Source organism: Canis lupus, chromosome 12 (assembly GCF_048164855.1).
Source record: "Canis lupus baileyi chromosome 12, mCanLup2.hap1, whole genome shotgun sequence".
In the NCBI taxonomy this organism is placed as follows: Eukaryota; Metazoa; Chordata; class Mammalia; order Carnivora; family Canidae; genus Canis; species Canis lupus.
Window position 1 is genome coordinate 30,276,246 of NC_132849.1, and position 282,651 is coordinate 30,558,896.

The 282,651-nt window shown below is 47.6% G+C and overlaps 9 protein-coding genes, 6 long non-coding RNA genes, 1 other non-coding gene and 1 pseudogene across 26 annotated transcripts; 6 read left to right on the forward strand and 11 right to left on the reverse strand.

Moving 5' to 3' along the window:
- Positions 1-1,639: 1,639 nt before the first annotated feature.
- Positions 1,640-3,511, reverse strand: LOC140601433 (chromobox protein homolog 3 pseudogene; annotated as a pseudogene).
- Positions 3,512-16,248: 12,737 nt separating this feature from the next.
- LOC140600686 (uncharacterized) lies at positions 16,249-21,073 on the forward strand. The gene is made up of 3 exons (XR_012003853.1): positions 16,249-16,662; positions 18,332-18,462; positions 20,659-21,073. It is a non-coding gene; the product is annotated as an uncharacterized lncRNA (long non-coding RNA).
- Positions 21,074-39,368: 18,295 nt separating this feature from the next.
- On the forward strand, positions 39,369-45,013 carry LOC140601434 (uncharacterized). 2 transcript variants are annotated; one of them, XR_012004430.1, is made up of 4 exons: positions 39,369-39,716; positions 40,390-40,686; positions 41,723-41,841; positions 43,119-45,013. It is a non-coding gene; the product is annotated as an uncharacterized lncRNA (long non-coding RNA). The 2 variants fall into 2 exon arrangements; XR_012004429.1 differs by having other exon boundaries at positions 40,393-40,686.
- A 14,959-nt stretch (positions 45,014-59,972) lies between these two features.
- Positions 59,973-63,330, reverse strand: ADRA2B (adrenoceptor alpha 2B). Its single transcript, XM_072770334.1, has one exon. It carries the CDS (start codon positions 63,118-63,120, stop codon positions 61,786-61,788), a length of 1,335 nt encoding a protein of 444 aa, XP_072626435.1. The 5' UTR covers positions 63,121-63,330; the 3' UTR covers positions 59,973-61,785.
- Positions 63,331-69,586: 6,256 nt separating this feature from the next.
- On the reverse strand, positions 69,587-84,320 carry ASTL (astacin like metalloendopeptidase). The gene is made up of 9 exons (XM_072768910.1): positions 84,275-84,320; positions 83,493-83,621; positions 81,515-81,576; positions 80,148-80,238; positions 79,358-79,475; positions 78,412-78,593; positions 75,899-75,980; positions 75,653-75,807; positions 69,587-70,849 (listed from the first exon to the last, which is right to left on the reverse strand). The coding sequence occupies exons 1-9, from the start codon at positions 84,318-84,320 to the stop codon at positions 70,371-70,373; spliced, it is 1,344 nt and encodes a 447-aa protein (XP_072625011.1). The 3' UTR covers positions 69,587-70,370.
- A 4,952-nt stretch (positions 84,321-89,272) lies between these two features.
- Positions 89,273-91,564, reverse strand: DUSP2 (dual specificity phosphatase 2). Its single transcript, XM_072768912.1, has 4 exons — positions 91,100-91,564; positions 90,883-91,004; positions 90,230-90,449; positions 89,273-90,110 (listed from the first exon to the last, which is right to left on the reverse strand). The coding sequence occupies exons 1-4, from the start codon at positions 91,485-91,487 to the stop codon at positions 89,896-89,898; spliced, it is 945 nt and encodes a 314-aa protein (XP_072625013.1). The 5' UTR covers positions 91,488-91,564; the 3' UTR covers positions 89,273-89,895.
- A 23,992-nt stretch (positions 91,565-115,556) lies between these two features.
- On the reverse strand, positions 115,557-144,320 carry STARD7 (StAR related lipid transfer domain containing 7). 2 transcript variants are annotated; one of them, XM_072770356.1, is made up of 9 exons: positions 143,541-143,782; positions 134,093-134,301; positions 133,684-133,733; positions 132,013-132,123; positions 131,850-131,932; positions 131,251-131,350; positions 124,425-124,509; positions 123,428-123,577; positions 115,557-115,767 (listed from the first exon to the last, which is right to left on the reverse strand). In XM_072770356.1, exons 1-9 carry the CDS (start codon positions 143,603-143,605, stop codon positions 115,670-115,672), a joined length of 951 nt encoding a protein of 316 aa, XP_072626457.1. In that variant the 5' UTR covers positions 143,606-143,782; the 3' UTR covers positions 115,557-115,669. The 2 variants fall into 2 exon arrangements, with proteins under 2 accessions (XP_072626457.1, XP_072626458.1); XM_072770357.1 differs by lacking the exon at positions 115,557-115,767 and having other exon boundaries at positions 121,648-123,577; positions 143,541-144,320.
- Positions 144,321-151,377: 7,057 nt separating this feature from the next.
- On the reverse strand, positions 151,378-151,990 carry LOC140601450 (uncharacterized). The gene is made up of 2 exons (XR_012004441.1): positions 151,867-151,990; positions 151,378-151,434 (listed from the first exon to the last, which is right to left on the reverse strand). It is a non-coding gene; the product is annotated as an uncharacterized lncRNA (long non-coding RNA).
- A 645-nt stretch (positions 151,991-152,635) lies between these two features.
- On the reverse strand, positions 152,636-165,411 carry TMEM127 (transmembrane protein 127). Of its 2 annotated transcripts, XM_072770359.1 has the most exons (4): positions 165,271-165,411; positions 164,534-164,851; positions 155,862-156,026; positions 152,636-155,090 (listed from the first exon to the last, which is right to left on the reverse strand). In XM_072770359.1, exons 2-4 carry the CDS (start codon positions 164,775-164,777, stop codon positions 154,783-154,785), a joined length of 717 nt encoding a protein of 238 aa, XP_072626460.1. In that variant the 5' UTR covers positions 164,778-164,851; positions 165,271-165,411; the 3' UTR covers positions 152,636-154,782. The 2 variants fall into 2 exon arrangements, with proteins under 2 accessions (XP_072626460.1, XP_072626461.1); XM_072770360.1 differs by lacking the exon at positions 164,534-164,851 and having other exon boundaries at positions 165,271-165,399.
- A 215-nt stretch (positions 165,412-165,626) lies between these two features.
- Positions 165,627-171,169, forward strand: CIAO1 (cytosolic iron-sulfur assembly component 1). Its single transcript, XM_072770358.1, has 7 exons — positions 165,627-165,906; positions 166,476-166,624; positions 166,778-166,889; positions 166,997-167,085; positions 167,328-167,529; positions 168,149-168,236; positions 169,091-171,169. The coding sequence occupies exons 1-7, from the start codon at positions 165,768-165,770 to the stop codon at positions 169,329-169,331; spliced, it is 1,020 nt and encodes a 339-aa protein (XP_072626459.1). The 5' UTR covers positions 165,627-165,767; the 3' UTR covers positions 169,332-171,169.
- A 1,712-nt stretch (positions 171,170-172,881) lies between these two features.
- SNRNP200 (small nuclear ribonucleoprotein U5 subunit 200) lies at positions 172,882-205,503 on the reverse strand. The gene is made up of 45 exons (XM_072770355.1): positions 205,299-205,503; positions 204,640-204,803; positions 202,749-202,920; positions 201,856-202,048; positions 201,326-201,381; positions 198,590-198,688; positions 198,078-198,230; positions 197,873-197,972; positions 197,581-197,717; positions 196,279-196,362; positions 196,011-196,184; positions 195,410-195,547; positions 195,010-195,165; positions 194,313-194,483; positions 191,637-191,830; positions 190,961-191,084; positions 189,577-189,726; positions 189,225-189,335; positions 188,344-188,475; positions 187,990-188,178; positions 187,436-187,633; positions 186,877-187,029; positions 186,686-186,766; positions 186,335-186,418; positions 185,576-185,682; positions 185,131-185,249; positions 184,717-184,871; positions 184,425-184,614; positions 184,043-184,216; positions 182,667-182,827; positions 182,139-182,366; positions 181,595-181,786; positions 181,330-181,508; positions 180,998-181,149; positions 180,046-180,154; positions 178,564-178,672; positions 177,949-178,138; positions 177,687-177,851; positions 177,331-177,452; positions 176,954-177,097; positions 176,673-176,849; positions 176,211-176,371; positions 176,013-176,094; positions 173,411-173,503; positions 172,882-173,309 (listed from the first exon to the last, which is right to left on the reverse strand). The coding sequence occupies exons 1-45, from the start codon at positions 205,341-205,343 to the stop codon at positions 173,166-173,168; spliced, it is 6,411 nt and encodes a 2,136-aa protein (XP_072626456.1). The 5' UTR covers positions 205,344-205,503; the 3' UTR covers positions 172,882-173,165.
- Positions 205,504-205,570: 67 nt separating this feature from the next.
- Positions 205,571-206,632, forward strand: LOC140601448 (uncharacterized). Of its 2 annotated transcripts, none has more exons than XR_012004440.1 (2): positions 205,571-205,705; positions 206,036-206,632. It is a non-coding gene; the product is annotated as an uncharacterized lncRNA (long non-coding RNA). The 2 variants fall into 2 exon arrangements; XR_012004439.1 differs by having other exon boundaries at positions 205,629-205,856.
- An 8,377-nt stretch (positions 206,633-215,009) lies between these two features.
- Positions 215,010-258,598, reverse strand: NCAPH (non-SMC condensin I complex subunit H). 3 transcript variants are annotated; one of them, XM_072770337.1, is made up of 19 exons: positions 258,561-258,598; positions 258,301-258,403; positions 244,602-244,824; positions 244,353-244,443; positions 243,610-243,702; positions 243,196-243,334; positions 242,768-242,892; positions 235,847-236,036; positions 234,582-234,673; positions 233,650-233,855; positions 229,196-229,344; positions 228,608-228,714; positions 227,067-227,189; positions 223,903-224,013; positions 222,490-222,666; positions 220,907-221,020; positions 219,073-219,164; positions 218,594-218,669; positions 215,010-215,543 (listed from the first exon to the last, which is right to left on the reverse strand). In XM_072770337.1, exons 3-19 carry the CDS (start codon positions 244,769-244,771, stop codon positions 215,484-215,486), a joined length of 2,115 nt encoding a protein of 704 aa, XP_072626438.1. In that variant the 5' UTR covers positions 244,772-244,824; positions 258,301-258,403; positions 258,561-258,598; the 3' UTR covers positions 215,010-215,483. The 3 variants fall into 3 exon arrangements, with proteins under 3 accessions (XP_072626438.1, XP_072626437.1, XP_072626436.1); XM_072770336.1 differs by lacking the exons at positions 258,301-258,403; positions 258,561-258,598 and adding exons at positions 248,280-248,349; positions 249,455-249,549; XM_072770335.1 differs by lacking the exons at positions 258,301-258,403; positions 258,561-258,598 and adding an exon at positions 249,455-249,613.
- LOC140601439 (uncharacterized) lies at positions 249,605-256,265 on the forward strand. Of its 2 annotated transcripts, none has more exons than XR_012004432.1 (3): positions 249,605-249,913; positions 250,035-250,302; positions 251,870-256,265. It is a non-coding gene; the product is annotated as an uncharacterized lncRNA (long non-coding RNA). The 2 variants fall into 2 exon arrangements; XR_012004433.1 differs by having other exon boundaries at positions 249,607-249,913; positions 250,223-250,302.
- Positions 254,287-258,700, reverse strand: ITPRIPL1 (ITPRIP like 1). Of its 4 annotated transcripts, XM_072770340.1 has the most exons (3): positions 258,561-258,598; positions 258,301-258,403; positions 254,287-257,480 (listed from the first exon to the last, which is right to left on the reverse strand). In XM_072770340.1, exon 3 carries the CDS (start codon positions 257,464-257,466, stop codon positions 255,823-255,825), a length of 1,644 nt encoding a protein of 547 aa, XP_072626441.1. In that variant the 5' UTR covers positions 257,467-257,480; positions 258,301-258,403; positions 258,561-258,598; the 3' UTR covers positions 254,287-255,822. The 4 variants fall into 4 exon arrangements, with proteins under 4 accessions (XP_072626441.1, XP_072626443.1, XP_072626442.1 ...); XM_072770342.1 differs by lacking the exon at positions 258,301-258,403 and having other exon boundaries at positions 258,561-258,700; XM_072770341.1 differs by lacking the exon at positions 258,561-258,598 and having other exon boundaries at positions 258,301-258,441.
- Positions 256,420-282,444, forward strand: LOC140601438 (uncharacterized). Its single transcript, XR_012004431.1, has 2 exons — positions 256,420-258,420; positions 280,232-282,444. It is a non-coding gene; the product is annotated as an uncharacterized lncRNA (long non-coding RNA).
- LOC140602049 (U5 spliceosomal RNA) lies at positions 260,609-260,725 on the reverse strand. Its single transcript, XR_012005088.1, has one exon. It is a non-coding gene; the product is annotated as a U5 spliceosomal RNA (small nuclear RNA).
- Positions 282,445-282,651: the final 207 nt, after the last annotated feature.

The following is a 282,651-nucleotide window of genomic DNA, read 5'->3' on the forward strand; positions in this document are numbered from 1 at the left end:
AAAGTAGAATGGTGGTTTCCAGGGGCTAGGGCAAGAAGGAAATGCCAAGTCAGTGTTTAAGGGGTACAGAGTTTCTGTTTTACAAGGTGAAAAGCATCCTGGAGATGGATGGTGTGATGGCACCACAATAGTGTTTATATACTTAACACTATTGGGCTATATACACTTTGTTAGGGATCCTGTACCACAATTTAAAAGCCAACAACAAAATTAAAGTATCATACTATGCCTATGTGGTAGGCATAATTCTCAGATAAGCCCCAGTGCCCAAGTCCTCTATAATTCTCTCCCCTTGAATATGGTCAGGACTGTCTAAACTTGCCTTTAACCAATATATATAACCAATATATATAACCAAATATAACAAAGGTGATGGAATGTCAACCCCTGATTAGGTTATGCAGTATGGAAAAGGTGAAGAGAATTTGCTGATGTAAGGGAAGCCCCCAGCAATTGACTCTAAATTAATCAAAAGGGAGATTATCCTAGGTGAGTTAAACCGAATCTGGTGAGTTTTCTTTTAAAAGGGTGTAGAGGGCAGAGACTCTCCTGCCAACCCTGAAGAAGCAGGTCAACTTGAGTTCTACAGCCACAAGGGGATGAATCCTGCCAACAGCCCGAGGCAGCTTAAAGGCAGATCTTTGTCTACTGGAGCCTCTGATGAGAATGCAGGCTGGCTGATACCTTGCTTGCAGACTGAGCTGAAGACCCAGCTAAGCTAGACTCAGACTCCAGGTCTACAGAAAATAGGAGGTAAAAAAAAAAAAAAAAAAAAAAAAAAAAAATTCATGTTATTTTGAGCCACTGAGTTTATGGTAACTTGTTACACAGCAGTAGAGAACTAATGCAGTCTACTGGACAGGCCAAACTTAGTTGGATAAAGACTAGTGTTAGTGCTGAGTGGAATGTGGGGATGTTGCCACTGTGGGACGGTAGACCAGAGGAACCATGGCGGGGGTACTGCAACCAACAGCACACAGCCCTCCAACCCTGCAACTCCATTCCCAGGTATAGATGCAAAAGAAATGGACACAGGTTCATAGGACATGTATAGCATGCTGTTCATTGCAGAGTTCTTTGTGCTAGTGACGAGGGCAAGAATTGTCAGAGGGAACCTCAGTGTCCATCCCGGGGAGAGTGAAAAGAAAAATGGGAATGGTTCCTATCATGAATTTTGCAGCAGCCGGGAGAGATTAAATGCACACACAGCCACATGGATGGGCCTTAATGCTGAGTTTAAAACATAAGAAACAACAGGAGAACCAAAACACTACCATTTGCAGAAATAAAAAAAATATAAAGACAATATCCATTTTGTAGGAACACCAACAAGGGGATGGAGGAAAGAATCCCATTAGCAGGTTGCTTCTGTGGAGGAAGTAATAGGAGTGGAATAGAGATAAAAGAGAGTAAAGAGGGATCCCTGGGTGGCGCAGCGGTTTGGCGCCTGCCTTTGGCCCAGGGCGCGATCCTAGAGACCCGGGATCGAATCCCACATCGGGCTCCCGGTGCATGGAGCCTGCTTCTGTCTCTGCCTCTCTCTCTCTCTCTCTCTGTGACTATCATAAATAAATAAAAAATTAAAAAAAAAAAAAGAGAGAGAGTAAAGAACACAAGAGAGGGGTTTTTTTTTTTAAAGGAATATAAAACTATTTATTGACCACTGTTTACCAGTATTTACAATAAAGTAAACAATATACAGTTGGATAACATTCTGACTACAAAGTTATCGTTTTTCCTGGTTTCTGCTGAACCAGTAGTTCAAATACTGAGAAGATTGAGCCTACATGTTAGGAATGAGTTGGGGTGAAGAAAAAACATGCAGGTCAAAAATTTGGATTATAGAAGTCTGTCCACCCATTTACTCCAGCAGGTGCTAAATTGCAAACATTTCTAACCACCTGGTTATGATCAGGTTCCCATGAACGAAGTCTTAGACGCTCCATGAATCATGACCTTTTAGTCAATACAGCACAAGGGTTTTCAACTTCTTGAAAAGGAATGGTTCACTAGAAGGAACCTTTAAATATCCATTTAACTAAGTTTTGCTTACCTAATTAAAGTACACCAAAACTTGTCTAGTTTTGCCCTCTGGGTGGGGAGGTTGTTGTTGGTGATTAAAATTTTCCTTTCAAGGATCTTGCAAATAAACTTGCATTTATGTGACTGTAACTAGGGATATGGATTCTGATATGGCTGCTTTTAAATTGTCCAATTTAAACTCTCTACATATATTTAAATTGTCCAATTAATTACAAAATTTGAAAGGTTAAGGCTTCAGGAAAAATTTCAATGTAACTTTAAGTGATTTATTTCTTAAGTTGCTGAAAATGATAGCATCCCAGAAACATGGCCTTATCCATGGTTATAAAATGCTGTTTTTGTTTTGGTGAATGTTTCAAAAATAACAAAAAGAAAAAAAAACCACTTATGTATGTACTTTTAAGTATACACACAAAAAGCCCTAAATAAACAAAAAACCCAGAATGGTCCTTAGGCATATAGAAGTTAAACACAAATTCTGACTGAGTAACAACTATGAAGATTTCTCCCAACATTTAGAAAAGGTGTTCTCTGATGCAGGGGGATAATATGCCATGGTCTCAAATATTCTTTTCTGATAAAGGAAACAACTACAGAAAGCTTTTATTTGTTCAAAGTAACCAGTGCTATAGATGCAAAAAACCCCAACAACTCCCCCAATACTACTTCAAAACAAACATATCAAACTTGATTTTCATTAGAATGTTATTTCTTCACACTAATAAACCAAAAAACAAAGACCCAGATTTTATATATATATATAAATATATATAAAAAGCAACGCAAACAATTATTGAGCTTCATCTTCTGGACAAGAATGCCAAGTTAGTCTCTCTTCATAAAATGCAATTACGATCTGAGGACACTTCATATTTGCCTCTTTTGCCAGCACCAAGTCTGCCTCATCTGAATCTTTCCATTTCATGAGAAACATTAATTCTCCACTGCTGTCTGTGGCACCAATTATTCGTTCAGGATCAAGACCTCTGGCAAAGCCTCTTGGTTTATCAGCCTTTTCGCTTTGGCTGCTAAAGCATCCAGAACCAAATTTGTAGTCAACCTCTCTGCTTCTCATAGCATCTCTTTTCTTCTTTGATTTGCTATCATCAGATTCACTGTCAGATAAAGATTTTCTTTTTGTACCATCTTTTTATTTACCAGCTTTTTGAGAATTAAGAAATGCTTCAATTAACTCTGGACAATCTAAATTTTCTTCAGGTTCCCAAGTATTGTCAGCATCTGTAAATCCCTTCCACTTCAGGAAATACTCCACCTTCCCATTCACTACACGGCGGTCCAGTACTTTTTCCACCACAAATTCTTCAGGCTCCGCCTCTTCTACCTTTTTACTCTTTCCATTCTGTTTCTTTCCCATTTTTTGCAATGTAGTTTTATTGGAGGCCATTTTTTATTGCAGACTTGAAGAGCTATTATTCACCGCCTCCGAGCTGCTCCGGGTCCCGGGTCTGCGGCCAAGAGAGGGGTTTTATGTTGACCAAAGATGCTCACTGTGCCAAGGAATTTAACCCAACTTAAGAGTATAATGATTGATACCTGAGGTCCAGCAGGAGCAGAGGCAGAACAAGGTGGGTTCCTGCAGAAGGGGCTGCTGGGCAGGAAGCGAAAGGAGGAGGCAATGCTAATCAGGTGGGGTAAACACAGCTCTTGCCTGGAGAACAATAAAGGAGAGATTAATTCTGCCTTCAAGGGAGTTGTGCCTTCACATGAGTAATGACTTTTAATGGGAATGACAGGAAATCCAGCTAAAATTGTTTTGTTTTTTAAAAAAGGGAATTTATTGACGCAAGTCACTGAAAAGTCTAGAGTAGGTTCTAGTTATAGATGGATTCAGGTACTCCTATAATGCCATCAGGATGTCTGTGGGTGCTCTTCCACTCTCTTTTTGTGGAAGGATTGTTTTCCTTCTTACACTGACCCCTTTGGATGACAAAGATGGGCCCCAGCAATGCCAGCTGTATACTCTCTAGCTAACAAACTCAGAAGGGTGGGTGTCCCTTGCCCAGAGCTTTCCACAAAAGCCCCAGGATTAACTCACTTTTTTAGCCCAGAAAGAGTCACATGCCCATGCCTGAAGCAATCCCTGTGACTCTGATGGCCACACTGGGGTGGCATAAGCACCTGGGACAGTTTGGGAATCCTGATACCGAGAATGGTCCAAGCAAAAGTTCAGCAACTTGAAGACTGAACAGCAGAACGTGAGGGCCCTTGCTGCCTGGCTCAGGCCTGGCCATCCCAGAACACCAGGCACCACTAGGGTCTCTGAGCAGAACAATCAGATCTGCAATTTTCAGGCTTCACTTGGCAACTAGTGGTGGGTGGCCTGGGGGGGAGTGGTGACATTTAGGCCCTCTAGCATTTCCTCTGAGAAAGAAAATGCCTCAAGAAGTGCCTCCCTCTAAGCCATTCTCCCTGCCAGAGTCCCTTTCCCAGAAAGCAAAGAAGCTAGCATGCTCAGTGTTTTCAACACAAATGATTGAGGGAATGCCCTCTTGGGGTCCTGGGTCATTGCGAGAGAGCTCATATGGAAGCAAATCTATATAATCAGTTGCCAGAAATGTACTTAACTGGCCTGTATTCATCCTGCACCAGGAGACCTGCAGAGACAGAATGCTCAGTCCCTCAACAAAAACCCATTCTGGGCCAGCCCCAGGGTCTGGGGATTCTCCAGCACTTAACCACTGGTCTTTCTGCCCCATCCAGCCCACAAGCAGCTGGTGGGTGTGTACTAGCATTGTCTCTGGGGGCACTGGGGGCAATGCTGGGCTAGGCAGGGCTATGGTGGGGGGAAGGATGGGGGGTGGTGTCTGAAGACCTTTCCTTATGCGGCCCCCTCAAACCACTGTCCCCCGCTGCCTGGGGTTTTGAACACAGTTCTCAGCCTTTTTCATGACTATAGTGGGCAGCATGGCTATATAATAAGCAGCCAGTCACAAGAGGCTGAGCTCCAACTATGTGGGCAAAGAACTCCAGAATGGGGCTGCTTGGTGCTGGTCTGTACCTGGAGACCAGAGGAGCAGGAAATGGAGCAAAGGGAGGGGTGTGGATTAGCTAGAATGCTTTCAGCCGAAAGGAATAGAATCATTTTATTGATGAAGAAACTGAGCTTTGTGTCAGTTAAGGTATGTTCAGCTACAAGTAAAGAGAACTCAACCAATGAAGGCTTTTACTCACATAACAAATCAAAGGGGCTTAAACAATGAAAGTGAGGTATCTCCTGCACACAGAAGCCCTCCCCAGGGGAGGAGAGCTAAGAGCTGCTGATTTCAGTGCTATAGTGACATCAATAGAGAAGCAGGTTTCTTCTTCCTTCCCATGCTGTCCTCTGCAGGCCAGCTCTGTTCTTGGAGCAGCTTCTCTCATGATCACAACATGGCTGCCACAGTTCCAGGCATCACATCCAGAGGAGACCACCTCTTCCTGGTTACATTTTCAGGATTTTTTTCTCCTGGTTACATCTTTTTAAGAATAAAGGAACTTTTTTTAAAATCCCCCTAACCACTTTTCTGTCATCATATCTCACTGGCCAGAATTTCATTGCACACTCATTCTTGGCCAGTCTCCAGCAGAGGGCACTGGCTTCAACGGTGTAGTCTACCCCATTAGTACAGGATTCTGATACTCCAGCAGCATCTGCTGCATCAGGATGCAGAGGCTCTTCTCATCAGATATCAGGGGAAGAGTTTGGGGTTCGAGCCCTGCTGCTTTCTTCACTAGCCAATGTCTGACCCTGGGCAAGTCAGACCCCTTGTCAGTCACCCACGTGGCAGGCATTCTCTCTTCACACCTTGCAAACATAATCCTGATTTGGCTTGGAAGCAATGTGTGCAGCCAGAGGAGGATCACAATTGCATAAACACTTGTGGCAGCACCTCTGCCCCTTGTTAAATACATGCCTGGCAGCCTCCGTTGCAACCAGGAGTTACCATGTGATCCATTCCCGGGCAATGATAAAGAAGGGGGACTCTCTTGTGGTCCTTCTGGGAAAGATTTTCTTCTATATGGAAAGCCCTCTCCTCTTTTCTCCCCTCTGTCTTACTCCTTTCTTTCCAATTTTGTTCACCAATAAGTGAGGATGCGATGTGAGGAGCTATGGGAGCCATTTTGCAACAATGTGGGAAATACCAAGAAAATCTCAGACTTGCCAAGCTCACACTTTCACTTTATTGAACTGTGAGGTCCTAAAATCACATAGATTTGTTATGTGAGTAAAAGCCTTCATTGGTTGAGTTCTCTTTACTTGCAGCTGAACATACCTTAACTGACACAAAGCTCAGTTTCTTCATCAATAAAATGAAAAGAATGACTCTGATGATAGCCAGTCTCCTTTGGGTTCTCTTCCTCATTGATGAAGGAATCCCCTTAGAATTCACTTGTTACAGCACCAAGGAACACTAAGTTCCTGCTGACCTTCCATCTGTCCTTGCAACCTGAGAGGACAAAATGGTGATATTAGAGTCTCTGAAGCCCTTTCCTTTCCATGGATAGAGGAAACTCCACCCATCACCAAAATTCCCACAGGACACAGCTGAGGATCAGTTACAATCACATATAAGAAAACCACAGAAACCTGACAATATTGTCTTAAGCAAATAAGGCTTTGGAGTTTTTCCTCAAGTAATAGGAAGTCCGGAGGCAGGAGGCCACTGGGATTGGGGTGAGGTTATCAAGGACCAGGTCCTTTCAGCTTCCTACTTGACCATCCTTGGCAAGTACCTCTGTCCTCATGGATCTCACAGGAAAGCCCCACTCAGAGGATACCTGTCATTGGTCATACTGGGTTGGGTAACTGTGGCTTTGAGGGAGAGGAAGGGCAGAATGGCTGACTGTTGGGTAGACTATTAGCCACATGGGTCACTAGGTTTGGGATCAAAAGACCTGGGATGTGGTCCAACCCTACTTGCTGCTGCCCCTCTATGACCCTGGAAGTTCAATTAAAGTCTTGAGCTTCAGTGGCCTCATCTGCCTGGCACAAAGGTAGGGAGGAAGACCCCATGCACAAGGGTCTCCAAAAGGCTGGAGTGCTAGTTTGGGGACCTAGGGCTGGTGTGGGAATGGGAAGGGTGGCTTACTCCAGGCTCTTTTGATTTCAAGTGATAGAAATTCATTCAAACTTTCTACAAAGGAAAAAGAGGTGGATGGGCATTTATTCTGAGGATATGTGGCAGACCCACTGGGCAAGAGGAGTGGCCAGACCTCAGGAAAGACTGGACCCCAAGCTGGAGAGCCCTTGGAGACAGAATCAACTGCCCCCTCTGGCTCTCCTGGCTTCAGGGTTGCTTGCCTTGGTTCCCCCCCCCGCCCCCCCCCCCACACACACTATCTGCACCTTCTATCCCTTGGATGAAGGGAGGCTTCCTCAGCCCACAGCTCCCAAGTTCCCCAGACAATGGACTGCTGGCATATCTGCATTCTTATTTCAGATCTGTGGGGCAGAGTGTCTGATGGTCCAGCTCATCCTTGTGTCCATCTCTTGTCCCATAGATTCAGCTATGGGATTAGAGCAGTTGCCAGAAAAGAGGAGTTGGACGAGGCTGACTCACATACTCAAAACAGAGCACTCTCCACCAGGAAAGGGGAGACACAGGGGCAGGAGAGTCCTCTTTGGGGTCATGGGAGGGATGAGGTGGACCTGTATCTCAGGGACCCATGGGAATGGTGGCTGGCTGAAGGCTGATTTTCTTATGTGTTCAAAGTCACTTCAGTCAGGTTATATGCTCCTTTGTCCCCCTCCCGCTTCCAGATGGAATGGCCTTCCTTTGGATCACATGCTCCCCAAACATTTCCCAGGGTCCTGTAGGGAAGGAAACTGGGAAAATTAAACATGTCTCCACATCAGTCACCTCCAAGATATGGCTAGCTTGAACAAGAAGACAAGAAAGCAGTTGGACAAGGTTACTGTCATATGGGGGGCCAAAAGAATGAACCCTAAAGATATACATGTCCTAATCCCTGAAACTATGAATGTGTTAGATTATACAGCAAGGCAAAATTACAGTTGCAGCTGGAATGAAGGTTGCTAGTTAGTTGACCGTAAAATAAGATTAGCCTGAGGGATTGCCTAAGTGGCTCAGTGGTTGAACGTCTGCCTTCAGCTCAGGTCGTGATCCTGGGATCCTGAGATGGAGTCCCACATTAGGCTCCCCATAGGGAGCCTGTTTCTTCCTCTGCCTGTGTCTCTGCCTCTCTATGTTTCTCATGAATAGATTTTTTAAAAAAAGATTAGCCTGATTATCCAGATAGGCCCAGTGTACTCACCAGAGTCTTTTAAATGTAGAGAGGAAGGCAGAAAAGTCCACATCAGAGGGACACTGATCTGAGACTTGAGCTGCCCTTGCTGGCTTTGCAGATGGAAAGGGGCCACTGTAAGAGAGTAAATTTGTGTTGTCATAAGCCCCTGAGTTGGTGGTAAGTGCTTACCGCAGCAACAGGAAATGAATACGTGGCATTTCAACGGCAGCCACATGGTGGGAGTGATGGAGAGGCACCTGGTGCCGCGTTGGCTAAGAGAACTAAAATGCAGGCCACATAAGTAATTTTACATTGCTAGTTAGCCACATTTAAAAAGTAAGAAGAACAGGTAAAATCAGTTTCAATAATATGTTTTAATGCAATGTATTCAGAACACTGTCATTTCTATGCGTAATCAATACAAACAAATGAGATATTTATGGTATTAGCTAATGAGATAATTTATGGTGTTATAATTAATTTTTTAATTACTTGAGATATTCCACATTCTGTTTTCATCCTGTCTTTAGAATCCAGTGTGTATTTTAGACTCACAGAACATCTCGAATTTTTCTGACCACATTTCAAGTGCTCATTAGCCATACATGGCCAGAGGCTACCGTGCTGGACAGCATAGTGGCCGCACCTCTGGTTGTTCAGGTGGCAGCAGCTGGCAGTAGCAGTAAGAGGGATTCATTTGTGAGAGAGACAGGGAAGCTGCCAACCCCTGATGATCTGTTGCTTTGTGTAAGACATCTGAGAATCGAGTTCTTTCCTAATCAGGATCCTCAGGGGCCATGGGGGCATCCTGATTGTGTTTGTGAGTCTCAGAGTCCAGAGGGTCCAGTGGGCTCAGGTACTCATGGTGGGTGGAAAGGCCCCAACCCACCCCCCACCCCACCCAGAAGACAGTTGTGGCCACTGGCTTGAGGGAAGTGACAGCTCCCTGGATTGCAGGGGGCATGGTGCGGCAGGGGAGTCCCATGGGAACATGCACAGGCTAAGAAGGAAATTTTAAAAGCCTGTGCCTGGAACATTCTATCTCTAAAGAATCAGGTGAACTCAGAGCAGGGAGCCAACTACAGAGAGAGTGTGAGACAGCTTCATATTTGGAAAGTAGAAACCGTTGCTCGCGCTTTGGATGCAGAGCATCAGAAGCTCCAGGAGGAATGAGATCAGCTGGAAAAAAAAAAAATGGGTTTGATCTTATAGACCAAACAGGAACAGTGGGGAATAGGCCAAAGACAGTGGAGGAGAACAGAAAGCCATCTCCATGGCTGTAACCCTGCTCCTCTTCTATGGGGGAAGGTGGGACCAGCTGGGAAGGGGCTGAAGGTGATGCCAGTAGTTGGCCGGGGGTGGCCAAGAGAGAAGTGAAGCTGGGCTGCTACAGCACGGGGCCAGAGAGAGGGCCTCAGGAACCCGTGTGTGTGGCTGATAGGTCGCAGGAGTCACTTTTGGCCTGGAGCCTGAAAGAACCAAGGGAGCCCAGCAGCTCTGGGAGAAGCACTTACCTACTGGCCCAGCCAGCCCGCCCCAAGCAAGGATGATGGTAGTAGCCCTCAGCCCCTCTCTACATATTGCAGACAGAACTGAAGAAGCCAGAAAGGGAGGAAGCTGCCTTGGCTCCCCCCCCCACGCCCCCTGAAAACCAAGGGCCCTTGCAGGCCCGGAGACAGCGTGATGATACCCCCTCCCCTACCCCCTGCCCACCCACTGGGCCTCTCCCCTGCCATCCAGCCTGCTCAGTCCAGTGACCCTCAGCTGCCCCTGCCCGCAGGTTCCTGAGCTGGAAGATTCCTTTTCATTCCTACAGAATCAGGAGCCCCAGTTCTCCCCCACCCCTGGTGCCTGCCCCAATCCTTGCTGGCAGCAGCGCTATCAGCTTTGCTAATGCGTTAATTATCCACTGCTAGCAGAGGAGCCTGTTAATTGAAAACTCAGCCCCCTCCTTTAATTGCCTGCCTGCTTGCCTTCTGCTGTCTTGGTTTCCTCTCCATTCTCTTCGTGCCTGGGGGCCTTTGGTTGAGCCATAGGTTTCTTCTGGCCCATAATGGCACTTGTTACTTCCTTTAGCAGGAGGGTCATTGGGGCTGCTGAGGCCCTGCTATGAGACTGGGGGAGTCACACCCACTCCTGCTGGATGGTGGAGGACAGGGAGTGGCTAAAGCAGTTTGCCCCAGGAATGAAAGGAGAGTTACTAGGCCAGTGGGAGGACTCACAGGGGGACCAGATTTTAACTTAAACAAAAAGCCAAAAAGCCAAACTCCTCAGAGCTGGCAGGAGGAGCTAGCTGCCTGGGAGGGCTGTTGGGAGGGGGGCTGTGCAGATGCTTGGAAAGTTCCCACCCTGGCTGAGTCTCCCCTTCACCCTCACACCCCCTGCATGGAGGGTTCTCTGACCTCAATCCTGTGAAGTCTGGCCCCTGGCTTTCTTTATCCCTTCTGTCCCTGGCATATCACCAGATTGGCCAGGAACGGATAAAACTTCAGGCAAATGTCAACAACCTGATGAGTGAAAAAAGCAAAGTTCAGAAAAATGGGGATAATATGATCCCATTTTTCTAATGAAACTCTAAGTGTGATATATATATATCTGTAACACACTTTTTAAAGTTCTGGTAAAATGCCCACCAAATTGACGAGCAGTTATTTTTGGAGGGTGGCATTGGGAGAAGAAGGGAAGACTAACATTTTTATCTTTACTGTTTGAATTATTTCACCAAGAAAGGGAGCATGTGAACATTTGTCCTGAATGGCTCAATGACCTTGAACAAGCCAATTGACCACTCTGAGCCTCCACAGCTTCATCTGTAAAATGGAGACTTGTCCCAAATCCCCTTTCACTCTGTATTAGGATTCTTGGTTGAAAGCAACCTAAACCACCCACTGGGCCTCTCACCTGCCATCCAGCCTGCTCAGTCCAGTGACCCTTAGCTGCCCACAGGGTCCTGAGCTGGAAGATTCCTTTTCATTCCTGAAGAATCAGGACTCCCAGTTCTCCCCTACCTTGTTTATTATACAACCCAAGCTTGTATAATAAAAAGGGGAAGCATTTCACAGAAGGACATGGGGATTTTTATGCATCCAGATCAAGAAATAGAATGCTGGAGGTATCTCTCCATTTCTCCTTACTGTGTTCCTGCTTTTTTCTCTCTTTAAAGAATGATTTCTCTGCTTCCACATTCCCAGGGAAGAAAACAAAGCAGTCAGGTTTACATATTCTGGCTCTAGCCCATTAGAAAGGTATAGGTCCTAATTCTAAAACCCTAGGCAAAGTTCTTATTGGCTAGCTTGGTGACTGTATCAGTCAGGATAGGCTGGAGTATGTTCTGGTAACAAACAGCCCCCAAATATCTTCAAGAAGTACCCTTTATTTCTTACACATGCAGCATATTCAGCATGGGTACAGTCCCTCAATGACCCAGAACAATGGAGGCCATTGTTGAGATGCCATTGTTTCCTGCATCTCAACAGATGCATCCAGGACCTCAGAGACAAGGAAAGAGATGAGGTGGGCTGACATGGGCTCTTAAAACTCTTGCCTGGAAGTCACACACACACACACACACACACACACACACACATCGCTGCTAGTGACATATTCTTGGTCAGAGCAAGTCAGATGGCCCAGGCCTGAATGGCAGTGGATGGAAAAGTCAACTCCCACAATGAGACTGGGATAAAAGAGACAGCCCCACGGACTACCAGAATGATACCTGCCCATTCTCTTTTCACCTGCTCCTTCCCTACCAGAATTCCCACCATGCTGATAAAATGCTGCCAAAAACAGAGGCAGAGGTTCTTGTGGAGTATTCAGTTACCAGCCATTGTTAGCTGCTCCTTTTCTGTGGTGGGAAAACAAAAAAGCCATCATGGCAGAGAGTTAAAAGTCCCACAAATTCCTGGAGACTCCCTGCGGGTCCCAAGGTTGCCAAGGCCCCCTAACCCGTGCACTCTAGGACTTGAGGTCCCAGCAGGACAACCTGTTCCCCCCTCCAACATGTAAGACATACTTCTGAAGGTTGAGGGGGGGTAGGAGTGGGGGATGGGAGGGAACCTTTGGCAGATTCTTCCTGAGGACCCAGAACATCAACTGTAGCTGTTGCACCTTGCTCTGGTGCCCCCTTGCTGCCTTCATCTTCAGAATCCTTGCCTCCATGTGGTTATTTAGGAGAGAGTACCAGGCAGAGGCGGATTTTAGGCTTCAGAGGCCTGGGTTCAAGCCCTGGTTCTATCACTAACTGGCTCTGTGCCCTGGGCAGGTCAATCAATCCCTTGGAGCCTCACTCAGTTTCTTCACCTGTAAACTGGGTTTGTTACAGCATCTGGCCCCCTAATGGTCCCTGTAGATTCTTGTGAGGACTGGCCACTCTGGTGGGTATCGTGTCGCTCCTTGCAGGGGGCAATGCCTGGGCAAACAGAAAAAGTTATCTTTATGGTTATGGCCCTCCTGGGGTCCTCACTAGGGCCTGCCCCTGGGAATGGCCCACCCTGTCTCGTACCTCCCCACCCAGCCAGGAAACAGTCACTCTGTCAGCTCCGGAGAAGAGCTTGTCTCTGAGATTTTAGACAGAATAATTTCTTCTCCCTCTCACGCCTGCCTGTCCGGGAAAAATCACACAACCCACACAATTTCCCCCCCCCCATGAGCACCCACACATTCCCAAAGCCATTGTTTCCTTCATCAACCAGCAAAAAAGCTCCCCATCTCTGTGAAGCACAGTGCGGCACTGGAAGAGGAGGGGAAGCTGAGGAAAGAGGGCTGACACCCCTAATTAGAGGCGCTCCTATCCCCAGGCCAAGGGCTGACCTCAGGAGGCAGGGAGCAGACTCCTTCCAGACACCCATCCCTTCTGGGCCCAGCCTCCAAGCTAGCTCTGCATCAGCTCCACCTCCCTCGAGGCCCACCCTGCTGAGGCCTCCACCCAAGCCACTGCAGGAACCACAGGAGGCAGGAGTGTCAGTGCCCTGGTGTTACAGCTGTGGACTGAGAGGGCAGGGAGTGGGGGTCAGTCACACAGTGAGTGGGTGACAGGATGAGAAGTCCCATGCTCTCTCTGCACTGTTTCCCAGAACTCCCTGCCACCCGGGGTCTGGAAGCCAGAGGGCCCAGGAAAGAGTTTCAGGGAGAGCCAAGGGACACCAGGAGCCCCAACTCCTCCCGCCCAGCACTGATGGAGCTCAGGTCTCTGCTGCCTGGCACTGCTGATGTGGGTCCACCCAGCTCTTAGAAACCGCAGCCCCTCCTCCCACCACACCACTCATGATGGGGCCTGGCTCCATCAGTGGGGTCAAGCCTCAGAAGTCCCCCTGAAGTGCAGGCATCCGAGGAGCAGGCTGACATCCCAAACTGTGACTGAATCTCTCCACCCCTGGACAGGTATGCCTGGAGGGGCCACACCCTGGCCACCCTGCCCTCCGGTAGGAGGCAGGTTCTACATGGGGGCCCAGACAGGGCTGATGTGGATCCTTCCCCTTCTACTATCCAGGACCCTGCCTCTGGGGACTGATGATAGATTAAGGAGGCTCAGGGAGTGAGGATGTGCTGGGCAGAGGGAACGGGACACAGAGCATTTGGGGGGTGACTGCAGATCGCGGGCCCTTTTTCTACAACAATGCAGACCTTTGCTCAAAATCTGTTTCTACACCTCCTGTTTCCCCTCAGGTGTGGCCCTCTACCACAGGGCCTTGAGGAGGAAAGCCAGAAATTGCTGAGGCACTAGAGTCCACCCCTTCTTCTTGCAGCCCCCAGGTAGATACCATTCCCCTCTCAGAGCCCCAATGGGTTTTCTAGGATGGAGGAGAGCTGATCCCAGAGAAAGAGGTAGGTCTGGGAGAGGAAATGGCCTTCCCATGCTCCCAGAGCAGAGCTCCCAGCCTCAGGAACTGGGGGACATGCCCCGCCTCTGCTGTTCCCACAGCTTCCTCCTTCTGACCCCTCCACAAACCCCACATGAGCTCCCTTGCCACTGCGCCTGGCCCCACAGCCCATCAGGAGCCAGAGAGAGCACCAAAGGGAAGGGGCTGCACTTAGAGACAAACCTTGGGGCCAGCCTGGGGGCTGAGAATTAGCCAGTCCCACCATAACCAGGGCCATAAATATGCCATGCTCCTTGACCCAGTAATCCCACTGTTTGGAATTCCTCCCAAAGACATAATTGCAAGGGGGAAAAATAGCTATATGTACACAGCTGTTTATAGCAACATTATTTATAATAGTACAAGACTGCAGTCAGCCAAAATGGTCTGCAAGTCATGGAACGGATGGATGGTGTGTCAATAAAATAGAATATTTATTACACAGCCAAAAAAAATGGCAAACTTGAAAATTCTTTGTGAAATAATGTTAAGGGAAAAGAGAACGACATTTATTCAGTTGGCAGATGGCGACTGAGTACCGGGTCTAGACCGTGCTACTACTACTGCTCTAGGTGCTGGAGAAACCACAATAAATGGAGCAAACCCCTGCCCTCCTGGAGGGAACATTCCAGAGGCGAGCAATAGTAAACAAGGAATCATCGCATCATCAGGTAAGTGCCTCCCAAAGACAGGAGATGGACAGAGGGACTCCCCCTCCACCCCTGGCTCCCCTGCCCCAGCTGCCCATTGTGAGGTCCTTCCCGTCTGGGCAAGTGGGTCACCAGAATGTGGCCCTGCAGAAGGCTACAGATTCCCAAGGGAGAAGCTTTTCAGCAGGCGGGGGTGGGGGATGGGGGGCTAGGCCCAGGAGTGAGGAAGCCAGGGCCACCATGAGGCCAAGGGCAGTGGGCGCAGCCAGCCTGACGGGTCTTTTCCCCATAGGAGGGAAATCTGGCAGGGCACTTTTGGGAAGCCCATGAACATTTGGGGTGTGTGGACAAGCCGGGGTGGGGGGTGCGGAGCAGCCCCCTAGAGTATGTAAGCTAGGCTTTCTACTAACCTGGCAAGTGGGAGCTCCCGACTGATTGTGCCTCAGGGGCTGGGGGTCCATCCTACCCTAGCACAGCCAGATCTGTATGTAAGATGTGTCCCATGGCAGCCTGGGGAGGTAAAGGGGTGGGAAGGAGGAGTGGAAGTACAGTCTAGAGGTGGGCTGGTCCTAGTCCTGCCCACTCTGTGGGGCCCACTCCAAGCAGAAGGAAGCCATTCAGACCCAGAATCCTTCCTCACTAGGTCCTGCATGGGGACAAGAGATTCATAGAGCACTAGAGCTCAGAGGGATGGAACATTCGGGTCTCCAAGAACAGGAGGCCCTTGCCATTTTCCCAGAGCATGGAGGGAGCTTCTCGGGGTGAGCAAAGCTCAGGCCTGGAATTGCAGGACACCCCGCCAAGTCCAGGGTCCAAGTAGACCTCTGGTTGCAGCCAGGGCTGGGGAACAGGTAGGCTCTCTCTCTAGCTATCCTGCCCCAAACAGAAGCTGAGACTCCCAGCTCGGGCCGTGGGAGGCACCAGGCAAACAGAGGAGTCGGCAAGCTAAACATGCTATTAGCAGCGATGGAGAAGTGACGATTATCTGCACAGCTGTCAGCAGCATCTCCCTGCCCCCTCGAGCCCACACTTGGGGAGGGGCCACCTCTCATCTGCCTTCCCTGAGATGCCCAATCCAGGAGAGAAAGGCGAGGAGGTTGGCATTCTGGGTCACCACTCCCTAGTGCTGTGCCCTGGTTTTTCCCTGGGGAATCTGGCTTTTCATCTGGTGACAGGGCACCTAATGGCCAGGCCCACCATCCCCCCACTCCCTGTGCCCCTTTAGCTGGGACTTTGTTTCTCCAACTGTAAGCTGGGGGTGAAAGTCACACTGCCTCACAGGGTTGTTGGGAGGGTCCAGGGAGATATTTTGTGTAAAAGCACTTTGCAAATGGTAAAGGGCTAGGAGGTCAGGGCAGTTACAATCCTTCCATCAAAAAATCTAATCTTCAGGGGTTCTCACTGTCTGTTTCATTCACATAGAAACAAATTGAGGTTTAGGAAGGGCAAGGCAATTGGACCAAAGTCACACAGCTGCAAACAGAAATAGGTGTCCGTTCCGATGGCAGAGCCAGGAATAAGCTCAAAGAACATCTACCCTCATTCTGTACAAGGGGACCCAAGGCCAGAAGAGTGGCCATGGAGCAGAATGAGGTGGACAGCACTGAAGGCCAGCGCTGCCAGTTCCCAGCAGGCACCTTCCCAGGCCTTGTCGCCAACTGGAGGCTGCTGGCCAGTGCAGCTGAGGAATGAACTCACTGCAGAGAACTGAAGATCGACCCTGGCAGCCCTTCTGGAACATCTTCATCTCAAAGGGGCTCTGTTGGAGAGGCAGGGCCATAGACTAGAGGACTACACATCTGGTGTTGGGAAGGTGGGCCCCGAAGCCAGCTAATGATGGGTGGACCTTGAGCCGAGAGGTAAGGAGCCTGCACAGGCCCCACAGCAGGTCACATATCCTGAAAGCTCATGCTCTATGTGAGGCTCTTGGGAACAGAACACCTTCCCCCCCCCCACCACCACAGGGAGGGAAGCTGTCCCTCCAACTCCATCAGTCTCTGCACCTGATGGAAGAGAGTGCCCTGGGGGACAGGCTGGGAGGTGAGAGCAGGGCAGGGCTGGTGAGCTTGGGGCCCTGCCCCCCTGCCCACCCCCACCTCCTCAGCCTCACGAAGGCACTCACGCACACAGGAAGAGCAGGTAGGGAGGCAGGGATGATGATCGTACCTGTGTGGGAGGGATGCTGAGGGGGGAAGGGGTGACTCACAGGACAGTGGGGGACATGAAGTGTGTCAGGGAACCAACTGGAAGAGAAGGGTGCTCGTGGTTCAGGAACAGCTGGGGAGGGGATGCGTGGTGAAGGAGCTCATTCCCAGAAGCCACTTGGCCACCTAGCAGAACTTAAAAAAGTAAGGGGCTCATGGCCACTGGGATTCATTTCTGCTGTAAGTAGCAGCGTGTGAACCCGAGAGGATCTTATTTCTCTCTCACATCTGCCTGTGGTGAGCCTGGAGCCAACCTAATGGCTCTGCTTTGTGAGGGAGGGGGCCTCGCCCACCCACGGCCCTCTCACCTCCCAGACAACACATGCAGAAGCCCTGCCTCTCTTCCCTCTGCTCCCACTCAGCAGTGTGCCAGGGCTGTCTGGCCTTAGCCGCCTGGTCTGCGAAGAGGGAAGAGGGCAGAATGGTAGTGCCTGTGCTGTCAGGGAACAGGGGCCCCTCTCACAGGCACTCAGGGAAAGCTCCACCTCCGGCCCCCGCTGTTCCCCTGACTGACCCATCCTCAGCCCTGGCCTTGGGGCCACAGCCCTGACAGGGGTCAGCTGCCTCTTCCTCGGTGGCAGAGTGAGGCTTCTCAGAGGAAGTACTGGGAACATCCAAGGACATTAGCAGAGATCGCCTTGGGTGGCCCCCTTCTTCTCTCTTAGAGTCTCCTCCCCAGCCACATGTCCTGGACCCTTGGCCCTTTCTGGACTGATGATCCTGTCAATCTCCTTCTCCTGTGGCCTGAGTGTCTTTGCCTTGCTATGGGTGTTTGCATTGTAAAATAGAGGGGGTTGATGCTTAATCCAAAGGAACAGAGCTCTAATGGGGAGATTTCAGGATGGGGAAGAGTTTGGCATGATGCCCCCTGACCCAGCACGTGTCCTGAGCCTGTCCTGGGGTCCGAGTCCCCTGCCTTTTCCTCTGCCATCTGCAGATTTCCCACAGACACCACTAGTCTTCAGGGAATCATCAAACAACTTGGATCACTGCTCTTCTGGGGGACCGGGTGCCAATTATCCTTCCCTCCTCCCTCTAGGGTATAATGTGAGAACTGCTGTGTGTGTGTGTGTGTGTGTGTGTGTGTGTGAGAGAGAGAGAGAGAGAGAGAGAGAAAGAGCTTCCCAGCACTCAGGCTACACCACCACTACCCTGGCCACACTGCTGCCCTCACTCGTGAGACTGGAAGACACTGCTGGTTGTCTAACATTCCCAGGTCCTCTACTTCTACCCTTCCTTACTGGCCCATTCAGCCTTTGATTGGAGAGAAAATGCCAGGCACTTGCTTTTTCAGCCCCCCTTTACAGATATGGCTCAATTCTAGGTGACAGGAACTGGGGGGAAGTCTGCTGAGTCTCCTGGGCGAAACTGCCCATTTGATGTCTTTGGATGTGTGAGGACCTGCTGTCTAGCGCTGTGGCAGTCATCTTGTGACCATGAGGAAACAAGCCCAAGGTAGGAAAAATGGTCCTTAATTACATCGTTAAGCTACTAAATTAGCCAGCCCTGGTGATGCCCTGCCTCTATTTGTTATGTGACATAATAAATATCATGTACATTTATACTTTGCAGTTGGGCAACTTTTACTTTTTCAAAAGTACTCTAATACAAAGGCCAATTGCCATCTGATGCCCACTTGCCTTTTCAGTCTCCTCTTCCACCACAATAATGCATCTCTAGGTGAAATATGTCTTGCTTCCTCTTTATTTGGCCTGCGCTCTATAGGCCCCCTCTGGGCTCTCCTAAGCGGTGAACTCTTAGCCATTCCCCACAGCCCAGATCAAATTCTCCCTCTCTGCCAACTTCGGAGCTCCCCCATGCAGAGCCCAAGATCCTGTTTTGCTGCTTCAAATGCCCTCACTATAGAATTTCCACATAATTCTCTGTCCACTTGTCAGCTGGCTACCTCACTGCACTGTGTCCTCCTCAGTGTTAAAGACCCCTTCCCCTTTATCTGGGTCTCCCCTAGCACTGTACCTGATATGTGACAGGTGCTTGGGAAATGCTGAATGTTGAATAAACATTCAGACCCTGCTTCCTCTGCCTTTCCAGCCCTCAACTCTCCTGATGTTCTTGCCCAGCTGGGCAGGAAGGTGATAGGTCTCTCACTCCCCAAGGCAAAGGATGCTGAGGCCAGCAGACTGGCTGAAGTGGAGTGAGAACTCCAGGCTGGGTTTCCTGGCTCCTGTCCAGGGCTCTTTCCAGAACTGAGTGGGGGAACCTGAGTGTGTTTCAGAGCAGGCATGACAGCTGTCCAAATTGACGTGACAGTGAGGGAGGCAGGAGCTGGGGGAGCAGAGGGAACTGTCAGGTGCTGAACAATACTGCCTGCCAGCCACTGAAGAGCAGAGGGGGTGGGGAGGAGAAAGGGAGCTTGGTGCTAGGAAGGGGCCTGGGACCTCCTCCCCCAATCATACCCTCACCCCCAGCCCATGCTGGGTCAAGCTTCATACCAGGCAAAGGTGTGGACCCTCCTCCAGCTAGTGGGTGCAGGGTCCACCAGGGCCACTTGGGAACTCAACAAGAGTGGTTTGGAAGGCTTTGGAGACTGGAATGGTGCTCCGCCCACGTGGGGAGGAGGGAGGGATCAGTGTCAAGAGCACCGTCCATTTCAGGGGATGAGGGCCAGGCTCCTGGGTCCAGCCTTGCTCCTCTGAAGCTAACTGCAGGATTGATAAGTGCTGTGGCCTCTGAGGCCCACTGGAGGCCTATGGAGCTGGGATTCTGGGTGCTGAGCTGCCCTAACCATAGCACACAGCCTCTCTGGGCCTGGCTCCTGCCTAAGTCCAGCCAGTGAGGCCTCTGCAGGCCTTCCTTCAGCTGCAGACAGAGATTTATTTGCCTTCCTGAGACCTGAGCCTCCCTAGGCAGGGTGACAGTGGAGGAGGTTTGGGGAGAAGAGGGCTCAGAAGCTGCAGCCAGGAGTTTTATTTTTTATTTACTTACTAGGTTTTTAAGATTTTTTTTTAAGTTGCTCAAGAACTCTCTTTATAAGAGAAAAAAAACACACACGCGCACACATACACACACACACACTTGAATATTCTAGACAATGCTAATGTGTATTTTAACTACTTCCTGTTCCCCAAAACAAGTTTCTATCCCCAGGGATAACTCCAGCTAGTATGATTTTTTTCATAAAAATGCTCTATGCAAAAATATATACTTGTTCATGGTAAACAATTGAAGCAAATACCAAACATCTAAGATGAAACATCTCCTTCTCCCCTTCTCTCATTATTAAAAATTTTTGGGGTCTCCTGAATCTTCTGATTCATATACAGGAATGAGACATTTGTTATTTTCTCATAAAATATATATTATTTTTCTGCAAAAATGGGGTCATGTTCTACATGTGGTCCTGCTTCCGGGTGTTCTCACATATGCTCTCAGGGGTTTCTCCTTGCACACCCAAATAGACTCTGCAAGGGTGGGCTGCTGGGATGCCCCCCACCAACTCTTGCACTATGACTAACCCTGTTCCTGGGGTGGACCCTTCCCCTTGGTTCAGGAAGCCAGAGGAGGAGCTCCAGATGTGCAGTGGGCAGGCACAGTGAGCATTCCTGGGGAGCATCAAGATGGGCACTCACAGGGTCCTGGGCTGGCTGCTGGTGACCTTAGGCCCACCACCAACCTTGAGTTTCTCCACAGGAGGTAGCCATGGTGTCAGTCCAGTCTGTTCCTGCTTTCCCAGGAAGGAGCAGGGAGTCACATCTCCTTCCTTGTGCCTTTCCAGCAGATGGTCTCTACCCTACAGCGTGAGCTTGCTGAAGGTGTTTGCTCTGCAGCAGACCCCCCCTCCCCCCGAATCCCAGGCAAGGTACCACGGTGCCACTTCACTTGTCCACTCCTTCTAACACCAGGAGTCCTGCAACAATGTCGCAGACCGGGAGGCTGTGTAGCCAGCAAGGCACTGCAAAGGGGGCTTGGGTGCCCCCCATGCCCCACCCCAACCAAGGCAGAAGGAGGCCCCAAGCCAGCTTAGCTGTTCCCCCATTTCTCCATCTACTTCTACTGCTGCTGCTACTGGTTCAAAAAATAAAATAAACACCATCTCTGCCAAAAAAAAAAAAAAAAGTCGGGGGGGGGGGAACAACAATAAAAAATTTAATATTCCTGAGATGTAGGTCTTCTCAAACAGGAGGCAGCTGCTAGAGACGAGTTTGGCAGAGGCAGGGGTGGGCTTTTTTTCTAAGTATTTTCCATTATTTTTCATTTCTCCCCAGGAGGTGCCTCTTGTTAAAATACATTTCTGGAATGTGATCTCCATGTGCTTTGCTGATAATTAAAGTCGTTGTTTGTTAGTGTTTTCTTTGCCTATTTGCCATGTTTGTTTTTAATGATTGCTGGAGGTTTTTTAGTGAGAGGATGTTACAGAGGAGTCGAGAGGGACTTGTGCACAAGGTCAGGGGGAGCTGCCCCAGCAGCTGGCCGGCCAAAAGAGTCAAGCAGTGTGTGTGGGGGGGGGGGTGCTGTGTGTGTCAAATCCTCCCTGGAGCCAGCCAGCCGCTGCAAGAACCTGGATAAATACTCCAGCCAACATTAAGTGTGACAGCACACTGAAGGCATTTTCAGACATACCTTCCTCGTCTGCACCTCCTCTCGGGGAGTTTTGGAAGAGATGTTTCATCAAAACAAGGCAGGAGCTCCAAGCAATGCTGATGCAGACTTCCGTGGATTTTTGGAGGCATGAAGGCTCAACACAACCTCCTCCCCTGAGCAAGAGGAAACAGGGCTCTGGATAACGATGCTCAGTATCTCCAGATTCCTCTGCCAGGCCCAAGCCAAGGCCTTGCCCCATGGACAACAGAGCTGAGAAAATGGAGCCAGTCAAGCAGGGGTTGTGAGGGGCGCTCTGGGTCTGGCCACGGCTCCCCAGGTGTCCACTCACCCGGTGTGGCAGCCCGGTTTAGGAGAAACTCCAAGGCTACCTGTAGGCTCGGAAGGAACAGGTGCGTGCTAGGCACCAGAGTGGTTACACATGGTCAAGGATCCACCAAGCGCAGTCCCTGGCACAGCTTCATTGCTTCTCTGATCAGACAGCAAGTCCTGCAAACAAGGCCACAGTCTCCACCCCCTCCCCGAGACCACCGTGGGAGGCCAGACAAGGATCTCATGGTCCCAGGGGTCTGCTCCTGAGCCTTTTTGTCTGGAAGCCCATTCCCTGGAGTAGAATCTGCAGCCCAGGGGAAGGGGCCAGGAAGGCATGCCTTCTAGGCTGTTTGGCCACCATCCCATTCCCTCCTCCTGGTCCCTTAGGGCATGGCACCCATGATTCTTGGACAGTCAGCACTGGCAGCTGGCAGTGTGGCATCTCCCTTCATGCACCTCTCAACGAGAGCCCATTAAGCCTCCTTTTATTACCACATCACTACTGCCACTTGAGAGGCTTTGCTCTCTTTATTTTAGAGATAAACAGTTTTAAATCCTGAAAGCAAAAAAGGAGCGCACCAGCTTGGGTTTCTCACTGGGAAAGTTGCAGGAGCAGAGCAGAGGCTCTGGAGAGGGGCACTAGTGTCCCCAGGCTCCTGTTGACCTTGTCAACACCGAGTATGGAGGGTCAGCAACTAGCCCTTCACAGCCCGGGGAGCACAGGGCTGGCTCACCCCCTGGCCATAGCGTGAGTGTGGAAGGTTGCCATGGGGCCCACCGGGTCCTCCTCACTACTTCTGGCCCCGAAACCCTCCCCACCCAGTCCCCTCCAGCCCTCACCACGGCCTGGCGGCCTGGCGAGGCAGGTGGTCCTGGGACCCTTACTGCCCTTCACGGTGAGACAACAGGATGCTAAGTGGCCCTGCCAGGTTTGCCAGGTGGTAACAGGAGTGTGAACAGAAAGGATGAGAGCTGTCCCTAACTGAGCACTCCCCTCCATATACACTGTATACCCCATATACACCGTATATACCGCCGCTTCACTTCCTCATCACCATGGCCTGCAAAGGTGGCACTAGTCTCCCATTTTATGGTGAGGCTCCAAGGCATGAGGCCAAGTGTCCCGGTTCACCCGCTCCCATGTACTGATCTGGGATTTTTTTTTTTTTTTAAGATTTTACTTATTTATTTGACAGAGGGAGAGAGAGAAGACAAGCAGGAGGAGTGAGAGGCAGAGGGAGAGGGAGAAGCAGGCTCTCCGCTGAGCAAGGAGCCTGACATACGATGCTATCCCAGGACCCTGGGATCATGACCTGAGCCAAAGGCAGACCCTTAACTGACTGAGTCACCCAGGCACCTGCTTAACTTGGATCTGAACCAGATTTTTCTGCCTTTATAGCTTCTCAGCCTGCCCTTTCCTCAATGTCCCAAGGTCACTGAGGGACACTGTGCTGTGCCATCCCACAGAGGTGATAAAAAGGCACGTCCTGAACCATGACTGGAAGCAGGCACTGCATGGGAGAGTGGATGGACAAGAGGGACCAGACACAGTCCCTCCACCAAGGGAGTTCACCAGGAGCAAGGGAGACACCTGTGGAAGCTGGAAATGGCCGCCTACCATAGATCGTGAACTGTACCCTGCTGTGGGGAGCCACTTCATGAAAGAAGTGGTGTGGCCAGCAGAGAGGGAGAAAAAGACAGCCAGGGTGGAAGGCACAGAGGTGCAGAAGGTGAAGGGCATTTGGGAACTGGTGAAGATATTAAAGGTGACTCCAAGGCCTAATGCTGGGGAGAAGCCGAGAGGAAACAGCCCCTCTGGCAGGGGTCCCCTACTTCCCTCTGGGGCCCCATCCAGGGAGAGCACTGCTACCCCAGGTAGGCCAGGGAAATAGCCAGGGTTCTGCCAAGAAGGTTCCTTCAGCCTCTTTCAGGAGGCAGCCTGGGGGGAAGGGGGAAAACTCAGAGTCCATCCCACTGAGTTGCCTTCCTTCTCTGCTCCATTTCCTCACCTGGAAAATGGAGACTCTCACAGCCAGGGCCCTAATCTTGTTCTAAACTAGTCATAAGAGCCAAAGATGATAGCAAAACCACTCTTTTTTTTTTAAGATTTTATTTATTTATTCATGACAGACAGAGGCAGAGAGACAGGCAGAGGGAGAAGCAGGCTCCATGCAGGGAGCCGGACGTGGGACTCGATCCCGGGTCTCCAGGATCAAACCCCGGGCTGAAGGTGGCGCCAAACCGCTGGACCATCGGGGCTGTCCAAAACCACTCTTATTATAAAGAAAGATATAAGTGAAAAGGGCTAGGATGTCAGAGATGAAGGACTTCTGAGCTATTCTCATATCCAGCCTTCATTTTACAGAGGAAGAAAGAGGACCAGGGAGGTCATCTAGTGTGCCCACGATGAGCCAATGAGTTGGAGCAGGGGCGGAACCTTGCCTTCTCTTGTGTACCATGTTGCCTACAGACTGGCAACTTTTTTCTCACCTCCTTTACCTGCCCCTGACTCCAGATGTTTCTCCTCAGCCTGCCATACTGGATGGGACCACATCATTAGGACAGTTTCTTGGAGGTGGTTAATCTGCATGCCCTTTTAGGAAGACTTTAGTTGGGTATCAGCCACTCACACCTTAGTATGAATTAGTTTTATCAGCTGCTTTCCCCAGAGCTAACAAAGCAAGGGCATTGGTGGGATGCGGATAGTTTAAAAAGGGGTAAAGAAAGGGATAACTTTTTTAGATTCTCTGGCTTTGTTCAGGGAAGACAAGCTTAAATGGGCTCCAGACAGCTGTTATAGTACAAATAGGAGGCCCACTTTCAAGTCCAATTTCTCAAATTTATTGTCTCTAAGCTCCAAGTCCAACTCTGCAAAATAGCAGCAGCAAATTGACTGAAACAGTTGCAGGCCCACATTCTAGTTTTCCCCACCACAAACAGAGGGTCCCGAAAAGGGGGTGGACAGTCTTCTAGGGCCCTACTTCCCCTCCACCCCCAACCCCTCCCACCATATCCCAGGACAGGAAGGCCAGGCTTCAGGGCTCTTCATTTCACAGACCAAGCCTTGTTGCAGCTCCCATGAAGGCAAGAGGACGGGCTCCAGCAGGGGTCAATCACACAGGGAAGTTTCTGGCTTGGCAGCACAGCAGGAAGCTAACTGAACCTCTCAGCCCTGCTCCACCTTCAGCTTGTAACAGCTTCTTCCAGGGAGCAGGACCTGACTCCCCAGTGACAAACATAAACATCCGCTCTATTTTTGAGTCCTCTACAGCTTACAGACCTCTGCATATCATTATTTCTCTCTTTTTATGTTAGCAGTACTTTATTGAAGTACAATGTAATTAACATACAATGAAGTGTGCAAATCTTAAGTGTGCAGCCCGATGAGTCTCCACAAATGGGTATACCCAGCAGCCATTACTCACATCAGGATAATAAATGAGTCTTGCCACAGTATTATTTATTTACCCTTCTCAGTCCTTTGTGCTAGCATTACCATATACTTTACTTCTCCATTCTTACTATTTTTGCTTTAAATAGTCATAAGTCATTTTCAAAAGTGGGAGTGGAAATCAATCAGTTGTATTCATCCACATGTTTACAATTTCTGATATCTCCATTTCTTTCTGGTGGTCTGGGCTTCCATCTAGGATTCTTTCCCTTGACCCAAAGAACTTCCTTTAGTATTTCTTGTAGTGTAGGTCTAGCAATGAGTTCCTCCTACCTTTTATTTGCATCTATATTCATGAAATGTATTGATCTATAGTTTCCTTTTCTTGTAATGTCTTTGATTTTGGTATTAGGGTGATGTTGGCCTCATAAAAATGAGTCAGGAAGTATTCCCTCTGCTTCTATCCTCCGCAAGAGATTGTAGAAAATTGGTATAATTTCTTCCTTAAATGCTGAGTAGAATTCACCAGTGAATCCATCTGGGCCTGGTGCTTTCTGTTTTGGAAGGTTATTAGGTATTGAGTCAAGGTCCTTAGTAGATATAGGCCTATTCAGATTGTCTATTTCTCCTTGTGTGAGTTGTATCTTTCAAGGGATTGGTCCATTTTGTCTAGATTTTCAAGTCTGTGAGCACAAAGCAGTACATAATATTCCTTTATTATCCTTTTAACAAAGGATCTGTAGTGATGTCCCCTCTTTCATTTCTAATATTAGTAATTTGTGTCCTCTCTCATTTTTTTTAGTGAGACTGGCTAATGGGTTATCAGTTTTACTGATCTTTTCAAAGAACTAGCTTTTGTTTTCATTGATTTTTCTCTTGATTTCATGAATTCAATTTGATTGATTCTACTCTAATTTTTACTAATTTTTTTCTTCTGCTTACTTTGGATTTAATTTAATTTAATCTTCTTTTTCCAGTATCTTAAGGTGGAAGCTTAGATTGGTTTGAGATCTTTCTTCTTTTCTAACATATGCATTCAATGCTATAAATTTTCCTCTAAGCATCACTTTTGTTGCATCCCACAAATTTCCATAAGTTGCATTTTCACTTTCATTTAGTTCAGAATATTTTTTAATTTCTTTTGAGATTCCTTCATTAACCCATGTTTTATTTAGAAGTGTGTTGTTTGATCTCTCAGTATTTTGTGATTTTTTCAGCTATTTTTCTGTTATTGACTACTAGTTTACTTTGCTTTTTATCTGAGAGCAGATACTGTATGATTTCTCTTCTTTTCTATTTGTTTAAGTGTGTTTACTGGCCCAGGTTGTGATCTGTTTTGGTGAATATTCCATGTGAGCTCGAGAATATGTATTCTGTTGTTGAATAAGTTAGATGACATGATGATTTTCTGCCTGATGATTCTGTCCATTTCTTTCTTCTTCTTCTTCTTCCTCTCCTATTCCTCCTCATCTTCCTCTTCTTCCTTCTCCTCCTCCTTTCTTTTTAGAGAGGTGGAGAAGGGGCAGAGGGGAGAAAGAGAAAGAATCCTAAGCAGGCTCCATACCCAGTGTGGAGCCCGATGCAGGGCTTGAATTCACAGCCCTGAGATTATGACCTGAGCCAAAATCAAGAGTTGGACTGAGCCACCCAGGTGCCCCAATTCTGTCCATTTCTGATGAAGAACTATGGAGCCACCAACTGTAATAGAGGATTCACCTGCTTTACCTTACAGTTCTATCAGTGTTGGCCCGACGCATTTTGATCTGTTTTTAGCGCATACACATTAGGGATTGTTATCTTTTCTTGGAGAATTGACTTCTTTATGTAATGTTCCTCTTAATTCTTGATAACTTTCCTTGCTCTGAAGTCAGCATTGTCTGAAATTAATATAGTTATTCCTGATCTCTTTTGATTAGTGTTAGCATGGTATATCTTTCTCCATTTACTTTTAATCTATGTGTGTCTTTATATTTAAAGTGGGTTTCTTATAGACATAAGGTTGCATCTTGGTTTTTTACCCACTCTATCTTCCCTCTGTCAGATTGCTAACCTGAGGAGTTTATATCATTGGTCTTATCAAGAGTTTAGCAAGATGGCAGCTAGGTTAGTTTTCAGTTCACTGAGGTTTTAATATTTTCAAGGTAAGTTCAGCTCCCCTCCCCCTCCAACAGGGCTTTGATCTAAGCACTGTGAAGTATCTCTCTCTCTCTCTCTCTGCCCCCCCTCCGCTGTGTGTGTGTGTGTTTCTATCCAACTACATTTGTATCTACTTACCTATTATCTATCTAATCTATCATCTATCTATCTATCTATCTATCTATCTACCTATCATCTATCTCTGCTTTCCAGCCCTGCCCCCAGCTGATGTTTATTCAGCCAAAGCTCCATGGAGGAGAACTGGCAGGCCAGCTAGTAGAGGATAGCTCTAGATCTGGGGCTCCTCTAGGTTATTTTATTTTTTATTTTTTTTAAGATTTTATTTATTTATTTTGAGAGAGGGAGAGCATGAGCAGGGGGAGTGGCAGAGAGAGAGAGAGAGAATCTTAAGCAGACTCGATGCTAAGAGCAGAGCCTATCGAGGGGCTCGATCTCATGACTGAGATCATGACCTGAGCTGAAATCAAGAATTGGACACTTAACTAACTGAGCCACCCAGGCACCCCAAGGGGCTTCTCCAGATTCTAAACTACCAGACAAGTTCACCTGGTTGTTGAAAGTTTGGACATTTTCTCCTTTCCCACAAAGTCCCTCCACCTGTCAGGCTGCTCCTCCACTACCCAGTTTAGGCAACCACCCCCACGAAGGCAGTATAAAAGCAACTGCCAATCTCTTCTCTCCTGAAAGGCTTTGCCCTCTCCGGAATTTAGTTCACTTAGACTGTGTGTGTGTGTGTGTTTGTGTGTGTGTGTGTGTGTGTGCGCGCGTGTCTCCACAGCCTTCCTATGGCTTTAAAGGAAACATTTAAAAAATTTTGTCTGCTGCGCTCTTCAGTTTGGATAATTTATTTCAATCTGCCTTTGAGTTCACTGATTCTTGTTGCTATGGCAGGAACAATGGTCTTTCACCACCTTCCATATCTTACCAGAGCTGTACCTATTATCTCTTTTCAGCCTCCCATCAGCTCTGTGAATTGGTCAGGTCAGGGACTGGCATCACCGTCCCCGTTTCACAGTCGAGGTCACAAAAGACTAGAAGGATCTGTGAATCTATCAGAAGATATAATGAAGCCTAGACTGAAACCCCAGTCTCCCAGCCCAGGGCCCTTCCCCACACTACTCTACCCTGGGGTTCCTGCCCATGTGATTAGGCTCCTTGTCTTCCCAATTCCCGGTGAGCCATCAAGCACAATGCAGTGTTGGACCCTAGGGTTCAGATCTCCCTGGCCCTGTGTCCACTCCTCTCTCTAATTAGGGGGAAGCTCAAACAGTCCCAGGAAGGCTCAGGTGCCCTCCAAGCTGAATGAGCCTATAGGACACCCCATCCCTGAAGCCCTGAGGGAGGCTATATGTCCCTTTGTACTTTTGCCCTACTCATCCTCCAAGACACATACATGACTTGTCCTCTGTTTCCACCAAGCCTCTAAACAACCCTGCATTTTCATCCACAGTCCCATGAGTTAGACCCTCTAGACCCAGTTTCCCAGGGCTAGTAGCTCAGCTAACAGCTAATTCCACACAGGCATAATTGTTGGACCTGATAACCCTCCCTGGTGACTGGGTCCTCATCTGCTATACTTTTCTTTCCAAGAAATGTAAGAGCCCACAGAAAATGGCTCTGTTTATGATGCCTACAATTTTGACCTTAAGTGTCTTACTTAGTGCCAGCCACATGCCAGGCTTTGGACAGTAATGCCGCAATCCTTAATCTTAATAGGCAATCTGGCCAAACTCTGCAAACACCTGAAAGGCCTGAAAGCATTCTTTTTCCCTGTCCCAGTCACTGGCCATGCTACCTCCAAGGGCCACGTGTCCTCTGGGCACCTGGAGGCCTGTCTTTCTAGATGTGCCAGGCCACTTTCCTAGAATTAGTTATTGTCATGGTCCAGCCCTGCCTTCCTAAATCCTACCTCCCCATCACAAATTTAGAAATAAAAGATCCTCCCTGATTTGCAGGGTGGTGATGACTGACAACCTTGAAAGCCAATGAACAATCTCATCTCCCAGGACCAGGTCATCACTTTCACCCCTTCCCTGGAGTATCCTGGGATGGATCCTTTGGGCAAGTCTGTTATGCTCACAGTGAGACTTGCTGCAGGGTCCTAATATCAGATGCCTGGGCCTGCCATGACCCTAACAAACTCACATCACAGCAGAAGGCATGAGGGGAGTGAGTTCAATAGGTGTTGTGGATTAGAGATACCTGGATTTGGATCCTGGTCACCTCAATTATTGACTGAGCTTGGGCATTTGCTTTCTACCTACCTGGCCCCCAGAAAGGACTGGCCAGGGCATAGGCAGTAGATGCACCAGTAAAGAAGAGAGTGCTCACTTCTAAGCCCTGCATCTTCCGCTGACCTTAGTGGTAGGAAAGCTTTCCTGCTGCTCCATTCAAAGAGCCTCCCTGCCCAAAAACACAGGTTTGAGGTTCACAATCAATGCTCAAGGCCACCAAAGGACTCTTTAGAGAAAGCTCTGGAATCAAGCAACCTTGTTCAAATATCAGCACTGCCACTTATCAGCCCTGTGACCTCAGGCAATTATTTAGCTTCTGTGGGGCACAGTTTCCTCATCTGAAAGGAGGATGATGACATCTGAGATGAGATGGCTCATGTAGGATGCACGCCTAGTGCACAAACTGCTGCTCAGTAATGTCCATTGTCTGCTTCCCTTTCTTTCCCTTCCCCAGGTCCAAAGAACTAGAGAAACCTACAGACACGATCAAGTACTCGCCATCAATGACCTTGGAAAAATTAGGGAGACATGTAGGATGCCTACAGAGGAGTGATGGAGAAATTTTGTGTGCATTTCAAAAAAAAGGATTGAAAAACCTGCATACAGATAAGCTTGACTTGTATCTCTAGCAAGGTTCTCAAATTACTCAAAGACTTATTTATAAAAACAGGAAAATGGCATCTGCAGGCTTTTCTGGAAGGAAACAATGGTCACCCATATGTAGGGTTCCTCATCTGGTCTTGCCAATGCAAACCCTTTCCCCTCTTTGATATTTGACTGACATTTGGAGGAAGCATAGCACTTCTCAATTTGACAAATCATCTTGCAATACCCTGGAGGTGATGTACACAGGTTATAGCTCAGTGGTTAATTTGTGTAGATGATGGGACAACTAATTATTCATAGAGTGGGCCTCTGATACTCAGCTATAAGACTTGATCCTGCCCCAAAACCTGTGGATGGGCTACAGTATACCTATTAACCAACCCTGAGGATCACACTGGCTAGAAAGGGTAGTGAGCTCATTGAATGATGGGATCCAGATTCAAAATTAACCCAAGAATGTAGAGAGGTGGGTGTACTCTCAGACATTGCTGGTGGGAGTGAAGAGAATACAGCCACTTTGGAAAAAGATCTGTCAGTTTCTTATAAAATTAAATATACATCTACATATGAGCCAGCAATTCTAATATTAAATATTTACCCAAGAGAAATGAAGACATATGTCCACACAAAGGCTCATCCACAAACATTCTTAACAGGCTTATTCATAATAGCCAACAACTGGCAATGGCCCAGCTGTCCATCAATAAGACAACAGAAAAACACAGTGTGGTATAATCATACAACAGAACACTACTCAGCAGCAAAAAGGAACAAGCTACAGATACGTGGAGCAATCTCAGTGAGTCTCAAAAATATTATGCTGATTTAAAAAAAAAAGTCTGACACTGTAAGATTCTATTTATATGAGTTTCTAGAATAGGCAAAACCCATCAAAACAGTGCTTGCCTCTAGAGGATTGAGATGGACATTGCCAGAGAAAGGGCTCAAAAGGGCTTCCTAGGGAGATGATAATGTTCTCTGTCTTGGTAGCAGATAGTTTGGGTTACACAGGTGTTTGCATTGGTTAAACCTGCAACTTGTGCATGTCTTTGTACATACCAAAAAAATGTAAACAAATACTGATCTTGAGTCGATGTGTGCATGCTGAAATATTTGGGGGAGCAGGAGAAAGGGCTGAAGTTCTGCAACTTACTTTGAAAGTTATTAAAGATAAGATGGATTGACAGATGGGTAGAATGATGCATAGATAGATATATGATAAAGCAAGGAAATTAAAATATAAGTTGTAGAATATAGGTGATGAGTCTACAGGTATTTGCTATCTAATTCTTTCAACTTTTTTGCATATTTGAAAATTTCATATAATATGTTGAAAAAGTTAACCTGAGAGGATAGGAAGGTAGCCAAGAATCAGTAGGGTGAAATTGAATGCCCATGAAGGACAATGGTCTCTGCAGTTATAGGTGCTTCTTTGCTTGAGCAGGGAATGAGAGAGTCCTGGTTCACCAGCTGTTCACGTTCCTAAGAGATGTTCCATTCATAAGTTTCTTATGAGCACAAGTGCTGCTCCTGTAAGAGATGCTGAATTAACAGATGGTCCACAATCCCTGCTCATGCAGGGAGCATCCTCACTGCACGCATCCCCTTGACACTGGAGATCCCACTTGGGAGAGACATTATTAGCAAATGAGTGTGAATCAGTCAGGATAGGCTCCATTTTACTGCAGTAACAAAAGATCCCCAAATCTCAATGGCTTCTCTCTCATGTTCCATGTTCACAGTGGCTCTGATCCATGTCATCTTTGCTCTGGAAACTAAGCTGACAAAATAGCCTTTATCTGGAAAATTCTCTCTTATCTGGTGACAGAGGGAAAAGAGACATGGCAAACCACAGGCTGGCTCTTATACGTATAATCTTTGGCCTAAAAGAGACATTTGACACTTCTGTCCACATATCATTGGCCTAAACACGTAACATGGCTCCACTTCAGTTCAGCTGGACGAGGATGCCCCATCCTCCCACAGGGAGAGATACAGTGACTGTGGCCAACTGTCTTTCTGTCTTCCAAGAACTGCATCAAGATGGCATGAGGTCTGGGAAAGGTGAGGGGACTACGGGAGAGGAGGCTGAGGGACGACTTGATGGTTTTCTTCAGATATCAGGGACACAGGATGAGACTTGCTCTGCATTGCTCCAGAGGGTGGCCTGTCTGAGGGTGACTGGCTTTGAGTCACCACAGGAAGCACTTTCCAACAAGGACCAATTGGGAGCAAGGGGAGTACAAATTACCTGGGCACCTCCAAGGGCCCAGCATGGTGCCCAGCACCTGAGGATATTAGTGCATTCCATCCTCCTGAAAATACTGAAAATACCACCTGAAAACACTTGGTTGGCCTCATTGCCCACATCACAGTGAATTCCTTGTCCTCAGAAGGATGTGAGCAGAGCCTGGATGACCACATGACAGTGCTGTCGATGGAACTCCTGCACTAGAGGGTGAGGTACCAGAGTGTGCCCCACCCTTGCCAGAGCAGCATTGGGTGGGGACACCTGGGAGAGATGCTGTGCTCTCTCTTGCTATCACCTGCCCCTCACAGAGCTGCTAGCTGGGCTGCTGAATAACCAGGGTTCCAAACAAACATGCTTCCTGGGAGGGGACCGAGAGGAAGAAACCTCCAGCCTTGGGCAGCTGCCCAGAGCTCTGAGACCTGGATTGCTGGCAAGGACTATTACTAAGCACCCATGACCTTGGCAAGGGATCTAACTGCAGGGGAGGGGGCACTGAACCAGTGCACCTGTGAGTAACCCAAGCAGCTGGGCCTGACCTGGGTCTCTAGGTCCCCGAGTGGACCTGCCATGGCCACATGGTAAAAGCGGGGGCCAGCCGTCCAGTGTGGCTCCCACAGCCTGCCCAGGGCCTTAGCACCGACTGGGTGGTTCTGGTGAACCACAATCCCACATGGACCTGCTGTATGCAGAGACTGGCTGCTCCCTCCCTGTGAATCAGACCCCTTCTCCTGAGGACAGTACTTTCTAGTTAGAACCTCTGCAGGCTCCAACCCTGTGTCCTGGCCAGGGCGGGGATCCAGTCTTAGGCTCACACATGCCCCAGACCGGGTGCTAGTTTGGGGGGATGCAAAAGAGAAGGCCCCAGCCCGCAGCCCACACACCTGCCTGCCCCTGGGGCCACTCTGCATGCCCCGCCAAGGTTACTGAATTGGGCTGCAAGGCCAGCTCTTCACTCCACCTCCTACTTGGGAAGCACTTGACAGTTTACAAAGTTTCTCCACCTCTGAGAGTGTCCCTAACTTTTTTTTTCCTTTAGAATTATTTTATTAAATCATAAATGTACAACAGCTTCTTTTTTTTTTAACTTTTATTTATTTATGATAGTCACACAGAGAGAGAGAGGCGCAGAAACATAGGCAGAGGGAGAAGCAGGCTCCATGCACCAGGAGCCTGGCGTGGGATTCGATCCCAGGTCTCCAGGATCGCGCCCTGGGCCAAAGGCAGGCGCCAAACCACTGCGCCACCCAGGGATCCCATGTACAACAGCTTCTTAACTCTACACATGCACTTAAATTTTTTTTTTTTCTGCACTTAAATTTTTTTAAAGGAAAAACGTTATGTCTTATTACACCATGATCCTGGCTAATAGCTTTTCATAACTTTGAGGAAAATCTTAAAAAAGGTTTCACATGTCACCTGAAACTTACAAATTTAACATTATCAAAGAAGGAATGCTAAAACAAAAAAAAAAAGAAGGAATGCTTCTACACTCTTACAAAGACCACTAGAAAGAAACAACAATTAAAAAGCTAAGAAACTGTCTCAAAGGCATTTTTTTTTACAATCCCTCCTCCACAGTAAGGTAATGTTATTAAATAATCCAATCCATTCACAAAATGGCTCTCCGCATCTGCTCTGGTGTTCTCTGCCATAGCTTTCTTAGAGAGGAGGGAAGCAGCTCGCTCAAGGTCATGCCACTGGGAAGGGACAGGCAGAGATGGGGACCTGCGTCCCCAGTGTCTCAGAGCCCAGTGCACCCCAGCTGCCCTCCCTCCCACCCCATTCCTGAGCCAGTTCTTGGGCCACTTCTAGACAAGCAGGAAGCACGCCCTCCCCTCCCCCAAACCCTGACAGAGCCTCTGTGTACTGGAGGCAATGATCAGTGACCTTGGGCATGGACTGCACACGGTCACTTGAATAGGGATAGATGAGGTCAAGTTGCCAAGGCATTCACAGCGACTCCCCCTCCCTCCACCCTGGGGATCCCTCCCGCCCAAGTCCTGTGCAGAGCCCTTGGCCTCCAGGGTGGTGGAGGCCCGGAGACAGAGTGCAGGCCTGGCTCAGGACTGGCCAGCCAGAGGCCAGGGACTGCAGAGCTGCTCACGTCCGCACATTTCTGAGCTCCACATCCCTTGGATCACTTCCAGGGGCCAAGACTCCCACCCCTCCACTGGGGACAGCTGCCTTCTGCGCTTAGCCAGAGGTGGCCCAAGAATTCTGGCTGGCTCAGCCTTGCACTCCGACCTCAGCAGAGAGGCACGCAGAAGGCCACGTCTTTCAAGCCCTCCCACCCCTGCCCTGCCCCAGGCCTGCACGGTCAAATGCTGACCCTTGGGGCTGCTCTTCTGCCTGGTTCCCCACCCCACCCCCGCCCACCCCCTGCAAGCTCCCTGCAACTGCTTCACACCCTCTGCAGCGGCTCACCCTCTCCCTCCATCCTCCGCGCCCTTCCCCACGCCTGCCTCTTCTTTGCAAATGCCTGAGTCAGGGCACAGACCTCTGCTCACGCCCAGTGAGGTGCCACATACAGATTTGTTTTAGTGTTTCCTTCATTCCCCCAGCTCCTCCCACCCTCCCATGGATGTTCTTTTATACCCAGGTAGCCTTAGAACTATCTAGTAGGATTTCTGTATGCCTTGTATTCTCAGTTCATGGAAGAGGTTCCACGGTACAGCACCATAGTTTTAGGATCTCCTGGTGATGGTATGTGACCTTGTTCATGGCTCCTGATGGCTATGTGGCTCACGCCTAATGTTGGACCACAGATTTATTTAATCCCAAGCTTCCCTGCCACAACTAACACTATGAGAAACATCCACGGGAAGGCTCCTAGAGACCTGAGTGGGAGTGACCTGCGAGAAGCAGCCAGCAGTAGGGTGGCCACCCCAGAGTTATACATACTTCATAAAGCTAGGCACTGTCAGATTGCTCCTGAGCCACCGCACCTGTCCCCATTCCATCAGCTGGTGCAACGAGAAAAGAGAGGATGTACCTGTTTGGAAAAGTCTGTCCCCTAGAAAGGCAGGAGCTGATGTTGAAAAGAAGGTAAGTTTTGGGTGTAGGAAACAGGGGAGGCTATGGTGGTGTCTCCAAGAAGATGAGAAATGAGGGAGGAGGAGGGAAGGAGCCACTATGGAGGGAGGCCAAGTGCCACAATGAGCAAATTTGAGGTTGTCTAAAAAGTTCTTTGCTTTGCAGGATATGGTGAGACCCTCCCCCTTTCAGAATGACCAGCTGCTTAGAGGCATCCACTATTCCCACAATGCTTCAAGACGTGAGTGGGCTTCTTAGGGGCCCAAGGACCAGACCCCAGTGTGGGAGCCAAAGTGGGAAGAATAGGGGCCCATGAGCTCTGCCTTGTAGTAACAGACCTCCTAGAGGGCCTCAGGCCCCCCACCCAGAGCATGGGGCTTGGGGTTCTTGGCCATCTTATCTAGATCCCTAGGGTGGGGAGGTGCTTCTAACACTTGCATGATGCTCCTTGGTAGGTATGGACATTATTGAAGATGTCATTTCCCACACATCATAGAGTGCCCCGCTGAGGACCAGGGGGAGAAACAGCCCTCTGCCGTGGTTACCTGTGCTGTGTCTCAGCCTCACCATGTATCCAGCTCATGATCTGTAAATTGGGTCTCTAATCAGGTTTCCCACCATCACAATCAAGGCCCTCTGGTGAGTGTGCAGGGTGTCACAGAGGGCAACCAGGCATCCACTTTCCTGTTGGTGTCCTTTGAAGCACTTTTCTTTTTTAATTTTGAAAAAGTCCACCTTACTCATTTTTCTTTGGTGGCTTGTGCTTTTGGTGTTATACCTAAGAAATTGTTGCCCAACCCAATGTCCTGAGAGTACGTCTGTTTTCTTGTAAGGGTCTTGTCGTTGTAGTTCTTACATTTCAATCTTTGATCCATTTTGAATTAATTTTTGTATATGTTGTGACACCAGGATCAAAACTTATTCTTTACACATGGCTCTCCAGTGTCCCAACACCATTTGTTGAAGAAATGATTCTTTCCCCCATTGGATTATCTTGATACCATTGTCAGAAATCAATTGGATGTCCATGAAAGAGTTTATTTCTAGATTCTAAGTTCTATTCCACTGATAGGAATGTAAACTTGTGTCAGTACCACACAGTCCTTTTTAAAAAGATTTTATTTTGGGATCCCTGGGTGGCGCAGTGGTTTAGCGCCTGCCTTTGGCCCAGGGCGCGATCCTGGAGACCCGGGATCGAATCCCACGTCGGGCTCCCGGTGCATGGAGCCTGCTTCTCCCTCTGCCTGTGTCTCTGCCTCTCTCTCTCTCTCTCTCTCTCTGTGACTATCATAAATAAATAAAAATTAAAAAAAAAAAGATTTTATTTTATTTTGATTTAATTAATTTATTTATTTAAAATAGGTTCCATGCCCACTGTGGGGGTCGAACTCACAACCCTGAGATCAAGAGTCGCACACACTCCACCAACTGAGAGCCAGTCAGGTGCCACCACCGCCCCCCCCACCCCTCCAATCTTAGTTACGGTAACTTTGTAGTAAGTTTTGAAATCAGAAATACTCTAACTGGGATCCCTGGGTGGCGCAGCGGTTTGGCGCCTGCCTTTGGCCCAGGGCGCGATCCTGGAGACCCGGGATCGAGTCCCACATCGGGCTCCCGATGCATGGAGCCTGCTTCTCCCTCTGCCTGTGTCTCTGCCTCTCTCTCTCTCTGTGACTATCATAAATAAATAAAAATTAAAAAAAAAAAAAGAAATACTCTTTGTTCTCTTTCAATATTGTGTTGGCTCTTCTGGGTTCCTTACATTTCCACATAAACAGCAGGATCAGCTTTTCAACTTTTTGGAGAAGCCAGCTGGAATTTTGATAGAGCTTACGTTGAATCTGTAGGCCAATTTGGGGAATATTACCATATTAACAGTATCAAATCTTCTGACCCATGGACATTTATTTTCATTTATTTAGATCTGCTTTACTTTCTTTTAATAGTGTTCTATGATTTCCAAAGTATGAGTTTTTCACTTCTTTTGTTATTTATTCCGAAGTATTTTGTTCTTTGATGCAATTGTAAATGGAATTGTTTCCTTAATTTCATTATCAGATTGTTCACTGCAACTATATAGATCTCCAAGGAGATTTCGATGTTCTCTTTCTTTCCTATTGTTTGGTCTCCCTTCTCTCTGGGCCATGGCCCTGAGCCACCCTAGGTTCCAGCAGCATGACCCAATGTCACCAGGGTTTGGTGCTGGCCTACATCCCCATCAGACCATGGCTCCTCAAGGGCTTCATTTGGGCACAGGTCCCAGTACTCAGGGCATGTTCATCCAGGGAATGAAAGAATAAGTGAACAAGTGAGTGAATGAGTAAATGGATGGACAAATTAATCCATGCAGTGTGCTGGACTCTGCATGTTGTGGGGCAGTTGCCCCCAGAGCACTGGCCTGCGGTCTTCCAAGTGACTCCCACACTTGTCCCGTACCTTCCCTGGAGGTACTTCTGCTCCAGGCCCTCCACCCACACTCCAGGGAAATGAAGTCAGGAAGGCAGCTTCCTAGGACTTCCTGCAGGCTGCGAGAGGGCGGAGCTAAGTGAAAGGAGAAGGGAAGAGGGCGGGCACTTGGAGAGAAGAAGCCCCACCTACCAGCCAGTAGCTTGAGGCCTCCTCCCAAGGCAGGCTCCAGACAAGCAGCCAAAAAGCTGAAACAACCCAAATGTTTATCAGTGGATGGGCTGATAAACAAATTGTGGTATATTTATACAATAAAGTATTATTTGGCCAAAAATAGGAATAAAGAACTGACACACTCTACAATAACCTTGAAAACGTTAGGCTTGGTGAAAGAAGCCAGATACAAAAGACCAGCCACATATTGTGTGACTCCATTTACACAAAATACAGAGAATAGGCAAATCCATGGAAACAGAAAGTCAACCGGTGGTTGCCAGGGACTTGGCATATGAAGGCGAATGGAAGGTTGAGAGACAAAGGGTACAAGGTTTCTTTGGGGGGCTGATGAAAATGTTCTAATATTGATTGTGGTGATCATCGCACAGCTCTCAAATATGCTAAAAGCCACTGAAGTGTGTCCTGGGTGGGTGAATTATGTGGTATATTATCAATTCTATCTCATTAAAGAGATATAATTGTGTATGAATTATATCTCAATAAAGATTTTTTCAAAATCTCTGTAGAGGGGCAATGCAGTAACTCAGTCCTTTTTTCCAGGAGAGGAAGGGGGGCAGTTTCTGGGTCCAGCCCCTGGCAGCACTACAGACCTGCCGGTCACCTTAACTAGGTCACCTCCTCTCCCTGGAGCTTGTCTCCTTGTCTCCAGAATGGAGGGACCAGGTCATTTCTGAGCGCCTTTTCACCCCTGATGTTTAAAGACTCAAAACATGGGAGCCCTTTGAGCCAGCAGCCCCAGTTCTAGAAATCTTGCCTAGAGAACCGTCCTCAGGCAGGAGAAAGCACTATGCTCAAAAATGTTCCGTGCAGCATTTTCTGTAATGCTAAAAAACCAGAAGCCACCTAAGCTTCCAACAACAATAGAACGGTTACATAAATGGCAGTTGTGCTGTTTAAAACAGGGCCCGAAAACCCCAACAAACATGGGAAATGCTGCTGCAGTGACATTTGGAGCAAAGTGGGGACAGAGCTGAGCTAGGAGAGAGGATTGGAACCCCATAAACATTTCCAGAGAGCAACAAGACAGACTGAAGCAGGCGTGTTGAGGAGAAGCCATGAGACTGAGCATGTCTCCCACTTCCACCAGGAAGCCCAACAGGTCACCACAATGGTGTTTGTATGACCTACAAAGTGGGCCTCAGCTCCTCACTGTGTGGTCTGTGTTGCACAGGTGACCTGCAGGCTGGAGTCGCCTCATGGGGCAGGTGGACTCGGAGACAGGGAAGCCAGGAGGCCAGGGGCCACTCGCCAGGCTGCCTCAAAGCCAAGGTCCCCCAGAGGCAGAGCTCCTCCGGGGGGCAGCTGCCAGGACCCCTGGGGAGCTCCTGTAGGCGAATCCCGCCCGCAGAGCATCCTCACCCAGCTGGGGTAGCCCCCAGGAGAAACTGAGGCTTCATCTGGGGACAATCACTGCCCCGAGCCGAATTGGAAACAAACCTCTCCTGGACAAAGACTTCGGAGGCTCACTCCAGTCTTGCTCCTCCACAACGGCACCACCTTGGCCCAAAGCATCAGCGGAGGGGTGAGGAGGAAATGTGGGAGGGGAGGTGTCACCTCGAGGTCCAGCCCACGCGCCCACTGCCCGAGGCGGGGCTCCCCTTCCCAGACCCACCGGCAGCTGGGGCAGTGGTGGCAGCGGTGCCCCCGGCCGTGCCAGGTCTGGCCCAGCGAGCTCAGCACCGCGCTTCTGCCTCAGGCTCGGGCCACAGGCTTTCCCCGCCTCTGCCAGTTCCCACGCCCTCCTCCGGGCAGCTCCCCTCCGGGCCTGCCCCCACCCTTGTCGCAGGGACAAAGAGGGCTTACCTGAGCCCTAGGGAAACCCCACACTCCTGACCCCACCCCTGGGCGGAAGGAGGACACAGGAGATGAGGGCGTGAGGGAAGATGGAGCGGCTGGCTTCTGTCCGGGCTCTGGTCGTGAGAGCCCCGGCTGTCTGGTGGCCTCCGTTGGTCAAACTCGCGGTCCTCGGCCCCTCTGCCAGCGGCGTCGGGGTCTGGGCCGTGGCGCGGCTGGGGAAGGCGGCGGGGCTCTGGCCCAGGTCACGGGGCTCACCTGAGTCCTGGCTGCGCCCGGCTGCCCTCGGGCCTAGACAGAGCCAAGGCCCACGGTGGCTGCGGCTCCCAGGAGCGGGCGAGGCCAGGGCGGGAGACAGGGGTCTCCTTGAGAGTTTTGGGCAACTTTTCCATTTTCCAAAGTAGTTGCACGTGCGGGGCCTCCGTCACCCTCCAGACTCAGCCCTAGCCTGAGAGACAGGCCGACAGACAACTGCAAATGGCACAGTGAGGAAAGACGCCAGAAAAACGTGTCGTTGTCGAGCTGGCTGCCGAGCCCAGGCACGGGAACCTGAAAGGGGCTCCGAAAGGCCTCCCGGAGCGGCGGAGGCTGGGGCAAGGAGGCCAGGCACCGGGAAGGCTTAGGGATGATGTCAGATGGCTTCAGCTTCTGAGAGCTTATCAAGTGCCTGCCATCCCCTCACCGCCTAATTCTGCAAGGTATTACTATCTCATTTCACAGATGGCAAGACTGAGCCTTATGTTCCTGACTGGCCCATAGTTAGCCCCAAGACCCTAATCAGTCAGGGTGGGTGAACTGTCATAACAAAGAACCCCCAAACCTCCATGGCTTAGTGCACACTGATTTCTTGCTCACTCCACGGTCCTGTGCGAGTCAGGCACCCCTCCTCCCAGCTGTGACTCAGGGACCCAGGTTCCATTTGTCCTCTGGTACCACACTGTGTCGAGCCCGTGGCCTTGGAGGTTGCTGCAGAGCAGAAATTGAGTTGAAGTGCCCATAGGAGACTTTTATGGGCTAAGTGGAAGTGACATGTGTCTCTTCTGCCCCCTTCCCACTGGCCCGATTCATCCTTAGGTCCAGGGGACAGGAAATGTGGTCTACTGGACCCTCAGGAAGAAGAGGAACACAAGGATGTCAGGGATACTGGATCACTCATCCCTGAGCAATTGGCCTGGAGTCTGTGTCCTTACCTGTAGGGTACTGCCTCCCGCACACTCTGGAGGAAGAGGCACCTTTGGCTACATGGCAAGCAGCTGGGGTGGTTCACATGCCAGGGTGGGGAAGAAAGAGCCCCGGAAGGCTGCGGGCCAAATGTGAGTCTCCAGCACCAACCAAGGTGTCTGGACTTTCTCCTTGGGCAGTGAGGAGCCACTTTAAGCCTTTAAGCAGGGAAGTGCCCTGGGTAAGTCTGGGTTCTAGGGAGAGAATTCTGCTAGGTGGAGGCGGAGGGGGTGGGGGGTTAGGTTATGTGACCATCCAGGGTCCCCGGTGACCCAGAGTTGCATCTCTGGCCCCCTGCTCTGCTGTTCATCCTCCTCTGTCCCAGCCCATCATGGAAGCCTCAGTCCCCGGGGCTCCGCAGGGGCCCTGGGCAGGACACCACAGCCCCACCCCGAAGGACAGCTCAGGGAAGGCTGCCCTTGCTCTGAGAGGGTGGACGTGTAGCTGTAATTCTATTGTGTCTGGGAGCCGGCAAGGACAGAGGGACTGATAACCACGTTTGGTTCATTGCAGGCGCCGGGACATCACTCAGGCCCAATGAGGAGCCATTAACCTAGATCAAGTGTGCCCTGCGGGGAAACCATCTCCCAGCAGCCTCATTAGGACAGGACCTTGCAGCAAGACACAAAGGGGTGGGTGAGGTGGGGCCGCTGGGGAGGCTGGGGGTGTCCCTCCTCAGGGGAAAGCATCGGTGGGGCATGTAAGTCATCCGGCCCTGGATCTTGGCTCTTCATTGCCTGAGGAAGACAGGTATTTCCTGATGTGGGTGGGCCACCTGGTGTCTAGGTACATGTCAGCCTCTGTAAACCTCCTCATACCCCTTTCTGTTCCTACACAGCCTGGTGACAATACCTCTCCTTTCTTTGTCCCCTGGAGACCCTCTCTCCCCACAGCCCCTCCCAGGCTTCTCACTGAGTGGGGGGAGGTGGGACTCTTGCAGGACTTCTCCTTGCCCCCCCCACCCCTGACCACAGCTCCTGGCTCTTCCCCTCCCTTGTCTCATTCCCCATCACAGCCTCCCAGCTAACCACACTGGCTGCCATAACAACCACCCCAGCCCCCCAGTGCTAGCCATGGGCAGGCCTATTCTCAGGCTCAACTTGCATTACCTCACCTTACCATGAATGAGCTGTGAGCACTGTGCTTCCTCAATCCACAGATGATGGATGGCTGCCCAGAGAGGGCAGGAAGCTTGCCTAAGGTCACACAGCAACAAGGGCTAGAGCAGAAATGCTATCTCTTCCCCTCTTGGCCTTGCCCCGTCCTCAGCCTTCTGTCCTCTCTCTGTGCTCTCCCACTCCAGTCACCCCTCGGGAGGAGAGCTCGGCTCTTGGTGGGGGTGCGGGGGGTGTCTTGTCTGCGGATACAACCTGCCCCTCAGGTCTGGGAGGGTGAAATCAGCTGATGAATGGACTTGGAGCTCCAACCCAGTGGACAGGAGCAAAGGGAAGGCAGCTTCTGTCCCCCAGGAGCCAAGGATGTTGTTACCTCCACCCCTCACGCCACCCAGGAGCACTGGCAAGCCAGATGTCTGCCTCCTACTCGTGGAAGCACACCCCCACCCCCCGGAGGATTTCAGCTGGCTGGCCGGGAGGCAGGGCAAGCTGGCAGTGAGAGGCTCGCCTCGGGGTGGGCTCTGAGTGCCCTCTGTCCCTAGAAGAGAGGAAGGGGAGGTTGAGAGGGGCTGAAGAAGAGGACATGAGAGAAGTATGAGAGGCCAATGGGAGGCCCAGTCTTAGGATGTCTCTTCACTTCAGCCACTTGATGTAAGGAGGTCTCATCTCTAAGCCAGCCCTACATGAAAATTCCCTATATTCAAACTCCTTCACATACAGTTACAGGTGCCGCAGTTATGGGCACCTCCTCCTCCATATCTGAGCCTTGACCTGCCTTGTCTCTCTGCCTTCAGCTGTTGTCTCTGGGGAACAGAGGTCCAGGGCGGTCCTCTGGCCGAAGTAACACTAGCCTTGCCGGGACAGGCAACCTTCAGAATCAGAGACCTGGGTGTCATTCTGGCCCTAATTGAAAAGCCATGTGCCCCTGGGCCAGTTGCTTCACCTCTCTGAACTTCAGCTTCCTGGAGTGTACATGGGCCAACATAGCCGAACTTGCATGGTTGTGAGGATCCCATGCCTCCAGTGCAGACCACACGTGGGCTCATGGTCCTCAAAAGCTGACCCTGTCGCCTCCCACTCTGGTTGCCCGGGATCCTGGCCACCTCCTGGCACTCTGTCCACTTTGCAGTGGCCTCCAAGTGAATGTGTGGAAAGCTGAACTCACCAGTGGCCTCTACACCAGGTCCGCTACTTAAATTACACATGTCCAACCTGAGAATGATGACCGTCCTGTACGCTGAGGCTAAAAGCTACAAAATCATCTTTGACTTTGTCTCTTGGCTTAAATCCTTCTACCCAATGGTCACCAAGCTTGGGTAAATCCCTCACCTAAACTTGCCTTCATCCAGTCCTCTGTACCCAGACCCGGGTCAAGACCAGATCCTGTCCACAGCAAGGGCTCTCTCTACAAGCTCTGGGGTGTGGGTGAGGATGTGAAGGTGGGGCCCTGCCCTCAGGGAGCTTCCCTTTAATGCAGGAATCTGGCTTGTCCAACCTTCCCTGTGACAGAGGAGAGGCACCAACAGTCCCATCAACAAAGACAGACTGGGAAGTCTACAGGTGGCACTTGGATGGGCTATTAAAAGACAAGGAACATTGAAATCGGTGCTGCAGTGATGAAGGGCATTGCAGTGTAGGGAAAAGCAAACTGTCCATTCAGTAATATTCTAAGCACCTATTGTGTGCAGGCACCTCATTCCAGTAACTAGGACAGAAGACTCTGCTCTCATGGAGTTTACAAATTCAAACACAATAAGTATTATAAAGAAAATAAAATATAGCATGTGATGGAGAGTGACAGAGGGAAGCTTCTGTAAGGAAACATTTCCAGAAGGTCTTAATAACAAAAAGGAGCCCTGTAAAACTGAAGGGAAGAACATTCTAGGCAAAGAGAACAGCAAGTGCAAAGACGATAATCCTGTCTTCTTCAGGGAACAAAAATACTTTTGACAATCCAGACAGTGTGGTTCTGGCATAAGGATAGAATCATAGACTAATGGGATAGAACTGAGAGTCCAGAAATAAACTCATATATCTATAGTTAATTTATTTGCAACAAGGGTGCCAAGATTGTTCCATGAGAAAAGAATAATCTTTTTGATAAATGGTTCTGGGACAACAGAATATCTATCTGCCAAAGAATGAAGGTGGTCATCCCCTGCCTTACAGCACATACAAAAATTAACTCAAAATGCGTAAATAAAGGCTAACCCTATAAAACTCTTGGAAGAAAACATAGGAGAAAATATTCATGATCTTGGATTTGGCAATGATTTCTTAGACATAACACTGAAAGCACAAGCAACAAAAGAAAAACACAGAAGAATTTGGCTTCATCAAAAATTTTTTAAAACTTTTGTGCATCTGAGGCACCTGGGTGGCTCAGTGATTGAGTGTCTGCCTTTGGCTCAGGTCATGATCCTGAGGTCCTGGGATCGAGTCCCCCATCAGGCTCTCTGCATGGATCCTGCTTCTCCCTCTGCCTATGTCTCTGCCTCTCTCTCTGTGTCTCTCATGAATAAATAAATAAAATCTTAAAAAAATAAACTTTTGTGCATCATCAAGAAAGTGAAAAGAAAGCCTACAGAATGGGAAAGGGTATTTATAAATCAAATACTTACAGATTTGAAAAGAATCTAGTTTCCAGAATATATAAAGAACCCTTACAAATCAATAATGAAAAGATAAATAGTCCACCTAAAAGATGGGCAAAAAATCTGAACAGACATTTCTCCAAAGAAGATATATAAATGGCCAACAAGCACATGTGAAGATGTTGAACATCACTAGCTGTCAGGGAAATACAAATCAAAACCACCACGAGATACCATTTCACACTGTCTAGAATTGTTAGAAGTTTTTAAATGAACAGTAAAAAGTTCTGTTAATGTGGAGGAATTGGAACCCTCATACACTGTTGGTAGGAATGTAGAACAGGACAGCTGCTTTAGAAAACAGTCTGACAGTTCCTCAAAAATATAAACATAGAATTACCATACAACCCAGCAATTTCACTCCTAGATATATACCCGGAAGAATTGAAAACAGGTACACAAGTGTTCTTAAGAGTACTATTCACTGGGTTATGTAATGAGCACTGGGTGTTATATACAACTGATAAATCACTGAACTCTACTTCTGAAACTAATAATACACTTTATGTTAATTGAATTTTTAAAAAAATTTTTAAAAAGAACACTATTCACAGCAGTCTAAAGGTGGAAACAACCTAAATGCCCATCACTTGATGAATGGATTTTTAAAAATGTAGTAATATCCATTCAATGGGATAATAATCAACCATAAAAACAAATGGAGTTCTGATATCTGCCACAGTGTGGATGAACCTGGAAAAAACCATGCTAAGTGAAAGATGCTAGCTGTAAAGGGTTACATATTATACAATTCCGTTTTTTTTAAAGATTTTATTTTTAAGTAATCTCCACACCCAACATGGGGCTCAAACTCACAACTCCAAGAGTAAGAGTTTCATACTGTACTGACTGAGCCAGTCAGGCACCCCTGTATGATTCCATTTATATGAAATATGCAGGATTGGTAAATCCATGGAGACAGAAAGTAGATTCATGGTTGAGGGGAGGGAGTGAGCAGGAGAGAGAAATGGAGAGTAACTGCTTCGTGGGAGTGAGTTTTCCTTTCAGAGAGATGAAAATGTTTTAGAACAAAATAGAGGAGATGGTCACACAAGATTGCGGATGTATTAAATGCCACTAAACTGTACACTTTCAAATGGCGAATTTTATGTTACGTGAATTTCACCTCAACAAAAAAGACATTTTCTGACAAAATACTTATATTCAGTACATAAAGAACTCCTATGAATCAATAAGAAAAAGACAACCCAATTTTTTAAATGAGCAAAAGACTTGAACATGCTCTTTATAAAAGAAGATATCTGAATGGTGCATAAGCACATGAAAACGTGCTCAACATCATTAGTCAATAGGAAAATACAAATTAAAACCACAAGGAGATGCCACTACACACTTAACAGACTGGCCTAAAGTGCTGGTGAGGATGTGGGACAGCAGGAACTCTCTCCCACTGCTGAGTGCTGGTGAGGATGTGGGAGAGCAGGAACTCTCTGCCACTGCTGACAGAAGTGGAATTGGTAGAGTCACTTTTTTAAAAAGATTTTATTTTATTTTATTTTATTTTATTTTATTTTATTTTATTTTATTTTATTCATTAGAGACACAGAGAGAGAGGCAGAGACACAGGCAGAGGGAGAGGCTTCCCATGGAGAGCCTGATGCAGGACTTGCTCCCAGGACCTCGGGATCACAACCTGAGCAAAGGCTCAACCACTGAGCCACCCTTGTGTCCTGATAGAGTCATTTTGAAAACCTGATTGGCAACCTCCACTACAGATAAATCTTTATCTTATGACCCAGTAATTCTACTCTTAGATATTTACCCAAAAGAAATGAGTGCACGTGCCCACCAAAAACACATCCATGAACATTCATATTGGCTTTATTTATAGTTGTCAAAAACTGGAAACCATCCACATGTCCATCGACAGGGAATGAATAAATAAATTGTGGTATTGGACCAATGCTGAGACAGTCTGGACAGCTCTCCCAGATGTAATATTGATCAATAGAAGCCAGACACAAAAGAATAGATGTGTTTTGATTACATGTATATGAAAGTTCTAGAGGAGGCAAGACTGATCTATGGTGCTAGAAATCAGAATGATGTTCTCTCCTGGGGGATGTTGGCTGGGAAGGGGGACAAGAGACTTTCTGGGATAAAGGAAATGCTCTGTACCACTTTTTTTTTCTTAAAGATTTTTAAATTTATTTTAGAGAGAGAGGGCGTGAGTGCATAAGTGGTGGGGAGTGGCAGAGGCAAAGGGAGAGAATCCCCAAGCAGAGTCCAACGTGGGGCCAGCACCCCGAGATCATGACCTGGGTTGAAATCGAGTTGGAGGCTTAACTGACTGAGCCACCCAGGTGCCCCTGCTCTACCTTGATGTGGGTGGCGTATACATATACATATGGGTCTTGAGCTATACCCGTGGGAGCTGTGCACTTTCCTATCTGACCTGGGTTATCTTTCTTGGAGGCCCTTCTGAGTGCATAGAGGGGATGGAAGGGGGCTGACATGGCAGTGGGGGCACATCGTAACTGGCACTTTTGCCCCGCAACCATCTCCTTGACCTGGTGGTCAGGCCTGAACCACAGAGTGGACTCAATCTGGGCCTCAAGCAAGAAGGGTCTTGAGGAACATTTTCTCCCACATTGCCCTGGCCTCAGTGATAAGACTCAGGGCCAGAGAGGAGGAGGGACTCATTCCACACAGGTGGCAGCAGAGCAGGGTAGCCATCAAGCCATGGCCTCCCAGCCTAGTACTCACTTCAGGCAGCAGGCTGCTCTTATATGAGGCTCTGTGAGAAGTAATGGTGTGTCCTTTGAAAGTCCTAAAAGGACCCCTCTATGTAGAGACACAGGAGAGCAGGAGAGGGTCATTCTAAGAACTGAAAAGTTTAGCATCCAGATGGGAGTGGGTAAGGCATTTCCACCCATCCTCAGCTGGGTGAATGGTTCAAAGGGAGGGAGGAACACAGGCCAGGTGCTCAACACACACCTGGCTCATTGCAGGACCCAATACATAGAGTGTTCGGACAAGTAGGAGTGAGCTCTGAGATGTCTGAAGAGGCTTGGGACCCGGTGGGGCCCACACTCACTCATAGAGTGGTTCCAGCTCAAGCTAGAAGGGCGGGGGGATTTTTGAGAAAGAGCTACTTCCCTCCGAAGCACGGAAAGAGAAGGGGTTCCGGAATTGCTGGGCGCTCGATGGGGCAGGCCTGGCCTCCCTGCAGGGCTGATGTGGCACAGCGCGAGCTCTGACGAGCTCCCAGACCTGCGGCTTCCAGAGGAGGGACCTACTTCGGAGGTGCCCACCGCTGCCAGGCCCTCCCTCATAGAGGACAGCCGGACTCTCAGGCCCAGGAGTGAGGGGAAAGAGAAGGGGGGGGGATAAGACAGGAGCACCCGGAGTTTGCGTCCCCACCCTCTCTGGCAGTCTCTTCCCCCAGTGAGGAAGAGGCTCTGTCCGGGACTGAGTCTCCGCTGTTAAAAATAACCTGCCTTTCCATCATCCCGACAGCCGCACTCCAGGACAGCATGTTCCAAGGCCCAAGCTGCTTGCTCTCTAGGGACCAGAGCAACAGGGCTAGCAGGGCTGTGCCCAGGCCAAGAGAGCGTGCCCAGAGGCTGGCGCTTCAGCCACATCAGGCTTCCTACCCACACTTCCCCCAAGATCCTGGGGTGTTGGGTCTGGTGGAAAGATCCCCAGGGGTACTTGGGGTGGTGTGGTTACCTTGGAGACCCACAAGAAGCTATAGGATTTGGAGGCCTCTCCTGGTATCTGGAACTCCCTCTGCTTTGCATGGAACCCAGCAAAGGAGAGGATGCTGCCTATTGCCTTCTGGCTTCCTTCTCTGATTCCCAAAAACATCCCTGGCTGGGCCCAGGGGAAATTTACAGGGGATCGAGAAAGAGGAGGGACTTGCATGCATGTGAAGCCCACGTCCTCGTCCCTCTCTTCTGTGGCCTCTTCCCCATAAGAGAGGAGGAAGGGGGCACCAGCACTCAGAGTTGAGAGCCCAGGCTCTAGAGGGAGAGAGATCTGGGCTCAAATTCTGATGCATCTCTGATCACAGAGTAACCTTGCAGAATTACTTCACCTCCCTGAAGCCTGACTCCCTCACTGGTAAATCGATGCTCATGGTTCCAGTGTGTGGGCTTGCTGTGAGGGTGACATGAACTCCAGCCATTACTAAATGCTCAGTGCCCTACACGCAGTGAACACTCCATAAATAGTATGATTACAGTGTCATGGTTAAGAGCATTGCAGTGGAATGGAGTTTCAAATCCAGCCTCCTCTACCAACCAGCTCTGCAGCCTTGAGCAACTTGCTTGACTCCTCTGATCTTTCACTTCATGGCTTGTACCACAGAATAAATACCCTTACATCCTGGGATTATTGCAAGGCTTCTTTTTTTTTTTTTTTTTTTTAAGGTTGATTGATTGATTCTTGATAGACATAGAGAGAGACAGAGACAGAGACACAGGAGGAGGGAGAAGCAGGCTCCATGCCGGGAGGATCGAGCCCTGGGCCAAAGGCAGGCGCTAAACCACTGAGCCACCCAGGGATCCCCTGTTGCAAGGTTTCTTTTTTTTTTTTTTTTTTTTTTTGCAAGGTTTCTTATACAGATGCTGTGACGATGGTGCTGAGCGTGTAGTGAGCACTCAGGACGTGTGCAAGTCCCCAGCTAGGGCAGCCTTAGAGCTGGAGGCCCAGAGAGGAAGAGACAGGGGTTGGAGGAGGCGAGGGAGGGATAAGGACCACTCCTTTGGTCCACCCTTCTTCAGAAGCAGTTGGAGGTTGGGATGCCTGGGTGGCTCAGTGGTTGAGTCTCTGCCTCCAGCTCAGGGCTCCATCCCAGGATCCTGGGATGAGTCCTTCGTTGGGCTCCCCACAGGGAACCTGCTTCTCCCTCTGCCTATGTCTCTGCCCCTCTCTCTGTGTGTGTGTCTCTTATGAATAAATAAATTTAAAATCTTAAAAAAAGAAAAAAAGAGAAGCAGTTGGAAGCCTTCCTGGCCACACACCTCCCAGGCCAGAAGTTTTTGGGGCATGCCTGACCTGGGCTCCCCTATGCCCAGACCCACACAGTCCCACAGGCTTCCTGGGGCCCTGCAGAGCATACCCATCCTGGGCAACAGCCCCCTGTCCCCACCTGCCTTTATGCTATCCCCCTGCACTCAAGGGGAAAGAGAAGAAGGAGGGAGAGAGAGAGAGAGGGAGATGGAGACAGGGGGAAACCAAGAAAGAGGCCAGGATCCAGGAGAAGGAATGAGAAGAGTAGAGAAGGAAGGAGAGCCGAGAGGAAATGAAGGGAGAAAGGAGGCCCACAGTTGCAAACTGAGACCAAGAACAAAAGTAACAGAAAAATTCTGGGAATTTAGAAAAGAGGAGTGACCTCTCTGAAAGGACAAAACGGGAGGGAGGGAGAGAGGGGACAAGCAGGGGAACCCCCGGGGGCGGGGGGGCTTCAGGGGCAGTGATGGCACTCAGGGAGCTGGAGACAGCCTGCCTCCCCTGCAAAGAGGGCTTTTACCTAAGGATGGGTAATATGTTGTCATGACAACAGATATAGCATTTAGGGTAATTACTGGTGAATAACAGAGAGAAGAGGTGGCAGCCCTAGCTGGTGCTGCAGCTGGGGAGGAAGGGGTGATCTTGGAGGCAGCCCCAGGGCCCCCTCTGCTGCTGCCCCATCCCAGACCCTTACCTCAGTCTTGGCCTAGCCAGGGCCTTCCCAGTCCAGAAGTCTGCCCTGGAGCCCACCTTCTGGGTTACTTGGGCCTGCCAGCATGGACTCCGTGACAAGCATTTGAGCGTAACTTTCTCCACAGCCCTCTGAGTGCGGTACTGCAGGGACCTCATGTTATGGATGACAATAGAAAACTCCGAAGTTGAGAAACTTTTCTGAGGTCACATAGCAAATAAGCCAGGATCTGAATGCAATTTTGTTGCTCTGCACAGCCCTCCCTGGATGACTCCTGGGAACAAGGCTGAGCCTGGGCTGGCCGAGAGACAGGCTATTTCTGAGCACCTCACCTCCATCACCTGCTGGAAAGGGTCAGAGGCAGTATTTGTAGGGGAGACGAAGGGGAGGGGACGTGTTACTGAAAATGTTCAGTGAACCTGGCTCTCTACAGACATCTCATTTTGTCTGGAGATCATTCTGTCCATTTTATACCCGAGGAAACAGGCTCAGAGTGAAGTGACTTGCCCAAGGAGCCCACTGGATCAGGAACAGATGCCCTGTTTTGAGCAGCTATCTGCTCCGGAGCTGTTCCAGGCCTGATCAAGCTGGTAGCAGGGTGGCAAAGCAACTCATTGGGTACCCCAGTATGGGGGGAATTCAGGAGCTTGCCTGCAGGGTGACTGCAGGGCCTGGACCCTGTCTGTCAGGGGTCCTGAGTCTGAGGGCCTGGGGAGGCTCACAGGCCAGCACTCCCATCCAGCTCCCAGCAGCCCAGGGCAGCCCCCACCAGGAAGCCCGTGATGTCCACAGCTGTACTTCCTCTTTCCATCCTCTGGGCTATTGGCCTCATATCCACAGAGCCTCTAGACAGATGTCTACCTCAGGCCTGCCAGGCCGAGGGGTAGTGGGACATCCCAGTCCCCAGAGCTCACCCAGGGCAGGGGAAGGAGTGGCCTAGCCCTAGTCAGGCAATCCTAGGGCAGCAGGAAGTACATGCTTGGCCTCGGCAGGAGGGCATGTTTGTTAGTGATCCTAGTCTCTGGGAGGATAAGGCTCTGGCCTTTCACAGGCCTTCAGGGCTCTCTGCCCTGGACCCAGAACTCTGCCTGGCTGGCGTCAGGGTGACAGCAGAGGCCCTCTTAACACCCCCAGGCCAATCCCAAGGGAGCTTCCTCAAGGATGAGACCCAGATCAGGGCCTCCCTAAAACAACCGCCAGAATCTGGAAAGGCCAGCCAGGGCTAGAGCATGACCCAGTTGGGAGGGAAGAGGGCCAAGGGGCCAGGGGCTTTCAGAGGGTCTGGGCTGCCTGCCACTGGGGAGTGGGGCTTGAGGAGAAGGAGGGCACCCGTGCCTGTACATGTGAGTGAGGGGGGCAGGGTCTCTAATGGGATGGAGCTGTTGTTGGTGAGGCAGGGCTGAGGATTTTGAGCCCTTCTAGAGAATTTATCAACAAACTTGATGAAACCAAGAGGAGGGGGAGTAATCAAGGAGAAGGAATAAAGGGGGCTGCATGGGGGTCCCTCCTGCAAGCTGCTTGTCCACCCTGGGCTCTTTCCCATGGCTGCTGGATGCAGCATGTCCCTGCAGCTAGGTGGCACAGGTCCTAAGTCCAGCCCCCTCCTGAGGACCTCACTGCCCTCTCATACTGCCCAGGCCAACTATGACCACACGACGGTGCAGATAAACAGCAACAGGCGTTCAGTGGAGCAAGAGTGGCTCTGCACTGAGACTCAAGGACAGTGGAGTGAACTGTGACTTCTGGGTGCTCAGGGTTCGCCCCAACAGGGGCTCTTCTGCATGAGGACAGGAAGGAGGGTGGAGGGAAAGAAGGCTGTCCTGGTCACAGGCTCGATCCAGACCACATCTAGCAGAGCTGGTGCTGGGAGTAGGTAAGGAGGCCTGAGGGGATAGAGAACAAGCCACACCTGCTGAAGCCCACCCAGGCCAGAGGTCAGGACTCCCAGGATCAGGACAAGAGGGTCTGTATCTATGTCACTCTGATGAGCTCTGCAGCCAGGATGAGAGGTGAGCACCTCACTGGCCTTTGCCACAGAGCAGGGGGCAGAGAGGACAGGGCCCACCACATTTACCCTGGCATCTGAGAAGCTGCTCCCAACTTCTGGAGAGCAGGGTGGAGGGGAAAGCAGGTCGCCAATAAGCCATGCCCCCAAAGTGTCTGGAAGCCTGGCAGGTGAGCTAAGATGGGTGCCACCTTGCCCTCACACCTTGCACCATACCTACAGCCCCATTAGCACACCTGCAGATGGGCTTTACCCCCATCGTATGCCCTCCTGCTGCCTGTTCTTTCAAGGGCCCTGTGGGCAGTTGTGTCATATCTAGGCTGAAGTCACCTGCAGAAGCCTGCAGGCTGTCCTGGGCTCTGGTGTGGCTCCAAGAGAAGCCAGCCCCGTGACTGAGACAAGTCCCTAAACTACCTGCATGTGCAGAACAGAAGGGGAGAAATGACATTTGATGCACAGGGTTTATTCTCTTCCTCCCAACATGGTCTTTGTAACCTGGTCTCTTTTGCCTTTACCCACAGAGCTCCCATCTCCTGCTCTCCACTAACAGAGTCTCAAAGGAATGTGCAGGAAATGGGGTCCTCGGCATGTGGCCAGGAGTTTGGGGAGGCCTGCAGGTCCGTGGAGACCAGTGCCCCTCACCCAAGCCCAGGGAGCAGCAGCCTGAGAGACTTCAGGCCAGAGAGAAGAAAATAAACAAGTTTGCTGGCCGCCTTCAGCTGTGACTGTCTCCTCCCCTTCGCCTCCTCCTCGTCCTCCTCCTGACACTCATCATTCTTCCCCACTTCCTGGAGCCAGGAGACCCTGACATCCCTACTTATTTTTAGTCTGCTGCCTCTAGAGCAGGGCTGCTGGCCCTGGGCCTCACCCCACCCTGTCCCCTGTCCCTGGGGGGCAGCCTGGGGCCAGAAGGTACCTCAGATCATGAGCAAACCCACACCCAAGCCATAGCAGGGACAGTGTGGCCCCCCCTGCTCCCCCTTCCACTCCCCTCCTGCCTGAGACACCAGCCACGACCTCTGCAGAGGCCTCCTTCTTGGCTTCCTGCCCTCCCCCAGCAACCACCCCTTTGGCCCTGCCTTCCCTCCAGGAATTTCAAAGGTTCTGCTGCTGCCCTCCATCCCTCAGTGCTCAGTGTTGGGGGCCTCTTCCTTGCCCCTTGGATCCCCAAAAGGTCCCCCACTCTCCTCTAGGGTGCAGCGTGGTGTTGTCTCTCTCCCAGACATTGGGTCCTCCACTCTACTGGTCGTGGAGCGGCTGTCCCTCCTATGACCACAGCGAAGATGGGCACAGGGCGGAGAGTGGGAGGTGGAGGGCATCACTAGAGGCGGCCTCTACCCACCTCTGTGGTCCCCAGAAATCCCCCTGGGCCCCAGACATACACACTCCCCCCAGTCAAACCACAGCCATGCTTCGGGGGGACTCACAGCCCACCTGGCCCCCAAACAATAACCAACACCTGTTATAGTTTGAGACCATGTCTTGAGGCTCTAACTTCCCACCCTCTTGTCCATTCTTCCTCCCTCCCTGGGAGGAGGTTTCCTAATTATGGTTTTCTGCCCCCCATCATGTTTCCAGGGATATTTCAACACCCCTGGAGACTGGTGTTGGGGCAGCTGGCCAAATAGGCCAGCACTTACATTGTCACTATGTGTCGGGCGTGGTCAGGCCTGGGATACACAGTAGGCCAGTTAACGATCGCAATCCTCGGCGCTCACATTCTAGTAGGGAGTGAAGACAAGGAACAGACAGGTGAGTGGCATATCCAGCATGCTAGCTGGTCATAATGCCAGGAAAACTTACAGCAGGAAAGGGGGTAAGTGTTTGATCGGGAGGGACCAGGTGAGGCACAGCATGTCCTGATGCGTATGATGGGTGGGGGCCGCAGGGTGGCTTCGTGCTCTGCAGGTGGAGGGACCTTGGGCCTCCTGGAACACAGAGAGCAACAACATCTGCTCCAACCAGGCGATGGGACTCAGAAGCAGCAGAGTAGGCCATTCACCTGTGTGGGCCGGGTGACCCTTGAATCATCCTCGCCTTGCTTGCATCCTCTTGGGAGGATCAGCCCCCTCGTGCCCCTGCACCCCTTTCCCCTCTTCCTGCCCAGCTCTGGCCCGGGTCAAGGTATGCTGGCCGCCACAGTCCACTCCGCTGTCCCACCAGCTCCCGGGCTGCCATGGAGGAATGTCTTTGGAGGTGATCCTTCTGAAGTTCATGCGGAAGTGGGGAGCGGAAGGGGGAGCTGCTTCTTGAAAATGGATAAGTAGAAAAAACCAGGGGTAGGGTGAGGACAGGAGGCCATTGATTGTCCCCCCAACTCTGCCCCTGCCCAGCAGTTCTTAGGGCAGAACCCAGGACATCATGTGAACACGCTCCTGTCCAACTCCTTTTTCTGACAATGAGGAATTTGAAGCCCAGAGAGATGAAGGGATTTGCCCAAGGTCACCGAGCAATTTGATGGTCCTACTGGGACCATGACCCGAGCCTCTGGCCCCTGGCCAACATTTCTGCCACAGCGGAGGAAATCTTTGAAACAGTCACCAGTCCTGCACACCCCCCAACCCCAGCTGCCAGGCCAGCACGGGGCGGAGAGGCCAGAGCCTGCCCAGATGTGCAGCCATGACAGCTGTATCAGAGCAGCAGCCGGGGGGCTGATGGAGATCACCCAGGGACCTAGTGGAGGCGGCTGCCTGGGGCTCCCCACGCCAGCCCCTTCCCATACTGGGAGGGAGGGCTGGGTTTAACCCTCACCACCACCCCCCTTCAGTGTCCAGGGACCCCAGCAGCAGACTCAGGCAGCCTCCCACGCTCCCTGTCTCCCAGCTGCAGCCGGCCTTGGGTGAGAACTGGGACACCTGGGTCCCACACTGCCACCCACACTGCCGTGGCCCAGCCTTTTCCTTCCTGAAGCACCCCAGGCCCCTCCGGGAGCAGAGACAGCAACATCGCATCTGAGCTCTGGCTGCTGGGAGATGGGAGATCCGCCCCCCTCCCCAGCTCCAGAAGGGTCACACCCCCACCCCCAGCCCCGGACCTGGGGAAACCAAAGGTCAGGACCCTCGCACCCTGGGGCTGGGGCCCAGCACCTCCCCCGCCTGCCAGAGCACCAAGAACCCCAGAGAGCTGTGGCAGGGCCAGAAATAGCCCCAACTTGCCAGGGAGGGAAGCTCTTTTTTAGACTCTAGTATGTTCTGGTCCCTTTGCAACCACAATTGCCCGAGGAGCCTGCAGGCCCCATGAAGAGCCTGGACTATCCTCAAGGGGGAGGCTGAAGTCAGAGGGTCAGCAGGAGGCAGAGGGGACACTCAGAGAAGGGGGGAGCAAGCCTCTGAGGACCCGGAAGTGGGAAGGGCCAGGAGAGGGGAGGAGAGGAAGGGAAGAGAGGGGAGAGAGGAGGGAAGGGGGATAGAGTCCCAGGGGGAAGAGGGTGAGTATTAGAGGGGGGGCGTGCTTCCTTTGAAATCACTGCTAATCAATAGATGGCCACAAGGCCAAGCCAAGGGCAGGAGCCTTTGGCCAAAGGCCAGGGGAGGGTGTGAGAAGATCAGAGCCAGTGAGCCCTGGGGAGGGTGCAAGCTGACATCCAGGCTCCTTCCAGTGCTGGCATGCTGACAACAGCCTTCCCCACGGCCGGACGGAAGGACGGACGGATGCAGGAGCACGAAAAATCCCAGAATCTAATTTTAGCTGAGTGCTCCCGCCTCCCCTGCTAACAGAGAGCAGAGCTTCCCACCCCTGCCCAGCTCCTGCTCTAATGGAGGTACCAGCAGGTAGGGAGATAGCCCCACACACACCGCTGGCCAGGCCAAGCCGTAGGGTCTCTGCAGAGCAGGCCCTCCAGCTAGCACAGGGAGGGGCTTTGCTGGGTTGGGTGCCCCCCACCCCCCGCCTGCTCCCCCATTGCTGAGGAGGCAGATACTGAAGCCAGTTAGTGACACAGTTGAGATTAAACTGGGTGGGTTGGTGTCCTGGCTCTGGATGACCTCAGGCAAGGCACTCAATCCCCCTCGCCTCAGTTTCCTCTCCTATAAAAATGGCAATTGTAGTTGCTTTAATCTTAGATGACGCACATCAGGCACTAGTCCTGATGACTCAGAGCTGTCATTATTCCTCTGTCACTGCCCATCTCAGAGGGCCCCAAATGGATCAGTCACCCCAGACCCAACCTGCCTCTGCACTAAGGCGCAGAAGTGAAGAAAACACAGCCCTAAACCTGCCTGAGAGTCTGACCTGAAGAACAACTGATTAACTCCAGGAACTTCTGAATCTGGATCTTCCAGAAAGCTGGGGGCACAACAGAGATGGAGCCTCAAGCTAGGGGACCTTAGGGATCTTGGGGTCAACCCCTCATGGGCAGGCAGGGCACCAAGGCCCCAGGAAGGACCCAATCCTGCTCAGGGGCAGCTGGACAAATGATGGCAAGAGGAGAGCCTGACCTTGGACTCTTAGCCACCTCCTAGCACTAGACAGTGCTAGTTCTCCCTGGCACAAAGCCCCTCACCAACCCACCCCTTCACAGCGACCAGGCCCTCTAGGCAGAACTCCTGGCCAGCATCCGGGAAGCCAAAGCTGCCCTGCATCAGCTCCACCTGGGCGGGTGGGTGGCTTTTCAGGCCCAGCCAGCAGCAATCCCATCTCCACGGTCTCACATCCGGTTCTCAGCACCACTTCCCAAACACAGAAGAGTATGGGGAGACGTGGGGGCCTAATGAACTCACAAACCACAAGCCCCCTCCTCCTGGCACAGGTACCTTTTGAGCAGGTGGGATGGGGGTGCCTCCTGCAGCAAAGCCCCCAAGAGGAATTCCCAGCAGCCCTGAATTTCTCAGCAGCTGGCCTGAGGCAGAGGCTGAGACTGGACTCCCTTTCACAGGTGTCCCCTGTGATCTAAGGACCCGGACTCTTACGCAGTGTATGAAACTGGAGGGGTGATATCTTCCCAAGCCATCCACCCCACCTCTTCTTTAACTGTCTTCTTAATTGGTCCCTCCCTTTGCTGGGGATGTCTTAAGACAGGTGATAGAAGGGTCTTCAGAAGGTAGAAGTGCTCCCTGCCAGCGCAGCTCTCCTCCCCCTGGTAAACTGCCAAGGCTCCCTGCTGCCTCCTGTCCCTTACCCTCACCCCCAGGGTGCGTGAGGGATTTCCCCCCCGAGGACCGAGGACCGTGCTATTCCCCCCACCCCCATCTCTGCTGCTCTGTGCCCGCCTCTTCGACCACCCCCCTTCCTCAGATGGGCTCAGGGTGAAATCAAAAGTAGGTACTACTCACACAGAACAGCAGGAATGGGGTGTGAGAGGAGGCGGAGAAAGCAGACTGCGAGCCAGGGCTCCTGGGATCCGGCTCTAGCTGCACCACCTACAAACCGTGTGACCATGGCCCGACCCTGGGGCTCTGCCCCTCAGGCTCTTCATCTGAGACCTGAACAAAGTAGCAAAATAGGAACAAGCCTGCCACAGGCCCCGGCATACAGCAAACTGTCCCAGATGTTTCCCGAATGCAGGCCTGTCATTCCTTGAGTCTGGATACCTCCCCTCGGGTAGGATGGCGTGGAATGGTGGGCAGCGACGGGCAACCTGCGTTCCAGGCCAGCTCTGCCACCGTGTGCCTGGGGCGGGTTGGGGGGGTGGTCCAGGTGAGTCATCTCTCTCTGGGCTCCAGTCACTTCTTGAATAAAATCCGGGGTTTGGCCTGAGCTGTCAGGAATGGACAACCTGCGGGACACACGTACCATCGCTTACATGTTCTGAGGCTGTGACAGACGGGAGCGGTCCGTCACCCCACCACCACCTACTGAACCCCGCCAACAGCAGGTTCCGAGTCCCCCAGCAGCTAGCACTACTGAACGAGAGCAAGAGGACCACGAAGCTTTGCGATTCAGGGACCCAACTGGGTGACCTTGAGCCTCAGTGTCCTCTTTGGCAAAATGGCCCCACCTAGCAAGATTGTGAGGATTGAGGAACTAAGATATTCAATATTAGTATTCAAAACGGGCTGCCAGCTGTCCAGCTCCAGCAGAGGTTACTCTCTGCCACCATCTGGGCAGGGGGCTCTTCCCCCAGGCACAGGGGCCCACCCCTCACAGACCCTCAGGTAACACTGACAGTGTGGTCTCGTGGGTGACCTCTGGCAAGTCAGTACAACTTTCTGAGCCTCAGTTTCCCCTGAATAAAATGGGCTGATACTACTTTTACACAGTGGGCATGAAGATTACACAAGGTAATTAGACAAAGTGCCAGAAAAGTGATTGGCTCAGTAAATGGGAACAAATGGGCTGCTTTAATCTACCCTCATCAGGCTCAGGGCCCTGGCTTTGGAAAGCCAGGCTGGTAGGAATTGCTGGGAGCTCCTCCGGCCAGGATGTGGTTTCTCATCAAGTCTCCGTGTCCACCAGCAATGGTGGATACATAGGAGTCTCCATCGGTCACCTGTGGTGGAAGCCATGGCCCTGGGAAATGTGAATCCTGGATGGATTCTTAGCACCATACCCTGGGGCCTCACCGCTCCTCCCTCTGCCCTTCTTTCCCAGGCCTCACCCCTCCCCGGGGCCTCCTCTGCCCTCAGAACCAGGCCAACCTGGCTTGGGCCTCAGAGGCTACCCTCACTGAGGTAGAACGGGATGCCTGGTGGACCAACTCCTCACCCAACTCCCTGGGTGGCCCTGGGGTCTCAAAGGCCTCATTTGAGAAACAAAGAGATTGATAGGAGTGATATCTGCAGATCTTCCAACTCTGGTGTTTGTGACCAAATCATAGTGTGGGAGAGGCCGGAGCAGAGCAGCTCTAGTCCATTCTCCTGCCCTCATGGAAGGCAGCAGCTGAAAGCACTCTCGGTTACCATCCTGCCCTTCCTCCCATGTTCCTCCTGCCCCCTGTGGGTGGTGTCCGATGACCTGCTCTGGCCCCCAGCCGCCACACCTGACCACAAGGCAGGGCTAACTTCAGGCTGACTCTCAAACCATCTCGAATCCACCAAACCACACCCTTGGCACATGCTGTCCCTTGTCATAAACACCTCTCCTATCTTGCTTCTTGGCGTACTCCTGTTCTTCCCCCAAGACCCCCTCCTCTGGGAAGCCCTTCTTCTCCTCCTTTGGCAAGCAGCCAGTCTCAGGCTACTCTGGCCACTCTCATCCCACTGACTTGCAATAAGGGATGCTGAGTGGACAAAGCAGGTGGGCAGGTAAGTAGGTACCAGGCAGCCACGCCTAGGGGAGGAAAGGGCAAGTGGCCCTGGGAGGGAGCCCATGCTTAGAGATACTATGCAAGTAGCTGAGAAATAATTACTCTTGGCAGCCTTTGGGCAACAAGGACACAGCTCAATTATTACAAAATATCCTTTATTGATAAAATAGCTCGGACTTTAAAAAAACAAAACAAAACAAAAACACCTGCATATCACAACAAGGGGGCCACAGGCAGCCACAATTGCAGGAGTCCCATGGGACACACACAAGACCAGTCAGCAGATGTCACACGTCAGCCATTCCCCTGGCCCCAGCCTCCCCAGCCTCGCCCCAAGACCATGCCCAGGCTTTACACTGAGCTTGAGGGAGTCCCTATCCCCAGAAGGGATTCTTTGGTCTTCTCCATTCCCTGCACCCCAGAAAACTCTCTCAGGACTTCTCCAAATCTGGCCAGGCCCACCAGAGTGCCACTGTGCCAATACTAGATACCTGCTGGCTTAATGTCAAAGCAGGGCCACTCCTTGGAGAAGGGGAAACGTCCTTCAAATGCTCCCAAGTGCTCTGGTTGTCGGGTCCTGGGATGGGGAGACAACCAGGAGGGAGAGGCCCCTGGAGCCCCATCAGGGGGATAGAGCAATGGGGCTGGGTCAGAGATGGCCAACTGGCCCCCACCCAGGGTAGGGTCGGTTATACATCACAGGGACCCACTGGGGGCTTGGAGCCCTGGCCTGGGCGCTCTGGTGGGAGGCTCCTGCAGGAGTCCACAGGGCCCTCATTCACCTGTTCTAGCCCCAGCACCACACCCAGGAGCTCTGTCACCCACCCCAGGCTCTCACCCCAGACTGCTCCCATGGTGTGGGTATTTTTAGCTATTGTGGGGAAACAATTAGCCTGCTTGATGACAAAAGACTTTTCCCCCATTGCGGGGCCCAAGCCACTGAAAACCCCCATAGTGTTGTAGGTGAAATGTCGAGAAGTTGTCATGCAGCAGAATAACTAAACCCTTGCAGGCGCAAGAATGCGTTCTCGAAGAAATCCTTAGACTGAAATAGTGGTTCTATCATTCCCCCCTTCCATTTTGGGGTAAGAATTCACACACCCCAAGCACAGAACAAAAGTCTACAGGAAGACAGGTGGTGGTAAACACAGAGAAAGGGGCTTTTTATGTCACCAAATAATCACATTTTCTGGTTCTCTAGTGCGTTTCCCCATGGAGCTCAAAGCTTTCTGCAAAGGCTTTCATCTTCCTGCAGCAAGTAGGCGGCAAACCATTGTTGCCAGGTTTTTGCAGGGGGTGAATGCTAGTGATCAGGGGGATCTCCTGTTGAGGCAGAGGCCAGGCCTCCAGACCACCCCACCAAGGCGAGGCATCCACTGGTACATGCCCACCTCCCAGAGGGTGCCTGGTGAGGAAAACGATTCCAGAAAAGGTTCTGGCCCTTAAAGGGGCTACAAATCCAAAAGTAGGTGGAAAGGGAAGAAGGCCCAGAAACCGTGCCAGACCATAACATCCCCCACCCAGGACCTGATGGGGACCATGGGCATCCAACGTGGATCCCTCAGTTCTGTCTCCTCCTCAGCAGCACGTCCTCCTGGGAAAAGTGGAAGGCTGGCTTCCTGCTCTTTACCAGGGGAAGATGAGAAACAAAACCACCACAAGCAAGTGACCAGCCAGGAAACACAGGGTCCTGGAGAAAAGGAAAGCCCACTCATGGGCTTGCAGGGGCTTTGGGGTACTGGGAGGGAAGTGCTCTATCCTGGCCTGGCTTTAGAGGCTTCAGATGGACCCCTGCTAACAGCACCCCTGCCCCTGTCCCTCCCAGGGGGCTCCCAAGATGAGGTCTGCAGGACCAGAAAGCCCCAGCGAGGTGGCCACATAAAACAGGGAAGAATCAGAGTGGCCCTGGTGCCACCTGGCACCAACCCCACATGGGTGGCGGGCAGGTGGCTCACCATGCCGTCTGGGTCCACTGGCGGCAGAGGATCCTTCGGAAGGCACGGCGAAAGTCCTGGTTAAAGATGGTATAGATGACAGGGTTCAGCGAGCTGTTACAGTAGCCAATCCAGAAGAAGAACTGGAAGAGACCATGGGGCACCTTGCAGTGCTGTGGGCAGATGGCACCCAGGCTGTAGCTGAAGAAGAAAGGGAACCAGCAGAGCACAAAAACACCAATGACCACGGCCAGCACAAAGGTGAACCGCTTCTCCCTGGTCAGCTGTGCCCGCCGACGCCACCACTGCCCGCTCGTGGTGCCCACACCCCTGCCCAGGAGCACCTGGCCACGTAGAGTTGCCAGCACCCGAGAACCCTGTGGCTGCCGCAGGGGTGGGCTACAAGCTGCCGCAGGAGACGCCGGTAAGGCCTGAGGCTCACACTCTTCCTCCCCTTCCTCCATCTCGGCTTCCTCCTCTGGAGATGCCCCACACACGCCTTCCTTCTGACTCTGGCCTGGGTTGGGAACGGCTGACCAGCTGGGTGGCAAGGCAGGGGTCCCCGGATCTTCAGAGGTATCGCCCTCTTCCTTCTCCCCAGTAGGCTTCGAGTGTCCATTGGCCTCTCCAGAAGCAGCCAGAGAGGCCAGGGTTGGCAGTTTGGTTGAAGCTGCCGTGGGGACCGAGTGCGGCTGCTTGGACTCACCCTCCCCGCGGCCCCCCGCGGCCCTGGGACCTCTGCGGTGACTGCGTTTGGCGATCAAGTAGATGCGCAGGTAGACAAGGATCATGATGAGGCAGGGTGCAAAGAAGGAGCCGATGCTAGAGGCCAGGATGTACCAGGCTTCTTGGTTGAGTTTGCACTGTGGGCGCCCGCGGGGCTGGGGCCCCTGGTCGCCCTTGTAGATAAGCGGCGGCAGGGAGATGACCGCTGCGATGAGCCACACGGTGAGGATGATGCACTTGATGCGGCGCGGGGTGCGCTTGGAGTTGTACTCGAGCGCGCGACTCACGGCCCAGTAGCGGTCCAGGCTGATGGCGCACAGGTGCACGATGGACGAGGTGCAGAAGAGCACGTCGAGCGCCAAGTACACCTCGCACCACGTGCGCCGGAAGTACCAGTAGCCCAGCAGCTCGTTGGCCAGCGAGAAGGGGATGATGAGCGTGGCCACCAGGATGTCGGCTGCGGCCAGCGACACCAGGAACAGGTTCTGCGGGGCGCGCAGCGAGCGGCTCGTCAACACGGCCAGGATGACCAGCGCGTTGCCGAAGATGGTGAAGAGGATGAGGAACGTGATGACCGCCGCGATGGCCGCGGTGGCCTGCACCGAGTAGGGCTCCTGGTGGTCCATGGCGGGGCGGGGCGGGACGCGCCCGGAGGGGTCGCGCTCGGCGGGGGCGGCACCGTCCTGCGGGGCGAGGCTAGACGGGAGGCGCGGCCCCCCGGCGGCGCAGGAGGCGCTGGAGCCCCATGGCCGGGCGGGAAGGGGCCAGCCGCCGCCCTCCTACATCCTCTTCCACCGGTACCGGCGTCCCCGCCGTCCTCCCCGGAGAAGTTCTCCAAGTTGCCCGCTGCCGGCCCCGCCCCGCCCCGCCCCGCCCGGGACCGGAGGAAAGTTGAGCCCTCCCGCTCCGAGGCTGCGGGACGCGCGCGGGGGCGCGGGGGCGCGGGGGCGCGGGGCCGGGCGGGGGGCGCGCCCCGGTTGCCGGGGTCGGCGCGCGGGCTTAGCCGGGAGCCGCGCCTGCAGGCAGCCCGCCGCGGCAGGGGAATGCGAGGAGGGCGAGCGCGCAGGAGGGAGGAGACGGGAGGCGGGCAGGGAGGCGGGCAGGGAGGCGGGCAGGGAGGGGGGGAGGCGGGGCGGGCGCGGCCGGGCGGACCCGGGGTGCGCGGAAGGTGCGCCTGGCGGGAGGCCCGGCCCGCCGCAGCCGCCCCGCGCCCCGCGCCCCGCGCCCCTGCCCGGGCGCTCCCGCCCCTCCTCCTCCCGGCCTCCGCGCCGCGGGAAGTCGGGGAGACCGGCGTCTGGGGTCCTCGGGACTCCGGGAAGGATGCTTGCAGGAGCGAACGGGGAGCTGGGACCGAGGCGGGACCTCTCTCCTGCAGACCCGGCCCGAGCCCCGCATCCAGGACGGTGGGCGCCGGCTGCTCCCTGCCCCCGCCGCCCAGCGGCCCCAAGGAGAGGTGGCTGGGTGGGGCCCCGGGGCGTAATGAACCACACCTCCCACTCGGCGCCGGAGAAGCAAGCCGAGTGGATGGGGTGGGGGGAGCGGGGAGACTGCCCGGCGCCCCCTCCCCGAGGGCTTCCTTGCCGCGACCGGACCCCGTCGGACCTGCGGGGCCTTGGGAGGCGCGTGGCCGGGTCGCGGGCGCCCCCTGCCGCCGCCCGCTGTCTGCAGCTCGCGGGCACCCGGGAGGCCCCGCCGGTCGCAGCGTCCTGGGGGGCCCTGAGGAGGTTCCCAAGGCCGGTGGGGAAAGCGAGTGCTCAAAGATTTAGGACGTCAGCCTTCCTGTTCCCCCCGCAGCTCTCTCGGTTTCCTTCCCTAAAGGCAAAAAGGTAAGAGGAAAACTGGCTTGGACTCCAGTCTCAGCTTTTTAACACAACTCAGAAAAAGTGGGTGTCGGGGGCAGCTAGGAAGGTAGGAGCATCCCTTTGACTATGTGGTGACCAACCCACACACACACCCTCCCCCGCAATTCTGCTCACTCCTCTACATATGGAATGGCTGTGGAAGGAGCTAGATACGAAATTTCAGATTAATCACCCCACCCCATCCCTGACTCCAAGTGCCATAGGCTCCCCCTCAGCCCTACTCTGTGGCCACTGCCACCAGTGTCACTCTGGGCAGCCTTGAGGACACATTTTTTTTTTCCGCCACTCCTGGAACCCCTGGTGTTGTAACCCCAGCCTAGAGCCAGGCCTCGTATTTATAGCCCACGGCTCTGCAGGAGATCCTCTGTATAAATAAGCATCAAGCCACCTCTGAAAGTAGGGCTCCTCCAAAGGATCCCGCCCGGAGGCAGCGCGCACATTGGGCCTTCCCGCCTGCTCATCTTCGTGGAACCAGACCAGAACCGGGGACTGACCGCTCAGTGCCTACATGGTCTCACCCCGATCCAGGCTCGCACAGAAGTGGAGGGGCTCCTCCATCCAGGGCTGTCCCTGCTTCCTGCCATCCTACTCTGCTCCTTTCTAAGTCCACGTGCCCCTAGAGCTGATGGTGGGAGAGGACAACCAGCCTCTCTTACCTCTCTGGAGACAGATTTTATGGATGCATCCCCCACCCGCTGGCTGGGCTGAGCCTGGGCCTGTGGTTGCCAGAGCTGGAGGAGTCTCAGGAGCCCCTTCCCTGAGGAAGGACTGAAGGACCGCTTTCTCACCCTCTCCATACTCAGACCCGGGGGCTCTGTGGGTATCTCCCCAGACACTGCAGTCAGCATCAGCCCTGTGTTTCCTGACCCAACTTTTCCTTGAAAGGCACCAGGACCCCCAAAGGAGCTGCAGTTGGGGCTGCTCAGACTCTCTCCCCTGCCCCTTCCTCCCCACTTGGGCCTTTGCAAGGCTTCCCAGTCAGCTCTTCCCAAACTAGAAGAACGCTTCCTGGGGCATGGGGGTGGCCCTGGATCAGGGGAGGAGTGACAATGGAGGGTGATGACCTTCTATTGCCATTCCATTCCACCAGGGCTGGCCGACCTCAATCCCAGACCCAGAGCCTCCAGCAGCAGGAGCCGCCTTAATGCATCCCCAGCCACCTGCGGCAGGAGAAGAAAACCGTGAGGGGCACGGGCCACCTTCCTGGCCCCACCAGGAAGGTGGTGGTCTCTGACCATTCCTGAGCTCCCACATCTCCAATCCTTCTCAGGAGCTTGTTGTTCCTTCTGTGCTTGGTGAGCCCTCTCCAAGGCCCTCACCTCTCACCCTTCGCCCTCCCAGGGAGAAAGAGGTACCCCAATGTCCATGTTCTTTGACTCCACGTACACAGTGCCACTTTCACACTCAGATGTACTGAGGTGGTGGCATATGGCTTTGCCGTATCACTCTCCACCCCGACTTGAGCACTACATCCTTTCTCTGTCCCTAATACTGGCCAAGATTGCTAAATGATGAGGGGGAGTGGCAGTCTGGCATCAGTGGATGACATAACACAAACCTCTCTCAGGTAGTGTCCAGATGAAGGTGTCCCTAAGGGATGCCCTCGGAATGGGGGTGAAGGGGAGGTGACCTAGTACCATCTTTTCCAAAGAAACAGGGACAATGGTCCCATCCCTAGCTGTGGGAGACATGCCACCTTAGTTGAAAGCCCTGGGGCCACTTGTCCAGGCCTGAGAGAAAAGAGTGGCCCCAGATTCTCCTGTGCCAGGGCTCCATAGGGAGGATGCCCACTTGGGCTTCACACTCTAGCTCTCCCCAGAAGCCCCAGCCTTTCAAATCCCTAGGACCCTATCCTCCCTATCTTCCCAGACCCTTGAGTCATGCTCTCTATAATGCAAGTCCATCACCCTCTCCTCTATCTCACCTCACCTGACAAAACCCCAAGCCTGGGCAGACCTAAATCATCCTCCCTGCTTTTGCCAAAGCAGCTGCTTTTTCCGGAGCAAAACACTCACCGCATCAACTGGCCTTGCTTTAAAGTCATAACCACAAATCTCCAGACTTTCCTAGTGTGCTCACCTTTCCCCTTCAGAATCGGTATCCCACTCATCCTCCTCACCTGCACACCCTCCTCCACTCCAAGCTGTGACTTTGACCCAGACTTAGAAGATGAAATCCCTCAAACAGAAATTCACGACCCGCACCCCCCGCCAGCACCTACAACTGAGTTCCATCTCTGCTGGGAGGGCAAGACCTTTGCATGTGTCCCAAACCCTCTCCTGTCCTCCAGGACTCTACTCCTGCAATCATCACCCTCCGTTGTCACTCCTCCCCTGATCCGGGGCCACCCCCATGCCCCAGGAAGCCCTCTGTGCCCCCCTACAGCTGCTGCTATCTCAAAGTGTTCACTGCACTCTCTCCAATCCTCACATTCTCTCTTTAACCCTCCACTGGGTGTCTGCACCCTGTCCTCCACTGAATCTACTCCTGGTGGGTCATTCGCAACTCCATGCCATCAAGGGTGTCTTAATTTCTCAGCAACATTTTAGACAACAGACTGGTCCCTTCCCTGAGAACACTACAGGCTCCCTTCCTTCTCAACCTCCTTTTCTCCCCCAGATTCCCAATTGCCGATTCTCACTGATTTTATTTTGCCCTTTCTCCTCCAAGGACATTTGGCAATCCAGTACCTGGAAACATTCCTGATGGTCACAACAAAAAGAAGGGGGATGGTACTGGCATCTTGTGGGTAGAAGCCAAGGATGCTGCTGAACAACTTACAAAATACAGGACCACCCCCACAACAATTATAAGGCACAAAAACACTACTAATGCTGCCCTAATGTTGCAGCACCCTTGTTCAGTGCTAGGGTTCCTTTTTCCCATTTTATTCTGGACCCAAACTCTCTTTAGTAATTTCATCCAGGCCTATAACTCCCTCTAGATGCTAAGGACTCCCCGAAGTACATTTCCTGCCCTGAACTCCAGGTTCATTCAGCCCACACACTCCCTCACTTACCCTGAGGGCTCTATGCTGTATGTGGTGTCCCCACCTGTACATCCAATAGCAAATCTGGTTGCCTCAACCTCCAAAACATGCTCCAAAAGCATTCACTCTTCCCCTTTCCATACCCCATCACTCTGGTTTGCACAACTGTAGTCCCTTCCACCTGTTCTCCCTGTTTCCAGTCAATTCTCCATGGAGCACATAGGATGATTTTTAGGAGCTTAGAGCTCATCACTTCCCTCCTTAAAATCTTCTAGCAACTGCTCCCTGTTGCTCTTGGAATAAAATCATCCCTCTCCAACCCTGCCCTGCCCACCTCCTTCCACCTCACTTCATCCCTCCACTCATACCTTAACTCCCTCCTGCCTCAGGGCCTTTACACTGACTAGTTCCTTGGATTTTTTTTTTTTTAATTTTTATTTATTATAGTCACACACAGAGAGAGAGAGAGGCAGAGACACAGGCAGAGGGAGAAGCCGGACCCATGCACCGGGAGCCCGACGTGGAATTCGATCCTGGGTCTCCAGGATCGCGCCCTGGGCCAAAGGCAAGCGCCAAATCGCTGCGCCACCCAGGGATCCCCCTTGGATTTTTTTTTCACGGTGTAGTCTCCATCATTCAGGTCCCAGTGAAATGCCAACAACCTAAAGGAATATCCTCCTTCCCCCCATCACTTATCAATCCCTGAGGACTTATTTACTGTCCATCCTTCTCCCACCCCCCAAATAAACTCCACAAGAGGGGCACCTGGGTGGTTCAGGTCATGATCCCAGGTTCCTGGGATGGAGGCCTCCCCATCGGGCTCCCTGCTCAGTTGGGAGCCTGTTTCTCCCTCTCTCTGTACGCTCTCGTGCTCACTCTTTCAAAATCTTAATAAACTCCACAAGAATGGAAACCTTGCCTTGCTCACTGGGTTAATCCCAATGGCAAGAGCATAGCCAGCCTGGCACCTAATTCAATAGATTCTGTCGAATGAATAAATAGGTGGTTGGGGGATTAGGGAATAGGCCAGAGAGCCTGAGATGGGTTGCTAGCCACCGGGTTCCAGTTAACAGCCCATGGCTTCATCCCTAGCATACCCCACCCCCCTTCCAGGACTTCAGAGGCTAAGCCAAGGCTGGACCATAGGGGCAGGGTTGGGCTAGTGGACTAGGCCTGGAGAATGGGGTCTGTAGTGCTAGGTGACTTTTGGAGGGGGGGGGGGGGGGAGACAAGGACAGCCTCATCCCTGATCACCCCCAAAGATGAGGGAGGAAACACTCTTGCCCTTGAGCCATGAGGCTTGGCCAGCCCCTCCACCCAAAAGAACCCAAATTTTGGAGAATCCAAAAGCCACATCCTAATGGAGGCTAATGATGCACAGCTTCTGAGAGCTAGGAGGGCCTCACAGGGCACAGAACACTTCACCTCCTCTGACCCAGTGTGGTCACCAAGAATGCCCAGCCCTGCACCAGAGGTCTCTACTTTGAGATCCATAGGTGGTCTCTAAGGTGGTAAGGCAGTCACTTGTTTCTCTGATAAATGGGGACACTACATACACTCTCAATGTTTGCTTGGGAATCTCCCAGGGGAGCTGTCACCATGCTAGGAACATGGCTAGATACTCCCAGCACCCACCCACTCTAAACTCACCCAGACAATACTCTCAGGTCCAGAGGGAGGTAGAGGGACAGTGTGTTCCCCACCCATGACCTTTCCCTGCTGCTAATCCCTGAGACCAGGACCCTGTTCAGTCTGAGAAAAATCCCTGGTTGAAGACTGAAACCCAAGATGGATGGAGGGCAAGAAGCTCCAGCCTCCTGCACACAAGCCCTCATATCCCCTTGGCTCAGCCCAGGGGCTGGCAAAGGCCAAGCCCTCCCCAGAACCAAAGCACTGCAAGCCTCAGCCCTGCTCCCCCAGCCATGTCCACCTGTTTCCCAGAGTGGGTATAACCACCAGAGGGCCCCTCCCAGGTCAGCAGGATTAAATGCACTCACACGTAGCCCAGTACCTGGCTCCTGGAGCAAGTACCCAATTTTATTTCTACCTTCTCCCCAGAATATCAGAGGCACTGGGCCCCATAGGGCAAGGACACAGGCTCCTACTTCCCTCCTACTCCAACTGGGGCTCCCAGCAGGCCACAAGAATACTTTCTCCCCAGGGCCAGAGACTTTCTTCACTCTTGGGATAGCCTTCCCCCAGGAAGCCAGGAGCTAAGGGTAGGGCTTTGCTAAAGGAAGAACAGCAGGTTGACCCCTCCACCCCCCAACCCCCACCTACTCCTCCCCAGCCCCTTCCCACCTTCCAGGGCCTCCTCTGGCCAAGTCCCTGGCTGATATGAGGGAAGGCTCCCAGGAACAGGAGAGCAAGGTGGAGAGGAACTTTGAATCCTGTGTCCAGGAGCCTCACATTCTAGCTGAGTTCCCCATTGTGCAGGGCTGGAGGGCTTCCACCCCTCCTTACCAGCCCATAGGGCGGCATCCCTACAGCGGGAACCTTCCACTACTGCACGGGAGCAAGCAGAAAGTCTCATGGGGAGTGGGGCTGGAGGCTACAGCTGCAGGGTAATATTCCTAGCACCCAAACATCAGAAATGTGAGGCTGTTCCCCGGGTCCCAGCCATAGGCTCCCCCTAAGTTCAGGCCCAAGGGAGAGCTAGAGGCAGTACCTTAGCATGCTAGGGGGCTGGGACTCCCCTAGAGGAGAATTCCCAGGGGCCTTCAGGGCTGGAACCTGCTTCTGCCAGGCCTCTCTAGACCCCTGGTCTCCTGGAGAGTATCACCTCCCCTTCCCAGCAGCCTCCAGGGCTAGGGCAGAAGTTGAGAGCAGGCACAGCCAGTCTCTTGTGAGGCCTGCCTTCTCCTGATAGACCTAGAAGTCCCCTTTGTCCCCTAGATCCTTCAGGAGAATATATAGAAAAGGAAGGGGCAGAGGGAGAGTCCTAGACCTCAGAGATGGTAGCCAGATTGGGGCTGAAAGACAGGGTACTGCCCGGTAAGGCCAGGAGTTATACAACCCAGCTACTCTAGACAGAAGATGCCCTTCCCACTTGGGGACAGAAGCCACAGGCTTGACCTCTGGGCATCCCCCTGAAAGGACTTTCAGGTACACGAGCTCCTGGCAGAGCTGAGTTCCCTAAAGCATCCTGGTTGGGCATCAGCTGGTCTTCTGCTTCTGGAGCTGTGGTTGGGGGTACAGAGGGCACTTGGGCCAGCCAGGAGGTCTCTAGAGAAATCCCAGGAACACCTGCTCCAGGCTGTGAGTTTAGGGAGGAAGGTGGGATCTGAAGCAGCCCTGCAGAGGCCTCCCCACCCACCTCCCTCAGCGCAGGGGGATCCCAGCTACGGGGGCTCTCTCCGGGCACTGCAACCACACGCTGGCCTCTTGCCTTGGAGCCACTGGGGTCGGGGCTCCCAGATTGTGCCAACAATGCCTTCAGAAGCTGCTGCAGGTATGGTCTAGAGGCAGGAGTAGGGCTCCTAGCATCGCTGGGGGGCTGGAACCCTGAAGCAGGAAAGACAGGAAGTTATGTGCCAGAATCACAGAAGGAAAATGTGTGGCCCAGCTATAGAAAGCTGGAGCCATCTTCAGTTTTATTCACAGGTCTAGCTCAGCTCAGAACCTGCCACACCCCTGCTAGGACCTAAATTCTCAATTCCCACTTAAAGGTCTACTGAACCATCCCTTTCCCTCCCCTCTTGGCTCATGAGTCGCCACCAGAAAGTCAGGCCCCAGGGGTCTTCCATGACCTCCTGCCCATACCCCAAGCTGCTGATGGTCAACTCACCAGATAGTTGAGGGCTGATAGCACTGCGGCCCTCACTAGCCCAATACTTCCTAGGACCCTCCGTACTGAGCAACACCATGCCTCTCACCCCGCATTTGACGCCTCCTACAGAACTTCTCCCACATGTGCAACCCCCTCCATCACCATCAGGCACATGCATTCAGGAGGACGGGTCCTCCTTGCTCTTCACTGCCACTCCTGGGCCATGGCTGTTGCTGTTCCTTTGTAGAACTCCTCTTCCTAAGCCTAGGTTATCTGGCCAGGCCCCTCCACCCTCTCGGTGCTGCCTCTCACCCCTGTCACACCTGCCCATGCACCAAAGGCTTCACGAGGAACCCAGTCTTCCATCAACAGACACTGACTGTATCAGAGCTGACATGCTGCAACCAGAGACTCTTCTCCCTTTTCGTCGCATTGACCTCAGCTCATTCCCTCCCCCAGACCTGGGCAATACCAGAAACCACCACTGCAGAAGTCTCAGTGCCTGGTAGCCCACTCCTGTACATCCAGCCCACTTGTTTAAATATCACACCTCTGCAGCCCCACTGAGCTCATGGACCCCAAGGTCTTCCTGCTCTACCACCTTTTCACTTCTAGACCATTCTCTGCACCTGACTCGGGCACTACAATTATTATCAATTATTATTATTATTACAATTATTATCAATTATTACAATTATAAATTGTAGTGATATTACAATTATCACTACAATTATTCCTCAAGTACCTTCCTCTGTCACACCCGCCCACAAAACCCCAGTCCTGAAGAACCAAGTTGCTAACCTATGCCATGCCTCCACCTGGCTGCCAGCTGCCCCAGCACCACCCACAGCCCCACAGGGGATCTCTAACTGGTTTCTTCTGCTGCCTAGTCAGCAGCATCACACCTTTCCCTTCACATCCATCCCCCTCTCCCCAACCTCTAGGCTAGTGACTTCATGTCATGCTTTGTGGCCAAAGTCCTCCAAAGCCCATGCATCTGCACATCAAGATCCACATGCAAAGTTAGGTCTGCTCCTGTCTTCCTTCTCATTAGGTCCAAGGAAGCTCAGATATATTCTTGGAGACCTATCCACCAAGAGCAGCCCCTACCTAAATGTTTTAGATATTCTTCCCTCCACCCTCTGAATCCATCCTTTTTCCTTTTTCAATGGGTCATCATCTCAGCATCCAAACATACTTGAATGTCTACCATCATTATAAACCTTCTCTTGACCCACAGCCCCTTCCAGCCACCTCCCAATTCCATTACTCATGGTAGTTACCCACAAGGCTCTTGCCACATCTATTATTTTTAACTAAAAAAATAAAAAAGCATATAATATTTGATAGTATGTATGGGAAAGAACAGCATAGGAAATGGTGCTTAGAACTACTGGATAGTCCCACGCAAAAGATTTAGGATTAAATCTTCATGACTTTGGGTTAGGCAAAGGCTACTTAGTTAGGATAGCAAAGGCACTGTTAAAGGATGGAGAAGTTAGACCCCCGTTGAAATTAAAAAGGTCAGTATTCAAAGGACACCATCAACCTATAGAGAGAAAGTTTGATAAGGGACGTGTATCTAGAATACACAAAGAAATCCTATAACTCAGCAACAGACAACCCAACCCAAATGAAAAACATGCAAGAAGATTTAAACAGATTTCTTGAGGATATACAGATGACCAATAAGCATAAAGAGATCATTAGGGAAATGCAAATCAAAACAAGATATCACTTCATTCCCACTTAAGATGGATATAATCTGAAGAATAGATAATAGCAAGTGTTGGCAAGGGCATGGAGAAATTTGAACCCTCATACACTGCCCATGGGAGTGAAAAATGATGCAGCCAATTTGGAAAACAATCTGGAATTTAAGTCTGGAGTTACCATAGGACACAGCGATCTACTCCTAAGTGTATATCCAAAGGAGAAGACCTGTTCACATCAAGCCTTGTATATGAACATTCATAATAGCATTAATCATGATACCCAAAAAGGAGAAATAAACCAAATATCTTTCAACAAACATGTCCTATCCATACAATGGAGTGTCATTTGACAATAAAAGAACAAGGACTCATACAAGCTACAATACGGATGAGCCTTGAAAAATGCTAAGTAAGAAGCCAGTCACAAAAGGTCATGTATTGTAGGATTCCATTTACATGAAATTTCCAGAATAGGCAAACCTAGAGAGACAGAATGTAAATGGACGGTTACCTAGAGCTGGGGTTGGGGGGTGCACATGCAAGATGACCTAAGTGACGGAATATACACACTTCAACTTTAGAAGTTGCTGTTACCAAAGCAGTCATAGCAATTTAAACTCTTGTCAGGATATGAACATGATCATTATTCCATAATTCTTTTCTAGTATTTGGTGTTGTCAAGTTTGTAAACTTCTGCCATTTAAGGGGTGTAAAATGATAAGATTGTGGTCTTCATCTGCATTTCCTGAATTATGAATGAGGTTGAATATCTTGTGTTTACTTCTCATTTGGTTTCTTCTGTAAGATACTCATTAGGTCTCTTGCCTGTTTTTCTACTTTGTACTTCCAGGTTTTTTTATTATGCATATTATATAATATATATTATGTATTTTGGATACAACTAGCTATGGGTTACAAAAGTTCTCTTCTGATTTGTAACTTGTATTTTCATGGTCTTTTGATAAATAGTTATTAATATTAATGTTAACAACTATTAAAATATAGTATATTTCCAATTTTTTCATTTGCTTTTGTCTTAAGAAATTCTTACCTATCCTATGGTCCTGAAGATATTTTACTATGTTTTTTCCTAAACGTTTTTCTATTTATATGTAAGCCTTCTATATATCTGAAATGTATTTGTACATGAGGAGTTGGGTTTTTGTTTTTTTGTTTTGTTTTGTTTTGTTTTTTTTAAAGATAACTAGAGGCATTTAACAGCTAGTCTATTCTTTCCCTAATGATCATCAATGCCCCTTTATCAAAATTCCACCTCTTAGTAGGATTCATTTATGGACTTTCCATTGTTTTAATGGGCAGTTGTCTGTCCTTGCACCAGTGCTATGCATTTATAGAGCCATTTTATATACTATCATTTCAAGCCTACGTATATATATTTTATATGGGTTATGTTTCTATAAATGTATTTTATAAACTACATATCTTGATATCTGCTAGGACAAGTCCCTCTATTTTTTTTTCCCCCCAGAGTAGCTTGGCTATTATCTGCCTTTTGTGTTTTTATATAAATGTTTTTAATCACTTTGTCAAGATTGCCAAAAATCTTCTTGGGATTTTCAATGGGAATTGATTGAATCTATAGATCAGAATTGAGAGTTTTACATGGTCTTTCTATTAATGAACAGGATACATGTCTCTATGTATTTAGGAATCTAAGAATCTTTAAGGTTAATTTTTCATAGGGCAGCCCTGGTGATGCAGCGGTTTATCGCCGCCTGCAGCCCGGGGTGTGATCCTGGAGATCAGGGATGGAGTCCTTCCTGCATGGAGCCCGCTTCTCCCTCTGCCTGTGTCTCTGCCTCTCTCTCTCTCTCGCTCTCTCTGACTGAATAAATAAATAAATCTTAAAAAAAAAAAAAAAAAAAAAAAGAACTTTTTATATAACTTCTGTCAGTTTGATTCCTTGGGACATTATTACTATTATAATGGGTTTTTAAAAATTGATTTCCAACTATTGATATAGTCAATATAGAAGTTATAGTTCTATACATCTTATTTTTTTAAGATTTTATTGGAGGGGGAGGGGGGAGGGGGAGGGGGGAGGGGGAGGGGGAGGAGCAGGCTCCATGCAGAAAGCCCGATGTGGAACTCGATCCCGGGACTCCAGGATCATGCCCTGAGCCAAACGCAGACCCTCAACCGCTGAGCCACCCAAGCTTCCCTATACATCTACCTTTTAGAATTCTTATTGCTGGGGCACCCTGGGTGGCTCAGTTGAGCATCCCACTCTCGGTTTCAGCTAAGGTTCTGATCTTGGGGTCATGGTATCAACCCCCACATCAGGCTCAGCGAGAAGTCTGCTTGAGATTCATTCTCTCTCTCTGCCTCTCCCCTCCCAAATAAGTCTTTAAAGAATGAGATAAAATTCACATTGCTTATTTGTTGCTTTCAATGTAGATAACCATCATCTATGAGTAGTGAGTTTTTGCCTCCTTCCCAATCCTCAGAATTATTTCTCTTGCCATATTACCATGGCTAAGACCTTCACTGAACAGCTGGGACAATAGTGGAAAAGCTTTTGATCCCGATTTTAGCAGTTTAACATTAAGTGATTTTTGCTCTGGGTTTTTGGTAGACCCCCACGTTAAAGTTAAGAAAGTGACCTCTACTCCTATTTAGAGTTTTTAATCATAAACGAGAATTTTCAAATGCTTTTTCTACATCTCCTGCAGTAAACCCCTGATGATTTTGCCCTGCTCACCTCTGCAACCTCAGTTCTACTTCTTCATCCTTATCGACACCACTTCAACATAGGAGCCTGCTCTAGATTCCTCCCATCACTCTGCCCACCCCATCACTCACCTCTCCCATGGGTGCCTTGACCACTTGGATTGCAGTCATAAAGCTTGAGTACTCGTGTGATGTCCGAGGTGCTCAGGTTCCATCGCTGGCCAATATGGACATTGGAAGCCCAGAGCGGTGTAATGGTGGGCAGCCCACGCCGGCTGAAGGCAAGCCTGAAACCCAGCAGGTGGGGACCAGAGTCCAGATCACACTGGGGGCTGGCAGGGCAGTGAAGGAAGGAAGAAAAGGAGAGGGGACCCTCACCTCCCATAGTGCATCACTGACGAGTAGTCATAGGGCACTAACATGTTGCTGCTCCGAGATTTGATGAAGTTGATTTCAAAGCCTGGGAGAGAAAAAAACCAACCCACAAAATTTAGTGATTGGGGAAGAGGGCAGGGAGAATGAGGAGTGATCAGGGACCTCCAGCAATCTGTAACCTATTGAGCTGAGGGGTCCAAATCATAGCCAGATGTGTCCCCCCCACCCCAACCAAGTACTAGTCCCTGGTCCCCATCTCCTTTGTGCCTTCACTGCCTACTCTTCCTCTCTCCAGGAAGGATCCAGACCTCCACTAGCTGATGTGGAAGCACAGGAACCCCATGGCTTCCTAAAGAGTTCACTCTACTTGTTCCACTCAAGCTTATCTGTCTGCAACTATCTTTGTAGAACCTATACTTTCCACCAAGTCACACACTACTCGGGGTCTTCAATGTCCCCTGCCCGCGAGATAAAGTACCGACCCTTCAATCCAGCGTTAGAGACCCATTAGCCCATCACCTGCCATTGAACTCCCACTCCCTAGCAGCAAGCCACCTTGTTCCTCTGACCAACACACCCACTTCCCAGGTTTGAGTTCAACACTTCTCTACTGGCCAGGACACCCACTTTTTCCCCCATCACTAGGATCCCCTAGGCCTGGGAGGGACAAGACTCCCTCCCTCAGCTGCTCTCCTGCCTTTCACAATGAGCCTCAAACGACAGATACACCTTCTGTATTTACTCCAACCTTCCCAGGCCCAGCCAGCCTCTTCCACACCTGCCTCTAGAGAATTATTAATCCTTTCTATTAGAAGCCCCTAAGATATTAAACTGTTTTAAACAGGCAACATATTCATCTGGTTCAAAAGTCAAAAACTGTTGATCTATAATAAGCCTCCCACTCTATCCCCCTTCTGAGTTCCCACCCCCCACACACGAATTATGGTTATTAGTTTGTATATCTTAGCAATTTGTTCTGTACATAACTAATACCGATGTATTCTCATTTTTCTTCATTCTTAATGGGGGAAATTGCTTAAGAAAACCATTTCAGTTTATGAGTGCTATTGGTTTTCTAATTCATTAATTTCTGTCTTTAACTTTATTCTCTCCTGCTTTACTTCTTGAAGATTGAAATGCTTAATTTTTTTTGTTTTATTGATATAAGTATTTTAGTCTACACATTTTCCCTGAGGGTTGTGTTAGCTGGGAACCATTGGTCCTAGTATGTTGGGTTTGTTTTTGTTTTTGTTTTAAGAATTCCTGTAATTCTTTAACCCTGGAACTAGAAGAAAAGATTGTTTTTTAAAACTCCTAAGTAGAAGACTGTTTTGGTTATTTTTATTTTATATCACAATCAAAACATTTGAATTAACTTTTTCAAATTTGAAGTTTTTCTATCATATGGTATGTTTTCCCAAGTATTCCAGGAGCACTTGGAAGGATTATAGTCTTTATTTTCAGTGTATAGTCACTATTATCACCCCTTTCCTTAGGCTAATTTCAAATCTCAAGTTTCATCCCTTGTCTCATTATAAGGTGCTAGCTAAGTCCCCCCAACAAGACACCCTTTCTCCGGGGCCCCATGCATGCTAGTCTCTTGAGTACCTTCCCCCATCCACTTCACCTGGCTCACCCACAACAGCAGCAGAGGTGCTCATGCCAGGAGCTCTCTGCTTACAGGAAGCCTTCCAAACCTTCCCCTTTACCCTCACATTCCCCCAGACCAAACTCCTGATCACCTATCTCCTCTGCTTCCCTCCTTCATGAGCCAATTGTCTCTATTCTCACCTCTTGACTCTGGCTGTCCCCCCACAAGGGAGAGATCCCACCATTACGGAGATCAGATGCCCAGCACTCCGTGCCACACCTAGCACACAGTTCCTGCTCACTGGCATCCAACACAGTGGCCCACTCCACAAGCCAGCGTCAGCTCTGCTACAGCCCACCTTTCAAGGATGTGGTCTCCCCACACTTCCTGTCCCATATGCCCATCAGTGCTCATCTCACAAGGACTGAGCCCCTGCTCTGCTGTCCTCAGCCTCTAGGATCAGACACTTGGCATACACAGCCTACTACTTCTAGAGCTCCTGTCTCGGCTCAACCTTTGCCGCTGGAACACAGCCCCTGCCCCACCCCCACACAGCTATGTCTGGCACATGCAGGACTGCTAGTTGAATACACAGTGAACAAGCATAAAAGGATACCACTAACTCCATCCTCAGGTAACTGGCTGTGTTTGTGAAAAAAAGAGGTGACACAAAGCAATATAGTGATGCCCTAGCTCAGGCAGGACTATGGGCAGACAGATGGAAGGCTTGGAGCCCAGAGCAGTAGTATCTGGACCACCTCCAGGTCTCCAGAGAAGCAGGAGCCCCACCTGCCCCCATGGTAGACAGGTAGGTGGTGGGAAAGCTATATAACCTCTTTGGAAGGGGCCTGCAATTCAGGCCTGGCCTATGTCCTCTACCCCCAGGATCCCAGGGTCAGTTTGTGCTGTACACGATTTGGCTTACCTGGGATGATCTCATTCCAGTTGATACGAATGTACTGGTCCCGATCAGCCCGTGAGTGCTCATGCCAGAAGCCCAGCACATGCATGAGTTCATGCAAGACAATGCCTGGGCCTCTCTGGAGACAGGTAGGTGCCAAGGATACCACCTGCATCCCTCCACTGCGTCCCACACTGGAGAAACACCTGCAGGGCCACAAGGGAGCAATGGGTAGGCACCAGCCCCAAGATTCAGAGCATACCTAGGCCCTTCTCACTCTCCCCGCCCTCCCCCCCCCCCCCACCCCAGTCCCAGGATGAATGAGCACCAACAGGTAGTCCCTATCCTGCGTGCTGGTCCCAGGCTTGCAGTTCCCAAGTCCATTCACTGCCATCCATGAAATAGGTGTCTTGGAATCCCATTCCCAGCCTGGGGTGCAAGAAGATGTAGGAATAGGGAGGAGCACCAATGATGGTATAGCAGCTCATTGAATGAACATCCCCATGCAAGGGTCCCCAAGTCAAAGCTTTCACACAGGATCTTAGGTCCCTAACAAGCTAGAAAATGGGTGTTTCCATCATCCCCATTTCACTGACAAGGCAGGAGAGCCTCAGAAGTTAAGGCACTTGCCCAGTGTCGGTGTAAGGCACCTGCCCTACAGGACCCAGATCCAAGGCCAAGTGGGTCCCAGAAAAGTCACACCCATTCACCAGACCACGAAGTCCCCTCAGAGAAGGGTTTTTGTGAGGAGGGTCAAGCACCTCATGTTCCCGTCCCCCTCCACCCTAGGTCCAGCTCACACCCGGCAAACCACTCAGTGGGCAGGGTGGCTTTGGACCTAGGAAGACAGGCCCAGAAACAGGTTTTCAACAATGGCTTCGGTAAATCCAGGCTGAACTCCAAAGAAAGCAGAACTCCCCCACTGTGTGACCATGCCCAAGCATGCATACACATGCCCAGGAACACTTACCCAGACATGGGGATAATGGAAATGAAGTCTCTCTGGCCCTCGTAGGCGACAAACCTGATGCACGTCAAGCGCTCAAACTCTGCAAATGCCTTCAGGAGGACCTCACGGCTGGGTTTATCTGGGAAGGTGACATCCTGGCTGATCCTCCAGCAGAGACCCCAAAGCCCTATGACCCCTCGGAAGGCCACATGCAGGATAGGAATGGAACCTCCAGTCACTCTTCCAAGATAGAATGTCAAGAAAGGGCAGCCTGGGTGTCACAGGAGGAGGGGGGGTAACAGGGGAAGCTGGGTCCCAGACAGGCCCTGTGCAACCTTGGGTGGGTCCCTTCCTCTGGAAGCAGAGGCAATAGTCCTTTTTTTTTTTTTTTTCCTTTTTAAATTTATTTATTCATGATAGTCCCACAGAGAGAGAGAGAGAGAGAGAGAGAGAGAGAGAGAGAGGCAGAGACACAGGCAGAGGGAGAAGCAGGCTCCAAGCACCGGGAGCCCGATGTGGGATTCGATCCCGGGTCTCTAGGATCGCACCCTGGGCCAAAGGCAGGCGCCAAACCGCTGTGCAACCCAGGGATCCCGGCAATAGTCCTTATATGTACCCCCAACAGCTCTTCCAGGCTTTTAGCCCTCCTAGCCCCCCGGGGCCCTCAGGAATAAAGGCTTCTTGTGGAAGGGCTCTTTGGTGGTGAAGGTAACTAGAGGCAGAGGAGAGAAGACCAGAGAGGAGCCCAGACTACAGAGGGGAGTAGAGGCTGGCCCGCAGCTCCCAGGACTGAGCGCACATGCCCACTCACCATACTTGCTGGAGAGCAGGAAGGGGACCTCTACAACCTCCCCGTTCTTAGGCCACTTGTTGCTGGTAGTGGAAAACAGCCGGAAGGGACTCTGAAGAGAGAGGACGGCTCAGGGACCCCTGGGCACAGGCCAGCCAAGCTTCCTGCCCCCCAGAGGTGCCACATCTCAGGCCACAAGAACCCTAAAGATGTGAGAAGCAGGACGCAGGTATGGGGGGGGGGGGGGGGACAGATGGGTGGGATATCCAGGCCTGCTAGGAGAGTCAGGATACACAGCAGGACCATTTGTTCTACAGAAGAAAACTAACTTACTCTGTCAAAGGGAACAAAACATTTGTTCCTAGAGAGGCTGACAGGAGCACCAGCTGGTGGTGGTGGTGGGGGATGCTGGTTCAGAAAAGCTCAGAGCTCCAGCAGCAGCCCCATCCTTCCTGAAACACAGCAGTCAGCCAAGCATCCCTGAATGTCCAAAGACCAGGAAGGGTCCTTGTAACACTGATGTTAGGGTGACGCTCCTGGCCTTAGCAACTCCTTTTTCAACTCTTCTGCCAACCAAAAAACCCTTTGAAGCAGAGGCTTTATGGCACCCCAGTGGGTCCTGCCCCACTGGCTACCACGGGTTTTACTGGATTCTGCTCTTACTCCTTTGTCCTCACTGGGTGACCAAGAACAGGGCCTCGCTCCACCCACCACCCCCAGCCCAGCCCCTGGCTCTTCAGCCCAGCCTCATGCTGCGCCATCAGTGGGCCACCTCCAAACAGCAGGATGGTCTTGCTCTCACCAGGTAGCTGTCCTGTTCAGGAAGATATTTCTGCCACCCAGTGTCTTAAAAGATGGCCCTGTTCTCCTGAACACAGTGCATTCTTGTCTCCCTGGCAAGTCACCCCAATTCCCATCAGCCTTCTCCCTTTCTGACTCTACCCCTCACTTCCCACCAGGACGGGGCCCCTGCATTACTTCCCCAGACCATGGCTACCACCCCCAGTGTTCACCACCACCACTTCCCCACAGCCCCACCAGCCTCTCTGCCAGTCTGTGCTCAGCTCTTCATTCCAATACTTTCTGAGCACCTCCCCTGGACAGAGTACTGCTGGATCTTGAAGGCTCAAACTCCCTCCTTCAGGAAGCCCTCCCAGGCTGACTGCCATACCACTGCAGATGTTACCTTCCCTCCCATTCAGTCTGGCTAATTCCTTCTAGAATATTCACCATGACTTTAGCAAAAAGCTAAAGCTCTCTCAAGCTACAAGCCACAGAGATCGATTCCTCACATATCCCGCTCCCATGACACCAGAGGCTACACTCAAAGGCCTCTCATGCTATCTGTGAAATTATTCACACCCTTCTGTGTACATGCTCACACTCACTGGCCGAAGGATATCCCCCTCGAGGAGGAAGCTGCTTTCTGGAGTTTCCTCTGGGATGAGCCCTAGAAAGGGAGGGATGTGGGTAAGCCCATCCCCCCCCCAGAATCCAGACTCTAGGGACAGGCCCAGAGTCTATCCTTCCTGACTCTGAAGCTGGAACTTCCCTGGGCCTGGAGGCTGTGTGACCTCAGGCAAGTCACACGGCCCCTCAGAGTCTCCAGTCCACAAACATGCATGAGGCTTCTCAGCCCAATCACAGCTCTCTTGCTAGAGCACAGTCCGTGGCTCCTCTAACCCATGCAAATCCAGTCCCAATTTTTCCCTTTACATTGGAGTCTCTCTGCTAATCAGGATCGGCCTTTTCTTCCAACTATCCCCTAGGTCATCCCCGCCTCCCCACTCTGGGAACATACCCTGGGCTCTCCTGTCCTTCCTCACCACCATCCTCCATCTAATTCCTACCTATCTGTGTGGTATTCGGGGCCCTCACAGTGACAGGTGACCAATTCCAGCTTGCACCACCACAGAAGGGCAGGGTCTGCTCCCACGAGCCTGGCCCTCTGGCTCTCCCCACTAACCCCCACCCCATGCCAGCATACCTCTACTGTTCTCTCCAGCCTCCATCTCTGCCACAGCTGGCAGCCCTTCTCCACAGCCTCGCTACTAAGAGGTCAGCCCTACGAGGAACCCTAGAAAAGGGTCTGGCCCTGAAGGTACATTAGGTTGGGCTCCCTAGATGCAGAGCCTAAACAGGGAAGTACCTGCGAGTGATTTATTGAGGGGGTGCTGGGGAAGTGGGGAAGACCCAGGCTCTGCTGGACTGCAGCCTCAGCCAGATCCCCCAGGAGCTCTGGACCCCAGATGGCACCAGACTTGTTCCACACTAAGGCAGTCCCTGTGGGTCGCCCTGGCAGGGGAGGGTAGCTTCCAGGGATCCCACCAGGCCAAGGGCCCTCAGCTGTGAGGCCCTAGCAGCCAGCACTCCCAGCAGCTGCGGGTGGCCTATGCTTCCCTGTAAAGGGCACCGTGGAGAGCTCTTGGGCCTCCCACAGCCCCGCCGGGGTATCCTCCGTGGTGCTGAAAAGTCAGTGCGGGAGAGCCTCAGACGGCTTCTAGCACCTCTGGACCAGTCACAGTCACCGAAAGGTAGCACACTGCCCTGCCCCGCTCCCCAGTGCTGGGGCTCCCAGAGAAAGGGCAGAACTATGTGTGGGGAGATCCTCATCCCTCCAGGCAAGGTCACCCCTTGGTCCCCCTAACACTTCAGCTCCAGCCCCCAAAGTCCAGTCTCCCCCCCTCCACCCCCCACAGCTTCATCCCAGGTTATCTATACATTCTCTATCTTCAGCTGAGATCCCCACTCAGGGAGGCTTGGGGCCTCGTGCTGCTTGGTCTACCCCCCTCCCCCCAGCTCACACCCTCACACCTGCACACAATCCTGCCCCAGGTGGCTGCCATCTTTTCACACAATCCACTAATGACTTAGCTCAACACCACCTGAAGCAGCCCAAAGACCCATACTTCTATCAGGCCAGTTTTTAAAACCTAAGCTTTTCTCACTTCTGATAAAAGTAACAATCCAGTAGGGAGGATACAGAAATATGCACTTTTTAAGCATTGCCCACAGAGGGCGCCTGGGTGGCTCAGTTAAGCATCTGCCTTGGGCTCAGGTCCTGATCCCAGGGTCCTGGGATGGAGCCCCACATTGGGCTCCCTGCTCGGTAGGGAGCCTGCTTCTCCCTTTCCTTCTGCCCTTCCTCCCTGCTTATGCTCATTCTCTCTCACTCTCAAATAAATAAATAAAATCTTAAGAAAAAAAAAACAACAACAGTTGTCCATAGAACTAAGAACCGCTAACCCAGTAAACTGGCACATTTCCAGCTTGTTCTACTCATCTGCATGTTCGGCATGGTCCTCACCACACTACAGGGACAATTTCAGAGCCCCTCCACCCCACAAGAAGACACAGTGACCTCACCTTGGTTAATCGCAGGGATGTCCTTGTCCCAGGACGTCTGGGTCTCCTCCTCAGGGTTGAGGTCCTCTGAGAAGCTGGTTCCACATGCTTCTGGGGAGCTAGAGACTGAGGGTGCTCCTAGGATCAGACCTGGCCCAGATAGGTGCATACACATGAGGCCCAAAGTGCCCTCATTAGTGAGAGAGGACAACAGGACATGGGGGTGGGGGGAGCCAGGCCCTTGACAAAGGCAGCTCTCCAGAAAGTAGCCTGGCCTCCCCTCAGTCCCAGATGGTGACAACACCTAGACAACTTTAAGGAAGGAGCTCCTTTAAGCGGACCAACATTGGGTTCTAAAAAGCAGCCCCAGGCCTGAGTAGCTAGCTGTGTGTATGAGATAGGGAGGGGAGCAGAAGGGAGGCAGGGAGAGGCCCCGGATGACAACACTGAAGATGGTACAGGTAGCCTGGACCCTGTCCCGTGCCTCCCCTCTTAGCCCGAGCCTCTAGAAAACAGACTCGGGCTGGGCAAGCCTGGCACGCCAGCAGAACAAGGACATCCGGAGCACCACAGGGGCCACCTCCTGCCAGACGCCGCCGTAGGCTTTCAGGGTCTTCAGGAGGCCTCCCCTGGGCGCCCCTCGGAACTGGTTTCTGGGAACATCCGCAGCCCATTCTCTGAGCTATTCAGATCAATTCAGATCCCTGCGGGCTCCAGCCACACCCTGCTCGCCTCTACCCACAGGCACTTGGTGTGGGCTGGAGCCAAAACTCGAGAAGAGAAAGACAAAGCACCCGACTTACCCGGCAAACAGAGCAGACCCATCACCCAAGGCCAGAGGCCTCCCATATTCACGCTGTCCGGTGGTCCCCACGGGCCCCGCTGCAAGCAGAAGCACAAACACCCAGCAGGGACAGGCCAGCCACCACCACCACCACCACCCCCTTAAATAGCAGCTTCTCCAGCCTCCACCTGGAACCCCACCCCAACCAATTCCACCTGCAGCCCTGTCTCAATCAACTCCACCTGGAGCCCTGCCCGCCCCTACCTGTGTCCCCCACCCCCAGCCCAGGCCGGAGCCTTCCGGACCCTGTTCAAATCCTTCCCAGCCTGGCTGAAGTGGGGAGAAGGTGAGAAGCCAGGAACAAAGCAGTCTGCGGGGACGGAGGTTACCCCTTGGGAGTGTGCCTCTTCTGCCGTCCTCTCCCACCACCAGGGGGCAGAGAAACATCACAGAAGGGTGCTGAGGGGAGAGCTGGAATGGACCTGATGCTCCAACATGGGGAGACCCCTTTCCTGCCCACCACCACCCACACACACTCAGAAAAGGGAAAAGCTGCCTGAGACCCTGAGGCACCGCCAGTCTGTCTGCGGAAGGAGGAAAAGGTCGCTCGTTTTTATAAGCTTTTACTTCAGTGTGCATATAGGAAAGTGGACAATCACAAGTGCAGGGATCAGGAAAAGTTTACACACTGAACGCCCGGCGTAACCAGCACCCCAGAGAAGCCTGCCATGTGGAGAGGAGGAACTTTTGGATACCTAGACCCTTGCATGCACACTATCTCTGTCATCCCCACAACAGCCTTACAAAATTGGCATTTATCCCCATTTCACAGATCCAGAAACTAAAGTTCCTTATCCATACTCCTCCTCCTCTATGCTCTTTGGCCTCTCAAGAGGCCCATTCTCGGGGATCCCTGGGTGGCTCAGCGGTTTAGCGCCTGCCTTTGGCCCAGGACGTGATCCTGGAGTCCTGGGATCGAGTCCTGCGTCGGGCTCCCGGCATGGGCCTGCTTCTCCCTCCTCCTGTGTCTCTGCCTCTCTCTCTCTCTCTCTCTCTCTGTGTGTGTCTATTATAAATAAATAAATTTTTTTAAAAAAGGCCCATTCTCAATACTTGGTCACCAAGGGGGCCCCCTGGACTTAAATCATGAGGTGAAGGATTGGGGACCTCCCTCACCAATGCCCAGTGAAGGGAAGTGACAGCCGATGTAGGGTCACCAGCTACTGTCCACAAATGCCTCTCAGCATCCTGCCATGCGTGGAATCCAGCATTTCTCAAAAGAGAGGAGTCCGAATCACAGAGAGAACAGAGAGATGCCCCTGCTGCCCAGGCAGGGTATTAATGTATGTAAAAATTTATGGATGGGCCACTTCAGATGAAAGCTTGGTAAAATAATAAATAATCTGCTGAGGTAGAGAAACAGATTCTGAGTTAAGAAATGCAGTTTGAGGAGCATGTGGGTGGCTCAGTGGTTGAGCATCTGCCTTCGGCTCACATTGTGATCCCAGGGTCCTGGGGTAGAGTCCTGCATCAGGCCCCTCGCATGGAGCCTGCTTCTCCTTCTTCCTGTGTCTCTGCCTCTCTCTCTCTCTCTGTGTGCCTCTCATAAATGAACAAATAAAATATTTTTTTAAAAAAGAAATGCAGGGATCCCTGGGTGGTGCAGCGGTTTGGCGCCTGTCTTTGGCCCAGGGCGCGATCCTGGAGACCCGGGATCGAATCCCACGTCGGGCTCCCGGTGCATGGAGCCTGCTTCTCCCTCTGCCTGTGTCTCTGCCTCTCTCTCTCTCTCTGTGACTATCATAAATAAAAAAAAAGAAATGCAGTTTGACTTGACATTATGCTAAGCAAAATAAGCCCTTCACAACAGGGCAAATATGGTGTGATTCCACTTATATGAGGCGTATAGTCAGATTCAGAGACAACAAGTAGAAGGGTGGTTGCCAGGGCCTGGGCGGAGGGGGAAACGAGGAGCTGTCCTTTAATGGGTATAGAGTTGCAGTTTTGCGAGATAGAAAAGTTCTGGAAATCTTGAATATGCTTAACATTACTGTACATTTGAAAATAGTAAAGATAAGGGGCACCTGGGTGGCTCAATGCGTTAGGTGTCCCACTTAATGGGACACTCACCTCAGGTCTTGATCTCAGGATTGCGAGTTCAAGCCCCGAGTTGGGCTGCATGCTGGGCACAGAACCTACTTTTAGAAAGATGGTAAAGATGGCAAATTTTATGTTATGCCGTAGTCCCCCTTTATCAGTAGGGGATACATTCTAGGACCCCCAATAGATGCTTGAAACTGTGGTTAATACCAAACCCTATTTTTTCATACAAACAATGATATTAATGTATACATTAGGCACAGTAAGAGATTAATAACTAATAAATACTGTAACTAAAGTTATGTGGATATGATCTCTCTCTCACTCAAAATATCTTAATGCATTGAGCTTGCCCTTCTTATAATGATGTGAGATGTAAAATGCCTACATGATGAGATGAAGTGAGATGCATGCTGTAGGCATTGCAAAGAGGGTTAGGCGACTACTGACCTTCCAGTGATATGTCAGATGAAGGATCATCTGCCTCCAGACCTTGGTGGACTGGGGGCAAATAAAACCACAGAAAGTAAAACCTTGGATAAGGAGGGCCTACTGGATATTTTTAACCACGACTCAAAAATTTTTTTAAAGACTGATTTATTTATTTTAGAGAGAGAGAACATGAACGGGGGTGGAGAGGCAGAAGGAGAGGGAGAAGCAGACCCCCTGCTGAGCATGGAGCCCAACTTGGGGCTCATCCCAGGACCCTGAGATCATGGCCTGAGCTAAAATAAAGAGCAGCCTTCTCCACCAACTGAGCCACCCAAGCGCCCCACAATTTAAAAAATTTTAAGCAATAAATAAAAAGGAAGGAGAGAGAAATTCAGTTTGTTTGGAAAACTAACTTGAGGCACCTGGGTGGCTAAGTCGGTAGAGGATCTCGCTCTTGATTTCAGCTCAGGTCATGATCTCAGAGTGGTGAGATCAAGCCTGGCGCTGGGTTGCATGTGGAGTATGCTTGTGACTCTCTCTCTCTCTCTCTTTCCCCCCCTCCCTCTACCCTTGCTTGCTCTCTTTCTAAAAAAAAAAAAAAGAAAAGAAATTTTTAAAAAAGACTTAAAAACACATGTAGGGGAGGCTGGGCGTGGTGGGTGGGTGGAAAGAATGGGGTAGGGGTGAGGATGGGGTGGGCAAGGCCTCAGCCACCAGTCCTGCTGTTGGTGACATGGAACTGTGTGATGAGAAGGCCCTGATGACTCAGAGCCCCCAATGCCCTCCACTCCCACCCCTCAAGCTAAGTGTTGTTGGCAGGTCCAAACAAAGCCCACTCAGGTCCTCAGAAAGCCTTGATAGCAAGCCCGGCTCTGCTCAGTTCCGACCAGGGAGCAGCTCACCCACCCCCAGACAGCAGGGGGAACAAGGCTCTGGGGGCAGGCTGCTCATCCTTCACCTGCCTGTTGAAATGAGTGCCGACCTGTGCCAGACTCTGGGTACAGAGGGCAGAGCAAACCATAGGTTCTGCCCTCTTGAGCATCCAGCCTGGTTGAGACGTACAGGTACACACCTGAAAACCTTCACTTCACGAGCCATCAGTGGCTAACAGTTCCTGAGCACCTACTATGTGTAGGTGCTAGGCTAAGCCTCTTAATGGATTGATTTGTGTCATTCTAGATACACTAACTGGCAAGGGCTAATGATAAAACTCCATTTTACGGACAAGAAAACTGAAACGCAGGGAGAATAACTGGCCTCCTAACCATCAGACTCCATCCCTCAGGTGTACCCTGCCAGGCACACAGAATGCCATGAAGAAGAGCCAGCATTCTGCAGGGGTGACCCTTGAGCTGACTTTGGAAGGACTGAGTTAGCCAGATGACACTCCGAGTGGCCAGAAGCATCAGAGTGGAGGCCGAATGAAGCTGGCTGAGCTGTCCAAGAGCTGACCTCAAGAACCTCAGCACCCCTGCTCCCAGGCAAATCACAACACCCGTTTCTGGCAGCCTCATCATGCACCCCTTCCACTTCTGGCTTGGGCTGGACCCGTGATTCATGCCTCCCCAGACGGCACAGTCCCATGCCAGGCAAATACCCAACATTCAATCAAGACATGCTAGCTGGGGGATGTCTGAGTGGCTCAGTGGTTGAGCGTCTGCCTTTGGCTCAAGGCTTAATCCCGGGGTTCTGGGATCAAGTCCCGCATCAGGCTCCCCGCAGGGAGCCTGCTTCTCCCTCTGCCTGTGTCTTTGCCTCTCTCTCTCTGTCTCTCGTGAATAAATAAATAATTAAAATCTTTTTTAAAAAAAGACATGCTAGTTGGGTGGATGTAAAGAGCAACTAACCCACCCCTGGTGACATGTTTTCCATACCAAACACCAAGCCACATGGCTTCTGGGGACAAGAAGGAACTCTGGCACACGGGCTGCCATGAGCCCCAGTGCAAATGGGCATTCCAAGGCCTGGGGGCCCAGCCTGGGTAAGTGAGAGAAATGGGGAGAAGTTGTGTTGCCCTACCGTGGGGAAAAGGAGGCCTGGCCTAGCATGCACATGCACAGCCACTGGAAGAGCCATGCACACAGGCACACTCACAGATACCTTCAGGTGCATATGACATGCAAGCGTGTGCTCAGTAGGAAGAGCAGACACCCACACCCATGGGAACAGCCACACCCACAGGTGCACACACATGCATATCCATCCATGTCCCAAAAAGGAAGTGCAGTCTGAGCCATGGACCCAAGCTTTTTCCCACAGAATCGAACGCCAGTAACAGAAACGAGGTTGGAGTCAGCCTCCCAGAAACCTCCTCTTTCAGCTCTAGAGATGGAACACTGCCTGGGCTACGACACCAACAAAAGGTGACAAGGCCCAGGAGGGCACCTCCTATAGGTGAGCTCACACGAGCACCTTCTTCCTTCTACTCCTCAGGCACAAGGATAGGTTGAGGTCTGATGAAGAAACAGACCAGATGCTTGAGAAATTGTTTTTTAAACAAAACAATACTTTATTGACACATCCTCAATGTTCCGTATAAATATAAAGTGCTAAGTTTCCAACCCCCGCCCACAGGGCTGGGAGGAAGTGGGGGAGGGAGTGTTAAATGTCAGCTGAACACAAAAAAATTTCCAGCACCAATACAGGCGTGAAATGCTCACACACATACACATGTGCACGCATGCAAGCAAGAGGTCCGGACGTAACAGACACATCACTTCCCTGATGCCCAGCTCCCCAGGAGTACAAGGCTCAGGCTCCGGGCCTGTAGTGGACCACCCCCCAGACAGGGCTCCTGGTTGTCACAGCTTGTTCCTTGGAGCTCTCAGGCTGCCAAGGGCCTCAACATGGTGCTGGGACCAGTGGGAATCCATGGGTGTAGAGTCCAGTTAGTTTCTGCCAGAAGAGAGGGGGGGAGGGGAAGCAGACATGCCCTCCATTCTGGTCCCCAGAATAAGGGCCAGCCCTCAAACCCAGCAGAAGAGCACCAGGTGAGTAAGTCCAGAGTTCCTGCATTCCCAGCACCCCCACTTGGGGGCTTTTCAAATTTCAGGGGGACAGGGGAGGGCAGCTTTCCCTGAACTGGAGCCGGCATGGTGGGGCCCTGCCTCAGTGACACAGCACCTGAGTCTCAAACTGCAGTAGCTGCCCCATGAAACTGAAGTTGGGGGAGATGACTCCCCGGCGTTGCTTGACAAAGTCAAAGGCCTCGTCCAGCCTCACGCGGCGGCTCTGTATCAGGTAAGCCAGGCAGATGGTGGCAGAGCGTGAGATGCCCGCCTGGCAGTGTACCAGTACCCGGCCTCCACTGTTCTTCACGGAGTCTGCGAGGGAGATGGGCAAGAGGGGGTCAGCCAGGAAGGTAGGCAGGGGAGGTGACAGGTGCCCCAGTCCCCTCACCTGGGTGTCCCTTCAGGTCCCTGGGTGAAGCTCCCCCTCTTACCAATGAAGCTTATGGCCTCCTGGAACCAGGCACTGATCTCCACCATCTGGTTGTCCTCCACCGGGATGCTCTTGTAGCGGAAAAGGCCCTCAAAGTGGTTGGGACAGCTGGCGGAGACGTTGAGGACCGCTGTGATGCCACATGCCTGCAGTCCTTGCAGGTCCGAGGAGTGGCTGCAGCTGCCCAGGAACAGGTAGGGTAAGATCTCCACAGGGCCGCCCTGTACCGGTGGGAGAAAAGGGATGATGAGGAGGAGGTCTTCTCAGCCCAGGCCTGGAGGGCTTGAGTACGGCGGGGGGACAGACGGCAGGCTGCCCAGCAAGAGGAGCCCTCGGTCTGTCCTGACCACGATCACACTCTGGAATATGAGGACACGAGGGGACACAGAGATACACACAAACACACACCTCCCCATCAAAGCCCCAAATATGCTGCAGACACGGATTCACAGAGGCGCACAGGAGCAGCCCACACCAGACACACAAAGATGTGCTCCCATTTGCTGCGGGGACACACACCCACGCACACAGGTGAGTGTGGACAAGGAGAGGCCGCTGGAATCCACAAGCGGCAGCCTCCTTCCGCAGAGGCGCCCATCCCGCAGAGAGGAGGGGGTGGGCGGTGGAGGCCGCTCGGTCTCGGTCTCCACTCACCTGGTCGTAGGACGGAGCCCGGGCGTCAGAGCGGCTGTTCTCGACCCCGGCAGACGACATGGCGGGGGCGGGGGACTCCGAGCACAGGTCGGGACAGCAGGCCTGGAAGCCGTCGAAGCCGCCTGCGGGGAGGGCGAGGGGCGGTGAGCCGGGAGGGCACGGCGGGGCGGGGGGGGGGGGGGGGAGGGGGGCCGGGGGGCCGGGGGGCCGCGCTCACCTCGCAGGAAGCACACGGCCGTGGGCCCGGCGCGGGTCTCCGGCAGCAGCGCGGCGAGCAGCGCGTGCGCGGGGCCGTCGGGCGGGAGCGCGGCCACCGAGGCACTGCCCTCGTCCAGCACCACGGCCCGGGCCAGCTCCCCGCGGGCCAGGCGCGCCCGGAGCGCGCGGTCGGGCAGCAGGCAGGCGAGGGCGGCGGCGGGGGGGCCCCGCGCGCGGCGCCGCAGCAGCGCGTTCCAGGGCACGGGCCGCGCGTGGCGCACGTGGCGGCGGCAGAAGGCCAGGAAGGGGCGGCAGTCGAGCAGCAGCGTGCGCTCGGCCTCCCGCGGCTCCCGCAGCAGCGCGCCCAGCGCCGCGCAGTCCAGCTCGCGCGCCGCCTCCAGCCCCATGGCGACCGCCCCGGCTCCCCCGGCCTCCGTCGCTGCGCGTCTTCGTGCCCGCGCGCTCCCGGCTGTCGCGGCGGCCGCGCTGCCCCGACCCTAGTGTTCTGGGCCCCCGGGCGGCGCCGCGGCTTAAGTACCCGTGGGCCGGCCTCCGGGTCACCATACAAGGGCAGCGCAGGAAGGCGCCGGCGCCCGCCCCCGCGGCCTCCAGCTGGCGCGAGCTGGGCGGGCCGGGGCCTGGGCGGGCTGAGGGGGGCGGGGCGCGGGGGGGGGGAGCGCGCACCCGCTCCGGAGGAAGGGGTTTTGCCAGGGTCAGTGGGGCTCCAGCGCCCCCCACCTTTGCGCCCCCGCCTCGCAGAACACTCCCACCCTCTGACCTGCTCCCACCGCTCAGTCCTTGGGAACGGGGTTCTCCGCGGCACATCCCCATCCCCAGATGCCCCTTGCCAGGCTCTCTTCCTTCTCCCTTTCTCTTCCAGGATTTTCGCTCTAGGAATTTGTTGCAACAAAACTTGACATTGCCATGATTTCTACCCTGGAGGGTGGGGAGCCGTGCTGAGATGCCCCTTTTCTACCTTAGAAGCCTTATGCAGAGGCACTTTATTTCTCCTCCCCTCCCTCGCCCATTGCATGGCTGAGACCAGCACTCTGGGTCTTGCAGCAGGTTAGCGGCCAAGCCAGTCCAGACCTTTATCCTCTGGGCCCAAGACCCTGGACATTGGCATGAGAAGGACCCCTGGGCCTCCAGAGGAGAGGCAGGGGGCCTGTGATAAGTTTCCAGTTAAGAGTGAGGCAAGGCTCCCCTGGGGCCCAGGGAAACCCCAGAGGCCCAGGGTGAAACACTTCCCCAAGTCACAGGCCGGCTAGCAAGGGGAACTCTGCTGACGTTGCTGGGCTCTCCCTGGGGCGTGGTGGGAATTTCGGGAACCTCACCAAGGGGAAAAGGGAGAAGACATACCAGAATCGGCCTCTTCCCCCCCTATACCACACCCCCTCTCAGCCCTCCCTAGGCTGTAGCAGCCCCCCCACCCCGTCCCAGAGCCTGATTGCCGGGACCTAGGACTGCCAGCTGAGCAAGACTATGAGCAGTGAGAATGGGGAGCTGGGTAATCTACATCCCTTCTGCCCCCCCCTCACCTCAGCTGCTAGCCCAGGGACCGGATGTGGTGAGGCCCAGGTGTGTGTGGGGGGAGTATCTGGCTCCCCCCCCCCCACCATCCCGGGGTTGGGGGCCAGGAATGTAGACTGCTGAACACCAAAGCAGAGATGTTGAGGTGGATGGAGCAGCTTCCTGGAGCAGGAACTGCCCCCGCCCCCACCACGTAGCTGTGTGGGATTTCAGAACCCAGGCCCCTCAGCGCCCATTCCCCTGCATCAGTGCCCTCTGTAAGATCCTTCCAGGTCTCTTCCAGTCCCCTATGTCCAGACCGTCTTGGAGGGTTATAGATAGGACTCGTGTTGAGCCCCAAGCCCTCCACTTGGCTTATAAACTTTAAACTCCTCAAAATGGTGTGTCATGCCTGTGTATGTTGTGTATGATCTGAATGCAGTTGCACAATGTTTGAGACAGTTTGGAGCTCATATATGCTATGGGGAAGAGGGGATCCAGGGGACAGAAAGACTCCAGAGATTCCTGGGGCCAAGTCACTCTCTCATGCTTCATGTCCCCATCTGCAGGATGGGAGCTCATAATAGACCAGCTCCTCACCCAACACTGGTGCCAAGGCCATGAGGCCACACTGCTGCCTGGGTGCCTGCAGTGTCCTGTCCCTCCCTACAGGCCAGTCTGGGGGCTGATGTGGCAAAGCCCACAACAGAGCCGGGGAGTCTGGGCCATAGATCCCAGAGGCTGATATGTGGCCCTTATCCTTGGCATCAGACTGGCAAATGACTTAATGGCTGATTCCAGGGGCAAATTACAGAGCACGCAAAAGAATAGTCAGGTCCAGTCTTGCTAACCCGTGGGGCTGGCGTCACCTGCCATGCTGGGAGCCACAGCCTTCCAGCTCCTTGGGGAGGAGGAGAGAGAACTGGCCAGCTGAGATCCTGGCTCAGGGATAAAAATCAGCTCAATGGTAGGGGCTGCAGACCCCAGACTCGCAAGCTGGGCTGAGCTTCTCCCCCTCCTAGGGGGAAAAACAACCTGTACTTTGCTGGGAAGTTCCACTTGGGAGTGGGGGTGCGCCACTAAAGGTTTGCTCTAGTGGCACAGTCCCTGGGGCCCTGCCCAGCGCCCTGCCTGAGGTAGTGTGTGTAAGTCACCCCCTCAATGCCACCTGTTTTGGGGCTGTCCCTTTTGCGGCTCTGCAACACAGACTTAAGGAGATCTGACTTAGCCATGAAAGAAGAGCTTCCCTTTGTCCCCTTCCCCTCTTCCCAAACTGGGGTAGTCCCCACCCCCAATAACTGGGTAAAAGCCCAAGGCCAGGGTAACATGAGAGGGAGAAGAGAACGCAAACCCACGTCCCACCCCCACTTCTGCTCTGACTAAAGATCCCCAGACCTCTGGTGAGTCATGGCACGGGATGTCTTCCTTCCTTTGCCACCTCCTGAAAGAACACCATTCCCACAGCAGAGACGAGGCAGGGCTCTGGGCCCTTGGGTGCAGTGTGAGGAGGGGTCTCGCTTAGACTTGGTACCCCTCAGGCTGCAGGTTCTGGAGGGAGGACCCCACGCCTCACCACGAGACCATAGGGATGGCAGGACAGGGGTGCCATATGCAGAGGTTTTTGGGTGTTTTATGTTCCTGGCCTTGTGGTTACAGAGCAGATACTATTAAGTCTGTTTGGGACCCAGCTTCATTTTTTTTAAGATTTTATTTACTGGGGATACCAGGGTGGCTCAGTAGTTGAGTGTCTGCCTTCAGCTCAGGGCATCATCCTGGGGTCCTGGGATGGAGTCCTGCATCAGGCTCCCCGCAACAAGCCTGCTTCTCCCTCTGCCTGTGTCTCTGCCTCTCTCTGTGTCTCTCATGAATAAATAAAGCCTTTTTAAAAGAAGATTTTATTTACTTGAGAGAGCAAGAGAGAGTGAGCATGGGGGAGGAGGAGGGTCAGAGGGAGAGGGAGAAGCAGACCCCCTGCTCCACAGAAAGCCTGCCACGGGGCTGGACTCCAGAACCCCGGGATCACAACCTGAGCGAAAAGTAGACACAGATATTCAACTGACAGAGCCACCCAGGCGCCCCTTCATTTTTTTTTTTTAAATTAAAATACCTAACTGGAACAAATGTGTTTTGACAGTAAAGTGTCACTCCCCTCCTGCCTCGGGATTCCTGGCTTCCCCTGCCACCCCCCAGCACATCCACCCAGCCCCCATGCAAAGTGGTTTCCCTTCCACAATCACGAAGCTTGAAGCTCTGTACTGATGTGGGCTTGCGTATGGTGCTCCTTCCCCCTCCTTTCAAACCCACACCCAAGCCTGTGCCCCAGGGGGGAAGGAAGAAATGAATGGTGTGGCCATCATCCTTATGCCAGGTAGGTACGAAGGTGAGAGTGACGAGTGGTGGCCACCCGCAGCCTCATCTGAGGAGTGAGTCAGGATGACGTCAGATTTCCTGTACCAGGCCTCTGCCTAGGAGGCACGGTGGCCACCCCCACAGGCACCTGCCGGGCGGGAGCAGTGACTCTATACTCTTCAAAGATGGCCCTGTCCAGCCCAGTGGGAAGGATGGGGCAGAGCGGACATTGACCTTGGGCATCCAGCCTTCGGAAGAGGGTCCTTCCGTGGCCAAAGGGGAGACACATGTGTGTCACACCGTCACATGTATACGTGGGAAGGAGCACGGTCAGGCAGCCTGCCGGGGAAGCTCTCCTTAACACAAGGAGTATGTTGAGAAGAAAGTCTCTACTTGGAACCGAAGTGGTGCTTTCTTTTTAAGATTTTATTTATTTTTAAGATTTATTTATTTAGGTGGTGGGTAGAAAGAGCATGGGCAGAGGACAGAGGGCACAGGGACAAGCAGACTCCATGCTAAGTGTAGAGACCAAAGTGGGGCTTGATCTCACACCCCTGAGATCCTGACCTGAGTCCAAACCAAGAATCCTAACTGACTGAGCCACCCAGGTGCCCCAATGTGTTTTTTTTATTAGGGCCTTCCCCAAGCATCTAGATCCAGATCACTCTTTCTTTCCCTTGTTCATTTACCAGCCCCTCACTCAAAAAATGTACTTTGAGTACCTGTAATGTGCCAGGTAATTTTCTGGGTGCTGGGAATACAGCAATAAATCACAAACCACTGCCTCAGGGAACTGACCTCATTGTTTCAATAATATTTGTTTTTGTGATTGTGTTGTATTCATGGCAAGTGAGACTAGTCATTTACCTAGAGTAATGATACAGTTGAATGGTAAGATGGGACCCAAAGATGGTAGAGTGTGACATAGGTAGGAGATGGGACACAGGTAGGAGAGTCAGGATAGTTGCCTGGGAAAGGATCCTCACAGCTCTTTGCAGCTTCTGTGCAGTTCTGTAGGGTCTGGTTCTCTGTTCTCCCATGGTCTCCCATCAAGAAAAAGCATGAGGCATGGAGGGGAGGGGACCACAGCCCTGAGGAAGAGCATCTGGGGGAGCCAGTCCCATTGCCAAGGCCAGAGCCAGCTCCTCTGGTGGAGACCCATGCTCCATGGGCATGTCCATCAGAGGGACCTGGGTTTGACTGCACCCCTGGATATGCCTGGCTTGGGGCCAGGGGACATCTCTCTTCATTCTTCTCTCAGCAGGCACCCACCCCCAGCACACCCTGGGCCCCCAGCCCATGGCTGCTGCAGCAGAAAAATGGTTCCATTCCCACCCTGTTGGCCAGATGTGCCCCTAGCTTAGGATATAGTAGCCAAGAAGGGAAGAAGTGGGTGCTAAGGGAGAGCTCTGTCACCAGTGGGAACAGTTAGGCAAGAGGCGAGGGATTCTCAGAAATGTGACCACACTGTGACCACACTGTGACCCCAGGGTGCCTGACTCTGGGACAAGAGGATTCCTGGGGCTGCCCCACAGCCAAAGCCCAGCGCAATGTGAGGGGTGACAAGGGGGTCTGGAGGCCCAGAGAAGCCGGAGATGGTTCCTTCCCACCTGTCACCACTGCACCTTGACCACCACCAAAGACCAGGCTGGCCCACTCCCCTGGAGACCAGTAACACCAGCAGGAGCAGGGCAATGGCACTGGTGTGATCAGTGAGCCTTAGGGGCTCTGGAGTCACGTTGCCTTGGTGCAAACACAGCAGGGCTGTTTCCTCGCTGTGGGGCCTTGGATAAGTGAATTGACCTCTCTGTGCTTTCATTAAACAATAGCAGTCACTAGCACTGGGCTGGGTGCCTCCTAAGCATTATGGCATCTAGCCCTAAGCATCCAAGGGCTAGGGGAATGGCATTGTTACCCTCGCTTTGCAGACAGGGAAACCCAGGCCCAGAGGGGTTTGGGGGTGGAACCCAAGTCACACAGCCCACAATTGGGAACCCTGGGATTGGAACCTGGGTTTTCACACACCTCCGCCCCGTGACCCTGTCTGAGACAGTCTGCACGGCCACCCCTTCCACCAGCACATGCCTCTTGTTTCATCTTTCTTCATAAAGACAGCTACAAAAACTGACTGTCATGTGCCTAGTCCCGAAACCTTTATAGGAGTTATCACCTTGAAACCTCAGACACCCCTAAGAGTCAGGAATGACTGGTACCCCAAATACAAACAGGGTAGCAAGGCGCCAAGAGGCTAATTTACCCAAACCGTCATAGTTGGTAGATGGTAGAGCCAGAGTTCGAACTCGCAATCTTGTATCCCTCCGTCCTGTCTTCAGAATCCAGATCCTCGCCCATGCAGGCTCTTCCTACCTGCCTCCCACCCTTGCCCAAAGCCCTCTCTGCTGGGGCTCTGGCCACACAATCCACCGTCCAAGAGGACCAGGCTCTTTTTAGGGGTCGCACTGCTATCTTCTGGCTCAGGTATAAATCCTTGGAGGGTGCAGGATGCCCAGGTCACCGAGGGGACTTGCCGCATCTCTGTAGATATGTCAGCTTGTCCCTGTGCCCCCAGCTGGCCCTCCAACAAGAAGTTGATGACATAGGAAGTTGAAAATCCACAATGTTGAGCAGCGGTCAGTGGCAGGATGGGGCCTGCGAGGCCTCTCCCCTTGACCTCCCGGCTCCAGACCAGAAGACATGCCCTCAATCTCCAGAGCAGAGAATGATTCTGAAGAGTAAACCCGCCGGCATATGAGTGGAAGAGTCCGTGTAACCCGCGCAGGAAGCCATGAGGGGCTGCCAAGGTGGCTCAGGGACCTGGTTGCACGTGCGGTGCTGGAGATGGGGAAGGGCCCAGATTGGGTGCGGGGAGAAGCAGCAGAGACTGTGGACAGAGCCATGGTGGAGGGCTCCCGGATCTGGGCCGAGCGGAGGGGTGGGTGGCTGACTAAGGACAAGATGAGGCTGGGCCTTCCTCGCCTCCCTCTGGCCCCCAAGCCCTGCCTGGGCACCTGCTCCCCCAGCCAGGGGACCCAGGAGCCAGCCACGAGATGCCAGCCGTGGTGTGTGCTCATCACATCCCGACTTGGTATATGGTCTGGAAGAGAGCGGCTTACTCGGCACGTGTGAGGGGAAGGGCAGAGAAGGGAGGCTGACTAGGCCACAGCCGGAGAGGAGCCGGGGGGCTGGGGGAGACAGGGCAGCAGCAGTGCCCTGGGCCCCGGGCTGGCTGTAGCAGCACAGATGGCCTGGGGGTGGATGCCCGAGAGGAAGTGCCTGGAGAGGATTAGGTGGATCAAGGCCACGGACAGGATTATGCTGCCCTTGAAGAAAAGCTGAAGCTATCACTGTTTGTGGAGTTGCCCCTGGACATCCAGAGAGGGCCATGCGCATGCGTGTGTGCCTACAGTCACGCACTCACATACCTGCCCTTGTACACACGGTGTCACATGCCATCACACATGATCAAACCCAAGCACCTTCCCATCACGCACAGACACTTGAACAACACCCCCAGGATGTGGCCTCCCTAGCTCCACGACAGCCCACAGAGACTCCTCTGTGAGCAGTCCCGCCCCCAAGACCCCAAGACCCAGCCCTGGCCCCAGGGCCCCCTCCACACTGTCTCACTCCTTACCACCAGCCCAGGCCCCACCGAAGGCTTGCCTCTGCCCACCAGCACCCTATCCTGTTTAACTGGAAACACTGTGCAGCCAAGATCCAAGGCTCCCAGTCCACTTCTCACTCAGCTCCGGGGGGTGGGGGGCGGTGTGTGTGTGACTGTCCCCTTCCCTGCACAGCCACCCCATCGTGTCTGGGCTGCCCCAGAAAGAAGCTGGCTCTTGGACTGCTGGGCGTTCCATGCAGGGTCATTTCTTGGGGCCTGGCCTCAGCCCTGTGGAATCTCACACACACACACACACACACACACACACACACACACACACACACCTTGTAAGGTCTGAGCTCCCCATCATCAGTGCTGTTCTGTGGAGGAGAGGCCACCCTAGGGATCTCAGGGCTGAAGAAGATGGCTCATATGAATCTTTGACTTTGCAAATACAGGGGTATGCGGTCCCCTGGGTGTCAGGCACTGTGCTGGGTGCCACAGGGACACTTCACTATGAGCTGGGTTTTGCTGTCATCCCCACTGACACAATGCCATAGAGCCCATCCACTACCAGGTCAGGAACCCCTGCTTCAGAGAGAAGACTACATAGACTGTCCAAGTGGCCAGTCCTGGCCACATTCTTGGCAGGTCCTTTTTGAGCATCCCAACCAAGAAAGGTTAACCTTGCTATCCCTGCTTCTTTCCAGGAGGTAGCTGCTGGCCCTGTCCCCAGCCTGACTCATGCAGAGCAGGGACTCAGCAAGGAGTGCCCGCTTCAGTTTCCCCAGGGACAGAGGTAGATCTCGGATTTAGTCTAACACAGGAAAGGCCCCTGGAGGCTAGGCCAGGCAGGTCATCAGTAGTTACCTGTAGGGGCCAGCTACCTGCAGGGGCCAGGTAGGCTCGAATGCTCGATGTTCCTGCCATCGTGGGGCTGGCTGGCTAAGGCCGCAGATCACCCAGCAATGGGGCCGAGTGAGAAAGAGCAGGAGGCTGTTACAAGGCCATGGGCCCCCGGGTGCAGCCCCAAAGACAGAGGTTAGGCTAGAAATCTGGGTGGCTAGAGGCTCCCCATGCTGCTCTGGTGCTGAGGGTAAGGAAGGCACACACCAAGGAGGGCCAGAGGGCGTGCTGCGGTCACCCAGACCCCAGAGGACCCAGAGCAGGGCCAGAGAGCAGTGCCCTGGGAGGCATCTCATGCAGCAGCTGGAATGGCCGACCTTTGGGAGGACACCAACCCCTCTGCCTTCTCCCTCCTGTCTCTTCCTCTGCTCTCACTTTCTTCTCCTCTCCCTCCTCCTCCACTCCTCCTCCCCCACCTCCTAGCTTTGTCCTGCCCTCAGCCCTTCTTATTAACTATCCCCACAGACACCCTCTTCAGCCTCCTCTCTCAGACTGGAAGTCTGGGGGCCCCTACTGACAGCACCTGGCCGGAATCTGGAGCTTACCTCTTTCAGCTCAGAGACCGCAGACACTGATGGCCCAGTCCCCACTCCCAGGCCTGGCCTTTAGGCCTCACCATGACCCCCCAATCCACCCTGTATCCACCACTGCACCCCACCCCAAGGATTTCCCCTTGGGCCCAGTGTCTCTGGGAGCCTGCCCTGACCTGCGGCCAGAGGAGGAGCACGGCCACCACTCCCTGGTGTTGGGGTCAGGACCATCCCCAGCCTGGGGCACTTGTCCATGAAGGAATGAGAGGAAGCCAGCACTCTGAGGTCAGCCAAGGTCAGAATGCAGAACTTCGCTGGCATAGGGAAGTTGCCCAAGAGCCTGGGGACATCTTTCTATATGGGGACTGAGGCCCATGGCAGGGCTGCTGAGGCAGGGGGATGGCAAACATGAACTAGATGGTTCTTTCCAACACAGGATGCTCACCAGGTAGAACAAGATTTTTGGTGGCTTCCCCATGTACCAGAATGTTACTTCCCTGTGCCCTTCACCCACCAGGCCCAGGCCTCAGACTTTAGCCCAGAATGTCTATTGCTAATGGGCCCAGCCATGGGGCTACCCAGATGCTGTCAACCTTCCCCATGTCCTGGAGGCCAAACCAGCCCTGAAAGAAGCCCAGGGCCTGCCTTCTGCTGGCCCACTGGAGACCCCAAGACCCCAAGGGCTTCCTCAGCTCTGTTCCTGTAGCCCCAGGCATCTGGGTACTGCCTCATGCTGGCTGAAAGCAAGAACCACTTGGCAATGTTTTCAAGTTCACACTTATTGTGGACCTACCATGCATTAGCTATACTTTATCACATTTCTCATTAGTTTTATGTCACTTTAAGGGATGGGAGGGTGCCTAGGTGACTCAATCCATTAAGCATTCGATCCTGGATTTCGGCTCAGGTCATTATCTCAGGGTGGTGAGATAGAGTCCTGAGGTGGGCTCAGCACTCACTGGGGAGTCTGCTTGGGATTCTCTCTCCCTCTCCCTCTGCCCTTCCCCTCATTGTGCATGAGCTCTCGCTCTCTCACACATAAATAAATCTTTAAAAAAAATTTTTTTTTAAGATTTTATTTATTTGTTCATGAGAGACACAGAGAGAGAGAGAGGCAGAGACACAGGCAGAGGGAGAAGCAGGCTCCATGCAGGGAGCCAGATGTGGGACTCGATCCCAGATCTCCAGGATCATGCTCTGGGCCAAAGGCAGATGCTCATCCACTGAGCCACCCAGGCGTCCCCCAAAAATAAAAGTGGGAACTACTTCTCCCCACTTTGCAGATGAAAAAAACCAAGGCGAGAGATTGTTTCCAGTGTGCTTAAGGTGGCTGTCCACCCTTCCTTTCCCAGTGAGGTTGCTATCTGTGTCTCTGCCCTCGGCACCAGGTGTGGAACTGGAACCCAGGAAGTAGGTGCGAAGTTCTGTGCCTCTTGCCTTGCTTTCCCTGCTTTGCCTCACCCAGGCCTCATCCCAGGGGTTTCCATCAGCCCTAATGTGCAGGTGAGGGAACAGGTGCAAAGATGGGAAGGGAGTCCTGTAGGGTGCAGACTAGAGCAAGGGGCTGGATAGGGTAGAGGACAGGTCCGGTGTAAGCCTCCTAGAACAGCACTCCCTTCCTTCCACTTCTTGACGGAAACTCTCTTGCCTCTAGGGCAACCACAGTCCCTGGAGGGCTCCCACAAGAAGCCTCCTGCAGGAACTGTGCTGAGCAATGAGGCATGGGACAGCTGACAGCCGTGGTTCCTGTGGGGCAGGGTCGGGGGCAGGTCCCAGGGTTGCTGCTGGGCTGGTCCTTGGTCGTCTCCCACTTCCCCATCCAGAGCCTCAGAGCTGGAGGTTACTATATCCTGGCCATGGAGGGAATGAGTACTGGAGCATCTAGAGCACTGGGGTGGCCACATGGGTCTGGGGAACATGGAGCAGCCGGGAAGCCTGGAAATTTTGAGGCTTGGAGGTGAAGCCAGGCCAGGCTCCCTAATGCCTCGACCCCATGGGGGGCCAGGGTTGCTCCCTCAGACTGGATCTATGCAGGTGACAGGGCTCAGTGGGGAGGAGATCCCACAGCCTCCATCAAATAAGCGAAACAGAAACCGCTAGCATAGCTACAATGAGGCACCTTCCCCTTCCCAGTGAGCCCTCGCTGGGCAGCCCCCTCTTGGAGTTGTGGCTACTGAGTCAGCCTCAGCCGCCTCCCTGGAAGGTGCCAGAGCAGCGCCCCCTCGCCTGCCTGCCTGGCTGTTGTGGAAATTGAATGAGTTGCCTTCGGGAAAGGCACATGAAGTGCTGTGCATGTGTAAATAATGTAAAGAACTATGGAACAACAGACTCGTGACCCAGTGGCTAGACCTGGGCCACATCTAACCATGAGGAAGACTTTCCTTATCCTCAGCAGCCATATGCCCAGCTAAAATCCCAGGCTCTACTACACCAACCAAGCTTGTAAAAAAACTGATACTATTTTTTTAAAGATTTATTTATTTACTGGGGGGAGGGGAGAGGCATGGGGGAGGGAGAGAGCAAACTCCCCACTGAGAGCAGGGCCCAACATGGGCTCGATCTCAATATTAATCTCACAATCCTGAGATCATGATCCTGAGATCATGACATGAGCTAAAACCAAGAGTCAGGCACTTAACCAACTGAGCCACTCAGGTGCCCCCCAAAAATGGATACCATGAATACTCATTCAATAAAATAGAAAAATAGTATTCTTAGAATATTAGAAATAGAAAAATAGGAGGCTTCTTAAGTCTAGCAAACATCATACTTAATAGTGAAGTTGCAGGGTCATTCTCCTAGAAGGAAGAACAAGACAAGCTAGCCTACAAGAACAGCTGCTGGGCTGAATTTTGGGGGTCCTGGCCTTTCAATGGCACAAGAAAGAGATGTATAAGAAGAACATAAACCATTGTTCTCTGTAGAAAATATGACTACCTGTCAGAAGACTCTAAGAGAATCATCTGACAAATATTAGCACTTTATAAGGGGAAATCAATAAGGTAACCAGAGACAAGACCATCACACCACAATCATTGCTTCCCTACACACACACACACACACACACACACACACCCCAAACAAAAAACCAAAACAAAAAACAAAAACTAATGGGAACCTGTAATAGAGTTTTGCCATTCAAAACATTAACAAAAACTCTAAGATCCCAAGAAACAAGCTTAACAGGAATATACAGACCTACAAGAAGATAGCCGTAAAATTTGGTTGAAGGACATGATAGAGCTAAGTATACAGAGAAGTATGGCATGCCCCATCACAAGCATTCGACATAAAGATGTGGAGTCCTAGCTGACTGGATCTATACATGCATTACGACCCAACCAAAATCATGAGATGTTTTAATGGGACCTGACAAACCGGTTTCCATATTCATGTAAAAGAGAAAATGAATAAAAATAGCAAAGAATTTTTTGAAAATTAAGGACAGGGATCCCTAGGTGGCGCAGCGGTTTAGTGCCTGCCTTTGGCCCAGGGTGCGATCCTGGAGACTTGGGATCGAATCCCATGTCAGGCTCCCGGTGCATGGAGCCTGCTTCTCCCTCTGCCTGTGTCTGCCAATCTCTCTCTCTCTCTCTCTCTCTCTCTGTGTCTCTCATGAATAAATAAATCAAATTAAAAAAAAAAAAAGAGCAAAGAGCGAGGACTTGTCCCACTTGATATAAAAATAAATTATAAAAGTCTAGTGGTTTTTTAAAGTGTGATTCTGTCACAGAAATACATAGATGGAGCAATGGAACCGATTAGAAGGTCCAAAAGCCCACTTAGTGGCATCTGGGTGGCTCAGTGGTTGAGCGTCTGCCTTCAGCTCAGGCCATGATCCCAGGGTCCTGGGATTGAGTCCCTTGTCAGCCTCCCCCCTGCAGGGAGCCTGCTTCTCCCTTTGCCTATGTCTCTGCCTCTTTCTGTCTATGTCTCTCATGAATAAGTAAATAAAATCTTTTTAAAAAACACAAAACAACAAAAGCTTACTTAGCAGCAATGGCATCTCAAACCAACAGAGCAAAGACTGGACTCTTTCACAGACAGCAATAGTACAGCTGGCTATCTACTTTTTCAAAAATTTTGATCCACATCTCATATGCACAAAAATACATACCATGTGGAATAAATCACTTAAACTAAGACCAAAATATGCAAGAGTTAGGGAAAATACACACAATATGTTTATAGCTTAAAAAGCCATAAGCAAAATGCAGAACACGAAAACCCCATATGAAAGAATTGATAGTTTCAAACACATAAATTAATTTTCTTTCCATCTGATCGGACTCACCATAAACAAAGGTAAAGAGCAAGTGACAGACATGGAGAAAACAGTTTAAAAAAAAAACAACAGACAAAAGGTCATTATTCACTCATTCATTCATAGGACAATTAATTTAGTGGTGCCATTCTGTACCAGGCGACTGTCCTGAGTGCAGGACACGTTAAAGAAATGACAAAGTCCCTGCCCTCCCAGTTCTTACATCTCATGGAGAGGGGCGAGAGGGGCGAAAAAGAAGGAAACAAGTAGCATGTTAGATGGCAGTCACAGAAAATAATAAACAGGGAGGAAAGGGAGTATGAGTAAAGAAAACAAAGACGTGAGGCCCTTCAAAACCGAATAAGAAAAAGACAAAGAACACAATAGAAAAAGGGGCAAAGAAGAGCAACATAGGATTCTCAGGTCAAGGGATGCAAGTGTCCAGCAAACACACCACCCCTAGGTTGCACCCACAGGAACAATGTGATGGTGTTATTCACTCGGTGGGTTGGCAAGCATTCAGTCCCCAGAGGGCTGGCGGGTAACCTTGTGCCCTTTTGGTGGGAGTGTGCACTGGTATTCTTTGGCGGGGGACGGGGGTGGTGCAATTCGGGTGGACCTATTCAGATGTTGAAAGCAAATGCCCTTTGACCCCCAAACCCCTCCTCTGGGTACTACTCTGGAAAGAGAACTGTACAAAGATTTCCAATCCAGCAACATCTGTTGCTGGAGGGAAAATGGAATACACAATTTTTACAGTTCTACCATCTGTAAAAGATGAATGAGGCCAATCTACACACACCGAGACAGAACAAGCAGAAAAAGAGGAGTTACAAATAAGGTCCTATGGGAGGATACTATTTTTATAAAAAAGAGAAAGCTCTATGCTCTATATAAACATAAATATGTGTGAAAACACTCTAGGAGAAAAAGGCTGGTTACAAACCAAGGAAAAGTGCTAAACCACCCCAAGGTGGATGGTGGTGTGGTGAGAGCTGCAGGGGCAACATCCACTGGGGCCAGGCTGGGAAGCAACCATCTAGGAGTCTTCCTCAAGTGGGTTGTGAGGGGAAGGGGCCCCGAGGTCTGCTGCAGGGATGTGGGCCTGGGAGTTGCTCTGACAAGGGAAAAGAATGCCAGTGTTAGTGCTGAGAAGGGGCCAGGCCAGAGAGGAGATTGCAGGCCCTGAATAGGCCAAGCGGGTAGACTCTGGTCAGGTGGGCTAAAACAGGCCCCCCCACCCCACCCCACCCTGTGACCCCAATGCACACATCTCAAGCCAGGTGTGCCCCAGCCCCTGTGCTAGCTGACCCTGCCTGGGATGCCTTTATCCACCCCTCCCAGGCCCCTCCCTCAAGAATTCCCTTAGGCCTCACCTCCTCCAGGAAGCCTTCCCAGATCCTCAGGCTGAACCAAGCGCCTCTTCCAGAGCCCAGGCTCACCCCTACCTTCATGAGCCCCATCAGGAGACCCTCCCAACACTTGGGCCTCCCTGAAGTCAGGTAACGGGTCTTGGCAGCTTTACTTTGCCTACTCTTAGCTAAAGCCTGAGCAGAGCAGATCCCACATCGTGTTTACTGGATAGACAAGTGAGCTATTTGCCCTGTTCTTCCTTCATGTTTGGTTTCACTCTTGGGCAGGAGGCCTCCCTGGAGTGGCTGGGGAGATTTAATCCCCATCTCTCCAAAAGGCAACATTCCTGTCCTTTCACCTGCCCTCTCACCCAGTGGTCGGCTTCTGCCCTGGATGGGAGCCAGGCAGTGCGGGGGAGGGGAGGTTGGGGGTGGGGAGGTGGAGGCCTTCTGGGAGCAGGATGTGATGACGCCCACGCAGCCCAGGGTCTTTTTTCCGTGGCTCAGAACATGCTGTACCAGGTGGCCGCCTGTGCTGGGAGCCACCTTGCTTCTCACGGCCCCTTTCTGCTCACATCCTGTTTCCACCCCTCTGACACCCTGGGCCCCAAGCCTTGGGCCCCCACCCCCACCTGCTGGGTTTTCACATGGCCTTTCCTGGGTGTTCTAGGAGCACAGGCTTCTTGTTTTTAACTCCTGGGGGCTTGAAGGAATTTGCACTTGATGCACTTGAAGGACTCTGCCCTCCTGAATGAATAGTCTTAATGTGTCCACTGTCTCAAGGGGCGAGCTCAGCTCAGAACAGGATCAAAGTGTAGGGGAAGCAGCAAGAGTCAGGGTCATCAGGGCCAGAAGGCTGGGCTCCAAGGCAGGTTCTCCCACCAACACACCTGTGACTTTGGGCAAGGCCCTGACATGACCTGAGCCTCACTTTCCTCAGCTACCAGAAGAAAATCCAAGGGGGGTACCCACTAGTGAAAGCCAGCAACAAAGATACGCACTCTGTGCCCTTGAGACCCCAAGTCCTTTGTCCCCCCAAGACAGAAACCTTGTCCACCACACGCACACACATCCCACACTCATTTATCACACAACAGTTGCTATTTTCCCTAGTTGTCACAGAAATCAATCAACACTATAGAAAACTGAGAACAAGTGGAAAAGAAGGGAGAAGACAGTGAACCACCTTGGTTCATTGTTGGAGTTACTCCCTCCCTAGTTGTGAGCCCTTTGCAATGAATAAGCTTGGTGAGAAAGGGCAGGTAGGGAAATTCAGTACTGAAAGCAAGACTGTTAGCCCCACAGGGCCTGGTAGGAAGCCCCAGGCAGTGTGCCCTGCCTGCCCATTCTCAGGCAGCACATGGAGGCCCTGCCCCACTCCTCCTCTCCCTTCCCCTCACCTGCTGGTCCTCCCCCGTCTGGCCGTGGAGGGCAGCCCTCCCAGAGCCACTGTAGCCTCTCCTGTCATCAACATCTCTCCTTGCAGGGCAAGTCCAGGGGCTGGAAGCCAGGCAGGCCCAGGAGGAGGCCAGTCCTGACAGGGAACATAGCACCACACTTCCTATGGTGGACGTGTCTCCAGACACCCCCTGCCAGATGCACAGAGCCCTGCCCTCCTCAGCCCTCCCTCAGTAGGGCAGAGCCACACCACCCATTCCAGACAATGAAATGTCAATTCTGGCCTGGGAATCACATTGGGATTTTTCCAGTCTTGCTCTCTTCCTTTGCCTTTTTGCTGGGGAGGATCCCTCATTCTCTAGGCAGTGCAAAGACATGAGGGATGTCTGTAAACAAGCTCTGAACCTTCATTAATGTGTTCAGTGGTAGGCATGGTAGGATGGTTGTGCACCATAACCCAGCTATCCTGCCTTTTGCTGGAAAGCTCCACATTTGTTTCACTGGGACAAACCCACTCCCTGTGGCCCTGCTCCTCTGTCCCCCAGCCTCCATCTCACATCTAGATCTATTAAACCCTTCTGCTTCCTATCACCCCCCACCATCCGGGGCCTGAGCTTCTCCTTAGCCTTTAGACAATTAGTCATGTGCAGCCTGTTCACCCCACTCCTATGGATCCTGGACAGTGACGGGTCCTCTCCTATCTGGCCTAAGGGCCAGTGCCTTGGGGACAGCCCGACTTTTCCCATATAGAAGAGCAGCTACCGCTGGCCCTAACTTTGACTGCCGTCACCGGTCTACCCTGGTCTGGGCTAAGTTCAACAAGGGTGGAGGGGGCGGAGGAAACCCCTCCTATCACATTTGGGCACTGTTACTGCCCACACACTTGGCTTCGTGGTTGTTTTTTCATTTATCATCACCTAAGCATGCCCCCATGTCTCAAGCACCTACCCACAGGAACCAAAGATACTTGCTTCTGTCCACAGCACTTCCTGACTTATCATGTTAACTCCTCCTGCCCCCTGCCAAGTCCTGAACTCCGTTCTTTCTTTGTCCTTTCAAACCCGACACCTGGGGAAAAAACCTAATATTGTCTCAATCCAGCTCTTAGCCTTGTTAGCTAAATGCTGCTGGAGAAAACCACCATAATGTGCCCTTGTCTTCCTTTCACTCTCAGGGGTCCCCTGATCCTCATGACCCTCTCCTGCTTCTTGGCTGCCCAGCTACTGGGCTAGCTGTGCTTAGAACATGAAAATGGAGGGGTGCCTGGGTGGCTCTGTCCGTTAAATGCCAGACTCTTGATTTCATCTCAGGCCATGATCTCAGGGTCTGTGTTCAACAGAAAGTCTGCTTGAGATTTTCTCTCTTCTTCTCCCTCTACCCTTCCCTCACCCCCTAAAATAAATAAATAAATAAATCTTTAAAAAAGAAAAGAACCTGAAACTGGTAAACCAGGATGGACAAAGCAAGATTGGATCCCTACCTCACAACTCCTATCTAATGGAGTAAATACCTAAATATAAAAGGTTAAACTATAAAGCTAAGACATAAGCATGTAGGAGGGCATCTTTTTTACTTTGAGGGAATAAAGATTTTATTTTTTTAAATAATTTTTTAAAAATATTTTATTTATTTATTCATAGAGACGGAGAGAGAGAGGCAGAGACACAGGCAGAGGGAGAAGCAGGCATCATACAGAGAGCCTGACGTGGGACTGTATCCAGGGTCTCCAGGATCACGCCCTGGGCTGTAGGCGGCGCTAAACCCCTGCACCACCGGGGCTTCCTGGGAATAAAGTTTTTTGTTTGTTTGTTTGTTTGTTTGTTTGTTTTGGAATAAAGATTTTAAAAGCACAGATCATAGTTGACAAAATTATGGATTTGACCATATAAAAGGTATAGATCTCAGCTCAATAAACAACATCATAGACAGAGTTACTAGATGAATGACACATTAGGAGCAAATGTTTGCAATGTCTATAACACAACAGTTATTGTATATGTATTATATTTTGTTTCATAAATAAACTATTAAAAATCCTAATTGAGCATATACAAGGAATTTTTGTAAATCCAGAAGAAAAATAAAGGAATTATAGATAAGTATCAATAGAAAAATGGATATAGCCATAATAGGCAATTTGTATAAGGGAAATCTGAATGGTTAACAAGTATATAAAGAAATACTTAGGGCACCTGGGTGGCTCATTCGAAAGATCCGACTCTTGATTTCTGCTCAGGTCATGATCTCAGGATTGTGAGAACAAGTCGCACATCTGGCTTCATGCTGGGTGTAAAACCTGCTTAAAATTATCTCACTCCCTCTCCTTCTGCCCCTCTTTGGTACTCATGTGCTTTCTCTCGAAAGAAAGAAAGAAAGAAAGAAAGAAAGAAAGAAAGAAAGAAAGAAAGAAAGAAAGAAAAAAAGAAAGAAAGAAAGAAAATGAAAAGAAATATTTAAACTCCCTAGCAGTTAGAGAACTCAAAAATAAAACTATGAGATATCCATCTTTACACCATCCAGATTAGCAAAATAAAAATAAAGAATAAAAATTAGAGAATACCAAAAAAAAAAAAATTAGAGAATACCAAGTATTGGCAAGGATATAAGGAAAGAAATATGGTGATATTTAGTCAAAAAATATACTCCAGGGGCACCTGGATGGCTCAGTCAGTTAACCTTCAGCTCAGGTCATGGTCCCAGGATCTTGGGATCAGCAGTGAGCCTGCTTCTCCCTCTCCTTCCTGCTCATGTTCTCTGTCTTCTCTCTCCTCAAATAAATAAAATATATTTTTTAAAAATATACTTCATTGGCAAAATCTCATTGTATCTTCACTCTTAAAGAAAGAAAAGCACAAAAGACAAAAACCAGAAAAACATTCTCTGTAAGAGATGTAAGATAGGGTAAGATAGTGTGAAGAGGAAAAAAAAATAGGAAGGAAGGGAAATGACACTCCCATTCTGCCTCATATGAAACACAAAATAATAATCTGTAGTGATGGGGATCCCTGGGCGGCTCAGCAGTTGAGCGCCTGCCTTCCGCCTAGGGCATGATTCTGGAGTCCTGGGATCAAGTCCCGCGTCAGGCTCCCTCCATGAAGCCTGCTTCTCCCTCTGCCTGTGTCTCTGCCTCTCTCTCTCTCTGTGTCTCTCATGAATAAATAGATAAAAAAAATTTTTTTAAATCTGTAGTGATGATACAGATGTAATAATATAGAACAAAGAATAATTGGAAATATCCACAATATCAAATGTGAATCTTACCTCACACCATATATAAAAATTAACTTCCACAGATCATGAACCTAAATGTAACACCTAAAACTACAAAGTGTCTAGAAGGAAACATAGGAGAAAACTCCTATCCTTGTGTCAGGCAAAGCTTTCTTAGAACATAAAAGCACAAGGGAACCTGAGTGGCTCAATTAATTAAGCATCTGCCCTTGGCTCAGGTCATGATTCCAGGGTCCTAGGATTGAGTCCCACACTGGGCTCCCTGCTCAGTGGAAAGTGTGCTTCTCTCTCTCCCTGTGCCCCTCCTTCCTGCTCATGCTCTCTCAAATAAAAAAATAAAATCTTTAAAAAAACATAAAAGCACAAAACACAAAGGAAAAAAATTAATAAGTCGGACTTCATCAAAATTATAAACTTATGCTCTTTGAAAGATACTGTTAAAAAAAAAAAAGGCAAGCCACAGACAGGGAGACAATAGCCCCAACATGTATATCAAAGGACTTGCATCTCAAATATACAACTCAACAATAAAATGATAAATAATTCAATTTGTTAAAGATTTATTTATTTATTTGACAGAGAGAGAGAACATGTACGAGAGCACAAGTAGGGGGAGCAGCAGGCAGAGGGAGAGGGAGAAACAGACTTCTCGCCAAGCAGGGAGCCCCATGCAGGAACTCGATCCCAGGAGCCCTGGATCATGACCTGAGCCGAAAGCAGATGCCTAACCAACTGAACTACCCAGGTGCCCCCCAAATCCAATTTTTAAGGTATTGAATAGACATTCCTCTGAAGAAGATCTACAAATGGCTAATAAGCACATGAAAAGATGCCCACCATCATTATTCATTGGGGAAGTGCAAACCAAAACCACAGTGAGATACCACTTCATACCCACTGGGATGGCTAGAATGAAAAAACAATAACAAGTATTGAGGATGTGCAGAAATTGGAACCCTCATAAGTTGTCAGTGTGAATGTAAAATGGTACAGTTCCTTTGGAAAACAATTTGGCAATAACTCAAAGATAAACAGAGAGTTACTGTATAACCCATTAATTCTAGTCCTATGTATATAATTAAGATAGTTTTTTAAACATATGTCCATACAAAAACTTAAAATTGAATGTTCATAATGGATTTATTCATAATGGTCAAAAAGTGGAAAAAATTCAAGTGTTCAGCAAATGATAAATGGATGAACAAAATGCAGTATATCTGTACAGTAGAATACTATACAATCATGAAAAGGAATGAAGTATTGATAAATGTTACAGCATGGATGAACCTTGAAAACATTCTGCTAAGGGAAAAAAGCCACTCAAAAAGACTATATGTTATATGATTCCATTTACATCAAATGTTCCATAGAGCCAGAAAGTGGATTAATGGCGGTCAGGGACTAGGAGGAGGGATGGGGTAGTGATTGCTAATGGGTCTGGGGATTTGCAGGGGTGGGATGGGCAATGAAGATGCCTGTAATTAGATAGGGGTGATGGTTGCACAACTTTGTGAATATGCTGAAAACCACTAAATTGTACTTTTTGATAGGGTGAATTTTATGGCATGTGAATGATGACTCAATATTTTAAAAGAGGAGAAAAAAATAAGATTTGTACATTGTAAAAACTCTTATGGTATGACAGAACACAAACAACCCAATAAAAATTAACAAAAGATTTCAAACAACACCACAGAAGATTTATGAATGCCAATAAGCACATAAAAATGCTAAACATCATTAGTCATTATGGAAATGCAAATTAAAATATAATGAGCGACAACATGGATGGACCTAGAGGCTATTATGCTAAGTGAACTAAGTTAGACAGAGAGAGACAAATAATGAGTGATTTCACTTATATGTAGAATCTAAAAAACAAAACAAATGAACAAACAAAACAAAACAGGAACAGACTTACACATACAGGAAATAAACTAGTGGTTACCAGAGTGGGGAAGTATGAGGGTGTTGGGGTGGCAAAATAGGTGAAGGGGATTAAGAGTAGCAAATGTTCAGTTATAAAATAAATAAGTCATGAGGATATAATGTAGAGCATATGGAATATAGCCAATAATTGCAATAAAGTTATTGCAATAACTTTAGGGATGCCTGGGTGGCTCAGTGGTTGAGCATTTGTCTTTGGCTCAGGGCATGATCCCTTGGTCCTGGGATCGAGTCCTACATCAGGCTCCCTGTGGAGAGTCTGCTTCTCTCTCTGCCTCTCTCTGTGTCCCGCCATGCCACCCGGGCTGCCCAATAAATAAAATTTAAAAAAAATATATTGCAATAACTTTCTATGGTCACTAGACTTATTGTGGGGATCATTTCATAATGTATAAACATCATCAAATCACTATGATGTACACCCAAAATAAATAGGATATTTTATGTTAATTATATTTCAATTTTTTCAAAAGTATAATGAGAAGACTGGCCATAACAAGTTTTAGCAACAAGATGGAGCAACCAAAACTCTCATACACTGCTGGTGGGAATGTAAAATGTCACAATCACTTTGGAAAACAGTTTGGCAGTTACCTGCAAATATTTTAACATACACCCACCATATGCATGTGACTCAGCCATTCTACTCCTAGGTATTTATTTAAAACAAAAACCTCAAAAACATAGTCACACAAAGACTGGTACATATATGTTTATGGCAACTCTATCTGTAGTAGCCAAAAGCTGGAAACAATCCAAATGTCTCTCAGTAGGTGAATGAGTTAACAAACTATGGTATATCCATTCCATGGGATAATACTTAGCAATACAAAGGAACAAACCATTGATAAATGCAACATGGACAAATCAAGGATTGTTACCCTGAATGAAAGAAGCCATAGGTAAAAATGGTACATCCTGTATGATCTTATTTATATAAAATCCTAGAATAAGTTAGTTATTTGATGGAGACAGGAAGCAGAGTAGCGTTGCCTGGGGACAGGGGTAAGGGAGAGTCACAAAGGGGCACAAAGAAATTTTGTAGATGATGAAATGATGGCAAAATATTCATTATCTTAATTGTGATGATGTCACAGGTATATATACATGTCAAAATTGATTCAATTGTACGTTTTAAATAGATGCAGTTAATTGCACTTTGATTATACTTCAATAAAGTTGGAGGAATAAACTATATGAAGAAACAAACAGAAGCAGACCCAGGCAGATGTCAGACTGAAAACACAGGTTAGGGCAGCCAGGGTGGCTCAGCGGTTTAGCGCCGCCTTCAGCCCAGGGCTTCATCCTGGAAACTGGGATGGAGTCCCATGTCGGGCTCCCTGCATGGAGCCTGCTTCTCCCTCTGCTGTGTCTCTGCCTCTCTCTCTCTCTCTCTCTCTCTCTCTCTCTCTCTCTGTGTGTGTGTCTCTCATGGATAAATAAAATCTTAAAAAAAAAAGTTATAAAAAAAAAGAAAACACAGGTTAACTTTGGCTCCTTCCTGAAACCCTACTTCAACAACAATTAAAGGAAGCAAAATTTAAGGCAAACCCCACACAGTCAAGGAGAAAGAGGAAGGACAGGAAAACTGTTTTGTGAACTGGAAAGCAGATGCACAAAACTGTAAATGGCTTAGGGTGAAACAAAAAAATGAATTGCTAGTCAGTAGTAGAGACAAGATGCAGGAAACTTTCAGAAAATAGAGCAAGAAAGCCAATGGCTGGAAAACAGGAGAAAAAAAAATAAGAATGTGAGAGGCCATTCAGGTGATCGTCTACTTGAATAGCAGAAGGGCCAAAAGAGAGAAGAGGGAAAATGAGATAATTCAAGAAAATTATCCAGAGTTGAAAGACAGGAATTTACAAATGAGGGCCCAACGATGGCACAATAGGTAAAAACAAGTCAGACGGAATACCAGAAACAAAGAGATCTCACAGACTTGGGGGCCAGAGGCCCAGGGAGGCTACACATCACAGATAAAAGGAATCAAAACATCTTCCAATTTGGCCAAGATTCTAAAGAAAAACTACTGCCAGCAGGTCTTGTTGTGCTCAGCTGAATTATACAGCTATGTGAGGATCTGAAAAATTGTACCTCTTGTGTACCCTTTTTCCTTGGACGATCATGGAGGAAAATAAACTAAGCCTGAGGAAGAATGGGATGCAGAGAACAGGGGATGGACATGGAAGGAATCCTTGAGGAAAGGGAAGGGAGACCTTCCAGTTCCAGGTGAGCATCAGAGGCTGTACCTCCCTCTCCTGGGAGGAGAAGCTGTTAATACCTACTCTGGATGGATATCAAGAGCTCCCAGATGTCACAGAGGGTAGGGCTGAATTTGTGATAAGAACACAACAAAGGGGGGTCCTTGGATGGCTCAGTAGGTTAAGTGTCTACCTTTGGCTCTGATCATGATCCCAGGGTCCTGGGATGGAGCCCCACATCCATCAGGCTCCCTGCTCAGCAGGGACCTTGCTTCTCCCTCTGCGCTCCCCACCCCCTACCGTTGTCCCCTTTCTTGCTCTCTCAAATAAATAAAATCTTTAAAAAAAAATACAACAAACAAAGCAGGTGAGAAACCAAGTACTCTGTCTAGGCAAAAATAATGAGGTATGCGAGAAAGAAGTGGTCATAGTGTCTGGTCACCTGTGAATACCATTTCCATGCTCAGAACAATTTAAATGCTAAGTAATGCTGTAACTAAAATTTGATATAACTTCTTTGGGAGATGAAGGAATGGGAAGGGTGGAGGAGGGAGGAGGAAGAGAGGAATTTTCATATAATGCCTAAAATGAAAAGTTTATATATGGTGATAGTAGCATATTATTTAGAGACCTGGAAGAAAATGCTAATATAATCCCTGTGATACTGGTGGTCCTGGGAGGGGAAATGGTAGGGTAGAGGATTTCTCAACAAGCTTAATAAGAACTATGTGACTTTTTAAACTATGTGCACAAATGCTTAGATAAGGGGAACCTGGGTGGCTCATGGTTGACCATCTGCCTTTGGCTCAGGTAGTGATCCCGGGGTCCCAGGATCGAGTCCCACATCGGGCTCCCTGCAGGAGCCCTCTGCCCGTGTCTCTGCCTCTCTCTCTGTGTCTCTCATGAATAGATACATAAAATCTTTAAAAAAAAAAAAAAAGATGCTTAGATAAAACTTCAAGAAAAATGTTATATACAGATATAAGGATAGAAAAAAGACACATTCTCTGGCATGTAAGGATAACAACTAATTTTTCTTTATAGTTTTATGTATAAAATAAATGCTTTACCTTTTTAATCACATAATTATTACTTCGGGAAACAAAAGAATATGAAGGCAAGAATCCGAAAGAGTGTCAAGCATGTTCTCAGTGATGAATCAGCATGACACATAGGTTCCAGACTGTTGGCAGATCTTGTGAATGGAGTCCCACTTCACCCTGGCCTGGCCTGGCCTCCCCACACAGAACGGACACTCCTTTGGTCCCCCGGGGCCGAACTATTTAATTCCATGGACTTCAGTGTCCACTCCCCAGCTGCTTCATAAATTTTTTGAAAGTCATCAGACATAGTGGGTCTTCAATGATTTCTTGCTGAATATCATGCCTTCTTTCATCTGTGCAGAAATACAGTAAAGAAAGAATTATAACAAGATGAAACTAATATGACCCTGTATACTAACTAACCGGAATTAAAAATTTTAAATAAAAATAAAATAGTTATACTAGGAAAATTTGGAATTATAACAAGAGAATTGGGGCCTCAGCTTAGCTGACCAGCCCTAGGCAGCCCTGGTGGTGCTGAACTACGTCCTTAGACTGGAGCTGGACTGGCCACCAGGAGCAGACAGGCTGCTGGGGAGGAGGCAGCAAATCAAAGCTGCTGCCTCTTTGTCGCCACCTCCTTCTGTGTCCCATGCACAAACCCCTGGGCACCAGGCATGGAGCCTGTGGATCTCCCACTTTCGCTCAGCCTCTTCTTCCTACCAACCTACTATATACACCCATACAGGTTGCAGTCATCCGACCCACTTCCTCTCTCATTTATTCACAGGACTTGATGTCCATCCAAGCTTTGAGGGAGGGGTAGCAGTGCCCAAATAGAACCACATTTAACTGTTGGTTTTTGTGTGATGTAAAATCCTTCCGCAAGGGCAAACTGAGAAGAGGCTCCCGGCAGGGCGGTGCAGCCCTGCCCCCTGCTGCTGCCACAGGGAAGCTACAGGACAGGTGACCAGGCCAGGCCGGGAAGCTTTTCTGGACTCAACCAGGGCCATTTTTTTTGACAAGTCATCCTCAAACGGAGTTCTCTGTGATTTCCCCCTGTTATAGATTAAATTGTGTCCCATCAGAATTCATATGTTTAAGTCCTAGCCCCCAGACCACAGAATGTGACCTTATATTTCAAAACAGTGTCCTTGCAGATGTGATTAATTAGGTTAAGATGAGGTTAATAATAGGGGCGCCTGGTTGGCTCAGTCCGTAGAGCATGACTCTTGATCTTGGGGTTGAGTTTGAGCCCCTTGTTGGGTATATTGATTACTTAAAAAGAAAATCTTTTTTTTTTTTTTAAAGATGAGGTTAGAGGGATCCCTGGGTGGCGCAGTGGTTTGGCGCCTGCCTTTGGCCTGGGGCGCGATCCTGGAGACCTGGGATCGAATCCCACATCAGGCTCCCGGTGCATGGAGCCTGCTTCTCCCTCTGCCTGTGTCTCTGCCTCTCTCTCTCTCTCTCTCTCTCTCTCTGTGACTATCATAAATAAATAAAATTAAAAAAAAAAAAAGATGAGGTTAGACTGAACCTAGTGGGCCTCTAATCCAGTATGACTGGTACCCTTACAAAAAGGGAAAATTTGGATGTAGACATGCACACACAGGGAGAACACCACGTGAATGTGAAGGCAGAGATTGGGGTGTACCCAAAGCCACAGAATGCCACAGACTGCCACCAAGCACCAGAAGCTGGGAGAGAGGCCTGGAACAGATTTTCCCTTACAGCCCTCAGAAAAGACACTTGGATCCCGGACTTCCAGCCTTCAAAACCATAAGATAATACATTTCTGTTATTCACACCACTCACTTTGTGGTTGGTATGACAGCCCTAGCAAATCAGAATATCCACTGGCACTTTTTGCCTTAACTGAATCCAGTCTTTGAAGTGAGTATGTTTTAGCTATAATTTGGCAAAGCCTGCCAGTTGTCCCTTATTTCCATCCTCTCCTTCCTCAGCAAAATTACCTCTGAATTTTAACTAGGTACATGCTTGCTCCAAGTATAGATTATTTCTCAATAGCTGGGTATGGTCTTTTGATGAAGTTTTGGCCATTCATCTGTAAGCAGAAACAGTGTGGCATTCTGGCAAGTGTCCTCAAGGGAAGGGACATTCTCTTTTCCCCTACCCTCTTTCCCACTAGCAAAACACAGACAAGATGGCAGAGGCACTGGGGACTCAGCAGGCAATGAGCACAGTCCCTGCCCTCATGGTGCTCATCTGCCAACAAACGGAATCAGGTCTAGTGCTGGGCTCATTTAAGGAAAAACAATGACAGAAATAATAACACAATGCTTAGGTCTCACCCTCAGAGATTCAGATGCAACAGATGTTGAAGGTGGAACAAGATAGCAGGAGCCTGGGTCTGGAAAGACTGCAAAGTTACCAGCCCTCGACTGGCAATGTTCACAAGAAAACATTACTTTTGTTTCATATTGTGGGTTTCTGTTCCTCGAGGTTGAAGATAATCCTAACTCTCACACAGCAGTCGTAGGATATGATAAAATGCATAAACTTCAAAAACATCAATATTACTACTTTTAATCACCCACCCTACCTTTTTAGGTATGCTTAGGCTTTTATTTATTTATTTTTTTATTTTTTATTTTTTTTTAATTTTTATGATAGTCACAGAGAGAGAGAGAGAGAGGCAGAGACACAGGCAGAGGGAGAAGCAGGCTCCATGCACCGGGAGCCCGACGTGGGATTCGATCCCGGGTCTCCAGGATCGTGTCCCGGGCCAAAGGCAGGCGCCAAACCGCTGCGCCACCCAGGGATCCCCTGATTAGGCTTTTAAAAGGAGATACTAACATTAGGTCATTTCTGTTATCCGAAAAAATTTTTAAGTACATTTGTGGACCAGAATCAACCATGAGGTTATTAAAAGCAACTGTGACAGGGATGCCTGGGTGGCTCAGAGGTTGAGCGTCTGCCTTTGGCTCTGGTTGTCATTCTGGGGTCCAGGATTGAGTACCACATTGGGCTTCTTGCAAGGAGCCTGCTTCTCCCTCTGCCCATGTCTCTGCCTCTCTCTGGGTCTCTCATGAATAAAATCTCAAAAAAAAAAAAAACAAAAACAAAAAACCAGCAACTGTGACAGTGTGTGGCCTAGCAGTTCTTTTGGAATAATGCTCTATCAAGTAGCCAGAGGTTTGTAGGAACAAATATATTTTACATTAAGATCACATCCAGGGGCGCCTGAGTGGCTCTATTGGTTAAGCAGCTGACTCTTGATTTTGGCTCAGGTTAATGATCTGGGGTCCTGGGATCAAGCCCTGAGTTGAGATTACTTAAAATCTTAAGAAAAAAAAATTTTTTTAAAGATCACTTCCATCCATATGCTGTAATTTCTTACTCTTTCAAGTTTATTAGAAATCAGAGTTCTCAGATTTTCATTCTGAAAGCAATTCCCAGATTCCTGTTCTACCATGCTGAGACTGGTTGCTACCTCAAGATGTCCCCAAGCATACCACCCTATCCCTTTATATCAACCCATGTGTCATGGCAGTGGTATATATCCCGAAGTTTCTAGGGAAAAAACACTTATGTTTCTGATACTCATAGAAAAAGCACCACTAATTAGCAATTGGATGTGGAGCTAGCACGTTAAGAAGGAGGCTTAAACCATATAAAATTTAACAAGAATGGATAAAAAGAAAACCTATGTTCCGGGTTCCAAGTCAATCACCCTGGGAAGGAATCTAGCATGACAGTACTTATGAGAAACCTAAGTGTGAAGACATGCTGCTAGGAGTCTTTGGAGAGGTCAAAGCTAGATCTGCATCCTGGCTGTTACTTCCTGTATGGCCCTGAGCAAGAGAATTCCTTAATATCTGATACCATTTCCTTGCTTATAAAACAAGGATAGCTACACTCACAGTGCTGTGATAGGATGAAATGAGGTCCTGCATGAAAGCATGAAGCATGGTGTCCAGCACAAGTGCTCAGTAATGGTGGCTATTATTAGCTGATCCCAAGCCCAACGTAAGCCAGCAGAGTGACAAGACTGGTGACAAATTATTAACACCTCAGTTTGTTTTCAAAGTGTACAGATTGAGATTGTAGCCTGTTTTAAAAATCTGATTGCATTAACATTCAATACTTACACCCTCACCAATTCTGATATAATCATTCTGGGGTGAGACCATGGCATGGGAGTTTTCAAAGCTCCCAGGTAGTCAAGTTTAAGAACCACTGCACTGCACCATACTACCAGAAGCACCCAAGAAGCTACAAACAGGCAGGCTACTGTTGACTTAGCTACTTAGCTACCAACACAATACAGGATACTGAATTGGATCCTGGATTGGGGGGGTGGGGGAGGGCAGTGTGCTGTTAAGTCATTTGGGGGACACCTGGGGAAATTTTAATATGGACTGAATTACTAAATATTAAAGGATGCCTGGGTGGTGTAGTCCATTAAGCATCTGACTCTTGGTATCAGCTCAGGTAGTGATCTCAGGGTTGTGAGATCGAGCCCTACATTGGGCTCCATACTCAGTGTGATCTGCTTAAAACGCTCTCCCTCTGCCCCTCCTGCTTGTACTCTCAAATAAATATAAATCATTTTTAAAAATTAGATATGCTATTTATGTGCTACTTAGTATGGTTACAAAGAAATCTTTATTATATCATAAAAAAGCATTAACATACACCTGTTCAGAGGGGAAATATCCTGATGTTTGCAACTTATTTTCAAAAGGTCATGAAAAGTACTCAGGCTACCATAACAAAATACCACAGACTGGATCACTTAAACATAACTTTATTTTTTACAGTTTTGGAGGCTGAAAGTCCAAGATCAAGATGCTGCCCAATTCTGTTCCTGGTGAAACACTGTCCCTGGCTTGCAATAGCTACCTGTTTCCTCACAATAGTAGAGGGAGAACAAGCAAACTTCTGGCATTTCTTCTAAGGGGACTAATCCCATCAGTGAGGGCTTCACTCTCACACCCTCATCTAAATCTAATCCCCTCCCAGAGGCCCCATCTCTAAAACTCACATTGGGCTTTAGGACTTCAGCATATGAATTTTAAGGAGACACAGTTCAGTCCACAGCAAAGTCTATTTATAAAGACAAAGCATACACTATAGCAAGTTTAACAACCAGCAAAGGTAGGGAAAGGGTATACAAGGTTTTATTATTACTTTCAATTTTTCGATATATATGAAATTTTTCAAAATAAAGAGTTGGAAGGACTTTTGAAGCTGCTGGTGACATGAAGCCTGGGAAAAGGTTAGGGTCACACGAGCACGGTCTTCAAAAATGTGAAGTATTATCCCATGAAAACATTTTCCTCGTGTCGCTCCAAAGACAGGGCTTGACCCACTTGACTCATGGGTAGATGCTGAGGTGACACATTTGGTTTCAATGTACAAAACTTCCTGAAAGAACTGTCCAACAATGGAAATGTTGCTCAGTAAGAACAGGTGCTTCTCAGTGGAAGTGTTAATACAGCGCCTAGAGAACCACACCAGGGATGTCACATGTAGGGGGCCTCTGCAACAGAGCAGAGGCCAGAACCACCAAGTTCCCAAATTTAAGATTATACAGATGCATGGGCACCCATAAACACACATCTAACAAGTAGTCTACAAGTAGAGATGGCTTTCCAGTGATCATCTTATAGAACAATCTAGAGAAAAGTGTTTTAACAGTTCAGGTGTACATTTGTATTCACCTACTGTTTCCCACAGGCAGAATCACACATAAACTCAAAACTTAGGTGATGCTCTAAAGTGTCTCTAACATATCAATTGCCTTGCAACAAACTGACACTCTAGCAAAACTGCCTTACCACCAAGCTAAGTGGGGTTTTAGCTCACCACCCTCCCTCTCCAGCCAGGGCCCTGGTCTGCCTCCTACACTAGACCTGGCATGCTCAAATCTTCTCCTTCTTTCCTTGCTCCAAGTTTCAGTGTCAGCAAAGCTCAAACACGGTTTCCTCAAGTTGATCCTTCTTTAAAAGCAAAGGATATGGGTTAGTAGATCAAGACAAGGAAGTAGAAATAGATGGTTTGCTTTCAGTTGCCAAACTGGTCACCTAGAAAGGGTTCATGGTCAAGGCAAGGTGGTTAGTTGTGTGTCAGCCCCTACCAAGGAAGACCACACCCTGCTACTTTCATGTGCCAGCCCTATGTAGAAATACTCTTCAACTTTCCGATCAGGAAGAAACAAGCAGCTCAATATACAAGATTTCCCACCATATGTCCAAAGACAAACACTCTTTTGTACCAATCTTTATATATTTATTCACACATTTGATAAAAATGTCACAGTTAGAAGTGAAATCATTACAATGACATAATAATTGTACAGACCGACTCCAAGTACAGAGTCGAGTTGCAAAAATCAGAACATGAGCAATACACAGCTCCTTAACGCCTGTGCATTCATACACTCTTGCCCACACCCATCCATACCCCAACAATCACAGGTATGTTCAGACATAACCCAGGAACTTTTCCCTGGCTTCTGTCAAGTCCTGGGGATGAGAAGAGAGAAATGATCAATGAAAAGCTGGGACTACTCAGCATATGTCTCTGTTCTGCCAATCACTGAGAGAAGGCAAGACACGAAACATGGGGGCAGTTATATCCTTGGCACAAAACTTAACAGGCAACAAAAATGTTGAGGGGTTTGAGTTAGTCTGAAGTTTAGATCCCCCTTTCAACACAAAAGGGTAGCAAGTGGGGAAAAAAGGGAAGAATCCATCCATTTACATTCTAGGGAAAAAAAGAGGTGGGAGTTATTTAAAACTTGATCCCTATTCTCCTGTCAGATTGCAGCAAAACCAAAGCAAAATCAGCCAGGCCAAACTGATACCATCTGATTGTGACTTTATCCCAACAGCATAGTTTGCTTTCATTTTAACTCTGAAAAGAGGAAGAAAAACTTTGCAGAGGAACAAGAGGTCACATAAACCACATCCCCATTATATTAGTATTTAGGGCAAGATTACATCTATCTGTTCACACGACTTGTCTACTGCTCTGAGAGCTCCAAGGGAGTGGCCCAACCCCCATTCCTCTGCCTTTAGCCTTCCAAGATGGACAAGTCTTCAGCATCCAGTCAAATCTGAAGTGTGAAAAATAATGCCTGAATCAAAACTGTGTTTTCTATACAGTGGGACTATGGAGAAATCCTATTCCACTTCCAATTCCTACTTTTTGACACAAAGGTTAAAAAAAAAAACCCTAAAGTGTGATGTTTTAAGTATCGCCACTAACTCTATCAAAACATTGATGACACCGAAAGCTACCACCTAAAAGGACTCATTTCCCAGTGTTCTTGGTGGATAAGCTAAGGAAGGAGGCGAGGCGATGATCCAAATATAGTGCATGAATACAGAACTGGCCAATGCAAAGGAAACTGCTTTGGGTAGGACGAGTCAATGGGGTGGTATTTGGGAGACACAGAGAAATTTCTTGGTACAAACTTGATGTCCCTAAAGACAGAAGCAGGGTGAGGACAAGGCACTTACACTGCCAAGCAACAGTTCACATCCATTCAACACTAGGACAGTTACCAAGAGCATTCCCAATGACCCCTCACTGGAGACTCAACCGGCCAACTGCACTTTCCAGTTGGACCTTCAGAACTGAAGGAAATCCCAAGTGCTGCAGAACCAATGGTGGGAACTGGAATGTTGGCAGAGGAAACTACTCAGAGGAAGCAAAAAGAAGTTGTCTTCTTCTGGCCTGAGGTGAGAGGCTTGTTCCAGATTAGCTCAGTGAAATACTGAATCGCAAAATGCTTGGCCTGAGAATATGACAACGCCCCCATGGATGCCTCCTTCTTCTGTTTTGATAAAGAGCAACAAGGGCTCTGAATGAAATTGGACACCAGTTACTGAGTTATCTTGCACTGGTGGTTACAGCAGACACCTTCTAATATGTGTTCCCATTCTGTAGCAGAAAAGGGACCAAGACAGGGCTAGAAGTAGCCTGTCCCTTCTTATCCCAAAGCCCTTCAAGCATACTCGATCCGGGCAGGGCCACAACTACCCTCATTTTTCCGCTCAGAAGACGGGGTGGTAGCCTTGGCTTCACTACTCGTTTCCAGAGGCTTGGACGAGATGTAGTCCTTTACTTTGATCTCCATGTTCTTGGCTTTCAAAGTGGCCATGTGCAGTTTCTCCAGGAAATCTGGCATGCCTGGTTGGAGAGAGGGAAATCTGGGTAGGCTAAAATATAAACCAAAAGTAGGCTCAAAATTAGAAGGCCCTATTTCTTTCATGGCAGGGAACCAATTCCTTCTTATAAAGATTACAACCTGATTGTCAACCTGTTGAGTGATAGTTGCCTCCCAAAATGTTTGGGGAGTGAAAAGAAGCCATGACCTCTGAGATCCTTTGTAAAGGGGTCCCAATCAAGCCACATAAATCCCAAAAGGCTTTTAGGTGATTAAAATCAGTTATCAGTAGCATAGCCTATTATTTGCCAATTTTACTTAAGTAAGTACCAAAGAGAAACACTTAATCTTCTCTCCATTCTCCTGAGGAATCAGAAGCTGTCTATAGAAAAGCAGAAGAAAATCATGTCAGGATGCTTTTTAAAGAAAGGAATTGGAAAGAAAAGATGGCAGTTATAGCTGTGATGTGTAGCCTTTCTCAAGACACGTGGTGGCCCCTTCTTCCCAATTACTGTCCTATAACGACCACATTTTCTACCCTAGATTTTATGGCCTCCAACACTATCTAAAAAAAGAAAAAATGTTAAATGCATTAATGTACACAGTCTGTGTTTGAGGAATTTAGCAAATGTTCTTCTTAAAACTCCCTTCTAGACACATGTTTTCTGGGACTCCCCAATTTTCATCCCTCCAAACCCCAGTTGGAGGCTTCACTATCTTCATAATATTCAAGAGACTTTGAAGGATGTTTAATTTCTCCAATAGTGTTCCCATGAGACAAGCACTAATCCTCTTGCTTGCCATTAAGAGCTAGAGAGAAACAAAGTGATCAACCCAGGTTCCAGGCCCTGTATACAAGTACCCACTCACCACTGGAAACCATCCAACTAACACAGTAGCGAGGAAACACAGTCTGGGGATTGTCACTGTATGTCAACAAGTAGTCAAAGCCATTCTGGAAAAGAAAAACAGCAAAAACAGTGATACTTGAATTACTCACCAGAGCTTCCACATCCAGTACCACAGAATAATCATGATCTCATTCTGGTGCCATTTTTTTACCCTGTGCAAGAGTTAATACTGAAAACTGCATAGGTCGCTATCTGTAGAAAGGCCAGCTTGCAAGGCTGACCCTCAGGTGGTGTTTGGGAATTTGGCTCCCAGAGTATTCCCAGTCGACAGTTAACTGGTAGAGAGGCTCCCTGTGTCGTCTGTTTGTACAAACACTACATCCACTTTATGCTAAATACTTGCTTTCTTTCTGGCGCATCTAGAATTTTGGTATGTGCTATGGAGAGGATCCCTATGTGACCAAACCCCAATAAAAAATCTTGGGTACAGAGCCTCCAATGAGCTTCTCTGGGCAGAAACATCATATACATGTTGCTGTATTTTTGCTGCTGGAAGGAGAATGTGCTCTGTGTGACCTCTTACAGGAGAGTGAGTAAGCAAGAGGAAGCCTACACATGGATTCCTACAGACTCTGTCTCTTCCCTCATGATGCTGCTGTGTACCCTTACTACATGACTATGATACATCTTAGTAATGAGTATAACTATATGCTGAGACCGGAGTCCTTCTAGTGAATTTTCAAATGTGGGGTGGTCTTGAAATTCCCAACACATACTCCCAAATGTTTACAGGTCTTAATCTTTATCAAAATGGTATAACTCTACTACTACTATGACTAGTAACTGCAAACATTTATAGAGCACTTAACAGTGTGCCAGGAACTGCTTCTAACTTGCAACAATCCTTTAATGTAGGTATTACCACTCCATTTTACAGAGGAGGAAACTGAGCACAAAGTTAAGTAACTTTGCCCAAGGTCACCTACATACTCAATGACAGCCAAGATGAACCCAGGATTCTGACTGCAGGGCCTATGCACTCATTCTTTGGCTCAGCCCTCTCATTGCCTATTACGGTGAAGGACAGGGGATTCAAGAGATTTCCAGGTGCCCCTGATCCTTACAGAGATCTTAACCAATTATGCTCCTCCCAACGGGGTAAGAGGTAACCACTTTTATGTCTGCCCTTTTTAAAGCAGACAGGTCACAACTCCAGATGGTTGAACTACAACTTTAAGTTCCCATGCTTTTACTCCAAAGTCCATCTTTTTTTTCCCCCGAATGGTTTTTTTTCCCCCCTGAATGGTTTAATCTTTTATTCATTTATTCAATATATGTCTAAATGTCTTCATGTCTGGCACTGTGCTAGGTGCTGTAGAGCACACAAAAATGTGCTAGTCCCTGCCCTCAGAGCTTTCAATTAATAGACTGGATGCCACAACAGAGACAGACTGAATACTATGGAAGTAAAGAGAGGAGAGAGGTAAAATCTGTACAGTGGAAATGGAACAGTATCTACCCGAAGGTTGGCTGTAAGACTAAACGAGTTAATACACATAAAAGGCTTCACTCTTCCCATAAAACACTTGGATTGGGGAGTCAGGTTCTCACTCACCCACCACTGCTTATATTTTAAAAAAGGAAACCCAAAACAATGATTATCCATTGGAAAAAGGAAGGAACTGAATGGAAGGAACAGGAATATAATAAACAAAATGACTCTGAATAGTTCTTATAAATTTGATTTTGGAAGCACAATTTTTTTCATAATCTAATAAAACAAAATTAAATTTTAAAAAGTGGTATCTAGGGATCCCTGGGTGGCGCAGTGGTTTGGCGCCTGCCTTTGGCCCAGGGCACGATCCTGGAGACCCGGGATCGAATCCCATGTCAGGCTCCGGGTGCATGGAGCCTTTCAACCCTCCCTCTGCCTGTGTCTCTGCCTCTCTCTCTCTCTCTCTCTGTGTGACTATCATAAATAAATAAATAATTTTTTTAAAAAAAGTGGTATCTAGGGATGCCTGGGTGGCTCAGTGGTTGAGCATCTGCCTTTGGCTCAGGGCGTGATCCTGGGGTCCTGGGATCAAGTCCCACATCAGATTCCCCACAGGGAGCCTGCTTCTCCTTCTGCCCCTCTCTCTGTATCTCTCATGAATAAATAAGTAAAATCTTAAAAAAAAAAAAAAAAAAAAGCAGGATCTAAAAATCAAAAGTACAGTAGAAAACAAGGAATATAACTATGAGCTGAGTCAGTAGGAAAAACAAAAAGAGCACCTATTTCAAGTAACTTTATTATTTTTTTAAACAGATTCCATGTTTGTTTGTTTTTTTAAAGACTTTATTTACTTATTCATGAGAAACACAGAGAGGAGAGAGAGAGATAGAGACACAGGCAGAGGGAGAAGCAGGCTCCACGCAGGGAGCCCGACACGGGACTCGATCCTGGGTCTCCAGGATCACGCCCTGTGCTGAAGGTGGCGCTAAACTGCTGAGCCACCCAGGCTGCCCTTCAAGTAACTTTAAAACTCAATATTTTGTTTTTTTGTTTTTTAAAACTCAATATTTTGTACACTGTGGACACAACCTAAGGATACAAAAAAATACAAACTTTAAGTCACCACATCACTGGTGATCTTGGTGGCATTATTCTGAGGTTGGTGTACGTGTATTTCAGGTTAAAGCAAATGAGTAGTTATGTTCAGGGTGATAAAGTGAGAGCTGAATTTTCCAGCACAGGAAAAGATGATAAATATAAAAATTCTCCACTCTGAAATAGGAATTTAAAGTATTCAAGTGCACTTAGGATTTATCTTTGAAACAAATAAGTAACATTTATTACTTAGTTCTAGCTTCTATAAAGGCCTAAAAACAATGAGCAAGCCAATAGCTATGAGTACTCCTAGAAGCCAAATTCTGGTATTTACTTTTAAAGATTTATTTTATTTCATTTTATTTTTTAAGATGTATTTATTTGAGAGAGAGGGAGAGAGATAATCTCAAGTAGACTCTTTGCTGAGCACAGAGTCCGACACAGGGCTAAATCTCATGACTCTGAGATCATATCAACAGTCGGACACTTAATCAACTAAGCCACCTAGGCGCCCCTAAAGATTTGATTTTTAGCAATCTCTACTCCCAACATGGTGCTTGAATTTACAATCCTGAGATCAAGAGTTGGTATGTTCCACCAAAGCCTGGTATTTACAAGACATTTTCTTAAAAGGAACTAGGGCTCCCAAAAGAAATGCTAATTTCCAGGCTTATAGCTAAAACTACGTAAGATGAACCTGGAACATCTTATGAAGTCAGAAAACAAAAGAACCCCTGAGGTCAAATCAAAGGGACTCAAGACAACTAAGAGGACTCCTAATGGCCAAAACTGGGACAATTTAAGTATCCCTAAGAATAATTATAATGGATTAAAACTAACCAAACTTGTTAAAAACAGAAATATCTATATAAGTCTTCTATCAGTTCTTCTATAGCAAAGACTAAGGGTATGTGTTTAAAAACAAAAACAAAAACTTAATCTTTGTTTTAAACCAGAGGATCCATAGTTGAAAGAACCAATTCATTATTTTGAAACTCATAAGTAAAAGAAACAAATCAACCATTTCTCTTACTTAGTTCCCTTTCCTATGTAAACTATAGGAAAACAAACGGTGAGAAAATTTTTCCATAATGTATTTTAACTAGTAAGTGGAAATAAATGAAGAAACAATGAAGGAATTACAAAATCGGCATTTTGTTATACCCCTAAAGAAAGAATGAATCTAAAAAAAAATCTAAAAAAAAAAAAGGAAAGAATGAATCTGAGTAATAACCAATCATTTCTAAATTCAACAGACACCACTTGCCTTCTAATAAAGTGGTCTTGCCCAAAACTACCAACCAACCCGAATCTGTTTAAGCCTCAGGTTTGAATAGTAACTACCAATACCCAGGAAATACAGGATGGGGAGACAAAAGAACATGCTGAATGACACTATGGATACTATGGAGATGCAATCACCAAAATCCACAACTAAGAACCCTGCTTTTTCAACAAATACAATGGCAAAAAAAAAAAAAGGAGAGGAAACTTACTGACTTCAAAAGACTCAAGAGAGAGTATGAACAAATTTCATGTCTGGATTATATTTGGGTCCTGGCTCAAACCCAACTACAAAAAAAATCCATAGACTATCAGGAAAATTCAAACTCTTAACTAGATTTTTTGTTACTAGAGATTATTAGGACACTAAGTTATGTTTTCAAAAATCTCTATTCTTTTTGAGATAAACACTGAAGTATCTAAAGAAGAAGAATTCTATGGGTTCTTTCATAGCAAAGCTAGAAACTGCTTCAAAATAATCAGGAGAGTAGGAAAAGTGACAAGAAAGGATATAGATAAAACAAGTTTGGCCATGAGTTGATCACTGCTGGACCTGGGGATGGATACAGGAGGTTCATGATACCATTCTTTCTACTTCTCTCTCTTTTACACACATTTCAAATTTTCCATAATAAAAAGTAAAACCACATAAAATACTATACCTTGGCTCAAGGCTCTACTTTTCATCTAGCAGTACAAATGCAGCTGCCTGGTTTTCAAGTACTCTGTACACAGTCAATGTAATTTATGACTCCTCCCTAATCTCAATCTTCCTTTCTAAATGGGGAGTCTCTGAACACATTCATGGCTCATTCCTGTCTTCCTCTTTGATAAATCATGTCCTCTGCCTCCAGGACACTTCCTATTTTCTCCTCTATCCAGTCTGCCTTTTCTCAAGACCCAACTCAAATCTTACCTTTTTCATAAGACCTCGCCACAAATATACTGAGAAAATATACATAATTGTTCCCCCATCTCAGCTGGAAGAAATTATTTTTTTTTGTTTTTTGTTTTTTGTTGGAAGAAATTATTTTTTAAAAAAAGAAACCCATTAATGGAAAAAAGAAATACCCATTAGTGGAAAACAAAATTAATTTAGTCCATTGTGTGTGATCAATTAAAAAAAAAAAAGAATACATAGATAGAAATCATCTGAGTGTAAGCATATTTTATGAGACTTTAGTTACAGAAGTATATATGAATGTGTGTGTAGGAGGCTGAGAAAGAAAATAAATAAATTTTATTTATTATTCATGAGATACACATACACACAAAGGGACAGAGAGAGAGAGGGAGGGAGGCAGGCAGGCAGGCAGGCAGAGACACAGGCAGAGGGAGAAGCAGGCTCCATGCAGGGAACCTGACATGGGATTCGATCCCAGGTCTTCAGGATCACGCTCTGGGCTGAAGGCAGCACTAAACCGCTGAGCCACCCAGGCTGCCCTGAAAGAAATTATTTATTGAGTCCCTACTAGAGGCAACACACTTTGGTGCTAAACAATGCCTCAGCTGCTTCATGGTCAGTTTCTAAAGGCAGCAATGCTGGAACTCAAGTAAGTTTTTTTCAAATAAGAAACATACGGACAACGTTCAAATTTCAAAAGCATAAAGGAAAAAAGTGAGGCCTAAGTCTGCCTCCCATACTGTCTTCAGCCTGACCCAGGCTCCCCTTCCTAAAGGGGATTAGCCATGGACAGTAGAGCCTTGCTTCTTCCTATCTTCTAAAACAGGACTTTCAAACATCTTTAATATACTGTAAATAATCCTTTTTACATTGCAACCAGTTCTCTCTCAGCCTCCTACACACACATTCATATATACTTATGTAACGAAAGTCTCATAAAATATGCTTACACTCAGATGATTTCTATCTATGTATTCTTTTTCTTTTTTTAAACTGATCACACACAACGGACTAAATTAATTTTGTTTTCCACTAATGGGTAGCAATCCAAGGTTTGAAAAATGCTGCTCTAAAAATAGTACGCAAGTAAATACACAGATCTCCCAATTAAAAAAAGGGGCAAACACCACATTGACTGAAAGAAGCCACTATTTCTGTCATATTTAAAGTCCCATTTCAGGCAGTATAAATAGAACTTGTTGAAAACAAAACCACACTAAAGCACACAGCTCACACAGCTCAAAAACAAAAATAATAGGGAGAAACAAAGCCTTTAATTATAAAGTGAAATACAACTAAAAACAGCAACCACTGGAATCAATATGAAAACTCAATAGAGATTTGGCTAAAACAACAACAAAAAACACTTCCTAAGTTGAAAAATATATTCTTCTCAAAGAAAGGTCACAGAATTTTAAAGAAGGCTGAGAGCATTAGTCTCAGCCATCTTACAGATAAGGAAACAATTCCAGAAAGATTTTAAGTGTTCTGCCCAGTGGTGAAATTTTGATGGAAAAGGTGCTCCCTTCAGTTCCTAAAGAATGCTAAGGGGGCACCTGGGTGGCTCAGTGGTTGAGCATCTGCCTTTGGCTCAGGTCATGATCCTAGAGTCCTGGGATGGAGTCCTGCACTGAGCTCCCTGCAGGGGGCCTGCTTCTCCCTCTGCCTATGTCTCTGTCTCTGCCTCTCTCTGTATGTGTCTCTCATGAATAAACATACATAAAATCTAAAAAAAAAAAAAAAAAAAAAAAAAGAATGCTAAGGACAGACCATTGTCTTCTGTCTCTCACACAAACAGGAGCCAGTGGGTCATCAGTACTTTGTCCTGGGAGATCTAGGCATATCACCCTAAAGCAGTGGTTCCCAAACCAGGAGCATCAGCTTCACCTGGGAACTTCTCACAAATGAGAATTCTTGGGCCATACCCCAGCAATGTTATCAAGCTCCAGTGGACTCTAATGCATGCTGAGTTTGAGAACCACTGCCCTTCCCAGTTCAGACAAAAGGCATTCCTTGAGAAAATTCCAAAGCCACTACACATCATCTCTTCAATGACTTAAAACTCACCTCATCAAATGACTTGTGGGGACGGATAACCATCTGGGATTCATATGATCTGACCCTTACAAATTCTGGAGACTCTGGAACACTAGGGTGCTCCACAGCACTGGTAAGGAGAAAAATTAAGGAAACTCTTAGTAATGTCTACATGTTAAAAACAAAAAACAAAAAACAAAAAACAGCATGAGAGCTAAAAAGGAAAATCTAAAAAGCTGGCTCTAATTTTTAAAACAGGAGTCACTAAAATGAATGAATAAAACTAAGTTCTAAAAACAAAGTGAGTTTCTTTGGTGATTCCTGGCTTTCTAGGCTTCACGTTGAAGAAGAGAGCATTTCTTTCTTTTTTTTTTTTAATTATCAACTTAAGGAACTAAACAAAAAGCTTAATGAAAAGCTTATATCCCCCCCCCCCCCAAAGAAAAGCTTATATCCCTTCAATCTCCCTAGACTATGGTCACCAGTCATAGCCCACTCATGTTCTAGTTGGGATGGATGGGGTCCTAGCATCACTCATAATAGCACTTAAAACATGTAAACTCCCACCAGACATATATGAAAGACACAGCTAAAGGAACTCAGCAGGAGCCACAGGTAACTACACATACCGTGACACCAACACCATCACGTTGTTTTCCTGATCCACGCTATACCGTCGAACATAAACATAATCCCGGGAGTACATTGGATACTAAAGCAAAGAATAGGCAGAATTAGTGTTCTGCCCCACACGGATGTGATGAAAGTAAGAAGAGTAGTAAAAATACTCACAGGAAAATGGGTTACCCAGTGAAGAACCTCAGAACCACTAACCACATCCCTCTCAATTACTTCCAGCTTGATTACCAGGGCATCCCACTTTTTTCTATACTCTGTATCCAGCTGCAGAAAGAGAAAAGACTATGGAAGACCCAAGAAATCCAAAACAAAGCTGCAGAAGACTTCTCCAGACGCTTGGACCTCTGACCCAAGGACCTTATTCTGAAACAGTAACCTGACCTAAAAGCAGCAAAGTGTGAAAGATACGGCTGTGTATACTACAGGTAAGTCTTTTAAAATCCTTTGTTAGGGGCAGCCCGAGTGGCTCAGCAGTTTAGCGTCTGCCTTCGGCGCAGGGTGTGATCCTGAAGTCCCCGGATCAAGTCCCACATTGGGCTCCCTGCATGGAACCTGCTTCTCCCTCTGCCTGTGTCTCTGCCTTGCTCTCTCTCTGTGTCTCTCATGAATAAATAAACAAAATCTTTAAAAAAAAAATCCTTTGTTATAGGCCCATAGCATTATACCTTGAAAATATAATCTTATTAAAAAATAAGACAAAGCAAAGAAAAACTTAAGAAAAAAAATATTGTGATAGATATGTCTGGGAAAAATACAATAGATAATGATATAATGTGTAAGGGCAAAACAATTTTTTAAAGTTTTAAACAGGGGCGCCTGGGTGGCTCAGCAGTTGGGTGCCTGTCTTCAGCCCAGGGCCTGATCCTGGAGACCCGGGATCAAGTCCCACATCGGGCTCCCCTTGGGAAGCCTGCTTCTCCCTCTGCCTGTGTCTCTCATGAATAAAAGTATGAGCAGATACCTCACACAAAGAAATACAAGTATCATGTTTTTTAATTTCAGCATTGACTAATAAGTAGGGAATTTCAAAATAAGACATATCGTACACATCCAAACCCAACAAAAATTCAATATAAATTCAGTGTGTGGGGGGAAGTGTGCACTTACATCTTACTAGTGAAAGCCTGACAAAACAGTGAACAATCCAGGAAGGAAAATAATTTTTTTATAGAACTCTGGGTGATCCCATCTCCCCTTTTCATTCATTTCTCCCCAAGGAGGAAAGAGTCTTTGAATAGATACTCTTCATCTTTACTAAATAAAAATATCTTCACTGGGGATGTTCCAGATTACTAAATCCTGACTGGAACTGTACTGAAAAGGAATATGCTATAAAGGACATCACTGGGTCAACAGATAAAAAACCAGAATACAAACAGAAGGTTATAACCTAAGAGCTGCATGCAACATGTTAAATTTATAAACTTTGATAATGATACCATGGTTAAGAGAACATGTCTAGTTTTAGGAAATATACATTGAAGGATTCTGGAATAAAGGGCCACATATGTAATTTACCCTTAAACTATTTGGGGAAAAATAACTATAAACCCTTATAAAATATACTAAAGCATTCAAATACATCCCTATATTTAATCTTCCCAATAGCCCTATGAGAGAACAGAATTGATCTCATCCCCACTGCACAAAGAGTAGTAAGTCCAATGTTTACCCAGATGCTATCTGACATGAGATGAAGGGTACAAAGATAGATGGATGTACTGAAGCCAATGTCTTCTGAGTTGAAGAAATTATTCATGTGGACAGTGGTAAGTGGATTTCTAGGCTTAGAAGCTCCAAAACTGGGAAGAAAAATTTACTCACCTGAACATTGAAGAACTGCCGGGGTGTCACATCTGTGTAGGTTCCAAAAACTAGAATGTCAAGAAAGAACAAGAGATGTTTGCCACACCTTCATCGCTCACCTTATTTCTATCACTTAACTGTATTTTAATTTTAGAGTACTGACAGAATTTAAAGGCAGATTCAGAAACTAGACGTCACATTGGGGGAGCAAAGTAAGACAAAGACAACCTACAGTAAAGAATAGTAATGAAGACGCTGAGATGCTTATCATCTGGGAGAAAAACAAAAACAAAAAACAGGAAACCATGGCAAATTTTCTGAGCAACAACCAGAACAAAAGGTTTAGAGAGTATGAAGAACAAAAGTCCTGCACATCTGGGAAAGGACATCATAGAACACACCTGCAAGGCAGCCAAGCTGGGCTCACCTCTGTACTGGTAAAGGTGGGTGCCTGTAATAGGACGCCGCCAGAGCTTGAAGTGTTTCTTATCCATCACCATTTCCCATGGCTGTTCTTTGCCCCCTGAATCTTCAGTCCCTTCTGTCTGGGATTTTGGTTCTGGAGGGTGGCGTTCAACTCCAGAGCGCTGAAACATATGTGACATTTCCTCCAACCGTTTCATCTCATCAATAGATCTGCAAAGGAGAAAAACAAAAGGTACAGGTGGCTGTAGTCAATCTCATGAAATGAAATGTCCACACAATGAATTGTATAAAAATGGTATGCGTTTTGGGATGCCTGGGTGGCTCGGTGGTTGAGCTTTTGCCTTTGGCTCAGGTTGTGATCCTGGGGTCCTGGGACCGAGTCCCACATTGAGCTCCCTGCGTGGAGCCTGCTTCTTCTGCCTATATCTCTGCCTCTCATGAATAAACAAACATGATTTTCATCATCCCCCCCCTCGCAAAACCTATACCCATCAGCAGTCACTCCCCAGTCGTGTCTCCCCATAAACCTCTGACACCAACTAATCTATTTTGTCTCTATGAACTTGCCTATTTTGGACAATTCATATAAAGAGAATTATGCAATATATAGTCTAGTGTCTTAGCATATTTTTCAAGGTTGATTCATGGTATACACTTTGTTCCTTCTTTTTTTGACTATTTCACTGAATGGATATATCATATTTTGTTTATCCATTCATCAGGTGATGGGCATTTAGGTTGTTTTTACTTTTTAGCCATTATGAATAATAATGCTATGAACATTTGTGTTACCAGTTTTCATGTAGACACAGGTTTTCAGTTCTCTTGAGTAGGTTCCTAGGAGTGGATCAGCTGGGTGATGGCAACTGTTTAACCTTTTGAGGAAGTACCAAAATATTTTCCAAAGCAGCTGCACCATCTTATAGTCAAACCAACAATGTATGAGGGTTCCAACTGCTTCACATCCTTGCCAACACTTGTTATTAGACAATAACTATCTCTCTGATTCTAGCAGTTCTAGTGGGTGTGAGAAGTAGATCTCATTGTGGTCTTTGATTTGTATTTCACCAATGACTAATGACACTGGCATATTTTCCAGTGCTTATTGGCCATCTGTGTACTTAATTTGGAGAAATATCTATTGAAATCTTTGCCTATTTTTAAATTGGATTGTCTTTTTATTACTAAATTGTAAGAGTGTTTATATATTCTGAATAATGGTCCCTTATCAGATATGATTTATAAATATTTTCTCTTGGGATGCCTGGGTGGCTCAGTGGTTGAGCCTTTGGCTCAGGGCGTGATCCTAGAGTCCCGAAATCGAGTCCCACACTGGGCTTCCTGCATGGAGCCTGCTTCTCCCTCTGCCTGTGTCTCTGCTTCTCTCTGTGTGTTTTTCATGAATAAGTAAATAAAATCTTTAAAAAATATTTTTTCTCTCATTCTGTGGGTTGTCTTTTCACTTTTTTGATAGTGACCTTTGATAAACAAGTCTTTAATTTTGATGAAGTCTAATTCATCTACATTTTCTTTGAGTGCTTATGTTTCTTGTGTTACAGCTAAGAAACCATCACATTTCCTAATCTAAAGTCATAAGGACTTATGACTATATTTTCTTCTAAGAATTTCTTAAGATTTTATTTATTTATTCATGGCAGACACAGAGAGAGGCAGAGGCACAGGCAGAGGGTGAAGCAGGCTTCCTGTGAGGAGCCCGATGGGAGACTCAATCCCAGGACCCCAGGATTACACCCAGAGCCGGAGGCAGACACTCAATCACTGAGCAACCCAGGTTCTCCTCTTCTAAGAGTTTTAGTATTAGTTAACAGTTTGATCCATTTAGAGTTCATTTTTGTATGTGGTGTGAGCTAGGGGATCTAAACATTTTGCATGTGCATTTCTACTTGTCCCAGTGCCATTTGAGTCTGGGTGGCTCAACAGTTGAGCGTCTGCCTTTGACTCAGGGCATGATCCCAAGCTCCCCGGATTGAATCCCGTGTCGGGCTTCCTGCATGGAGCCTGCTTCTCCCTCCCTCCCTCCCTCTCTCTCTCTCTCTCCTGCTTCTCTCTTTCTCTCTCAGTCTCTCATGAATAAATATTTTAAAGAAAAAAAATGAAGACTGTTCTTGGGACACCTGGGTGACTTAGCAGTTGAGTGTCTGTCTGCCTTTGGCTCAGGGTGTGATCCCATGGTCCTGGGATCGAGTCCCACATCAGGTTCCCCGCATGGAGCCTGCCTCTCCCTCTGCGTCTGCCTCTTTCTGTGCCTCTCATGAACAAATAAATAAAATCTTTTTTAAAAAAATAAAGGTTTTTCTAAACTCTCGATTTTATTCCAACAATTTAAATATCTTAAATATCTATCCTTATGCTAGTACCATATCATCTGAACTAGTATAGCTTAGTAGTAAGTTTTCAAATCAGGAAGAGTCAGTCCCCCAATTTGATGTCCTTTTTCAAGACAGTTTTGACCATTTCAGGTCTTTTCCATTTCCATGTAAGTATTAGGATTAGCTTGTCGATTTGCACAAGGTAGTGTGCTAAGATTCTGATAGCGATTGTGTTGAATTTATAAATAAGTTTGATTAGTACTGTTATCTTTACAATATTGTCTTCCAACAAATGAACAGAGATCTTCTCATTTATATGCTTTAAAATTTCTTGCAATGGTCTTTTATAGTTTTCAGCAAGGACGTGGAATGCAATGTTGAAGGGAAGTGATAAGAGCACACATCTTTGTCTTATTCCTGATATTAGGGGAAAAGCTTTCAGGCTTTCACCATTAAACTATGTGTTAGCAAAACAAAAAAAACAAAACAAAACAAAAACTATGTGTTAGCTGTGTTTTTTGTAGATGCCCCTTACCAAATTGAGGAAGTTTCCTTCTATCCCTAGTTGTTGAATACTTTTATTTTATCATGAAAGGAGACTGAACTGTCAAAAGCTTTTCTCCATGTACTGAGATGATCATGTGGGGTTTTTTTGTCCTTTATTCTATTAGCATGTTGTAGTGTTTACTACAACATCATTTTTATATGATAACTAACCATATTCTCCTGAAATAAATGCCACCGTTCCTGTTCCTTTCTATGTTACTGGATTCCACCTGTTAGTATTTTGTTCTGAACAGCATAAAGCTTTAAAACATTTGAGATAATACCATGTATATGCTTTTGTGTCATTATGTATCATTTAGGGACATATACATATTTATAAAGACATAGAAAGGAATGAAATGCAACAAATTGAGATAGATAATCTGGGAGACATAAGAGATTTCAACTGGACAAGGGCACAGAGGAGGCTTTAACTATAATATTTTATTTCTTAAACACAATTGTATTTGGGGGTTCTTGGGTGGCTTAGTTGGTTAAGAAACCAACTCCTGGTTTTAGCTAAGGTCATGACCTCAGCATCCTGAGATGGGAGCTCTGTGGGGGCTCTGCCAGAGCAGACAGTCTGCTTAGGATTCTTTCACCTGGCTGCTCTCTATTTCCTTCTCAAATAAATATCTTTTAAAAATATCTAACTGCATTTGTAACATTCACATTAAAGTCTTTTTATATAACTGAAACATTTTAAGTTTGTTTTTTTTTTTTTTTTTAAAGAAAGTGTGAGGAGGTGGGCAGAGGGAGAGTTGGCTTAATTGACTGAGCCACCTAGGCACCAACAAGGCATGTTTAAAAAATTATAAAATGTTTCAGAGGTGCCTGAGTGGCTTAGTTGGTTAAGCACTGGACTCCTGATTTCAGCTCAGGTCATGATCTCAGGGTCCTGAGATCAAGTCCCATATGGGCTCCTCACTGAATGTGGAACCTGGTTAACATTCTTTCTTCCTCTCCCTCTGCCCACACCCTTGTGCATGCACATGCATGCACATCCTTGCTCTCAAATACATAAAATCTTAAAAACAAAAACAAACAAACAAAACCCATAGATTGTATTTTCCCCTTAACTTTTAAATAGTGGATAGGAAAGAAAGCTTGTTGGCCCTCTGTATCATATACAATGCTTCTGCTCTTCAAGACTGAAGAAAATACCAACTACTAATACATTTTGTCTGAAATGCCCACTCCTCTTTAACCTTCAAAAAACATAAGGTTCAAGGTTAACTTCCAGGCAGAGTTAACCATATACATTTACTTCTATTCCTATGCAGACACATATTCTATTATATTATGCTTACCTTATCTTTATATCTGCCTTCCTTACTGAACTATGAATCCCCTAATATCCCAGAATCAGATCCTAGCAAGTACCTGGTAAACACCAGGCACTCAAATGTTTACTGAATAAATTAAGTATGAAAGTAGGCCCCAACAATTCAAATTCTTATTAAAAGACAACAGTAGTACATTACTTTAAAACTCAAAAATGGAAAAGTTATATTAAAGTTATATTCAAAGTTATACGATGAAAAGTTCAGAGCAATCCAAAGTGATGATGACTGTAAAGATCTGTGTTCCAGTCCTGGCTCTGCCAACTGGCTATGTGATCTTATGAAAATCATCTTACCTGTAAGGCCCTCCCTTTTCCACCTATAAAGTTAAGACATTATTTCCTGAAGGTTTCTATTAGCTCTAAAATTCCATTTCTGAATTTTAAACTTTGTACTTAGATAAAAATATTTATATAGGGAACATTTTGTTGTTTTGACAGCCCAAAATCTTTTCATATTTGAGAGAATCCCAAGTAGGTGGGATAGAGCCCCCTCTCAAGTCCTAGCAGTTAGAGCATGACACCTAATTTAAGTGAGGTTAATTAGACACTTCTAGTAGAGGATATGAATCATGAGGAAATAATAAAAGGCACAAGATCTTTTGGAGATTATTCTCCATGATCTTGAAGGAGCTGAGTGTCCAACAGTGCAATCAATCCAGGGAAAACAAAACCAGGGATGCCTAGGTGGCTCAGCAGTTAACCATCTGCCTTCAGCTCAGGGGGTGATCCTGGAGCCCCAGGATCGAGTCCCACATCAGGCTCCCTGCATGGAGCCTGCTTCTCCCTCCACCTATGTCTCTGCCTCCCTCTCTGTGTGTCTCTCACGAATAAATAAAATCTTATTAAAAAACAAACAAACAGCAACACTGACCTAAGGAGATTATTCCTACAGCAGGTCTTGGCCAACCTGTATTCTGACCTTCTTGTCAATGCCCTGAGTGACATAACACCTTTAATTAATCCCTTTGATCAATGTCTTTTGGCTTAAGTTAAGAACCCTAGCCAGTATAATTTATACTGATGTCCTGATGAAAAAAGTTTAACTATATTTTCAAATTTTTAATTTGAATTAAAAATTGCAAAACAGGATTCACTGCTACCACTGCAAATGCATAGAAATGGGGAAGGAACTTTACAGTAGACAATAAGATCTTTCAGGAGAAAGCAAAAGCAAAACCACAGCTAGACTTGCTCAGAACAATTCAGGCATACAGGGAACCAGTTATGACACTTTTCTGGACTAGCAAGGCATTCTTCAATAAAAATTAAGCACCACCCGTGAATGTCATTCTTATCACAAAATGAAGGGCAGAAATGCCTTATTAAAAGTACATCAGAAGCTCATAAAATTACACTGTAATAAGATTTCAAGAAAATTAAACTATATGACTATATGCAATATTTTTAATGGCCGTCTAAGGTGGTACAGAGCTTCTGATCCATTGCTTAATCAACCTCTCCTATATAATTAAAGGTCACTAGGTGGCCTTGATTAAAATTATGAGACCAAGTCTCCAGAGGAGGAGAAAAATGTCGTGTGAAGGCACGACATTCATTCTTGAAATAGCACAATCTAAATGCTGGTGCAAGACTGCAGCATGAAATGCAAATGATTCTTGCCCCCATATTCAACAATCTCTGAAAGATCTCAACTTCGAAATGCTGACATGCAGACATAATTAGCACACAGGTGCCCAAAGTCTCTATCATATATGTGAAGGAAGGAAAACCTCTCACCATACATCTCTTTAGCCTGCTGTGCCAAATCTTGTTTGGACAGGGTGGGTGTCTAAACTTTGTTATCTAAGAGACTTAACAAGTAGTAAGAAAGGACAAAAGAGATTATTCCCAAAATAGTAACAGCAGATTAGTAAGAGGATCAAGAAAAGACAGCCAATGCTTCTCTTTCTCCAAAACTAAAGTCATTTCAACAGATGAAAAAGGCTGGGCTGAGAGGTATGAAAACTGAAGGCATAAAACTATTAAAACAAAGTAATAAGTATAACCAGATTTGGCTAATGTAGGAGATCCTGCCCTCAGTAGAGTTTGATACAAAGGTCCAAGATTATTCAAATGAAGCCATTCCTGTAATTAGTAATTTCAGTAAAAAACAAAAACAAAAACAAAACTGCATTTCATATGATCCCTTCCATAAATTCCAAATTACTGTTAAAGTCAAAGACTTTTATTATAACTGTCAAGAGACAAAAGAAATATAAGACATCAGCTGATTCACTGCAATTCTGAGCCAACTGGTTAATGGTAAAATAATGAAGACAATGTCAAAAAATTCAAATCAAATTTTACGTAGTTCTGATCATCTAAGAACGGTATGTCAGTAAAAAGAAATCTTCAAGTGACAGTGACAAAAAGAAAAAGGACTTTTTGTTAATCATATATCTAATACTGAAAAGTTAAAATTGTTCTAAATGCTTTGAGAAACAAAACTGGGAAACTGAACAATTTTCTTTATGAAACTTTACTGGCACTTATTTACTCAAATTTCTGGAGCAATGGACTGTAACTTTTTTAAACAGAGGAGGGGTTAATGGAACATTTTCCCCTAGCCTTTCATATTTCTTAACTTCCTTCCTCTTTTTGTTCCTGTAATTTTTTTTTAATGTTCCAAAGCAATAAAAAATTACTACTGTATTTTTCCATAAGATCTGCTGTGGGCTCACAGAATAAGTGATTCTACACCAAAAACAGTGATTGAAAAGTTATTTTGTTTGACTTGTATAAATGAAACCAATTGGGTAAAAATGCTAGACCAAGCATTTAAAAGACCTGATTTCTGCACCTGGCCCCCATCAGTCAAAATCACTTTGTACAAGTTACTTCTTTTTCTCAAATTTTCTTGCTGTTGCTAGAAAAATGAGATTCTATTTGTTAAGATGTTCTTAAGCACAAGAGAACTGAAAGCAAGGTTAGTCCTTTTCCTTCTAAATAGAAACTTAAATAATATAAGAAAAAACACATACCATGTTAAATCACACATTCAAAGAGAATACAAGAACAAGATGGTACAGAAACAGCACAAGAAGAACCAAATGCTGTGATTTAGAGGCCATGGGACAATCATGCTCTTCTTCCATTATACAATGAAAAAAAATGTACTTGTCCCGAGGCACATTCAACTGTACTCCATTATGGAAGCCACTCAATATCCTTTCACTAGAGCAAACAAAATCTAAGATGTACTAAACTAGCTATGACAAAACTCAGCAGTGGCTCCTTTAAAGCAAATTGAATACTTAACAAAGAAAGTTAACCCGAATCCAGAATACTTTATTCAATAAAATAAAATACAAAATATTAGAAATATGAGAAATCTACAGAACCACTTTACAAACAAGATGTAGTTGAACAGAGTATTTGTCTCTATAGCAAGACAACAAACATTTGTAAAAAATCCTCAAAATGGATACCTTCGTCAAGTTTTAAGTATATGACTGAATTCAGGCATGAACTGGAAAATGAAGTGCTAAATGAAAGCCTTTACTAAATAACAACTCTGGAGGGCCAAAAAAGCATCTTAAGTGTTCTGACTGACCTTAAGTCTAAGTTTATGAAATTCCCAAGTGAGTTAACAGCAATACTTCTTCAGGAGTTGGATTAGAATCAAAAATGTTTCAACTGTCCCCAGGTTTCAGAGACAGCCCAAAGAAGACAGAGAGGAAAACAGAATGAATACAGGGCCTGGTCAACTGGTCTCTCTGTCTGCCTCAGTGAGTAGTGACTACTGGCTCAAATGTTTATCACATTCATCTTTTACCTTGTTTTCTTCTCTGGCTCCCACTAATGGAAGACCTACTAAACCGAGGCTCCAGGATATATTGTCCATAAAAACACATGAAGTAGGCCAAAGAATGTCATCTACCACCTAGGCCCCTAAATTTCCACCCCAAAACATCTTCCCTCTCTTTTGCATCAAATAATTTGCCCCTTTCTGGTCTTTCTCTTTCCTAAATAGATCCAACTGGGAATTTTCCTTTCAAATATGACTACTGTGGAACATGAGTATATCATCTCACGAAATCAAGCAGTTAATTGATCAAATCTCAAATTCAACCAGTTAATTGATAATTTCTTAATTTAAAAGTTTTCCTTCCATAAATTAATTTCTCATACCTGAGATTGTTTCATTTGACCAATGGACAAGCTGCAACAGAATACTAACAGAAATTAGGTACACTACCTATCATCCTTTATTAGCTTAACATTTTTGTGAATAAGATTGCTGTTATAATTTTAAATTGCATTTATATCCTCAAGGTGGACATTCAGTGACTAGGAAATTTTCTTATTATACTAATGTAGGAATCAAAACCACAGTCTAGGGCCAAGCATCTATTTTTGTAAATAAAGTTTTATTGGGAAACAAAAATTTAAGGGAGAGAGGGAGAGCAGTTTAGGAAAATCAGAGATACTGTGAAGTGAAAGCTAAATCAAATCAGAGCTAAATCTCTAAGATTACTTGAAAACTGTTACGGGCTCAGATTTAAAACCATATATTAACAAATTCAATCAGTGGTACTGCATTTTTTCACACAGAAGTTTTGATGATGATGACAGCGTGATTTCAGAGCCTAATGAAACAGTATTCCCTAAGTTCTAGCTAAAGCAGCAGAAAATTGACCTAATTTTTGCAGGTTAAAATGTCTGGGGGCTCCTGGTTTGTCTGAGGAAGACCAACCCCTTCCAGCCTCATTATTCTGCCACAAGAGTCACGGTAACAAAAGAACTCTCCTGGCGTTTCTCGTGAAATCCCATTTGGAACGAAGTATTTTGTAATTGCATAATCATACCCTTAGGTCAAATTTAAAATCTGCTTTGAGCTTGCACCTTTCGGGATGAGTTAAAAGATCTCGTGAACAAAAGGTTAAATGCCTTCAGCACCTTATTTATTTTTTACAACGTTATTTCTTCCGTGTCATGCCCTCTATTCAAAGTCTTCCCTCCTACACTAACCTATACTTCGTTATTTCTAACCCGACACGTGAAATTAACACAGAGGCAATAACACACACACACACACACACACACACACACACACACACACGTCGTCTGCTAAAGCAGGATCAAGTGACCGCACCGCCACTTCCAAGTACCACCCGGTAAACGGGAGACACCGAGCCAAAAGCAGGCCCCTGGGTTCGACGTGCCACCCTCCGGACCGGCCCGGCCCCCGCCCCAGCGAACCCGAACCACCTCGCCTCCGGTCTCACCTCTGCAACTCCTCCTCCTGGATCCTCTCCTCGTCCCACACGAACACGCCCGCGAGCGCCGCCATCAAGGCAGAGGCATGGCCAGGGCGGCCGCGCAGCCGGCGCCAGAGGCGTCCGAGGAGGACGCGGCGCGAGCTCTCCGAGTAGAGGCGGCCGTACAGCTGCGCGATCTGCTGCGCGCGCCGCACGCGCAGGCCCGTCACAAAGCGGCACTGATTGGCCAGCAGAGCGAGCAGGCCCCCGCCCCGCGCCCCCGCGCGCCCAGCCGCCGCCGCGCCCGCCAGCCAGGCGGCCAGGGCCGGCGGCCTCCGCAGGAACATGCCTGCGCGCGCCCCGGCCGGACCCCCTTGCCCCGCCCCCTGCGCCCGCCGCGCGCCCGGAGGCCAACTAGGCCTCCCTCACGGGGCCGAAGGAACGATCCCGGGAAGCGCGGGCGGCCTGACGCCCAGTGCCCCTAACTGGCCGGCCCCGAACTCCTCTCACGGTCTAACAGGCTTTCCATCTATCTCTGCAGCAACCGCTGAGGAAGAATCCCCTCTGCGGAGAGAGTCGGTCATGGCACAGCCGCGGGGGTGGCCCCGCAACCGCTGCAAGGGGCGTTCCTAGGCTCGGGCCGCGAACCCGGTGGGCCGGCGGCCGGTCAGCCCTGTTGGCCCCCCCTGCCTCCTTGGCGTCCTCAAGCCGGCGCCAGGGTTCGTGCTGGAGCGCTCCTGAGAAGCAGTGAGGTGGGCGGCCCAGCTGCGGCAGCAGGTGAGGTCCCGGGTGTTCCGTGTCCACCACATGCGCTGCCCGCCTACAACCTACCCCCTTCACGGACGCCCGGGCCCTGATTGGGCGCGGCCCGGACTCCTCGGTGCTGATTGGCGCTGCCAAGGGCCCGTCACCGCTCCTTCCCGCCCCTCCGCGCAGCGTGCCGGACCCCTAAGCTAGCAAGGTAGGTGGCGCAGCAGAGAGCCAGTCAAGGGCGCCTCACAGAGTGACCCACAGACCCTGCCGCCGCCGCCATCATCTTCCGGCCTCCCGACCCCACCCCGCTGAGGGGTGCCACCAAGTGCCAGTTAGGTTCCTGCGCGGTGCTCAGTTGGTCCGAGAGGCGGGAGAGCGTCGTCTCTTTCAGTACTTTGAATGAAGAGCGGGCTGGGGTCTCAGCATTGTCTCTGCCGGGTGCTGAGGGTGTCCAGGTTGGGGGAGTGGGAGGGGGCTGGACGGTGTGGACGCCCTGGTGAGTGGGAGACCCTGCGGAAGCCCAAAAGTAGCTACGGTCGAGACCTTCGTCCATCTCTCCCGGGCTGGCTCTCGCGGAAGCGCCCCAATTACCCACGGTACAGAGCCGGGCTCCGAGGGTGGGCGTCAGCACTCGCTAGAGCGGGCCGTCGCGGCATCCTTAGAGCCCAGGACACTTTACCGAGACCTAGGTGGGCAGGTGGCCTGTCGCAGGCCGGAAATGAGGAAGCCTCGTGGTAAAAGGGTAGCAGAATGCCAGTTCGACTGGTGGCTGTCCCATTCCCTTTGACTCAAAGGTGCCAGCGGAAGGGTGAACAGGTTTCCTGAAACCTACTTGCACCACCGATGAAGGACATTAAACTATTATTATTCTGTACCCAATCTCATTAAAATCAAACTGTTGGAGGTCTAGTAGGAAAACCTTACACTAAATTGTTTCCTTAATTTTTTTACATCCATATTAAGTGCCTTAGGGACAAGAAAAAAAATACTGTAAAAGGATGTCTTGAACAAAAGGGGTTGTGCTCATTCCAACACTGCGTTTAGAAATTTAACTGTAGCTATTTGAGCAATTGTAGATGTTCTTAATAAACGGTGTTTCTCCAAAAAGAAAAAAATTAAGCTTTACTAGAAGCTGAAATTTAGATCTATCCTATCCAGACTGTCTGATTTTACTCTGGGAATTCGTATTGATATTTAGTTTTCCTTGAAAGCAAGTAAGGAGAAGGGGAATATAACAGAAAATAGTATTTGAAGCTTTGATGAGTCAGGCTTTTTTCAGTGATGGCCAGGAGGGAGGTATGGGGAAAGAAGATGAACTTTCCTACTGTCTTGCTTCCCTTGATTAAAAGCTTAGCACTTGTACTCCGTTTGTTTTATTTCTGTTTTTGTTTTATCAAAATGTATTCTCAGGAACTCCAGCCAAGCCCCTCTAATCTGGCCATTTTTCTCCATCTCTACGCCTCTTTTCCTTCAGTACATAAACACAAGTCCATCTTCAAAAAAGCTTTGAAAAAGAAAAGACTTTTAGGGACACCTGGGTGGCTCAGCGGTTGCATCTGCCTTTGGCTCAGGGTGTAATCCTGGAGTCCCAGGATCGGGTCCCACATCGGGCTCATTGCATGGAGCCTGCTTCTCCCTCTGCCTGTCTCTCATGAATACATAAATAAAATCTTAAAAAAAAAAAAAAAAGACTTTGAGTTCCTCTTTCCAGATACCACTTTTTTTTCCTTTAGCACTTAGAATTTTTTTTTTTGTTTTTGTTTTTAAAGATTAATTTATTCACGAGAGACACAGAGAGGCAGAGATATAGGCAGAGGGAGACAGAGAGGCAGAGACATAGGCAGAGGGAGAAGCAGGCTCCCTGTGGGGAGCCCAGTGCAAGGAGGGAGGGAAGGAGGACTAGATCCCGGAACTCCAGGATCACACCCTGAGCCGAAGGCAGACGTTCAACCACTGAGCCACCCAGGTGTCCCTGATTTTGTTTTTTTAAAGGATGGCATAAATATGCTTGCTACCTCCATTTCTGTACCCACTTATCAATTCTTCCTTTTTAGAATTTTATAAATCAGTTTCTTCTACACCATTCTCTCTTCTACTTTTTTGTCTAGGCCCTAACAGCATTCTGTAGCCTGACCTCCCAATCTATTATCAACAAACTGCTTTTGCTTGTGTATACCCAGAACAAATTGAAAAACTTTATTCCCTTTGTATATTTGACCCAAATTCTTCATCATGAGCTTGTAAGTTAGGTTCTGCCATTCAGACCCATCAAAGTTGAGTAGGCCCAGCAATAATTCCTAGTAAGATAGAAGTAGTACATCCAGAATTGGGTATGAACAGGATCAGAGGCACAAGTAAACTAGGTGGCCTAGACATCCATATCTCCTACCATTTGTGGACCAGTGTCTCTCCATCAGCTCATAGGTATAGCTGCAATAGGAAATGGGGTCATTTATGACCAGCTGACAGAGGAAGGAAAAAAGCAATACTTGATTTGCAGTTGGTCAGAATGGTTTGTGGGTGCAAGCAGAAAATGAACTGTGGCTGTACTATAGCCTTACGTTGAGGTGATCTTGAAAGACAGTGGCCAGGGTAATTCTCCCAATAGATAAATCCTCTCAGTGGGTACACCTGGCCATTCACTTTGTGTGGAAAGAAATGTAGCTATAGAATATACACAGACTCATGGCACTAGCAGTTGGCTTGGCTGTTTGATTGGGGACCTGCTAGGAGAAAGATGAGAAAGATGAAGGACGAGAAGGTCTGGGAGAGAGGGTTGAAGTATGCAGATGCCCACCAGAGAGTATTTACCATGAAAGAGGCACTAAACAACCAAGTAGAAAGAATGACTCACCAATTGATGTCAGCCAGATGTGACCAGCTACCTCAGTACCAGTACAATGGGCATGTAAATGGAGTAGCCGTGGTAGCAGGGATGGGAGTAATACGTGGACTCAAGAGCATGGGCTCCCACTCACAGAAGCTGATGCCACTGCTGAATGCCCAGCCTTGTGGCAATGAATCCAATGCTGAACCCCCCAAATGGCAGTATTTCTCAAGGAGAGCAACTAAGTACTAAGTATCTACTACATTAGATACTTTCCATCCTGGAAATGGCATCAATTTATGTTAGCTGGCATTTGCCACATTCTAGGTGTAGTTTGCCTTCTTCCACTTGCAGGGCCTCAGCCAGCACCAATATCTTCAGTGTTGACTGAGTGTTTGACCCACTGACCTAGGATCCCAGATAACACTGTATCAGATCAAAGGACCCACTGCACAACAAAGGAGGCATGACAGTGCACATGACCATGGGATCCACTGGCCATATTACATTCTGTACCATCCAGATGCCAACAAGAACAGAAGGAATGGCTTGTGAAGGCATAGCTGAGGTTCCAGCACAGAGATGCTGCCAGCTAAGGATGGGGTACCACCTTCCATGGCACAGTGTACATTCAATTCGACAGTCAATATGGTGCTATGTCCCAATAAGCATAGATAGGCCCAGGGAGCAAAGGTTGGAGGTAGGAGTGACTTCACTTACCATTAACCCCAGTGATTCCATTTGGGTATTTCTGTCACTGCAGCTCTGAGCTTTGAGAGTTTTGAGGTCCTGGTTCCCAAAGTGCAAGTATTTTCATCAAAAGTTATAGCAAAAATCCCATTGCACTTTAATTTATAAGTGCCATGGAGCACTTTGGGCTCTTGATGCCAAGGGACCAGCAGGCAAGAAGCAGGAATCACCATCCTGACAGCAGTAATTGACCCTGATTATCAGGAAGAGCAAGGACTGCAGTTACACAATGGGAGCAAAGAGGAAGATGTTTTTGGCACCCAAACAGTCCTGCTGGCTGTCTGTTACACCCTTGCTCAATTTTTATAGAAAACAGAGAAGTGTAGCAGCCATGGCCTGAAAAGGACATGGTGACCAAGCACTCAGCAGAGGTGCTTCCTGAGGGTGAGAAGCATCTAAAATGGATGGTAGAGGAAGGAAGATGATGATATCAGTTGAGGCCTCAAGACCAGCTATAGTAGTAGGAAATGTGGCTCATTCCATTAACCATCCACTTCCCCCAGAAAAATCAAGCTGCTCCCAAAACTTAAATAAAAAAGTGATCTGAGTAGTAGGCCTAAGGAATATTAGACACCATGATATGCCATCCAGGTCCACCTTCAGGACTGAAGGGCTTCTTGCCTCTAGCTACATTGAGTATTGCTGCCAAACAACCCTTAGTTACCAGCCCTTTTCAGGAATTTTCCCTCAGATGATAGAGCTTACTCACCCAAGGGAACACCTTCCTATCTGGGGACAGCATGTATATGATGACTAACTGAAGCTAGCCTATAAAGGCCTGGTCTCCCCACCCCAATTCTGGACAATTCAAAAGGCCATCCCAGCCTCAGAACTTTGGGGAGTCAGCTAAGGTCTTTGTGGAGATGACTTTCCACCCTACCTTCTCCCTGTGACCAAGACTACTTCCTTCCCTTCCTCCATAGGTGTTGAACATGAGAGCACCCCAAATACCTTACATGCTAGTCTTCATCTCTCAGTCTGCTGCCCAGGGAACCCAGCTTGAAAAAGACTCTCATCAAGCTCAAAGTGCTATGAGCACTGCATACTCCCCTCCAGCTGCTTTTCTCGGATATCCCTTAGCAGATGTCCTTGCCCTCTGACCTGACCTCCCTTACGCAGGCTCTAGGTCCTACACTGGACATCATCTCCCAATTTGGGGATCTGATGAAATTAGGAAGCACCCATATATTGACTTAGCAAGATATGTAAAAATCATTTCTCAGGCATTACTGAGGATAGGTATTCCCCAGAGAGTTAAATGGGCCCACCATGAGTTAATTAGGCTTTGATGCCCATGCCTTGGCCCCTTTTCCCCAAGTACTTGAAAAGTAAGTTGTCTGAGTCTGTTGCAAACCCTGGATGCCAACTGTCAAGCCATGAGGTAGCAGTAATTGCCTATAACCCAAAGCTCTATTCATCTGTTATTCAGAATGGAAAGTGTTAACAACATTCATCCTTATACTCATCCACATTTGCAATCTTTTCCTAGCAGGCAGCTTCCCCTCATTCACAACCTAGAATAATTCATGAAAGCATCTGTTTTTGTCATCAAGGATAGGGTTCTATATGAAACCACCAGGCCAAAAACACTTCAGGTCAACTCTTCCAGAACCAGAGCAAAATCCTTTGGATAAAAGAGACATCCCAGTCCTTAAACAAGAGATTAGTGTGAGCCTAGGGTTCCTGTTGGCCATCTTCACTACCTTTGGGGAGAGACTGCCTGAGCTCATGATGAGCAGAACAACACGCACACACACACAGATGATGTCTTGACATCATCATCTGAGCACCTGGATCCAGCCAAGTCACCTTTTCAGTTATGGGAAACAATAAATTCTACTTAAGATAGTTCTGCGTTAAGAGCTCTGTATCCTACAGCTTTAAGTATTCTGACAATACCTTTGCATTCTGGGACCTCAGGGGCTGGGTCCATCCACCTTATCACTCCCCTCCAGTGGGTTATCGCCACTGCTCAAAACACTAACTTGTTGTTCCCCAAAGCCTGTCTCTTTCTTTCCTGCTTTCACACTCTCTCATTATTCTCTCATGACAGCCTACTCATTCTTTAAGTCTCTTCCCCTTCATGAAGCCTTCCTAGACCATTAGAGTCTCAAGGGGCATCAAGTACCCTTATCAGGTCTCTGCCTTAAAGATCTCTTCTTTCCTGACAGCTGGACTGGAAGGCCCTCAAGGGCAAGGATTGTATATGTTAATACATTTGCATCCTTCAAAAGCACATTGTGTTCATTGTATTTGGTGAGTGAACACTGCTTAAAAAAATATGACCCCCTGGCCCTAATAAATTTATAATGTAAAAAACAAGACAAAGCCTGTCTACATAATAGTGGGTTCAAGTGAACATATGCACAAATTTCTCTCACCACTCTACTAGAGCTCAACACAGCAAACAGGTGGGAAAGAATCAATCAGGGACAGCCTTCCCCTTTTTTAAAACAAAACCACTCACCACCCCAAGGTTATTTCAGAAGGAAACTCCCTGCCAATAATGATGGCACTAGAAATTCAGGTGGGAGAACCCCAAGAGGATGGTAAAACCAACATGGAGGGCTGAGCTAGTGTCTAGTCAGAACTCACCATGAAGGGAAGATCCTTTACAGGGATAGCTGCCATTTTTGCTAGAGACAAAAAGAACAGGAAGCTTCCAAACAGGGCTGCCTGTAGGCCCTGTGCCTTCAGCCCCATTCTCAGAGCCATGCAACCCCTTAAAAAAGATGGAACCACAGATGTCTCTTTGAAGGTTTTTCATTACCAAACCTAGACATATGGTTTGGATGAGGGGCTTTTTTTTTTTTTTTAAGATTTTTTATTATTTATTCATGAGAGACAGAGAGAGAGAAAGAGAGGCAGAGACACAGGCAGAGGGAGAAGCAGACTCCATGCAGGGAGCCCGATGTGGGACTCGATCCCAGGTCTCCAGGATCATGCCCTGGGCCAAAGGCAGGCGCTAAACTGCTGAGCCACCCAGGATCCCGGGTGAGGGGCTTCTATCTCTCGAACTCATCTTACAAAGCCCCTCACCATCTGCTGTGTGTTTTCCCACTTAGCTGAGTGGGCAGAATAGGCCAACATAAATCCTTCAGCTTTGAGACCACTGAAATCTCTCACAAGGAACCTGCCTCCTCCCCCTGGCCACAGCAGCAAAGCCATTTTCCCCAAAGTGAGGAACTGCTATCTTAATTCTCCAAGTATGTTCCTAACAAAGTGCCTTTACTTTAGGAACACCATTCAAAGAGGAGACATTCACTCCCTTCCGTGCACCTCCCATCGCCCATTAAAATGCCACTCCCATAAAAAAAATGCAGGGGAGAAGATTGTAGGGTTTTTGAAACCAAGGACCAAAATGTTTATTAGTTCTTTGTCTCCCCACGGAACCTTGAGATCTGTGAATTTAGTGGTTGATGGAGTGGACATCTGTGGGTAAGAGGTCAGCTGAAGATTCTCTAGTTATTTTAAGAAAATAACTTGCTCTTCCCCAAGATGCAACCACCTCTTCCTCCGTTCCCCAGCATTCTCTCCTTGCTGCTCTTCACACCCTGCATCTTCTCATCCTGATGTCATGAGACATCAAGCCTGGTGGGGCCAAAAGGGACTGCTTTCTTCTTCCCCTTCTGCCAGCTTCCAGGCCTCCACACCACTTCCCGTTTCCCATACCCACAGACTCTTCCACTTAGCATGAGGCTGAGCCTCCTTCACACTGTCAGCAGTCTTTAATCCTGGGTCCCTTTCTCTTCTCAAAACCCCATCCGGGATTCCCCACTGCTAATAGTGCCTTAAATGGGCCCCTTTCACCTTTCTAACTTCTTCTCTCACGACATTCTGGCCTCCAGTTGTGCTGCTGTAGCTATTCCTTCAGGGTGAGTTCTCCACACCCTACCTCCAAACTCTCACAATAAGCCTGGCTCAATGCTTCCTCCTCCATGAAGCCTTTCATAATCACTCAGGTCACAGCCAGCCTCCCCTCTGGGCACCGCACTTTCCCCGACTGATCATTAGACCACTTACTTCACTGCCTTTTTGTGAACAAGTCCATCTCCTGAACTAAGAATATAAAATCCTTGGAGACAGGGCCGCTGGTCATCACGTTTCTTCTCGTGGTGCCTAATGGTACCTTATGTATAACTCAAGGTGCCATTTGTAAATGTCTGAAATGAAATGAAAGAACACATTCCTAGCTCTCAAGAAAGATGTATACTCTTCCAAAGAAAAAAAGAACACCTGAATGGGCTGCTCCTCAAAGGGAGCCCTAAGCTCTTTTATTGTGCTGTCTGGGGCCCAGTGTGTCGGCTGAGTGAAGGGAAAGTAGGTGACCATGTGAGGCATGGATGCTCAAGAGCTCTTCTATAACTTACAGTCTCCACTCACATTCCTCTCCCTGTGAGTAAGTAATCATTCTTTGGGGTTTCAAAGAAAGTATAGCTCCTTCTACAGGTCCTAGCTCTGAAGAAGTCTATTTCTTCTCATACAATGGCTGGAGTTCGGAAGCAGCTTTCTCTTCCACAACTAACCAGCAGCTGCAGAGAAGAGCTCAGGGTTTGAAGTCAGGGACTTGGGCTGGAGGCATCTACTGCTCCTAGCCTTGGGACCCTGGTGTGGAAGTTGTCAGGATTAGGAGGGTCTTAGAGGTGAAAATGCCTTGGGTGGAATAACCACATGCAAAGTAAGTCCCTCCCCCCTTTTAAAATTACACACTTCATCAATTTCTCCTGCTTCTCTAAAAGGAAGGGAACAAACCAAATCAGGGAGATTGTGACAGAAAAATGACAGGGAGCCGTTGGCATTTACATTCTTATTTGTAATTTGTTTTGCTTTTTAATTTTTTTTCTAGAAAAAAAAAAAACACAACCAGGGGAATTTATGTGACAAACTATCAGTGTCAGGATGGCAGGGGAAAGAGAAAGGCCAGAGGTATGGGGAGCTAATAAAAAGTGGGTTCTGAATCAGGTGGAACAGTCCACAGGGTCATGTCTGGGTCCTCATGAGATGACTGGTCACTTTGGCATGCGTGTTTGGTGCCCAGTCTCTTGGTCTGCCTGCTTAGATACCCATGGTCAGAGAGAGCTGGCCATACCCTGGAGATCTGCCAAAGGCAAATTTGGATTTTACAGAAAGACATAAGACTTAATTTAGCTCCTTGGCTTTTTGCTCAGGTATTATACTGCAGTCTTTCTTGCCTAATAGAAGAGTCTGGAATAGTGTGAGAGTCACCCTGGGATACACTTTGGCATCACAGTGAACTCCAAGCAGCCGCTCACTCAGGCACAGACATGGTCTTCACCTCCCACACAGGCCATCTGTCCAGACATCCCAGGCAGGCTAGCTGAAGAAGGATGAGGGACAAGACAGTCCCTTTCTAGCCACAATTCCAGAGTGGTCTCCATTCTCCAGTCTTGCTCTGTCTATTGCCTGTGAAAGGAAACTGGGATCCAATCTGCTTTTTAGTTCAGCACTGGACACTGATTCCAAAGAAGCTTAGCCATCTCGATCCACACTGAAGGTCTCTCAAGTTTCTCCCACTTTGTGCCCCAGATCTTGGGGCAGAGCATTCAGCCAGACCCAGAGCCATGTGTGGCAAATGGGATAGCCAGTGATGGCTAGGCAAGAAAGAGCCCGTAGCACATGGCAACACCAGAGTACATTCAAGAAGAGAAGAGGAGCATGCGGCAAGCTGCTGCCCCAAGTCACAGTCTAGGGGACACACTGAGCCTGAAGGACATGGCCAGGTCTGCTAGTCTGACAGGGTGGTTCTAACACCTCACGCAATGGGACCCCACTGGTTACTGTTCCTATGTGGAGAGTGGTGGGTTTCCTGCCTGCTGTGGCCCCTGTTCCTGCACGGAGGCCAGGTTATATCTCAGTGCCACAGTCCTGAGGAGCACCACGCTGGCCAGCCAGCCAGGCCACAGACCTCAGCCCCTCAGGGCTGACAGGGCTCTGGGTTCCACAGGAAGGGCTCAGGGAGCGGGGTCACTGTGGGGAAGGGAGCAAGGGAAGAGGCTGCATTCTACAGGGATACGCTCAGGGAGGAGCTGCTTGGGGGGAGGTATGGCCCAAAACGCTGCTGAGCCAAAAGGAATGGGTTAAGTGTCTGAAAAAAACTGACAACAGTCTTGTCACTAGTTTAAAAAGAGTATTGTTGCTGTTGGTTGGTTTTGCTTTTTCCTTTTAAAACCACTCACATTTTAAAAGGTGAAGGGGCTAGGGAGACTTGCCCCACCCCCTCAACGCTGATCCCTTATGGGCACCATGGGGCCTCAGGCCCATGCCAGCTGCTGCTCTCCTGGCCTGGGCTGCAGCCACCCAAGCGAGGGCAGGGCGGGGAGAGCACTGGCTCTGCTTTCCGACAGCAGTTCCTTCTTCCCATAAAACCAGAACACACGTGATGGGAAGTCCAAAGACTAAAGTGCAGAGAATTCCATGGAGCGGGCAGCCCATTGCTGTGGCGCTCCAAGAAGGAATGGGGGGTGGGGATCAGGCTGGGGCTACAGCGGGGGGACAAACGCTGGCTGTTATGAAGTGAGCCTACAGGGCACGGTCCCCTTTCCCTTTGGATCTGCTGATGCTTCTTCTGTCTGGGAGTGCCCGCTGTCAGCAGCTCCCCAGGGAAAGTCCAAGTTTCAATGCTATGGCCCATGAAGGGAGAAAACTTCTATGACCATCCCTGGTTGGTAACGACTAGTGACCGCAAAGGGACAGGAAGGTGACAAGAGGGAAAACAGTGCATTATATAAAATCAGTGAATCCCAGGTTTCGAGAGTAGGGATACATGAACAACCCTACAGGCAGAGTCTTTCCTGGGAAGGTTTGGTGAAATGGTCAGGATCCTACCAGTGAGGCCTGCTGGGGAGAGGAGCTCCTCTGGGTGTGAGAGGCGCTGCAGAGTGGGGAGGGGCTGCTGCAGAAGAATACCCTTGGCTGGTATTAGGGTGTGTAGGCCGGGGGCGGCTGGAATTGGTTGATGACCTCATACTCTGCTGGATAGGGCTCATTCTCCTCCATCTCTGAGAGCAGCTCCAGGGCCTGCTCCTCCTCCTCCGTGGGGTAGTGGCGCAGAAGGTTGGCTGCTGTGGCCAGGATTGAAGCTCCACCAGCTCCTGCCACCAAGTAGAAACTGACAGCAAAGGTGACATAGACCTGGGAACCATGGTACTTCTTATGTTGCTGCTGCTGGGCCAGGATGAGTTCAGAAGCCCAGTAAGAAAAGCCGATGACGGTGGCACACTGCAGGACTGGGGGACAGAGATAGCACAGAAGGGGAGTAAGTAGGCACCCTGCAGCCAGGATGCTTAAAGAACCAACTGTAGTCTATCTCCCCAAACCCCATTCTCAGAGAACTTGCCTGGCCCCAGACTCTGTGATAGGGAGCTCTCCTGGCCGTGAGATTCTTGGGCCAGGGCCAGGGCCAGATGCCTGAGTCCTTCTGAGCCAGTCAGAGTCTCTCTGTCTCAAGAATTTGGAATCGAGATACCAGGCTGCTAGAAGTCACTGGGTACTTTGAAATGGATAGACCAGGTCACACAGTGTGGAGGCTGGAGTCAGTACCACCACAAGTCAAATCATCATACCAGTCCAGTCATGAGGGAGGGGAGAAGCTGCATCTAAGCACAGAAAGGTGGTGTGCGGGGAAGCAGGAAGGAGAGAATCCGATGAGACCATGCGTTCCAGGGGAGACATTGAACACCCTGGCTCCTTCCCTGCTCATTCTGGGCCCCCTGAGCCCAGCTGAGCTTCAACTCCAGTTCTTAGAGAGCACCAAGATTTCTTATGGAATACTAACAACATTCCCTCTCTACAGCTGGGCTGAGTGGGTTTGTGGTCCTGGCAGGCATACATGCAAACAAAAGAAGCAAGCTGCTCTCGCAGTCCATTGGGCTAGAGCTGAAATGAGCATCTAGAATGTGTCTGCTCACAGCAGCCCCTTCATCCCCATCTGCAACTCCAGACAGGATGCCTTGGCCCTGTGGCCATTTCTTCCCCACAGTGAGCAGGCCCAAGCGTACCTGTGAGGATGTGGGCGAAGGCATAGCGACGGGTAATCTTCAGAGCGGGATGCTTGGGCCCAAAGACATCTAGGAGGAACGCAGAGAGACTGCACAGGATGCCCAGGAAGCAGAAGGCGGCGATGACCCGCAGAAGCAGTACTGTCTGGGGATTCATGCAGAAGTCTGTAGGGGAAGAACCAAATCTTCAGGACCCCAAGCGACACCCTGGTGCAGGAAGTCCTCCTGCTGAGAAGAGTTTGTCCCTCTCCATCACAGTATCGGGGAGCAGGGGGAGTACTAGAGGGAGCAGTCTCAGCTCCTGCTCCCAGCCAGCCTACAGAGGAGGTGAACTGCAGAAAGGGTCCCATGTGTTTGAAGTCTTTCTTCCCTTTCCAATAAAATCATTCTAAGTGCAGGACCCCATTTCCTTGGACTTGCCACACTCTGCTGACCACTCGTAAAGACCCTGACAATGAGCCTGACGTGTTAACACATTCTGCTAAAGTCTGCTTTAGGCTGGCAGGAAATGCCCACTGACTTTTGAGCCAAGACAGCCACAGAGAATTAAAACTGCTAAATAAATTAGGAAAGATGGTAGACTAGACCTTCACATTGATGTTTGCTCCCTCCCTGCACCCTACTAAAACAAAAGAAAAAAAAATAAGGCATGGATCTGCACAAAGAGGAAAGGGGCAAAACAAAATTCTGGACACTGGAAATTAAAAGGAGTGAGACCTCCTCGGAATGGACTTAGCAGACTAGATAAGCCCAAGTGTAAGCCAGAAGGAGAAAAAAACCTAAGAAGCAACTAGTTTATACCACAAAAGTCTGACAGACTTGGAAACTGACAGCCCCCAATACCTCCTAGAATGAGGGTGAAGCCATCGAGGAATACCTGCTCTACCAAAATGAGGAAGTAAATCAAGAAAAAGGAAGATGCTCAAACAGGAGACCCGACATTCAGAGTCCCCAGGGTCGTGGATAAGGGAGGACCCCCGATGACAACTGTACACCAGACATATAGAGCCAACTTCTAAGACTTTAACACTTTCTTCTTTAAAACAACAACAACAAAAAAGTCATCTAGACAACACTGTGAGTCTCATTTTATATCTATATAAACTACCAGAGCTCCCAGAGATACACAGACAGAATAAAGGCTGATCCAAAAAGAAACCACTTTAAGCTTTGATAAAAAGAAATGGGCCTTAACTTTCTCTCCTTCGTCTATTCAAGCCATGAGCAAGTTCTTCTTTCATTTAGGTCATGGGTTGCCAACTGATTTAGGAAAATTTGGAAAGGGCTGGGAGTTCTTAGACTATAGGCTCCTTTCCAGAGTCCTGATCTCAGGCTGAGAGGCTGTAAGGTCATGGCCATCACTCTAGGGTGCATGGAAATCACAGGGGTGCTGACTGAGAGCATGTGCTCAGGCCCCAGAGATTCTGAGCTCTTGACCTGGAGCAGGGCCTCGGAATCTGGATTTTAGCAAGCAGGCCAGGTGAATTCCCACGCAGGTGGGCCAAGCCTTCTATTCCAAGAAACACTGATTCTGGGCCTGGAGCAAGGTAGACCGTTAGAAAGTCCAAGAACCTGGAGAGGGGACCTGAACCCCACAAAGCAGACTCAAACCAACCGACACTGACATCTCTGGGTCCTGGGCAGAGGGTCTGGCCTCCCATACTGAAGAACCAGACCAGATATCAAGAGACTCTGGGCCTGTATGACAGCATGCATTCTCTGCCTCAGGCTTAGAATTCACCAAGCAGATGTTGGCTGAGCCCACACAGGACTACTATGCCTCGATCTGGCTGCAGGTCATCCATTAAGCTGCCCCAGAACTCTCTGTCACTCCCTTGTCAGCTAACCATCTGTTTTGGGCCCAGTCACCCAGTCTGGGAAACCATCTGCTGCCGAGAAGCTTGCTGCCAGCAACCAGGGCCAGCCTTCACTTAACCCAGCCCTGCATAGCCTAAGTCAGCATTGTGGCCTGAAAGTCTAGAAACCCACGGGCCTTACTAAAAGAAAAGCTCCTAGAGGTAGGCACTGTTTCCTCCCTGTATCTGAATACTGTTAAAAGCTCTCTGAGATAGTTCATCTCGGGCTCCACATGGGCACGTAGCAGGACGAAAGTGTTCTTCTAGTGCTTCCAAGAATAACCTAAGAGCAACAGGGTGTAATGGCTTACATCACACTCTGTGCTACAGTAGACAGTGTTCTGATTCCAGCAGTACTACTTAGTGTGGCCAGGCACTGAGTGGTGCTTTAACTGTGGTTCTTAAAAATCAACTATATTTTAACAATTACTTTTTTTCCAAAGACTCATTATGGGGGGGGGGGGGGGCACGCACGAACGCACAAGCGTGGTAGGGAGGGACAGAGGGAGATAGAATCCCAAGGAGACAGGAGACTCTGCACTGAGCATGGAGCCCAATGTGGGGCCGATCTCAGGACACTGAGATCACAAACTGAGCCAAAACCAAGACTAGGAAGTTAACCAACTGTACCGCCCAGGTGCCCCAACAATTAGTTTTAACTGAAAAAAAGAATACACCAGGGCTTCAGACACTTTCTTCAGCTGCATAGGGAGTACAGGATGTTCATTTTATTACCATCCTTAAAAATGTACGTTTATTATATATACTCCTATGTGTCTTATGTTTTTTTTAAGATTTTAATTATTTATTCATGAGAGACAGAGACAGAGAGAGAGAGAGAGAGAGAGAGGCAGAGACACAGGCAGAGGGAGAAGCAGGCTCCATGCAGGGAGCCAGATGTGGGACTTGATCGCAGGACTCCAGGGTCACGCCCTGGGCCGAAGGCAGGCGCTAAACCGCTGAGCCACCCAGAGATCCTCTCTTATGTTTCATAATACAATTATTTCAATATTAAGGAAAACTTGCACATGATAAAAAACTTCAGAGAAGACATATCGCCCTTTACAAATGTCCAACTGCCGCTCCCAAGAGAAAACATTGTTGGTGGTTTCTGCTGTACCCCTCCAGGAATAGCCTGTACACACAGATGGGTCAAATGTTATTTTAGTTGGGGTGTCTGGCTGGCTTAGTCAGTGGGGCATGTGACTCTTGATCTCAGGGTTGTGAGTTCAAGCTGCACGTTGGGCATGGAGCCTACTTTAAAAAAAAAAAAAAGTTATTTTAGTTAAGCCTCACTCCACTCTGGGGGATTCATCACATAGCTCAGATCAGGACTCAGAGGCTCCAGGAGGTTAAGTGACTTCCTCCAGGTCACACAGCACAGTGAAGCCTCCTAACCTGGATCAGGCTCCCTTGTATCATGATGCTCAGAATCACCAAGCACCAGAGTTAGCAGTTTCATTTTTCCCTGATGGAGATAATCAATCAAGTTCTAAAGAGCTGTATTTGAATGAAGGGTCAAAAGTTAATATGAATGCTGTCAGAGCCATCCTCGGAGCCAGCAGCTGCTGAGCTCACTATGGGAACAGCTGGAAGGATGAAACCTCTTCTAGGCAAGAAAGCTTTGGATAATTAAGCCATGAAAGGTACTCACACTGGGAATTACTGGACAAAACCTGCTTGGTGTGCTCTAGGCTTCTGCAGCCATTAGAGTTTGGCTCTTAGAAGCACTGGGGACACCAGAAAGGCACCAGCCCCGGCACCAAATTCTAGGTGGACCATAGACTATGTGTTACCTTGAGCAAGTCACTTAACTGCCCTCCTCTCTCATCTAGCAAATGAAAGTTCAAACACCTGCTCCCCGTACATAGGGGTATGCTGATAGTCAACTCACACCATGCCAGGAAAGAGCCCATATTAACTGCCACTAGCCTGCTCCCTCAGCACTGGGCTCTTACAGCTGGGCCACAGCTGTGTCATCCCTGGTGTCCCTTTCCTCCTTCTGCCAGTACTTCGTCTGCACACATCAGCCAGTGTGGGCCAGGGAGAGAGCCCATTAAAGCCAGGCTGAGAATCTGCCCCACCAGAGTGATGATGTAGTACAGAGAAGATTTTGACCCAAAATTCAACTGGGTTTTGTTTCAACATGACTGCCTTTCTCCGCTCCAAAGCTGTGAGTAAACCCTCAGGCTTAGTGGAAAAGCCAATATAAACTTCTCTTGGAGTGATGCTTATAGATACACGAGGAGTCGGCCTCACATCCTGGGCAGCCTCTCATCAAAGGGTCTCAGAGCACACAGAGGAGCCAGGCAGAGTTATCCCAGACATGCTCAGAACCCAGCTCAGGCTATGCTAGGGTCAAGAACTCAATGTCTGTTTCTCTCTCCCCCTGCCAGCCATCAGTATGGCAGGGAAAGCACTGAATATCCACTCCCTTGAGGGCTGCTAAAGGGAAACGAAATGCCCAAATGTTATATATATATATATATAATATATATATATATATTATATATATATATATAATTTTATTTGTGGAGAAAAATGGCACATGGGGCAGAGTCCTAATTTTAAGTTCAAACAAGTGGTACAGTGTACTATACTCTGGTAAGGCAGAGAACACATCCTATTCTCCAGTTGTGCTGTTTATTTTGGTAATGATCGCTGACTGTCCCCTCTAGTCACCAGAGAAGAAGGCAGCTGCTGTGTAATAGAATCCCAAGGAATTGACTTTGCCCAAGGTTACTGGTGAGTCACTGGGCTGGATTTGTTTTGAAGGCCCTGGCTTTTCCTGTCTACCTGCCCACTGTCCTCACAGACTCCTAACCCAAACAGGCTGCAGGCAGGAAGGGTAAAGTGGCTTCTGGACAGTTCCCTTCTTTTTCTCTCATCTCCCCTCGCTTCACCCCTCCCTGGAGTCCCTGTGAATTAGAGACCCTTCCCTATGGCCTGAATCCTTCTCAGTGCTTATTCATCCCACCTGCGTAGCTCACTGGGACTTTCTGGCTTCCAGACAGCCTTCTGACATCAGACTCCAACAGGGTCCTCTAGTGCCTGGAGGGGCATCATCACAGCTACCATGGTCCTAGCAGAGCTGACTCTGGGGACAGGCCCGACAAGGCAGGCATCAGAAGTGCCAGCTGCATTAGTCACCACTCAGCAGGCACACTGGCCCTTCCTGGAAGGGCCTTGCACTTCCAGTGGCTTATTGTCAACTGTGATTCATTGACTTCAAAACCCAAACTTCCTCATTCTCCAAAGATGCTTCCTGAAGTTGTCAGAGCTGCCCTTTGCTGGCCGCAGATCAGAGAGAGGGATTGGGGTTCAGAAGGAACGCTTATGTGGGGGCCCCCCTGCTTGGGGCCACCAGCAGTCTGAACGTATCTCTGAACCTGGGCCCAGGGTGAGGGGCTGTGCGAGAAGCAGGTACCTCCTGGGGAGGGCAAGAATTCAGGACCAAATCTTTTGAGCCAGCCAGCATTTGCATTCTGGGGCTCTGCAAATGACAGCAGGAGGGGGAGTGGCTTTGCCTCAGGATCACCAACTTGAGCTGGAATATTGAGGCAATGAGGGATAAGCAGCAGTTTTGGCTGGGCTTGTGAGAAAATCTCAACCAGAATGGGGAAATAATAAGCCTTGGACAGCTCTGACAGAAGGAAAAAGAAACCTAGAGTGCACTAAGGTGTGATGGCAAAGAGTGGGGTCCCCTCCGTGCACACCAGCTGTTTGCCTCCGAGCCCATGTTACCTGACCACCCTGAGCCTGAGACCTTTGTGAAGTGGAGGTGAGGACATACCTGCCAGATAAAGATACTTAGGAGAAACCAAAGCCAGATGTGGAGTGTGCCTAGCACAATGCCTGGCACTCAGGCCAGGGGCAGAGAAAACAGAAGGCACTGCTCCAAAGCCTGCCAGCCCTGCCTACCCCTTAACCTGCAGAGACCCAGTAGGGCCTGTTTTTCCCTCTGGTGGCATCTACTGGCATCAGATCTGTGCCCTGAAGCTCTGCTCCCTCCTGAGATAGAGAATATCCCAGGCTTCCACATTAGGACATGGGTTAGGCCTTAAAGATAAACATAATTGCACAGGATAGCCCATATCTAAAGGCCCACTGGGTAGCAAAAAGCCAACAGGTACAAAGTAAAGGAAGGGAAGCAACCAGGGACCTCCTAATTCCTTGCCTTCTTCTGTGATACTTTGTGAGGTACAACTGTCACCTCTCCTTTTTTTTTCTTAAAGATTTATTTATTTATTCGTTTATGATAGACATAGAGAGAGAGAGAGAGAGTCAGAGACACAGGAGGAGGGAGAAGCAGGCTCGATGCAGGACTCGATCCTGGGACTCCAGGATCATGCCCTGGGACAAAGGCAGGCGATAAACTGCTGAGCCACCCAGGGATCCCGGTCACCTCTCTTATTAATGGACATCCTAAGCGTGTTCCTAGCTTGCAATAGCCAAAAAGATGGCCACAGAAAATCAGGTTGAAACTATCTATTGGTTGGGGTTCCTGGGTGGCTTAGTTGGTTGAGCGTCTGACTCTCAGTTTCAGCTCAGGTCATGATCTCAGGGTGTGGGCCTGAGCCCTGTGTTGGGCTCCATGCTCAGTGTGGAGCCCGCCTGTGCCTTTCCTTTGCCCCTCACTGCCCCCATAAATAAAATCTTAAACACACACACACACACACACACACAACTATCCATGGGTTAAAATCCCTAAACACGTAAGTACATGTAATGTAAAGGGTAAGGTAACATGCTTTATAAAAGACAAAATCTGGCTTAAAAAACTTCTTAAAAAGGGTAAATATATAAATAAACAAAAGAGAACCTACATCAAGATTTTTTTTTTTTCAAATGCCTTTGACAAGGATGCACTCCAAAGTGGAAAACTCATGAGATCATTCTCTATGACACTGAAGTAAAACAAAGGTTAAAGAGCATGTGAGAAGCATCATTTTATACTGGAGTCAACAGATGTGAGTAGCCTCAGCTATGCCCCTAACTGTGTGGCCCTGGAGAAATCGCTTCACTTCTCTGAGCCACAGCCTCCTGGACCTCTGAAATAAGAACATGGGATCAGAGTGCCTCTCGCTCCATCACACAAATTTTGTGAGCCTCCCCAGGAATGATTTGAAAGGGAGAAGCACTGTGAACTCTCTCCCAGTTTGTAGGTGACACCAAGTTTTTGAAACACTGAAACAGCAGAGGCTCGATGGCAAAGACCTGCATGCAAGAAGTGGTGGAAAGGCAGCAGCTGTGCTTCAAAGAAGCAATGTGTTAAGGGAAAAACCATCCAGAGTCCACGCAAGCTTGATGGCCTTTCTGCCACCAGCTACATGCCAGACAAAAAGCTGCACATTACAAGGCCTCCAGCATTATGTATATAACTTGGGTCTCAATGAACCAAACCAGCCAAGGCCATCATGGTGAAATCTGGAAATAAACCAGGCACTCCCATCCTATTGTCTACAAAATTATCCTCAAGCCTTAAAAACTCGAGATGCAAAATAGCAAGAGAACTCACAGAGAAAGGTAACATTAGGCTACAAGGTTAGGGTTTATCAGACTAGACCTGCAAAAGTGGTATATAATCCAAAGCACAGCAGGGAATTTGACCTTTTCACCAAATCCCTGTGACTGAATCCTTAAAGAGGCAATGTGAAGATATCTAATGCTTCTGATACGTGGGGCAGTAAACATCTGGAATGCATCATAGCCAGGGGGTGGTTCAGGAAGGAAATATGAAGACCTTCATAAATGATTCAAAAGACCTTGGGGGTGATGAATCCTGCTGTTACTAAAGGCTTTTTTGGGGTCCTCTATTTCTTTGGTAGAAGCAAGGCAAGTGCAGTCCTGCCCTCACACCATACAGCCTTTACTTTCATTACTGGACATGGGGCTGGGCAAGATGACCTATGGGACGCCATCAGACAGCCTCCTACTCCCACTCCCACCCCCAGATCGGCCGCCTCTGTGCCTAGTAAAGAACAGTCCCTTTCTCCTTTCCTCTGCTTACCTGGCTAGGAAACACTATGATGAACAAAGCAACCTTAGCTCCATCAAGTCCACTTGGAAAGGTTCCAAGAACCAAATTCCAATTGTTTTACTGAGAGTGGCAACGGAACTGACTTCTGGTTATTGAAAATGCCAGACTTCCCTTTTCTCTAGCAACAACCCAATTATAGCAGAACTCCAAAATATCTTTTTTTTAAAATATTTTATTTATTTATTCATGAGAGACACACACACAGAGAGAGAGAGGCAGAGACAAAGGCAGAGGGAGAAGCAGGCTCCATGCAGGGAGCCGAATGTGGGACTCGATTCCAGGACTCCAGGATCATGCCCTGGGCCGAAGGCAGGCGCTAAACTGCCGAGCCACCCAGGGATCTCCCAAAATATCTTTTAAAATCTAGCCACATTAAAAGTTCTCTTCCTCCCTCCATCAGGCTGCCCAAAGAAACCTTCCTATATCCCATACGCTCCTTAGAAGGGGGACAGCTAATTGTGATGCCTAGCACCCTTATCTGTTCCCCACATACCGCTGTATAGCGCCCTTCCTCCAGCAGTATCCTAAAATAGCAGCAGTCCATATTAGCATGGCGTGAGAAGTAGGTGCCTGGCTGAATAACATCAGAATTAATGAGGGGCCAGACCCCAAAGAGAGCCACCTGGTGGGCATGAACACCAGGCAGGAATGGGGTTGTTTCCTTCAAGCCAAGAGCCTGCCGCCGGCTATCTCTGCTCCAGCCCGCACCACATTCTGCTATCAGCAAGGAGGCCCTATCGCTCAGAAAGAAGAGGGCCGGCGCGCAACGCCCTCACCTTTCAGCAGGTCCGGGTGCACGTAGCCCAGCACGTCGGAGACCCCCAGCTCCTGGCGGGAACAGGTGCCACCGTGGATGTGCAGCCAGGCAGGCTCGGCGAGGGCAGTGCACAGCGCCGTGATGGACAGGGCACCCGGCAGAGCCGAGGCCAGGCTACGCTCCGGCTGCTTGGGCAGAGCGCTGCCTCCCGGGCTCCTCCGCCGGCGCCCGCCGGGCAGCCCTGCGCCTCCGGGGGCGTACATGCCCGGGGCCGCCCGCCGTCGCTCCGCGGTCGCTGCTGGTCGCCGCGGACCTCCGCAGGGCGCGCTGAGCCTGCCTGTCCCGGGGAGGAGAGCAAGGCGCTGGGTTCACAGAAGGGGAGGCCGACACAACGCTGTCAGGGCCCACACGGGAGGATAGAGGGTGGGACCTGGGGCCCAGCACAGAAAGGAGGGCTGCAGGGAGTCGGGGGGGGGGGGCGGGGATGGGGTCCCTGGAATGGGGCTGCGGAGGTTCGGAATAGGGACCCGGAGAGGGCTGCGAGCCGGCCAGGATGGGGGCAGAACGGACTGGGGGTGCTGGTACCGGCTACTGATGCGAGAGAGACCCAGGTCCGCGATCTCGGCCAAAGAGTGCCCAGGGGTCGGGGGCCAGGCTGGGCCGCGGGGATCGGGGATCCGGGATCTGGGAACAGTGCTCTGGGGTGCGACCTCTGGCCAGAAAGGACCTTCCCCCACACCGACCCCTGTTCCTCACCGGTCAGTAGGCCTCAGGGCCGGTATGGCGCCGCTCCGCTCCGTCACGGGTTCCGCAGCTGCCTGGGGCAGGGCGATCCCAGGCCCTAAACCCGCAACGCCCGGGCCGACCCGGGCCCGATCCACTTCCGGCTTCCTTCACCTCTGCCTCCGCCTCCTCCGGCTCCCCGCCCCGTCCCCCGCGCGCGTCACAGCCTGGGCGCGCCGCCGATTCCCCGCGCAGGGCCTCACGGGACTGGTAGTTCGAGGCTGTCCCACGGTACTGGCTGCCGGCGGGGTGGAGGGTGGGTTGGCAAATTGACTACAACTCCCAGAGGGCAGCACGGTCGCAGCCGCGGGCACTTCAGTTCCCAGGAAGACCCGGGCCCTCGGGCGGAAATCGGCGGAGACTGAAGGCCGTCCGAGGCCTGAGTGGGCGTCGCGGAGGTTTGCACTGCCGGACTCGCCGTCGGCGCGGTCGCGTCTGTCCACCTCCTCCGCATCCTGCTGGGGGCCGCCATGAAGGACTCGCTGGTGCTGCTAGGCCGCGTCCCGGCGCACCCGGACTCCCGGTGCTGGTTCTTGGCCTGGAACCCCACGGGAACCCTGCTGGCGTCGTGCGGTGGTGACCGTAGAGTCCGCATCTGGGGCACCGAAGGTCAGGCCCAGTCTGGCTGCACCACCCCTGCTGCCGGGGCTTCAGCGTGCGCGTGCTGTGCGTGCTGGGCTCGGGGAGTCCGCGGCCTTTGGGACAAGCCCACCCTGAATGAGGTTACAGGCCAGGGGGCTAAGTGAGAAGCTGCCTTGAGTTAGACGTTATTCACTGTAGGAGAGACTTTGTGGGTGAAGGAGTTGGCGAGTAGAGGAAGCAAAAACGTCAGTAGGCCAGAACTGTTGAGGAAGTTATGATACTTGCTGAGGCCGGAAAAGGAGGGAAGGGTGGAGGGAATGTAATCTGCAGAGTAATTTGTGACCCAATGTGAAGTTTAAATTTTATCCTGAGGGCATTTGGGAGCCATTGACAGTTTTAAATAAGGTAGGTGACTCCTCTGGTGGTTTTAGAACGATGCCTGCAGGGGAGGTGGAGGAAGTAGTAGTTACAGCTTTCCGAAAGCAAGCTTTTAAATGCACCGACCAGATAAAACCCCCATTGCCCATCGGATTGATAGTGCTTCTCTACCTTCTTGTGCACCCAGCTCCAGAGCTTGGCCTGTCCTTTGCTCTTAGGTGACAGCTGGATCTGCAAATCTGTCCTTTCCGAAGGCCACCAGCGTACCGTGCGGAAGGTGGCCTGGTCCCCGTGTGGCAATTACCTGGCCTCTGCCAGTTTCGATGCTACCACTTGCATTTGGAAAAAGAACCAGGATGACTTTGAGGTAACCAGGGTGGATGGGAGCAGGATTGTTGCCTTTTTGCTCCCCAGGGCTGGTTCAGGAACCTGAGCCAACCTGGGCTAGCTGGGCTGTACCCATGCAAAGAACACCAGAGATCTTAGTTGCTTGATTCTTGTTCCTCTTCTCTTTTCACAGTGTGTAACTACTCTAGAGGGCCATGAAAATGAGGTCAAGTCAGTGGCCTGGGCCCCTTCTGGCAACCTTCTTGCCACCTGCAGCCGAGATAAGAGTGTGTGGGTCTGGGAAGGTGAGTCTAAATCCATCTCGATGGAGTTGGGAACCAGTAAACAGCCATCCCCCTCTGTGTCCCTGACGAGGTCAGCTCATGGGCTCCTTTCTTTTTCTTTCCCGTAGTTGATGAAGAAGATGAGTATGAATGTGTCAGCGTCCTCAACTCTCACACACAGGATGTCAAGCATGTGGTTTGGCACCCAAGCCAGGAGGTAAGAGTGGGGTGAAGTTATCTTAGTGGGAAGGAATTTTGGTGTGGAGAGTTGTACCCAGCCTTTCTCTGCTCTTCAGCCTCAACCTGGCTTCTATGGGGATCTCTGTCTGTGATGAAAAAACGTTATTAATCCCTTTATAGAGACAGATCTCTGGGACTGTCCTAGCTGGGAGAGGCACTGGTACTATAGGCACTTCCTGAGCCCTATAGACAAGTGCTGTGTTCCCTTCCTTCCCCCAGCTGTTAGCCTCTGCCAGCTATGATGATACAGTAAAGCTCTACCGGGAGGAAGAGGATGATTGGGTATGTTGTGCCACCCTTGAAGGCCATGAATCCACTGTGTGGAGCTTGGCCTTTGACCCCAGTGGCCAGCGCTTGGCATCTTGCAGTGATGACCGTACTGTGCGTATCTGGCGCCAGTATCTACCAGACAACGAGCAAGGTGAGTGGCCAGTCCAAGACCTAAAGGAGACTCCTCTCTCATGAGGTTTACGGTGTATTAAGGGTCTAAGACCTAGAGATAAATCACAGCAAACTGGAGTAGTAAGAGAGATGTGCCACGAGAGGGCTCCCAAGCGAGTGCTGGCGGAATCAAGGATGGCTGTGTGGAAAAGGAGCCATTCCATCTGAACTTGAAAGTGTGTATAGGATTTTAACGCGAGAAGATAATTCTGGGTTGAAACAGACCAGCACGAGCAAAGGCATTGAAGGTGCAAAAGCCTAGATTTATGCCAGGAATCATGATCCCTTTAGTTGGAGCATAGGATATAAAGGATTTGGGGAGTAATAAGGTGGGTCAGGTGGCTGGGTGGGCTGGTTGGTGGCCTTAAAAGGCAGGCTAACTAGTCAGACATAGTCTGCTGGAAAGTTTTTAAGGAACAGGACCTTTCCTTCTTAGAATTCTGCTGTAAAAATCCCTGTCTGACCACAGTATGTAAGGCAGATCAGTAAGGATGAGGACTCATGACTGAAGATAGGGGTGAGGGAGGGCAGATTAGCAGCTCCTCCCGAGGTCCCCCGGACACAGACCTGTCTTCGGCTCAGAGAAGTCTGTTGTACAGGGGTGGCATGCAGCGGCTCTGACCCAAGCTGGAAATGTATCTGCACTTTGTCGGGCTTCCACTCCAGGACCATTTACGACGTTGCTTGGTAAGACCTCCATCCCCACACCCACCTGTTTGGAGAGCTTTTAGAGAAGACAAAACCCTGTGCTCCTACCACCTTTAGGAACACATGGAAACAGAGAGCAGCCCCCTTCATTTCTTCAGATTAGGCAGACTGTGTACCATGCTGGCCTAGGGCTGGCCAGCCTGAGGGTCCCAGGAGCAGGGAACAGACTTACAGAACCGGGTCTGTACCTACTTTAAGATCACAGGCTGTGACAGCAGCATCAGCCTTGTGTGTGTGTGTTTGGGGGGGTGTCACACCATCTCGTACATCCAAAGTTATTGTAGAAATTGGGTTCATGGTTGGGATTTTTATGGGTTGGTAACCCTGACTCTACCCTTATGGAGTCTAGAGAAGCCGTACCATTCATAAAGGAGTGGTCAGAGGGCAATTCTGGCCCTAGGAATCTATCCATAGGAAATAATCCAAACCATAAAAATAGTTGATATGCACCTAAGCTTTATATTAGCAACTGTTTGGGAATGACAAGTGACCTTAAGTATGGCAAAATTCAACAACCTGTTACTGTTTAAAGAAATGGTTAAGAATAACTTATGATAACAGAAGCTGCTTATGCTACATAAGAAAAGTGCAGTTCAGAATCATAGAGTTTTTTGGGTTGACTGGGGAAACTAGGTGGCAGCACTTGAATAATTAGGGGATGGTGTTTGTGGCTGTGTTAGTTAGGGAAGCTCTTCACTAATAGACTTGTGGCTGAGGCCTGAAGGTTGGGAAGAGCTGCCCAAGTACTGTAGAACCAATCTCTTCTGCCTGATTTGCCAGATTGGAGAGGGAGGAGCCACCTGCATACTCACCAATGCACATGTTCCTCCCAGGTGTCAGCTGACAGGGGCCCTGGCTACAGCTTGTGGGGATGATGCCATCCGTGTGTTTGAGGAGGATCCCAGCTCAGATCCACAGCAGCCCACCTTCTCCCTGACAGCCCACTTGCCTCAGGCCCATTCCCAGGATGTCAACTGTGTGGCCTGGAACCCCAAGGAGCAGGGGCTCCTGGCCTCCTGCAGTGATGACGGGGAGGTGGCCTTCTGGAAGTATCAGCGACCAGAAGGCATCTGAGCCACTTGACTTTGGACAGAATTATGATTCCCCAGAAAATGTCATAAGACTTTCCCAGCCCCAAGAGGACCTGGAGGAGCATCCATGACCTTTGTTTAACCTGGCTCTCTTCCATTCAGACTTGGGTAGAAGTGCAGAGCCACAGAACCACTCACTCTTCCCCTCCTTTGACATGGGGCCCATGGTAAAGAGCTATGGAACATCAGTGTGTTGTGGTTACACCACAGATTTTGCTTTCTTGAGAGCAGTGTTAAATTTTGCAGGGGTGGTGGTGAATATAGTATTTATAGTCACCATATCTTTATGTACAGGGGATGATACATCTTAAGCTTTTCAGAAATTGGAAGCTTTATAGAAATAGGTCATCTGAGTCCCAAATCCTATTTTATAAAGATATTCCCAACTTAAAAGAATTCCATGGTGAGTCCTTTTCTGAAATAGGTCCTGCCTTCCTGATTTCTGGGTAAATCCTTATATTTAAGACATTCAGTCAGTATTGAAGGAAATTTTTTTAATGTAGGCTGGTTTAGAATGTTTCTCCTTTCCCTTAGGAACTCTCATGTATCTTCTATGCCATTATGCTGTAGTGGCAATTGGAAATGCTGAAAGATAAATGGGAAGGATAGGAACCCTAAGAGGGAGTTACTATTGGCTATAGGCCATACATTCTCAGTGGGGCTGAAAATTGGTTCTCAGGTCGGGGAGCAAAAAAAATCTTAGAGACCATAATTTGTGGCTCTCTAATGGACCACCAATATTAACATCCGTGGTCTGGGCGAATAGAAAAAAGATGTCTAGTGAGACTCATTAGGGGCATGATAATTTAAAAGGTAGAGAATCACTCCTTAAATCAGTTTTTCAGTCTCTCAAGTTGTCTTCTGAAAGTCCCTTCCAAATGGGTTTTGACTTGAAGACTATCCCCAGAGCTACAGTCGTCACCTGATTTTATATACCACAGAAATCATGACCTTAGGTTTTGAAAAGACTGCTGAAGCCATGTCCAGTGCAGTGGCTCTCAGAGTGCAGTCTTGAGAGCCTGTCAGGGGACCTGAGCAGTCAGCTGTGGCAGGAATCAAAACAGTGACACCCCATACTAGTGCTCATAGTCTTCGCTGCTTGGCCCTCACAGTAAAAACAGTGGCAGCTTTGGTTAGGGTTGTCCTGCATAGAACAATTAAAAATTGTGTTAAATCTTGACCCCTGAGAACACAGCTCACCTGCCGACAGTTGGAAGCAGGATAAGGCCCTCTGCCATACACTGAATTAAGGCTGTCTTGACGAAAAGCAGATGTGTAGTAGAACTGCATGCTGAACTGTCTTCATGGCCCCTTTTTTACGTGAAAAAACTGGCAAATTCTGTTACTTAGGCTTGGCTAATTGGCAGATGGTTTTTTCAGGAATAGATGGAGTGAGCCTTTTGCTTCAAGGGAAACTGGTGGTGTTACCAATGAAAAAATGCCCTCAAGCAAAAATTAGAATTTTTGAAACTTGTATTGCCACCATGAGCTTGACATCTTCCTAACACTTAGACTCTTCTGATGAGATTGGTGGTATTAACAGATGTGATCTGTATGATGTATTATTTAGAAGATCTGCCTAAATAAGTGAACCAATATTTGGAAAATGACTAATGCATATTACAAGATCATTCATGGTGAAGAGATTCAGTCAAAAGTGTAAGACCAAATAAATGAAATCTTAAAAAATAAAGTGGGGGGCTCCTGGGTGGCATGGTTGGTTGTGTCAGGCTCCTTATTCAGCAAGGAGTCTGCTTCTCTCTGTCTTGTCCCTCCCCCCTGGGACTCTATTTCTCAAATAAAATCTTCAAAAAGGAATAAGACAGGGTTTTTTTTTTTTTTTTTTTTAAGATTTATTAGAGAGACAGCACAAGTGGGAGGGGGGAGAAGGAGAGACTTTCAAACAGACTCCACACCAAGCAGAGCCCAAAATGGGGCTCTATCTCACAACCTTGAGGTCATGCCCTGAACTTCTGAAATCAAGTCAGATGTTTAAGTGCCTGCACCACCCAGGTACCCTAAGACCAGTGTTTTAACACAAGAGTACAGCAAGCTTATTTGATAGTTTCAGATTCCACATTGCCTTTATAAAACTTACCACTTGTAGTGTAATATGAAATAGCTAATCATCTGAAAAGGCTTTAAAAACCCTTTTCTGACTTCGTATCTGTATAAATACAGTTTTACTTCATTTCACTTCAACATAATGTGCAAAATTACAGCTATGAGAATGTCTTCTTCTTTTTTTTTTTTTTAAGATTTATTTATTCCTGAGAGGCAGAGACACAGGCAGAGGGAGAAGCAGGCTCCATGCAGGGAGCCTGACGTGGGACTCGATCCCGGGACCCCAGGATCACACCCTGGGCAGAAGGTAGGTGCTTAAACCGCTGAGCCACCCAGGTTGCCCGAGAATGTCTTCCATTAGAGCAGACATGGTCTAATGAGATTTGTAAAATGCAGTTTTCCCCCTGGATTTGTTTTAGAAGGTATTTTTCATAAGTTATTTTTAAATGCATTCTTTTGTTTTAATTTTAATCCTTAATAGAGTAAACATCAATAGACATAACCAAGATGGGCAGCCCGGGTGGCTCAGCAGTTTAGCGCCACCTTCAGCCCAGGGCCTGATCCTGGAGACCCGGGAACAAGTCCCACATAGGGCTCCTTGCGTGGAGCCTGCTTCTCCTTCTGTCTGTGTCTCTGCCTCTCTCTCTGTGTCTCTCATGCATAAATAAGTAAAATCTTAAAAAAAAAAAAAAAAGACATAACCAAGATGATAAAATATCTTTGCGGTTAGTTTTTTGTGGCATAAAAGGGGTCCTAAGATCCTAGTACTGGAAAACTGCTGACCTGCAGAAACTATGCTTGAAAATTATCTTCCAGTTTTATGCACGGTTATTCCTAAACAACAGAAGGCAAGAATCTGAAGAGGAAATTTTGTAGGTCTAGATCAGAGAATTGGTTTACTAAGACTGAGCCATACCCAGCTGGTGCATTTTAATCCCCTTACTGGAGGGGACACTGCAGATCTTGGGAGACTCAAGTTCAGCGTTAGTTCCTACAGCAGTGCGGAGATCTGGGTAACAGCAGGGGTGGGAGAAAAGGGCAAGCATCTGACGGCTGTCTAACCTTGCTCCTTCCTACACGCTGACTGGAAAGGCTGCAGGTGAGAGCCCAACCAAAGAGCAGCCCAACCTCTAGAAGTATTCATGATAGGGGATCCCTGGGTGGCGCAGCGGTTTGGCGCCTGCCTTTGGCCCAGGGCGCGATCCTGGAGACCCGGGATCGAATCCCACGTCGGGCTCTCGGTGCATGGAGCCTGCTTCTCCCTCTGCCTATGTCTCTGCCTCTCTGTCTCTCTCTCTGTGACTATAATAAATAAATAAATAAATAAATAAATAAATAACAAAGTTTAAAAAAAAAAAAAAAGTATTCATGATAATCAAGTTCAATGGCTAAAAAAAAAAAAAATGTTTTTAGTCAAGGGCCTTAGGTAGAGGAAAGAAACTTTAATTTGGGAACATTACAAAGACGAATGGTTTTTCCAGGTTATTTTATTAGAAGATCTAACAAAAGGAACTACATAGAACAAGCCTAAAAATGCTGTACATAGTCGATGATTGACAGCTACAGGGGACCAGTGAGCAAAGGATCCAACATCTGGATGGCAAGGTAGTAAGAGGGCAGAGGAGCAGGAGGGGCTGGGACAGCACTGCACTGACTGGCTGGACCTCATGCCAAAGGACCTGGTCTCCACAAAACGGTACATGCTCCTAATTCAGAGGCGACTCTCCTCTTTGTAAGAGTATGTGCTCTGGACTCAGTCTGAGTCACTGTCTGTCTCTGCTTCCTTCACATCCACGCTGAATTTGTATTCCTGGTCACAGCCCATGTAAGCATCACTCATGAAATACAGAGTGTAGTTGTGGGCACCAGTGGCTGGGGCTACAAAGTCAAGCTTCACCTAGAGAAAGCAGGCAGAAATCAGGGTGAGCATGGACACGTGGGGAGAATTCTCACCCTGACCCAGTATCAGAAGAAATGCTAGGGCCTGCATTCACTCACCTTGGCCTTCTGCTGCAGGGTCAGCCTCTTGATCGAGATGAGGCTATTGGACTTGGCATCACCAATCACTACCCACCAGCCCTCTTCACGTTTCTGCAATAAACAAAAGCCATGAATTTCAGCATGTAAAACTTGATGGACCTGAGACCATGGAAATGGTTATAAAAGTAGGAAAACAAAAAACCATACAGAAAGCCATAGGAAATGTCCTCTTGGGGGTGGCTTGGTGGCTTAGTCCGTTAAACAGCCACCTCTTGATTTCAGCTCAGGTCATGATCCCAGGGCCCCGGGATTGAGACATGTGTCCACTGGGCCCCTCACTCAGCAAGGAGTCTGCTTGAGATTCTCTCCTTCTGCCCCTTCTCCCATTTGTACACAAGCTCTAAAATAAGTAACTCTTGGGCAGCCCCGGTGGCTCAGCGGTTTAGCGCTGCCTTCAGCCCAGGGCATGATCCTGCAGACCCAGGATAGAGTCCCACGTCAGGCTCCCTGCATGGAGCCTGCTTCTCCCTCTGCCTGTGTCTCTGCCTCTCTCTCTGTGTGTCTCTATGAATAAATAAAATAAATATATATTAAAAAAAAACTCTTCCCAAAAATGAAATACAATTTCCCCCTGAAAGACCATTCAGTAGATTTTGAAACTGTCAAAAAGCTATGTCAAATGAACTCAGTTTTTAAGTTAATAAACTTATTGTTGATCTAGGCTCATTTCCTTATTTATTTCGTTTTTTAAAAAATGAAAGACATGAGAGACACCGAGAGAGGCAGGCTCCCTCCGGTACTGTGGGATCAAGTCCTGAGCCAAAGGCAGCCGCTCAACCACTGAGCCACCCAGGTGTCCCTCCTTATTTATTTCGAAACACCTTCTCCTATTTGTGCTTGCCAACGAGTCCAAGATACCACTATTAGAGATCTAGTCTAGGGTCTGGCAGCTGAGTCCCTCAGAGACAGTTTTAAGCAAAAAGCACATGTGCCAGGTAAGTAAAACATGTTAACATGGATATGAGCCTGCCAACAAAGAGGATCCAAAGCAGGCTGTGCCTCTATCAAAAGCCTTTGCACTGGCCACCCCGGTCAGAAAGTCCAGGTGTTCCAGTTTAATGAACTCTTTCCCCAGAATTTTTTAAACCACTAGTTTGTGAAATTAAACATTACAATGTTTCTGATTTCTGCTTTCAGTCCTCAATTATTCTCATATAAAGATCAGATTTTCTTTTTGGTCATAAAGTAGTAAGTAACTGAAAATGGAGTTAAGTGGTAGTGAGAAAGGAGAAGATCCACCACATAGAAAAGCCCAACTATCTTGGAACCATTTAAAGACAAATTCATGGGATGCTTAGGTGGCTCAGCAGTTGGGCATCTGCCTTTAAATCGGCATGATCCCGGAGTTCCGGGATCGATTCCCGCATCAGGCTCTCTGCATGGAGCCTGCTGCTCCCTCTGCCTATGTCTCTGCCTCTCTCTCTCTCTCTCTGTTTCTCATGAATAAATAAATAAAATCTAAAAAAAAAAAAAAACAAATTCATGAGGCGCCTGGGTGGCTCAGTGAAGTCCTTGCCTTCTGCTCAGGTCATGATCCTGGGGTCCTGGGATCAAGCCCCACATTGGGCTTCCTACTCAGCAGCGTGGCACCCTCTCCCTCCCCACACCACTGGTGCTCTCTCAAATAAATTATAAAAATCTTTAAAAAAAGACAAATTCATCTTAACATTCATAGAGGTTGACAATACTGTGTAACTGGTGTTTTTCACAATGACCACTCACCTAAATTGTTTTATTTTTTTATTTTATTTTTTTCCTAAATTGTTTTATTTTTTTTAAAACTTCCTGGCTTTTTTTTTTTTTTAATAAGATTTATTTATTTATTCATTCAGAGAGACCGAAGAGAGAGGCAGAGACACAGGCAGAGGGAGAAGCAGGCTCCATGCAGGAAGCCCGATGTGGGACTCGATCCCGGGTCTCCAGGATCACACCCCGGGCTGCAGGCAGCGCTAAACCGTTGCGCCACCGGAGCTGCCCCCTAAATTGTTTTAAAGCAAAAAAAAAAAAAAAAAAAAAAACCCAAATAACCACCAATAGCCCCAAGATTAAATTCTCAGCCTTGTGTCTTGTCATTACTCTAAATTTCCCTCCCGAAGTGACAATGTAACCTTGAACTCTGGATCTAGTGGATGGATAAGTCTTCCAAAAGAAACTTCATCCTGGTACTTAAACATGGAGTTCATTTGAGATGCCTTTTGTGGTTTTTTGTTTTGTTTATTTTTGAGATGCCTTTTGACAATTTAGTTTCAATTAGCTAGCTAGGGATCCCCAGGTGGCTCAGTGGTTTAGTGCCAGCATTCAGCCCAGGGCCTGATCCTGGAGACCCAGGATCGAGTCCCACGTCAGGCTCCCTGCATGGAACCTGCTTCTCCCTCTGCCTGTGTCTCTGCCTCTCTCTCTGTGTCTCTCATGAATAAATAAATAAAATCCTTAAATAAAATAAAAATTAAAATCTAAATCAATAAATAAATTATTAGCTCTGTCAAACTATCTTCTAGAAGGAAATTTCAGGAAGTTTTCCATCCATCAGTTTTCTTTCTGTCCAGCTCCTAGGACCTACCTGTGGAAAGAGAGGTGCGATCACAGGGCCTGTGACCTCCTCTTCCCGCTCCAGCTGTACCAGCACCACAACCGGCCCACCACTGTAGGGGACAAGAGGGGGGAGCGCATCAGCACCGAGGTAGTGCGGTGGGATGGCCCTGTCACTGTGTGCCCAGCAGGGACCCTGGGGCAGGGCGCCCGGCCAGCCCTGGCTCACCTGCGGATGCTGTCCTTATCCACCACTTCGTAAGAAAGCTCAATATTAGGGTAGCGGTTGCAGAAGCGGGCCACATCAGCGATCTGGCTGTCAGACAGCTGAAGCAATGCATTTCGCTCTTCATCTTCCATCTCCATGATGTCAAAAACACTCTCCACTCCCTGCAGGGGTATTCAGAGGTCAGGGAAGGAGAACACAGAGTAACAGCAAATGGAATTTGGCTCGACAGCTGCTAATCTTACTTCCTATACCATCAGAGCATCCATACACAGCTTCAGAAAGAACACAGCCCACAACTGTACAACTGTCAGGCTCTCTAGCATCTCAATATGTAACACCCTCAGAGAAATTAGAACTCCCCCCTGCTCTGACTCACCCTTCCCCAAACACAACCCCCCCACCCCCCAAATCCCAGGACACCTGTCTCAGCCATCCAACCATCCAGGTCCAGACCCAACTCACCTTGTCTGTGCAACGTTTAATATGCTCTGAAGTGAAGTGTGGCAGCTGTTTCAGGTAGGAGTCCTTGGACCACATGGCTTGGGTTACCATCTGGGCCAGTTCCATAGCTGCCAAAGCAGGGCTAAGCCACCCATTGCTGGAGAGGACATCCACGCAGGCCTGAATGAGCCTGATTGCCTGAACCAGGATAGGAGTGCAAGAGAAGGAAAGGTTGGAACTGCTACTTCACAGGCCACCACCAGCCCCTCCACTCCATACCCACACCTGCACCCACACCATACCTTGCTAAGAATTTCCTCTGTATCTGACTGCAGCTCAGCACTCAGCTGCATGCGGGACAGGTGAGCTTGCAGAAGCAGGTTGGTCTTGACGTGTGGGTCATTGAACTTAGGGTTATTCAGCTTGTGGGGGACCTTCTGAGCCAACTGGAGAGTGGAAGAAAAATAAAGAGCTGGTAATGGACAAGTGACCCTCCCCAAGAACAGCTCTCAGGCCCAAAGTACCACCCGCTGCCGCAAGCTCACAACCCTTAAAAACAGAGAAGTGTGAGTGATGTGTTGGGGTCTTCCTGTGGTGGCAGAAACACGGCATGCTCCGGGCACACAGGCTAAGTTTCAACTCTAAAGATGTGGTCCCGAATCCACGATGTCCTCCTCACCTGTCGCAGGAGGTTATCTTCATGGTGCCGGATGGGAATGTTCTCATACTCTGCCGCATTGGAGATGATCTCGATAAGCCCTCGCACCTTGGTCTTGGCATTCAGGGACATGCTGAAGAGCTCTGACAGCCAAAGGTAAGGAGAAAGGGGAGGAGTCAGAAGCAGGCAGAAAAGGAGGAGGGAGGAAAGTTAACTGCCTGGGCTACCCTACCCCTGTACTACCCCACAATACATCCCTCTAATGAACACACAGGGTGCTAGAAGCCCTGTGCCCTCTCACCCACTGGGCTGCAGGCCCCTGCATGAGACTCCTTTAGCTTGGGCTCCCCAGACACCAGCCCCTGCCGGCCCCTCACCAATGGTGGTGTAGTTGATGTAATAGTAAGCAGCAATCATGCCCAGGTTCAGGGGTGCCACATCCATCTCGTCTTCAATGCTGATGCACTTGGACTGCTCCAAGTCACTCAGGGTCTGCTCCACGAGTTCTGACAAGTGGTCAGACAGGTGACGATGGGAGATGCCTGTAACGGTGAGAGAGAAGTAGGGAGTCACCAGGAGATGGCCGGCAAGGGCCATGAGAACCACAAAAGGATACTGTGCACTCCACAGTCCACTGACCCTGCAGGTTGTAGTAATTGGGGTTCTGTGTCATGCGGCGGTACAGAAAGGTCCAGGTCAGGTAGTCCACGGCATCCTGCTTGTTCTCTATGGTCTTGGTAACAATCTCAGCATTGAAGTGGTCATGCATACAGTGGTCGAGGTGGGACTCTACTGGCAAAGGTTCATATAAAAACTTCTTGAAGAAATCCTGTAGATTGGAAAAGGAGAGATGGCAATAAAGAGTCAATGACAACACGGTCACAAAAAAGGGCTAAGGGCAAATCAACAGGGAATGGCTCTGTGTTACAGACCCAGCTAATACAACAATGGAAGAACTCACTGTACTGACTAGGTGTGTATGCCTGGTCCCACTGGCCTCATTGACCATTCTACAATGGGAATATGGATAGAGCAAGTCAAACAGGCCTAACAATATATGAAGAACCAGCCAGAAAGTAAAGACCTCAACATGTGGAGTCAGCAGCAGCAGCAAAAATAAAGGGTACAAAATTCCATGTGCTGAGAGGGTTATCATAAAAGCAATGTGGAAAATAAAAGAAACAGAAGCTAACAGAAAGAATGTAAACAAGGAAAGACACCTAAGAAAGAATCTGCTCTGAGACCAGGAATGACCTTTTTAGAGCCCTGGCACATGATGACACAGCGCCCCTCGTCATCCTGCAGTGGGCGGTTGGCATGGCCCACCATCTGAAGCACATCGTAGATGGGGTAATCCACGTACCTGGGGACAGAGGAGAAGAAAGGTGGCAAAGAGGCATCCACATGGAGACTGCACTCAGGCAGCTCAGACTCCCTCAATGCCAAAGAATAAAACGCAAATGTGGGAGACAGTGGACAATTACAGCTATCCCCCGAGCACTTCCCGTGCTCAGTTACTAGTTTCACTTGTTTCTCTCTATATCATTGTGATTTTCAAGTGTAAGAGTTGAGACTGTAAGAGTTGAGACTGCAAATCAGGGTCCTTGAACCAAAGCTACAAACCCAGCGAATGCCAAAAGCAAGTAACTCCCTAAGAAAGGATCAAATATGTAGGTCAAGCTTTCCAAACAGCTGTGTCTCAGAAGTTAGACACTCACCTGACTTAAATCCAAACCTAGAATGAATTTCAGATGTTAAAAATAAGCCCATAGCGAATATTCCAGGAAAACAAAAATCTACATTTTGAGAAAAAATTAAGAATTAAATCATTCAAGTTTTTTTTTTTTTTTTTTTTTTAATGATAGTCACAGAGAGAGAGAGAGAGGCAGAGATACAGGCAGAGGAAGAAGAAGGCTCCATGCACCGGAAGCCCGATGTGGGACTCGATCCCGGGTCTCCAGGATCGCGCCCTGGGCCAAAGGCAGGCGCCAAACCGCTGCGCCACCCAGGGATCCCAAATCATTCAAGTTTTTAAGGAAAACCGAACCTTCTACTTCTTGTTACCACACAGGTGTGTGACTTGGATCATGTCACTTTCCCTATCTATAAGATAAACAACTACCTAATCTCCACCTCAAACTTCCTGGTTCTCCAACTTGCTGCAATGTGACAGGATGACCACAGAAGCAAAAGTGAGCCTAAAGGGTATCCCTGGTGGCTCAGAGGTTTAGTGCCTGCCTTCGGCCCAGGGTGTGATCCTGGAGTCCTGGGATTGAGTCCTACATCGGACTCCCCACATGGAGCCTGCTTCTCCCTTTGCCTGTGTCTCTGCCCCTCTCTCTCTGTGTGTCTCTCATGAATAAATAAATAAAATCTTTAAAAAAAGAAAAAGTGAACCTAGGGCCTAAGACTAAACACTCTCTCAGACATGTATGTGGCTGTGGGGGAATCTCAGCTGGCTCTTCATCTCCCTAACATCTTTCCTTCATAATTTCTGTATCTGCAGATGTTATGTTCATTTTATTTTATTTTTTTAAGATTTTATTTATTAATGAAAGACACAAGCAGAGGGAGAAGCAGGCTCCATGCAGGGAGCCCGATGTGTGACTCAATCCCAGGTCTCCAGGACCAGGCCCTGGGCTGAAGGTGGCGCTAAACCGCTGAGCCACCCGGGCTGCCCTGTTATGTTCATTTTAGGAGAAGGTTCCCATTAATGCAGAGCACAGTGAGACTCACGCATGGATCTTGCCATTGTAGTACTGGGTGTCCATGATGATCACCAGGTGGGCGGCCACATTCATGCCCCAGCAGAGACTTCGAGAAGCTACCACCACCTGGATAGCCCCTGAGAGGCAGAGGGGAGAAGATGACTGAGTGCAGGCCAGCTCCCTGGGAGGATCTGTCTCCCTCGCAGGTAGGGCCTTATCCTGTGCTTCTTTTGAGAACTCAGAGCAAAGTTTGCTGGGAATGAGCCCTAATCATGACAAGGGCTAACGCAATACTGTAAGAGGTGGCTCCATGCTGCTGCTGCCCTGCTTGGGAGACTATCTTGTAGGAAATGAGATAATCCTAGAATAGAATCCCAAGCTCAGGGAAAGCTAGGCTTAGCTATCTGCTTGACAGACTGGCCTTGCTGACTGGAACGTGGTAACACCAACTCAGTCATACGCTGGCTCAGTACGTACAGCAAGACTGAGCTGTGAGCATGCCTCAAACCACAGATTCAAGCATCAAAGAGTGCCAGCATCTCCACTGCAGTGCCACCAAATAGTGCTAATACTCTGCGTGAAATGCCATAGGTCAACAAGGGACAGTGGTACACAGACCACCCAAATGAGACTCAGCTCGAGCGTTTATTACACCTCTAAGATCTAACAAACTTGGTGAGAGTGGTATCTGTGGAAAGCCAGGTCTACCAGTCAGAGGTCCTGGTCTAGAAAACCAGATTCTGAAGTAATACCACCTTTACAATGCCTGTTTTCTCATCTAGCAAGTAGGCATGATATTCTACCCATATTCCAAGGTTATTGGGAGGATCAAATGAGGTAATAGATAAACTCATCAGAAAAGAATTTTGAGGATGATGAGTCTGCTGGAGGAAAGTATCACCCACGTCCTAAAATTTCATATCTATCGCCTGTGATACCCTTACATCTGACCTCCTTCTGGCCACAAGAATTTTCTTCACCTGAGCTGAAGAGCTGTTCCACCAGGCGTCGCTCCATGGGGCTGAGGCCCTCGTGCAGGTAGCCCACCCCATTTAACAGCGTTTCCTTGAGAGTGCTGTCACTTAGTTTCTCCAGGTACGGGATTAGATCCTTCTCGGTGCAGTGCAAGAACCTAGGCAGCACAGACACTGAATCGGCTCAGAGCGCTTCCCAACCCTGGCAAGACCCTTCCAACCATTGCAGCTGGCCAGCCCCTAGCCCGATGGGGCTAATCCCCACCTTCACGAACAGGAGGCTCTTCATGGTGAGCCAACCTCAGTGACCCAACCCTCCCTGCCCCTCCCTGCCCCACCTCTGCCGCTGGATGTCAGCTGCACATGTGGTGAGGATGTCAATCGCAGTGAGGCGGGTCTGCTTTCGGGACGGAACAAAAACAATGACAGGCTTCTTGGGAGAATGTTTGGTGATAGCATGGTACACGGGCTTGGCCATGGAGAGCAGGCGAGTCTGTGTGTGGCTAATGTTGAAGCCCTGGAGACCGAGGAAAACAAAGGGACGGGCATCAGACCTGGTCCTCTGCCACAAGGCCACATAGGAGCGGGGAGGACAGGTCCTACCTGGATATGCAGCTCCAAGGGCACGGGACGCACATTCGGGTGGAAGTTGAAGGTAGAGGTGGCACTGCACCCCAGCCAGTGGGCCACATCCTTAGCATTCGAGAGCGAGGAGCTAAGGGCCACGATGCGAATGGGTCGCTCAATCTGGGAGGAGATGTAGCGCATCCGGGAGCAGATCACTTCTAAGACAGGCTGGAACACAGGGAGGGAGTCACTACAGGCACAGGCCCCCCAGCCCCCATCCCAAGCCTGCACCCAGAGTAAGCCTTCCTGTACAGCCGACCACCTCGAAATGGTCGCCTCACTCTTCCTTCTAATTAGGAGCTCTCCTATCTCTGGGTCCATCTCCTCCATAGCAGCCAATCTCCACTAAGCAATGCTACTTTTCAAGAGGACTACCAAAAAAGTCTCACATTGTACCTTTGGAATAAAGTGACAAGCAGAATTTTCTAAGCAGCGGCACCTGGTCTCTGGCCTCAGACCCCAGGCTAAGTCCCAATGCCAAGGCCTCTCAGGCAGTCACAGCTCTGAGCCTGTGCCATACCCCATTCTCGCCCCCGATAAGGTGGACTTCATCCACCACGAAGAGGTTGATGTTCTGGACATTCTTGCGCTGCTTCCACCGCCGGGAGAGGATGTCCCACTTCTCAGGGGTGCTGATGATGATATTGCCCTTGCCCAGAAGCTTCAGGTCTGTGCTAGTCTCCCCCGTCAGGAGCACCACCTTCTTGTTGAGCCTGTCCTGGAACTTCTCGTACCAGTCCATGTAAACCTGGCATGCAGAGAGAGGAAGAGCAGAGAAACATGAGGCCAGGGTAGGTCTCGTTTCATTTCTAACAAGAAAAGCTAAAAAGCCTAACAGAGAGCCTTGATGATCTGTCTATCTCAAACTACTTTATAATCCCACGTTAACCCTTAAGAGATGACACACTGAGAACATGAACAAAAGAAAGCAAAGAGTCTTGCCTCAACTGACCTCAAGCATTTCAAGGATTTAGAAAATCTTGATCCAGGCTCAGATGAAAACAGCTTCCAGAAAAATTCACATGTGACACAACACCGTGCCACCTACCTGCTCTGCCAGCGCCTCCATGGGGGTGATATAGACACAGCGTCCCTCCGAGTTCTGCAGCAGCATCCGCAGGATGGCAAACTCTGCGCAGATGGTCTTTCCGCTGCCCGTGGGCGCCCCCACAAACACGTTGTCATCACTGTTGTAGACGGTGTTGAACACTGGAAGCCGGTACAGCAGCAGGAGCAGAGGAGAGAAGAGACTCAGACCACTCCTCAGAGAAACTCAGCCAGCCAGTCAGCCATCAAGTGCCACCAGCCAATCGGACGGCATTAGGCCTCTTACAGCAGTCAGCCTATCACACCTCTCCCCCCTCATTTTTTCCACCTCACACACAAGCAACAGAGCAAGAGCCTGGACCAAGAGTTCAGGGAGCATGGAGACGACGGCAGGATGGCAGATGGAAGGAGGCCAAGTATCCCATGCTTCTATGCAGTTCTTCTCAGGGACCAGGATGTAGAACAAAAAGAACTGGCTACCTTTCTCTGCTCCTCCAACCCTCTCCTATGTTCCCTGGAAATGGTCTAATAAAGAAAGAAGGTAAAGCCTAAATCCTGCTATTCAAACTAGTTGAAGTCCAAGTTCTGTTTATTAGCTGGTTCAGTCAAGGTGCCTCTCCCTGCCTAGTTGCCAGGACACTAATAGTAGTATCACAAATGGCAAATCCCTCGGAATGGTGAAAAACATAAAAGAGAAAACACCCAGATGTACTCAGCCAAAAGAACTTAGATATCACTGCATACCCTGTGAACCTGGCCGTTATTTAAAACCATGCAGGGCAGGGGTTAGGGAGCCGGGGTGGCTCAGTTGGTTAAGCATCTGCCTTCGGCACAGGTCATGATCCCGAGGCTCCTGTGATTGAGCCCCAAGTCAGGCTCCCTATTCACTGGGGAATCTGCTTCTCTCTCTTCCGCTGTCCTTCCTCCCTGCTTGTGCTCCCTGGCTCTCTGTCAAATAAATCAAATCTTTGAAGGAAAAAATAACCAATGAGGGAGAAAGGGGCCTCAATCAATGCTGCACACACTGGTTCAATACTTGAGCAACAAGGGCACGAATCCAGCCTCCTGAATCTGAGCTCCTGAGAAACAGCAATGCACCAGATAAGATCTTGTTCTACTGGCCCTGCCCATGACACGTTGCAAAAAAGCAAAGGACATCTAATGGTAACCAAGGACTGAGAAAGGATGAAGTCCTGTTGTGCTCCAACAGTAGGCACTGATGAGCTCCATCTACCTGAGTGCTCTACTTCCATTCCTGCCACAGAACACCTCTATCTCTAGGGAACCTTAAAAGGCCCCCAAAGGAAAAAACAAACAAACAAACAAACAAAAAAAGGCCCCCAAAGGAAACAACCACCTGGGGACAGAAACACCTACCTTGGGTCTGGATGGGGTTGAAGAAAGGAAACTTATCCTGGTAAAGGCTCTCAAAGGCACTGTTTCTCAGGGCAGACACGGGCAAGGGCTGCAGGTCCAGAAGCTCAGTTGGAGGTGGGTACTTCTCTGGTAGGATCAGGTGCCGGAAGGAGACCGGCAGCTGGGTCTCACAAGCTGCAGAACAGAAATGAGTGGGGGCGTGAGCAGTCCTCCCTTTACCTAATGGCCCCTCAGAGCTCCTCCCTGCACACTGGAAACACCAAGGCAACAGCAGATACTATCACTCTAACCCCACAAAATCCAGCCCAGCACAAAGTGCAAGACACCCTTACAATTCCCCCAGAAGATCTCCCTTTATGGGACTACAGAGAGACACACTCACAGAGCCAGCGGTCAGACACCACTCGGATGAAGTACTGAGGAGGCAGTGGTTCAAAAACAGGCACGAAGAACGTGATGAGATGCTCATCCTGGGCATACTTGGCCTTGAGTAGAAAATACTCATGGTGGAGTATCACCTCACTATCCACATCCTCCACCAGAATCCAGAATGCTTCTGATGACCCATGAACCTGTCAACAGCAACACAAGGAACAGGAACATGACTCACACCTCCAACCCAGTTCTCCTCAGGAGCACTCTGCAAGTAGTCCCTCTGCCAAGCAAAGCCTCACCTTTTCATCCCACTGGAAGTCTGGCGTGATGGTCAGCTCCACTTTCAGGGTGGAGCGTGTGATTGGCTGTAGATGCACCGACAACTCCAACTTGGGGAAGAGGTGGACGTATTTGTGGATAGTCTTTCCCATCTTCGGCATGCGGATAAGCTCCCCTAGAAGGAAAGCAGAGCACTGGGGCTGCAGCCCAGCCTGCCAGGCACAGCTGCAGACCAGACCCTGAGGACAGGTGGCACAATCCCTCCACTCCCAGTACAGCCCAGAGGAGTCAGAGCCCCGAGACTAAAAGCTAGCCTTGTTACTTCAGTGGGATGTGAGTAGTGAACACAGGACAAGAGGAAGGCCTCAGAACTGGCAAGAAGGCTCAAAAAGATGTCTGAATGGTAAGGATAAGGAGGACAGCTTCCCACACACCTATTTCATTATGATTCAAGTCATATAGACGCTCAAAGGGGAAGTTTTTCTTCTCAATCTTCTTCACCACTTCCTCAGGGAGTTTCCGGAACTGGCGCAGAGGACACATGGACTGCCACCTAGCCAGGAAGGAAACAAATGACAGTCCCTTGTGGAACAGACAGCCCTCACCATGGCTTCCAATAGGTTAGCCAGGACCACACAAACACAGTCGTTTAATGGAAGGCATCCAGAACTGCACCCGCAATGGAACTTGAAAGCCACCACTCCCCACTCCTGGGCTCTACCCAAAGGGCCCTCCCTCTTCTCAACATTCACCCAAGTGAAAGTTCCCTCTTCATGAGTGAGGGCCAGAGATAAGAGCACTACAAGGCTTCCCCACCACACCCTCAGTCTGGAGACCTTAACTCATGGTGACCAGCTTTCCAGCTCCCTGTGCCCTTACATGCGTTTGTCAATCATCTTGCAGAGGTTCAGCGTCTTATCTGTCAGCTGTGCCCAACCTCGGTTCAGGACAATTTCAAAGATAGCACGCATCAACCGGCCAGCCGACTGAAGGAAGATAAAACATTCCCTCTGGTAAGTCCCCACTATTCCCAGACCTAATGAAGCCACCCAACAAGTGGCTTAATCACCTCAAACTCTCATGCAATTAGTCACACCACTCAAAAACCAAGTCCCTTTGTACTTACTTTTCATCTTTTGAATAGCAGATGCTTGCTAAACACAGAATAGTTAGAGAAGTATGGCTCAAGCTCACTGTATATCTTAACCTAATATTCATTGCATGATTTTTTAAAGCTTCAGCTTGCTTAGCACTTAGTGGTCTAGCAAGAGCAAGGATGCCAGTGACTTGCCCTTAGAGGTAAAGACAAAGCACAGCTAATAGAGCCCTTTGCTCCTTTACATTAAGAGCCCAGCAGCCATAGTGAGAAGTCATTCTCTGTAGGAAAGCAGATACCATGTCTTGTGGCTTTCCCCAGCATTGTCTTACAGGCTTCTCAAGAGAGGCACCTCTCTGCATGCTCATGATCAGTGGAACAGACTGGCTATACCAGACACACATCAACCATTGAGCCAACAAGGGCAAAAACTTGGCTTTCCTTCCCCCTCACTAGAGTCAGGCCTACTTTCTCCAAAATACACAAAAGCACAGGGCAGGGAGCTGTTCAGGTCTCCTCTGGCAGCACCACTGTGCTCTCACCTGTGTAACATACACCATGTCCGCCATCAGCGCAAAGCCCTCCAATTTCAGCTGCGAGATGAAGGCCTGGAGCAACACATTGATCTGGAAAAAAGCAAGGTTGGCCAGACGGTGGCCAATCATTGAATAGTCCAATCCAAAAAAGTGAATCATATTTGTTCTGGGATCCATGCCAGATCTTGATTTACAACCATTAAAAAATCATTACTCCACATAAACTGAACATATGAGAAGAATGCAAAAATGGGGAGAACTGAGCAGGTCACCAAACATATACTTGAATTCAAGGTTCACCTTTTAGAAAATTGTAAAACCACTCACTCCTTCTCCCAAGCAGAGGAGTGGGCTCACCTTTGCACTGGGTTCCTCAATGCTCTCCTTCACAGGAATGGGCACCCTCTCCAGCAATTTTTGCAGCTCCAGCTTCTCCTCCTGCCAAAAGGAAACAGGTCAAGGAAAAGCCAGGTGACCAAAGATAGAATCCATCTGATGACTCAATGGTGAGTACCAATCACCTGTCCCAACATGCTACATGGACTCACCTCTCTCACAGTGATGTTCTTGAACTCTGAGGACAAGGAGAAGACTCTGAAAAGCTCAATTTCACTCAGAGTGGGCTTCAGCAGCTGGTTGTAGGTCTGTACTGTGTCATTGGTAATATAGTAGTGGCTGGCTATGCGGCCCAGTTCTGTCACCTACAATGGAGAAACGCTCAATGCAATGGTATCATTAACAAGTGGCAACCTGTCACTGTGCACAACGGGTGCCCACCAGATCAATGTCAACACAAGCACCCAGCCCACACACTGAAGAAAGATGGCACAATACACTGGCCACCAGTGAACTGATGCCCACACAGAAAAGACAACTGAATTTGCCACCTCGACACAAGTGCATAAAGCAGGCATCAGCAACACCTAGTTTGCCATTTTAGAAGTTCCTAAATTCAAAGACCACGGTCCAATCCCATCTGTTTTTCTCCTGTTCCAAGCAATGGGCAATTGACAGGCAATATCCAAATCAAGAATGCAATTTGAAAAATCATCTTCTGGGGCTGCCACTTTTACTGAGACCTCTACCTTAATCCCTCAGCCCACTCACCTGGAAGTTGCCTGTCTTCTTGTCATACTTGACCAGATTGTTCTTATCCAGCATCAAGGCAGCAGTATGAACCAGATCCAATCGGCGTTGGTCCAAGAGGGGATCCCCCTTGAGGTCATCGTGAGAGATGCCATAAAGGGTTGGGGATCGGAGCATTCTGATATACAAGTAGGCATAGCCGAGCCAGTTCACTGCATCCTACAAGAAGTGAGAGCTCGTGGATCTTAGTATGGAGAAATGATGTCCAAATGAAGAGCTCCGATAGATCACTTAAAAATTAGTTCCTAACTATGAAAATGTATATTACATTGTCTTCTGAAGGTTTTCAACATCTCCTTATTAAAAAGACAGTCCTAAGATCTTAGTTAATAAGGGGAATTGTCTGCCGTAGACTTAACAGACTTCTGAGAGACGGCTCACATCGAAGATATGGGGTGCAGGATTGGAGGACCCTAGATTCTGGTGGCCCATAGCCCGACGGAGACCATCCACCCCCTGATACCTTGGCTCCTCTAGAGAAAGCAAGAAGTGCCAAAAGCAGAGCCCTTCCCTACCTTGGCATTCTGGACGTTCCCCAGCACGATTTCTGCATTAAGCATGTCAGGCAACTTTGAAACCATCTGGCTCTCAATAGGAAGTTGCTGATTGAGGAGGGACAGGTAGTACTGTAGCTCCCCATGAGATGTGATGAGTATGCCTTCACCTTTGGTGTCATACTGGGGTCTTCCAGCACGTCCCAGCATCTAGGTCAGAGATGGGAAACCAAGAGGGCCGTGGCCGCAGAGTTTATGGATTTGTTCCCAGGCCTCTACTTCATAGAACCCCACCTTCCATGTGCCACCTTTTGTGGCCTCCTTGCATTTTATATACAGAATACTTTACTGAAAATAACCTCAAAGGCTCTATACCTGCAGAATGTCCAGCGCCCCTAGCTCTGTCCAGCGCCCCTTCTCTGGACTGTACACCTGGGTGCCTTTGATGATGACTGTATGGGCAGGGAGATTCACACCCCAAGCCAGTGTTGCTGTGGAAACTAAAACCTACAGAAACAAGAAAAGTAATAAAGAAAACAGACATATGTTACCACTAGAGGGTTAGTATCCTCAAGTCCTCTAGGAAACCGGCCTCAGAGCTTCTAGCAGGACCGAGGTAGGCTCCATACTTGTCAAGGTAACACTAGAATAAAGAGGGAAAGAGTCGGGACACCTGGGTGGCTCAGTGGTTGAGCATCTGCCTTTGGCTCAGGTCATGATCCTGGGGTCCTGGGATCAAGTCCCACATCCAGCTCCCTACAGGGAGCCTGCTTCTCCCACTGCCTACGTCTCTGCCTCTCTCTGTGTATTTCTCATGAATAAATCAATAAAATCTTAAAAAAAAAAAAAGAGGGAAAGAGTCCTTGGGTTCCCCTCATCTACCCAACAATGAACATTTCAAGGTTCTAGAGATACTTGCAAGGCAAAAGTGTAAACCTAAACATTAAGATTACTAGACAATTAATAATATACCCTATCCTGAGACAGAAAACAAGGTCCCAACCTTACAAGGCCCTGCTTGGAGGTACCTGCAGTCACTAACATGCCTCCTTTGTTATGCTTAGACACTTTTCTCAAATCACTCACCTTCCTTCACACAGTAGGTAAAGACCTGGAAGACGTGGCACAACATTGTATCCACTGTACTACCACAACCTTATGACCTGGTTTCCCTGAGCCACAAACAAAGTACTGGGCACAAACATCTGGCATTTGACAAGCAGGTCTTCTAAAGCCTACATTTTACTCCCCCTCACCTGAATGTGTTTATCAGCAAAAAGATCCTCTACAAGTGTCCGGTCAACTCTGGTCATGCCTGCATGATGAATAGCAAAGCCATACGGCAGAAGATCCTTCAGCTCCAGGTTCTGTGGAACAGAAAAAGAACAGATGATTAGGTGAGCTTCGCTGTGGGAACTCTATGGAGACTAAGTAGATCTCTTCACATGAGACCCTGCCCCTTACCGAATCCACATAACCACACCTAGCCATTCAATCTTAACCTGTCTGATACAGTACCATCATGATGCAGTCGAGAACTGTATGGACTACCTTGGATTAAACCAGCTACCAGGTAGTTAACAGAGAACTGGGGCAGTTGCTCCTCACCTTGCACTGCTCAGCTTCTGTCCGAAGAACTTCTGTGGAGGCTGAGCCCTCTCTCAGGAACAGACCCAGAGTGTCCTTCTCCAGGCACATGTCACGGATGGCCCTGGCCGTCTTCCCAGTCTCCTTCCGGGAGTGGACAAAAACCAGCACCTAAGGAAAAACCAGTTTGCCACGGTCAAGAGACACAGCTACCACAGTCACTTCCATGGCTCTGAGGTACCAATAACAGGAAGCAGCGGCTACACTACTGGATGGTGAGAAACCGAGGTCTAGAAGAAGGGCAATGGCAGGAATGTATATTGATTCAGAAGCCGGCAAGACCTTATGTAAGTAAAACTACAAAGCACAGTGGCAGAGTCCCATAGCTGGGAAAGTAAGCTCTAAGTACTCTACCTTTGAAACCAAGTTTAAATATAATAAGGATGCAAATTCAGGAATCTCCATTGCGAATTTGTGTTTAGGCACCTGACACAATTCTAAGCCACCTGAGGAATATGCCTGTAAATTAACAGCTGAAATATTGTATTAAATGATGGGCACTGGACTTTATAAAAGGACTGAGAAAGTAAGTCTCCATTTGGTAGGAAAGTCATTCAAGTATTTAGTGCCAAGAAAAGATTGGTCTCTTTATTTAAATGCAAATGCTTTTTATCAGACAAAAATCTATACACCTTTCACTTTTCCTTAGTTTTTGTCTTGGTGAACTTAGCAGTGTTCGAGTAAAAAATTGTTACCATATTTTCTAGTAAAATGCCCTCTTTCACTAGTTTTTATTTGTATTTTCACAGGTTACATTTCTAGTGTCAACCACCCAAATCTTTTATAGAAGGACCCCTGATAATGTAGAGAGACAGACTGATTATCCGCACCTGGGGATTTCATTTTTGGGAGTTTTTAAATTACAAATTCAATTTCCTTTAGTGGTTATGAGACTATTCAGGTTATCTATTTCATCTAGACTGAGTTTTAGTAGATGGTGCTTTTTGAGGAACTGGCCCATTTCTTCTTCTAGGTTGGCAAATTTACGTGTGAAGTTTTTCATAGTATTCCTTTATTATCCTTCCCCTGGATACAGATTCTACTGTAATATCCCATTTCATTCCTAATACTGGTGATCTGTGTTGTATCCTCTCTTTTTTATTTTTGTCGATATTGCCTGATTATAAACCAAAAAGTCAAGAACACCTGGGTGGCTCAGCGTCTGCCTTCGGCTCAAGGCGTGATCCCAGGATCCGGGATCAAGACCCACATCAGGCTCCCTGCATGGAGCCTGCTTCTCCCTCTGCCTGTGTCTCTGTCTCTCATGAATAAATAAATAAAATCTTTAAAAACAAAACACTACAAAAAGTCAAGAACAGAGTTCAACAAGAAACCACAGACAGACCTGATTTTTTCCAGCATGTTCCATAATCTTCTCATAGACTATTTCATTCATGATCTGGAAACGCTTGATAGCTTTTTTCTCTGTGATACCCACATAAGTCTGTTCCAGGGGCACTGGGCGGAAGCTAGAAGTTCAACAGTTAAACATATTAGGCTTCTAGCACAGAATACTGAGGAAATAAACAGTCATATTTGCTGCCCAGGAACGACATTCCTTTCTAGATTCACACCACATCAAAACTCAAAGACCGGGACACCTGTGTGGCTCAGTGGTTTAGCACCTGCCTTCGGCCCAAGGCATGATCCTGGAGTCCCAGGATCAAGTCCCACATCGGGCTCCCTGCATGGAGCCTGCTTTTCCCTCTGCCTGTGTCTCTGCCTCTCTCTCTCTCTGTCTCTCTCATGAGTAAATAAAATCTTTTTTTTTTTAAGAAATCTTTAATAAATCTTATTTATTCATGAAAGACATAGGCTGAGAGAGGCAGAGACATAAGCAGAGGGAGAAGCAGGCTCCTCGCAGGGAGCCCAATATGGGACTTGAAAAAAGAAAGAAAGAAAGAAAGAAAGAAACCAAACCCAAAGACCCTTCTAATACCCAATCCAACAAAGCTCCCTGAAAGGGGGATAGGGCAGCAGGAAGGTCACCCTGGTTAAATTTCTCCCATCTTCTCTCATACCTATTGTCGAAGTAAAAGAGGCCCTTGGCAGGATCCACACGCAGGAAGGTAGCCACGTCTTCATAGTTGGGGAGGGTAGCACTTAGACCAATGAGTCGGACATCCTCCTGAGTCATCTCAATGTTTCGGATGGCCCTGGCCACCAAAGCTTCTAAGACAGGACCTCTGTCATCGTGGAGGAGATGGATCTCATCCTAAGTAATGAAGGGGCTACAAATTATCTCCAGGACTAGAAAAATGTGGTCCTCTTTCCTGAAAATAGTCCCATTTTGTGGTATATACCTCATATGCCAAATAAAGAAGAAAAGAGCAGGCAAGAGAAACCCAAAGGGTGGGACAACATTCACTGTGAAATACCCTGGAAAATATTCTCCTGTAACCACTGAGAGCTGCATTGCTAATTTAGTGAAACATATGCTTAATGGCAAGAAAATCTAATACTTCAGGTAAATGAGTTCATCACTTCACTCAAAGACAAATTTCTTGGGTAGCTCAGTGGCTGAGCATCTGCCTTTGGCTTGGGTCATGATTCCAGGGTCCTGGGATCAAGTCCCTTATCAGGCTCCCCACAGGGAGCCTCGCTCTACCTGTGTCTTTGCCTCTATGTCTCTCATGAATAAATAAAATCTTAAAAAAAAAAAAAAAGACATTTCTTTACTAAAAATGAAGCTTCTAAGCAGATCATATTTATATCAAAGAAGGTTTCACCTCTGGGCAGTTATCCTTACTACTTTGTACTTGCAAAAGATATCATGAATCAAATGATGAGCTCGCATATCCTAAGGTAATGCTTCTTAAATTTCAGTATGCAGCATGGGATCTTACTAAAAAGCAGATTGTGGGGTACCTGAGTAGTTTAGTTAAGCACCAAATTCTTGATTCCAGCTCAGGTCATGAGCTCAGGGTCCAGAAATCAAGCCCAACGTGGGGCTCTGCACTCAGCGTGGAGTCTGAGATTCTCTCTCTCTCCCTCTGCCCCTCCCCTGGCTCACACTCTTTCTCAATAAATCAATTAATTAATATCTTAAAATAAATCAATAAAAAGATTATATTTCAGTAGGTGTGGGATGGGGCCAGGGACTCTGCACTTATTAAAGACTTTGAATAGTGAGGCTCCAAAGCGGGGGTTGACAAACTTCATAAAGGGCCAATCAGGGACACCTGGGTAGCTCAGTGGTTCAGCCTTTGGCTCAGGTTGTGATCCCAAGGTCCTAGGATCAAGTCCTGCATCAGACTCCCTGCAGGGAGCCTGCTTCTCCCTCTTCCTATGTCTCTGCCCCCTCTGTGTCTCTCTTGAGTAAATAAACCTTAAAAAAAAGGGGGGGGGGCAGACAATCAGTATTTTAGGATTGTAAGCCATACAGTCTCTGCTACAAATAAAACTGACCCCTGTACAATGCAGGAGTTAGGGGTGTCCTACATAGTCGAGAATCTGCTTATAACTTCAATTCTCCCAAAACTTAACTACAAATAGCCTACTCTTTACCAGAAGTCTTACAATAACATAAACAGTTGGCGAACACACATTCCATATACATTTTATATACTTGTATTCTTACAATAAACTAAAATAATGTTATTAGAAGTATAAAAGTATAAATATGGGCAGCTCCAGTGGCTCAGAGGTTTAATGCCGCCTTCAGCCTAGGGCAAATCCTGGAGACCTGGGATCGAGTCCCATGTCAGGCTCCCTGCATGGAGCCTGCTTCTCCCTCTGCCTGTGTCTCTGCCTCTCTCTCTGTGTCTCTCATGAATGAATAAATAAAATCTTAAAAAAAAAAAAAAAGTATGAATAACACGTTTACAGTATGGCACTATATTTATTTTTTTTTAAATCCATATATAAGTGGACCCATGGAGTTCAAGCCTGTGTTGTTCAAGAGTCCACTGTACTTACTTCTGTAACTGCAGCACAAAAGCAACTGTAAACCATACATAAATAAATGGGTATGGCTATAGTCCAAAACCAGTAGCTGCAGATTGCCAACTCCTGCTCTAGGATATTGAAAATCTACGTACAAGACCTCCGTCCTGTTCTCTAGACAACTTAAAGAAACTACACTCAGACTCAAAGTCATTTTTGCCTGGGTGCTTCTGCATGTATGGAACACAATATCCTGATTCCTTAACTCACTCTGTCTGAGAATGGATTATTTATTTATGAAGCCCTTTAATGTCCTGGGAAGACACAATTAGTTATGTCTGTTTACATTTGTTTTAAAATATTTCAGATAAAAAAAAAAAAAAAGCTATGAAGAGCAAGGAACGTGGCAAACACCATGCACCTCCTCAGAACTATTTCAATTAGATGCATTTTCTCATTTAATGATTACAGCAATGCTGATAACGGCTGTCATTATACAGGCTAGTGACTGGAGGAAAGCACTGAAAAAATGGTCACCAATAAAAGCCAGCAAACCAGGGGCATGTGGATGGCTCAGGTCATGATCTCAGGGAATGTGGTGAGATCAGGCCCCATGGCAGGCTCCACACTCAGTGAAGAGAGTATGGATTCTCTCCATCTGCCCCCTGCCTCCCCCCAACTCACCCCCAACACCCCCCTCCTCCCATCACTTGCTCTCTAATAAATAAATCTTTAAAAAAAACAAACAAAAATTCCAGCAAACCCTTCTCAACCAGGCCTGGCCTCTATGTCCCCAAGTACTCCCTGCTCACCAGAATGATAAGCCGTACAAGCTGGGTGTATGTGCGCTCCCCACCCTTGCGGGTAATGATGTCCCACTTCTCGGGGGTGCAAACGATGATCTGAGTGGCGCTGATCTCCTCCTTGCACAGCTGGTGGTCACCAGTCAATTCTGCAACAGTGATGCCATAGGTGGCCAGGCGCTAGGTGAAGGAGAGGCAGGTCAATCAAAAACACTGCAAAGGGGCCTTGCTATCGCACTTTGGGAAGTCTCAGAGTAGGATACTGGAAGGAGGTATCAACCCAACAGAGAAATATCAAACGAATTAGATTGATCATACAAGCGCATATATCTAAAACAAATCAAGTTCACACTAAGGCAAATGAAGCAGACAGAGGATGTCTGGGACTTCTGCACACAAGGGGGAATGGAAACCTGTAGATAACAGGACCTGGAATAATACCACCAGATCTATTATCAACCACATCTTGTGAGTGTTTCATAAATTCTTCAATAACATCAATTATTACAACTACAGAATACTGCTATGGAAAGAATTAAAAAAAGATGCTAAATCCTTGTAAAAGTCCAAGACAGGTGCAAGACATTCTTGCTCCAGTAACACTCTGAACTCGGGTCAAGTTCCACCTTGAAGTGGAAGAAAACCACTGGATGAGGCATCCCAGGAATGATCTAACCCCCACTCCCAGTATCTCTCTACCCCTTACCTTTCCAAAACTGCCCACCATCTCCTGCACTAGAGACCGCATGGGAGCAATGTAGATAATCTTGAAGTCATCCACGTTGATGGTGCCATCCATGTTAATGTGCTTCCCTATCTCTCGGAGCATGCACATCAGGGCCACGTTGGTCTTACCTGCACCCTAAGACAGAAGTTGAGGATGAGAAGGTCTGCTTACCCGCCCTCACTACCACAGGCTTATCACCAAAACAGACACTAGAGCATGTCCTGGGATGGTAGGATATCCTACCATTTAACATCTCTTCCATCAAAGAAAGAACTCCGGTGGGGGGGCAGGGGGTAGCATATGGGTGAAGATGAACAATCTTGCCATCAAAAACATACACCACTTTCCACAAGAACAAAGCAGCCAGGGCAGTGCTTACAGTAGGGGCGCACAGCAGCAGATTCTCATCTGTCTCCAGAGCAGCACGGTAGAGTTTACTCTGGATCCGATTTAATGTTTTGAAGCCCTCAAATCCAGCCTGGGCATACTTCGGGAGCTTCTCCACTGGAAGCAGTTGCTAAAAGAGAGAAACAAGGATGCCTGGGTGGCTCAGCGGTTGAGCGACTGCCTTCAGCTCGGAGCATGATCCTGGAGTTCCAGGATCGAGTCCCGCACTGGGCAACCTGCATGGAGCCTGCTTCTCTCTCTGCCTCTCTCCTTCTGTATCTCTCATGAATAAATAAATAAAATCTTTAAAAATGAATGAATGAATGAATGAGAGAGAGAGAAAAATGCCATTCACATTCTGCTGGCAGCATCCTTGAGCAAGCTGTTTTTGTGGGACAGCCAGGACTGCACTTCCTGGCACCCTCCCTGTGTCACTCTCCACTGTCCCCTAGGCTCACAAAGTGGGAAAACTCTGAAACAGCTTCCACATCAGGGAAAAACTATGAAGCAAGATCACATTTTGGCCAATGGGTTGAAATCCAAACTGGAAGAGAAGTGAAAACAAAGAAAATGGAGAAAAGCAATTCACTCACTTCTTCGGAACCAAAGGGCTTGGGCTTCAGAGCAGGCACATGCACCTCTTCATAGCCCTTGCGCTGGCGCCGGAAGGACCCATCAGGAAGCTGACAACGTTTATTGGCCATGAAGTGGCTCCCCTGGGTAAAAACCAGGTCCTCCAAGTCCAGAACCTGCCGTGGAGCCAGTGCCTAGGAGTATGAAAAACAAAAACCCAAAGTGAGCAAGGTGAACAAATGAGCTTTTTCCATCTAGCACCACCTTGGAAATGAACCCAAGACCTACCTCTCCACCCTGGTCCAGATCCATGGTTTCCAAGTCTGTGTCCATCCGGGACTGACGCACTCGCTCTCTCCGGGACCTTTCCTCCTGTAACAGAGAAAGGCCCAAAGAATAACAATCCATCACCATTGAAGGTTCTGGTCCCTTTTGGTCTCTGCTTAACTAAGCTTGACTCATGGGTGCTGACCAGTAAGTCCCAAACTAGAAAGACCGTCCTTTATGTTCAGACATCTGCCATCGGGACCACCAGAATGATGGAAGCAAGCAGTTTTAAAGGGACAACGGGGACACCTGAGTGGCTCAGCAGTTAAGTGCTTGCCTTTGGATCAGGGCGTGATCCCGGATTCCCAGGTTCGAGCCCCACAATGGGCTCCTTGCATGGAGCCTGCTTCTCCCTCTGCCTGTGTCTCTGCCTCTCTCTCTGTGTCTCTCATTAATAAATAAATATTTTTTTAATTAAAATAAAAAAAGTAAAGGGGCAATGCAGGGGCACCTGGGTGGCTCAGTCAGGCATCTGACTTCGGGTCAAGTCGTGGTCTCAGGTTCCTGAGACAGGGGCCCGCATCAAGCTCCCCGCTCAGCAGGGAGTCTCTTGTCCTTCTCCCTCTGCCCCTCTCCCCACATGTATACATATTCTTTCAAATGAATAAAATCTTAAAAAAAAAAAAAAACAAAAAAAACTTTCCTCTTAAAAAAGAAAGAGGACAATGCATAGCACAGGGATTTCAAAAGTAGATGTTCAACAATTCAGCACCAAGGGCTAACCCTAAAGATAGAAGTGTAGGTTCTATGTTCAGCCAACATATGTGTTCTATCCCTGCATTTTCAGTACATACCATTACTTATTGTGTCAAGGGCCCATGTGATGGGCCCATGGTGCTGTTGAAGACAGCAACAGGCTAGCAGTCTCTTGACCACAGCACTCTGAGTGTGTTAACTCTAATCTGTACTAGGGACAAACCTCAAAGAATTCAGAGAAATACTTTACTTCTTCAAACCTTCACTTCTACTATGAATTCAGCTTTATGCTACAATTTTCTTAAGAAAGGGCAAGAGTGCACATGAGTGGGAGAGGGACAAGGAAGAAAGAGAATCCCAAGCAGACGCCACACTCAGTTTAGAGCCTGACATGGAGCTCAATCTCACGAATCTGGGGATCATGACCTGAGCCGAAATCAAGAGTCGGACACTCAACCAACTGAGCCACCCAAGTGCCTCAACGCTATACTCTTACAAATGGTGTCTCTTTTCCAAAGCAAATATTCTAGTTCGGGAATCAGACAGATAAACTAACCCAGCCCTTACCCGGATCAGATCCTCCTTCTCAGTCTCATGGAGCTGGTAGAGGAACTTGGAGAGCTCTGGATCAGCTTCCATCTTTCCCATGATCCTTTCCTTTTCTGCCTCACTCTGTGCACTGGCCAGTAAGGTGCAATATAAAACTAACAACAGCAAAAGAAGGGGAAGATGAAAAGGAGGGGTTTGTGTAGAAAGCAAGCTCACTGAAACAGGCACTGAAGCTATAAAAATAAGAGTCCCCATCACACAAGCAAGCACATATACCACGAATGAGCTCCCAAAGGGACTATATACTCACTCATCATCCTGTGCTGTCGCAACACTTTAATAAAATCGAAAGTGTTGAAACCAAGGAGCAGAACCAGCTGGTTTTCACATTCCCGATCATCACTGGCTGTCTACAGAGAGAAGGTAATGCCATGATTAAGGATGCAGCCATCTGCTTCATACGCTGTCCCCACTGCTAAGATACATATGATGAACACAAAACATCTTGGCCATACCTTCAGAATCTCCAACACTTCATCTGCCTTCTTCTGTGACACAATGGCATCATCATAGAATCGACTGAGCTGCCGCTGTAGCCAAAATGCATCAATATCCCGAGGGTGCAAATCCTTCTTCTTGGAACTCATCAGTTCCCCTGAGGCCACAAGCTACAGAAGTAACCAGGTACTTAGCTTACGCCACATCTCCATTGGCCCCAACTGCTTACTCATCACCCTGCAACAGAGTTCCTCTTGCCACCAGAGTCTACCAGTCTTTGAGGACTTTCCAGAATTTAAAAAACCCTTATAATAAATTCAGGAGCATACCAAACTAACATTTCAACGCATGCCTTTGGGAAGGAAAATGAGTGATTGAAATCTTAAGAAAATCAAGACGCTGAATGTCTAATGACTCCTATTAAAGGCCAGCTCAGTAATATGCAACAGGACCTATGCAGGAGAAAACAAATGCTACACCCAGAAATCCCCTAGCCTTGCAGCAATGGGCGAGAACAAGCTGTACTTACATTAGCCGAAAGAGTGCAGCGCACAACAGCCTCATCCCCTTCCATGTCATCATCAGATGCCTCTTCTCGAACTTCCCCATAGACATCTTCATCACCTTCCTACAGAAACAACCCAACCCCAGCTCATGATTTGGAGGTGATCCTAACATCAACAGAGAACCTCTCCCGAGTCCCTTAAAATTAGTTCCATGGTTAGAGCAATGGCTCTGGTACTGGTGGTGGGGAGACCAATAGCTTATTGGTACTGGTGATAGGGAGACCAACAGATCCAGAGTACATGTAATAAATGACCTCATTACTCTAAGTCCACTTGGCAAGTATTCATTAGATGCTTTTACTCTCTCTTCTGCTTCTCCTCTTAGGCTGCCACAATGACAACCAACTGGATCACAGTCTCTCTCATATGTGTACAATCGATAAATGATGAAATAGAGCTATCAGCTAGCAGGAGAGAAGAGCAATACAGAAACCCTGTTTGGGAAAACACATGGTGATCCAGAGATATAGATACCACTTAGCTTGCTTTCCACTGTCTCTACTCACACATTCACTCACACTGTATCAAGACTTAGCACAGGAAAAAAAAAAAAAAAAAAAAAAAAAAAAAAAGACTTAGCACAGGGTCATTATTACAAATAGGTATTTAATTAGTAAGCACTGGATAAATAAATGAATGCTATAAGCAAAGCACTCTTCTATAGTTTGGTGCCTTTTTTTTTTAATATTTTATTTTTAAGTAATCTGCACCCAACGTGGGGCTCAAACTACAACTTCAAGATCAAGAGTCAAATGCTCTATCGACTGAGCCAGCCAGGCCACCCCTAATTAACAGGATTTTATGATTTAAAGTAGCAACAAACCTGGAGCATCTGGCTGGCTCAGTGGGTAGAGCATGCAACTCTTGATCTCCCAATTCAACCCCTTAGTGGGTGCAGAGATTATGTAAAAAGAAACTCTTAAAAAAAAAATCCTATTGGGGCACCCAGCTGGTGCAGTCAATCAGCTGTCCAACTCTCGGGGTCTTGGGATTGAGCCCTGTGTCAGGTTCCTTGCTCAGTGTGGGGTCTGCTTGAGATTCTCTCCCCCTCTCCCTCTATAAAATAAATAAATCTTAAAAAAAAATCCTATTAACTCCACTGCAGAAAGCGGCTTAGTAGTTATCTACTTCAGGCATCTTATTTAGTAGATGAGAGAAACAAGCAAAATGACCTGCCTGAAACACAGGACTGAAACTCAGATCTCAAGGCTCCCAGTTGGGGGGGGGGGGGGGGCGAGGGGAGGGAGGAGTCTCTCCCCTGACTGTCTTTTGCTACCCCTGCTTTCTGTCTTAGTATATGAGATTTCGAGGCCAACACTTTACCTGAGCCAAACTCACCCACTGAGAACTCTAAGGCAACTCTGAAAAATTTTCACATCCTATTTAGTTATATTCAAGAATTCTGGTGAGGTGCTAAACCTCAGTGGCTGCTGCAACTATTACTTAGACAACCATGTACAAAATATGCCCATTCTCTTGGGCAAATGTGCATGTTTTGAAACTGGCGATAGGGGATCCCTGGGTGGCTCGATGGTTTAGTGCCTGCCTTCGGCCCAGGGCATGACCCTGGAGTCCTGGGATCAAGTCCCACATCAGGCTCCCTGCATGGAGCCTGCTTCTCCCTTTGCCTGTGTCTCTGCCTCTCTCTCTCTCTCTCTCTCTCTGTGTGTCTCTCATGAATAAATAAATAAAATATTGAAAGGAAGAAAGGAAGGAAGGAAGGAAGGAAGGAAGGAAGGAAGGAAGGAAGGAAGGAAGGAAGGAAGAAAGAAAGAAAGAAAGAAAGAAAGAAAGAAAGAAAGAAAGAAAGAAAGAAAGAAAGAAAGAAAGAAAGAGGCAACAGGAGAGAGTACTAAAAAGTGGAAAATTCTTACAATAAAATTAAAATGCAGTAAAAAAAAACAAAACAAACAAATAAAATAAAATGCAGTAAAACATGGTGGCATACACCATCGATGAAGGTAGATACTGTACTTTTTGTCTTTTTGGTGATCCACTTGGATTGTTTTAAATTATTATATGTTTACATTTACAAGTATAAATTTGCTTTATAAATCCCTAAAGAGAGACGCCTGGGTGGCTCAGCAGTTGAGCATCTGCCTTTGACTTAGGGCGTGATCCTGGAGTCCCGGGATCGGTCCCGCATCGGGGGCCTGCATGGGGCCTGCTTCTCCCTCTGCCTGTATCTCTGCCTCTCTCTCTCTCTCTCTCTCATGAATAAATAAAATCTTAAAAAAAAAAAAAGGTAAAGATATCACACTGAATGTAAAAGCATTCAGTTGTATAGCACCCGCGAAACATCATTTAAAAAAAAAATAGGGATCCCTGGGTGGCGCAGCGGTTTGGCGCCTGCCTTTGGCCCAGGGCGCGATCCTGGAGACCCGGGATCGAATCCCATGTCGGGCTCCCGGTGCATGGAGCCTGCTTCTCCCTCTGCCTATGTCTTTGCCTCTCTCTCTCTCTGTGTGTGACTATCATAAATAAATAAAAAAATAAATAAATAAATAAAAAATAAATCCCTAAAGATAACCATAGCAAATTTTTAGCAAAATAACATTTATCCCTAAGGTTGACACCCGTACAACACCATAAAATTTATCTGGCCTAAGCTAGACAGTTTCTTTACACCACAGTGGTCCCCTCACCTTAAAAATTTCAAAAAACAAAAATAGATTGGGTCTGTTTGCTTTATCACCCACCTCCTCATCAGACTCAAACTGAACATTCACACCGTATGTCTCATCAATGTTGTCATCTGCAGCAAGAGGGATTAGAAAAAGACAAAAGTAAATTAGTGAAATGAGGCACTATGGAGGTAATTCCTTCCCAACTGCCTGACATAGAGCATAGTTCTATGGTCTGAGGACCCACAGGCGAAGACAATTAACGCACGAGTCATCTGCACTGCCATTGCTGAAGCCTTCTCCAAACTGCCAACCCTGGACACGGTCCTGTGCTCCTTGCTCAACCACCTGATTGTCCCCCCAACCCTGCCCCACACAGGTTCTGCCCAAGTTTTCCCCCGATTTCTATACAAAAGGTCTTAAGAATAAGAAATAGCTGCTGTCATCCAAGGACTCTGATGCATTGATCACAACTCCTCAAACACCAAACAGGTTATGGGAACTCATGGACACATTGAGAAGTCTTAACGACTGAGGCTTGAAGATCAAGTTTAGAGATCAAAAGCAACCATTTAACATGATATGGACATAAAGACGTCAGTTACCCATATTCTGGATTTCCTTATCTCCGCCATAGTCTGTGATCTTTTTGCCCAAGTTCACTAGCACATGGTATCTGGTATCATCTGTCTGACCCAACAGCAGGTCAATCTCCTTTCTTCTTTCCTTGTCTCGAAGTTTTTCATTCTTGAGGACAGCTAGAACTTCATCAGCTGCCCCACAAAGAATATCACGGGGCTGGTGGCAAAAAAAAAAATTTAGAACAAGCCACAGAACATCACTGGCCAGATTTATGTAACAATACAATGTAAAGAGCCACACTTCTTTAAACCTGAACACCCGGTTCTGATCATTTTCATTACTATTAACTAAAAAACGTCACAACTGTAAGAAGACCCATGTGTTTTTAAAGATTAGACAGGTCGTCCTAGGAAGTAGGACCTGTCTTCTACAACAGTCTGGTGCACTTCTCCAGGCAAGAGACACTCCTCAGCGATCCTCTAGCCCACCAAACTTTAGGTAATTCTTCGTCCTCACCAGAGCCTCTGATACTCATAAAGGCCCTTAATCTAATCACATATGTGTAATGGTCAAGATTATGATTCCAGATACAGAACACCCAGGCTCATATGGTGGCCCATGCCAAACACTACCTCTGTGATTTGGGAAAATTACTTATCTATTCTTTGCCTCATATCTCTCATCTGTAAAATGGAAAAGGAACAAAACAATACCTAGTCATAGAGCTAATGTAAGGAGTGAAAGGGAAAGCATGTAAAACACTACTCCACATCACCTGAGTGTTCAGTAAATACAGCCACTTCTACAAACTGCTATGGCCCACACAAGAAAATTCATGGACAAGATTCTTCTGGTACCTCCCAGTTGTGACTCTCTCCTGTCCCCAAAACACAGCTTCACCCTCTGGCTTCCTCACCTGGTCCCCAAGGGCAGCCTGGATGAAGCTGAGCAGCACCTCATAGGTCTCTCGGGTCTCTTTAGTCTTGGGCTTATAGATGATGCCCACCATCTCATCGATGCCCTCAGACAGCAGAGTATAACCCTTCATCTTATTAATGTCATGTCGGTCCTCATCACGCTTTCTTCGCCTAATGGACACATGATGTTTAAGAGGCAAAACCTACTCCCTCAAAAGGCAAAACTAAATCAAGCCTACCCTCCTCTCCTCGCTTCATGGTACATAGATAATATTTAAAAACATGAATCTGTACCTCAATAATTCCCACATGGCCATCTTTATGGGAACACAGTAACAGGAAGGGAATCCTTTGTGATTCTCTCACTAGATGCTCTAAATGTTGCAATAAGACAGCCTCCTCACTCGTTTGTAAAAGGACAACGCTTTTTACTTAGCATGACAACACTATATAATCAAATTTTGAGTTGCCACTCTCACACATATTTTCTTTTTCTAGCCAGAGAAACTAAGACTCCAAAAGAATCTACAGCCATTGATTCCCAACAAATAACAAACTTGGAAAGGAAGCCCTACTCTGCAAAGTGGAGAACCAATGATATATTAACTCATTTCAAATATAACTAATCAAGGGGTGCCTAGCTGGCTCAGTTGATAGAGCATGTGACTCTTGATCTTGGGGTTGCGGGTTCAAGCCCCATGTTGGGTGCAGAGATTACTTAAAAATGAAATCTTTAAAAAAAAATTATATATATATATATATATATATATATATATATAAAATCAAAACTGGATCTATGAATTTTTTTAATATTTTATTTATTTATTCATGAGACAGAGAGAGAGAGGCAGAGACATAGGCAGAGGGAGAAGCAGGCTTCCAGTGGGGAGTCTGATGAGGGACTTGATCCCAGAACCCTGGGATCATGACCTAAGCCAAAGGCAGACACTCAACCACTGACCCACCAGGTACCCTGGGTCTACAAATTTTTGGGACTTCATTGTGGGAGAAGAGAAAGAGACAGAAATGTCAGGGATTTCAAAATATAAAGATGAGGTAAAGTTCAATGATCTTCTAAATTTTAAAATATAGCCCCCAAAAGGAAACAAAACAAAACAAAACCCTCTTTCATACTACTCGAATGTTACTCCATACCAACTGAAGTACAAAGTGGACAAAAGCAGAGTAATAATTAAGTAGGAGTGGGAAGTTTGTAATGGAAGAAAAAGAGTTACTGAGACAGGGAATAGCAAGGGTTTTGAAAATCCTGTGGAGAAAATTAAAATCTCTCTGACACATATACATTAGAAAAAGATCTAAAAATTCTTTTCTCCAGGTGTCTGGGTGGCTCAGTTGGTTAAGCATCCAACTCTTGATTTTGTCTCAGGTCATGATTTCAGAGTCCTGATATCAAGCCCTGAGCTGGCTTTGTGCTCAGCATGGAGTCTGCTTGTCCCTCTCCCTCTGCTCTCGCTAGGATCTTTATGAAAGTTGTTTTCTGGGCACCTGGGTGGCTCAGTCAATTGGGCATCTGCCTTCTGCTCAAGTCATGATCTCAGTGTCCTGGGATGGAGCCCCCCATCCGACTCCCTGATCAGCGGAGAGTCTGCTTCTCCCTCTCCCTCTGTCCCTCTTTCCACTCATGTGGTGTCTCTCTCTCTCTCTCTCAAATAAATGAATAAAATCTTTTAAAAAGGGGAGGGGGTTGTTTTCTCACTTCAGTACACTTTTTGAGGCCAAAGAACCTTTTAAATCTCATGTTCTGTTTTTCCCATCCCTAACACTAATGTCTCATCTTGCACCAGACATTTCAGCAAAAACGCTGCTCAAATGCTCAAGGAAAGATAGATTTTGGATCTCAAGAAAAATCATTTTCTCCTTTGTACTCACTTGGCTCTTCTTTCTTCCTGCATCTGTGGTTTGGTCCGTTGAGCCTTATCTCCCATCCGGGTGCCCTCCAACTTCCCAACCAGGGACAGCACCTCTCCCGTGGGTTCATCCCGGCGGGTCCGGTCAATGAGAGAGCGGTCAGCTTGGAGGACAAGATTCGAGTTCTGAAAAGATCACAACGTTATCAAAGCTCTGACACGAGTAGGGCCACTTCCTGCATCACAGGAATGCCACTTGATAATATCAAACTTAGCAAGAACTGGAGCGACTAAGTGCTGATAAGCGCAACTGGAATAAGAGGATTTCCTTAAGATGAAAGAGTGCACACAACTGCACAGGCAGGAAGAGCGATCAGCTGAACCATCCTTGCTGGTTAACCAACACCCGGGAAAAGTGTTGGCACGCTGGGGGTGACACAGAAGGGGGCGGGTATGGCGCCGAGGGACAGAACGAACACTCCTAGCAGAGCGTAGCCCATCCCGCCCGCCTCGACCCTAGTGGGGTTATTCATGTCGTCCTGTACTCCCACCTTCGCCTGGATCTGGCTTCCTCTCCGCTTTAGTGGTTCACCTGCAGGCCTTCAGTCTAAACCTCCCTCCTCCGCCTCCCGCTCCCCAGCAGGCTCCCCAGCCTGTGTTCTCCCCCGGGTCCACACGCACCGCCTTGTACTCGTACTGCAGGCTACGGGCGGTCACATCCGCCATGGCCGCGGCCGCTCGGAGATCTCAGAGCTCAGCTCCCCGCACAGCACGCTACCAAGAGCCCTCGCACTCCGCTCGCTCCCGGCCGCGACAACGCAGGTTGGGCGCACCGGAGAGGGAAAGAGACGAGCTCGCTTCCGCTTCCGGGTCGCGCGCCGGAAGTGGGGGGGGCGCTTCTCCGGCGACGTAAAAGCGTCGCTTACCTTCGGCCTTCTGGGCGGAGTGGGCGGGGCCGCGAGTCCGGTGACCGCGGACTCGGCTTCCGGCCACGCCCCCACCCCCGCGACTTCTGGGCCACAGGCGCTAGGCTTCCTACCTCGTAGTGCGGCCTTCGGCCTCCAGGACCCTTCACATCGTAGCGATACGTAGGCCTGCTTGGCCCCTTATCCTAACCCAAGCGCTTTTCTACCCGCTTCTTCGGACTCTGGCCACCGTCCTGTGAGCTGTGCTGGCGACGGGTGCTAATTAGCTCCTTTCTGGTTGAGGGAACTGAAGCACCCAGCTAGCGGTTTGAGTGTGTGTGTGTGTGTGGGGGGGTGTGAATTACTAGTATCTGACGTTGGGTTTCAGTTCTGCATATAACATAATGGAAGGAAAACTGTCTCCTCCAGAACCGTGCGTGTCAACAAGACCCTCGTTCTGGGCCGCCCGGGGCCCCCTCTTTGCACCCAAATGCTTGTCCCGTTCCTTCGCAGAGCCCCTGGCAGCTGCCCTCTTGGCAGGACCGGCTCCCGGAAGATTTCTTCCTCAGCGGCAAAGCCCCTGTCTTCGCACCCGTAGTTGACCAGTTCTCGCCTGTGGAATGGCAACGAAGAGCTGGATGGTTACCTCAGAGCCTGTTCGCTTTTGGAAGAGGAATGAAAGGGAAGACGCAGGGGTATTTTGTTGGTTGTCAGTTGGCTCCTTATTTACAAGTTGGGATAGTTCAGGAAAAATCTGGACTTCTATGGAGAAATCAGAATGCTGGCCGCATGAGAGAGACCCACATTCCTACGTGGCTTACTGGCCCAGTGCTAATCAGCACCTTGACGCCCTTAGAGGATACATGTGTTCCTCCCACTGCTCCTGTCTTCTCATCTCCGGCCACTGTAAGCCTGTAGTTTGCAGGCCCCACCTGTTTTTGCCTAACTGGGCCTTCCAAGGGGCAGTCGAGTCCTTTACAGCAGCTCTGCTCCTCAGTGACTTTGTGACTTTTGAGGTAGCTAGCTAGCTGATCTCTCTGGGTGAATGTCATCTTGTCATCCTTAAAACTGAGGTAATAAAACTTACCCCCTATGTGTGTTGTGATTAAATGAGGTAGTGTGCACATTTTTTTTTAAGATTTTATTTAGGGGCACCTGGGTGGCTCAATGGTTGAGCATCTGCCATTGGGTCAGGTTGTGATCCTGGAGTTACGGGATCGAGTCCCGCATCGGGATCCCTGCATGGAGCCCGCTTCTCTCTCTGCCTATGTCTCTGCCTCTCTGTGTCTCTCAAGATTTTATGTATTTATTAGAGAGAGAGAGTGCACATGCACAAGCAGGGGGAGCAGCAGAGGGAAAAGCAGGCCCCCAGCTGAGCAGGGAGCCTGATGTGGGGCTCAATCCCAGGACCCTGGGATCATGACCTGAGCTGAAGGCAGATGCTTAACCAACTGAGCCACCCAGGTGCTCCAGGTAGTGTGTTTATTTTTTTTTTAATATTTTATTTATTTATTCATGAGAGACAGAGAGGCAGAGACATAGGCAGAGGGAGAAACAGGCTCCATACAAGGATCCCGATGTGGGACTCGATCCTGGGACTTTGGGATCACGCCCTGAGCCAAAGGCAGGTGCTCAACCACTGAGCCACCCAGGTGCCCCACTCCAGGTAGTGTGTTTAAAAGCCCCAGTGAATTGCCTGACTCAGGGTAGGGGCTCACTGAAGGTGATTTAAATCTGAATCCTCAAGATTGTTATTTTGTAGCTATCCTGTGGCTCATGCACTTGACACAAAATAATCTGAAAAATATCTCAAGGATTCTGCTCTACTTTTCTACAGGAGTAGGACTTATGTTCACAGTCAAGCCTGGACTGTGGGCAAATGTGTGAAGCAGAGAAGGAATGGGGAGGGACTATTTATGGGAGCAAGTTTTCTTGGGGTGATGGAAATGTTTTTGAATTAGATTATGGGGATAGGTGCACAACTGTGGATGCAGATTAAAAACCATTGAATCATACATTTTTTATTTTATTTATTTATTTTTAAAGATTTTATTTATTTATTCATGAGAGAGACACAGAGAGAGAGGCAGAGACACAGGCAGAGGGAGAAGCAGGCTCCATTCAGGGAGCCCGATGTGGGACTCGATTCCAGGAGTTGATCCCGGGACTCCAGGATCACACCCTGAGCCGAAGGCAGGCTCCAAACCACTGAGCCACCCAGGAATCCCCATGCATACATTTTTTAAAGCTTTTATTTATCTGAGAGAGAGTGAGTGGGCAAGACAGCAGGAGGTGGGGGAGGGAGAGGGAGAAGCAGAGTCCACACTGAGCTGGAAGACCCATTCAACTTGGGGCTGGATCCCGGGATTCCGGGATCATGACCTGAGCTGAAGGCAGATGCTCAACCGATGAACCACCCAGGCACCCCAACTCATGCATTTTATTTTTTTTTTTAGGTTTTATTTATTTATTCATAGAGGCAGAGTCTCACAGGCAGAGGGAGAAGCAGGCTCCATGCAAGGCATAGACCCTTGGTGGGGGATGTTTGTTACCAAGTCAGGTTCAGCTTTAACTTTCTTCCAGTCTATCTATGCCCCATTGTCCTGCCTCTCTCCAGAAATTCAGAATTCACTATTCCCTAGTGCCAGGCCAGAACACAGGGCTACCCAGGCTCCTAGGCCCTGCTTTTCTGTACCTTAAGACCTGTCATTTCATTTAATAACCTCTCAAATATTACATATGCAGTAAACTTTGTAAGCACTTTTAGGGACTCAGAGAAAAACAAGATGCAGTTAGAACTCTTGAGAAGTTATAGTCTTGCAGGAGAAATGAGATGTACTGCAATTAAAAAGCTGAGTTGGGGGATCCCTGGGTGGTGCAGTGGTTTGGCGCCTGCCTTTGGCCCGGGGCGCGATCCTGGAGACCCGGGATCGAATCCCACATTGGGCTCCCTGCATGGAGCCTGCTTCTCCCTCTGCCTGTGTCTCTGCCTCTCTGTCTCTCTCTGTGTGACTATCATGAATAAATAAATAAAATCTTAAAAAAAAAAAAAAAAAAAAAGCTGAGTTGGGGTGCCTGGGTGGCTCAGTCAGTTAAGCTTCCAACTCTTGGTTTCGGCTCAGGTCATGATCTCAGGGACCTGAGATCGAGCCCCAAGTTGGACTCTGTGCTCCATGCAGAGTCAGCTTGAAATTCTCTCCCTCTCCCTTTACCCCTCACCCTGCTTCCAGAGAGAGCTCTCAGGGAGCAGACTCCTCTCTTGTTTCCCTCTGCCCCTCCCCACCATACTCGCTCACTTGCTCTCTCTCAAAGAAATAAACCTTAAAAAAATTTTTTTAATAAAAAAAACCTGGGTTAACAAAAAACGAAAATTCCACACGTTCTCATATCCCCTCACCTTTCTTCCTTAACTACAGCACCCCACCACTGTCTCTGGCAGACAGTCTCTCCTTTGTGTCCTATCCGCTCCTCCTGCAGTGTATTCAATAAACTTCTAGCTCTTGGGGCAGCCCCAGTGGCTCAGCGGTTTAGCGCCACCTTCAGTCGAGGACATGATCCTGGGGACCCGGAATCAAGTCCCGCATCAGGCTCCTTGCATGGAGCCTGCTTCTCCCTCTGCTTGTGTCTCTGCCTCTCTCTCTCTCTCTCTCTCTCTCTCTCTCTCTCTGTCTGTGTCTCATGAATAAATAAATAAAATATTTTAAAAATAATAAAAATTTTAAAAAATAAACTAGCTCCTTAAGAAAGGGGGGGGGGGCCCTGAATGCAATCAGTGCCACAAGGGGGCGTTGTGGGAGATGAGAAAAGTCCCTTCTGATTGATGAAAATGAGGGAGTTTACAGTTGTAAAGGATGGCTAGGATTTCAGTAGAGGCAAGGAGTGGGAGATATTTCAAGGGAATACGGAAAAAGTAAAGTATGAAGGTGAGAAGACAAAGACATATCCTAGGAACTGTTAGAAACTCAGTTCAGTTGAGTGAAGAGCAAATGTAAGGAATGGAACATGTAATATAGATATAATTTAGAATCTCTTGAAAACAAATGCCATTGTAAAAAGTTTTTACCTTTTTCTAGGAGATAATATAAACCCATACAGACTTCTGGTTGGAGGGGGGCTGGTTGTGTTTTGCAGCTTTATAGCAGGTGTTTGGTTAGAAGGACTAACATCTAGATTAAGCAAAAGCTTACTATTTATCACATAGGAAGCATTGCAAAGTACCACTTTAGTACCTGGTCTCATTTAATCCCCATAAAGCCCTCTCAAATATATTTCCCCCATTTTGCCAATGAAGAAATCGAGGCCCAGAGAAGGTAACTGACTTGCCTGGCCTTGCCTGCCTCAAAGCCAGGCTGTCTCATTCCAGATCCTTTGTAAGGGGCTTCCTTACAGAGCTGGGCACGAGGAAAGTGATTCTCATAGTGCTGGGTAAGGTGTAGGAGGGAGAGTGAGGTGTAGGAAGGACCAAACACGGAGGAGGGCTGGGAGGCTATTAAAGGAGGCCGGCAAAAAAAAAAAAAAAAAAAAAAAAAAAAAAAAAAGGAGGCCGGCAAGAGGTTAGGTGTCCCTGATAGGATTACCACAGACAGGGGTAACAGAATGTTAGAAATGTGAGTAAAATTCAAAGGGACTTGGTGATTGTCTTTGGTGTGTCCAGGAACCCATTAGGTTGCTTGAACTCTCAGGGTTGGAGAAGAGGAGTGCTGGGTCATCAAAAAGCCCCTGGTAACTTGCATACTAGGTGGTGAAATGCCTCATGCTCTAGGATTGAATATTAACATTACAGGGTTCGAGTGAAGCTAAATTGAACGATTCCATGGGCTCCTGGGTAGCTCAGGTCATGATCTCGGGGTCGTGGAATCGAGCTCTGCATTGGGCTTCCTGTGAAGCAGGGAGTCTGCTCCTCCCTCTCCTACTCTCCCTGCTTGTGCTCTTTCTCTCTCTCTCCCAGTCAAATAAATAAATTTAAATACAATTTAAGTAAATAAAATGTAAATAAATAGACTCCAGTAAACACAATATTCTACATGGAGAAGGGATTCAGTACATGTTAGTTCCCTCTTCATTTGCTTAGAACATCAGTTCACCAAGTCATGCACACTTTTGAACTACTCCATGCATTCACTTCCTCATTTAGCAAAATTTTGTTGCCTTGTCTGTGCCATTTACATCACACTGGGTTCCAGGGCTGCACCAGCAAACAAGACCTATGCACATAAAGGTAAGATTTAACCATGTAGTAACAACATTGATTTTCTAACTCCTCATCTGGTATATGATTCTAAACAGGCTTTGCTCCCTTTCAGGTCTTCACCCCAGGAGGCAATGCCCTTGTATTAACCAAGAGGCAGTCTGACGCAGTGATTAAAAGCATGGACTCAAAAAAAAAAAAAAAAAAAAAAAAAAAAGCATGGACTCTGGTGTCAGGCTGCTGGGGTTTGGACTCCCACTTCCCCCTTCCCAGCTGTGCAATCTTAGGTCAGTTCTTAATGCCTCAGGTGCATCAGCTGCTAACCGGAGATAGTTTTCCTTTAGGGGGCTGCGCACCTACAGCTCCACCAGGAAATAGTAAGGAAACTGAAAGGACTGTCCAGCAGAGCTGCATTTCTCAAAGGCATTTATGAAGTACTTTGTGTCTGGAGGCAGTTTGCAACTCAAACACAGGAAAACTGTCTCACTGTCATATCCTTGCTTTCTCTTATCAATGGTCTTACCTGGTGGCCCTTCCACCCAGCAGACTTGGTGCTTTATTTTTAAGATTTGAGGGATGCCTGGGTGGCTCAGTGCTTGAGTGTCTGCCTTTGGCTCAGGTTGTGATCCTGGGGTGCTAAGATCGAGTCCTGCATCAGGCTTCCTACAGGGAGGCTGCTTCTCCCTCTGCCTATGTCTCTCTCTCTCTGTGTCTCTCATGAATAAATAACTTCTTAAAAAAAAAGATTTGAGAGAGTGAGTGAGAGAGATGGAGCAAGCATGAGCAGCGGGGGTGGGGTGGGGAGGGGTGGAGGATAAGCAAACTGTTGAGCAGCAAGCCCAATGCGGGGCTCCATTTCAGAACCCTGGGATCGTGACCTGAACTGAAGGCTAATGCTTAATCCACTGAGCCACCCAGGCACCCCAGCAAACTTGGTTCTGAATGGCCGTTGGCTCTTCTACAAACTCTAGCCCTCACATGGAAGGTGACAGTTTGCCAGGACTAGACGTATCCAGTAGCACAGCTGTAGGTTGGGTGGCTGTGCCAGAATGTTGTGTGTCGGGGCCACATGGTTAGGCTACATACGTGACCTCAGCAGGTGACTGAGAAGTCATTTTGGAATGCAGGTAGCCATATGCTTGTTGAGAGATGACGTCCTAACTATATGTAAGATAGATTCCCTGTAAAGGCTGTCCATGTCAAGGCATGGCTCATGCTGGTTCTGTGATGGATCCATTCCTAACAAGGCAACTGGTGGTTTCCGCCACAGATGTAGGACAGCCTGTTGTAACAAGCTGAGTCTCCCACTTGTACCAGGCAGCTTCTGTTAGGCTTTCTCCTCTCTACTATCCCTTCCCTCCAATTTCCATTGCAGAGTACAGGTTTTAAAAAGGAAAAACCAGGGGCAGCTGGCTGGCTCAGTTGATGGGAGCATGCAACTCTTGATCTCAGGGTTGTGAGTTTGAGTCCCTCCCCATGCAGAGATTACTTAAATAAATAAGCTTTAAAATAAATGAAAGAGGGATCCCTGGGTAGCGCAGCGGTTTGGCGCCCGCCTTTGGCCCAGGGCGCGATCCTGGAGACCTGGGATCGAACCCACGTCGGGCTCCCGGTGCATGGAGCCTGCTTCTCCCCCTGCCTATGTCTCTGCCTCTCTCTCTCTCTGTGTGACTATCATAAATAAATAAAAATTTAAAAAAATAAATGAAAGAAAAAAGAAAAAGAATGAACCAAAAGGCCATACCTGTATTTCTTCTTCCTACACCCTTGTACACCTTCCTCTCTGGACTCTGATTTTCTTTCCTTTTGACAGCACCAAGTTTCTGCCTACTAATCTCCTCAAGCCCCAGACTGCCAACTGGGATGAAATCCAAATCCTAAGCCCCATTTTTTCCTGAGGCACTATAGCCTTAACTGTGCATCCAGCCAACTTTTTAAAAAGCCAACCAGCATGGACACAGTATTTGTCATGCACTTGTGATGGCCCAGTGAGAGGAAGATTGCCAAATGTAAGTCCTTCTCAGGAGCAGATGCCAGCAGCTGAGAGCAGCCTGAATGAAGTCTCAGGATACTAATTCCTGCCAGAGATCAATGTGCCAAGGAAATAGGAAAAGAAAGCATACACCGTGTGCCTATCACACTAGTACCCCAGAAGCCCCCTGGGAGTCCCCGCCAATTGCTTTTCTCCCCCTCTTCCCACCAGAGATAACCATGTCCCTGATTTTTTTTTTTTAATTTTATTTACTTATTCATGAGAGACACAGAAAGAGGGAGAGGCAGAGACAAAGGCAGAGGGAGAAGCAGGCTCCACACAGGGAGCCCGACATGGGACTCGATCCCGAGTCTCCAGGATCAGGCCCTGGGCTGAAGACAGCGCTAAACCGCTGAGCCACCCGGGCTGCCCATGTCCCTGATTTTTAGATTAGCCTGGCCCTTGCTTTTCTCCATAGTCTTACTACTTATGTATGATCTTTATTTTTTTAAAGATTTTTATTTATTTATTTATTTATTTATTTATTTATTTATTTATTTATTTATTTATTTATTTATTTATTCATTCATTCACGAGAGACAGAGAGAGAGGCAGAGACACAGGCAGAGGGAGAAGCAGGCTCCATGCAGGGAGCCCACTGTGGGACTCAATCCCGGGACTCCTGGATCACACCCTGAGCCAAAGGCAAACGCTCAACCATTGAGCCCCCCAGGTGTCCTATATGTATGATCTTTAAATAGAATCTTGCTCAGTTTTGAGAAAATGAGTAGCAAGCATGATACCCTGTCGTGCAGAGAGGATGGTATGGTCCCAATAGATGGAGGCACCAGAAGAAACAGAGACAAAGCAGAATGCCTGCATCGGAGGCTAGCCTCAGCTCCCCTGAGTATCTCTGGAGCCATACCAGGCTGTGGGTGGACAAGGCCACAGAGAAGGCCTAGAAGCACAGGGTTAGGGCAGTTGGACATCTAGCAGGGTCATGGTATGGACCAGTGCAGCTTCCTGGAAAGGGGTACATGTGAGGGGTCTTCATTTTCATTTTTTAAAATATTGCATGGCCCAAACTCTTGTCTTTAGTCTACTCTCACTCTTGTTTGGTAGTTTGGCTAAGTATAAAATTCTAGATTTGGAAACCATTGCTTCTAGTGCTGTGCTGACAGAAGTCTGACACCCTGTTTCCTGATCCTGTGTGTGTCCTCTTTCTGTCCTGAAGCTTGTAGAATCCTCTGTCCTGAGTGTTCTGAAACTTTATGACAAGATACCTTGGTGTGGGTTCATTTTCATCCATGTGCTAGACAGTCTCAGTCTGAAAACTCATGTCCTCCAGCTACGGGATACAGGCTTTTTATTCCTTCTTCAGCAAGATCTCCTCCTCTCCATTTTGTTTTTTTTTTTTCTGGGCCCCCTGATTGTCATATGTGGGACCTACTTGGCAACCCTTATAATTTCTCTCCACTCTTTTCTAACCCTTGGCACTTTCACTCTAATTTGGGGAGACTTCTTCTGTTTTACCCTTCAGTCTCTAGAGAAGCTTCCACACCTGTACATCCCTCACTCCACGCTTTGCCAACCACTCCCAGTTAGGTTATGCCAAGGAGAGGCACATAAAGGAGACTGCAGAGCTGGAAAAAAGGACTTGTTCCTTCTTGTCCACTTCCCCAGCCTGGGAGCACCCCCCACTGGCACTTCTTCAAATGGGCAGCAGCAGTTCCTTCCCATAGCAGCAGTTTGTGGATCTTCCAGGGTGTGTAGAACCAGGTTATCGTGTCCGTGTCCCCCCTCTCCGCCCCCCGCCAGATGCCAGCACCAGCCAAGCAGCATCCTCCTCAGGGGGCAGTTTCTGCTCTGCAGAGTCCTCTCTGAAATCTTTTTGAAGTTTTTCCTCTTTGTTCCTTTTGTTTTTCCAGCCCTGGGGGTAGTTGCTTCCCACAGTTGCTACTTGATACTTTGGATATCTAGTCAGCAGTTCTTTGTAAGAAGTTCTTTGTTCACGTTACAGGTTTCTGCCTCCTGACTAGACTGTTACAACTCCCACCTTTATTTTACAGAAACTCTCATCTTTAGCAGGTGATGGGAGACCAAGAAGGACACTTTTAAGGCAATATCCTGAAATCAGTGTTCTAGTTTATCCGTAGGAATAGGAGATGGTTTCCCCAATGGGGGTTCCATTTTGACAAAGTAGTAGTTCTTATGTGTTTTTGCCAAGGACATCCACAGGTGAAGCTCAGCATTTCAGCCTACATCCCTCTTAAAGGAAAGGACCAGCTCTAACTTATCTGGAAAGTATCCAAATATTTTACCATGCATTATTCAGAATGATTTTATTTTAAGGATACACAATATATATACATTTGTAAGTATACATGTGATGTATTTTATGTACATAGTTTAGATAGCTATTTAAAAGACAACCAGGGCCTGCTGGGAAATTATTTTCTACAAAATTGTGGAAAATAACAAAGATCAAGTTAGGAGACAAAAACTAGACATGGATACAAAGTATGGATATAGGTTTTCATAATCAAGAACAGTATCCTCACCATCTCCTCCTTGCTAGGTGGTCACCACAGGGCAGAAAACTTTAATCAAAGACATAGTTCCAGGGTGCTGATTCCCAGACTGTGAGGGAGAGAAGGGAAGAGCAACAGACAAAACAACTGATACTTTCATAGTGGGGTATATAGCTTTGCCACAGGCCCGCCACACAGCAGCTCCCAGAATGGAGATGTCCTGGTCACTGAAGCGATGAGCCTCCTTCTGCCAACTTTTTTTGGGCAAACTCAATCCCCTTGCCTCACCAGAATGTCAGAAAGGTCCTCAGTTCCTTCCAGCTTTAAATTCTGAAGGAAGACCAGACATATGAACTTTAGTGTACTGAAAATATAAGTATCACAAAACAGATTCTAATCAAGGTAACAGGGTAGTGATTATGAAGAATGAGATTTGTCCCATGATTGTAAGTAAAATTATGTTATAGCAAATATAATTTGCATGATAAAGCTAATTCCAAATCCTTGCCAACTGCAGAGAAAAAAAGCAAAAAGCAAGACTTCCCTGGCACGGATTCCTGAAATAGCCTTTCTCTGTAAAGGGCCCAAGAGCTAAGTTATTTGCTCCAGTAGGAGCTAAGAGAAATGGATGGGGAGGGAGTGTTAGACACAATCCATGCCTGTTCACTCTGTCCACGCATGGCCTTCTCCAGGCCCTCCCCTTACTGCTCCACAACCTCACCCCCAGAGAACCCTTTCTCTCCTGCTCAGCCCTTCCCCTTAACACCCCCACTCTCCCACTCCATGAATTCCCCACCAATTCGGGCGCTTGTTTCCCTCAGGACCTAAAGATTGTCAGAAACTCCCTTGCCTAAGCTCACCACAAGCACACCTCCCCTCACTTGATACTAGAGGCAGGTATGATGTGCTGGCACTCAGCAACCACCGCACCCTTTCTAGCACACCTGCCTGTACTGCTAACAATGGAAAGCTAAAATCACATCCCCCTCCTAAGTGTGACCTCTGCAGCTTGGGTTCCAAGTTAATAAGCTGGACCATGCTGGCACTGAGGACCATGGAGGCAGAGGATGCAGGGCCCATCACTGTATCCCAAGCCCCAACACACTGCACTTCTCTGGGGAGCTCATTACCAGAGTGGCTGATGAAGAGTCCAGATGGGAATGAAAGACTGGGAGAAAGAAGGCCACAAAGAGAGTCATGTTCTGGTATTAAGTGTTGTGAGATTTCACTTGATGGCTCTAAGCTCTGAGTTACCACTGATCCCTATAGATGATCATGGTAATAGGGGCAATGTTAGCAGTACAAATTTTCTCACAAAGCCCAAAGCTAAGCCCCAGTAATGGCCCAGTGCTCAGCCTAGTGGTTTCTGGTCTGGTGCAGCTCTCCATCCTTCAAATGCTGAGCACTCTAGGCCCCTAAAGACACACTTGACCACAGCAAAATGAACAATTCCAGCCCTACTGTTGGGGGAAGCAGAGCAATGGTACAGCCAGAGCTTTATGTACCCCCGTGAGGCCACAAAATCACTAATGCTTTTTAGCAGGCTTTCCTTGGCCTGTCTACTTGGGAATCAAATGAAGACCATATAGCTGGTTTCACACAGGGCAGAGGCAGGTTTCTGTGGAGACACACAGCTCAGGGCAACACTTCTCAGACTGGTGAAACTGAGTGACATCAATAATATATATATTTTTTCATCAATAATATTCTTAATCTGGACTCAAGATAAGGGTTTCTGAGCTTTGGCAGACACATGGTTTAGGAGCCTGTGTGTGCTAGGAGAACACACCTAGTCGGAGAATTCACCAGCACCTACATCCACAAAGATGGTGCAAAGTTCCAGGCCACCAAGCAGTCACGCTTCTGAATGTCAAAAAGAAGGAAGACTTGTGTTGCATGGCCCCCAGCCTTGTCTTCATGACTTCTGAACTGGACACATTGTCCAGTCAGCCATTGCTGCTTCCAGCCTTCCAACCAGCAGCCATGTGAGTTCAGTGGTCCTGAATCAACAATCATCCAGAGTGGCTCTGATATACAAGCTTTCCCTGACAGGAGTGAAGTTGGGTTGTTCTGTTCCTGCCTCAGTTGTGAGTGCCCAGGCCCAGCGGTCAGCATCATAGCTGGACACATGCAGCACTTGTCCTGGCTCATTGGCTCATCTACATCTCTTCCCCACCCAAAATCAAAACTAGCTTCTGCCAAATGCATACTTTCTTCTTCTTCAGTGAGGTCATAAGCTTAGAAAGAGAAAGAATGGTCCCTGAATCCCAGTGGTAGGGCCACTTGGAGAGGATAACAGCTGTGTTACACAGGCTGTCCTGGACAGAACCTCTCTCCTCTGGGCCTAACAGTGAGTCCAAACAAAGCCAGACCTGGGAAAGAGAGCCAAGCATCACCACATCACTTTCATTATGAGGCCAGAGGTCAGACACTGGCACGCAGGAAATCCCAGGCACTTCTGCAGCACCCAGTTTTTATTAGCATTCCAGTACAATCTTATCAGCCCTCTCAAACCACACATCGGTGTTCAGACACCGAAGAGCTCCCTCCCAGCTCAGGGCAGGGTGGAGGTTAGAATCTACAGTGGTGGTGCACGAGAGCAGTTAAGGCTAATGATGCTCTACTTCAAATACCAAAGTCTGCATTAGGGACCAGTTGCCCAGGGACACAAAGGATATCATGTCTCATGTAGTACCCCATATCTGGGCATGTTGCTGGCTGCCTCACTGGGCTGCCTCCCGGGAAGCACCAACAGATTCTTGACAAGATGGGTCCCCACCTACTCCACTGATAACTGCCATAGCTGCTCAGCTCTGCTGGCTGGCATACTGCAGGGCCTGGCATGCTGTCACAGCTGGCACTTCTACTGCCTATGTGACAAGACACTCTTCACAGCTTCTGGTGGTCCAGCTTGGCTGACAGCAGTCCTTATGTCTTGCTACTCCTTCCTCCTGCATTTGTCTTCCTCTCATTCTCACCTGTCCCCTCTTTCTCCACCAGGCTTCCATGTGTCTTGACTTTGGCACTGGCAGGGTTTGGCCTTTAAAGCCTGTGATGCCCAATGATATCAAAACACTTTATGTACTGAAGTTGGAAAATGACAAATCACAATTCAGCACCTAAAACTTTTCCATTTGGATTCTCATTATTTTCATTGCTAATAATACTCAATGGCCTTTTTCTAAGATATTTTGAAGCGCCTTGTTTTTTTTTTTTTTTTTTTTTTATTGAAGCGCCTTGTCAATCCTCTGGGGTTGAAAGTACTGCATAAGTCAGTCTGTTTAAGGTGTCCAATGAGGGTGCCCACAGAAGATCTACTAAGAAGCTGAAACAGGTTGCCATGAATAGAGAATAGTCCCATGTTTACCAAATTTACCTACCTTTTCATTTGCTAAATGTAGGAGACAGGCAAAGGCCAGAGGTATTGAGAGGTTCTGAGCCATGAGGGGAGGCAGGCTGAAAAACAAGGAGGCAAGTATTTAGTTAGGTACTGCAGTTCTAGGAACAAAGGCTCTTTCATCAAGTATGAATACACATGTCCAGTGAGCAAACTAAGGAGAAACAAATATTTCAGTAATATTTCGATAAGCAGGTTTTTCCAGTTTCTTATTTGGAAATAAAATATCACTTGTTCCATTCCAGCCAATGGTGCAGAAAATGCCTTTTTTTTTAACGCCTTTTTAAAAAGTTGGTCTATATTAACTACTTTATCGCTACAAAGAAACAGAAAAACTGCTCCAAGTATGAAAAGAGCAGATTGCATGCAGAGGATCTGTCACACTAGCAGCTCAGGCTGGTGCACTCTCAGCCAGGGCCCAGAGGAAGTGGTGGCGAGCCCCCTGCATTGGCTGGCGGGTACCTCCTCTGCAGGTCCTTTGTGAGCATGCTGAGCATCTTCTCATCAGCCACCTTCACCGGGTCCCCTTCTTTTCCAGTTTCACTGTGGTTTGCCTAACAGAAGAAGGATATTGACAATTCAGACATTTAGGGCCAGTTCACTTTGGAGAAAGCAATGTACAATTCAAAGTTGTATCTCTGAAAAGTTTACATCTGAATGAAACCAAAACATTTTCTAAGTTACATTATGAAGAAAAGCAACCCATAAAGGGACTCAGTGCTTCAGCCCTGGATCACGACACTGACTACCCACCACGATAAATGTGGATGTCAATGGCCAGTATAATCCCAGTAACGGAAAAGTTGCAAAGAGGCTTCTAGTTTCCTCAGAAGAAAACAAAATACAGAAATAACAAAAGCCATGATCATTTATAGCTTCAACTGGACTATACAACCAAGAGCAGGACAAAATCCATAATCTATTGGGTAAGCAGTTATCAAAGGATATCATGTCTGCACTAAAGTAACTCAAAATGTGTAATGGTGAGGGGCTGGAGTGACAGGACAGGATGGGTGACAGTATAGATAAAACAGTAATAACTTGGGACACCTGGGTGGCTCAGTGGTTGAGCATCTCCCTTCGGCTCAGGGCGTGATCCTGGGGTCCTGGGATCGAGTCCTGCATCGGGCTCCCTGCAGGGAGCCTGCTTCTCCCGCTGCCTGTGTCTGTGTCTCTGCCTTTCTCTCTCTGTGTCTCTCATGAGTAAATAAAATCTTAAAAAAAAAAAAAAAAAAAAACAGCAAAAACTACTGAAAGTAGGTGTTCATTATACTATTCTCTTCCTACTTTTGAATATGTTTGAATATGTTGTCTCTTTTTTTAAAAAAAAGATTTGAGAGAAAGTGTGTGTGAGAAAGCATGCATGAGCAGGCAGAGGGAGAGAGAGAGAGAATCCTCAAACGGACTCCCTGCTGAGGGCCAAGAAGGATGTGGGGCTTGAATCCCAGGACCCTGAGATCATGACCTGAGCTGAAATCAAGAGTCAGATGCCTGGGGCGCCTGGGTGGTTCAGCTGTTGGGCGTCTGCCTTTGGCCCAGTCGGGGGATTGAATCCTGCATCAGGCTCCCTGCCAGGGAGGCTGCTTCTCCCTCTATGTATGTCTCTGCCTCCGTGTCTTTCATGAATAAATAAATGAAATCTTTAAAAAAAAAAAAAAAGAGTCAGATACTTAACCGAGAGTGTCCTGTCTGAATATTTTCATGATGAAAATATTTCAGCTTCTTTTTAAATTTTTTTTTTTAAAGATTAAGTCCTTCATTAACTAGAATCCCTAGAGGACAGGGTATTATAAGTAATTTAAATTCACAGCTTAGGGATCCCTGGGTGGCGCAGTGGTTTGGCGCCTGCCTTTGGCCCAGGGCGCGATCCCGGAGACCCGGGATCGAATCCCACATCGGGTTCCCGGTGCATGGAGCCTGCTTCTCCCTCTGCCTGTGTCTCTGCCTCTCTCTCTCTCTCTCTCTCTCTGTGACTATCATAAATAAATAAAAATTAAAAAAATAAATAAATAAATAAATAAATAAATTCACAGCTTAAGTAGAACCCCTTCCCTACTTTTTTTTTTTTTTTAAAAGATTACTTCTTTATTTGACAGAGAGAGAGAGAGAACATGAGTGGAAGCAGAGGGATAGAGGGAAGCAGGCTCCTTGCTGAGCAGGGAGCTCAACATGAGGCTCAGTCCTGGGATTTCTGAATGAATGCTTTCTGTATTCAAGCTATTGATCTTGGAGCCTTAATCATGAGCCACTCCCCTCCCACATGCTAGGCACCTGGAAAGTAAGCAGAACATGTTACCTCTGTGTCTGCTTGCTTAGAGCACTTTGTCAGCAAGCTCCACATACTCTGCTTCAATTTCTTCATGTCCATCCTTTTGGCAGTCTTGGCATAATGAATTTCAATTTTATTTACCTGGAAAAGACAAAGTAAAATTAAGCAAAATAAACAAAATCTGTTGTATAATCAAAAGTCTGGAGTACATGGGATCCCTGGGTGGCGCAGTGGTTTGGCGCCTGCCTTTGGCCCAGGGCGCGATCCTGGAGACCCGGGATCGAGTCCCACATCGGGCTCCTGGTGCATAGAGCCTGCTTCTCCCTCTGCCTGTGTCTCTGCCTCTCTCTCTCTCTGTGACTATCATAAATAAATAAAAATTAAAAAAAAAAAAAAGAAAAAAAAAGTCTGGAGTACAAAGTATCTGGTTTAGTTTGATCAAAGCAGCTACAGAGCTTCCTTTGGATATGTCAAAACAGAGTCCCTCATTTTTATCTAATTTTTTGTTGATCAAGTGCAATCTACATTAAGACTAACCTGGAATTCCAGTGCAAAAGACAGGTCAATGAAATTATGAAATCACCAAGCCTGTCATCTGGTATGGAACAGACAAATGCTTAATATATGATCATTTCATATGAACTGAATTTGGATAAGATTGATGGGCTTTCTTTCTCTTTTTTCTCCCTCCCTCCCTCTCTCCCTCCCTCCCTCTTTTCTTTCTTTCTTTCTTTCTTTCTTTCTTTCTTTCTTTCTTTCTTTCTTTCTTTCTTTCTTTCTTTCTTTCTTTCTTTCTTTCTCTTTCTTTCTTTTCTTTTCTTTTCTTTTCTTTTCTTTCGTAAATGTGCTGCCAAAGAGAGCACTCTTTTCTTAATTTTTTTTTTTTTTTTTTTCTTTTCTTAATTTTTAAAAAAGATGTTAGGAGCACCTGGGTAGCCCAGTGGTTGAGTGTCTGCCTTTGGCTCAAGTCGTGATCCTGGGGTTCTGAGATCCCCAAAGAGAGCCTGCTTCTTCCTCTGCCTATATCTCTGCCTCTCTGTCTCTCATGAATAAATAAATATTTAAATATATAAAAATAAAAAAGATTTTAGTTCCAAGTAATCTCTATACTCAACATGGGACTTGAACTCACAACCCCAAGATCAAGAGTTGCATGCTTCACCAATGGAGCCAGCCAGACACCCCTGGCCAAGATTTTCCAAAGCCAAATACCTAGCCTCTCCCAGTCAGTACAGAAGATGATATTCCCTGCCTGCAGTCTTCATTCACATATTTTACCACTTTGCCCCTAGTCATATGGTTTAGCATCATCTCTAGAGATGGCTACTTCCACACAAACTTAATTAGCCATCAGTTCATTCCCAACACACCCCTACTGAGCAGTCAGCCACTTGGAGAGCAACAGGTTAAAACTGAGAAAGAAAAAAAAAAAAGAAAGAAAGAAAGAAATCAAGCCCAGACTGATGTTACTCTCATATAGGAGGAAGATTAAACAAATAATATAACAATATTATATTGTTATATATTATATATATATGTTATATATTAATATATATATTGTTATATTGTCAGGCAAATAATATAACACAATTCTTGGATTTCACCTTTACCTTCTGAGGCTCAGCAACCAGATTTGACTCCCCATAAGTGGTGATGTCCAATCCTTGGATTTCAGGCACGTCACCATTCTCTTGTGCTGTCTTAGGTGGATGGCAAGATGTAAGGTCAAAGGTTCCAGCTGGTCCCTCAAACAAGTCATCCAACTCTTCATAATCACTGTTGGCAGCCTAGGCAAGGAAACAGTTCTTCAAGTTTGGCAGAAGCCATCTGAAAGGCTTAGAAGTATCCTTGAAAAGGACTCTGTATTTACACATTAAAAGCAGAACACCTGAGAGGCCGTTATGTGAATTAAGCTAGGAATGGACTTCTGGGTGCCTCTAGTTATTTCCCTGTTATACATAAACCCTACAGAGGAAGGTATCTGTGAATTAAGACCTCCAGAGCAAGTTATAAGGAATAATCACAACTGCCAGTGTCTTCTCTGGTTCTAGCCAATTTAAGATTTTATTCTATAGAAAGCATTTCCAAAACACCAAAAATCTGACCCAATGCCTCACCCAATGTGAGCACAAGAGATGCCAGGGGTCACCAGCCAGCAGCAGGGGTTCTCCCTGGGAGCTGCAAAAAAGTCATTCTTGGACCAAGCCCAGCAGGAATGGATCAGATATCTGGGCTGGAGACCAGGACCTGGTTTTTTTTAACAGGCTCTCTGGGTGATTCTCATACTCCTCAAAAGTTTAAGAAGCATTTGCCAAGAGGTCAGTCTGGATTTTCACTAAAATGTAACAACCCAACTCTCCTCCAAGTAAGATGATAAGTGAACAAGCCACTCTTCAGTTCTTGTCCCTCCCACAGGGACACAAAGGAGGCCTAATATTTTTCCCCTTTTTGTTATCCCCTGCCGCGTTCTCTGATTTCCATTTGCCATCTCATTAGTAGACTCACGAATGGGACAGTGAGATTATTTGGTCTAAACCAAGATCTAAAAATGAGGAGTGGCTTATACAAATTCATGACATAAAAACCAAAATCAAGAGCTAGGAGCTGGTCTCCTGAATCTACCCCAAGGACTTTTTCCCTATCAGATCACACCGTCTTCACATGTCTATCTGTCCTGTCTCCCTCGCTAAAACATTAGCAGCTCCTAAGAGCAAGAGGAGTATTTTCCTCTGAAATCCCAAAATAGCCAAAATAAGTGCTTTGCCCAGGCTAAAGGCATTGTGTGGCTTACTGGAGTAGGACTTTCGCTTTCCACATACAGGGCTTGAGGTAAAGCAGGCCAAGGTTTTGGCTGTTTCCTCGACTTGGCTCCATTTCCTGATGCCTGGGGCAGGGCAGGCAGCCACCCCCCTACCTGATCCAGAATTTTCTGCAGCCTTCCCCCATATAGGAAAGAGAGGAGATGGGAAACAGGAAAGGCTCTTCTGCTTACAAGAAAGGACAGAGCTCTTCTTTCCTTTTACCTGTAATCCAGGGCAAAAGTTGGAGGTGTCATTAGGGTTGTTGTAATCATAGTCTCCAATTTCTTCATAATGTTCAGTTCTTGCCCTCTGGTCTTGAGCTGTCTTAAGTAACTAGAATGAAGGAAAGAACAACTGTAGAAAGCAATTTCTAGAAAAACAGCTCTAAACTAGGTTGGACAATAACCTTAGTTCTTAGGATCAGTCTTCTAGAATTATAGAATTTTTAGAGTTCGAAGGGCCCTGACAAGTCCTCTAATTCAGACTTCAGCCACACAACTCTGTTCTAGAGCAAGCCCCAGGGTAGCAGGGCTTGGCAACTCCATCCATCCCAAATAAAATACAGCAGCTGGTTTGCAATTAGGTCTGCACACAACTTTATTTGAAAACAGGTTCATTGGGCAGCCCTGGTGGCGCAGCGGTTTAGTGCCGCCTGCAGCCCAGGGTGTGATCCTGGAGACCTGGGATCGAGTCCCACATCAGGCTCCTTGCATGGAGCCTGCTTCTCCCTCTGCCTGTGTCTCTGCCTCTCTCTCTCTCTCTCTGTGTTTCTCATGAATAAATAAATTTAAAAATCTTAAAAAAAAAAAAAAAAAAACAGGTTCATTAAAAATAAATAAATAAAAAAATAAATAAAATAAAACTGCCTATACCTAGCTGAAAAAAAGGTCAAATTGTTGCTGCTCAAACAATTCTGAGAGAAAACTCACTCATGATTTTAATTCACAAGCAGCCTGTCCCATTTCTAGAGCAGTCACTGCTCCCTACATAGTTACAGGGAGAAACATCCAGCAATTCTTCCTATCATTACACCCTCAGGACTTTGTTCTGCCTGCCAGAGCCTTACAGAAAAAGTTGGCCTCCTCTTTTGGGAATGCTTGTGACCACAGCCCTTCAGATATTTGCTGGTCATTAGACCAGTGATTTTTACCAGGGTTGTGTATCTTTGGGGTCAAGGAAGTGAGGCTGCAGTTACGTACAGTTTACAAAGCATATTGAATATTTTAATTAAAAAAATATATTTTAATATAATATACTCCAAAAGCAGCAAAAAAAAAAATCCTCACAATGTTTTTGTAATACAAACCCCATAATAATATTCAAAAATAGCTATTTATTGACTTAAGAAAAGTCCACTTTCTTCCACATATCCTCTTATAAGACCATTTGTAAATTCCTCTCCATTTAGGATACTCTCCTCTAGGCACACTCTAAATTGTCCATAGTCTACAAGAAGTCTTTTCAGGAAGGGTATGTGATCCCTTCATGTATCAGCTGCTTGCTATTATAACTCCCTGTAAGATTTTTTTTTAATATTTTATATATTTATTCATGAGAGACACAGACAGAGAGAGAGGCAGAGACACAGGCAGAGAGAGAAGCAGGCTCTGTGCAGGGAGCCCTATGTGGGACTTGATCCTGGATCCCGGGATCACGCCCTGAGCCAAAGGCAGACACTCAACCACTGAGTCACCCAGGCGTCCCACCCCCTGTAAGATATTAAGCTGGATGGTTGATCTGTATGGTCTCTAGGCAAATAGCGCTTATTAATCCAACATTTAATCTCCAGAGTTTAATAGTCATTTTCCTTGTATAGCTCTGCTGGAAGGATAGGGGTCTTCAGTTCTTGCTGCCTGGCTGCCCTACCACACACAGTGAGTTTGTTCCTGTGGACAATCAGAAGCAGAAGTTCTTTCTTCTATAAGATACAATTATAAAAAAAATAATAAAATAAAAATAAAACAATCACCCCCGGAATGTAATAACCTAATGATCTTGTTCTACCACCTTAACATCTGAATATCCAAATTCCCACCTAAGGCCACAATCTTCAAATGCTCATAAGGGCTTGAGGGAAGTGAGGGTGGCTTGTAGCCACAGAAGGCAGCTCCAGGCTGGCCAAAGTTTGGTTGAAGTGTCCGACTATCCTGCTCTTCTGTTCCAGGGTTCCATTTTCCTTTAGAGCAAGACAGGGCCAGCATGTAACCAACACTGACCACAGCCATAGTTTCTACTACTGCTGCAATTCTGTATCCCTTTCTGTATTTTTAAGAGTATTTCTGTTAAATAAACAGTACTGATTAAAAAGTAAAATATATTAGTATTGCATTATAAAAACATAATGTGAGACAGTAAATTTGGGGGACTATATACATATCATTAAGGCCTTGTAGAGGGATCCCTGGGTGGCACAGCGGTTTGGTGCCTGCCTTTGGCCCAGGGCGCGATCCTGGGGACCCGGGATCGAGTCCCACATCGGGCTCCCAGTGCATGGAGCCTGCTTCTCCCTCTGCCTATGTCTCTGCCTCTCTCTCTCTCTCTGTGACTATCATAAATAAATAAAAATTTAAAAAAAAAAAAAAAAAAGTAAAAAAAGGCCTTGTAGAGAAACAGGCAAAATATGGAAGAGGAAACTGAAGACAGTTTGTGGATATGACAGCACAAGACCAGAACAATCAGGAAGGCAAATGAGCAGAGGATCCAGATAAAACAGAACTTAGCATGAACTACTGCCTGGTTACCCTGGCAATAGTAACATGCACTTGGTACCATCATCACCAGAAGAGCCACAGGCAGATGAAGTGAAGAGCTCATGGGGCACAGCACCAGGTGGTCTAAAGTGCTCATCATAACAGAGAGCCTCGTAGGAAGCCAGGAAAAGGTGTACAGCACTAGCGAACTCCCTGAGGACTGCACCGTCAGGTACACAGCACCCACATTACCCCACAAGTCACAGTGGGGCTTGTGTCTACACCTTGATCACAAGGAAAGCAGTGTGGCTGGGGGAAAGTATCTGGCTAGTGAATACACAACTTCAATGAGACAGAGATAGAATCAAGAAATAATTATCATCCTTTAAAAACCTCAACGAAAGATTGTTTATCCCCTAGTGTTTCAACATGTAGGCCTCAGGGGTCAGCCAGAAGCCTCATCAGCTAAAGTAGTTTCAAATCTTTAGTGTGCATTTATCCTAAGCTTTCCCTTTAGTTTTCCCATATCCGTTGCCTCTCCCGGTGACTGCCCCTGGCTAACACATGCTCCTCCCCATGAGCTCTCCTTGTCCTCAAAGGCATGGGCTGACAGTCACGCTGACAGCCATCTGACGCCCCCCAATCCATCAGCACATGAGACAACAGCAGCCTGGAGAAGCCAAGGAGCAGTCTTACCCTGATGCCTGGTTTGAGATATAGCTGGACAAGATGATCAGTCTCATAGAGGAAATCTGTAGGAAGAGTGGTGGCTCTCCAATTCTGGTTCTCCAAAGTGGACTTGGTCAGAATAGTAGCAGCCTATTAATTAAAAAAAAAAAAAGTTCAGGCTTTTTTTTTTAATTTTTTAAAATTTATTTATTTATTTATTTATTTATGATAGTCACAGAGAGAGAGAGAGACAGAGACACAGGCAGAGGGAGAAGCAGGCTCCATGCACCGGGAGCCCAATGTGGGATTCGATCCCGGGTCTCCAGCATCGCACCCTGGGCCAAAGGCAGGCGCTAAACCGCTGTGTCACCCAGGGATCCCCCAGGCTTTTTTTTTTTTTAAAAAACAGAGAGAGCGAGAGAGCACATGAGTCAGGAGTCGGGGCAGTGGCAGAGGGAGAATTTTTTTAAGACTTATTTATTTGAGAGGGAGCACATGGTGGGTAGGGAAAGGGAGAGAGAATGTCCAGCAGACCCCCCACTGAGTGCAGAGCCCAACATGGGGCTCAATCTCATGACCCTGAGACCATGACCTGAGCCAAAATCAAGAGTCAGACATTTAACTGACTGGGCCATCCAGGCACCTCTAGGCATCTTTTTTTTTTTTTTTTTTTTAAGATTTTATTTATTTATTCATGAGAGACAGAGAAGAGGAACAGACACAGGCAGAGGGAGAAGCAGGCTCCATGCAGGGAGCCTGACGTGGGACTCAATCCTGGCTCTCCAAGATCACACCCTGGGCTGAAGGCAGTGCTAAACCGCTGAGCCACCTGGGCTGCCCCTTCTAGGCATCTTTAAGATTGGTCAAAACAGGGGTGCCTGTGTGGCGAAGTCAGTTAAGTGTCTGCCTTTAGTTCAGGTTCTGATCCAAAGGTTCTGGGATGGAGGCTTGCATCAGGTTCCCTGTTCAGCAGGGTGCCTGCTTCTCCCTCTCCCTCTGCAACCCCTGCTTGTGCTATCTCAAGTGAATGAATAAAATCTTAAAAGTGAATGAATATATATATATACATATTTTGTTTGTTGTATATATTTGAGATATATATATTATCTTAAGGAGCCTGGGAAAGATTGAGGAGCACTAGCCTACTGTCAGAGTTCTTAGTTCTGTGTAAGAAAATGCTTTTGCTAGACATTATTCATATTCTAGTTTTTTTTTTTTAATTTTTATTTATTTATGATAGGCACACAGTGAGAGAGAGAGAGGCAGAGACACAGGCAGAGGGAGAAGCAGGCTCCATGCACCGGGAGCCCGACATGGGATTCGATCCTGGATCTCCAGGATCGCGCCCTGGGCCAAAGGCAGGCACTAAACGGCTGCGCCACCCAGGGATCTAAATCTGATTCTATCTGCCACTGAGTTTGGGACTATTTCTCAATTCCCCTAGAGACTGAGGGAAAATGAAACCATTCATTTACTCTAAAACTTAAATTTGCAATGAATTCTTTAAAAATCATCTGAAGAGTGAGAAGAGTAACTTAAGCACAAATGCTAATAAATCTAGCACAAACCTTTGTTTTTTTAAAATACACATCAAAGTCAATATCATCGTCAAAGTCAATTTCAAAATCTTTCTTTGAATTCTTCTTTTTGTACTCTGATTTGGAGGAAGCATCATCTGCAGAAATGAACACAGATGTCAATACTGTTCACCTCTGGGTGGACATTATTTACCCATTTGCAAGACCCTTATGAACCACAAAAATGCTCAGCATTTTTGTCTGAGTATTAACAGTATTAAGAAAGGAAAACCATACACCTAGTTTCATCCTTATAATTTGTGGTCTTGCTAACAAAACACAATACAAAATATGTTAATTAATCCCTTCTTTTCAAAGAAAGAATGCATAACACATAATGCTTCAGAGTTCTAGAGTACTACCTTGTTTTGTGTTTTTTTTTGGTGGGCAGCAAAGTTTATTCAGGGATAAGTTTATGGAGCAATAGTACAAAGCTCCCAAAGAGGGAAGGGACTCAAGAGGATTGCCTAGAGTCCTGCCTTGTATGCCCATGGTCATTTCCACATATGGCCACATCTGAAGTCACATGGATACTGACCATTGACACTATCTCTTTAAGTTCCATTTAGAAGTACATACGTTTGTGTCGGGGTCTAAAGCGCCAGTGATCCGGGCCAGCCCACATTGACATGGTACGGGGACTAAAATAGGAATATTCTCCAGGTTTCATGGACAAAAGAGGGCACATGGTCCTAATGTCTCCATCCCCAAGAGGTATCATTTCTTCCCTGTAACACAAATGAAATTATGTTTTTACACGTCCCAACTGTGTACATGTCAATATATATAACACAATCATGCCAGTTACATGTAAAGCAGCATATGATGAAACTGAAGACTCTACCTACCCTCTTTTCCACAGATGAGCAGCATTTCCAAGAGGAAGTCCAATATAAATACTTCATCGTTTATAATTCCTTAGATTTTTACTTTGTGAAAGTGTTTTTCTCTTAATTTTATAATATAATCATAGTTTTTTTTTTTAATTTTTATTTATTTATGAGAGAGAGAGAGAGAGAGAGGCAGAGACACAGTCAGAGGGAGAAGCAGGCTCCATGCACCGGGAGCCCGATGTGGGATTCGATCCCGGGTCTCCAGGATCGCGCCCTGGGCCAAAGGCAGGCACCAAACCGCTGCGCCACCCAGGGATCCCAATATAATCATAGTTATACAAGAAATTTTTAAAGTATTTCATGAAATGAAAGTTTACCCATTTGAGAGACAAGAAAACAGTTTTTATATAAGACTACAATTAGTAAAATGCCAGAGCTGGGAGCTGGACACAATTCTCTAAAGCAGCCTCAGGACCTTCCCATACACAAGGCTTCCTGCAATACAAATGACAGTCTCCCACTCCTTTACCATCCTTCCATAAGTGAGGGCTCCAGTAATAGTTGTACTGTCTACTGAAAGTGACACCAATGTTATTTTAATTTGTTCCCCAAATGACTGGCGGGGAGGCATGTAATCTGTTAAGCCATCTAGCTTTATTCTTTGCTGTGTGTGAAGAGCCTAACTGGCCAGTCCAGCATGGCAGTTTGGGTTTGGTTTCTCAACCTTTCTGCAAGGTACTAGTATTTACGAGGTAGCTTTCTCCTAAAGGCCTGACACATCAGAAAGTATGTTAGTGCTGCTATACTGCCCTCTAAAGGTAAAGATAACAAGGAATCCTCAGATAAGGAGGGGCTTTTTATCTATACTGAGCCATAAATATAAATCTTCTTTACATCAAGCTTTATAGAGTAAGCTCAAAAAGCTTTAAAAGAGGACTTTGCTTTATCTACAGAATCTTTACCTCAAAACCAGGAAACTGTATTTGTATATTTATTGTGTAAAACTTAATTTTATTTTTTTTAAGATTTATTTATTTATTTATTCATGATAGGGAGAGAGAGAGAGAGGCAGAGACACAGGCAGAGGGAGAAGCAGGCTCCATGCTAGGAGCCCGACACGGGACTCGATCCCAGGACTCCAGGATCGCGCCCTGGGCCAAAGGAAGGCGCCAAACCGCAGAGCCACCCAGGGATCCCCTACTATTTTTTAAAAAGATTTTTAAGTCACCTTTCCACCGAACGTGGGGCTTGAACTTACAATCTCGAGATAAAAAATCAGGTACCTCTACTGACTCAGCCAGCCAGGCTCCCCTAAAACTTAATTTAAAAAATTAGAATATACTAAAAGAATTCACATTTCCAGTCTGTAGAAGGCCTGTGTTCACTAACTAACCACTCTACTGCACTGTGAACTCCAGAGGGAGAAAGAGGATGGGCTGCAGTAGAATCTCCACTCAATACTCATCTGTTTTGGCAGTCAGGCTGGGAATTTGTTGGGAACTTATAGGCAAAGCTATAAAGAGCTTGGCTCCCATCCCCTGAGGGAATCTGTGGGCTAAGGCAGGTCTGAGGCCACTGACACTTGGAAGTCCAACCTTTTTATCTTGCAAGCACCCCACTGGTCCCAATTCCCCAATTCAACAACTAACCCACTTCCCAGTCTCCCCAGTTTTCAAGGCCTGCCCCTCCATCACACTTCTCTCCCCTCTGGGAGAAGTATCCCTTCTACCTGTGCCCCAGCCATAGGGACCTTCTGCAAGTTAGCACCAGTTTACCACTTCACACAAATACCTGCCGGCTAAAAGTCTCCTAGCTGGTTCATAGTACCTCACTCCGCAGGAACAGAACAGAGAACGGAGCAGAACACCTCACTCTGGCATGCATGGAGCAGGTTGTGGTGTGGGCCTGGACCACAGACTAGGTCCTTAACCCCAGCAAGCACCTGTCCCACAGAGAGACTGGCTAGAGCACACATGGCCCACTGCTGCAGGAAGGAGTGAGCTCAAGCTGTAGCTGGACACACAGCACTTTGTTAGTCCTGGCCTGTTAATGTATGATGTGAACGGTTGTCTAAGTGTTGCCATCCATGGACCAAAAAACACAGGGCATTCTAAAGAACACTGGTACTTATGAAGCAACACTGCCCTATCCCACCTTAAAGACATTTTGGTCCAGTATAATGTTCAGAATCCTGGTGCATACTACAATCACCCAAGGAGGTTTGGGAAATGTGTTGCAAAGCCTAGCCTCAGGGACTCAGTTATATGCTCTGGGGTGGGGCCTACTATCAAAAGGTCATTACATGCAGGCCCCGAGCGATACCCAGCTCTATCCCATTACTTAACTTCTCTGAACCTGTTTCCTCTTCTCTGAAATGGGGACAACAGGACCTAATGATAAGGTTGTTGCAAGGCTTAAGTAATCACATTTTCTATTTTCTGTAAGTTACATGAGGTAATGCGGATAAGGCCCCTGGCACAGCGTCTAGCATAAAGCTAGACTAATAAAGAGCTCGATGAGCTCAGACATTATTATCATCTAGACCAAAGCCTTCATTTTGTGGGTGGGAAAACAAAGACCCCCAAAAGGTGATATCACTTGCCTCTGTCCCACATCTCACAGCTATCCACGGTGGAGTCAAGTCTGTGCAGTTTAAATACTTACTGATCTCTCAGGAAAGGCCAGCGCCACATCGAGGGTAAGGATTTCAAGATGGACCAAACCTTAGGCTAGAACCTTACCGCCCTGACCCTAATGCACTCAGTAGGATGGATCCTAGGATTCCATTCTGTTTGAAACTGGGAAGAGAAGTACAGACATTTGTTCAAAACAAAATGGAAGTGATTAAACTCCTTTACTACTGTCAGTTCCTCAGAAGTCAAGAGAAGTGACAGTTGTTCTCGGACATTTGAGTATGGATTAACAGATTTCAACCCACTAACCTGTCTACCATTTCTCACTTTGTGGAAGATAGGATGGGAAAGGGGCAAGATTGCAGGCATACTAACAGTACAAATCAGGAGAGGAAAGGAGGGAGACAAAGGTCCTCGGTGAAGAGTTTTGCCCTGAGGTGCCAAACGTTTAGCCCGTCAACTTCTATTCAGGTTTGAAGAGACATTACCAGATTTCCCACATGAGCAAACAAATTATCCTGAACAACTTCTAAGGTTTTACCTCATACTAAACCAGCTTGGTTGTCCCCGATCCCAGGATCACAAGATTCCTATAAGCACAGGAACTATCAGAGGGACTGTCTGTCGTAGTCTTATGGAACCTCCTACACCCAACCCTGTTCATGCCACAGGATTACGGATCCCGCTTCCAAATCATGTTCAAAATTAAAATGCTACTAACCTCTTAAGTACATATAACTAATTTTCTTCTAGGTCAACAAGAGTAATAAAAAATTGAGATCACTACAGACCAATTCTACTGCCTCTCCTCCTCCCCAATACACTCAGTTTTTATCTGCTTATTTAGTTTCTCCTGCTTTGCTTGTTCCTGGTCTGCCTATCTGGCTAACCCAAAACTCCCCTCCTCTTTGCTTGACCCTTCAAGCAAGGGCCACTTCATTTCTGTAAGCAACACAGAAGCCTGTTTCTGCCTATAACTGAGATGAAGTGATGTAGCCAAAAGCCAGACTACACATCACGTGTAGAAAGCATGCTCTGTGCTACCAAAATGCAAGTGGTGGGATCCCTGGGTGGCTCAGTGGTTGAGCGCCTGCCTTCGGCCAAGGGCGTAATCCTGGAGACCTGGGATTGAGTCCCACATCAGGCTCCCTGCATGGAGCCTGCTTCTCCCTCTGCCTATGCCTCTGCCTCTCTGTGTGTCTTTCATGAATAAATAAATAAAATCTTAAAAAAAAAAAAAAAAAAAAAAAAAGCAAGTGGTAACAACAGCCACCACTGAAGTAATTCTTATATCCCACATACTTTTCCCCAGCACTTTACATATTTTAATTTTATCCTTACAAACTCCTGCAACATCAGTTTTATCACCAATAGGTGGCTGAGCCAACATTCACAGGCAGGTATGATCCCACCGTGAGTCAGGATGGCTCAACCTGTGTGGACAACACAGCCAGCGCACCAGGGTAGCCAATCTCAGAAATGAAATGAGACTGTCTCAGCAAGAAATCTGTTGCGAACCAATGGAAAACTCCTCTGGGAACATCTTCCGTGGCCCTGAGAGCCTTACGGGCAGGTCTGAGCGAGGCAGGACTCCTTCCAGTTCCTGAGCTCGGTGTGATCCCCGGCTATGCTGTGCTCAGGCTCATCGTTGACATCAAAGTCATCCTCCACGGGCCCATCAGGGAAGTCCTCGCAGTCACTCTCTTCCACGTCAGCATTGATGTCAAACACCTGCTCATTTTTCTTGAACTTGTCAACCAGTGCAGAGACAGACTAGACAGGACAAAGAGAGGGGGTTCTCTAGGTCTCCCTACTCCCACAGCCACCCCAGTCACCACTGGAGTAGCAGCCTGCCCAGAAGTGCCTTCTCAGCCCTAGGTTCCAGGCCCCAGCCACTCCTCCCCCTGCCCGAGAGTCCATGTTCTCATGAGGGTAAAGCGCTGAGGAAGTTGATACTGTGCAGCACAGGATGAAGGCGTATTGTCATTAGGCACATTTTGTAAAACATGAAACAGGAATCTACATCCATTAACTACTTGTTTAGAGAAAACAGTTTTCCATGGAGACCATTTATTCTGGAAGTGATAGTAAGTAGGCTAAAGGGGGCCATGCTAAAAATATACAGAGGAAAGCTTTACACATGACAGTTTCTCAGGAAACTCTGTGCCAGGGGACTCAACCCCAAAGAGCAGGAAATTCCTTGAGCCTGACAGCAGCCTAAGACCAAAGGCCTGGAATTAACCATGTTCAAGGGGATAGCTGAGATAGCCGATTAAAAAAAAAAAAAAAAAAAAAACCAGGAATGACAGGGCTGCCTCACCCTCCGTTCCTATCCCTCAGGCTTTAGACACTACAGAAATGCCAAGGGAAATATTTTCTGTACTCCTGGCTAAATAAAAACGATGCCACGGTTTTGGTTCTCACTTGGGCCATCTCACTGAAACCACGAGCTGCTGGACAAATGCCCAGAACCCTTAGAAGTCTAAAAGTTGAACTCACCTCATTATGTGTCTCACTGTCCCATTTTGTGAACTGGAACCCAGCCAGCGAAGGGCAAATCTGGCCATCTTCCACACACTGCTGCATGGGTGCTGGAGAGGACAGGAAATGGCAAGAGTATGGATGGAGTACATTCCCTTCACCTCAAAGTGACCAGGGCAGCATGATGGAAAAGAGAGCCTCAGTCATCTGTTCTGTGGCACAGGCTGGCTGGCAGCCAAGCTCCAGGTCACAGACTTCTGCCCAGGGAGAGGGTAGTGCTCAGACACACCCCTGCACTGGAGGTAGGCTCCACAGTGGCACTCGAAGCATTAGTACATTAGGGCAGAAGCCTGAAGCATAGACATTTGACTCTGAAATGGACTCTGTGCCCTATGCTACAGTTGGGAAATCAAAAACCCTTCCTTAAAGTGTACTAACTGCATAACCAATCATAACATATTACTTATTTTAGTCCTAAACTAAACTAGCTACCTCACAGAATTAAAGCCCCAGTTGAGACCATAAACTTGGAAAAGAGACCGTTAGCACAAAACACTTGTATTTAGAAAACCTTAGACAAGAATAGAAAGGAGAAATACAAGCACTGTTAACATCTGTGTGGTTCTGGAAGGGAAGGGATCAATTTCATACAATACACAAAGATGACTGCATGCAAGTGTAGCTACTGTATTCCCGTGCCTGGCCTTCCCACCCACCCATGCTAGTCACGACATTCTCAGACGATCCCCCCAAGTGGGTGTGGAAGGCAGGATGGGAGGGGGGAATAAAACCCTTGCTGGGAGAGTAAAAGGGGCTGACAGTAGACAGGTTCATTCTCAGACCACCAAAATAGAGTCTGAAAATAACTCACAATGTCGTCTTCTCCTCAGGATCCCCTGGATTGGCAACAAATAAGAACAAGGCCTCTCTGGCTCAACAAAAACCTATTAAAGCCCCTTTCCCAAGTCCAAACTTCGACATTCCAGGGTTAGCCCACAGCCCTAATACATGCCTGTGAGAGCTGGCTGCTAACAGGGTCACGTGAGGGATGGAGAACATACGGACCAAGAGCAACAGTGAGCGTTAGCTACTATTGTTAGACTCTGTTCTGCAAGAGAGGAAGAAGTTCGCTTCTCTCTAAAGGATGCCCAATGTGGCATTCCAGAGGAACCTTCTGGGTAATTTAAACAAGCAACCTAAGGATGGGCATATTATGCTCCACAGTTGTGTGGAAACTTTTCTGATGACTAAAATGCTCTAGTAAAATATATATGTGTACTAACCTTTTAAATCTGTCATTTCCACCCAACCTAAATCTGGTAGCTCCAGGGGTTCTTCAGTGGAGAGAGTCTGGACATCAGAGGGAAACAGAAGCTCACTTCTGTAGTCATGGCAGTGGAGGGTAGAGAGAAATACCCCTGCTGTACTGCACTCATCAAATGAGGCTGCCGTCTTCTGAAACATGGGATCAATCTGAGCATAAAACCAGAGGAAACCAATGAATTATGGGATGCAGCCGAAGCAAATGTAAAATCTCCTTCATTGGACCCTGCTCATTCACAACTGCATATGTGGAATTGAGATATCTCTGCATGTGACTGAAGCAGGGGAAGGACTTTCTATTTAATCAGTAAAATCTCATCTTAGCAGATACCAATAGAAAAGGAAGACTGTGTGTGGTCAGCTGAATAAATATACAGCATTCAAGTACACAGCTTCTACTATGTCAACCTGTTTATGATCCACATGGACGGTACCCTTCTGTTGTCTCTTCCCACAAGTCACTGTTTTCAAAGGGCCTGGCAGAATGCTATCACAACAAATTCTGTGGACTTAAAAAGCCTATGTGATGGATCTGTTCACAAGATCCCATTATTTCTCTGGGGAGAAATATTTTCACAGATTTGGGGAATACAACCAAGAGATTCAGGGGAAAGACAGGCAGAGTCAGCAGGACTAGGTGGATGGGTAAAACATAGGGGAGGTTGTAAAAGGGCCTCCAAGGCTGGGGTAAGGAGCAGGAGTGGCAGAGCCAGGTGATAGCAATCCCAAAGGTAGAACAGGGGACAGTGCACGAGAATGAGGAGAGAGCAAGACACAGGCATGTGTGGCAAGAGGGCAAGTATTGGGTTCACAGGTCTCCTTTATGTTTCAGGATGTAGCTAGTGTGGAGAGAAGGGGCCTCAGGTAGGATAAGAGATGTGGCTCTCTGGCTCTTTCCTGGCCCCCTTAGCTCTGAACCTGACCTGGCCAGAACCGAGATTCTCCTCTCGCCTCCAATGAGCCCATCTCACCATCGTTCCAGCCCCAGAGTATCAAATACATCACCTCCATTCTCCCTGTCTCCTTACCCCTCAGGCAGTCAGCCTGGTGGGTTTTCCTCCCAGTAGATCTCTACCATCTATCCCCCTTCCTCCTTCACCTCTACTGCCACCAATACAACCCACGCCTGAGTCAACCCTCATCTCTGGTCTCTCCCATTTCCTATCCTAAAAATACTAGCGTTGTTATTCCCATTCCCTTCCTCAAATGCTAACCAGAGCACTGGCATCCCACCTGGATCCCCATACCCTGAGAGGTCCAGTGTGGGTAGTTAGTGAAGCTAGCATATTGAAGAGTCAACACGGAAACTGTAAACACTAAAATATAAAGCTGAAAAACACTAAGATAATTTTCGTCACTTTTGTCTAGAATTATATCATGCAATGAGAGAACAATGGTTCTTCCATATAAATTAGATCTGATTGACATTTTTGAGTTATTTGATGGGAAATTGAATAATTGGTGACTGCAGTTTGGGTAGATGAACCTTGTGTGTGTGTGTGTGTGTGTGTGTGTGTCTTAAGTAATCTCTACACCCAGCATGGGGCTCAAACTCATGACCTCAACATCAAGTATCATATGCTCTACAGACTGAGTCAGCCAGGCACCTCCAGTAGGTGAATCTTTTGAAACAAGGGTCCACAGCGAGGAAGAGAAATAGTAAATAGTAATAGTAAATAGTAAAATAGTAAAAGGAGCCTTTGGTAGATAATAAAGTGCATGGTAAAGTCTAAAGGTTGTTTCAGCCTTGTGAGTAGATCCTGGGCTCTAGCCAAACTTGTACTCTGTCCAGCTCCCTTTAGGGAGAAACATTCCTGCTTCACAGCCTTTGTTTATGCCTCTGCCTGGCAATGTCCACCTGATAAATACCTACCTTTCCTTTAAGGCCAAGCTCAAATTTCACTTCTTCCATAAGCTCTGACCTCCACCCACTCTGACTTCCTATAGTATGTGCCTTGAACTTCCTTGTATTGTATCCATTTGTGCGCTCCTGGTATAAAGAACTGGAGCTTATAATCAGGTTGGAATCTCCTATGACAGCAAACATTTTACACACAGAGAGCTGTGTCCAAAACAGATCAGCTCATACACAAACAAGAGTTCTCAACTGGTCTAGACACACCCACACAATATTTGCTTTCTCATTTCCATGCCATCTCCAAGAGAATACAGGTTCAAGAAACAGTTGAAACTTCAAATTCTAGGTCTCTGACAATCCCTCCTTCTTGGTTATCTTCCAAATTGGGCTTTGGGTTATTACAAGTTTATGGTGGATTACAGAGCAAAAAAACTTTCTAGGATTGGGGTACTTGGTGTTTAAGACTAGTGATTTCAGGGCACCTGGGTGGCTCAGTTGTCAAGCATCTGCCTTCAGCTCAGGTCATGATCCCAGGGTCCTGGGATTGAGTCCTGGATCAGGCTCCCTGCTCAGTGGGGAGTCTGCTTCTCCCTCTCCCTGCCACTCCCCCTGCTTGTGCACAATCTCTCTTCTCTCAAGTAAATAAATAAAATCTTAAAAAAAAAAAAAAGACTAGTGATTTCACGCAGCATAAATGTGGCTGACCATCACAAGCTGAGAGGGAACAGCACCACTTGCTCTCTCATTTTCTCTCTAGAATAATGGGCAAGGCTAGTTAGTGCAAGCCTCCTCAGGCTCCCCAGAATTGGGTCTAGCTGGTCAGAAAAGGAAACAAAATTTCCAACCATACTGTTGAACTGACATTTCACTACAGAACCAGAAGCAAAGCCAAGAATGACAGTGAAATTAATGCTCAGATTATCTAAGAAGAAGGAAAAACATGGAGAACTGGAGAGGGGAAGGGAAGATGGGAGAGAATTATATGGCTCCTCTTTAGGGGTATACAACATATTACCATGGATGAAGCACTTTGCCAGGGACAGATTCTCTACCACAAAACCCATATGCAGACAGAACTAGCGTTAACCTGTTTTTACAGTTTAACAAAGTGAGATTCAGAGCCTTTTCCCGCGCCACACAGCTAAGAGAGTGGAACCAGGATCTGAACTTCACATCATATGCTTCCAAATGTGGTACTACCTAAGGTCAATTCTGACATATGGATAAACAGAACTCCCTCCCCACAAAGTGCCTGCAACTCGTTTCCCTCCTCCCTCTTTGGCCTTGGCCTCGGCATTTCACCTTTCTCGACCCCCTCCACACCCATCCACACATTGTCCTCACACCAGCACAGGCTGGAGCGGCCAAGCAAGGCCAAAGCAGAACCGCCCCATCACTCAGAGTGAAGCCGTCAAAGCCCCTCACTCCTAGCCCCCTGTGTGCTCTGCCTCTACCACTATCATCTGCTATGAGACCACCAGGACTAATCTCATCATTTCCCTTTATTTAATTTATTTATAAAAGACCTAGGATCCCACAGGATTCTACATTTCCCAGGGTCTAAAACCTATACAGCTCTGACATCCCCTCTTTGGTCCCCATCTCCGTAGGCTAACAATGGCTATTTCCCCCCAGGGCCCTCTAGAAATTCCCTATATTCCTCCACTTCATTCTTGAAGGTTCTCTCCACCTACCAGCTTTAACTCATTCATTTTTAATTGGAGGCAGTATCATTCTCAAGGGAGTAAAAACCAGTTCTTGGGGGAGGGTAGGGAAATCTTAGAAATGATAGTTACTTGTGGTTTTCCAAGGCTCAACACTAGCTGATAAAATCTTATTCCATAATAATTAATTTAAAGGGTAGTGGGGTAGGAAGAAAATACCTAAAAAGGCCCATTCTGGGTAAGAAAATGACAAAAGGAGCACTACTCTAATGAAATGCTGCCTGCCCAAGGACACTGCTTCCCCACAGGCCTCACCACTGTGGCTGCTTCCTCTCCTGCAGCTCCCTGACTGCTGGCCTGCATGTGGGATAGGTGAGTTCCCCATCACTGCTTCCAGACTATTCTCCTTCCCAAGTCCTAAAACCCTCCGCTTTGAATATAATAAGGTCAGACCCCACTACACTCTGCCCATCTGTGTGTTGATCACCTTCCAATCCCCAGGCCTTCCCTCTTGTTGGAAGATTTTAATATTAGCTCCTGGCTCATTACTACTCTCCAACTTCATTGCTGTCATAGTTTTTGGTGGATTCATCATGCATATATTGATCCATCCAACATGCTGGCCTCTCAGTTCCTTGATATCCTCTCCTTCAATGGCCGTGAGCTTCATCGTGAAAACCCCAGGGCTTCAAGAGATCCCAGCATGAATACCACATCTCCTGTCTTTCACTCCCTTGCCTGTTGTCTGAACTGAATCATAACCATGACTACAGCCTCTCCATATGCTCAATTCCAAGTGCCCGTGGCAACCACCTCCTCTTTCCAGCCAACACAATCTTGTCCAAAAAGATTGGTGTTCTTGGTCCAACACCAAGAAGTCTTTGACCCACCATGCCCTACAATCCACTGATCATATGGCTTTATGCTGCCTCATTTCCCCCTTCCTTTTCCTGACTGAAGTTCCATAAGCAACGACCGTAACCACTCCCTTTTTCTTCACTTCAGTGCTCCTCTGACTTAGCAAAACACAGTCCTGTGTTAAATCCAACTTTTTGCGTGCTTCATGCTTGTACCCACACAGATGACCATGGCTGGAGAAACATACAAAGTTACACTGACTGACCTCACTTTAAGTCTACCTGCCATGGCCCGCAGATGAACCCTGAATGTTGTCTGGCAAGCAAACTACAGTTCCCCAGTCCATTCACTCACTCACCCTCCTACCTTTTTCTCTCTTCAAAACTTTACCTTTCTTCCTCCACACTCAGTCAGTCAATGATCCAGCTTCCTTTTCAATGGGGGACACGAGAAGGGAATACCTGGAATGCTCCCATATGTGCACTCCTGCATCCATCTCTCACAAGCCACAAGTGCTCCTTAGCCAAGCTCTGTCAATGCTGTCCATTCCCTTCCCTTCTCACAGGATCAAGGACTCCATTCGAGCAACTCTCCTGTCTTCTCCACTAGATTCTAGATTGTTCCTTCTCCACTAGACTGTTGCCATCAATAAGTAAACATGCTGCTAATCTTCCCATTAAGAAAACAAAACAAAACAACAACAACAAAAAAACCAAGAAAACCCTCTAAGACTTTACTTTCCCCTACTTTTGCCACCAATTACTCTGTTCAAATGTACAGCAAAACTCTTCAAGAGACCAGCCTATACTGCCTTCATTCCTCTCTTGCCGTTTGATTGCCCCTATTATGAAAAATTTCAAGCATACAAGAGTGTTGAAATAGTAATAAGAACTTCTGTGTAACTTTTACCTAGATTCCCCATTGCTTTCCTTCTCCACCACCCCACCCCCACCCCAAACCTTTTTGGGTTTTTTTGTTTTTTGTTTTTGTTTTTTTCCCAAACCTTTTTGTAAGTAAAAATGCTGACACTTTACCTCTCTACCAGTTATTAAGCTATTGCCTCTCAGCCCCAACATACCTTCTATCAGCTGCTCTGTGATACTGGCTCTGGGACAGTATTTGGGCTTTGCCAGGCCTTCCCAGGGGGCTCCACCAAGAGGGGGCACTAGAGAGAGACTGCAAGCCAGAAGGGACTTGCTTCTTTCTGTAGCTTTCCTATTCCTGTCACCCAACAGGGCTTCCTACCCTACCTGTAGCACTTGCTGAATTCAATTTGCACTTTGTCTCACACTCACAGAACCAGCCTTATTGTGTGCCCCTCACAGACACCAGTACCAACCAGCATGCCCTCCTCAGAGGGCTGGGTCCTGGGTCCTGAACCCCTCTTCCAAACTCGGGGACACTAGCACCAGCCAAGCAGCATCCCTTCCCTGGAGGTCAGAGTTTCAGCTCCACAGTCTTCTCCAAGCTCCCTGTCAGCCCCAGACTGCCACTTTGGCACGGCTGATCACTCTCTCCTCCCTGACACTTTTTCATTTGGGTGCCACACTCTCCTGGTTTTCCTCCTACCTACTGGTGGTTTCTTCTTTGGCTCTCTGAACTCTTAAGATTGGGGTATCCCAAGGCTGTCCTTTTCCCACATACACTCATTCCCTTGGTGATCAGTTCTAGTCTGACCTTAAATGCCATTTACAAATGTTGTAGAGGTAGGAGAAAAGAGTAATCAAGTCCACTGTTGGTGGGACAGAAGGCTGGCACAACCTATTTTTGACAGTAATGGAAATTCCATGACTCAAAATGTTCTTAGAGATACACTCTCAGAAGAGCACAAAGACAGTATGTACGAGGATGTTCACGGAGATACTGTTTTTAACAGCAAAATTTTTAAAAAGCTTGTACCAACACCGTTGCTTTAAATTAACTATGCTAAAGATAAACGAGGCCTCTGGCTTCCTTTAAGTAGATTCCTTAGGATCTATCAGATCATATAGCTGTTAGAGCAAGGACTATGGAGCCAGGCCACTTAGATTCAAATCCTAGCTCACTTACAAGCTGCATCATTTTGGGCAAGTTACATAAGAGCCCTGTACTTTGATAACCTCTTCAGAAAATGTTAACAAGAATGTTGTGAGGACTAAGTGAGGTAACTTGGTTCACAGGCTTAAAGCAGCACAGGGCACCCAGTAAATGCACAACAAATGTAGGCTATCATAATCTCTGCTGCATGTTCCTGGAAAGAAAAATAATGGCTTCATTAATCAGAATTCTCGGGGATTTGCCATCTCTTTCTACTCAATCATCCTGAAATACTGTAGGAAAAGCAGGGACTTACACCCTTGAGTCTTCACCATGAAGCTAAGGGATGATAATTGACTTATATATTTTACTCCTTTGAGGCCCAAGCAAGCAAATAAATACCAGCAAGGCAGGCGTAGCCTTGCCAAGTTTCAGCTGCTGAGGCTCTGAATTAGTCAGAGACCACACTGCACACAGTTCCTCACCTCACACTTCCGATCTGCTTCGGAGACATTGAGATTGTTTACATTCTGCTCAATGGTTTTGTAGGAGTGCTTCTTCTTTGGCTTTTGGGCCTTTTTGGTTGTTCCTGTTTTAGTAGTACTTGTATCTGAAAGAAGAAATAAGACTAGGTCCTGCAAGGATTGTTTTTCGGCATGTATCTAAACTTATTAACTCATGCTCTTTAAAACTCTAAAGAGTGGAACACCTGGGTGCTCAGTGATTGAGTGTCTGCCTTCAGCTCAAGTCGCGATCCCGGAATTCTGCGATCCAGCCCCATGTCGGACTCCCTGCTCAGTGGGTAGTCTACTTCTCCCTCTACCTCTCATCCTGCCCTTGTGCTCTCTCTCAAATAAATAAATAAAATATTTTTTAAAAAGCGCCCCTTAAATCCAGATCCCAACTCATATACCTGCATCATGGCTCTCTGCTTCTTCTGGAGATGCTGCATCTCTTCCCAGCCCCCCAAGGACTCTGTAGACATCAGCATGGACAGCGTCCACGCGCACAGCATAGATCTTGGTGCTGGCATCCAGAGTGCCAGCAGCCACCTGGTCCAACAAACAGAGGTATATTCACTGGGTACATAAAAAGGAACTGCTGAATAAGCAAAACACAGCAAGCTTCATAAAATATTTACTTGCTTTTAAGAAAAAAAAATGACAAAGATTCCCCTAAGACAGGGAATAAACAAAATATAACAGAAAGATATCTTCTCTGTGTTTGATCAGTGTATTTGCAGAATTCAATGACAGTGCTGTGCTAAATATCAGAAATAATCATCATTAATTCAGATGCAAGAGAAGATGAACAACAGCATTCTTACTTTAAAGTTGGTCGGTTCGGCGTCTTTCTGTTTAAGAATCTCTGACATGAAATCAATCAAGTGCAAGCCAAAAGCATTCTTGGTAGTGATTTTCTGAAAACAGAAAAGTGCAGAAAGATTTATTATTGACAGCCTAGGCTCATGTAAATAATGCTACCCTAAAAGAGGAAGCTACATTTCTATACAGTAACAGCCCACATCTCACCACAGGTATCAATTCCCATAAACACTTGGTAACACAGCTAAATTCATACACGTATCTCCTCATTCTGACAACCTAGAGAGTTAACCTCTTTGAGTTTATACTGTGTGCAAACACTGTTATAAGCACTACACACAAAGGGAGTCACCCTCAGAACAACTCTATGAGGCAGGAACTATTCAAATTCTCATTTTATGGAAAAGGACCCTGAGTGGTTAGGTGACTTGCCAAGGCAATAGAACTTATGAATGGCAAAAACTGGATTCCAACAGAGGCTGGCTTCAGAACTCACATTATCAACCCCTAAGCAATGCCACCTCTCTAGATACACTGCAGGTGGCAGGTAACTTGCCAGAAAGAGCATGGAAGGCCCAAAAAACACAGTAAAAGCATACTGAAAAACATCAGCACTGAAAAGAGTAGCTAGAGAAGGAAAGCACACAATTACTATCAATAGCACATTCTCCACAGAATCAAGAAGGCTAGATTTCCCTTGTGATCAAGTTGCAAAACCTTCACTGATACACCAGCAGATACTCACATTTTCAGTGGACAGTTTGATACAGGTGGAATAATGTTCTGTAATCTGTGTGTTTGTAAACTTAGGAATCGTGGCTGAAATGTCAATATTCCTAAAAGAAAACCAAAACCAAAAAACTCTGTCAAGGATCCATGGTACTCTAACTTTTCAAACTCCAGACCCCAAACCCACGAGGCATTGTAGAGATGCTGGGCCCATGTAACCCAATGCAGGCGGCCACCCCATGTGGGCAGCGCAGAAGGCACGCACCTACTACCAGAAGGGGAGGCTAGCAAATGAGGCGAGTCTGCGCTGAACTGTAGGTCCAGGACTCGGGAGCGCCGCCGCTGCAGTCGCTCCTTTTCGTCGTCATTCTGGGGAAAGTCTTCGAGGACAGGGGTGCCAGGAGTACTGAGAGGGGCCTTCCGGGGCAGGGCCATTGAGAACACCCGTTCTGAAGGAGAGGAGGCATTGAGGGGGCGCCCACGGATTTCTGAAAAGAAGAAATTCATTATGGCCAACCGTGATGGAACAGAACCCTTGCTCAGGAAACGTATCACAGAATTATTTCCTAGATCTAAAGCGGGGCTTGGGGCCTGTCATAGGGTGGAATTTCACTGCACATCTTCCACCAAGATCTTTCCCAACGCTAATATTCCTCTACTGTTTAAGTTTTTTTTTGTGGGGTGAGTGGTTTCTGATGCTTCCTTGTCAAATTAATGAGGTACGCAATGAGGTCAAATTTGAGAAGGACTGAGAATCAATCATTAGATTTAACAACCTAGAGGTGATTGGTTACCTTGACAACCACAGTTTTTCTAGAGTAGGAGGGGCAAGAGAAAGTCAAATGGGCTTAGATTCCAGAGAAGAGAAACTGGAGACAGCAAATGGAGACAAGGTTTTCAAGGACTTATGCTGTAAAAAGGAAGAGTAAAGGGCAGCCCGGGTGGCTCAGCGGCTTAGTGCCGCTCTCAGCCCAGGGCATGATCCTGGAGACCCAGGATCGAGTCCCATGTCAGGCTCCCTGCATGGAGCCTGCTTCTCCCTCTGCCTGTGTCTCTGCCCCTCTCTCTGTGTGTCTTATGAATAAATAAATGAAATCTTAAAAAAAAAATAAAAAAAAAAAGGAAGGGCAAAAATGGGAGGGAAGCAGCTGAAGGGGAAGTAAGGTTGAGAAATTAATTTTAATATGGAAAAAACCCCAGCTTAGTAGAAAGAATGAAACAGATTTTATTAGTTTCCTATCGTTGCTATAACAAATAACCACAAACATAGTGGTTTAAACCAATACGAATGTAATGTTTTCAGTCCTGGCGTCAAAGTCTAAAATCCAGGTGTCAGCGGGGCTGTGTTCTTTTCAAAGGCTTTAGGAAAGAATCTCTTTCCTCACCTTTTTCAGCTTCTAGTGGCTGCCTGCTTTCTTCCCATCACTCCAACCTGTTGCTTCTGTCATCACATCACCTTCTCTGACTCTGAATCTCTTATATCCCTCTTATGAGGGCCATTGTAATCACACTGGCCCCCCCAGATAATCCAAGATAATCATACCTGTAAAACCCCTTTTACCATGTATGATACCATATTCACATGTTCCAGACATCTTTGGCAAGGGATGGGGGAGTGGGGAGGGCATTATTCAGAGATCATGCAGAAGAAATGGTAAAAGTTGCTGAACAACACACTCAAGCAGGTAAAGGGGCTACCTTTCCCGAGATCACGGACAGCCCATCCACAGCAATAGGAAGGAAGCCAAACAACATAGGCACAGAAGCAGGTGAGGGAGCAGGCAAAATGGTGAATTGTGGATGTTCCTTTTGGAATGCTTTTCTTAGTAAAATAAGACCATAAAACCCAAAAACTCAGTAGCTAAGGGTTGAGGGCCAGGCAGGAGGTACTGGAGATTTCAGGAGAGAAAGGAATTTATAGAGTAGTCAGCTAGGAGAAGGTGAGTTAGATGAGCAAGGAACTGCTGGGCAGCTTTAGGATCCCCTTGAGATCACTGAGTAAGCAGGGGCTAAGGCAGAGTTGGAATTAATCAGGGTTGTGATTTTGTCAAGGAAGTATAAATATGCTAGAAGAGGGCAAGGGGTTATGAGTGTATGAAAAGTGATTATACTGACTGACCATGGAATGTGAGCTAAGGAAGGAAGGGAACAAGAACATGAGAGACATGAGGGACAGGGAAAAGCAAAGAATATAGATCTGCTGGGTCAAAAGATCATTAGAATTATTGGGATCAGGGAACAAAGAGGGAGTTGGAAAGATAGGAGTGGTAGTGAGAAGTAGGATATTTAAAATTGAGATGACAGAGTGGTGTAGCTACTGATAATGACAAGGTCTAGAGTGTGACTATGGTAGCAGGTGGCTATTGTCTATTTTGGTAGGACAAGAAACAGGACCACTGGGAGAGAGATGAAGGAACTGAGAGACTTTGGAGGAAAGTTTTCAGATTTAAGAATCAAAAGGCTTGACTTCAGGGATCCCTGGGTGGCTCAGCGGTTCAGCGCCTGCCTTTGGCCCAGGGCGTGATCCTGGGGTCCCAAGATCCAGTCCCACGTCAGGTTCCAGCATGGAGCCTGCTTCTCCCTCTGCCTGTGTCTCTGCCCACCCCCCTCCCCTCTCTGTGTCTATCATGAATAAATAAAATATTTAAAAAGAAAAAAAAAAAAACCAAAAGGCTTGACTTCAAACCCCAGGTCCATCACTTACTAGCTGGAGAATTTTTTTAAGTAAACTCTATACTCACTGTGGAGCTTGAACTCATGATTCTAAGCTCAAGAGTCACATGCTCTACAGACTGAGCCAGCCAGGCACCCCATTAGCTGGAGAACTTTTAAGTAAGTAAATGCTCTAAGCATTTGCTTCTTCATCCCCCAAACAGGAATAAGAAAGTGTGTCTCAGCTGGTTCTAAATTGATGATATTAAAAAAACAAAAACAAAAACCCATAATGCAACACATATTTCATAGGAACACACTAAAAATAAAGGGATACAGGAGCACCTGGATGGCTCAGTTGGTTGTTTGACTTTGGTTCAGTTCATGATCTTGGGGGTCCTGGGATCAAGCCCAAGTTGGGCTCCTCCCTCAGTAGGGCGTCCACTTGCTCTCCCTCTCTCTCTGCCCCTCCCCCACTGCTTGTCCTCTCAATAAATAAAATCTTTTTAAAAAATAAAGTAAAAAAAATAAAATAAAGTGATATACAATAAACACTAAATGTCTGCCCATGTAAGGGGAAGGGAACAGAAGTGGTATGTAGGGATAAAAAAATACAAGGAGAAGAACTTCACGTGTTCCCCAATAGCTTTCCACAAGCTGAAGAGTACAGTCAACATACCTCTCACCTGAGGTCAAAACAAAAGAAAGGAAAGAAGAAATGGAAAGGAGGCAAGAGACATTCTTAGAGATTGAATAAAGAGGACCTGTTACTATCTGGATGAGGGCACTTCAAGAGGAGGGGAGTTGGACCTTGATAGGAGACTTTAAAAAAAAATAGGAAGCAGGGGATCCCTGGGTGGCGCAGCGGTTTGGCGCCTGCCTTTGGCCCAGGGCGCGATTCTGGAGACCCGGGATCGAATCCCACATCGGGCTCCCGGTGCATGGAGCCTGCTTCTCCCTCTGCCTATGTCTCTGCCTCTCTCTCTCTCTCTCTGTGACTATCATAAATAAATAAATATTTAAAAAATAAAAATAAAAATAAAAAAAAAAAATAAAAATAAAAAAAAATAGGAAGCAATGAAGGAGGAATTTGTCTAAGAGGGAAACTCAAGATGGGGATCAGAGGCATGCTTGAATTCTTGGACTATCCCTTCTCTGGTTTCTCTCATTCACGTGGTCACTGAGCTCAAAGACACTTTCTCCATCTACCTCATCTCACATTCATTTTTCAGCCCCCTATGGTCTGGCTACCGTCCCCACCACTTTATGAAAACTATCTTGACACAATCACCTACAACCTCCATGTTGCCAAATCCAACTGCTACTTGTCAGGCCTTATCTCTCTTGAGCTTGAGCAGCATCTGAAACAGATGAAAACCCCTACCAGTGCTTCATGAAACACTCCGGGCTTCTATACCACTCTCTTCTGAGAGAGTTTTCAAGCTGTCCCTTCTCCGTCTAGCTTCAAAATGCTGGTTTGGAGCATCTTCCCTATAGGGTATTTCTTGAGCTCTCACCTGTTCCCATGGTTTTACCATCTATATGATGATAATGTCCAAATTTGTTTGAGTCTACAGGCCACTTCCCTGAGCGGCCCATATCACTCCCCTGAGGGTCAAACTCTTACCTCTTCACCTGTCTCTCACATAAGTCATTTATCATATCCAAAATATAACTCTAAATTTTCAGACCTTTTACCAAGACCAAGGTAAAAGGTCTCAGCAGTCTCACTGTTCAGTCTCCATGTTCCAGTCCTAACCCAAGCCAGGCTCTTCTTTCCCCGCTTGGCTTTTTTTTTTTTTTTTTTTTTGCACTTGCTCCCACTGCCTAGAACAAGTTCCCCAGTCTGCTGTAAGATCTTCCTGAATCCTCAACCTGAAGGGGCCCCTCCCCTCACTTTGCTGTTCCCAATTACAACACTCAGCCTCATCTGTAATTATTTCATTTGTTTACTGTCTCCCCAACTAGGATACAAGCTCCAAAAAGCTGGGATCTTCTCTGTTTTGTTCTTTACTATATCTCTGCGCCTGACAGAGGATTTAGCCCAAAGGGAGCGCTCAATGCTTGTAGAATGAATGTAAAGATAAATGCGTGCGTGTTAAGCATTCAGCAGTAATCACAACGCTTTCAGGGCTGTGAACTCAAGTGTACCCCAGGAAAACCACCTTTCGAGAGAGAGGCACCTCACACGGCGTGGGAGCCCACGGGAAAGGGACTGAGGAGTAGGGATCGCCCCACGCGCGCTCCCGACGCCGCCCCAAGCCGCTTACCGATTGGCGGGCACACCCCTCCCCCTTTCCCGCCTCTTCCTCCCCTCGCCTTCCTCCACTCGGCCAGCGGAGCGCAAGGCCAACAACTAGGCCAAGAATATCCATAACCCGCGCTCGGGTCCGCCCGCTGACCCTGCCTGCCCGCTTCGCTCCGACTCCCGCCCGCGGCGCCCCCCACGCACCCACCCACCCTCACCTGGGCAGGGAGGTCCCATCTTGCTCTCCTGCTCCGGAGCTGGTTTTAAATCGCGCGCCGAGACGCCTTAGCGCCGTAACGGCCGCGGTGACGTATGTGTGGGCGGGGCCAGAAGCGCGCCTGCGTAGGCCGCCCCTGCCCTCGCTGGGAGGGGGGCGTCGGGAGCTGCGCGGGGGTTCTGCGCAGGGGCTCTCTGGCCTCCCGCCCGCCCCGTGCGGGGACCGTACGGGCTCCAGGCACCACCGCACCCTGCCTCTTTTCGAGCGTTAGACGTGGAACTGGGCGCTAAGGACCCAATGGGGCAGGGCGGGCGAGGGCTCTGCTTTCAAGCAATTTCCTTTCTAATGGGAGGGAGGGCAGATTTCTCGGAAACAAGGTTAATTTCCTAAAGCGACCAGTTCCGTCAGGGCAACAAAACACTAAGGAGGTAGAAAGCGATGGATGGGGTGTGGGACGGAGGTGAGAAGGAGCCAGTAACACAATGAACGTTCCAGGCAGGCGAAGGACAGGTGCAAAGTGTTCTGTGTACATTTTTAATTTATTTTATTTTTTTTTAATTTTTTTTTTTTATTTATGATAGTCAGAGAGAGAGAGAGGCAGAGACACAGGCAGAGGGAGAAGCAGGCTCCATGCACCGGGAGCCCGACGTGGGATTCGATCCCCGGTCTCCAGGATCGCGCCCTGGGCCAAAGGCAGGCACTAAACCGCTGCGCCACCCAGGGATCCCTCTGTGTACATTTTTAAATGAAGACCATCGTTTTTATTCAGATTCTTGCGGAAATTCTTGCGAAAAGCTTCCTGGATACCAACCCCCCGCCGTTCCCCTAAAGAAAAAGTTAAGAGGAGAGGTGAGATGGATATAATTTGCCGCCTATCCCTTCATTCTGCTTCATCTGATCCCAAGAATTGTATTATGGGAGGATAGGCCAGGGCAATTCTCCCAAATATCCCTAGAACATCCTATCACTTCTTATAACACCCATCAGGCATTTTATGCAGTGTTTCCCCCTGAAGGGTGCTATTGGCATTCAGGGTGAAGCAGTTCTTGACTTGTGGGGCTCTTCATAGGGCTGGTTTAGCAACCCCGACACCATCAGTCCACCAAAAGCCATCAGTGCCCCTCAGTCATTTTTGCAACCAAATAGTACTACCCTTTATTGAAAAGCACTTTTTTAAAATACATTTTTATTTATTTATGATAGTCACACACACAGAGAGAGAGAGGCAGAGACACAGGCAGAGGGAGAAGCAGGCTCCATGCACCGGGAGCCCGACGTGGGATTCGATCCCAGGTCTCCAGGATCGCGCCCTGGACCAAAGGCAGGCGCCAAACCGCTGCGCCACCCAGGGATCCCCTGAAAAGCACTTTTTAAGCCTGCTTTTCTTTTACTTTTTATCTATTATTGAGGTATATAGTTGACACACAATGTTACACTGGTTTCGGGCATACAACAGTGATTTGAGAAGTCTATATGTTAAGCTATGCTCACCAACATATTCTTAGTGACATTACTCTCACTTCTTTCAGTTTTTGTCATGACTTTTAAGTTCATATGAATTTGATGAATTTAATGATAAATGATATTTGTTGGCATTTGAATTTTAACATTAATGTATAAAATACTAAACCTCAGGAAATTTGATGAGATAAAATTTGTGTTATAACGTGAATTTTATCTCTCATCAAGTCTATTTGCTTTTGCACAAACTTGTTCTCCCAGTGGCCATCATCAAATCTTTAGCGTAAGGCAGTGTGGAATAGAAAAAAGAAGGTAGGTTTGCAGTGTTTTTCGGTGAATGGTTCTACCAGCCACCCAGGAACTCAGATCAGCACCCAGGAGCCATTCTGGGTGCCTTACTCTCCACACACAATCTATCACTGAGCTTTTTTTATTTCCTAGAAATCTCAACCCTGCGTCTCTTTTTCATCCGTATTACCTTCTTGCTGGTCCGCAGCAGCTCCACACCTGCTCTGCCCTTCTCATTGGGCCCTGTGTGGCGGTTGCTAAGTACCAATCTGACCTGTTCCTTCCCAAAGTCTCAAACCATTCAAAAGTTCCATTGCTCTGGGAACTTCTAAAGTGATCTATGAGGCCCTGCAGGGTCTGGGCGCCACAGCCTCTCTGGCCTCATCTTGCACCTTGCCTCCCCCTGTCCCCTCCTCCCCTCAAGTCACTTGGGCTTTTTTTCAGACTCGGTCTCATCATGCTGGCTCCCACCACAAGGCCTCTGCACATCCTCTCCTCATCCCCATCTTCACCCAGTTGGCTCCCATCATGTTTCAGTTCATATCACTTCCTCAGGGAGGCCTTCCCTGATACACTCAAGTGTCCTTACTGGAGGTTTTAGTGGAACTTGCCACCTTTGAAATTTTACACCATTGGAATGATTATTTCATGTTTATCTCCTCCATAGATTGTCAACTCCACGAGGATGAAGCCATGTTCTGCTCACCATTGTTTCCCCAGGGCCCAGTGCTAGCCCTGGACACAGCAAGTGCTTAAATATGTATTGAATGAATAAAGTTGGAAGGCAAGTTTATTTTTATTTATTTTTTAAATTTTTAAAAAGATTTTATTTATTTATTCATGAGATACAGAGAGAGAGAGAGAGAGAGGCAGAGACACAGGCAGAGGGAGAAGCAGGCTCCATGCAGGGAGCCCCACGTGGGACTCGATTGCCGTCTCTAGGATCACACCCTGGGCTGAAAGCGACACTAAACCGCTGAGCCACCCCGGCTGCCCTATTTTTATTTTTATTTTTTTTTAAGTTCAATTTGCCAACATAAACTATATAACACTCAGTGCTCATCACATGCCCTCCTTAATGCCTGTTACCCAGTTACCCCATCCTCCCATTCACCTCCCCTTCTGCAACCCTTTGTTTCCCAGAGTTAGGAGTCTCTCATGGTTTGGGAAGATAGGTTTAAATCTTGGGTTAGACAGCTGAACCCTTCTGGGCCTTGTTTTTCCCCTTTGTTTATGAAAGTCATGATAATATCCCTTCACTGGGCTTTATCAGGAATTAGGTAACAGATTAAATTCTTGTGGGCACATGGGCTCAGTATATACTAGGGTCCCTGTTATCTCACTTGTCTTCTCTGTCCTGAGTTCATTTGAGGAGAGTGGGAACAGGTTGTAATCCTCTGTGTACCAATGAGGAGCAGTGTGGGTTGAGAGCGTGGTAAGTAGCACTGAATCAGGAACCTCTGAAGAACTGGCTTGGAATTGGCAGAGGAAGGCTGCTGGGTGATCCATTCAGTGAGGCAAGAGGCTGTTTTGTGGTTTTGATGGACCCTGCCTCCTAAGCAGACTGCTTAGGGCTCCCTGCACTGGAACAAAGCCAGCTCCACCCCCTGCAGGCGGGTCATTTACCACCGGTTCTGAATGCTTTCTTTGTTTTTTGAGGGGTTAGTTCTGCAGAGGGTGCCAAAAGATTGAATGATTTATCAGTGGTATCAGTGGTATGCAAAATTCAATTCCTCTGTCTCTATGAAATTAAAATAGTGGATCCCTCCCCCACTCCTTGTCTGCCAGAAAATCAGTACTGGAGCCACTCCCTTTCCCCATTTCACTCCTCACCAAGATTCTACTTCCCCAAAATGAATGGAAACAGCTTTAGTTTAGGTGAAGAACAATACTCTTATCAGTCGGCTACCTGAACAGACTTTTGGCTTCAAATTTTCCCTGACTTTCCAGCCTACAGCTGGTTTGTATCATAATGTAGTTCATGATATAAACCATCAAATCCCTGGGCCCAACAGACATATAGTTCAAATGGCTTTACATTCATTTTGGCCTCTGAGCAAATGCCTTTCATTTTTCTATGTGATACAAAATTCCTGACTTAAAGACTGGGCTATGGACCAACAATTTCTGTCTTCTAGAATTTCTAAGCTGACATACCATCCTTTATCTTAAAATTAATATAGTGCTTTTCGCTTTTCAAAGCATGTTAACTCCTACATCTTGATATTCCCAAACCCATGCTGGAAGGTTGCTAGGACAGGTGCTTTCTTCCAGGCTCTACCTTTTACTAGCTAGGTGACCTTAGGGAAGCTGTGTACCGTTTCTGTGCCTTAGCTTCCTCATAGGAAAAATGGAAGAGATAAAGCACCCACTTCATGGAATGCTTCTTTGGTGTGAGGATTGAGTTACCAGATGTGAAGCATTTAGAATGGCGCCTGGACCATTGGAAATGCTTGATGAATGCTAAGTATTCCCATTACTATAACTGTTGTTATATCCTGGGTGCCAGCCAGGAATTGTTTTAGAATAAAGCTCAGCTTCCTAAATTATCTGGAGAAGTTCCCCTTTCATTGTTAGAGTATTCCCAGAGCACAACAGCTCTGTTCTTTCCATTACTACTTGTTTTTTCTATATTCTTTCTTACACCCTCGGCCCCACCCAAGCCTCACTGACTGTTCCCTTTGTAGTCTTCTGCTCACTCCTGTTTTATCTTACTAGACTAGAAACCAGAGTGATAGAACATCATACTACCTTTCTACAGATTTATTTCTTCTACAGTTTATGTGTTTGTTTTTTGTTGGGTTTTTTGTTGTTGTTTTTGTGTAGCCACCAAGATCTTTTAAATTGGCTGATATTTTGGTTTGTGAGCCATGAGAATGAATAGCTTAGATGTTCCTTGACATTCTGAATTATTCTTTCCTGGCTACTGGCCATGCCACTGGGAAACCTCAGGGCAGACTGGTTCAAGGTGCATTGAGAAATACCAAGACATACTGGATGAAGCTATCAGGGTAACATGAATATCTTGGCAACAGGCCCATGAGAATGCTGATCTTCTGTGTGTGTTATTACATAGATTCCAAATGACACACAAAATAGCTTCCTTTATTGATGTGGAACTAAAACACCAGCAAATTATTTTCTAAACAAAAATAATATGGATGATTACAAAATATCAAAATCCCACTGGCATCAAACCAACCATCACTGCATCTTAACTTTCTTGAAAGCACTACATGGCAGATAGCAGACAACACAGGACACAGCCGCTACTGTGCAGTGGGAATCTCAAATACTGACTGGCATGAACTCCTGGGACATAAATTTGTCATTTATTTTTGCGATGGAGAGGGAGTGGATACAACCAAAGCCCACAAGGCCAGCATCCAAACCCCCCTGTGATGGAGTTAAATGTTGGGGCCAGGTTATCCTCTCCAGATCTTCCTGGCATGCAGGGCAGGAACAGCATTGTTATTTCCAAAACAACCACACCCACAACGATAATCACTTTTCTTAAGCCTCCTCATCAGGATGCCGCCTAGGATTTTGAAAGAAGGGAAAAATCCACCAATCACATCTCCAGAGTCACAACTCTGTTAGTGCTGGCCTGCTCCACAGTTCCCTTCCTGTCCGACCCTGGCAACGGGCCTGAATTGAGATGACCCCAATTTGCAAAACCTCATAGTTCAAAATATCCCTTTGTCATCTTTGAAAAGAGAACACAAAGGCATTAACAGACTGAGAAAAAGCACAGCTACACAGGGTGGCTAAACCTTCTTTTCATTGGACAAACAAGTGGCTCCCTTTAGAAACTAATTGTTCATTTCAGAAACCAACCCCCCAAAGATTGCTTCCAGGCAGGAGAAGCTCGTTAGATGCTAGCTATTTCATTAATTTTAGTAAGTACATTATCTCAATTATGAAATAGATCACCATGGACTTAATATTTGTGGATCAAGGCTAATCAACTGTTTGGGTAGTAGTGGAGTTTTCTTTCAGATGCATAAAAACAGCTATATATTATACAAAAATAGGGCTAAATTAAGAAAATGGAAAATAAACATCTTGGCTACACCTTCAAACAGAGGAGGTCTGAAAAATTAGATCCTAAAATACGAGAAGTTACCTTCATAGTATTTAGGATAAAATGGACTGCTATCAGCTTGGATGTGAATTAAGCTAACAATTCAACAAGGAAACCAGTTTACAAGGAATGTGCTGAGAGTCATTCACAAAAAAAAAAAGAAATAAGCTGGAATGGAGGTATTCTCTGGTTCTCTTTTACTTCCAGTGTTGACACAAAACACAACCTCACAGGCCCCCTCTGGTCTCAACTCTAGCTGCAAGAGCCTTCCATAAGATCCGTTCCCTGGGTCAGCTAAAAGTCAGGAGTAAGAAACCTCAGAAGACACACCTGGGATTACATCCTACATCCTCATGTATGTTGGACCCCATCCTTATGAGTACTTCAGGTACTCCTTAAAGTATCTTAATCTATCATAGCCCCTCCACCCCTCACAAGGTGAAAGTCACACATACCACTAATGTGTCTGAAAAATAAACTCTTTGGCAGCCTGAGGAATCAGAAATACCTTCTTCCCTTTTTTAATGGCCTTTACATTAATGTTCCCCAGGCAATGGGGCACAGGGCAGCATTTTCACTTGGGTCAGAAGGCTGTGGAATTCTTCCACTGCCTGTGAGTGTGCCGTGGGGTTTAGCACCAGGTGTTGGAAGAGATTGACAGGCTCAGCATTCCGAAATGTCTTAGGGATCGGGATGGTCAGGGGCAGGAAGGTGTTACCGATGAGGAAATGATGGAGGGACCTTTGCTGGAGGCCACGGCCCAAGAACCAGAGGATGTCCTGGAGCCGCTGGGAGAGCATGCTGTGCTGCCAGTCTGTTAGAGGCAGCCGCAGCAACAGGTGCATGAGGGCTGTTTTGAAGTGGTAAGAGGTGAGGATGGGACGGGATGCTCCCTGGGGTAAACTCTGAAGGTCCCGGAGACTTAAGATGATCTGGAGGCACTTGAGGTGACAGGTGTTCTCTGGAGCAAAACGCCCTACCAGCTTCAGGAAAAGGTGTTCACAGGCTGCAAAGGACTCAGGCCAATCCACACTGGTTAGCTGTTCATGGTCAGGAGCCTGACTCACCAGATAGACCAAGGTGTCTTCCCGTTGCACCCCCAGGACCAATTGGATTGAGAGAAAGCGGCCTGAGCGGTAGTCCAGCCTGAGCTTGCAGGAGGTGGTAGACGGTGGGAGGCTGAGCTTAAAGTCGTATTTGTGGGCCACAAGGGCCCAGGCATTGCCCACCATGTTCCGGAACCACTGTACTGTCTTGCACACGTCCAGGTGGGAGCCAGTGCAGAGAGCCACCTTGATGGAGCTGCTACACTTGCCCAAGACGGCTGAGTGATCCCTATGGTGGTGCACCAGGCACAGCACATCCCCCAGAAGCTTCTCGCGCTTGCACACACATTCCGACTCCACCAGCACACAGCCACAGCGGCGGCCTAGGGCTGGATCCCTCATCTCCAGCACAAACATAGTGCCCTGTGGGGGAACAATGGGCACCAGAATATCAAATTTCTGGGTCTCGTGGAGGGTTCCCCATTTCTCAAAGGCAGCCCCGATGCCCAGGCAGTCCTCCAGCTGTGGGTGAGCCTCCCGGCGGCTGAGCACCCGACAGGCCTCAATCAGGTCGTCCACAAAGCTCTCCACAAACTCACAGGTGCAGGGCAGATCACGAGTGACATTCTGGACATAGTGTTTGTAAAAAGATTCCAGAGCCTCCCTCGAAGGGAAGTCAGTAAGCCAGTTGTAGGAGGTGACAGGCACAACACGGACTTCCTCCTCCTCCTCATCGCTGCTGGAATCAAAGGCTGGCTCATGCTGCATGTTCTGTCGCAGGAGCTCAAAGACGAGAAAAAGGCAAAAGAGGCCAGCATTCCACAGGTTTCCCAGCATCCAGCCCAGTGGCCCCTCCTGGTCATCAGCCTGGAACGGCCATCTCATGTCTTTCTTCCCTAGCACTAACTGGTCACTGGATGTATCTCCTCTCCAGAAGTTCTCTGCCTTCTGCTTCTGCTCAGCTGCTCGCTTTCTCTCTTCAAACTCTATCTCCAACTGGCGCATCTCCTCGCTCATCCGCTTCTCCAGCTGCCGACTTCTGGCTAGCGTGTCCAGGTCCATCCGGTCACTGACCATCAAGGGGTGGTGAACAACATACATCACTGCCAGGAACACAAGGCTTATCAAAGCCATGGAGGCTTCTGCATCTGGAGAAGTAGGAAGTTGGGAGTCAGTGGTGATCTTCAGGATTCATCTGTTCTCCAGTGCATATTCCCCAGAGCCCTGGGACCCCAAATCCTGGAAGTTAACTACTCAGAAGAAACCAAAAGCTCACCGAGCTGGGTTTGGACAGAGCAAGGGTCTGCTCAGGAGGTGGTGTGGGAGAAAGGGGGTCAGCAGGATGTGCCACTCAGTCTTTCTGCTTTCCTTCCACATGGTGTGGGTGGTACTTAGGCTTCCAGAGTATGCACACAGCACTGTTCTCATTTCTGTGTAAGATGGGGAGGGGGACCCTCATGGTAGGGTGGCCTCACCCGACTCATCAGTCCACCGTGAGCACCAGGTGTGCCCTGCTGATCCCAGAGGCTCCCTTCCACCGGCAGAAAGCACTGATCTGCCTAGGCAACACCTTTCCTCTTGCAGGCAGCCAGCCCAAGCCCCAGCTATAGTATCCCACTTCCTCTGTGACTTCACAATCCTCATTCTGCTCACCCTGTGTCATCAGAACACTCAGCCTCTCCTCCCTCATGCCCAGTGGGGCAACTCCCAGTGGGCGAGAGGGAGGCACAGTGCCACCAGCCTGCTCTCTGCTGCTTCCCGCTGTGCTCTCTGAGCTCCTAAGGCGGCTGCTCCATGCCCCGTCAACGGGCCAGGTGCAGAGGCAGGCAAGGCTCCACCTCTCAGCCCAGGAAAGTTCGTGAAGGACCAGGTGCCCAAAGCCTCTTGACAGCCGTTGGTAGTCGGATTCTCTGCCTACCCACCCACCACGAGGCTTCTTGCACTCCCCCCATAAACTTCTGGGCTTACCGAGATTATGAAGGACTACGCGGCGCGGCGCTGAAGCCAGGTGGGGGACTCTCCTCCCTTTGGAACTTGGCCTCGCTTAGCCTCACCGCTCGCTCCAGGAGCCCTGTTAAAATTTACAAGGTACCTAGGGGCTGTGTCTCAAAGCAGGGTGCCCCCCCCCCCATTCATAAACTTCCCCAAATTCCACGCCCTGCGATCCGAACTCTTAACCGCCTACCCTCCCGGGGGTTTCTCCTGGAACCTGGGGCCAGGTTACTCACCGTCGGTGTTAGCTGGAACACGGTCTTAAAGAGACAGCGCGGCCTGACTGCCCCCGCCTTTTCCCCGGCGGGGTGGGGGCTCCGGGGGCCTCGCCGGGGCCGCCCGGGGGAGTGGCCCCGCTGCCCTCTCCCGGGGAGCGCACCATCTCGTCCGAGAATCCGGGGCTCCGAGGGTCCCCGCGCCGCAGCCCCTCCGCCCGGGAGACCCCCGCCGCGCCGCTCCGAGGGCGCCAGCCCCGCTCGGCGGCTCCCGCCGTCCAGGCTCCACCCCGCCCGAGCTCCTCCCACCCCGACTCCGCCGCCGAGCGCGCCGCGGGAGCGCCGCCCTGGGGCCCCGGTGGCCCGGCTCGCGGACGCGCGCCTCCCGTGCGCCGAGCGGAGCGGCTGCGGCCCGGGCCTCGTCGCCGAGGAGCTCGCGTGCCGCAGCCGCTCGGGCTCCCGGAGCTGGTGCCAAGGGCAACTGCAGTGCCGGCTGCCGGCTGCCGGCTGCTCGCGGCTGCGTGCGCCAGGGGTCTGCTTACTGGGAGTTTGCAATGCGCCGGACTTGCAATATAACTAGGAATGGACGGGGGCAGAGGGGCGTCATTCCCAGGTGGGGCTGGCCCTGCGCAGAATGGCACAGGAGCTGAGGTGTGTCGTCAGGTGTGTCCACGTGCCTCACCCCCAGCCCACGCCCAGACTTAGGCGTCTTTCCCCACCTCCTTTCTCCTATCAAGTGGCGGTCTCGGTCGTGAAAAGCCAGACAGCACGCAAAGACCTGGCTTGAGGCCTTACTTCTCACTCACTAGCTCCGTAGGAGTAAGAATCCTAAACCTCCAGGGTAGCTCTGCTGATGAGATGGGCGTATAAAGGAAAACTTGATGAAGTGTGGAAACTGGACAAGCCTTGTGATGCACTAAAGTATCCCCGCAGAAGGGGTTTCCCGGAAAGGATCGTCAGAGTATCACAAAGAGCCCCCAGCCTTCCTGTCATGTGTCAGCTAACCAAGGAGAAAAGGAAGTGATGTCTTTTCATACTAGCGAAAGTCCTTCTGATGAAATACAATCAAATTTCAGGCTCCTTATCCAGCGGCAATGTGAGAGGGGGGTGGTTGCATACAACTGGACAGTGCTTCCCAAAACACTGACTTATTTCACTGTGAAGGAGGAAAAACTGTCTTCTGGCTGGCCATGACTGAAGCTCCAACGTTACTTTTTATAAACTTGCGGGCTACTACCACTAAGTATTAGCAAAATCACACGGTGACAGTGAAATTCTCTTTATGTCTTAGCATATGACAATGTTAGGATGAAAAAAATACATTTTAGAATGTGCAAACAATGATTTTTAAAGCCATGTGTTTAAAGGTGTGTATTCCTGGTCAGATAAGGGTTTGTTTTAAAAGTGTGAGTTAGGGGCACCTGGGTGGCTCAGTGGTTGAACGTCAGCCTTTGGCTCAGGTCGTGATCCTGGAGTCTGGGGGAGGCTGCTTCTCCTTCTGCCTATGTTTCTGCCTCTCTCCCTGTGTCTCTCATGAATAAATAAATAAGTTTTTAAAAGTGTCGAGTTAGAAAACATTCGCTAGTTTGAGAGTTGGAGCTCATGAAGTTGTTTGCTATAGCAAATAGACTCCAAGCTAGAGAATTATAATCCATGTAAATATCACCATTAAATCAACAAGAAGCCCTCTAACAGTGAACACTTATTGGCCTGTTTTTGGTGATTTTTCTGCTTTGGCATAGTATGAGGTGATTGCTGACTTAGTGGGATTAAAAGAAAATCAAGTCATTTGGACACCCTGATATTCATGCTAATTGGTGGTTGTATACAGATGACATGGGTAAACTGTAGCAGTGGCCATTCTTTTTCTTTTAAGATTCTATGAATTTATTCGTGGTAGACACACACAGAGATGGAGAGACACAGAGGGAGAAGCAGGGTCCATGTAGGAAGCCTGACGCGGGACTTGATTCCGGGACTCCAGGATCACACCTTGGGCCAAAGGCAGGTGCCAAACTGCTGAGCCACCCAGGGATCCCCCCAGGCATCTTTCTTTATACTTTATAGATAGCCCTGTTTAAAATAGGGTCTCAAAAAATTGAGTTAAGACTCAGAATTGTTCCTCTCCATGGAAATCCTTAGTAAAAGGTGAAAGATTTATACGATCTGAAGAGAAACCAGAGTATTCATTTATTTTTTTTTTTTTAAAGATTTCATTTATTTAGTCATGAGAGACACAGAGACAGAGGCAGAGACACAGGCAGAGGGAGAAGCAGGCTCCATGCAGGAAGCCGGAGGTGGGACTCCATCCCGTATATCCAGGATCAGGCCCTGGGCTGGAGGCGGTGTTAAACCGCTGAGCCACCCCAGCTGCCGGTGGCCATTCATTTTAACAACTGAATTCCACAGAGGTGGGATTTACCCTTGTCAAGCAAGGAAACATGGTAGCTTCCCCCAAAATAATTTTATTTTTATCATTAAAAAATAAGTACATAAGAAGTAAATACCTACATAATCTATGTACAAGTCTGCCTCTTGGCTTGCAAAACCTAAAATGTATTTAAGACTATTAGTGTTGAGGGATCCCTGGGTGGCTTAGTGGTTTGGCGCCTGCCTTTGGCCGGGGGCGTGATCCTGGGGTCCTGGGATTGAGTCCCACAGCGGGCTCCCCAGGCTCCCCCTAGGAGGCCTGCTTCTCCTTCTGCCTGTGTCTCTGCCTCTCTCTCTCTCTGTGTTTCTCATGAATAAATAAATAAAGTCTTAAAAAACAAAAGACTACTAGTGTTTATTGGGGGCACCTGGCTGACTCAGTCAGAGGAGCATGTGACTCTTGATTTGATCTCAGGGTTGTGAGTTTGAGCCCTCCATTGGGTGTAGGAAGAGATTACTTAAAGAAAAAATAAAACTTATTAGTGTTTTGGCAAAAACAGTTGCTCAAAGATTTGAAAACATTGGCAGAAATATCAGTAATCAATTTAAAAACAAGTCACATGATTCTGAGTGATTTTCCTTGGCTTGATGAAACAGTAAATGTTTTAATACTGCTCAGTTGTAGCTGTTTATTCAGGGAGCCAATGCAGAGTTTACAATTACTGAAGAATTAGACTTTATGAATAGTCTGCATGGGACAACTGCAGGCAAAAATATTTCAAAAGAAGCTGAGAAAACACTAATTCACTACAACGTGACATGGAATCTGCTAATATGTTACCACTGATGGTAATAAAAATATATGCAGAGTGGAAAAAGGCTTAGAAAGGCAAATTTACAAAGCTTGTGAAAATTTCAAGTGTTTAAAGCCTAGGGTTATTCATTGTATTATTCACTGGCAGATACTTTGTAGAAAATATTTGAATCTGTCATATATTCATGAATCCATAGCGTCAATGGTGAACTTTGTTCATTCTCATGGACTTAAAAATCGTCAATTCTGGAAATTTTCATCAGAAATAGACACTGAGCATCTTGACTTATCCTACCATTGTTAGCAGTTGGCAATCTTTTTGAGCTTGGGGCTGAGATTGAAATTTTTCTTTTTCTTTTTTTTAAATATTTTATTTATTTATTCATGAGAGACATAGAATGAGAGAAAGAAGCAGGCTCCATGCAGGGAGCCCAATGCAGGACTCAGTCCCAGGACCCCAGGATCACACCCTGGGCTAAAGGCAGGGGCAAACTACTGAGCCATCCAGGGATCCCTGAAGTTTTTCTAAACAAGAACTGCCCTCAACTACTCTTATCAAACACCGAATGACTTTGAAAGTTAGCTTTTGTTGTTATTTTTTAAGTAGGCTCTATGCCTTGCATGGAGCCCAACGCAGGACTTGAATCTATGACCCAGAGGTCAAAATCTGAGCTGAGACCAACAGTCAGATGCTTAACTGACTGAGCCACCCAGGTGCCCCTTGATATTGTTTCTTAATGAAGTCAACATAAAATAACAAGACAAAATGGTGTTTATATGTGAAATTAATTCTCTGATGGAATTGTTTTAACAAATTTTGATTCACAAGTAGTATCAAGTTACTTTTTACAATTCCTGTGCTGTCAAAAATAAAATATGCAAGATGTCATTCCTACATAAATTTGTAGCAGATATATTTTCTGAGCTCAAATTACATACAGTTCCAGCAGTTTGTCAGACATCAGTGCAAGTGGAAGGAACGCTTCCATATTTCAAAATTCGTGCAATTGAGAATCTTCCACATAATCTTCAATTAGAAATGATTAATCTGCAGTGTGATGACATACTAAAAAGCCAAATAAGAGAAGAATCTAATTATATAACAATGAATATGCTCAATTAAATCTATGCTTGTGGATTAATATATCAGTATTAGTAACTGTATTAGAAAACGTTTTCAAAGAGGCAATAGGTAATAACTTGTTACAGATCAGTATTAACAGATGAACAGTTGCAATTTGGATGATAGGAAACATTAACTTTGAGCCCTAATTAAGTGACATGTTATTTCTAAAATAAAAAAGAATTCCATTCTTTTCATTAGCAGCCCCATATTAAAAAAAAATGCACTTGATCATTATTAATACGCTGTGAATTCTGTCAATAAAATTTTGTGGAAATTTATTTTCTCTCATTATGTGAATGCCTACCTAATTCTCAATTTTGCCTCTTGGCTGGCAAACATTAAAACATTTACTCTCTGGCCATTTACAGAAAGGATTAACTGTCCTTTTGTTTGTTTGTTTAAATATTTTATTTATTCATGAGAGACAGAGAGCAGAGAGAGAGAAGCAGAGACATAGGCAGAGGGAGAAGCAGGCTCCATGCAGGGATCCCAATGTGGACTTGTCCCCCAGACCCTAGGATTGATCCCCTGGACCCCAGGATGAGGCCCTGAGTCAAAGGCAGACACTCAACTGCAGAGCCACCCAGGTGTCTGCACTGTCCTTTGTATTCAAGCAGTAAAATGTGCACATTTCCCCAGAAATTCATTTTTAAAGATTCATCTTTTTGTAAACATGACACACACTCATTGTAAAAATGCATATTATATAGGAGGAATAGGAAAAGAAGCCACACTTATACCCCACTACCCAGAGATAAGCGTTACAGATTTTGGGAGTAACTTCTAGACATGATTTTTGCCAGTATTTCCAAAAATGTTCCCCTTAGAGCACTAGTTGCTCAAGTTGACCCTCAACAAACAGATTTGTATGTTTCTTGATAACATCTTTTTTTAAAGATTTTATTTATTTATTCATGAGAGATAGAGGGAGAAGCAGGCTCCATTCAAGGAGCCCGATGCAGGGGACTCCGGGGTCACGCCCTGGGCCGAAAGTAGGCACTAAACTGCTGAGCCATCCAGGGATTCCCTCTTGATGACATTTAAAAAACTCATAAACACAAAACAAAAATGATCATCGTGAAAATTTTGGAAAATACAGAAAAAGTTTTAAAAATCTATATTTATCGGGATCCCTGGGTGGCGCAGCGGTTTGGCGCCTGCCTTTGGCCCAGGGCGCGATCCTGGAGACCCGGGATCGAATCCCACATCGGGCTCCCGGTACATGGAGCCTGCTTCTCCCTCTGCCTATGTCTCCGCCTCTCTCTCTCTCTCTCTCTCTCTCTCTCTCTGTGACTATCTCATAAATAAATAAAAATTTAAAAAAAATCTATATTTATCTTTATTTTTTAAAGGATTTTATTTATTTGAGAGAGAGTGAGGGAAAGCGCACACAAGCAGGGGGAAGGGCAGAGGGAGAGGGAGAAGCAGAGTCCCCGCTAAGCAGGGAGCCCACAGTGGGGCTTGATCCTGGGACCCCAAGATCATGACCTGAGCCAAAGGCAGACTTAACCAACTGAGCCACCCAGGTACCCAAAAATATCAGTTTTTTAAAAATCATCCTAAATCCTGCAGTATCAGGATCCCCAGCAGGATTTTCTTTCTTTCTTTCTTTCTTTCTTTCTTTCTTTCTTTCTTTCTTTCTTTCTTTCTTTCTTTCTTTTTCTTCTTTCTTTCTTTCTTTCTTTCTCTTCTTTCTTTCTTTCTTTCTTTCTTTCTTTCTTTCTTTCTTTCTTTCTTCTTCCTTCCTTCCTTCCTTCCTTCCTTCCTTCCTTCCTTCCTTCCTTCCTTTCTTCTTTCTTTCTCTTTCTTTCTTTCTTTCTTTCTTTCTTTCTTTCTTTCTTTCTTTCTTTCTTTCTTTCTTTCTTTCTTTCTTTCAAGATTTTATTTATTTATTCATGAGAGACACACACAGAGAGGCAGAGACACAGGCAGTGGGAGAAGCAGACTCCCTGTGAGGAGCCTGATGCAGGACTTCATCCCAGGACCCCAGGATCATGACCTGAGCCAAAGGCAGAAACTCAACCACTAAGCAACCCAGGTGTCCCCAGCAGGATTTGATGGCATACTCATGTTGGGTAATTGAGGAGAGCTTAATCAAGGAACAAAAGAATTTCGGGGTTTGGAGAAAACTGCAAGGGGTGGTTAATGTTCCTGGAGCTAGTCCAACAGGGAGCACACCTCTGGGTAAGGGTGAGGAGGAGGGAGTGATTTGTTACCAAAACTTGAAAGGAGTAGCTATGTGGAGAGGATGTCTGATAAGAAAATGTGGTCTTCAGTTGAGAGGATGAAGTCAACCCTGTGGGACACCACAGGAAGAGAGCTGAGTTCTCTCGAAACTCATTTCCTGCTGATGCCTCCCATTGGCCAAAACCAACCGGAAGCCAGAGAACAAGGGAGCCCCTTGATTCAGTCCTTCTGGGTTAGTGCGTGGCCCTAGGGCACAGAGCCAAAAGGAGAAAGAGGGGAGCGGATGTTCAGGGGCAGAGAGAGGTGCATACGTCACTGCCAAAGGTCCCTAAACTCAGCTCCGATAAGCACCAGTCTGTGAGCTCATACTCAGATGAACTGCCTCCGCCACTACAAACACATTTGGGTCCCCACTCTTCAGACCAGATTTAGATACACTGCCCTCTTCTCCTCTGAAAAGAATCAGAACTCCTTTGACAGTGACAGCACAACAGGTCAGAACATCCAAAAAGGCAGGTGAGCCTATAAAAATATCTCATTGAGGTTACAAAGTGAGGAAGTCATTGTGAGACCTGTCTCAGGTGATGTTAGGAAAGCCCTGAAGAGGTCACACAGCACTCCCGCTGCTAGAGTGAATGGCAGATGATGAAGCTAAAAGTCATAAATAATTGCTGGGAGAGGGCACCTGGGTGGCTCAGCGGTTGAGCATCTGCCTTTTGCTCAGGGTGTGATTCTGGACTCCCTGCATTGGGCTCGATTTTTAAATTTTAAAGATTTAAAAATCTTTTTTTTTTAAGATTTATTTTTATTTATTTATGATAGACATAGAGAGAGAGGCAGAGACACAGGCAGAGGGAGAAGCAGGCTCCATGCACCGGGAGCCCGATGTGGGACTCGATCCCGGGACTCCAGGATTGCGCCCTGGGCCAAAGGCAGGCGCGAAACTGCTGAGCCACCCAGGGATCCCCAAGATTTAAAAATATTTAAAAAATAATTAAATTTAAAAATAAATATTTTATTTATTTATTCATGAGAGACACAGAGAGAGAGGCAGAGACATAGGCAGAGGGAGAAGCAGGCTCCCTGTGAGGATCCTGATGCGGAATTCTATGCCGGGATTCCAGGATCATGCCCTGAGCCAAAGGCATGATCAACCACTGAGGCACCCAGGTGTCCCTAAATAAAAGCTTAAAAAAATAAAATAAAAAATCAATGGGAGAAGGTGAACGATGGAGCTGTGAAGATTTTTTTTTTTTTATTGGAGTTCAATTTGCCAACATATAGCATAACACCCAGTGCTCATCTCACCAAGTGCCCCCCTCAGTGCCTGTCATCCAGTCACCCCAACCCCCCACCCACCTCCCTTTCCACTACCCCTTGTTCGTTTCCCAGAGTTAGGTGTCTCTCATGTTTTGTCACCCTCACTGATATTTTCACTCATTTTCTCTCCTTTCCCCTTTATTCCCTTTCATTATTTTTTATATTCCCCAAATGAATGAGACCATATAATGTTTGTCCTTCTCCGATTGACTTACTTCACTCAGCATAATACCTTCCAGTTCCATCCACATCGAAGCAAATGGTGGGTATTTGTAGTTTCTAATGGCTGAGTAATATTCCATTGTATACATAGACCACAGTGAAGATATTTTAAAATGATATAAAGTTTTTGTAAAAGATTCCTGTGTTTTCAAATTTTTTAAAACATCCATGTGTTTTCGAATTTTTTAAAACATCCATGTGTTTTCTTTCTTTCTTTTTTTTTTTTTTTTTTTTTTTTTTTACCTAAATTAGTCTAATCACTACACAATCTTACTCATGTTTTGGTCATGACACAATAAACCTACAAGAATATAGAAATGTATGTATAAAAAGTAGAATGTGTAAGTCTACATTAAATGGAAAATAGACTATAGTATAGTGAGTGAAAAAAAGGCAGGTTACACAAAGCATGCTAGTAGTTGTTTTTTTTTTTAAAGATTTTATTTATTTATTCATTCATGAGAGACGCAGAGATACAGGCAGAGGAAAAAGCAGGCTCCATGTAGGGAGCTTTATATGGGACTCGATCCGGGGTCTCCAGGATCACACCCTGGGCTGAAAGGCGGCGCTAAACCGCTGAGCCGCCGGGGCTGCCTCATGCTGGTGTTTAATCCCCTTGTGTGTATATTCTGTGCCTAAGAAAAACGTTTCAAACGGTGGATTCTGAAATGTTTACAGTGACTCTCTGAGGATGAGAGAGGTTGATTACAGGTGACTTTTACCTCTCTCTACCTTTTTCGAACTATGTAACAATAATGAGGTAGTATTTTCACATTAAAAGAAATACAGGGGATCCCTGGTGGCTCAGCGGTTTAGCGCCACCTTCGGCCCAGGGCGTGATCCTGGAGACCCGGGATCGAGTCCCACGTCAGGCTCCCTGCATGGAGCCTGCTCCTCCCTCTGCCTCTCTGTCTCTCACGAATGAATAAATCAAATCTTTAAAAAAGAAATACAGACAGTGCCCAGCTTATGAATGAATGGGCTGCGTGCCCAAAGCCCCAGTGTGTCTTAGTTGAAGAGAGCTCACATTGCGTTTTCTAGAAAAGCAAGTGCAACCACGCTGGTGTGTTGAACCCAGGACCCGCTTTTGTGCGCGGGCAGCCTCTTGGCGTTTCCCGGGGACCCGGCAAGTGGCTTCCTCCTCCTGCCTCCTCCGGGTCAGTTCCCCGGGCCCCCCGCGAGCGCCCTCCCCAGGCCCTGACGCCCCCAGCCTCCCGTCACCCCTCACGCTGCTCCGCCACCCTCGGGTTTTCCCGCCCGTCAGGGCCCTCAGCCCCTGGACCGATCTCCCGCGACGTAGCCCGTTGGTTACCGCGGCCGAGTGTAGACGTCCCAAGGGCGCGGGCGCACGGTTGCCAGAACTAACTCTGGAGAAAGTAGAGAGCCTGTGAGAGAGAGGATCTGGGCCAGCTCTTCACTCCATGCCACATGCAGATGGGTGACGGATAGGTAGATGCCATGGATGAAGAGACAGTCTATTACTAGTTTGCTGCGACTGCCACGCCGTTTTGGTGTCTTAATACAACAAAAACGTATCCTCTCACAGTTCTGGAGGGCGGAAGTCCAAAATGAAGGTACTGGCAGGGACACGTTCCCTCTGAAGGGTCTAGAGAAGAAGCCTTCCTTGCCTCTGTGTTCCTTGGCTTGTAGCTGTAGCATTCCAATCTGTAACTCCATCTCCATATCACCTTCTCTGTGTACCCTTCTTTATTCTCCTACAAGGATTCTGTCCTTGGTTTTAGGCACCAACATAATGCACATGGTCTCATTTTGGTCCTTAATTGCATTTGCAAAGACTATTCTCAAAAAAGGTCTCATTCCTAAGTTCTGGGCGGACATGGATCTTTGGGGCACTATTTAAGTCAGTACAGAAAGATATACAGATAGATGGACTAAAAGGTAGACACCAGGTAGGGGTATCAGAGGCTGACTTGTGTCTCCTCAAAACTTTATGTTGAAGACCTAACCCTCAGTACCTCAGAATGCTACTCTATTTGGAAATACAATCTTTGCAGATAGACAACCGTGTGGAGATAAGGTCATTAGGGTGGGTCCTAATCCAAAATGACTGATGTTCTTATAAAGAGGGAACCTTTCGCCCTTAGGATGGCTACTGTAAAAAAGAGAGAATTAAAAGTGTTGGTGAGGATGTGGAGAAACTTGAACCCTTGTATGCTGTTGGCAACTGTGTAAAATGGTGCAACTGCCCTGGAAACCAATGGAAGATCCTCAAAAAATTAAAAAAAAAAAAATAGAACTACCAGATGATCCAGCAATTCCACTTCTGGGTATGTACCCCCAAAGAACTGAAAGCACGTCCTTGAAGGGATATTTGTACATCATGTTCATCAGAGCATTGTTCACAATACCCAAAGGGCAGAAGCAACCTATGTGTCCATTAGGGACAGCCACACTGAAAATTATCTTGACCCAGAGTGGAGAGCTGAAGTCCCACAGGCAAGCCCTGGCTCTGCTACCAGCTTGTTCTGTGATGTGGGCAAGTCACTTCCTGTCACTCTGGCCCTCGGCTCCTGATGTGTAAACATTGGGATTGAATGGACCTCTTCCAGCTGGCACGGTTTTCATCTACTGGAAACAATGGCCCCAGTGTACCAGCCAGGCAAAAGCATGCCTTTCGTGCCTCAGGCTCATTGAGCCTCAAGAACTGCGAGGGCCAGCACCCCCAGATTGACCCAGGGACATTAATGTCAGACCTGTGATGTCAGTACCCAGTACACTGGTTCAAAGGACTCAAGCCCCCAGTCTCTCTCAGTTTGTAACTAAATGATTACCTGAAAAGACACAAGAGACTGAGATGAGGGTCCCTTCCTGCATTCCTACCTATGATGCAATCAACCCCCACCAAACAGGCCCATCAGCCTCCCAAGTACAAATTCCTCTCTACTCAGCCAACCCAGACTAACCCTCTTGCAGACACTGAGAGTCCATGGGGCTTCCAGCTGGGCTGGCACTAGCCTCAAATTATCCTCCCAGAGTCCAGCTCTTCCTGCCTTGTCTTTTCTCTCTCTCTCTCTCTCTCTCTTTTTAAAAGATTTTATTTATTCATGAGAGACACACAGAGAGAGGCAAAGACATAGAGGGAGAATCAGGGTCCCCATGGGAAGCCGGGTGTGGGACTCGATCCCAGGACACCGGGATCATGACCTGAGCCAAAGGCGGATGCTCAAACACTGAGCCACCCAGGCATCCCTTGTCTTCTCCTCTTGTCCTCAAGGATGACCCCGCTGGTCCATGCTCTACCCGATTTCCAATCTGTCACTCTGTTCTGGACTATGGATTGCTGCCTGACTTGCTCCTAAATGTTAACACATGGCACTTGCAAAGGACAGTCCTCTAGACTTAGTAGCTGGATTCCAATTTCTCTTTCCAAAAGGTATCTGCAAAAAGAATTTTTTTCCCATCTTGGGCTATTTCTTGGGCTATTGAAAATATTTCTGGTTGGTGACATTTTCTCAGACTCTAAAATTGTAACACATATTTACAGTAACTATACAAATCCTTAAGGGACCACAGGAAGTGAATACTAAGGTTGGGCTGGCCTGGCAAGTTCAGGCGAACAGTCAACAGGACCATGTTTCAATAGTGGAATTCCTTGCTCATCCCCAAGCTTTGGACTTTGCTCACTTCCCTAAATCTCCCTGTCCTGTCTTCCAGTTCTAAGTGTCCCCTCAGTGAGTCCCTCCCAGCACTCAGTCCTTGGAACCAGCAGGCATCAGATTTTAGGGAATGAATTAACAGACGTGAGCCCATCACCCACCCCACCAGTCAGTATCCTTTTCTTGTTTTGTTCTTACCACATCAAACACTGCACCCAGGTTAGGCCTCTGGCTCTTGTCCTCAAAGTGCATTGTTATAGCAGAATTGCAAAGAGAAATAAAAGAAGCTTATTCTTGCTATGAAGGAGAGATAAATTATCTGAGTTAGGAAAGGAGGAAGAGTTGGGGAGAGGAGCATAGGAAGGTTAGAGACTAGGGTGTGTTGTGAAGGAGGGGACCATCATTGCTTTGGCCTAAAACCCTTAGAGGGAGCCAGCCAGGAGGAAAAAGTCGTTTTCCTCCTACCCTTCTAAGTAAGGGAACCTTGTAACAAGACAGATTAACAAGAGAAAAACCATCAGAATTTTATTAACATGCATACCTCATGTTTACATTAGGAAATACCTAAGGGGGATCCCTGGGTGGCGCAGCGGTTTGGCGCCTGCCTTTGGCCCAGGGCGCGATCCTGGAGACCCGGGATCGAATCCCACGTCAGGCTCCCGGTGCATGGAGCCTGCTTCTCCCTCTGCCTGTGTCTCTGCCTCATTCTCTCTCTCTCTCTGTGACTGTCACAAATAAATAAAAATTAAAAAAAAAAAAAAAAAAGGAAATACCTAAGGAAAGATGAGTAACTCCCCCAGATGGCTTAGAATTTGGGCTTAAGGGGCACCTGGTGGCTTAGTGGTTGAATGTCTGCCTTTGGCTCAGGTCGTGATCCTGGGGTCCTGGGATGGAGTCCCACATCAGGCTCCCCGACAGGGAGCCTGCCTCTCCCTCTGCCTATATCTCTCATGAATAGGTAAATAAAATCTGAAAGAAAAAAAAAAAAAGAATTCAGGCTTAAATACCACCTTCAGCTACAGACGAAAGAAAGGAGTAGGGGAGCTCAGTTATGGGAGATGACCTAGCAAAGTATAGAGAACAAGAGTGAGGTTTGTTCTGCAGATTTGTTTATTTATTTATTTGACAGAGAGAGAGAGCGCACACAAGCAAGGGGAGCAGCATAGGGAGAGGGAGAAGCAGGCTTTCCACTGAGCAGAGAGCCCAACATGGGACTCAATCCCAGTGTCAAACTGAGCTGAAGGCAGATGCTTAACCATCTGAGCCACCCAGGCACCCTTGTTCTGCAGATTTAAGTGCTTTCTCCATTAATAAGAGTTTCTTTTGATTGAAAGCCTTTCTCTTTCTGGTGCAGAGATGGAGACACCTTTATAAATGGAGAGTTCATTTATAAATGTAAATTTCTCTTACAAAAGGGAAACTTCTACTCTGTTTCCAGAGTTTCTCCTGTGTCTGCTGTTTCTCAAAATAATCAGCTCAAAATTGCCAGTCACCTGGGTGACTCAGTCATTTGAACGTCCAACTCTTGATTTTGGTTCAGGTCATGATCTCAGGGTTCTGGGATAGAGCCCTGAGTTGGGCTCTGCACTCTGAGGGCAGTCTGCTTGAGATTCATTATCTCTCTCAGACACACACACACACAAATAAATAAATAAATAAATCTTTAAAAAAAATTATCCTAATGCCCAAGAGGTACATTTTGGGGTGGTACTTTCTAGTCACCTACAGCATGAAGGGGACCCCAAGGACTGCACAGGATCTCTAGTGTGGGTAGAGAGCCCTTAGAGGAGTGGAAGTGACATTGAGCTTGCAAAAGAGTAGACCTCTGGAGCCCAGAGCCATACTCAGGGCCTGCATGAGCTAGTGGATGTGGGCAGAGGGTGAAGGGGTGAGTTCCTCCCGAGAACCAAGGGGTGCCTCGGAGAAGGGGAGGTGTGAGAAATAGAATAAATAACAAAATCTTCTTCCAACAAGGAAAACCTCTCCACAAAAGTAGGAGAAAAAGAAAAAACAACTCAGTGGTTTAGCGCCACCTTCAGCCCAGGGTATGATCCTGGAGACCCGGGATCGAGTCCCACATCGGGCATCCTGCATGGAGCCTGTTTCTCCCTCTGCCTGTGTCTCTGCCTCTCTCTCTTTCTCTCTGTGTTTCTCATGAGTGAATAAATAAAATCTTAAAAAAAAACAGTTTTATTATTGAATAAGCATTAAATCAGTGAAGGAAATCAATGTCACCCAAAAATATGTTTTTTGACATAAAAATGATGTTGAGCTGAAGGCAATTAAGAAGCAACAAATGCAGGAAAAGCTGTCTCTATCCTTCCCCCTTTCTGCCTAAAGGCAGGACATAAATTCTCCCTTTACTGAGAAGAAACCCGTATCAGCCCAGGGACAGCACCAGAGGAATCTGCAAGCATAACTCACTCCATTAGCTTCCCCCTTGTACATTTACCTTCCCAGCTTGTTGCCCTTGGAAGCTTAAAACTACCTTCCTTCCTCCTGTCATTTCTCCACAAATTGATTATTCTTTTCTTTTTAAAGATTCTATGTAGAGAGAGAGAGTGAGTGCTCAAGCAGAGGGAGAGGCAGGAGAGGGAGAGAATCTCAAGGAGACGCCATGCTGAGTGAAGAACCTAAGGCAAGGTTCAATCCCACAACCCTGAGTGGAAATCAAGAGGTGGACACTCAACCAACTGAGCCACTCAGGCACCCCCTACAAACTGTTCTTTATTGAAGCTTATTCATAAGTCAGAGTTCTAAACCATCACTTTGAGTTACTCTTTGTTTAGGTTTCCCCCGCTGTTGGTTTTGGTTCTTCTTAACCTAAGAAACTGTTTGCTTTTGTTTTGTTAGGGTCCTAGCTGAAAATTCCAGATGAGTAGAAGTAAAGTTTTGCCTGCCCTACCCCAGAATATGATGCACTAACTACCTTGATGTTTACATTTTTTAAAAAGTAGTCTCCATGCCCAACATGGGGCTCGAATTCATGACCCTGAGATCAAAAGTTGCCAGTTAGGTGCCTCAATATTAGCATTTCTTTTTTCTTTTTTTAAAGATTTTGTTTGTTTATTTATTTAAAGTGCAAGCGGGAGGAGGGGCTGAAGGAAAGGGAAAGAGAGCATCTCATACAGACTCTCGTGATGTGCTTAGAACCCAATGAGAGGCTCAATCCCATGACCCTGAGATCATGACCTGAGCTGAAACCAAGAGTCAGATACTTAACTGACTGAGCCACCCAGGCGCCCCTTGCATTTCAAAAAGACTGTTCCCAGGTACCTAAGGAAACATTCCTGAATTGTGAGACTGACCAGAGTACTAATGGTTTATTTAGTCATTATAAAGATTTACATACATTGAAAAGGACAGAGAAAGGCATTCTGAAAAGAAAGGGAGTGGGAGAAGTCTCTTCCCTTATTTTTAACAAGGAGAGCTAAACCTCTTATTTGTAATTTGTGTCTGGCCTTATGGGGACTTAACTAAGCCAATCTACACTTGCCTGGGCTTGTCCTGAATTGACCAGGGTAATTTCTGCTATATAATGGAAAGGAAACTTAAGCCGGGAATTCATTTCAAGTGGAGATTTTTTTTAAGTGGATTTTATTTTTGCATATCTGAATTCCTACTGTATACCATTTAAAGCATTTAAAGGCAAATGTGGCTTAATTCTCACAGAAAGCACATGGCTTCTGACTAGGAAGAGGAATGGGAGCTACCTCAGGGAGGCAAAAACATACCTGTCTGCACTGACATCTTAGCTAGAGGGTACAGCACAGCAATGGCAGTCATATTCCTATCCCTGACACATACCCACCAGTCATACCTTAGGCAAGAGCTTCTGCCTTCCATGGCTCCCACTGCTTTCTGGCTAAAGTATAGATGCCCACCTGACTCAGGTCCCAGGGGTGTATCCAAGTCCATCCTGGCCTCTGGGCAACTCTGAGACAATTCCCTCTGATGAAATCCCACTTACCCACCAGGTGCAGCTGGAAGGGCATTTCCTCTAAAGACCTTCCCTGACTTACTAGGACTGGGTTAGGGGCCGCCTTCATGTGCTGTCACTCCCATAACCCCCTCAGGGGCCATTTCTTTCCATGTCTGGGACTTCAGTAGGTGCCAATCTGAGCCTAATGAGTGAGTGGTGGGCAGGTAGGTGATGAGATCCTCCCTCACCCAGGGCAGTCCACCACACCTGATCCTCTCTCAGGGCCAGCAGCATTCAATGAGCCCCATGTGATGAGCAGCAGGAGCCAGGCCATGTCCTAGAGCTGATCCATGTATTTTGCATCCAGCACACTTTGCTTGGCTGCCTGGGCCAGTGAGCTCTGCTCACTGCCTGTCAGATGCAGAGCTGCTGCTTGGCTCACATGGGGGAAAGGATGGATGAACAGAGGGTCAAATTGGGGGGACTTATGCTTTGGGGCCACAGTCTCCCTCCTGGGGACTTCCTGAACCTCTTAGCTCTTTTTGCTGGCCCTAGTGGGGATGGCCAGACCTGGCAAGTGACCAGAAGGGTGACTAGGAGGGTGCCTAACTCAGCCTGGGACAGAGAGTGTGACAGAGGCCCAGAACCTGGACACAGTCAATTCTAGGACAATGGAGGAGAGGCAGGACAGCCTGTGGGAACCCAGTGTGGTACCCAGCCACACAGCCCTCAGGGCCACATGCATGCACATGTACCTGGTCTATCTCCGAGTATATATACATGATTCCCCACCCTTGTCTGCTCATACCTGGTTACCATCTAAGTTTGTAGCTGGGTGCATCTACATTTGGGTCCAGCTCTGTGTGTTCCAGCATGGGCGTGGACATGTGAATCTGAGGGGCAGGAACCAGGCAGGATCCCACTCTCGGGCCATGCCTGACCCCAGCATGTCTCCATCTGTAGCCAGTCCCTACAGTGCCCTCTCTCTCTCTCTGTCTTTTTATTAAGTTTTAAAAATTTATTTGACAGAGAGCACAAGCAGGGGGGAGGGGCAGAGGGAGAAGCAGGCTCCCCACTGAGCAGGGAGCCTGACATGGGGCTTGACCCCAGGACCCTGGGATCATGACCTGAGCTGAAGGCAGACACTTAACCAACTGAGCCACACAGGCACCCCTTCTCTATTAAGAAAAAAGAAGAAAGAAAGAAAGAAAGAAAGAAAGAAAGAAAGAAAGAAGAAAGAAAGAGAGAGAGAGAGAGAGAGAGAGAGAGAGAAAGAAAGAAAGAAAGAAAGAAAGAAAGAAAGAAAGAAAGAAAGAAAGAAAAGAGAGACAGACCAACTGTTTGTGGGACTCAATCCCAGATCCTGGGATCACACCCTCAGTCATCTGCTAAGCCACCCAGGCACCCCAAGAAACATGTTTCTATTCATAAAATTTGCTAATCTGTTCATACAGAACTGCTGGTGTGTCACAGGTCACTACTGTCTACTAACCAGTTTTATCTATAAAAGGAAGGTTACAAATAGTTAAAAATTATAATCAATGTGAATAGTTAAAACTACTAGAAATAGGGCAGCCCCGGTGGTGCAGCAGTTCAGCACTGCCTGCAGCCGGGGGTGTGATTCTGGAGACCCAGGATCGAGTCCCACGTCGGGCTTCCTGCATGGAGCCTGCTTCTCCCTCTGCCTGTGTCTCTGCCTCTTTCTTTGCTCTCTCTGAATGAATAAATAAATAAATCTTAAAAAAAAAGAAAACTACTAGAAATAATAAGGGTGAAGAAAAACAACTGTACACAAGCAGTATGCAAGAAAAGTAGATATTTTTTGACAAGGAAAGGTATGAAGTACGAAAGATGTGTTTTTGTTGTGGAAAAAAGAGAGTTATTTTATTTTAAAATAACTTTATTTGAGAGAAAACAAGAACAGGGAGAGAAGCAAAGGAAGAGGAAGAGGGAGAAGTAGGCTCCTTGTTGAGTAGGGAGCCCAATGTGGGGCTCAATCCCAGGACCCTGGGATCATGACCTGAGCCAAAGTCAGACACTTAACTGACTGAGCCAACCAGGTGCCTCCTAAAATGGCCCCTTTTGGATAGAATTAGCACTTTACTGTATAGGGGAGGAGAAACTTTTCACCTTATGCTCTTAGGTTCTGTACCCAAGTCCTGCAAATTAAACTAACAAAAGACAGATTCATAGAAAAAAAGTTTTATTTTACGTGCACAGGGACTTCACATTAAAGAAGTGAAAACCCCAAAGAAGCTGTTAGACTCTGGCACTTTATATACTATTTTAATAAAGGTGATGAATTATAGAAAAGTGACTAAATAAAGGAAAGAGGGGATTTGGGCTTTTAGGGGCTGTAAATTGTAAGGAGGTGGCCAAGAATTGTCTGGGAAATTAGGGTTGTTTAGGAAGGTTGGTTATGCAGAATCACCTCTGCAGTCTCCAGTCTTACTATGGGAGAGGGAACAGTTTTACAAATGGAAATTCATGTCCTGCTTTTGGGCAGAAAGGGTTAGATCAGAGAGTTCTACTTGTGCCAGCTGTTTCTCAATCACCTTCAGCTCAAAATAATCCTTATACCAAACTGGCCTATTTTGGGGTGGCATATTCTGGACCCTTTCAACTGCATTAGCTAAACAGATCATCGCAAACCTACATACCTTTGGCACTTTGTTTTTATAAGGTACAGGACAGCTAGATGTGTTTGGGTATATTAATAAAGAGAAAAACTGCCTCTAAAGAAACATGTTTCTTTGTTTTAAAGATTGTCTTTATTTATTAATGAGAGACACAGAGAGAGGCAGAGACACAGACAGAGGGAGAAGCAGGCTCCCTCCAAGGAAGGAGCCCGACATGGGACTCAATCCCAGATCCTGGGATCACACACCCTCAATCAACTGCTGAGCCACCCAGGCACCCCAAGAAACATGTTTCTATTCATAAAATTTGCTAATCTGTTCATACAGAACTGCTGGTATGTCACAGGTCACTACTGTCTACTAACCAGTTTTATAAAAGGAAGTTTATAGGGATCCCTGGGTGACGCAGCGGTTTGGCGCCTGCCTTTGGCCCAGGGAGTGATCCTGGAGACCTGGGATCGAATCCCACGTCAGGCTCCCGGTGCATGAAGCCTGTCTCTCTCTCTCTCTCTCTCTCTGTGTGTGTGTGTGTGTGTGTGACTATCATAAATAATTTTAAAAAATTAAAAAATAAAAGGAAGTTTACAAATAGTTAAAAATTATAATCAATATGAATAGTTAAAACTACTAGAAATAATAAGGGTGAAGAAAAACAACTATACACAAGCAGTATGCAAGAAAAGTAGATATTTTTTGACAAAGAAAGGTATGAAGTATGAAAGATGTGTTTTTGTTGTGGAAAAAAGAGAGTTATTTTATTTTTAAAAAATGTTTATTCCAGAATGAATAGAGCAAAATATAGAAAAATAGACAAACACCTGAATGAATATAAGAAAATTGTAAAAGGTTTGCAGAAAATAGACCTTATCTAGTGTAGTCAAGCTGAATAAGATCTGAATGGATTTATTTTAAGGTTTAAAAAAAAGCCTTAATAACAAAAGTACACTGGGGCAAAACTTGAATTTGGTCTTCTCTCTGTGAGGATGACAAAGTTTTCTTAGATTATCGGTCTGCTCTTATTAAGAAATTTTAAGAGGTTTCTTTCTTTAGAAGAAAAAGATTACTCAAAAGTAATCTGCCTAGGACACCAAGATCTTATCAGAATAATTTCCTGTGCCATATACTAACCTTTATCATGTCTTCGATTATTTAAGAGAACCAAGATTTTTCATGTTGAAAAGAACTAAGGTTTTTACATTTTTGACATTTTTTTCTTCCCCAAGTCAAATCCCAAATGAGGTTTTTTTTATCTCAGACTAACTCTGGGATTTCCTAGAGAGTTCCTGGAAAATCTCAAAGGCTTTGTTCTTTCACCTTGTAGACAAACAGATGTTCAAGTAATTAGGTTTATTTTATTTGTTAAATTGTATAACAGTGGTCAAATAGAAGTTTTAACCTTCCTGGGTTATATTTGTATGGATAAATATTATTAATGTAAATATTTCACAAATTGTGTAATTTTTTTTTAGTTTTATATATTTGAGAAAGAGAAAACATAAGCAGGGGGAGGGGCAGAGGGAGAAGCAGGCTCCTCACTGGGCAGGGAGCCCTGAATTTGGGCTCAGTCCCAGGACCCCCAAGTTCAGGACCTGAGCTGAAGGCACTTAACTGACTGAGCCACTCAGGTGCTCCTTAAATTGTGTAATGTTTATAAAAGTTTGTCAATACTTTTGTTATCTATGGTATGTCCTGACATAATGCCATCAATCAAAATCCTGATTATTATTCTTGTTATGTGTCACAGAAACAAAATTTTCTTGCCAAATGAACAAAATTTTCTTGCCAAATTTTCTCATCAGATCTTTAGAAGCCATCAGGTTCATTGAGCTCCTAACCCAGGATCAAGTAGAACAGGAATTAACTATTAAGCTTGATTATGTCTATTCTGGAATATTACTAGCTCCTTAGAGTTCTATTTTCTTTTTAATTAAGGTTTTATTATTTATTCATGAGAGACACAGAGAGAGGCAGAGACATAGAGGGAAAAGCAGGTTTCCAGTGGGGAGCCTGATATGAGACTTGATACATATACCGGGACCCGAGAATCATAACCTGAGCCAAAGGCAGACGCTCAACCAACTGAGCCATCCAGATGCCCCTAGAGTTCTATTTTCCACACATAAGGAATCCCTTTCAGTTAAACTATAACTTAAAACAGTTTGGTAGATGATACTTTTGTAAACAGAAATCAAACATTTATCTTTTTTCCCTAACTGACCCCTTAAGAATTTGGTAACTCTTCTTGAATATTCTTATCTATGGCAATATAATTACTTGCCTAAGTTGATTAAAAATCTGTTGTAACAGGACATAATTGGTTAAAGTTGGACAACATTAGTTAAATAACCAAGGCTTTGGGTGAATGTCATATTTCAGAACGATGCAGAGGATCAGGACCAGACAGTTCTATGGAACCAGGGTTAAATTTATGAAGCCAATGCTTATAAAGTCTTCTTTTAAAAAATCAGCCTAGGACCTGGCTTATAGTGTTTTCAGTCTTATAGGTGATTAACAAAAGTCAGTTCTTGGCAGGCCCAGGAACCTTGGGTTTTTTGGGAGATTCCAGAAGAGAGGAATTCATCCAAATCTATAGGTACTGCAAGTGAAATCTGGAGAGTTTCTGGCTTGGCTTCCTAGCCTTGAGAGGGTTTTAAAAATCTAATCTGAGATTCCTTATGAAAAGTTCTACCAAAGTGAACCTAAAACTGCTCATGTGGTCCATTACCATTCTTGCTACACTTATGTGAATTATCAAGCCAAATCCTACAAGACCAGGTTTATTTTGTAAACAAGAACCAAGAGCAGGTGAATGTGTTTGTTTCCATGGAGAGCTACAGTGCACCCTTGTGGGCTCCGTCGCACACGTTTTGCTTCTCATTACCAAATTCTCAGTTCTTCTAAGTTTCCCCCTATATCTAGCTACAAGTCTCCACACTGATTCTATCAGTTTTCCTCCCACCCTCCTGACTTGGCATCATTAAAAACTATTACTGCCCTCCTCCTGAAGCCCTGCAAGCTAAAGCTTGAGGAGTTGACATAAACTTCAAATAAATCACCTTTACACTGGGACACCTGAGTGGCTCAGTGGTTGAGCATCTGCCTTTGCCTCAGGGCGTGATCCTGGGGTCCTGGGATTGAGTCCCACATCTGGCTCTCTGCATGGAGCCTGCTTCTCCCTCTGCCTATGTCTCTGCCTCTCTCTGTGTGTCTCTCATGAATAAATAAATAAAATCTTGAAGGAAAAAAAAAAAGAAATCATCTTCATGCCTGCTGCTCAGAAACATCACGAGATACCATCACCACCAGTACCAGTACCATCACCAAAGACATGGTCTTCAAACTGAAGACGGAGGAATTCATTGCATTGCCAGTCCCATCCTCAAGCCCAATATCTAGAAATCTTAACTGGCTGATCTCTAGACTCAGAGACTGGGTTTCCAACCATTAACTTTTTTTCCCCTTTTATTTTTTATAGAAATTCTCATTACATGTCTGAATGCTCACACCATCCAGCACATACTCACTACTACTAAGTCCAAATAGATGGTGCAGCTGATCTTTATTGAGCAAAAGGCAACTAAGTGAGAAGATGGACCTCTATTGTTCAAAGAAGAATGTCGCTCCTTTCCTTGGACAAGAGAAGGATTGACAACGAGTCTCTCCCTGACCAAACTTGGATCAGGCTCCTCTGTGCTTTTTCAAATGAGGCTTTGACTTTCGGACTTCCGTGTTCATTGTTACATTATCCAGTTTTATAAGCACTCTGCTCAGTTTAGCCAGAATCCCTCAGCCTCCACGAGTGGTCACTCTCCATACCTGATTGGGTTTCTCAGCCACCATCACCTGCAGATGATATCTGATTACCCTGCCTGCTGCCTCCAGCAAGAATCCTGTTAGGTAGGCTAGCCAGAAGCCCCCTGACCCCTGCTGCTTCCTCTTAGCCATCTTCCAGTCCCTGGCCCCCACCCTGGCCCTTGGCTATAAATTCCCACCTGCCCATGGTACATTTAGAGCCGAGTCCATTCTCTCTCCTCGACCGCAAGACCCTATTACAGTGGTCCTGATACTCACCACCCTGGGCCCCTGAATAAAGTTGGCCTTATTATTCTTTAACAAGGGACATGAAGAATCTTCACTCTAATAGGCTCTGCCCTTCCTCTGAGGGAGGGAGCCCCTATGACTCATTCCCTTCTATTCCTGAGAAGGACCTAGGTGCCTCTGCCTGAGGAGAATGACTCCTGATCCTTGCCCACTCAGTGCTCCAATGCCTGCTATCTTATACCCAGAGTGGGTCCCCAGGGCTTCTTCTAGAGAGACACCTAGTGCTTAGGCTCTGGCCTGAGGACATCATGTGTCTCTGTGCCCTGGCCATGTTCCTTTGGGCATCGGGTCCCTCAGCCTGCCATCTCCACATGCTGCCCCTGCCAGAGGTGGCTGCCCAGCACTGACTGAGAGCCTGGCAGGACTGGGCATGCCAGAGCCCAGGGACTCTGAGACACTGGTCTGGCCCAGCAGAATAGCCACATGCCCCAAATCCTGGTCTCCTGACCCTTGAGTCTCCTTCAGGAGGGTGTTTGAGATGGCTGCTAGGTCCAGGTCATTGCTTTATGTTTCCTGGAGCATGTGCCCTGGGGGCTTCTCCTGTACGCCCTGAATTGCTGCCTTGAGGGTTGGCTGAGGCCTTCTAGAGGGTCAGAATGGTAGGTACACCCTCCCCTCACTGACAGCAGTAGCACTGGAGGGAGAAGTCCCCTCCCAGGAGCCATGTGTACGCTTTTGCTGGCCATTCTGTCTGCCTATGGGAACAGGGCAGGTGGGTAGGGAGGCAGGCTCCCTCCAGCAGTTGAGGGGCATCTGACTTCACATCTCCTGCTCTTCACCCCCTTGGCCAAATGGCCCAAGAATGGGAATAAGATTGACACTGCTCAAAGAGTCTGACCAGGCCAGGGGCAGAAAGCTATTCTGTTCAGAACAGAACAGAAGATAGTCTTCTAACTTCCTAGAGTAGGTGAAATAGCCATCTGTCTCTGTGAGCCAGGCCTCTTGATGGCCACGAAGTCATGAGGATGTACCCAAAGAGGTCCTGCAACATTTAGAGGCTACAGAAGCATGAGTCTTTCTTTGTGGGTCAGTGGGTCAATATCCATCAACTTTGAAGGGTGAGGAGGGTCACAAGCATGAGCCTCTTGCTTTCTGCCAACCTGTTCACTTTCTGGCCTCTGTCTGCCAAGTGATGACTGCCACTCAAGCCTTGAGGACTGTCCTCCATACCAACCTTGGCAGGTTGGCAGACACACTACAGAAGTCTCTGGCTTTCCCTCCTGCCCTGGTAGATAGGCTAAATGTTCACTTTCCTCCATCCTGGGGACCAAAGACCCTCTACTGGCATCTTGTCCAGGAAGTGTCTGAGCTTCAGGATGCTCTGTTCCCACTACAGAAACACTGTCTGGCTGGAAGGCAAAGGGAAAAGTCAGGAGTCTCTTCTCTCTGGGGGACATGTTTATGGTCTTGGTACCTGCTGGGTGTTCAGAACTTTCCCATCATTATCCTTTGTTAATCCTCCCCTCAATTGTCCCCAGTGCCAGACAACAAGGGAGGAAGCCTCTTCCAACTCTAAGCCAGAGGCCTTAAATTCCAATGTAGGAGAGGGTAGCTAAGCATTAATGAATGCATAACCTTGGAGAATAACTTGGATCTCTTGTTGTTTCACTTCGGATAAACACAAGGATATCTTGCTCTTTCGGGCTTGGTCTCTTCATGTTGTGCAAGGACAGTAAGCACGGCCTCCTGCCTCATGGCTGGCTCCTGGTAAGAGAATCCAAAGAGTTTGCCCAGAGGTTGCAAACTGGCAACCCCAGATTCTGGCCCATGGGCATGGTTTAATAGTTCTGCACT

Excerpts from the sequence above, each read along its gene's own strand:
- STARD7 (XM_072770357.1), bottom strand. The coding sequence starts at position 143,860 with ATGTTCCTGCGGAGGCCGCCGGCCCTGGCCGCCTGGCTGGCGGGCGCG. Across the intron at positions 133,734-134,092 it reads CCACCTTTACCAGTACAGAG|TTTTTGGAACCTACACAGAT; the intron begins GTGAGCCCAGCT and ends TTGACATTCTAG. Across the intron at positions 123,578-124,424 it reads TAGTTGGATGGTTTCCAGTG|GCATGCCAGATTTCCTGGAG; the intron begins GTGAGTGGGTAC and ends CTCTCCAACCAG.
- TMEM127 (XM_072770359.1), bottom strand. The coding sequence starts at position 164,777 with ATGTACGCCCCCGGAGGCGCAGGGCTGCCCGGCGGGCGCCGGCGGAGG. Across the intron at positions 156,027-164,533 it reads GCACCCGGACCTGCTGAAAG|ACTTCTGCATGAATCCCCAG; the intron begins GTGAGGGCGTTG and ends CTTCCCCTACAG. Across the intron at positions 155,091-155,861 it reads CTTCGCCCACATCCTCACAG|TCCTGCAGTGTGCCACCGTC; the intron begins GTACGCTTGGGC and ends TCTGTCCCCCAG.
- ITPRIPL1 (XM_072770339.1), bottom strand. The coding sequence starts at position 257,976 with ATGAGGATTGTGAAGTCACAGAGGAAGTGGGATACTATAGCTGGGGCT. Across the intron at positions 257,481-257,807 it reads ACGGTGGACTGATGAGTCGG|ATGCAGAAGCCTCCATGGCT; the intron begins GTGAGGCCACCC and ends CTACTTCTCCAG.
- ADRA2B (XM_072770334.1), bottom strand. The coding sequence starts at position 63,120 with ATGGACCACCAGGAGCCCTACTCGGTGCAGGCCACCGCGGCCATCGCG.
- CIAO1 (XM_072770358.1), top strand. The coding sequence starts at position 165,768 with ATGAAGGACTCGCTGGTGCTGCTAGGCCGCGTCCCGGCGCACCCGGAC. Across the intron at positions 167,530-168,148 it reads TCTACCAGACAACGAGCAAG|GGGTGGCATGCAGCGGCTCT; the intron begins GTGAGTGGCCAG and ends TCTGTTGTACAG. Across the intron at positions 168,237-169,090 it reads ACCATTTACGACGTTGCTTG|GTGTCAGCTGACAGGGGCCC; the intron begins GTAAGACCTCCA and ends TGTTCCTCCCAG.
- NCAPH (XM_072770335.1), bottom strand. Across the intron at positions 243,703-244,352 it reads TCAAACTGTCCACTGAAAAT|AAAATCACTACCAAGAATGC; the intron begins GTGAGTATCTGC and ends TTCTGTTTTCAG. Across the intron at positions 243,335-243,609 it reads CCGAACCGACCAACTTTAAA|GTGGCTGCTGGCACTCTGGA; the intron begins GTAAGAATGCTG and ends TTGTTGGACCAG.
- SNRNP200 (XM_072770355.1), bottom strand. The coding sequence starts at position 205,343 with ATGGCGGATGTGACCGCCCGTAGCCTGCAGTACGAGTACAAGGCG. Across the intron at positions 185,250-185,575 it reads AAGATGATTGACAAACGCAT|GTGGCAGTCCATGTGTCCTC; the intron begins GTAAGGGCACAG and ends CTTCCTGGCTAG. Across the intron at positions 177,852-177,948 it reads CAATTACTACAACCTGCAGG|GCATCTCCCATCGTCACCTG; the intron begins GTCAGTGGACTG and ends TCACCGTTACAG.
- DUSP2 (XM_072768912.1), bottom strand. The coding sequence starts at position 91,487 with ATGGGGCTGGAGGCGGCGCGCGAGCTGGACTGCGCGGCGCTGGGCGCG. Across the intron at positions 90,450-90,882 it reads GGGCTCCGTCCTACGACCAG|GGCGGCCCTGTGGAGATCTT; the intron begins GTGAGTGGAGAC and ends CCACCGGTACAG. Across the intron at positions 90,111-90,229 it reads GGAGGCCATAAGCTTCATTG|ACTCCGTGAAGAACAGTGGA; the intron begins GTAAGAGGGGGA and ends TCTCCCTCGCAG.
- ASTL (XM_072768910.1), bottom strand. The coding sequence starts at position 84,320 with ATGGGAGGCCTCTGGCCTTGGGTGATGGGTCTGCTCTGTTTGCCGG. Across the intron at positions 75,981-78,411 it reads CTGGAATGAGATCATCCCAG|GCTTTGAAATCAACTTCATC; the intron begins GTAAGCCAAATC and ends TTTCTCTCCCAG. Across the intron at positions 70,850-75,652 it reads TCAAGGCACCCATGGGAGAG|GGTTCCAGCCCCCCAGCGAT; the intron begins GTGAGTGATGGG and ends TTCCTGCTTCAG.